At 42.4% G+C, this 288,358-nt stretch overlaps 1 protein-coding gene across 2 annotated transcripts; it reads left to right on the top strand.

The window, feature by feature from the left end:
* Window positions 1-24,539: 24,539 nt before the first annotated feature.
* sorl1 (sortilin-related receptor, L(DLR class) A repeats containing) lies at window positions 24,540-142,949 on the top strand. 2 transcript variants are annotated; one of them, XM_078426831.1, is made up of 48 exons: window positions 24,540-24,836; window positions 51,971-52,087; window positions 55,651-55,776; window positions 60,259-60,420; window positions 60,978-61,045; window positions 61,901-62,078; window positions 69,556-69,657; window positions 70,261-70,430; window positions 72,827-73,019; window positions 73,606-73,708; window positions 74,477-74,550; window positions 76,885-76,973; window positions 77,511-77,689; window positions 78,412-78,598; window positions 79,467-79,595; window positions 79,922-80,007; window positions 82,497-82,669; window positions 83,479-83,610; window positions 86,284-86,375; window positions 88,321-88,567; window positions 90,430-90,568; window positions 91,779-91,949; window positions 94,651-94,764; window positions 95,210-95,332; window positions 97,503-97,622; window positions 98,862-98,987; window positions 101,381-101,491; window positions 102,318-102,449; window positions 106,187-106,318; window positions 107,014-107,148; window positions 107,890-108,048; window positions 110,213-110,368; window positions 111,178-111,306; window positions 112,141-112,264; window positions 113,158-113,321; window positions 115,159-115,265; window positions 116,828-116,932; window positions 117,894-117,963; window positions 119,129-119,211; window positions 119,545-119,641; window positions 120,038-120,222; window positions 121,927-122,046; window positions 123,483-123,647; window positions 127,990-128,164; window positions 130,963-131,069; window positions 134,186-134,378; window positions 136,745-136,957; window positions 138,338-142,949. In XM_078426831.1, the coding sequence occupies exons 1-48, from the start codon at window positions 24,570-24,572 to the stop codon at window positions 138,400-138,402; spliced, it is 6,594 nt and encodes a 2,197-aa protein (XP_078282957.1). In that variant the 5' UTR covers window positions 24,540-24,569; the 3' UTR covers window positions 138,403-142,949. The 2 variants fall into 2 exon arrangements, with proteins under 2 accessions (XP_078282957.1, XP_078282958.1); XM_078426832.1 differs by having other exon boundaries at window positions 136,751-136,957.
* Window positions 142,950-288,358: the final 145,409 nt, after the last annotated feature.

Below are 288,358 nucleotides of genomic sequence, written 5' to 3' on the forward strand. Positions count from 1 at the left end.
ATATGATTCTCAGTTTTAGCAAACTACTGAAGACCAGGCATTTATTGGTATGCCCTTATTGCTGTTACTTCGCTGTACATAAATTCTCAATCACAAAACAAAGGTCTAATTGTAAATTGCAAATTAACACAATGTGGATGAGAATGTAAAGGCATGATTAGTAAGTTTGCATTGATAAAATACATCTCTTGATGCTCCTGAACACATCATCAGTGATGTAACCTGGGGTCATTGGGTGTTTCGGGTCTTTCAACATCAGACACCCTTGCCCTGGCGACCCAGCCGTGGTTGATCAGACCACGACTTGTGTTCAGCTGGCATTCGCTCCTCCCCATGAACCTCCTCTCCTGATCCAGAACCATCTCGAGGCTTTCTCCGCTGCCTCTGTGGTGTTCTTGATGGCTCTTCTCCTCTCCATTCCGGTGATGCCCAGTGCACTCAAGGCCTTGTAGAGCGATTGCCCTGCATTGGAGATGACACTAAAGTAGTGGTAATGTAGTTGGTGAAGATGGTTGTCAAAAATTACAGCAGGATTTTGATCAGCTTGGCAAGTTGGCTGAGGATTGGCTAATGGAGTTTAATAATAGGGCAGAACCCTCACAGTGAATAATGGTAGGGTTCTGGGAAGTGTCGTAGAGCAGACGGATCTAGGAGTATAGGTACATAGTGCGTAGTCACAAAAGCTTTCTGTACATTGGTTTTCATCAGTCAAGATAGTGAGTATAGGAGTTGGGATGTAGAAATAAACGATGTTGGTTTAGAAAAAAGGACACAAACTGCTGGAGTAACTCAGTGGGTTCGGCAGCATCTCTGGAGAACACAGAGGTGATGTTTCTGGTCAGGACCCTTTTCAGACTAATTGTAGGGGAAGGGTGGGGTGGGGGGAATCTGGAAGAGAGGAGGGTTGGGACAAAGCCTGGCAGGTAATAGGTGGGTACAGGTGATGGTTGGACAAAGGCCAGAGATGAAAAGATAGAAGGTGTGCGACAAAAGGATGCAAGAGTTGTGAATTGTGAAGCTAGCGGAAGGAATGTAGGTGGAGGGGGAGGGGGGAAATGGCACATCTAGGTGGGCACAGAAAGAGGTGGGGGGGGGGGAGGGGAAGGAAGGAGAGGGAGTGTTTAAGTTACCTAGAATTGGAGAATTTAATGTTCATACCATTGGGTTGTAAGCTACCCGAGATGCTGTTCCTCCAGTTTCCCTGTGACCTCACTCTGGCAATGCAGGAGGCCCAGGACAGAAAGCTCAGTAATGGAATGGGAAGAGGAGTTAAAATGGTTGGCAACCGGGAGATCCAGTCGACCTTGGCAGACCAAGAGCAAATGTTCAGCAAAGGGGTCACTGAGTCTTGGTCTCACCGAAGTACAGGAAGAAACATTGGGAACACTGTATGCAGTAGATGAGGTTGGAGGATGTGCACATGAACCTCAGTCTCACCTGGAAAGACTGCTGGGATCCCTGGATGGAGATGCGGGAGGACGTATAGGGGCAGGTGTTACATGTCCCACAGTTTGAGGGAAAAGTACCTGGGGGGAGAGAGTGCTTTGGGTGGGAAGGGATGAGTGAACCAAGGAGTTGCCGAGGGAGCGGTCTCTGCGGAAGGTGGGAAGGGGTGGGGTTGGGAAGATGTGACTGGTGGTGAGATCACGTGGGAGGTGACAAAAATGTTGAAGGATGATGTGTTGGATGCAGAGGTTGGTGGGGTGAAAGGCGAGGACAAGGGGATCTCTATTCTTCTGTCTGGGGAGCGGGGGAACGAGAGCAGAAATACAGAACACAGAGGAGATGCAGGTGAGAGATCCATCTACAACACACCATGTTTACTAAAGAAAAATATCTTGGAGGTTCTAGAAAGGAAAGCCTCATCTTGGGAGGAGCAGATGTGGCAGAGACAGAGAGATTCAGAGTAGGGGAGAATGCAATTGAAAGACACAGAGTGGGAGGAGGATAAGTTACAGTTATACAAGTCATTGGCGAGACCACTTTTGGAGTATTGCGTTCAGCTTTGGTCACCTGCTACAGACAGGATATCATTAAACTGTAAAGAGTGCAGAGGAGATTTACGAGGATGTTGCCAGAACATGATGGCCTGAGCTCAAGGAAGAGTTTGGACAGATTAGTTTATTCCTTGGAGAGCAGGGTGCTGAGGGGTGATCTTACAGAGGTGTATAAAATCATGTGGGGAAAAGATCGGGTGAATGCAGACAGAATGCAGTCTATTACCCACAGGAGGAGAATCAATAAGCTGAGGTCATAAGTTTAAGATGAGAGGGGAAAGTTTTAATAGGAAGCTGAGATGCAACTGTTCCACACAGGGGGTATTGGGTAAATGGAATGAGCAGCCAGAGGAGGTAGTTGAGCCAGGTACTATAACAACATTTAAAAGACATTTGAGCAGGTACATCGACAAAAGATGGTTAGAGGGATTTGGGCCACACACAGGCAGGTGGTATAATTTTTTTGGCATGGACAAGTTCGGCCGAAGGCCCTGCTTTTATGCTGTGTGACTCTATGACAATACAGATTTCAAAATTGTTGCTTCAGAATATTGTTATACAGCATGGCCATTAGTCAGTGCATCCTCCTACAGCTCATATCTAAATGTACAGCACGCTTCGTCAATATTGTTTGTGAGAGAACAAAATTAGGTGTAGGAAGGAACTGCAGATGCTGCAGACAGACACAAAATGCTGGAGTCACTCAGCGGGTCAGGCAGCATCACTGGAGAAAGGGAATACGTAACGTTTTGAGTCGAGACACTTCTGTTAAAATTAGGTGGATACTTAGTATATGCTTGAAAGAACAAAAATAAAGGTCGATTTAACAGCATAAATGTACAAAGTAGGCACAGTTTAAACCTAACACATGTTTTTATCACATTAATGTTGAGTGACATGCTAAAATGTCTCTTTTTGCACCCTCTATCAAACAGCACATAGGAGATAATGTCAGTAATGGCGATGAAAGGAAACCAATATTTAATGGTTTATCACATTAGCTCCACATTAAGAAATATCAAATATATACAGGGATTACAATGTGAGAAAAGCCTAATGTATTGTGTTTAAACAGATACCTGCCTCCTCCGCCTGTCCCAATGACATTTTCTAATTAAAGTAAAAACTAAAGCACTCAAGTTGAATATGTGGAAGCTAGTTTATTGTAGTACAATTTTCCTCCACACGAGAGCATCACACTATCCTGCAATATTAAATAAAGCTCGCATCTGCCACACAGTGTCATTAACTGGGTAGATCATAAAACTCCCAACATCACCTCCTTACGCAGTCCAGCAGCAATAGTGAAGTTGCCCCAGTTTTTCAGCTCATACTATTGGGACTAGCACAAGAAACCTATTTCAGGTTCAGTGCAGGAACTGTCCCCATTAACTTGAATGGAGAGCAATCTTGATTTATTTTTCAATTAATTAGGTTTTAAGTATTTTGATATGTCTTAAAGATATATATTTTAAATTAAGCAAATACCCTTACGTTTTAACTGAAAATTGACGCAAGAAGCTGGATTATCTCAGAAAAGGAATAGCTGATGTTTCGGGTCGAGACCCTAAACTCATTTTTACAATCTTCTGAATGTTTTTGAGCATCAGAAACTGTCAAAGCTTCTAATAAGTTTAGGAATAAAACTGCAGATCCTGGTATAAATCGAAGGTAGACACAAAATGCTGGAATAACGCATTGAGCAACATCTCGGGAGAGAAGGAATGGGTGACGTTTCGGGTCGAGTTACTCCAGCATTTTGTGTCTACCTTCTAATAAGTTTGACAGTCTACGAAAACTATGGGGTGTGGCTCGCTGACTGCCAAAGCCTTCTCAACCATTGAAGTCATGGTTTGTTCTGATGCTCCCCCTCCCTCCTGCATTACCACCTTCATGGAATGTTATTGAGACAAGCAAAAATAAAACAAGTTGCCAGAGGAACTCAGCATGTGAGGCAGAATCTGTGGAGGCAAAGGGATAGTTGATGTTTTGGGTTGAGACCCTACGTCAGGCCTGAGAACATAAAGGGGAGATAACCGGTACAAAAGAGGTGAAGGGGGAGGGGTAAGGCAGGAGGCAAGTGATACGTGGTTCCAGATGAGGAAGAGTTGATGCAGATGGAGTGTGAGGGAAGGAGGGGTTGAGACAGCAGTAGCGGTGGGAGGTGATAGTGGAGAAATCAAAGACTGCAAGCCATTGAATCTGTTAAGAAAGGGAGGTGATGAGTGGAACCACATGTGGGATGGATGGAGCGCAAAAGGGGAAAGGTGGGAGGAGGGGGGTGGGCAGAAGATCAAGTGGGTATAGTGTGTGGCTGATAAGCACATGGAACCAGGTGGAGAGGGGAAAGAAACTGAGGACGTTCACGGGCTTCAGAAACAACCTTGAGCTGTGCAGCATGGGACACCTTGTCCATGCCAACCACGTTAGTATACTGGGCTGGTCTCATTTGCCTGTAGTTGATCCATATCGTTCTAAACCCTCCTTATCCATAATATCTGTCCAAATTTATTTTAAAAGTCGTAATTGTATCAGGTTCTACAGCTTCCTCTGGTAAAGTTCCTTCCGGATACAGACCACACTCTCAGTGAAAAATTTACCCCTCTGGTCACCCGTCTCTCCTGAATCTCTCCCGGCTCCCCTGAAACTTATGTTCATTAGTGTTAGGAGCAGAATTAGGCCATTTGGCCCATCAAGCTTACTCCACTATTCAATCTTGGCTGATCTATCTCTCCCTCCTAACCCCATTCACCTGCCTTCTCCCCATAATCCCTGACACCCATAGTAATCAAGAACAGTACATGCCCTGTATTTTTAGAATTCTCCACCCTGGGAAAACGTCTGTGAGCGTTCACTCAAGCCTGCAAGTCCAGGTAATACCCTGGTGAATCTGGTTTGCGACCTTTCCAGCAATGACATCCTTTCTATAGCTGGGCCATCGGAATTGCATGCAGTTTTTCAAGTGCGGTCTCATCAACGATTGAAAAGGGGGTATATGACAGGACCTGGCTGGATAAGGAGGAGGACACAGAATGGGACGGAGGCTGTGTGATCGGGAGCAGACGATGGCTATTGCACACAGAGCACTGATACTCAACAAGCATTTGGTATCATAAGATCATGTGATAGGAGCAGAATTAGGCCATTTGCCCCATCAAGTCTACTCTGCTATTCAATCATGGCTGATCTATCTCTCCCTCCTTACCCCAGTCTCCTACCTTCTCCCGATAACTTCTGACACCTGTACTAATCAAGAATCTCTGCCTTAAATATATCCACTGATTTGGCCCACACAGCCTTCTGTGGCAAAGAATTCCACAGATTCACCACCCTCTGACTAAAGAAATTCCTCTTCATCTCCTTCCTAAAAGAACGTCCTTTAATTCTGAGCTATCACCTCTAGTCCTAGACTCTCCCACTAGTGGAAACATCCTCTCTACATCCACTCTATCCAAGCAGGGTATCTTGTGGGGTAGGTGAGGCAACCACAAGAGCCCTGAATGCAGTAGACAAAGTTGGAGGAGATACATCAGCCCATCAACAACTCTTCACCTAGATCTACCTATCACTTGCCAAGTCCTGCCTCACCTTTCCGTCGCACCTTTTTATATTGGCGACCATCCCTTTACACCCACCTTTCTGACGTAGGGTCTTGACCCAAAACTTCAATCATCCATTTGCCTCCACAGATTCTGCATGGTCAACCGAGTTCCTCCAGCAGCTTGTTCTTTGTTGCTTCAGATTCCCAGCATCTGCAGTTTTGGGGGTCATCATTGGATGCAAGTGTCTGCAGACATGCGAGGCTGAATAAGTGGGGAATTGAACAGTTTCAGTCAGGAGTTTAAATAGTAATTTAAACTTCATAGTTACTGTATAGATCAGCACAAAACTCAGGAGGCTTGTCGCTGGCATGAACTTGTGTGCTTTAGCTTTTATATTTACATTTTAGTAGGAAAACCCACAGAATTTTGGGCATCACAGAAACAGACTTAGTTGAAATGTAGAAATATCTTTAACGTGCAGACCAAGAAGATGTGAGGCATAAAATAGTGCAAATAGTGACAAGTGTGACACAAAATGCTGGAGTAACTCAGCGGGTCAGGCAGCATCTCTGGAGAGAAGGAATGGGTGATGTTTCGGGTCGAGACCCTTCTTCAGCAAACAGCATATAATCCTCCAACATTTTTTGTTTTAAAGTCCGGACAATGTGACAAGTGTGCACAGATAAATTCATTATAAAAATGTATGAATGCCCTGAATGTTATTATTATTTACCAAGGCAAAGGCGAATAGCAGATAGCCAGCAAAATCTGAAAAGATTATTGAGGGGAAAATAAAGCATTGGTATGTAGGCAGCACAAGACTTGCATTTGAAGTCGATAGATTATAGAATGAGAGTTGGATTTGAGGGCAAGGAGGTACATGGATGTGCGCCATTCTGCAATAAATCTTTAATTCAACTCTGCTGACAAATGGTTCCTGTGGTGATACGATGTTTAATTTATCATTCTTGGAATTGAAGTCAAGAATAAGATTAAGTCAGAGAGCAGAAACACTTCACATTTTTCACTTCTCCAAGTAATATTTGAGTAATCATGCTGCACTATAAGGATGACTCACTCAGTAGACACCAAGGTGTAGGTCTAGCAATGAATAAATACATATATTCTAGTTTAAAATATTCAGATATTAAAATATTCAGATCAGTGCTCTATTTTTTTAGATTATTTTTGGGATAGAAATCGCTGTAACTTTTTTTAAACAAAATGGTTTATTCAAGCAACTCTGTCAATCATGGCACACCAACATAGAATTGTTGGGTCTCAGTAATGATGGAAAAAAATGTCACATAATCATAGACTGAACACCTATAAGTACCTTTCATACTGTTGTACTGTTTAGTCTTGCTGGCAAAATCCAAAAGAGTAAATGACATTTTAGAATTTTATTATTGATTAAGTAAACCGACCAAGTCCTATTGTATATTGATAATGCCCTTGGAGAGGTACTTCAAGATAGTGGTTCTCACTGTCCTCGGGTATTATAGGAAGTAAACAAAAAATGCACTTTTTTTTCTGTCCATCTCATTCAACAAATTCTTCCCAATTAATATTTTGCCTAAAATATTTTAAATGACTTTACTTAACCTTTGTAGCATAATCATTAAAAAATGATCCAGGCAATAAAAACATAGAAACCTAGAAAATAGGTGCAGGAATTGGCCATTCGGCTCTTCGAGCCAGCTGTGCCATTCAATATGATCATGGTTGATCATCCAAAATCAGTACCCGTTCCAACTTTCTCCCCATATCCCTTGATTCCATTAGCCCTAAGAGCAAAATCTAACTCTCTCTTGAATACATCCATTCATCCATACATGAATTGGCCTCCACTGCCTTCTGTGGCAGAGAGTTCCACAGATTCACAACTCACAGGGTGAAAATTTTTTCCTCATCTCAATCCTAAATGGCCTACCCCTTATTCTTAAACTGTGAGTCCTTGTCTGGACTCCCCCAACATCGTGAACATTTTTCCTGCATCTAGTCTGTCCAATCCCTTAAGAATTTTATATGTTTCTATAAGATCCCCTCTCATCCTTCTAAATTCCAGTGAATACAAGCCCAGTCAATCCATTCTTTCATCACATGTCAGTCCCTCCATCCTGGGAATTAACCTGGTGAACCTACGCTGCACTCTCTCAATAGCAATAATGTCCTTTCTCAAATTAGGAGACCAAAACTGCACACAACACTCCAGGTATGGTCTCACCAGAGCCCTGAACAACTGCAGTATGACCTCCTTGCTCCAATACTCAAATCCTCTTTCTAAAAAGGCCAATGTGCCATTTACATTCTTCACTGCCTCTCTATTGTTTTTGGTATTTGTTGTGGTATGGAACAAGTGCTGTAGAAACAAACCCCACCATTTGGCATCTGATGTGTACTCCTGCAGGACATGTCTCCTCGTGTACACATCCAGGCTCTCTCAGAGGTTGCTGCCTCTACTATATTTCACGCAGTTTTTACAGATCCTTACCACTCTATTGGTTAACAGATATTTCCTTATCTTCCCTGATACTTCTACCAATTTTAAGCTAAGCTCCCTGGTTTATGACCCTCAACTAAGGGAAATTAAGGCTTTTATTTAAACATCTAGGCCTATATTTTTTTTTAATTAAAAATTCTCACTGCAAAACGCTGTCATCAGAAGCCAATGAAATATCATGCTGTCAATAATCATGCCATAATGGCACCTCTCTGACAGCATTTTCTTGGTTTCTCACCCATACTAACTCATTTATATGTAGGAAGGAACTGCAGATGCTGGTTTAAACCGAAGATAGACATAAAAAGCTGGAGTAGCTCAGCGGGACAGGCAGTATCTCTGGAGAGAAGGAATGGGTGACGTTTCGGGTCGAGACCCTTCTTCAGACTGAAGAAGGGTCTCGACCCAAAACATCATCTATCCCTTCTCTCCAGAGATGCTGCCTGTCTCGCTGAGTTACTCCAGTTTTTTGTGTCTAACTCATTAATAGACAAATTATTAATGACGATGAGCCAGATCATGTTGCCTTTATTTTGTTATCTCTAAATGTTATTATTGATTAACTAAGCTGACCAAGTCCTACTGTCAGGTACTTCAAGATAGTGGTACAAAATTGTTCTCACTCTCCCTATTACTTCCTAATTACTTCTCTATAGGAAGTCATCAAAAAATGACTTCCATGCAGGAAGCATGCAGGTACAGCAGGCAGTGAAGAAAGCCAATGGAATGTTGGCCTTCATAACAAGAGGAGTTGAGTATAGGAGCAAAGGGGTCCTTCTGCAGTTGTACAGGGCCCTAGTGAGACCGCACCTGGAGTACTGTGTGCAGTTTTGGTCTCCAAATTTGAGGAAGGATATTCTTGCTATTGAGGGCGTGCAGCGTAGGTTTACTAGGTTAATTCCCGGAATGGCGGGACTGTCATATGTTGAAAGACTGGAGCGACTAGGTTTGTATACACTGGAATTTAGAAGGTTGAGAGGGGATCTTATCGAAACGTATAAGATTATTAAGGGGTTGGACACGTTAGAGGCAGGAAACATGTTCCCAATGTTGGGGGAGTCCAGAACCAAGGGCCACAGTTTAAGAATAAGGGGTTGGCCATTTAGAACAGAGATGAGGAAAAACTTTTTTAGTCAGAGAGTTGTGAATCTGTGGAATTCTCTGCCTCAGAGGGCAGTGAAGGCCAATTCTCTGAATACATTCAAGAGAGAGCTAGATAGAGCTCTTAAGGATAGCGGAGTCAGGGGGTATGGGGAGAAAGCAGGAACGGGGTACTGAATGAGAATGATCAGCCATGATCACATTGAATGGCGGTGCTGGCTCGAAGGGCCGAATGGCCTACTCCTGCACCTATTGTCTATTGTCTAAAATCCATGTTTTTTTTCTCTCCTTGTTAACAAAAAACATATTTTTAACAAAGCCATCAAAGTCTGCCTGCAATATGGCTTCTTCAGGCCTGCACTAAGTAGCTGCCTGATTTTATTCTCTCGATGTGGCATGCTGCATGTTTTTCTGTGAGTCTGACCACCATGCTGTGTAACAGTGTTCCTTCATAACAACAGACATTGGGTAAATGGTGGACCACCAGTATACGTGGCGATTTTAATTTTTAAAGCAGCCAAGTTTTAAGATTGTCAGGAAGATCAATGCAAATTTGCAACCAATTATATTTTCAGGCACTATTACATTTATCAGGCAACAATTACAAAGTTTGGATCAACAGATGGCGAGATTCTGTGCTGCCATCTGTGATACAGAAAAAGCCAGATACAGGATTTATCAATTGCAATCTCAAACCCACTTCACCATTTATCCTAGTATGTTGCTGTGCAAATTGTAATGCTGTTGCATAAGAACTGCACATACAGATACCATCATTACATGCACACGATGCTAATTCACCTGCCTGAGAACTGAGGTTGGGAACTTATTATTTCCCTTTGTTTCTGTTTGGCATTTGCCCTTGTCAACGATGCCTTATTCCACTTGCCAAAGACTGCTAAAGAGTTGTGAGGTGTTATAATTTTTCTCAGGACTTTCAGCGTGGCCTCCTTTCTATTTTATGATTCAATGGCATGTTATCACATTGATATAATTAGCATCACGTGAAGTAAGACTCATCAGACCTGTTTTACCATAGTTGGCAAAAAAATGTTTTTGAATGGCTTACAAAAGGGAATATTCTAAACATGTTTATAGAACTTTATAAAAATCAATGGCTAGTTTCATTGCGACATATGTATCTTCCATGCCACTGGCACTGCAAGGATGAAAGTTAGTTGATTAATTTATAATCCACCAAAATCTTTGTTTGGGAACACAACAAATATAAATTGGACCAGAACCAAACAGTGTTTTTCAATGTGTGACATTTTGCTGACATTTCCAACTATCCAAAGAGTAATATTATGGGTTTTACTGGATGAAGAATCATTTGGCATTTAGTCAAGCACCCTTGTGCTTGGCATGTTGTATTGTGCAAGATTTCCAAAGCCTTTCAGCACTGCTAAGCTTCCATTTGAGGATTCAATAGTTCAAAATTATTGAACATGGTATTGAACATGGTATATCTCATGTGCACTGATTAGTTTTGTTTGATTAATTCATCTTCCAAAAAGTATTATGCAAGGACCATACAAGTAAAAGAACAATGACAAACAAGATAGAGTTTCAACCCTTCTGTTAATTCCTCAAATGGAGACATTTTTGATGAAATTATTGAATTAGTGACAGTCAACAATCAATAAGTTACTGATTTCACATATTCTGGCTGAGTCCAATAGAATCATACATTAATAATTAGCCTAACTTGAGGAGAATGAAGTATTCTCATCCAAATCTTTCAACAATGATTAATTTGATGGCCACCATTCCTTCTCTGGTATAAACCAGATGAAAAGTTGCTTAAGTGTGGCACGGAAAGATGTTTGGCATCTCAAAGCTGTGGAGCATGAACAGGAGTCTTCAAAAGAGGCAGGAGAAAATATATACATTCACTGCAAATAACAAAAGTAAAATGAAGAAAAGTAACTATTGTTTTAGAGGATGGATGCAGGGAGACAGATCAAACTGCCTTGCTTCCCCAAATGTTACCATAAAGCATGAAGTTCTGTGCAAGAGGATAGCACTGTGGTGAAATTTGGGACTACTCATCAACTACGACCAAAAAGTTGCCATGCAACTTGACCGTAATCGATGATGGTATGCAATTCAAATTCAAATGTAAAGCATAACAACTTGTCTGAATTCAAAAGGTCCGGATGCTCCCTTATGAACATGATGTTAAAATGCCCATAGGGTTACTATTGCTGAATCTCAATTACAGTTTTAAGTCCAAGAGATTGTTTCTAATGGGTTGTTGAATTTATATCTAATATTACTTTAATAACCATCAGGACAGAATGTTCAACCACAAGAAAATCCACAAATAGAATGTTTCATAATGGAGTAGTTGCATCTGCCATACATTTTAATTAGTGTCAGAGCATATTAGCAAAATGAAATGTAACCTGGCTCTGTTAGTAATCTTGAATGACTTTGAAGTTAACCTATTCATTGTCCTATAAAATCAAACTATGCCACATTACGTGTGTGCTGGAATAATATTGTAAAATTGTGGAAAAAGCATTATAATCGAAATTCATTAACAAATCAATTTAACACAGGTTTATAAGCAAAAAGAACTTCAATATAAAAAACACCTTTCTCATGACCTCCCAAAATCCCTCACAATGGCAAATTGTTTACAGAAAGTGAATAATCCAAACAGTACCATTACACTCAGAGAACACTAACAATATTAAGCCAAGTAAGGAAACATGCTGAAAGAAATCCCCACAAGTTGCATTTATTCACAAATAACTTGTATAACTTATATATCACGAATGCTTAAGCATTCTTTGAGTAAATGAGGCATTAGGAGCCATAATAAAACTGGTCAATACAATCATAGGATTTTTTTAATTAATTAGAATCATGCCCAGCAAAAAGCTGTAGTTGTTAAGATGCCAATTGTTTAAATTACAGGACATCACTGAAACAATTATGACAGTATCGTAAGCTCAACCATTTTTACCTACATCAATGATTTGCCTTTCTCCAAAGGGCAAAGAATCCGGATCTTCATTGACGAATGTGCCATATGGCCCCATTCAGAACTTCATTTTGTTGGCATGGACAAATTGCACCAAAGCACCTGTCTCTGTGCTCGATTGATCTAAGTAACAATGCAATGAAGCAAAACTGCATAGCATTCAGGTTTGGTCTGCAAACAAGAAACATTTGCACCATTGCAGCCAGCCACTGATCGTCTCCATCTAGTAGTCTAAACATCTCCCTTAATATTCAAGAAAATTGTGCAAATTTGAAGTCAGCGCCAAAGCACATTTTCTTACATTTGAAACGATCAGCCTGACTTCTGACGGCTGTTCCCATCCATTCATGTCAAGGGGAATAGGCCAGTTGCATTTTTGTTTGTCATGTAGTGACAGACCAGCCAATGTTCATAAGTTATGTAGCAGAATTTGAACTTTCTGCGCAAATGAATGGTTAATGCGAAGAACACAAAAGTGGACAATGAGCTGGATCTTGTTGGCTTACGCCCGTGGCTCCAAACTGGAGTTTCCCCAATTAAATACATTAAAACTGGGTTTAAATGAGTCTTCTTTATTCTTCTCAGTCTTTTTAAAATTCCCAATATCTACATTGTGCAGAATTAGACCAGAAACAGGATGCAAATTTCCAGAGATGTCAATGGGAATTGGAAGGCAGCAATCAGGAAGCAAAGATGGAAAACATTATTTGCTTTAAAGTTTGGGTTTAGTTTGATGTATTTAACTATATCTTGGTATTTTCAGATACCTTTTAATCAACTTTTTCTTGTAAATGATATATGTAAGAAAAAAAAAAAATTCCGTACAACTTTGACTGTCAATAAAGCTGAGGATATGTCTGCTGTCAATGCTTTTGAGGGGTTTTTGGGGATGGACTTCACTGTAGGCAGGCTGCCATTCGGGTCATGTTGGTGCTCATAATGTTTTGCACCACCCAGATACGCCTTCTGAATCAGATAAGTATTGTTAGAGAATTCTGTGGTGAGAATTTCAGTATGGGGTGGGGTATAGATTCAGGCCAGCAGGTCTGGAACAATGGCTTGGAGGTTGAGTTTGGTAGAGACATTGTGAAGAAAAACCCTTAAGATGCAGTGCCCAAATTAAGGACTTAGATTTGGAAATTTAAATTGCTCTCGTTGAGGAGTGGCAATGAAAATATAACAACATTGTTGTTGGTTGCGACAATGATGAAAACAAGTATGCATTCAGGGTTCTGAAGACTGAAAATAGAATCTGAGAAAAAAAAGCGTTGAAGTTGCACAACAATGAAACTAACTGGTTGGGTCAGATATTTCACAACCAACTTTAAGTGTCGGTTACTTATATAAACAGCAAGCAAACTACTCTTTACATTGGTAGAACAAGTAAAGGCCTGAATGCAACTGAAAGAGACTGGAGTGACAAACACAGCATCGTAAATTAATTGTTTTTAAAAAATAACTAAATGTTTTCCATCTTTCTCTCTCTTTTTAAGGTAGAGACATGAATTATTCAGTTCAACCATGGTTCAATGAGATCTTCTAACAAATCTCTGCTGACAAGTGTTGGTTTATGCATGCTGTTTTATACAGTCCCTCAAATTTATTCCATTAACTTTCCTTACTCAGATGTTCTGGTTAATATTTGATGTTAGCTGAGATCAATTCTAATGCTACATTTTCTGATCCCATTGATAAACGAAGGCAATGCATGAGATCTTATCGAAACATATAAGATTACTAAGGGGTTGGACACGTTAGAGGCAGGAAACATGTTCCCAATGTTGGGGGAGTCCAGAACCAGTGGCCACAGTTTAAGAATAAGGGGTAGGCCATTTAGAACGGAGAAGAGGAAAAACTTTTTCAGTCAGAGAGTTGTAAATCTGTGGAATTCACTGCCTCAGAAGGCAGTGGAGGCCAATTCTCTGAATGCATTCAAGAGAGAGCTAGATAGAGCTCTTAAGGATAGCGGAGTCAGGGCTTATGGGGAGAAGGCAGGAACGGGGTACTGATTGAGAGTGATCAGCCATGATCACATTGAATGGTGGTGCTGGCTCAAAGGGCCGAATGGCCTACATCTGCACCCATTGTCTATTGTCTATAAAACAGGGAGATTTAAAGGTGGTAACCACCAAATACTAGGTGGTTTCCTTATCTATTTTGTCATCAAGGAAAATGAAAAGACAACAAATACTAACATATTATCATTCTCTTCCTGGTTACTGTATCACAGATATTACAAAGGCAGCTCATTCCTCTCTAATGTTATTGCTTAATTAAAGGAATTATATTTACATTCATAAAATAAAGTTAAGTGACACCAGAATTTTGAGACTGCAAGGAAATGAGAATGAATTTACTGTGCTGATTTGTTAACAATATATTTATTTTCTCAGTTATTCGAGTACAATTACCAGCACTTGTTAATACATTGAAAGGGGTTATTCAGAATATCGATATACATATCTAGGCAAAATTAACACCATTGCTTTTCTTAACATGTATAAATGATTTGGATACGGGAGCACAGAGCAGAAGTTCCAAATTTGCAAATGAAACAATTTGGAGATGATGTAAACTGTGAGGAGATTGGTAACAGATTTCAAGGAAATATAAACGGGCCAATAGAATTGGCTAAGTGGCAAATGGAATTTAACAGTGAGAAATGTGGTGCTACATGATGCTTGAGAGAATAAGAAGTAACAATATGAATAAGAGGACACAATTCTAAAACTGGGACAATGAAATATGGGGTTATATGTACAAAATTAATGGCAGGACTGGTAGTGGATCTTTGGATTTTAAATGGAGTGGAAGAACAGGAACATGCTGAACTTGATCAAACAGTGGTTCTGCCACAACTGGTGTCCTGGTTCAGGCTTTATACTAAGAGAACTGTGAAGGCTTTAGGGAAGGCTGGTGTAGAGATTTATTGAAATAATTACTTAGTTCAGAAACCTATGTGGATAGATAAGAGAGCAGTGATTGTTCTCCTTGGAAAGGTTGCAAGAGGATCTCTTCAAGGATTCAAGACATGTAGGGTGCACACAGAAGAGATAGAGAGAAACTCTCCCCATTGGCGGAAGTACCAAGAACCAGAGGGCACTGAATGATGATGATTGCCAAAAGAGATTTTTTTTTTCTTTCCACGGGCAGCGGAGGAGCACGGTACAATTGTAGCTTTTACGATGGAGCTGAATATGCCTCAAAGGAATAATTCTTTGGTGGTTTAGGGAAAAAGACCAGCTGGATTAATCTTACATGCAGCCTGGCACCGACTGTCCGAATGCTCGTCTTCGATAGAATATAGAACAGTACAGCACAGGAATAGGCTCTTTGGCCCACCATGAGTAAAGGTTAATATGATTACACCAGCAGCTCCGTCCGGAAGGTGTGCCTTTAATGACACCCGAGTAAATTTTGAAACATGAAAATCCAAGTAATTTGTGGGTTGGTAGAAGAAAGTCTGATTATAAAATCTGTTGATTATTGTTAAATACATGATTTTTAATGTTTTGTATGTAGACTCTGGACCACATTATGTGCTCCATAAACTCACTCTGTTCTCAGAACAACAGATGGGTAATAATAGCACCTTTGCCATTGTCAACAATATCCTGAGAATAAATTGAAAATAGAACTCTCTATTTTGGTAAACATTCACGGAAAGCTCCTTTGTGTGACTTGTGAAATGAGGCATGGAATACTATTTAGTGAATTGGTCTGGTGTTATTTTCCTAGTGACTACTAAGTTTGCAAATCACAGTATGATTAGTGAATTTCAAACAAAATAAATGTCAGCATTAGTGTTTTTGCTACATGGCATTTCCTTTGTGATGAGACAATCACAGATACAGTAAACAATTTAATGTATCGGTGGACATTCAAAAGCTTCAGTTGTTCGTTCATCAACAAATCAAGTGTTTAGTTTAATGGCAGTAAATGATTATTCGGAGAGAATTATTTCCTCATTTGTGAACACAATGCACAGGCACAATGGACAGAATGGCCTTTTTCTGTAAATTTCTATGATGACCATTTGGACAAAGATACAATATTTTAAGAGAGTTAGATTTAGCTCTTAGGGCTAAAGGAATCAGGGGATATGGGGAAAAAGCAGGAACGGGGTATGATCAGCCATGATCACATTAAATGGCGGTGCTGGCTCGAAGGGCCAAATGGCCTATTCCTGCATCTATTTTCTATGTTTCTATTTCATTGTGCCAATTATTCACATAAGTTTAAATAGGTTATTTCATTGGATGGGAGTACCACAGTTTAACTTAATCCTGTTCTAACCTAGCATGCATTTTCCATCTGGACCACTGAACACGAGCAAGAAATGGAAACACCTGCTAATTTACCTCAGTTTAGGGGTAGAGATGGTTTGTAATGTTTCAAATACCAACTTCACGAAGATCAGCAAACCTAAAACATGCTGGCAGTCAAACCTGGGATCGTCTGGCTCACACTGTTTTTCTCAGTGCCATCTTATATTTTAATGCAAATTACATTTACCCATGAATATGTGATGATAGAGTAGATTAATTTTGATAAATTTAGAATTTATGCTCACCAATTAAATATAGAAACAAACAGATTTTGCAGAATGCAGCAGAGGAGAGAAGTTGCTGTCAGTGTGAATTGGCTGACGTGGGTGCAAACTGCACCTGCTATTCTTATGCCCCTAACGCCACAATATCTCGGAGCAGATGCTCTCAGCGGTACTGTTGAAAATAAACTGTCAACATGGGAATATGCTTGCTATTATAAATTTCCACACCATTGAAAATACTGTTGTTTTCAAATCCTCTCCCAATGATTTTCTAAAGAATATATCCTGACATTATGAAAAAATCTTGTCAAAACAATAAAATTGATTCTTAATGAATAAAATAATACAATAATATTAATTTCATTACAATGTGAATGAATAAGAATTGAGAAAATGCTTTCATGGTGGGTTAGCCTCAACAAGATCTCTTTGTTATTCTATGTTCCCTGTCAATCTTATCCCTGTTAACACCTTTCCCACCCTGTTATAATTTGATCTGAACACTCAATTTTTAAACTCTGATTTTCCTTTATCTCTACCCTTCATGTTCCTCTCCAGAAATCTTCCTTTTATGATCAGAATTTATTCTCCTTTTCTGATTGGCTCTAAGTCATTCTTCCCCATGTCTTTACATCTGCAAAATTATCTTCCTCAGACTTCTTTCTTTCTCTAAATTACATACGCTTAAACCAAAGTGTGTCATCGCACAACCACTAAAATACTCCAGCATTTTGTGAATAAATCGATTTGTACCAGCATCTGCAGTTATTTTCTTATACTACTGGTTGCTCCACTGCGATTTCTCTTCGAGGTATGTCCACTTTGAAGAAGTTCTCCTCCTCTCTTCGACGAGAGTTTAGCAACATGCTCTCTCGCTGCTCCCCCTCTGTGATTTCTCCTGCCCTCCTACTCTACGACCACATCTTGCTCCTCTGTCCCTCCCTTCCCCTCCTCCTTCCCAGAGCTCCCTCTATCTTCCTGTCTCCACCTATATCCTTCCTTTGTCCCACCCCCGACATCAGTCTGAAGAAGGGTCTCGACCCGAAACGTCACCCATTCCTTCACTCCCGAGATGCTGCCTGACCTGCTGAGTTACTCCAGCATTTTGTGAATAAATCGATTTGTACCAGCATCTGCAGTTATTTTCTTATACTACTGGTTGCTCCACTGCGATTTCTCTTCGAGGTATGTCCACTTTGAAGAAGTTCTCCTCCTCTCTTCGACGAGAGTTTAGCAACATGCTCTCTCGCTGCTCCCCCTCTGTGATTTCTCCTGCCCTCCTACTCTACGACCACATCTTGCTCCTCTGTCCCTCCCTTCCCCTCCTCCTTCCCAGAGCTCTCTCTATCTTCCTGTCTCCACCTATATCCTTCCTTTGTCCCACCCCCGACATCAGTCTGAAGAAGGGTCTCGACCCGAAACGTCACCCATTCCTTCTCTCCCGAGATGCTGCCTGACCTGCTGAGTTACTCCAGCATTTTGTGAATAAATCGATTTGTACCAGCATCTGCAGTTATTTTCTTATACTACTGGTTGCTCCACTGCGATTTCTCTTCGAGGTATGTCCACTTTGAAGAAGATCTCCTCTCTTCGACGAGAGTTTAGCAACATGCTCTCTCGCTGCTCCCCCTCTGTGATTTCTCCTGCCCTCCTACTCTACGACCACATCTTGCTCCTCTGTCCCTCCCTTCCCCTCCTCCTTCCCAGAGCTCCCTCTATCTTCCTGTCTCCACCTATATCCTTCCTTTGTCCCACCCCCGACATCAGTCTGAAGAAGGGTCTCGACCCGAAACGTCACCCATTCCTTCACTCCCGAGATGCTGCCTGACCTGCTGAGTTACTCCAGCATTTTGTGAATAAATCGATTTGTAGCAGCATCTGCAGTTATTTTCTTACACTAAGAAAGAAAATGTTGCCACTTTTTGTAGCAGTGCTTAATGTCTACAATAATTTTGGGTATTAAGAGACTTTAATAGCCAAATACCTAAATGTTGCTTTTAAAAATGTCTGCATTAATTGTGGACTGGTCTTTCACGTGTGTTGCGTTCAAATTTTCAATTAAATCACAAAGTTACGATTATTATATCGTAATGTGTGGGCTAAACCCTAAAAAAGAAACATGATAAACTTTTATTAAAAACTCAACTAACTATTCTTACTGAATGTCCTACACTTGACTTCCGATCTACACTAGGTTTAATTTTAAACCAAGCTTCCCACCAAAAATGGTGTCATGATGATGAGTTGGCATTTGTGTTGGATTCACTCCTCTCAACATTTAAAATTGCCCTAATTTATTTAACTAATTCTCCCTTTTCCCCATACAAAAACAATGCCGGGCATTGGACTCATAGATACAATGTTAACTCTTAATTTTTCTAATCAAAATATTTTAATTCAGGTTGAGGATTGAGCAGTTTAAATGCTAATTATGAATTCCATCATATCCTAATCTATTTTTTCCTTTTCTATTTTAGACAATGCCCTGTCAGCATTTTCTTCTTAACTGATAATATTGCTTTTCATTCAAATTCCTTGAGGCCATGAAGATATTGTGTATATAAAAACTGAAATCACCTTTAGTTTTGAAACTTGGATCAAAAACAGAGAAAACAAATATTTGTTAATTAATAAGACACAAACTGCTGGTGTAACTCAGTGGGACAGGCAGCAACTCTGTAGAGATGGAATGGATTTTGCTGGCTGCCCCGCTGAGTTACTCCAGCATTTTGTGCCTATCTTCGATTTAAACCAGCATCTGCAGTTCTTTCCTATACATTTTTTAATTGATAGATGCGTAACAAAAATTCAGACTAGATTTAGAAAATTCTAATCAAAATACAGCAGCGGGGCCAAAATTCGTTACAAGTTAGAAGCATAGTTGACATGAGTTAACATTAAACTATCGGGAGGGAATTGGTCTGTGTACAGGGTATTTAATTTGATAGTACAACTACTGCATGAGTCACACTATGAAATCATAACTGAAAACTAAAGCTAAATTTATATCAAATTCATGCTAAAACCTAATACATTTTATAATCATAGCATTACAGTGCAGAAGTAGGCAATTAGGCCCTTGGTTTCATGACTGGTGTTTTGCTCACGAGAGACATCCAGTCTGATCCCGCTTGCCTAACAACATGTCCTTACAACTTCTTATTGCTGGGAGGAATTAAAAGACCCTGCTTCAACAATACTTTATGACACAGAATCTTCCATTCTAACAAACTCTTGAACTGTGAGCCAATATGAAGAAGGTTCTCCCAAAATACTTCCAACACATCACTTTTCCCACTAGGAGGGAGCAGACCCTGGACCATTATTACACCCCATTCAGAGATTGTTATAAGCCCTTCCCTCGCCCTGCTTTTGGTAAGGCAGATCACTGTTCCATTCTACTGCTGCCTGCATGCAGGCAGAAACTAAAACAGGAAAAACCGGTTTCCAGGGTTATATATAAATGGAACAATGAGGTTGATGAGGCCTTACAGGACTGCTTTGCTTTGACACAACTGATGCAGCAGACGGCAATATCAACGAATACACAGACTCTGTCTTAGGCTACATAAGTAAGTGCATCGATGATGTGGTTCCAAAAGCCACCATCTGCACTTACCCAAATCAGAAACCCTGGTTCGGACGGGAAATCCGTGCTAAACCTAAAGCACGGACTACTGCCTTCAACTCAGGCGACCTCAACGCCTACAAGGTAGCAAGATATGACCTCCGGAAGTCCATTGGGAAAGCCAAGAGAGACTACAGAAACAAAGTGGAATCTAACTACTACAGCTCGGACTCCAGACGCATGTGGAGTGGATTACGTCGTTTCAAGGGAAAGTGCCCGGGGTTGGGGTGGTTTGGGTAGGAAGGGACGAGTGGACCAGGGAGTTACGGAGGGAACGGTCTCTGCGGAACGCAGAGAGGGGAGGGGATGGGAAGATATGGCCAGTGGTGGGGTCCCGTTGTAGGTGACGGAAATGTTGGTGGATGATATGTTGGATCCGCTGGCTGGTGGGGTGGAAGGTGAGAACGAGGGGGATCCTGTCCTTGTTGCGAGTGGAGGGAGGGGGAGCAAGAGCGGAGCTGCGGGATGTAGAAGAGACCCTAGTGAGAGCCTCATCTATAATGGAGGAGGGGAAGCCCCGTTATCTGAAGCAGGAGGACATCTCGGAAGCCCTAGTCTGAAACACCTCATCCCGGGCGCAGATGCGGCGTAGACGGAGGAATTGGGAGTAGGGGATAGACTTTTTGCAGGGGACCGGGTGGGAAGAAGTGTAGTCCAGATAGCTGTGCGAGTCGGTGGGCTTGTAGTAAATGTCCGTCACTAGTCTGTCTCCTGTGATGGAGATGGTGAGGTCCAGAAACGGGAGGGAGATGTCAGAGATAGTCCAGGTATATTTAAGGGCAGGATGGAAATTGGAGGTGAAGTGTATGAAGTCAGTGAGTTCTGCATGGGTGCAATGGGTAGCACCAATGCAGTCGCCGATGTAGTGGAGGTAGAGTTCGGGGATTACGCTGCGTCACAGACTACAAAGGGAAAAACAGGAGCACTGTTCAGCCCACCGCATCGCGCTCGGACGAGCATAACACCTTTTACGCCCGGTTCGATGCAGACAACACAGCGCCCACCATGAGTCCACAGGTGTGCAGGGGGATTACCACACTGTCCTTACAAACGGCAGACGTGAGGCGGTCCTTCAAAAAGGTCAACGACCGCAAAGCTCCAGGGCCGGATGGTATTCTAGGGCGGGCCCTCAGAGCGTGTGCTGATCAACTGGCAGAGGTGTACACCAACATCTTCAACCTCTCTCTGAGTCAGTCTGTGGTTCCCACCTCCTTCAAAGCATCCATCATCGTTCCTGTTCCAGAGAAACCAGTAACCTCCTGTTTAAATGACTACCGTCCTGTCGCACTGACATCAGTCATCATGAAGTGCTTCGAGCGACTAGTCAAAACTCACATCTGCTCCTCTCTCCCTGAAAACCTTGGACCCTCTTCAGTTTGCATATAGACCAAATAGGGCCACGGACTATGCCATCACCATGGCAATACATACTGCGCTCACCCACCTGGACAAAGGAAATACATATGTGAGAATGCTCTTTATTGACTACAGCTCGGCATTCAACACTATTATTCCCTCAAAACTCCTCCCCAAGCTCCTTGATCTTGGACTGGAGACCTCCATCTGCGGATGGATATTCGATTTCCTGACGGGCAGGCCCCAGGTGGTGAGAATTGGCAGCCACACCTCTTCCTCACTGATCCTCAACACAGGCACACCACAGGGCTGTGTGCTCAGTCCTCTCCTGTACTCCCTGTTCACGCCGACTGTACTGCCAAGCACAGCTCAAACAGCATCCTAAGGTTTGCTGACAACACGACCATCTTGGGCCTCATCACAGACAACAATGAGACGGCCTACAGAGAGGAGGTAAAGGCACTAAACAGCTGGTGCCAGGAAAATAACCTCTCTCTTAATGTCAGCAAAACTAAAGAGATGATCGTGGACTACAGGAGGCAGCAGGGGAGTGGACACCTCCCCATCCACATCGGTGATGCTGAGGTTGAAAGGGTCAGCAGCTTTAAGTTCCTCGGTGTGCATATCACTGAGGACCTTTCCTGGGCACTGCATACGGACACAATAACAAAGAAGGCCCGCCAGCGGCTCTTTTTCCTGAGAAGACTGAGGAAGTTTGGCATGAACGCCAGCATCCTCACAAACTTCTACAGGTGCACCATCGAGAGCCTGCTGACGGGCTGCATTACAGTCTGGTACGGGAACTGTTCTGCCCACAGCCACAAATCACTACAGAGAGTGGTGAAGACGGCACAGCACATCACTGGCAACTGTCTCCCGGCCATTCAGGACATTTTCTACCGGCGGTGCCTGCGGAAGGCACGCAGCATCATCAAGGACCACAGCCACCCAGCACGCAGGCTGTTCTCCTTGTTACCATCAGGAGTATGGCTGCGCGTACCACCAGACTTAAAAACAGTTTCTACCATCAGGCCATCAGGCTTCTGAACTCATAAACACATTTCACATCATATATGTTGATTATTTTAATATTATCCTTTTATCTTACTAATGTCTTTTTTATCTTATTTATCCTTGGAATATTACTGCTAAGGTGACCTGTTGCAGAACTTTTAAGACTTTTTTCACCATTTAGAAAGATTAATGTCTCAAGTCTATCTCTGAGACTCTCACCCCTTTGTTCCCTTTAACTTTAGAGTGAGTATTGTATCTTTTCTATTTCTTTTACTTCCAAACACGGGGGAAGATGAAATGTAAAATTATGACCAACTGTGACTGAAACAAGGCCGATGCAAACGAAATAGTATCTTCTTGCTTTATATTGCCAGAAGCTTAGATCAGTTTCAGTTGTTTAGTTTATTGTCACATCTACCGAGCTACAGTGAAAAGCTTTTGTTGCGTGCTAACCAGTCTGCATAAAGACAAAACATGATAAGTGTTTCGATACATGATAAGGGAATAACTTTTAGTGCAAGATAAAGGCAGTAAAGTCTGATCAAAGATAATTGAGGGTCTCCAATGAGATAGATAGCAGTTCTGGACTGCTCTCTGGTTGTGGTGGGATGATTCAGTTGCCTGATAACAGCTGGGAAGAAAATGTCCCTGAATCTGGAGGTGTGTGTTTTCACACTTCTATACCTTTTGCCCGATGCTAGCAAGGAGAAGAGGGAGTGAAACAGGATGCGCCTCATCCTTGATTATGCTGCTGATATAGAACAAATGAATGAAAGACACAAAATGCTGGAGTAACTCAGCAGGACAGGCAGCATCTCTGGAGAGAAACAATGGGTAATGTTTTGGGTTGAGACGTTTCTGGTCTGAAGAAGGATCTCGACCCGAAACAAGGTTTCCCGCTGGGTTACCCCAGCATTTTGTTTCTATCTTCGGTGCAAATCAGCATCTGCAGTTCCTTCTTACACAAATGAATGAAAGATATGTAAAAAAAGTAATATCAAGGAAATGGTCCATTGTTGGCTGTGTGCTACTTGGTGACAACGAGGTAAGCGTCAAGGGTGTCTCATTGTCATATGTTCCAGACAGAACAATGACATTCTTACTTGCACCAGCACAACACAATATGTAAACATAGTGTAAGAAAATAACTGAAGATGCTGGATATTTATTATTCACAAAATGCTGGCGTAACTCAGCAGGTCAGGCAGCATCTCAGGAGAGAAGGAATGGGTGACGTTTCGGGTCGAGACCCTTTGTCTCGACCCGAAATGTTACCCATTCCTTCTCTCCTGAGATGCTGCCTGACAATATGTAAACATTGTACTATGTAAACAATATCATAAACGAGAGAGAAAAAAGTTGTGTGTATGTATACACATACTCTCAAATACACACACACACATATATATATATATAATATATATATATATATATATATATACACACACATATATATATGCACACACACATATATATATATACACACACATATATATATACACATACAGACACACACACATATATATATATATATATACACACATCCATATATATGCACACATATAATGCAGTTGGACAATGAAACTCACCAGAAACTTGAAGGCAATGTTGAGGGAATGTGCTTGTGATGGACAACTGAGCAACGCGCAGGCGCACCAAACCCATGCCCACCTCCCCCCCCCCCCCCTCCCCGCGACCGTTGGAACCGGCGCGAGCTCAAACGGGCGCGAGCACGCACGCACGCGGGGAACGCGCGCGGCCGCTGGTGCAACTTGGAGCGGCGCACCCCGCCCCTGGCGTCACGCAATTAAAGGGACGGGCAGTTGCTGAGAATTATATATCCGCCGACATATACTATCCACCGCTGACTGAACACACGCTAAGATGGCGGGTGGCGGCGGCGGCGGTGGTGCGGGCGTCTGCCGGGGCTTGATCCTTCTGCACACCTTGCTGCTCCTGGCCGCGGCTCGACGGCCCTACTACAGGCCACGGAATCTGCACGTTGACAAGGGTCTGGCCGCCGACCCGCAGGATGCCCGGGTGATGACTCTGGTGGCTGATTTGCCGGAGGAAGGGCCGCTCCAGCAGAGGGACCAGCATCGGTGGCGCAGGAGCATCGACAGCTCACAGTTTGTGGACCTTCTGGGACAGGTACAGACACTGATCAACACCCACCCTCCCCACCCCCTCCCCCCCTCTCTGGTCACTTCACATCGCTTAAAAACTTACATTGCTGTCAAAAAACATATATATATATATATATGCTGCTAATTTATGTCTCTGTAAATAATAAACTCCACAATTGCACGCGGAAGTTACTGAGTGACCACAGACGGCTGCTGCGGGCTCTCTTGCTTGTCTTTTCATCTCGTTGTCGACCTCCCCGTGGTGAGCCCTGTCAACTGACCTCAGTCAGGCGAACGACAACGAGCAGAGGCAGCAGAGGCTTCATAACTTCTGCTGCCTCAAACGCAAGAAGAAGAAGAGATCACACCTCTTGCTGCAGCCTTTTCATTTGTTGTTAGCAACCTCTTCAAATCTGCTCTCTCCAATACACAACATACAGCCCGTCGGTGAAACATATTGCTCCCCCAGGAGAACATTGGAGATAAATCCAGATTGCAAATGAAATATGTTGTCACATCAGCAAAATCTAAGGCAATGGGAAATGTCTGATGCCACAAAGGTCTGCAGGTGTTGTTTTAAAAGCCACATTGATATATTTCTACAAATCAATCAGGATTTTTGTTTTGTAACCCCGGAGGGTTGTGATCGCTGCTGATGCGCTTTACCAGATCTAAATAAAAGCAATAATAACAAAACATTGTTTATTACAGAGAAGGCACAAGAGACTGCAGATGCCTGAATCTTGAGCACAAATCTTCAGCAGTCTCATTTGTTTATGACACAATGATCAGTTGGGCCAAATAGGCTATTTTTGTACCGGAGACTTTATGCGAATCTCCGATTGGACATGCGCTCAAACGAAGCAGTCAAACAAAACCGTATCCAATGATTATCATCAAGATAAAAATTGGATGTTGGAAATGTTAAAAAAAAATACTCAGCAGGTCAGGCAGTAAAACAGTGAACATGTCATCTCAGAGACTCTTCGTCAAAACATCCACACTTGTGTTTCAAAATCCTGTTTGCTAACGTATTTTCCTGTTTTGTTCTGATGATTGCACAATAAAAATGTTTAGAAGCAAATTTAGAGTATTGTCAGTGCAATGGTGGCCTTAATGAGTGCATGAAATTTCCTGTCATAGTTGATAACACTTCAGCACTTCCTTTTTAATAAAAAAAACGACTGCAGTGGAATATATATAAAAAATATATACATTTGAATTGAAAAAAATTATTGGCTAAGTATGTACACATCCAAGGCACATGTACATGTGATTTTGAAGAATAGGAGTGGCAAATGCAATTTAAAAAAATTGTTTCGCTTTCGCAACAGTTTTATTTTTGTACGGTGTCAGTTTCTTAGCACCTCTGTATAAGATACGTAGAACATTAAGGCCCATTCTGTACAATTAAACCAAGCTGTCAAATCTGGATGAGAAATTCTCGCAGTTAAAATTGTTAGGATCAAGATCGGGCAGTTAAGCTATCAATAATGTATCCAGAAATTGAAGTTCTGCACTTGCAAGAAATAAAATGGTTACATTTTCAATCAAGAGATAATAGAATTTTCAGATCAAAAGTGACTTATTTGTAGCACAGTATTGGGTTATTGTGCACTCTCAGAAGAGTATACAGTTGCCCTTCTTTATTTCCTACCTTTGATTTCATTGTTCGTGTTACATATTAGATGTTGAGCTTGCCTTAGGTTCAAACATCTTCAACTGCTTTATCAATGATTGACTTTCCATTAAAAGGTCAGAAGTATGGGTTTGTTCATTTCCTGGGCAAATGAAATAGTCCATCAACTGCACCAAATGCTGATTTCTTACTATTTGTGATTGTGTAACACTTGCAACATTTGCATGTTGCAGTTACTCACCGAGGCTTTTCTAAGAGTACCTCCAAAATCCAGGTCCTCAACTCTGAAAGAAGAGCAGCAGGCATGTGGGAACATCATCACTTGCAGATTCACCTTGTCAACCATCATCCTGATAGGAAAATATAATTTTGCTGATTCTAAATCCTGAATCTCCCTCTCCAACAGCACCACAGTAGTACTTTCATAAGGACAGTCACGGTTTGAGGAGATAGCTCAAGAGCAATTAGATGGTGGGAATAAATGCTGGCCGTGCCTTTGACACCCTGAGGCCGATTAAATTCCTTAAACAAAAGCTTAGATATTAAAACCCATTTCAATTCAATACCATATGGTATGAGACATTTCTCATTGCCTTAGATTATTTTGAAACCAGAAATAAGTGCAGCAAGAAGTTAATGTTTGTGATTAAGCTCAGTGTCTGGATTGCTATTTCTATTTTACCAAAATCTAATGTCAATAAATACTTTGTATATGTTTTGATGAGATTGATCAGAGTCTAATGTTGATGCTTATGTTTTAATAAAATGTGTTCCATTTAGAGATAAAAGAACATTTGTATTTATTCAAATGCTGTTTCAAAATATGCACATTCCTTTGATATATATTTTTATTGTTTAAAACTTTTATTCAAATAAAGGACTTCACTTAAATAATTCTACACAGTTTGCAATGTCATCTTCCACCTCTATTTCCTGCTCTTATCATTTCTATCACATTCTTGCACTCTCTTGCTCTGTTCCTTTGAGCTATTTAATTCATCTTTGCCTTCCACTGGTTGAGACCAATATTAATCATCTTGTTGAAGCTATAAAAGCTAATTTATGATTCCTAAATATTAGTTTCACACTTCCCTACCTCTTCGAGTCACAGACAAGGGCCTGGAGGACTGGAGAGTTGTTATTGTTGCTCCGTTATTTAAGAAGGGAATTACGGGTCAGTGATCCTCGCTAAACTATTGAAGAGGATTCTTTGGGATAGGATTTGATTCCATTTGGAAGAGAATGGGTTAATTAGGGACAGTCAGCATGGCTTTGTACATGGCAGATCGTGTCTTACTAACTTGATCGAGTTTTTTGAGGACGTTATGAAGGTGATTGATAAGGATAGGGCAGTGGATGTTGTTTACATGGATTTTAGTAAGACATTTGCTAAAGTTCCCTGTAGTAGGCTGAAACAGAAGATTAAAATGCACTGGTTGTATGGATTCCGAACTGTGTCGCTGATAGAAAACAGAGGGTTGTGGTGGAAGGACAATATTTACGCTGGAGGCTTGAATGACTTAGATGTACACGTAGATGGGTTGGTTAGTGAGTTTACAGTGTAGGGTATCACTGGTCGGCGCGACTCGGTGTGCTGAAGGGCCTGTTTCCATTCTGTATCTCTGAACTAAACTAAAATAAATTCTTAGATGACACCTAGATTGCTGGGGTCACAGACTGTGAGGAAGGCTGTCAAAGTATACAGCGGGATATAGATCAGTTAAAGAAATGGGCAGGGAAATGACTGATGGAGTTTAATCCAAGCATGCCTGAGGTGTTGCACTTTGGGAGGTCAAATGTAATGGAAATGTGCAATTAATGGCATGACCCTCAACAGCATTGACGTGTAGGAGGATCTTGGGGTCCAAGTCTACAACTCCCTGAAAGTGGCAACACAAGTAGGTAGAGTGGTAAATAAGGCATGTAGAAACAAGGAACTAGTGGACAAAAAAAAACAAAGTGCTGGAGTCACTCAGCATGTCAGGTAGTATCACTGGAGACCATAGATAGGTGATGTTTCAGGTCGGGACCCTTCATCAGGCTGATTGTGGGGTGGGGGGGGGGGGGAGGGTGGAGGGAGGTAAGCTAGGAGGAGCAGGACATTGTGTGGCAGATAATAGGTGAACACGTGAGGGAGACTTTTGATTGGCAGATGACTTTTGATTGGCAGATGGGCGAAGGGCAGAGATGAGGGAAAAACATTATCCGAGACAAAAGGATTAAAGAGTTGTAATTTGTGAAGTCAGAGGAAGCAATATAGGGGAAAGGTGTGAGTCTAGGTGGAGAACAGAGGGGAGAGGCGGGAAGAAAATGGGATCTGGGGAGAAAGGGTTGGGGGATTTGTTAGAGGTTACCAGAAATTGGAGAATTCAAAGGTCGGGGAAGGAGTCAGGAAGTCATGATGCAGCCTTATTGGACCTCGGTTAGGCCGTATTGGGAGTGTTTGTGTACAGTTCTTGTCGCCCCATTACAGGAAGCATGTGGATCCTTTGGAAATGGTGCAGAGGAGGCTTCGCAGAACGATGCCTGGATTAGGGGGTATTAACTACAGGGAGAGGTTGCACAGGCTTGGAATGTTTTCTCTTGAATGCTGGAGGTTGCGGGGAGACCTGCTGGAAGTCTATAAATTGATCCGAGCATTAAATAGGGTAAACAGTTAGAATTCTTTTTGCAGGATCGAAAAATAAAATACTAGAGAGCATGGCTTAAGGGTGAGAGGAGCAAAGTTTAAAGGAGATGTGTGGGGCAAGGTTGTCAAAGGATGCAGATGAGTTGGAAATATGGGTGGAGAAATAGCAAATGAAGTTTAGTCTGTATAAGTCTGAGATGTTGCAGTTTGGAAAGCCAAATGGTAATGGAAAGTATACAGTAAATGACAGGGCTCGGAGGAGCATTGAACGTTGGAATCTTGGGAAGTATGTCCATAGCTCCCTGAAAGTGGCAACACAAGATGAAGCAATAAACAAGGCACAGGTTATACGTGCCTTTATTGATTGAAGCAATGAGTACAAACGTTGGGCTGTATAAAACTGTTCAGTAACATTTGGAATAATGTGTGCAGTTCTGTTAGCCGTATTTCAGGAAAGATGTGGATGTCTTGGAGAAGATGCAGAGAGCTCACCAAGATATTGTTGAACTAGAGATCTGTATGGAGAGGATGGGCAAACATGTATTGTTTTATTTTTGGAGCGTGGAGGCTAAGGAGCAATCTGATGGAAGTATATAAAATGATGAGGGGCATAGACAGGGTAGACTCTACCGCTGCGCCACTGTGCTGCCCATGTGTTGAAGAATTCTGATTTTCACTATTGGTAAACGTTTATTTTCTTTTTATGTTAACGCAGCCCGAGAAGTAGACTAGAACTGGTTTTAACCTTGGAATTGAGGCCTGATCCTCAGTGTTTTCCCTCTTTTGGTTTTTATTTGGGTTATGATTATTTTTTAAAAACATGATAAATGGTGGCGCAGCGGTAGAGTTGCTGCCTTATAGCGAATGCAGCGCCGGAGGCTCAGGTTCGATCCTGACTATGGGCGCTGTCTGTACGGAGTTTGTACGTTCTCCCCGTGACCTGCGTGGGTTTTCTCCGAGATCTTCGGTTTCCTCCCACACTCCAAAGACGTACAGGTATGTAGGTTAATTGGCTTGGCAAAATGTAAAAATTGTCCCTAGGGTGTAGGATAGTGTTAATGTGCGGGGATCGCTGGTCGGCGTTGACCCGGTGGGCCGAAGGGCCTGTTTCCGCGCTGTATCTCTAAATCTAAAAATCTAAAAAAATGTAAGTTACATTTATAGTTTTAGTTTTAAATCTAGAATTACTTTTCCAAGTTGCTTTGCAAGGAACGTATATAGTGTAAGGTGTTTGGGAGATTGGGGAGAGGATACCTCATACCTTGTGAAGATTGAATTTTGTCAAATGTTTCAAAGTTGAGGGTGTTTTTGAAGGAAAAAAACAGCTTATTTAACCACGTAATGAACAATGTTAATTTGTCAGTCTTCACAGAACGTTCAGACAGCAGAAACTAATTTGAAATCTGTTTGTGTTGACTGTAGCACCAGCTTGGTTTGAAATTTGTTGCAACATATGGACTTGTGGCTTCCTTGAGGGAAAACTGCAGGAGAGATTTGCATATGTATTTTGCATGTCAGTTTGCTTGCACAGAATGCTTTGTGTACATTTGAAGGGTAGTGAAATTTAATGTTGCATCACAACAGAAGAGAAAATTGCAAGAGTTGATGGAGACTCAGGAATGGTAGTTGAAGAACAGGGCATTATGGAGGCTTTTACACCTTGGCTAATGATGAGATGTAGAGAGTTCATGAAATCAAGGTTAGTAGGTGTTATTGGCACATACCATAGGTCTGATGAAGATGGGGCAGCACAGTGATGCAGCTAGTTAAACTGCTGATTCACAGACCTAGGGACTCTGGTTCAATCCTGAACTCCAGTGCACATTCATCCTGTGGCTACATTTATGTCCTCCCATATCTGTATTAAAAGTCATCATAATTATGCTATTGGTGCCTGGGAGTGACACCTGGAACAAATGGCAAGGCTTAAATAATTACAATACAATATATGGCATTTGAATTGAATTGAATACGTTTATTGGCCAAGTATGTACACATACAAGGAATGTGCCTTGGCGCTCCGCTCGCAAGAAACAACACAAACATACAGTAAACAATTAAGAATAAAGCTTAGAACATTAAGAATAAAACATTATAGTTTAAACATTTGAATGAAATTAACCAGAGCAAAAGGAGGCTACAGACTTTTGGTTATTGAGTGGAGCTACAATTCGTGGAAAAAAAGCTGTTTTTATATCTGGCTGTGGCTGCTTTGACAGTCCGGAGTCGCCTTCCAGAGGGAAGCGCTTCAAAGAGTTTGTGGCCAGCGTGAGAGGGGTGAGAGATGATCTTGCCCGCTCGCTTCCTGGCCCTTGCAGTGTACAGTTTGTCAATGGGGGGGAAGGTTGCAGCCAACAACCTTCTCAGCTGAATGGACAATTTGTTGCAGCTTCCGGATGTCATGCTTGGTGGCTGAGCCAAACCAGACCATGATGGAGAAGGTGAGGACAGACTCTACGATGGCAGTATAGAATTGGACCATCATTGCCAGTGGCAGATTGTGTTTCCTCAGCTGCCGCAGGAAGTACATCCTCTGTTGGGCCTTTTTGACTGTGGACTCGATGGTCGCCTCCCATTTAAGGTCCTTGGAGACGATGGTTCCAATGAACTTAAATGACTCCACAGATGTGTCTGTGGTGTTGTTGATTGTGACTGAGGGGAGGGGGAGCTCTCCTAAAGTCTACTATCAATTCTACTCTTAAGGGCATTGAGCTCCAGGTTGTTTTGAAGGCACCAGGACGCCAGCTGTGTCACTTCCTGTCTGTAGGCAGATTCCTCCCCATCCTGGATCAGTCCAATCAGGGTAGTGTCATCCGCAAACTTGAGAAGCTTGACAAGAGTCTGTGGAGGTGCATTCGTTGGTGTAGAGAGAGTAAAGGAGAGGGGAGAGTACGCAGCCTTGCGGTGTTCTTATGCTGAGGGTCTGCGGGTCTGAGATGTGCTTTCCCAGTCTCACATGCTGCTTCCTGTCCGTCAGGAAGTTGATGATCCACTGACAGAGGGGTTCAGGCACAGTCAGCTGGGAGAGTTTGGAGTGTAGTAGCTCTGGCACAATGGTGTTAAATGCAGAGCTAAAATCCACAAACAAAATTTGAAATAACTTTTCCTTTTGTCAAGTTAAATGTGTTCCGCAGGTTTTGAATAAATGCTCATATAAATCAGGAATTGAAAACCATCCAATTCTGGAGTTCTGCGTGGACTTCAGTTTTGTGTGGTCTTCAACATCTCCTGGGTTACTTGTGAAATTAATGGAGTTTGCCATTTGACTGGTGGAGGAGGGGGAGATTATTTCATGTTTTAACATTTTATCCTTGGCACCTCTTGCATTGTGCAACAGCATTGGGCAATGTCTATGAGAGGAGGAACTTGCTGAAAATGTAGCTATATTAACAGATTATTAAAGGGCTAAATTTAGAAAGGTGATAAATGACAACAAGCTCTGTAAATTTTAATGTATAAAAGAACAGCATATTGTGCAAGAATACCAAATTAAAAACTTTGGTTAGGCCATAGATAGGGTACACTCATAGAATCTTTATCCCACAATAGAAATGCTAAAGACTAGCGGGCATAGCCTTGAGGTCAAAGGAGGAAAGTTTAAAAGAAGGTGTATAGGTCAATTATAAAGAGATTCGGAAAAGCACATGGATGGAAAGGTTTAGAGCAATTTGGGTCAAATGCCGTCAGGCATGTAGGACAGCCCCCTTTCTCCTTCCTCCCCCCTTTCCCTGTGCCCCAGCTGGACTTGCACCCATTTCCCCCCTTCCTGTTCCACTTATACATGGGCAGGTTGGGCCTAAGGGCCTGTTTCCATGCTTTATGACGCTACCATGTTTTTTACACAGAGGGTAGTGGGTGCCTGGAACATGCTGCTGGGTGTGTGGTGGTGGAAGCAGATACAATAGTGGCAGTTAGGAGGCTTTTAGACAAGCACATTGAAATGCAGGAAGTGGAGTGATAAGGATCACCTGCAGACAGAGGTGATTAGTTTAACTTGACATCTTGTTTGGCACAGATATTGTGGGCTGAAGGGCCTCTTCCTGTGCTGTACTGTCCTATGAAACTATTTTGCCTAGATAAAGAAGGCAAAATAGAAATATTTTTAAAGATTAAACAGAATTAACTCTTGGAAGCACAATGGCGAAACAAGAGTCTGCAGATGCTGGAGCAGAACAATTTCTGGTGGAATCCTATGACACAACATTATTATTACCTGCTACTGGACATTAGTCTTAACAACTCTGGGTGTTTGATTAACAATAAAAGACGTTAAGGATGATTCAAATTCTTATGATTTGGATGGAATTAGTGATCTCTATATTAATCAGGATCATGGCAAAGGGAATTGTGCAAAATTACAGGAAACTCAAGAAGGAATATCCAATACAAAGAAAAATGTGGAGGCAACATGGAATTGCAGAGAGAAGTGAGCTGAATTTATCAAAGATTGGATAAGATTATTTTAATGAATGCAATGTTAAAGCTTTACAGAGTCATTTAAATTACAGATTTTTCAAATGATTTGTTCAATTTTCAGTCTACCTCGAAAGCACAATACGTAGCATCATGCATTTTATTTTCATCCCCGTGTATGTGTTAGAGAGCAGATAGATTTGAAAGGATTAGGAAATGAGATTGAATGACTGATATTTACTGTGTTAAGTAATTGATTGGCAAAGGTCAGTAAGCAGTGGGATTTTAAGATGCATGCTATTAATTTACTGGGCACTGTAGATGGTTTTTGTGGTTCATTCACTGAAGGTTTCAAAGGAACGTTCAACGTCTGTGAAAATAAAGCAAGTAAGCACTGCACAAGCACCTAGGGATCTTCTTCGTGTAACCAGAAATATCACTAGCATGTCTTCACACAAGTTAATTTGTATTTATCAGGTGATAGGCAGAGAATCACCAGTAATGGTTTCCTCTCCTGTGCCCACACAGTTACCTTTTCATTTTTATTCCCAGGAATCTATTGGGAGCCTGTTGTTTTTCACCTAGATGCTCCTCTGGGCATGATTGAAGGAAAAACAGCATCATAATCCTTGTATGCTGCTGATGTCACCTTCCTCTGACTCTTCCTTTGGCTCTAAGTCAGTGCTTCTTAAACTATTTCATTATCATTCATCCTTGAGTCTTTATCACAAAATTTCATTCACCCTCGACTAAATTTTCTTATGTTTTTTTTGTAATTTTCGTCTTATTCTCCCTTGTGTATAATTTTATATATATTAGGAATGGGTGACGTTTCGGGTTGAGACCCTTCTTCAGACTGAAGAAGGGTCTCGACCTGAAACGTCACCCATTCCTTCTCTCCTGAGATGCTGCCTGACCTGCTGAGTTACTCCAGCATTTTGTGAAATAAATATCTTCGATTTGTACCAGCATCTGCAGTTATTTTCTTACATTTTATATATATATTAAGTCATTCACCCCTCTAGTTTCATTCACCCCAAAATAATTCTATTCACCAGTCACCGGTTTAAGAAGCACTGCTCCAAGTTATTAGCAGATCAACCTGCATTTGATTATCCAACAGCTTTTCATGCATTATAGTAGATTTTTTATTTGCATTTTGTGGAAGAGCATGAAATCTACCAAGTACCAATGGTAGGATGCACAAGAGTCTTTAGTTTTGGAAAATTGCCTTTTTGATACCTCACCATCATTCTGAAGCAATTAATTTAGATTTTTTTGTAGTTCTTACTTCAGTGACTGCATGATACTATAAATTCCCCATCCAAAAATCTACTTCCAGTACTGATTGCTACTTTTTTCCACAACTGTTTTGAAATGAGAAGTACATTAACAGGACCATTTAAATGACCAAAAAACATACAAACATGTAATCAGAAATTCATTGAGAGTTTATTTTCAATGTGAATGTTCAATGTATGATAAAACTCAGATGTTCTGTAACTATTTGGAAATCTCTATGATTCAGCATCTGGCTTGCCAGGCGGTCATAGCTGTGTAGGAAGAAACTGCAGATGGTAGAATAAACCGAAGATAGACACAAAAAGCTGGAGTAACTTAGTGGGATAGGTAGCATCTCTGGAGAGAAGGAATATGTGACGTTTCGGGTCGTGACCCTTCTTCATAGCTGTGTTCTCTTTCCACTCACTGGGACCCCAGTTCATGCATTTGCTTTAAATTCACTGGGTTAACGGAGGAAAATGTACTGTAATACTATGTAACATCTAAACAAAATGTGTTGAGGTATTAATAAAGCGAACATCCATTAATCAGGAAAATGTGCACGTCCAGCAGCATCACAATCCCTGCATGCTAGATTATCAGTTTTACTGTACTTTTACTTTGATCTTGAGGTTCCATTAGAATCCTGAACATTGCTGCAAGTGTCATCGAATACAATGAATGACACAAATTCTTGTTCAACCAAAGATTTTGTCCACTTTTAAAGCTCATCCTATTATTTATTTTATCCTGTGATCCATATTACCTTGCATATTATGAGCATGGCACCGATTTTACGAATAAAATCTGCTTTTTCTAAAATCAGGTTTTGTCCATTAAATGAATATCCCCAATTCTATCAGGTTTGCCATCTTGTTTTGAATATTATGTTCTTGACAAAGGACATTAGTGAATGGATATAGTGCAGATTTTTTCCTTTGTCATTCTTGCTGGGATTTATGAGGAGTGTAGTGATGCTTAAACTGGGAGATATGCTGGATAAATAATTACATTTGCCTTCCATTCAGGTTATATAACTTTTACTCAAAATTTATAATTGTTGAAGAAAATGGAGCTTGTTGGAATTTGTAATAAGAATGGTAAATGTTGGAAAGGATTGACAGATCAAATAACATTTGTTGAGAGATACAATTAGTGTTTCAGGTAAATGATATTCTTCCAGGTTTGTCGAAAGGTCATTGACTTGCAACACCTAACTTCTGTTTCTTTCTTCACAGCTCTGACTGACCTACTGAATATTTTCAGCATTTACTGTTTTTATGCGCACTTTAATGTTCATACTCCGCCTTCGTTCACACTCTGCCTGCAGCCTGTCCATTATTATTTCTATTGTTGGCCATCTTGTTGCCGGTGGGAATGAATACTTCCCCATCTTGCCGACTCTATTTTCATCATTCTTTTGTCAACCTGCTGAGCCCAGCCTATAATCTCCAAAAGTTGTGGAGATGTAATGTCTGCATTCCACATGGGTGTATCTGTTACCTGTGGGGTTTTTGCAACCTCTTTCAGTTTCCTACGTTTACAAACATTTTAAAACATTGTAGTTGCTGTAAGCTTCTCTAGTCTTATGATTTTGCTCTGAGCTCTGGCCATCTTTCTAAATTCTGTCTTTTTCTGCCACAGCGTGTTGTGGTTTTTACACTTTTTTTGTCCAACAAAGAAAATTGATTCAAAACAGGTGTTAACATAAATTAATTCCTTGATTCTTAAAACACCAACTAGTGTGTTTAAACCTGGTGGACATTAGTGATTTGATGTTATAATGAACTTCTAAAGATAAAGCCAAGGCAAAGATAAATAGCAATTCTAAGACCAGTGCACATTACTTTTAGCTTTGATGTAATCTCCATTATCAGAATTGGATATTGCCATTTCTGATCAGAAGAAAAAAATGTTCTAATTTCATTTTGCATTGCTGGGAGCTGGATTAGAGATATAGTGTGGGAACAGGCCCTTCGGCCCACCGAGCCCACGCTGACCAGTGGTCCCTGCACACTAACACTATCCTGCACACACTAGGGACAATTTACAATTTTACGAATGCCAATTTGCCTTCAAACCTTTACATCTTTGGAGTGTGGGAAGAAACCGGAGCACCCGGAGAAAAGCCACGTACCTTACATTAAGTAATCATAGGATGCTTTGGAATTGGCTGCCTGAAAGGGTGGTGAAACCAGGTTTAATTTTGCCTGTTAAATGGATAGATGCTTAAGGGAGAAAGAACTGGTAGGGGTGCAAGTAAAGAGGCAGAGAATGGGAAACTCTGAATTCTTGTAGAGAGCTGGCATGCGTTTGGTGGACAGAATAGCTAAATATTAATGTTGTGGTAGAATGCTTTGATATTTGGCATGGAAGGTTATTGCTTGATGCTGATCAATAATGGCTTTGGCAGATCCTTCACTCTGGCATCTGATTGTTTACTGCTGGTTGTGGAGCATGCATTGGTGACTCTCGCTCCGCCTTCAACATTGTGATTCCAATCAAACATCTTCAGACTCCTGGATTCAGAACACCAAACACTACCCCCCACCTCCCCCACTACCCCTCACCAATTATCATCAGTTGCCAACCCTGCTTTGTTCTGGCCTTTTCTTATGTCCAGTTCCTACCGGTCTACTTTCAGTCTGAAGAAGGGTCCCGACCCAAAATGTCACCCATCCTTTTTCTGCAGAGATGCTGCCTGACCCGCAGAGTTACTCCAGCACTTTATCTTTGGTATATACCAGCATCTGCAGTTACTTTCTGCACATTAAGGCTATGTCCTCTGGTTCTTGATTCCTCTCCATTGGATTAAAAAAAAACCTCTGCATTCATTCTATCTATTCCCCTCATGACTTTATACACCTCTATATAATCACCCCTTGGCCTAGTGCACTCCAAGGAATAACATCCCAGCCTGCCTAATCTCTCCCGACGGCTCAGGCTCTCAATTCCTGGCAACATCCTCATACATCTTCTTTGCACTCTTTCCAGCTTAACAACATCCTTCCTATTTCGCAAGGTGAACAAAACTGAACACAATACTCCATATGTGGCCTCACCAACATGTTGCACATCTGTCACATAACCTCCCAAATTCTATTTTCAGTATCCAGACTGATGAAGGCCTATATTCCAAAAGCCTTCTTGACCTCTGCTCTATAACACTCCCCAAGGCCCTGCCATTCACTGTGAAGGGTCTGCCCTTCCTAAATGCAACACCTCGCACTTATCTGTGTTGATCTCCATTAACCATTCCTCTGTCCACTTGCTCAAGTGATCAGTCTATTTACAAGTTTGCAGATGATACCAACATAGTAGGCTGGAATTCCAACAGTGATGCCATAATATAGGAAAGAGATAGAGAGCTCAGTAGTGTGGTGTCAAAACAACTATATCTCTCTCAGTGTCAGCAAATTGAAGGAGCTGGTCAACAACATCTGGAAGCGGGTTGGAGTTCATGCCCCAGTTTGTATCTTTGGTGCTGAAGCGCCAGTGGTCTAGAGCTGCAAGTTCTTGGGTGTAAATTTCACCATCAATTTGGCTTGGTAAACCACACTTTGACAATATGGGGGGGAAAAGTACTTTCTTGAAAGGCTAATGAAATTCGGCTTGTTTCCAATAATCTTGCCAATATCCACGGATGCACCATAGAAAGCATCCTACCCATATGCATCACAGCTTGGTAAGGCAACTGCTGTGCCCACAACTGCAAGAAGTTGCAGAGTTGTGATGTTGCCGAGTCCCATCTTGCAAACTGGCCTCCCACCCTATCGACTCCATCTATATTTCATGCTGCCTTTGTAAAGCGGACTACATAATCAGGGACCTCTCCCATCAGGCAGAAGGTACAAAAGCTTGAAAGCATGTACAAACAGATACAAATACTGCTTCTTCCCCACTGTTATCAAATTTTTGAATGGATCTCGTATATTCAGAATTAATTCCTGATCTTGCAATCAACCTTATTGTGGCCCTTGCACTGCTTATTTCTCTCTGCATTTCATCTGTACCTGTAATGCTGTATTCTGATTCTTTTTTCACTTCCTGATGTACTTGTATGGTGTGGAGTAGAAACAAGGAACTGCAGATGCTGGTTTGCACGCAGTAACTCTGGGTCGGGCAGCATCACTGGAGAACATGGATAAGTAATATTTTGAGTTGGGACCCTTCCTCAGACTTGTATGCTATGTTTTGCTTTCATTGTACAGAGAAAAAGGCTTTTCACTGTATCTTGGTGCATGTGACAATAATGAACCAATCTCAATTTTCTATTGTGTAGGAAGGAACTGCAGATGCTGGGTTAAACTGAAGATAGACATAAAACATTGGAGTAACTCAGCGGGTCAGGCAGCATCTCTGGAGAAAAGGACCAGGTGACGTTTGAAGGGTCTTGACCTGAAGCGTCACCTATTCCTTTTCTCCAGAGATGCTGTCTGACCCACTGAGTTACTCCAGCTTTTTGTGTCTATCTTCAATTTTTCCATTGTCAGTTAATCTACTCTCAGTCATAATGAAACGAGGAATTATTAGGCATAGTTAGTATGGACAATAAAAACAGAAGCAACAAGCTGCTTGGTTTGTAAAATTCTCCCCTTTTCCTAATGTTTATTTTCTCTGAAAGAAACGTTGACACTGTTTCCTTCTCCCCTGATGCAGTTTGACCTTGTGTGAATGCTTTCAGCACCTCTATTTTTATTTTCAATTTCCAACATTTGCAGTTGTGTTGCTTCTCTGATACTTCGAACAGACATTTGTTAAAAACGTACGACTAAGTGACAATGCAAAATGAAAAGATAAAACACACGTGTATGAAAACGTGTACAGTTATTGGCACCTAGAAAAATGAAAGGAACAACAAAGATGTGTGTACCACCTATCTACACTAATCTCATTAGTCTTTATTAGTTGTCTATCCCTCTGCCTTTCCTATCTAAGTATCTATCCAGGTACAGATGGAATAGTATAATTGTATATGCCTCTGGCAGCTCGTTCCAAGTAACCACCACCCTCTGAAAAACGTTCCCCCCCCAGATCTCGTTTAAATTTCTCACCTCTCACCTTAATCCTGTGCCACAAGTTCGACTCCTCTGCCTTGGGAGAAAAAGACTCTGACTAACTACCCTATCTGTGCCCCTCGTAATCTTTTACACCTCAGTCGTCTCCTCCTCAGCCTCCCGTGTTGCAGTGAAAATAAACCCAGCCATTCAGTCTCTCTTCAAACTGCAATCCGCCATGGAAACAAGGAACATCCGTGAGAATTGGTTCTGCGTCCTGTCTATTCCTACCACATCCTTCCTGTAGTGTGACGACCAAACTGTACACGAATGTCAAATTCTGTCTAACCAATGTCTTGTACACCTGCAATATGCCATCCCAACTTTTATACTCAATATGTGGGCTGCTTTCACCATCCGATGTTACCGGCATCTGCAAACTCTGGACGTGCCCAAACGCCCTTTTGTGCATCAATGCTCCAGGGGGTTCTGACATTTATTCAATATGTCCTACCAAAATGACCTTCGTATAGTGCATCCCTTATAATATTATAGATGGGCACAGTAAACCTGTAAACTGAATGCCATGATCTTTGGTCACAAAGCACACTACAACATTCGAAAATCTGTCTGTAAGGCAGTCCCTCAGATTTGAAGATGATTTAACACAGACGGTACTGGATGTGCTTGATGCAGTGTGTAAGTGCATGGCTTGGGAGGTAGTGGGTTTCACAAGTCCACAAGTTATAGGATTAGAATTAGGCCATTCGGCCCATCGAGTCTACTCTACCATTCAATCATGGCTGATCTCTGCCACCTAATTCCATTTTCCTGCCTTCTCCCCATAACCCTTAACACCCGTTCTAATCAAGAATTTGTCTATCTCTGCCTTAAAAATACCCACTGATGGCTTCCACTGCCCTCTGTGGAGGTGAGTTCCACAGATTAACTACCTTCTGACTAAAGTTCTTCCTCAACTCCTTTCTAAAAGACCACCCTTGAATTCTGAGGATTTTCACCTTTTTTATTCTGGGCTTCTCAGTGCCGCCTGGAATGTTATTTTTTGCATTCCAAATTGAACAGTAATGGGCACTGAGTCACTGGGGAAGTTAGTTTTCCATGGAGGCTTTGAGAATATCCAGATAGCGTCTGCCCTTATCATTTAGTAATCCCTTGATATGACAGAGTGTTTTGTTGAGCATGTGAGCAACATAGTCTGCTCATTGTATTTCTACTGGGGTTCTAGGCCTCCTGAGAGGACACTGACATTGATATACTCTTGCTTTTGAAGAATCTTCTCGAGACAGTAGCTGAGACCGCATTTAGAATATTGTGTTCAGTTCTGGGCACCATGTTATAGGAAAGATATTGTCAAGCTTGAAAGGGTTCAGAGAAGATTTACGAGGATATTGCTAGGACTAGAGGGTGTGAGCTACAGGGAGAGGTTGAGTAGGCTGGGTCTCTATTCCTTGGAGTGCAGGAGGATGAGGGGTGCTCTTATAGAGGCGCATAAAATCATGAGAGGAATAAAGCGGGTAGATGCACAGAATTTCTTGCCCAGAGTAGGGGAATCGAGGACCAGAGAACATAGGTTCAAGTTGAAGGGGAAACGATTTAATAGGAATCTGAGGAGTAACTTTTTCACACAAAGGGTGTTGGTGTATGGAACAAGCTGCCAGAGGAGGTAGTTGAGGCTGGGGCTATCCCAAAGTTTAAGAAACAGTTAGACATGTACATGGATAGGACAAAGTTTGGAAGGAGATGGACCAAACGCAGGCAGGTGGGACTAGTGTAGCTGGGACAAGTTGGCCAGTGTGGGCAAATGGGGCCGAAAGGCCTCTTTCTACAATGTATTACTCTATGATTCTATGACTTACAGCATTGACAATACCTTTGCATTGACGTAAGGTGGTGCTATAGGTATTAGTGACTGTGAAGCCCAGGAAGGTGAGGATCATGACGGCCTGGTTGAGTATGAATTTTCTGCCTGGTTTGACACTTTTACGATGACCAAGAATGCACATCAGCATCATATCTCTCCAGGCATCTGAGAAGATTTGGCATGTCCAAGAGGATTCTTTTAAACCTCTGCAGATGCGCTATGGATAGTATTTTGATGGAATGCATCTCAGACTGGCACGCAACTGCTCTGCTCTTGACCGCCTGAACCTGCAGAGAATGGTGAACATTGCTCAGTCCATCAAAGGCTTATCTCTCCCTTCCCTCCAGTCTATCTTTACAGGATGTTGGGTCAGGAATGCTGGAAGTATCGTCAAGGATGTCTGCCACCCTGGCCATTCTTTTTTTAATCTTCTACTTTCTGGGAAGATAAAGGAGCATGAAACCTCGAACATCCAGATGTAACAACTTCTTCCACACGACTATCGGACCCCTGGTCCAATCACCCCTTTCACATTTTGGTCCCGGATGTGCTGCCACATACTTTTATTCTGTTATTGTACAGTACTTTCATTTTTTTAAATCTTTTTTTATGTACTACTTCAGATTACACTGCAATCTTTGCACCATTCTGCTGCTCTGCTTTTGTTATATTTGTTGTACCTACCAGTACCAAATGGTGTTTACCGAGCTTCATGAGAACAAGGACGATCATTGCACCTTGGTGCACATGACAATACATTAACCTGTATCTGAGAATAAACTCTCCTGCTTTGCCGTGATCTCGTGCCTTGTCTCTTATAAAGGAAAACAATGTGCAATACATAATGTGGAAACAGTGTAGTAGCCCCTTGATGGTGAATTGGAGCATCAATCTAGAAATTTCTTCTTAAAATTCCCGAGAAGGAGTTTATCATATCATATCATATCATATATCTACAGCCGGAAACAGGCCTTTTCGGCCCTCCAAGTCCGTGCCGCCCAGTGATCCCCGTACATTAACACTATCCTACACCCACTAGGGACAATTTTTACATTTACCCAGCCAATTAACCTACATACCTGTACGTCTTTGGAGAAATCAGTTTATTCTGACACCGTGAAAATGCTACCAACCGTGGCACAGCTGACGGTGTGAAGCATTTGAACTTCTAAATTTTCTGCATGCCATCTAAGCTGTCAGACTAAAAATTGTTTTTCTTCCCTTTGTTAAAGGTTTTTTTTGACTGCAGGGTTTGTAAGTGATTCTTTTTATTTTAAACTCTGGAATCCTTCACACCAAATGAAAGTAAGCCCTTGCACGTCTGAATGAAAGGCTGGATTTTTGTAACGTGTTGGGGAATGTCAATAGTGCTGGGGAAATATCTAACTAAATGATTCGTAGCAATTCCATCTTCAAATAACCCTTTCGGTTCTTAAATGTTTCTCTGGGAGTATTGTATTTCACTGCAGATAGGCTCTCGCACTTAACGAAGATAAATGGATGAAAATACTATTCCTCAAGAGACCAATTCAGTTTGTGGTTTGTGTCATTAACAGAGAAATAGATTTCAACTGTTTAAGTCCTGCACAATACAGCTGCCAGACAGGTTGTGGCAGATGGGGTGAGAACAACCATGAGGAGAAAAGAACCTACTGTAGCTGTTACTTGTGCACCTGTCCATGGTGATGTTGATAGGTACAATAGTGATCTGAAACATTCAGCTTGCCCTGTGCTGGCTTCCAACCTGTATAACTGCTGCAATGTATGGTCTATGACACAATCGTGGAGAGCCTACTGAACTTCTCAGTGGAGTTTAACAGTCCAGTGAATTTCTTGCCATGAGATTGGGAGTAGGTGATCGAGTTTATGAGACCAACATGCCATGATACCACAACTTCCAAAAATTGTTTTATCAACCTCCCAGGGAAGGCCTGGCACTTGATTTCCCTTTATTAAATAAAAAATAAATTGGGCTTCAATAAGATGACAGTCTTGGAAACTGAAAAACATCTAATTATGTTGTAAAATAGATTTGCATATTTGTGCTTTTCCCATTACCAAAATCTGATAAAGTACTGCCTCTTACATTTACAATATGTTATCTCTTTTCTAAATACAGTGCTCCCAGATCTTCAGAGTTAAAGCACCGTGGAGCATTACTGCTGAGACTAGGTCAAAATGATGCATTCTGTCAGCAAATAATATTATATTTGATATTTTTACCTTTTGTAATTGGTAGTATGATGGTCTTTGGTGCACTCTCTCTTCAAGTTGTGTAAATGACTATTAGAATTAGCAGTCAGTTTAGAGAGAGGTGGGGTAAAAATTGATTCCTGCTTTACATCACTTTATTCAAAGTCGGCAACAACTGAGTTTCTCAACAGCTCTTTTTTAAGTTCAGGTTCCAGCATCTGTGGTCTCTTTTGTCTTCATCAGCTTATAAGTTGCACATATTCCAGATCAGTAATTAGAGTTCAGTCCATTTTGGTTGAATAACTATCTTTCAGCAGACGTGTGTTGTTAAATACAAGAAGCTATTTCTAGCACGTCATAATTTTTTTTTAAACTAACAGATTTTGTAAGAAATAGCTGCATCTGTAAACATCACTCCCATTGTTTCGAACCACCCCTCTCCCTCACACACAACTTGCTCACTGCTTCACCAAACATTTTTCATCAAACATTTTTCCCCTTCCAGAACCCTAAACTGAGCCATTGATACAATTCCTTCCTGGGATCTTAGTTAGCCTGTCGCCATTCAGCAGTTTAGCGTTACAGCTAAATTTCACTTTAACATTCTTTCTATTGTTAGAGTTTCCACCCATGCAAAGGCAGGAAAATTCTAGCTCCTGAAAGCACTACCAGAGTTCACTTGTGTAGGAAGGAACTGCAGATGCTGGTTTAAACCGTAGGTAGACATACTATGCCGAAGTAATTCAACGGGTCAGACAGCATCTCTGGAGAAAAGGAATCAGTGACGTTTCGGGTCTTGACTCAAAACATCACCTGTTGTTTTTCTCCAGAGATGCTGTCTGACCTACTGGGTTGCTCCAGCATTTTGTGTCTACCAGAGTTAACTTCCCTGGTGAATAAATGTTAGCATATTAGTGATTGACACATGTCTCTGCTGCACAGCTCAACGTTCAGTGTGAAATTACGGATAGGTACTAGCATTTAGATCAGTTACCGCAAGCAGGGTGGGAGATAGCAGTGTACCATTCTCCTGCTAACAGTAGCCATGGTTGTTCCTCTGCTTAGGAAGGGAAAGAGGCATAATTCAGAAAATTATAGACCAGTGAGCCTCACCTAAATTGCAGGGAAGCAATTGGAGAGGATTCTTCAGGGGAGGAGTTATATTTTGAAGAAAATTAGCTAATTGGGTGCAAGGGCAGCTCATGTCTTTCAAACGTAATTGAGTGTTTTGAGGAGGTGATGAAGGTGATTAATGAGGGCAGGGTCGTTTGATGTTGCCGACATGGACTTTAATAAGGCATTTGTCACGGAGATTCAGAAAATTGAGATGCATCGGATCCACGGTGACTTGGTATTTAGATTCCAAACTCTCTTAATTTTGGAAGGCAGTGGTGGTAGAAAAGTGTTAAAAATTGATTCCTGCTTTACATCACTTTATTCAAAGTCGGCAACAACTGAGTTTCTCAACAGCTCTTTTTTAAGTTCAGGTTCCAGCATCTGTGGTCTTTTTTGTCTTCATCAGCTTATCAGTTGTACATATTCTGGGTGAAGGTCTATGATCTTTGGTGTTCCATCAGGGCTGGGACCTCTGTGGTTTGTGATATAAGCACGCATTTAATGGGTTGGTTTAAAAAGTTTGCAGATGACAAAAAAAATAGATGAATGTGTGGACAGTGAGGAAGGCTATCAAGGGATGCGTGTAGATCAATGTGATTGAACCAGGGGTCTGATAACTGCAGACAAAGCTGTTAAGCATGAGCATATAAGCTTTCATGCTCCTTTATCTCACTGTTGGCTTCTGTCGTCGTCCAACATGTTGACAGAATTGGTCGCCCGACGCGTCACAGAATGCATCGTGTCGTCTTTTCTGAGGGATCACCACGAGCAGGCTTCTGTCATCATCCCCCATAACTCTATTAATCTTACTTATAACTATTATTTATCTTATTACTCTTATTATTTGTATTTTCCTACCATTGGAAAATTCAATGTTCGTACCACTGGGTTGCAGACTACCACGTCAAGCTACACAGCTAGAAAAGGTGAAGAATATGCTTGGGGTTTTAAGTTAAACAAGGACAAGATCACAGTCCTTGTGGAACTGCTTCTGGTAGATACAAATCAAAACTTTTTGTTGTTGGTAAATAACTATCGAAAGCCCCAGGCAGCTTTCTCACACATTCACCTGCTAAGCCCAAGGACATAGCTACGTCACTGTGCAGCTCTTTGAGAGTTTTGTTTTCATCTTGTTCCAGAGGAACAATCCAGAGGCTCCATCTTGTTCAGGATAGCCGGTGTGGGCAGGTTGGGCCGAAGGGCCTGTTTCCACACTGTATCACTCTGTGACACTACGACAAAAAGATTAAAAAAGGCTGGGCATACTATAAGTAGCGCAGCTATTCTTCAATAAGATAATTATAGGGCAAACCATCCTGCTTGAGAACCTGTTCTGGGAATATGCCTGCTGAATAGCTGCCTGATAATTACACTGCACGGCACGATTCAAAGTGCCTACAGGGAATCTTTTATTCACAACCTGCTCAATTCTGATTACTGTGTACAGGTTTTTTTGAGCTTCAGTTATTCTTGTAGATACTATTTGTGATACTACTTTTAGCATAGTGAAGAATATTAAGAATATAATCCAGTGCAGGTCATGGAGGAAGATATGGCCAAATGTGAAACTTGGGAATGTTCTTCAGACAAAGAAGGGTTTGAGGGATTCAACGTTGGACAAAATGATCTCGGGGACATTGTGAAAATGACCCAATGGGCTTTTACTGAGAAATATGTGAACAAACTTGCAGAAGTAGTGGAAGAATGATTTGATGAAGATGAGAAACAGGAAGTTGTTGAGATTGTATATATATATATGTGGATATCGGGTGTGTGTATGTATGGGTAGGTAAATAAGTTTGTTACTCCCAAAGAAGATATATGAATGTTAGAAATAACCCTTTATTTCCTTTGCGCACGGAGCTGGAATTTTTTTTTTTACAAAGGCTACGGAAGTCTTTAGAATTCTAGCCACGTTAGTGTGGCTATCACTAACTACACTAATTGTAGAGGTAGTTTCTTTTCTTTCACCCTATATTAATCAACTCTATCACTTTTCTCTTTTTAAATATTTTTATAACTTAATGTTTGAATGGAAAAATAAGACAAATACAAGGAGATGTGCTCGGAAGAGCGATGTATATGATTTTAAATTCATCTATTCGAGGTTCGGGAGCAGGGTCAGGTTCTGTGTGTTGTACCTTCTGCTCGGTTATAGACCACCTTAGAAACAATATGCAAGATATTAATATGACAAGAGGGGGTCAGGGAATAACATTTTGTAGTTGGAATGTCAAGGGAATCAATGAACCAATTAAGAGAGGCAAAGTTTTGGCACATCTAAATTTAATCAAAACTGATATAATATTTCTTCAAGAAACACACCTTAAGAAGGAATCTCAATATAGACTTAAAGCTAGGTGGATTGCTGAATCATATCATTCCTCCTTTTCCCACAAGTCCAGAGGAGTTGCAATACTAATTCGTAAAGGAATACCTTTTAAGAACTCCTCAACAATAGTGGATATTGATGGTAGATATATTATATTAGTTGGAGAGCTAAATGGAGAAAAAGTGATTCTTCTTAATGTTTACGGGCCTAATTTCGATAACCCTATGTTCTTTAATAAAACATTTAATAAAATTCCTGAATTTACACAATATAAATTAATAATTGGAGGAGACTTCAATTGTACATTAGATTCATACTTAGATAGATCATCAATGCAAAAAAAAGTAAAATCTCAATCAAGTGTATTTCTAAATTCATTTATTAATACCACTAATATTAAGGATGTCTGGAGAATAGAAAACCCAATTGGACGGGAATATTCATTTTACTCACCAGTACACAAAACATACTCAAGAATAGATTATTTTTTAGTTGATTCTACGTTTATTCCATTTATTTATCATTCTAAATATCATAACATTATAATTTCAGATCATGCACCTGTAACATTCATGATTAAATTAAATGGAATGTCCAAGAAACAAGCATATTGGAGATTTAACCCACAAATTGTGAACGAAAAGTCATGCCAGGAATATATTATTAAACAGATTCAAATATTTTTTGAGGTAAATGACAACCCTGACACACCTATTTCTCTTATGTGGGAAACGTTTAAAGCGTATGTTCGAGGTACATTAATTTCTGCTCAAGCTTTTTATAATAAAGAGAACAGGATTAAGCAACAAACATTGGAAAGTGAAATCAAACAACTAGATATAGAAAATGCGAGAATGCCATCTACTCTAAAATATAATAAAATTGTGGTATTGAAATATAAATTAAATAAAATGTATTCAGAACAAGTAATAAAACTCTATCAAAAAACAAAACAATTACATTTTGAATTTGGAGACAAACCACAAAAACTATTAGCACGTCAGTTACGAAAAATGGAAGGGGAAAAAATAATTCATAAAATTAGAACAGAGACAGGAGAATTATTAAAAATGCCCAAGGACATAAATGATAGATTTCTCCAATATTATCAGAGCCTTTATTCAACTAAAACCGTAGCACAATCAGAAGGAATAGCAGACTTTTAAAAAAAATGTAATTTAAAAGGTTTAGATTCAAATGATAGAGAAGTATTAGAAAGGGAGATTACGACAAAGGATATTGAGGAGTCTATTGGTTCTTTAAAAAATGGTAAAGCAGTAGGACCAGATGGTTTAGGCTCCGAATTTTATAAAAAATTTTATGATTTGCTTAGCCCACGTTTACATAGACTGTATGAGTATATATATACTCAACAGAAACTTCCAGACACTCTAAATGAATCTATAATAACACTTATTCCTAAAGCTGATAAAGATCCGGAAGACCCGGGATCATACAGAGCAATTGCACTTTTAAATACAGATCAAAAAATTTTAACTAAAATACTAGCGTATAGATTAAGTACAGTGATGAATAAATTAATACACCCTGACCAAACAGGCTTCATTCAGAAACGATACTCATACTATAATCTAAGAAGATTATTTAATATTATATATTCCAAGAGAATTATTAATGAAGATCTAGCAATAATCTCACTTGATGCAGAAAAAGCATTTGATCAGGTTGAATGGTCTTATTTATTTTCGGTGATGGAAAATATGCAGCTAGGGGAGAAATTCTGTACATGGATAAAACTGTTATATACAAATCCCACGGCCAGAATATTTACAAACCAAAGGTTGTCATCGAAATTTAGCCTATCTAGAGGCTGTAGACAAGGATGCCCGTTATCCCCATTATTATTTGCGCTTGCTATTGAGCCACTGGCAGAAAGAGTTAGGGGGCATCCGGAAATACATGGATATAACACAAAGGACACAGTGAATAAAATTTCTCTATACGCAGATGACGTATTAATTTACATTACAAAACCAGAAATTAGTATTCCAAACTTATTAAAGCTAATAACCCAATTTGGTTCACTTTCAGGATACAGAATAAATTGGAATAAAAGCGAAATTATGCCAATAAGGGAACATAATAAACAGATAATACAACAATTTCCATTTAAAATAGTAAATGAAAAATTTAAATATCTAGGTATCTATGTAACTAAGATATATACATCATTATTTAAAGCAAATTTCCCCCCATTACTGAACAAACTACATAAGAATATTCAATATTGGAAAACACTCCCTATCTCAATGGTTGGCAAAATTAATGCCATAAAAATGATTTTTTTACCTCAAATATTATACCTTTTTCAGACAATTCCGATATATTTGACAAAAAACTTTAAAAAAAAATTGGACTCTATTGTTAATGATTTTATCTGGGATTATAAGAATCATAGGATAAACAAAAGACACTTGTGTAAATCAAAAATAAATGGAGGCCTGGCTTTACCCAATTTTTTGTTTTATTTCTGGGCAGTTAATATTAAAAATATGAATTTCTGGTTGGAAGAAATAGATCATCAACCAGACTGGTTAAAAATGGAAAAGGAAGATTGTTTACCTTTTGATATTGGTTCGATATTATTTGCTACGTCTAAATTAAACAAAAAAATTTATAGGGGAAACCCTATAATATTTAGTGCAATACGAATTTGGAAACAATTAAAAAAGACATTAAAATTAGATAATTTATCACTTTTTCTTCCAATTGTGAATAATCCTTTGTTTAAGCCTTCATGGGTAGACGGGGGTTTTACACAATGGAAGGATTATGGAATTAAAAATATGGGACAACTTTATAAGGAAGGCACCTTTCTGACATTTCAGGAGTTGCAACAGACTTATGGTCTTCGTGGAAATGATTATTTCAGATATCTTCAACTTAGAGATTATGTAAAATCGAACTCCCAAAATTTTCGAATTAGAAATTCAGAAATTCTTGATGAATGTTGGAACAAACATCCTAATACAGAAAAATTAATATCTTATATATATAATATCTTATTAGACAGTGACATTCCCTCCACGGACTTATACAGACAAAAATGGGAAAAAGAATTAAACCAAGTAATAACGAAAGATACTTGGGAAGAAAGTCTGCAACATATACATCAGTGTTCACTAAACGCCAGACATTCTCTAATACAATTTAAAGTAATACATAGGTTACACTATTCAAAAACAAAACTACATAAAATTTTCCAACATATCTCACCTAAATGTGATAAATGTCAACATTTAGAAGCTACATTATTTCATATGTTTGCAAACTGTATAAAAATTAAAAAATTCTGGGTAAATATTTTTAGCATAATATCTAAAGTAACCAGCACACAATTGGACCCAGATCCAAAATTAATTATACTCGGAATATTAGAATTAAATCAAACATTTAGAACAACACAAAGAAACTTTATTGATTATAGTTTAATAACAGGAAAAAAATTAATTCTAAAATTTTGGAAAGGCACTACGGCCCCCACAATCAAAATGTGGATTATAGAAATGACGGAGACCTTAAACGTGGAAAGAATCAGATTTTCCCTGTTGGACAAACAGGAATTATTCATTGGAACATGGTCTCCTTTTATTGATTACTTAAAGGGTCAGAATAGTTCAGCACAGGAACCTGACTAGCACTCGGACTAAAGAATGGATGAAATGCTATACTTTGAAATGTACGAATATATCTCGAATGAAGTTTTTGTTATTTTAATAAATTTTTCCATTCTTCTTTAACTAACTTTTTCCTTATCTTTTTTTTTTTTTTTTTTTTAAATTTGTTTTTGTTTTTATTTTTCTTCTCTCTCTTTTCTTTCTTTACTTCATCTATTTCTTTAGCTCTATCTAGTTTAAAAAAAAAAAAAAAGGGGCAAAAGGTATTGGAGACAATATAATAATAATTGACAATATTATCAATTTAAAAATGTATGACTGTAAAGATGTAAACAGGTTATGTACCAATAAAATTAAAAAAAAAAAAAAAAAAAGAGATTGTAATTGATGCGCAAATAATGGAGAGTGTCCTAATAAGATCAAGCGAATGGAAAAAGGAGAGAATGTTGTTGGAGAAGAAGGCACAAGAAACAACTCAAATATATCCCACTGTGTAACCTTTTTTTTTAACAAAAAGTGAAATGAAAGTGTGTACAAATGCCATTCTATACTCTTAAATCTGCTTATCTAGCCCCAAGAAAATTGTGAGCATGATAGATAATTGTGAGCATGATAGACTTGCTTAGACATTAATTGGAATGTGAAACTCATTGCTGCAAGGGATAGTTGAGGTGACAAGACATACTTGAGGTGAAGCTGGATAAACACTTGAGAGTGAAAGCATTTGTGGCATTAATGAGGTAAGATGTAGAGTGGGAAGAACACAATATGATGCATAAATCATAATGTAGACAGGTAGGTCCAAATAGGTATGAAGAAGGATCCTGACCAGAAACGTCATATCCTTCACGGATGCAGCCTGACCCGCTGAGTTACTCTTGTGCTTTGTGTATTATGCCAAATAGATTTGTTCTTTTCTGGACTATTGTGTATCTTCTAGATTTTGCTGGATCTATTTTTAATGGAGTAGTGCTGGAACTGTTTTCAACTGTGACTCATTGATCGGTACTAATTCTACTACATGGCTTTTTAACTGCAGGTGAACCTCAATGATTCGCACGGTCAATTGGTTGTTCATTGGGCTGGAGAGAAAAGCAGGGTGATCGTGGCACTTGCCCGTGATAACCCATTTCTGAACGGACATCGCACCAGTTCGGTAAGTTGAACATTTAAAAAGTAAATACTGAAATAAAATAGTGATTTGTCATACTGTTGTATAATCTGGAAGAAGACACTTGGCTTTTTCAAAAACAAATTTAAAAAATGAGTGCATTAAATAAACCAAATTAAATAAAAATATATAATAAAGAAATAAATGACAAAATATTTACTGATGCTGTCCTTAGAATAGATTTTCTGGTGTACATTATATTAAAAGTATACCTTTTCTATAAAACTGATTAATGGTATCATGGCAGTGGGATTGTTTTAATGGTAGCACATGCAACAAGATGCAATGGAAAGGGTTACTTGCTGTACAGGTAAAAAATACCATCAATGAGTGCAATCTAACTATATATGATTATAACAAGCATTGCAAAAGAAAAAGGAAGCCGAGCACAGAATATAGTGTTACAGCTACAAATAAAGTAAAGATTTTTTTTTAAAGTGCAGGAGTTGCAATGAAGCAGATTGGGAGATCGGGAATAAATCCTTAATTTATGAGAGGTGTGCTTGAGAGTGTGATAACTATGGAGCAGGAGATGTTCTGGAATCTGGTGGTTTGTCTTTCGAGCTTTTGTATCTTCTGCCCAATTGGAACATGGAGAAGAGAAAATAACTTGGATGTAAGTGATTCCTGATTATGTTGTCTGCTTTCCCAAGGCAGCCTGAAGTGTAGGTAGAGTTAATGGGATGGTAGGCAGGTTTGTGTGATGGACTGGGTTTTGTCCACGACTCTCTGCAATTTCTTGTGGTCTTGGGCAGAACAGTTGCCAAACCAACCGGTAGCATGCTTTGTGTGGTGAATTTATAGAAATTGGCAAGTCATTGAGGACTTTCTGACTTTCCTTTAGTCTTCTGAGGAAGTAAGGACGAGGTGTGCTTCAAGGTCATGGTGATTTCAATGTTGTTTTTGCTTTGACCTATTTTAGTAACAAAATCCGTGGCCTGCTTTGATACTTGCATTTGGATGTGAGCAGCAAGTAGTATACGAAAATGAAAAGATTATAAATGTTCATCTAATATAGCAACATGTTATTGCATAATTTTGTACATTTCTATGGTTCTTGATTGTTTAGAAGTCAGTGCAATAGGAGGAGATTTCGGCATATTTGCCAATTGCTGAAGAGATTAACAGAAAGAAATGGAACAGTTGGAAAGAAGTGTTACTATTAACATGTGTGAGAAGGATTAGCAATTCTGTAAAGTGCAGCCTTTTTGAACTGTTTTAGTATTTTGATTTGGTAAATATACCTCCTGAAATTTTTGGAGACCTTTATGATTCTTGTGCTACGAAGCCCTCTTGATTTTGTGATCACTGAATATCTCAGGTTCAATCTTAATTGCGATATGCGATTGGTAATTTAGCCTTTGTGGATGTTCCATGCAGCAAATGGTACAGGTCCACTACTGATTTTCCGGCAACTGATGGTCCGGCTCCTTCTGTAATCTGGACAAAATCACAAGAGCGCTCTTAAAGTCCCCCAGGGAGCTCCAACCCCCCCTCCTCCTTAGGTTGGGTAAGGCAGCCAGCAACCGATCTCGACGTCATTGGAACTTCCGCGTCAAGCGGCGCGGCTGCATATTCCCCCTGCAGCCGGGGCTCTGGAAGTCTGGCACGGCGAAGCCGACAGATCCTTTCCCATAGCCGACTTGCGTGGCTGATCGGTGGGTCGAATGTGTCCGCTACATCCGGAGCTCTGGAACTACGGGTCCGGCTGGAGGCGGCAGATCCGTTCCCATAGCCGACCTCTGAGGCTGAATTTGCCTGCTGTTATCTCGGTTCCCAGGTCGCCTAGGTAGACGGTTCCAGTACTGTTGGACTCCTCTCGGAGGCCATGACCTCTGATAGACTGGCAAAACGGATAATCCAGAAAGGATCTGAAACCAAGGATGTTGGAAAATTGGTGGTGGACCTATATTTTGTTTGAAGTCTGAAGTTTGTTTGCGTCTGAAGAAGGGTCTCGACTTGAAACGCCACCTATTCCTTTTCTTCAGAGATGCTGCCTGACCCGCTGAGTTACTCTAGCATTTTGTGTCTATATCTTTTGTTTTCAGAGTAGTCCTTTCTATGGATATCTGCCAGTTGATGCTTTTCACTTTCTTCCCAAAATATTTACTATCACAATAAAAAAGTTGGAATTTGCCTGAAATCTAATGATTTATCTGCTCTGGTAATTCAGATAATTAAGGATTTAAAAAAAAAAGATGTTTTTAACTAAACAACATGAATAATTTAGCCTTATAACCATTAATACTTGGTTCAAGTAAAACTACACCCCTACTCCCCCTCTTTTTCCTTGCACATATCCACATTCTACCTTAAATGATGTGTGACATTTTTCTGTGAATAAATGAAATTTGATAGTAAGCAACAAAGGGGAAGATCTATATACATTATTAATGTGCCCTACTTAAGCAGAGAAAATAACAGGAAATAAAAGCACAAAAACAAAAGTTGGAACTACTTAGCAAGTCAAGCGGCATTGGTGGTATGAGGAGTAAACATCTCTGAGTGTATTTCAATGCAAACATCCGTGACATTTTCAGGTTAAGTATGATTAGATGACAGTGGATAGTGTAACCTACATGGGAAGTGAAGTGCGTGGTCATCGAGGGGAAAAGTGGGGGAAAGGCATGGACAATGAGAAGGGAATGTTCAAAGGGAAAGAAAATGGTGTATTACCACTGAATTTGCACGGTATAATTTACAGCCACAACCATATTGTCGTTGTGAGGTTTTAAATGTAAATACCTATTTTGTTAAATTTTTCACATTTAAAATGTTCTTATTCTCTGCCAAATCTTAAGGTGGGACTTGCTGTCTTTATTTGTAGCTACAGTTTAAATGATATCTTCCTCTTTTTGTCAAATTGTCAGTTGTACTAATGCACCTAACTCGGCACGGTAGCGCAGCGGTAGAGTTGCTGCTTTACAGCGAATGCAGCGCCGGAGACTCAGGTTCGATCCTGACTACGGGTGCTGCACTGTAAGGAGTTTGTACGTTCTCCCCGTGACCTGCGTGGGTTTTCTCCGAGATCTTCGGTTTCCTCCCACACTCCAAAGACGTACAGGTATGTAGGTTAATTGGCTGGGTAAATGTAAAAATTGTCCCTAGTGGGTGTAGGATAGTGTTAATGTACGGGGATCGCTGGGCGGTACGGACTTGGAGGGCCGAAAAGGCCTGTTTCCGGCTGTATATATATGATATGATATGATGCCCTAGTCTGATTGTTTTACTTTGCCATGGTTGCCATGTCTGTTTCCAAAAAGCAGAAATGGCATGGGAATAAATCAGATAATATATCGGGCCATTTAAGGTGGAAAGGTGGCTAGTTAGTTCAATGCACCATTAAGGCGAATAACACAAGTGTTTTTCAGGTGAAGCTAGAGAAGCATATTGGAGAAAAAAGAAGTGGAAGATTTTGCCACGGGGAGATTCCTGTGGAGAACACATACTAAAGTACACCAATCAGGTCCATTGGCTTGGTTCTGTACTGTTAACTCTTGTGTAATTGGTTTTTTTTCTTATTCCTCCCCCCTTCTTATCTCCCCTAGGTTTACATTTCATATGATTATGGAAAATCCTTTGAGAGAATTGATGACAAGTTCAAACTGAAAGATGAAACAAAAAAACATAAATATGTTGTTCAATTTTACCACAGCCCAATAGATAAAAGAAGGGTAAGGAGCATTCCATGGATTATTAGCAAATGTTTGTCTGTTAACCTTGTTACATGTAAGTATCTTCATTTCACAGTGAATTATTTTAAAATTGCCTCATTATTAACTAATTTGTCTCTTTTATGATTTATTGGGGTTCCCAGAGCAACACTAATGAAAGTCACTATCAACTGTCCTCTTGTGCAAAGATTGGTGTTATTGGTACCCTGTTAATTTCTGTCGTTGCACATGCTTTGGTTTCAAGATTTTTAATCCACTGATTTCAATGAACAATGTAAAACTTTAGATGATGGCATTAAAAGAAGGATAATTGCCTTAATGCACTGTTTCCTCATCTTGTGTACTGGAAATTGCTATCCAAGAGCACAATGGATGTATCTTCATAAACGCTGCAATAGCTCAGGAAGGTGATTGTGACTACCACCACCTGGAGGATTGGCAAAAAATAATAATCGTTTATAAGGGTGTCCAAATGCTGTAAGTCAATGGAGAGACATAGTCATGCCTAGAAAAGGAAGAAAGCATTTGTTTTTGTTCCTGTTCAACTGCAGCATGCTGTGACTGGGGTAGGTACAAAAGCTCGGACTTCCATGAAATGCTTCAATGTAATGGAAGGTAATAAGCAATAGATATGGACAAGTCTGAGGTACATTCACAATAATAGATATCTAAACAAAATTGGTAACTTTTAGATATTCAAAGATGCACTAGTATTAAACTATAAAGTGCCTGAGATCCACCAGTTATTTTTCTGCAGCATTTCTCTGGCTTTTGACGAGGAAAATAGGTCGTATATCTTGCTGCAGCGTCCACACTATTAGCTACCTTGGTCCTTTGAGACAGGAGGTTGTGATTTTTTAAATCCTGCAAGGGCAATTAGCACATGCTGGAAGGAACAGTTTGAAGATCTTTTTAGCCACATACTGCAATGCAACAAATATCATGTCCTTTGTCCACCAATCAGTAACAAAGGACCTAATAAAGTCAAGATAAAATATAGGAAACCTGTCGTTTGTGAATTTAGCTGATGGAATCAAAAGATATTGTAGAGAGAATTCATGGAAGAATCTTTCTTTCCCCCAAATTTGGCTGTCCTCAGAAATTGATTGTTATTCTTTTTGAGAGTGATGCACAATGTGGTCCTAATCATTAACTCTATCAGCAACGCAAACACAGCGCAAACTGATATCAAGCTTGGTGGTGTTATCATGCCGCCCATTTTCTCAACCTTTTGCTGCTAAACTGCATCTTGCCTACAACAAACCACCCACTGGTGTTGATGCCAGGATAAATGGGAAACTATTAAAACTTTGCCTTTACACCACAACTAGGATTACCCGATCTTGATCATAAGTTTATATCTTTCACCCCTTCCTAATCCCATTCTCTTTCTTTCCTTCTCCCCATCACCCCTGACATCATTGAATTATATATGCAGATGATGCTTGCACATGCACATGTGGACACGAAGCTCCAAGTAATCATTGACTTCAGCCAAACAAAAAGCTGGGCATTGAGCTAAGTATCGAGAAGGCGAACATCCTCGACCAACCTACCCTTCTGGCCATGCTCATCAATTGAAACCCAAAGTAAAACCATAGAATATGTGGTTCATCTTGTGTCGCTTGGAATTCAATCTCTTGGAAGGCATGCTTTGATTTGAAGATTTACCGTAGTCTTAAGTGCACTAGCAGAGCTTTTAGTGACCCTTGAAAGGTGTTTGAAGACCTCATGTCAAAGCTGGCACCAAGCTGAAATGTATCAAGCAACACTGATTTTGTATTCCTGTATGCTTTGGAGAAATGGCAACCAACACCTTTTGAAACACTGGTGAAGTTCTACCATAACCTGCAAAATCCTCAATGCATTGGCAGGATTGTTGAACCAATGTCCATACCACTTCACCAGGCCAATATCTGCAAGAACTAGGCTTTCATCAAGCCAAACGACCTATGGTGTGCAAGGCTCATTGACTACATGTCTGACACTAGATTTCCAAAACAAGCACTCAAAATAGAGTCTCAGCAGATTTTTTAGGAGGAGAAAGATAATGTTTCAAAAATGTTCCCATAGACTCTTTGTTGGAGGAGGGGAGAGTGGTAGAGGGGTGTGAGCGATTAGGAAGGCACCAGCGATTTCAGTCTTGTAAATGGAATGTGGAAGCACAAAACCACGAGCAGAAGGAACACAAGGCATCCCCAACCATCCACCCACCTGCTTGTTGAGCACTTCATGTCCCAACTGCGGCTGAGCCAGTGTATTCTTCATTGGATTTTTGAACCACTTTAGAACCCACAGAACTGAAGTGGAAACAATTCATTCTTTCCCCCAAGGGACTAGCTAATAACTTACAGAAGTGGACATTCTGGTGAAATACTGATGCCTGTTAGATCCTGTGTATTTTGAATATTCCCACTCATTTTTTTTCTATCTGAGCAATAAACTGACATCTCAAAACTAAATGCGACAAATGCTCTGAACATCAAACAAAAAATGAAAATCTGCCAGTGTTGAGAGAGGGGGAAAAGGATGATTTCCCTGTATTATTTCTGATCGTCTGTCATTTTAAATTTTACTAAGTGGACATTTAATGCATAAATATATTTATTTATAAAGTTGTGATGAGAATATTGCTGTTTTTGGGTTGTCTGCTGTCATATTTAAGTTGTTGAAAATTTACATTGAGATGTGCCAACGGTTTGGGAAACGGCCTGAGAATTGGTCGATTGGAGGTGAATGCAGCAAATGGATATCTGAAACTGTTTCATAGTGAGAGAGAAACACAATGTAGGTCTTGCTGGGATTTCATTGGCATGGTGTACTCTGTGCATTTACCTCCCCCACGACCACCTCTCTTCCTCATATAGTTAACTGGACCAGGTGTCCGAGGTCTTTCAATTCTAAATTTCACATATAAGCCCATGACTCTCATCTGCATTAACCACTTGATTCCAGATTACAGAACATCTGCTCAGCCTTCTGTGGTGCAATCAAATTACAGTTCTAAAAATATTCACTTCACCAAAGGGCGTGATCCTTTCTACAAGATTCTACAAAAATAGTTAATAAATGTTAGAAATAATAAATGAATGAATTTTCTTTTGGCCAAGTCGCTCTGCAACAGGAACCTATAACCACTGGATCCCGTTCTTTTCTGCATACCCTAATACCTCCTGGTGCTGTGGGCGGATTTATTTCCAGCATATGAATCATTGTTAAAAACGGGAAAAGATTTTGCACAAGAATTTGTGCAATAACTTTGCATTTGGCAAAAATCTACTCGTACGCTCGTCCCAATATGAAAAATAACTCAATTATAAGATTGGTAAAACGTGGGGGTTTTAAAACATTTTAACAGTTGGTGCAGTGGAACCTGTCACTTGTTTGACAAAAACGCTATTGGATTCAATGGACGAACATGGGGTTCATTAAGAAGTCATTAATTTTCTGAGATGATTTCACGTTGTGTTATACTTGATTTTCAGAACAAGATTGATTTGATTTTCTGTAGAATTATATAGCTCTCATAGATTTGAAGCTAATTGCTAAAATTACATTTGTTTCAACGTTTCTGTGCATTCCCGAATTCATAATTTAGAATTGCATTTTAGGATATGTTTAATATAAGAAAATAACTGCAGATGCTGGTACAAATCGAAGGTATTTATTCACAAAATGCTGGATTAACTCAGCAGGTCAGGAAGCATCTCGGGAGAGAAGGAATGGGTGACGTTTCGGGACCCGAAACGTCACCCATTCCTTCTCTCCTGAGATGCTGCCTGACCTGCTGAGTTAATCCAGCATTTTGTGAATAAATACCTTAGGATATGTTTAACATATCTTCAGAATATGTTTTTTCATTGGGCTTTTTGTCAGGTTTTTTCACAAAATAGTGCATTGGTCTTGTGACTTCTGGAAAGCCTCTCACTAAAAAATTAATTCTCAACTCAAAATAAATTATGATTTCACACAGGGTACAATAACTACAAATTAAATTGTGACGTGTGCAATGTTAGAAAGTGTTGCGGCAATTCTTTATAGTGAAACTGACCTGACTACTAGCACAAAAATAACATTAAGACATTTTTATTGACAGCACATCCTTCAGATATGATTAACTTTGGGACTTGATATTTATTCTGCCTAAAAATTTGGATACTGCAGATTTGATTTAATCTAATCTACTTTGAAAATAAAAGTGTCAACTTAAACAGGATAACTGCTGATGTTTTGGTTTTATTGTTTAAGATCTATGCATAATTTATCCTACCAATTATTATTTTTAAATACAGAATCGTGTTGCTTTTAAAGTTTGATCGTAAAGTATTGATGGCTAATTAATCTATTGTGATGGTTAAGATATTCTTAGTACTGATTAGCAGCAACAGTAGCAATTCAGTCGCAGTAATAAAAATAATAGGTATTCTTGTTTGTGATGCAGGCAAATTTAAACTACATGTCTATTTTTCCTGGTTCTCTCAGTACATTTTTGCCGACACCAAAAATCACTACTTATGGACCACTTTAAACTTCTGCCATGACATCCAGGAGTTCCCTATTCCATTCAGTCCAACAGATCTCCTCCTCCACAGCACCAATCCCAACCTTGTGATTGGTTATGACAGCTCTCATCCAAACAAGCAGGTATGGTTCATTATTTGTCTACCAGGTGTTTGCTAATGCAGAAAATGAATGGCCAATGCTGTTGCTTCATGAAAATCTAATTAGGAGTGCTACTTTTGTGTACCCACTGTGTAATTCTTGGTAAGGTAAATGTTCCAGGAAGGTATTGGGAATGGGGGTTGGTGTTGGGAGTAGCAAGCCTGCCCCAGAAGTTGGAAGAAGATAGTTTTAAACAATGCTTTTTATTATTCTTGATAGGAAAATCACCACCATTCTCCATCTGTGGACTTGGATTGCAGCATTATCTGCTTTAGTTGTTGTCCTGATGCTTGTTGTTAAAAACATTTGTGATATGCCAAAATGGAATGTATAAGCGCCTTCTCTGTTTTAATTGTTTTTCCCTGCTTAATTTTTTGTAGCTGGGGAAATTAAAATTTTAAGCCCTATATATTTTGGAATTTGGAGCATGCAGTGGGAATTTTGAAGTTGTTAATTTCTTTCTACCAGATCAATATATAAAAACGACCAAGATGCTTAAGTGCAGCTTTTACTAAGCAAATTATGGTTTTATTTTGCAGCTTTGGAAATCTGATGACTTTGGACAAAGTTGGGTCTTAATTCAGGAACATGTCAAATCTTACTACTGGTATGGATATTTATGTAGATTTTTTTTAATGTTCATTTCTGTAACTTGGTATAAAGACTTTTTTGAGGAAAGTACTGCAAGTATTCCCAGTGATTGATCATTGTCGGGTGTGAGAGGGTAGTCAAGTGCTTGATTCAGATTCTCTAAACATGTATTATTATTATTATTGATTAGGGTTAGATACCTATTATTATTGAATGATTTATAGCTTTGTAGAACTGTGCATCTTGGAATCTGTTAAATGTGTTGGAATGATTGATTACTTTATCCATGTTTCTGCTGATTTTATGGCATAATCGGTTGTGTTGGTTTGGTGGGATGGGTGTCAGAATAGCATATTAGATTGATCTTGGGGGGAAAAAAGAGACTTGGCCGTGGAACAATTTTGACTGTAAGTTGGTGCAACGAAGTTGGAACTCTAGAGTCATAGAGTCTTACAGCGTGGAAACAGGCCCTTCAGCCCAACTTGCCCACACCGGCCAATATGTCCCATCCACATAGTCCCACCTGCCTGCATTTGGCCCATATCCCTCCAAACCTGTCCTATCCATCTACCTGTCTAAATGTTTCTTAAACATTGCAATAGTCCCAGCCTCAACTATCTCCTCTGGCAGCTCGTTCCGTACACCTACCACCCTTTGTGTGAAAAAGTCTCCCCTCAAGTTCCTATTAAATCTTTCCCCCCTCATCTTAAACCTACATAGTCGGGTTCTCGATTTCCCCCAACACTGGGCAAGAGATTATGTGTGTCTACCTGATCTATTCCTCTCATAACTGTGGCATAATTCACAGAACGATAGTTGGCCCATTAAAGTATTTTCAGAAACAAAGTACATTTGTTATCCAATTTTACAGGGGTCTAGAACCATACGACTCAGCTACTACAATTTACGTTGAACGCCATGAGCCAATGACTACCTCAAGCATCATCAAAAGCAGTGATCTCTTTCAGAGTGAAAACCATGAGATAATTTTGAAAGGAGTAGAAGAGTTTCAGTTGCAAGGCAAATACATGTTTGCCACAAAGAAGGTGGTGAGTATTCTGATATATCTGATGGTTTAGTTGCTTTAATAGAAAGTCAAGTTTTAAAAAAAAAGGTGATCAAGAAGATTTTCTCAGAATATTTTCTACAGCTGTTGTCGGGAGAGTAGTGTATATTGAATAATGATCATTATTCTCTAGTCTTCAATTTTTCTCTTGTCTTCCCCTCCCCCCCCCCCCCCCCTTCAATTTTACCATTTAAAATCAATTAGGTTGATTTACCTATTTTTTGGAGGGTGGTATTTGTTTTGACTTTTGCCTAATCCATTCCATATGACTAGTTACACTTTTGTTGGCAAACCTTTCATGGTTGAGGACAATCTCTTTCATGGCTCATGATTGTAGGGAATATGTTGATGGTGAAGAATTCCAATCCTTAGACCAGACACTGACAGATACTATTGAGAATCGCCAAATGGAGGATCAGAGTTGTATCTTGTCTTTTTTTTTCCCCTGTTGTTTTCTTCCTCCAAGGTGTGTCTGTTGCCGTCAAAGCAAAATTTTCTCCATGATGTGATGCCACAGGATCTTGGCTAATATTTGTCAGACTTTTGATGTCGGACTCAACTGTAGTGCTTGCTTTGAGGGTGCCCTTAAAATGTTTCCTCTTGTCCCCTTGAGTTCATGTTTCCTTACTCTGCTGTGAGTACAGCAGTAGGGTGGCCTGGGTTCGATTCTCACTAATGGTGATGTCAGTTTGGAGTTTGTACGTTCTTCCTGTGACCATGTGGGTTTACTCCGGGTACTCCAGTTTCTTTCGACATTCCAAAGACAAGCAGGTTTGCAGGTTAATTGGCTTCTGGAAATTGCCTCTAGTGTATAGGACGTAGAACTAGTGTACGGGTAATCAATGGTTGGTGTGAACTGGGAGCCAAAGGGCCTGTTTCCACACTTTATCTCTAAACACTCTAAAACTAGCTACTGTATGAATTAGACTAGGGCACGACTATCTAATCATGGCTTGTTTCTGTTGTACTTCTATCACGGAGACTCAGGTGCTTGGTTCCTTTCCAGATTAAATGTGGGGGACTGTGACCTGGGTTTCGGCACATGAAGAATATCACCTGTCCATTGGAGCTAGTTAAGTGTGGTTAGAGCCTCTGCTGCAGCCTGGGGAGAAACACTGACCTGATTCCCTCCTATTTTGAAGATATACACAAAATGCTGGAGTAACTCAGTGGGACAGGCAGCATCACTGGAGAGCAGGAATGAGTGACGTTTCGGGTCGAGACCCTTCTTCACCCGAAACACCACCCATTCCTTCTCTCCAGAGATGCTGCCTGTCCCGCTGAGTTACTGCAGCTTTTTGTGTCTATCTTCGGTTTAAAGCAGCATCTGCAGTTCCTACTTGCGCATTCCCTCCTATTTTGCAATGGGTTTGCAAGATCCTGCTGAGTAAGTGTTGAAACACTGCCTAAATGCCGCTAATCGTGATGAAAGGATTGTGTTGTGTGTTCATGAGCAAACAGCTTGCATTAACATTTATTTGCTGTACTAATTTAATAGAAGTGAATTGTCTTGCCGAGAGAGCAGGATGATGGCCTATTGTTTTCATTATTGACATTGTTCTGATCAAATGCAGTTGCAAAGGAAGGATCACAAGTTTGCATGTTGATGAAACAAATGAGTTAATAACATCATGCGTGGGAAAGAACAGCAGATGCTGGTTTAAATCGAAGGTAGACACAAAATGCTGGAGTAACTCAGCGGGACAGGCAGCATCTCTGGAGAGAAGGAATGGGTGACGTTTTGGGTCGAGACCCTTCTTCAGACTGATGTCCGGGGAAGTGGCGGGACCGGCCAGTCCTGACATCACCCCCTCGCCCTGACATCAGTCTAATGAAGGGTCTCGACCCGAAACGTCACCCATCCCATCTCTCCAGAGATGCTGCCTATCGCCGCTGAGTTACTCCAGCATTTTGTGTCTACCTTTAATAATGTCGTGTTATGTAACTGCTATCAGCAAGATGTGTGTTAAACTCGTTCGTTCAGTTTCTGAGCCTCGTAACTCCATGAATATCATTCGTGTTGGATCAGGCTTTTTTTTCCTAAAAAAGGAATAATTGAATAATTCCCAGCCATACTTGATTTTCATTTTTATTAACAAATTATTTTACAGGAGATCCTGGTAAAGCAAAGTTCCAGAATGTTCAATTAAAAGTTTCAGTGAAAAGCTGTCGACTAAATCCCTTTGATAGCTTTCCTGCTCCCATGCTGTTAAATCATTCCGGGACCTGCCAAGGGTGAATTTGTGTATTGCAGTTGTCACTATGAAATGTCACATTTGTTGGATGGAGGTTGGCTGCCTGTGGAGCATTTGTGCTTGTTTGTGTAGAGGGCTATTAAATTAATTTAATCAGTGGTTAAAGCTAGGTATTTTATGCTTTAGTCATAGCTTTTCTTCTGAAATATCCGTGGAACAACAACAAATACATTAAAATGCAATTAACACTAAAACTCCAGTTAGAAAATAGTAATGAAAGGGAGACATAAAATGCTGGAGTAACTCAGCGGGTCAGGGAGCATCTCTGGAGAAAAGGAATAGGTGATGTTTCGGCACAAGAACTTCCTCAGACCCGCTGAGTTTAATTTAGTTTAGAGATACAGCACGGAAACAGGTCCTTCTGCCCACCGAGTCCGCACTGACCAGCGGTCCCCGCATATTAACACTATCCTACACACACTGGGGGCAATTTTTACATTTTCTAAGCTAATTAACCTACAAACCTGCACGTCTTGGAGTATGGGAGGAAACCGAAGGTCTTGGAGAAAACCCACACAGGTCACGGGGAGAACGTACAAACTCCGTACAGACAGCTCCCGTAGTCAGGATCGAACTGCAAGGCAGCAATAGACAGTAGGTGCAGGAGTAGGTCATTCGGCCCTTTGAGCCAGCACCGCCATTCACCGTGATCATGGCTGATCATCCACAATCAGTACCCCGTTCCTGCCTTCTCCCCGTATCCCTTGACCCTGCTATCTTTATGAGCTCTATCGAACTCTCTTGAATGCATTCAGAGAATTGGCCTCCACTGCCTTCTGAGGCAGGGAATTCCACAGATTCACAACTATCTGGGTGAAAAAGTTCTTCCTCATCGCCGTTCGAAATGGCCTTATTCTTAAACTGTGGCCCCTGGTTCTGGACTCCCCCAACATCGGAAACATCTTTCCTGCCTCTAGCGTGTCCAATCCTGTAATAATCTTATATGTTTCAATAAGATCCCCTCTCATCCTTTTAAATTCCAGTGTATACAAGCCCAGTCGCTCCATTCTTTCAACATATGACAGTCCCACCATCCGGGAATTAACCTTGTGAACAACTCTACTGCTGCGTCACCGTGCCGCCCTGCTCCAGCTTTTTGTGTCTATCTTCGGTTTAAACCAGTGTCTGCAGTTCCTTCCTGCACAATGAGAGGGAGAGGTGTCTTGTGTAGCACCCTTTTTCAGGATGCTCCACAAGGCTTTGGTTGTGGCCTCGCAGTGCTCCTGTTTTGTGATGCTTGATACAAAATGCCATGGTATATAACTGCTTCATTGAGCCATCTTAACAGGTATTTATTTGAGAAAGAAACAGGTAAAACTTTACATAAAACATTTTGTTAATTTATTTAAGTAGCAACCATGATGGCAGGAACTGTCTTCAAGATGTCTTTAAATTAGCAAGTGCATTGACTTTAGCACCTCTGATATTAAATGACAGTAGTCCACTCCAATAAGCAAACTCTTCCAGTGATATTAAGCAAATTAACTTTGTCTAAATAGGTTTCTGAAAAAAAGCATGAAATCTAAACCCATGTTTGTGTAAATCAGATTGATTTTTAGAATTATACTTTAGAATGGGATGTTTCCTCTGTTCATGAAGTAGGAGAGTGGAAGATATGGGAAGAAAATGTTTGCGGATGACCAGAAATTGTTTTTGTGAGAATCCTTTACTTTTGTTTCTTTCCACGCCCTTTATGTTCTGTACAACCCCACAAGGAAATAAAAATTGCTATTCTGATCCACAGTAATGAATTTCAGACATTGCCTGCTGAACCAGAAATGTGACCAAGCTCACTTTGTGGCGCACCCACTCACTAGAATCATGAAAAGTTAATGATTTAGAAGGAGGCCATTTTGTCCAATGTGTCCATGCCATTGGAAAAAAGCTACACCACCTAATGCTTCCTTTTTATGTTTAGCCTATAATCTTACAGACCCTTCAAGTACACTTCGAGGCATTTTGTAAGTTTGATGTAGATTTACGTTTCTGATCACTGTTTCAGGTAGTGAGTTTCAGACCTACACTACCTGTTGTGTGTCGGTGTGTGTATAAAAAAATCTTCCCTCTAAGGCTTCAACATAATTAATATAAATCTTTTCTGGAATCCTGCTTAGTTAGCCTTGCAGAAACGGACTAATTCATTCTGAACACTATGACCAGGCATAGGTTCAAGGTGAAGGGGAAAAGATTTAATAGGAATCTGATGGGTAACTTTTTCACACAAAAGGTGGTGGGTGGATGGAACAAGCTGCCACTGGAGGTAGTTGAGGCTGGGACTATCCCGACATTTAAGAAACCATTAGACAGGTACATGGATGGGACAGGTTTGGAGGGATATGGACTAAGCAGAGGCAGGTGGGACTAGTGTAGCTGAAACATGTTGGCCAGTGTGGACAAGTTGGGCTGAAGGAACTGTTTCCACACTGTATACTCTGACTCTATGACTCACAAGCATGTACTCGGGCCTGTAATTGAAAACAAATCCATTGGCCTCGGCTGTTGTGCAGTGCCAGGAAGCTTGTGCAAATGCCTGCTTTGTGCAGGTACTGCTCCACCGATGTATTGTCCCATTGTGGCGATGCTGCCTGTGAGGGATGGTACCATAGGGTGGCTGGGAATAATGGGAGACTTTAATCTTCATGAATTGGCTTAGTTTATTATTATCACGTATGCTGATATACAGTGAAAAGCTTTGTTTGCGTGCTAGCTAGACAAATCATACTATAAACGAGTATAATCAAATCATATGCAAGTAAGTAAAGGTAAATAGGCAAATAGAAAAATTCTAGCGTGCAAGAATTTATGGTGCAGCATTATAGCATTACCGTTATAAAGAAAGAACAGATTTTTTTTAAAGTGCAAGGGCCGCAATGAGTTATTTTGTGGAATCAGGACTATACCCTCAGTTTATGAGAGGACTGCTGAGAATCTGACAACAGTGGGAACAAACTCTTGGTTAGACTAATAATATGTGCTTTCAAGCTTCTGCCTGAAGGAAAAAAGAAGAAAATGGATTGACTGGGATATAAATGGTCTCTGGTTATGTTGGTTGCTTTCCCGAGACAGTGGGAAGTATAAGGGAGATATTTGGGAGGGTTGGGGAGAGAGGCTGCTGTGTGTGATGGGCAGAGCAGTTGACAAACCAAGTTGTGATGCATCACAATAGCTCTCCACGGTGCGTCTTTGGAAGCTGGTACTCGAGGCACTAGGGGCATGCCGAACCTTCATATTCTTCTGAGGAAGTAGCGGCATTGGTGTGCCCCTTGGTTGTAGCGGCATTGGTGTGCCCCCTTGGTTGTAGCGGCATTGGTGTGCCCCTTGGTTGTAGCTTCAGTGTGGTTGATCCAGTGATATTTATTCAAGTTCTTAAGGTCTCAAGCATCTTGACTTTTGCATCATTGATGCTGATTTGGGCAAGTGTTCCACCTGGTTTCTGGTTGTCTAGCTCCTTCATCTTGCTGATGTTGCGAGGGTTGTCTTGGCATCGTGTTACTAAGCTCTGTACCCTTCCTATACTCCATCTCTTCATTGTTCCAAGATCCGACCCACATCGTGGTGGAGTTGGAGTAGAATTTAATCACAGTCGTGAGTGTATAAGGAAGTATAGTAAGGTGCTAAGAACGCGTTCTTGAGGGACACCGGTATTGATAATTATTGTGGAGAATATTTTGTTGCCTCACCTCACTGTTTGTGATCTATGGGTCAGGGAGTCTTGGATTCAGTTGTAGAGGACCTGCTGACTCCTAGGAATCAATGACATTTATAGCTTTTGTAGAAATTGATTGTTTCAGCAGAACTAGAGCAGATCTCAAAGCACCTTTGACCTTTGTAAAATGTCAGACCCATAAAGAATGTATTGTTCGGGACTTAAGGCTTCACTGGGAAATGCATTCAGTCCTGTTCTCGATTGCTCTTATAATTTGTGTTGTTAGGCTGCCACCTGGTGGTCTATCAGCAGTTTATTTGGGAGAACCTGTATCATGTATTGCAGATACCTTGAATGTTGCAGACTCCTTATTGTTGACTTGGCCCATTTGACATTGTTGGTTTTTTGATCATTTGATTGTCTCTTAATCTTCAAGGGGAAACATGCAATTTTAATGTCTCCAAATTGACATCCAGACAATAACTTTTATGGGTAATATCCTTGCCAAGCCAGGCCACTAAACGTAGGCGACCTTGTCCATTTTCTTATTAACTATTCAACCTGTTGGGAAATTTATAGATCTGGAAATCTGTTACCAATGCCCAATGGTGAAAAAACAGTATTTCAGTTAGGATAAATTACTTTTAAAATATAATAATATACAGTGATATAAAATTATCCATTGTAAGGACCATTCATGAAGCCAAGTAGTTTGGCTATTTTCTCATAAATGACATTATAACTCCTAATCCAAATGCAGCATCTTAACCTGAAACGTCCATTTCTCTTGACAGATGTTGCTCGACCTGCTTGAGTTCCTCCAGTAGTTTTTTTTTCTCACTTTAGAATTAGACGGCTTCATTTTGTTTTCGAGTTTAATAGATTTCTGTTATCTTCCAATGTGGCATTCTGCATGTTTGTAGAATGTTATACTATGGACTGTCGATATTGGTAAATGCAGCGGTGTGATTCTCACGTGGAGCAACTATACAAAGCATGTGTAAGAAGGAACTGCAGATGCTGGTTTAAACCAAAGATGGACACAAAAAGCTGGAGTAACTCAGCGGGACAGGTAGCATCTCTGGAGAGAAGGAATGAGTGACGTTTCGGGTCAAGACCTGAAGAAGGGCCTTGACACGAAACATCACCCATTCCTTCTCTCCAGAGATGATGCCTGTCCCGCTGAGTTACTCCAGCTTTTTGTGTCAAAACAAAGCATGTAGTTGCTGTCAATTAGAGCACAGTGCTTTAGCAAGAATTCCTCTTGGCGTGTAACATGACAGGGAGTTGACACGCAGCTGGGTGGAAAGGAAAAGGAGGGGAAGTAGAAATAACGGCCCCTAACAAGAGGTATATTCTCAAAGATTCTGTTTAATGCATATCCAAGCAAGGAATAGTGTGCGAATATGTGTGATTCCCTGAGGCGTCCTCACATGCTGTAGTCATGACTCCAGTACCAGCAGCACACCTTTCCAGTTGTAGTCTTCTCTTTAAAAAGGAAAAAAAAAAGTTTTTCTCCTTGCTGTGGTTTGTACACATTTTGTTTTTGTTTCCGATAGCATCTTCTCGGGAGCAGTGACCCATATGTGGTGCAGTTGTGGGTTTCTTATGATCGGAAACCAATGAAACAAGCTAATTTTGTCACAAAACATCGAGTAGTGGTGAGTACATGAATCGGAAGAACACTAAAAGCCCAACTTTTAATTCTGGCATTGAATCCTTTCTCAAAGTTTATTAGATTAAGGAAATTCAGTTGCCTAAAAACTCAAGGCTTTGCTAAAAATATGATTAGATGCTGATCTGCGGGAAAAAAAGGTTATGAATGTGATATTATTACAGCAGTGTTCTGTGAATCTAAGCAACTTTTTATTCACTGCAGTGTTCAGCAGAATGCTAATGATAATATTTAGAGGTGCATTAAATGCTGTCCAACTAAGCCAGATTGTGCTTGTAAGGTGGTGGCATGCATATTCAGTGGGCATATTTTTTACTGGTTTCACTTTTCTCGCTTTCTTTATTATTTCCACTTTAATACTTTCAGCTGGGGTTTGGTAGATGCAAGGGATTGGTGATGTCTTGATGAAAATGAGCCAGGCATTCTACCGATCTGACCCAGCAGAGTAACTGCTATTGTGTATTAGGGCCAGTCTTTGTTTCCTTTTTGAGTAATGATTATGAGAATGCACTTTTCAGTACAAGAATTGAATGTGATTTAAATTGTGATGTGTGACTATACTAAATTGTTTTCTTCATGCATTCTTCAGGAGTACTATGTGGCTGATGCATCAGAAGACCAGGTGTTTGTTTGTGTCAGTCTAAGCAACAATGTGACCAATCTCTACATCTCTGAAGCAGAGGGGCTGAAGTTTTCTCTTTCTCTGGAAAATATACTGTATTACAGTCCAGGAGGTCCAGGCAGTTCAACCCTGGTGAGGTAGGTAAATGACCATTGTGATTCCTAACATAAATTACTTAAAGGTTCTCAGTGAAAATATCTTCTTGTCACTTATATCCAGGTGCTCTAAATGAGCTTGGATTAAATTAAAATAAAGCTGTTTTATTGCTGAAATGATGCCCTTTTATCTTTGTTAAAAATATGACGTTTTAATTCCCAGACTTTAGACCTTACTGGTCACCCATTCCATAGGCCAGCTACAGGAGAGTTCTCCACAAAGGAAGTCTCCTTCCGTTGCCATTGCTTGCTTGAAAGGAGATTACATGCCATTGTTGTGGTCACAATTCTTTTCCAGGGCATGTGACTGTTAACTGTGCTACCACACAAGGTGCCATTATTACTTGGCTCAGAAACCCAGACTACAAGATAAAAGTGGCAACTAAATCTGTGATAAGATTAACATGTTACTGCTTCTAGTTGTGTCTGAATTCTGCAATTCTTTGCTCCCCTTTCTAATTTGAACTTTTAAAAACATTAAGTGATATCTGTAATTTCCTACCAATATTGGAAGTTGCCCAAATAGCTCATATGTAGACTTAAAAAAAAACCTTTTGATCTTGATCCATATTTAAACATTATTTTCATTTGACAAGCTGGTGTTTAGTTTGGAAAAGATTGGACAAGACATTTAATAGCGTTGATAGATCTGTTTTAATAGAGGCACCAACTGATCATATGGGCACTTTGTAACTGTAGATTCAGAATTGCTGATGTCTCTGAGTTCAATCAAATGGACCACTGTTATGCCAGTTCACTTTGAGATGGTTCATCTACTGCACCTCTTGTCAAAAAATGGACAACATTTCTGGAAATTTATTTGTGTACTAGAACAAGCAACACAGGAAGGGCTCCACGAGAGCGAGTTATTTAACAGCATTTCCTTTCCTTACCAATCTTGTCCAAGTAGTTTAAGATAAATGTGTTCTTGATCTTGTGTCGTAGCATATATAAAATATAATTTTATATTTATACTGCTCATTGTCATTCTATTTAACTTGGTTATCTGAAGCAGTTTGAGAGTGTCAAGAATTGGAAAGAATTCAAACCTGATTTTAAATTGGTGGCAGTGTCGGACTGGAAGCCTGTGGGGTCAGCAAAGGTAATGGGTGAGCAGGATTTAGAGGAAAAATTGGATATTGGTAATGAGTGAGAATGTGAAACAAGGCACTGGAAAAGTTAGATGAAGATTTGACTGTCTCGTGAAGATTTAGTGATAGGCAGGCTGCAGTCAGGCAGAGATGTTTACAGTCACCAAGTCTATGTGATGTTGAAGATTTCTATCTGTTCATGATCTGGGATTTGTTTTCCTTTCTCTGGTAGCATTTAATTTGGTCTTAAAAGTGAATACTGTGTTTCACCTTGCTATAAAAAAAAGTTGCATGATAAATTTTCAATCTTGAAATATGTTTTTTGTTTCTTGCATTAAGGACAAATCCATTTGCCTTGAAGGAAATTAATTATTTGACTTTAACCATGTCCTAATCACATTGTAATAAAAATGTTTTCAGTATGACCACAGAAATGATAACTCTTGCCCACCCCCAATATTTTGACTTCGGACAAAACTCTACCTGAGTATTTATACTGCAAGCAGTACTGTATCATCAACATTTTCTCATGGGCTGGGGTTCTCTAATATCTGGATGTCAATATTCTGGCCTCCCTGAAAAATAGTGAGAACAAATCATTAATTTGTTATTTTTGGAGGTGGGTTGATGTCCCTGAGATTGATGATTTGAAATTGTTTTGCTTTATTGGGATGTTCTCATATGTAAACTTAAAAAAAAAAAGCTCTGTTCTGCTTCCTGGGATGGCAGGACTTTCATATGAAGAAAGACTGGATAGACTCGGCTTGTACTCGCTGGAATTTAGAAGATTGAGGGGGGATCTGATAGAAACTTACAAAATTCTTAAGGGGTTGGACAGGCTGGATGCGGGAAGATTGTTCCCGATGTTGGGGAAGTCCAGAACAAGGGGTCACAGTTTAAGGATAAGGGGGGAAGTCTTTTAGGACCGAGATGAGAAAGTTTTTTTTCACACAGAGAGTGGTGAATCTGTGGAATTCTCTGCCACAGAAGGTAGTTGAGGCCAGTTCATTGGCTATATTTAAGAGGGAGTTAGATGTGGCCCTTGTGGCTAAAGGGATCAGGGGGTATGGAGAGAAGGCAGGAACCGGATACTGAGTTGGATGATCAGCCATGATCATATTGAATGGCGGTGCAGGCTCGAAGGGCCGAATGGCCTACTCCTGCACCTATTTTCTATGTTTCTATGGTTTTCTTAGTAGAAAGATTTATTTGAGATGAATGATGATAGCTCGGTGATTGCATTCCATTTGCCTTCAATGAACTGACGTACTTTTTTTTAATTGACAGATACTTTGCAAATGAACCATTTGCAAATTTACATCATGTAGAAGGACTGCGTGGAGTCTACATCGCGACCCAGCTGAATGGGTCTTTCACTGATGAGAACATGAGATCAGTGATCACATTTGATAAGGGTGGAACCTGGGAATTATTGGAGGCTCCAGCTTTTGACAGTGATGGTGATCAAATAGACTGTAAGGTATGGATGGTAATAAGCAGAACAAATAGATCTATCCTGCCAGCAAGGCTGAAAGAATAGAATAGTTTTACAAAACATCAAATGACAAAGATTTCAGTCTGAGAATATATGAATAAGAAATATGAAAACATTGTAATCAGCACAGTATAAATTGGAATTGAGTAGCTAAGTAAACATAACTGTCTTAGAGACAGATAGGCCAAGTTATAATGGGGAGTACATAAATTACAAATTAGAAAACAATTATCTTGCATTTGGCTTGCGTAGAAAAATAAAATAAATGGTTGGGATAAAAGTGTCTAATGACAACAAGCATCTTTGTAATCGGTGTTAAGGAAAAACTGCTGGAAAAATTGGAACTGAAAAGTGAACAGGACTGAAAGCCAATGATTTTGGGAACAGTAGAATGGACCTCTAGGTCTGATGGGAGGAGGTTGAAGAGATGGTGAAGCACCATTTCAAAATACCTTCTATTCCAGAATAATCCCATTAGATTGGATGGTAGCAAATGTAACATTGCTGTTGGAGAGGCTTTTTAACCTAAAGTCGATGTTACTGGAAGGTACTGTTCTTTTTGTTTTTGCAGATTGAACAAAGTTGCTCACTGCATCTGATACAGCAATACAGTGAGCGTCGCAGACTACAGATCCTCTCCAAAAAGTCAGCACCAGGCCTTATCATAGCTACAGGTGATGCTTCTTCTTCCCCAATTCTTGTAGAAAAGTAAGCAAAATAACTACCAAGCACTGATTTTCGTTGGCAGAATGATGAATCCACCACGTCCATTATCGTAACTAGAAGTGGTATATATTCACTCTAAGCTGTACCAATATTAATGTAAAGTCGATGGTAGACACAAAATGCTTGAGTAACTCAGCGGGACAGGCAGCATTTCTGGAGAGAAGGAATGGGTGACGTTTCGGGTCGAGACCCTTCTTCAGTCTGATTCTTCAATTTAAACCAGGATCTGTAGTTCCTTTCTAATTTAATATAACGTCATTTGGACAGAAGAGCAAGTTTCTGTTCTTGTCTATGGATTGTTTGGCTGAGCCGCATGTATTCTACATGGTTTTTATTTTGTCACACACTTTCAACAAATGGATTCCCTGCATGTGTTGTCATTGTGGCAGGAACAGCAGTTGTGTATGCTCAGGCACTGCAGTTGAATCTCAAATTCACCCAGCTGACCATTCCCCAGGTGACCGATACACTCTCTCTAACAACTGCTTCAAAGTTTTTAGTTTCCTCTTGAAGACAAAATGTTCTTGTTCCCGTGTCATTAGGCTTTCTTTCTCCATGTTAAAAGTACATAAATACAAATGTGTAGTGTTATGTAATGACAATTCATATAACAAGTTAAGGAATTAGAGCATAAATCTTCTTAGTACTTTTACCATTCATGCTAAATTTGCACAACAATCATTTCATGTGTATTTCTCTTATTTTCCCTCCTTTAGGTTCCATTGGCAAGAATTTGGCAAACAAACTAAATGTATATGTGTCAAGTAGTGCTGGGGCTCGGTGGCGTGAGGTAATGTTCTTTCATACAACTTGTTTTCTCTCCTTTTAACTAGTTATTTTTTCATAAATTATTGGAAAAGGTAACTGATATTTTTAAAGTTTAATATAGAGATACAGCGTGGAAGCAGGCCCTTTGGCCCACTGAGTCCGCGCCGACCAGCGATCCCCCATGCACTACACTCTTACACTCTAGGGACAATTTGCAGAAGCCAATGAACCTACAAACCTGCTCATCTTTGGAATGTGGGATGAACCCGGAGAAAACCCACGCTTTCAAGTCAAGAGTAAAGAGTTTTCATATTGTCATATGTCCCAAAGCGGAACAATGAAATTCTTACTTGCAGCAGCACAACACAATGTAGTACTCCTTTAAACCCATAATAAACAACAACAACAAAGTTCAGTATATATCAGTCACGGGGAGAAAGTACAAACTCTGTACAGATAATACCCATAGTCAGGATTGAACCCAGGTCTCCATTGCTGAAAGGCAGCAATCTACCGCTGTGCCACCGTGCTGCCTGGGGATATGTTATTTGAAAAGGAAAGTATAATAAAGTACTGTCAACTTTGTCAATATTTTAAAATTATGAATGATGAACAAATCGAAGAAGGGTCTCGACCCGAAACGTCACCCATTCCTTCTCTCCTGAGATGCTGCCTGACCTGCTGAGTTACTCCAGCATTTTGTGAATAAATAAGGAGTTAGGATCAAAAAGTGGAGGTCTGTGAAAGAGACTATAATGAAATGTAGGATGTAAGCAATAAACGGAGGAAATCTAGAGGATGCCATAGGAGATCAAATATCATGTAATTTTTGCAGAAAATAGCTTTAAATTCTGATTGCAATATGTTGTGCTGGGAAAGGGCAAATTAGACCTTAAAATGTACAGTTCAAGATGTGACATAATGACAGACAGGTGGAAATTAGTTGTTCAAATCACAGATCCAGACCCATGCCGATAATGGTGAACTATTAACAGTGTCATAAAGGATGGGGTGCCAGAGGTTTAAAGGAGATTGCAAAAGGTATTTCATTTAGCCATTAGGCCTCCAATTCAATATTAATAAACACCAGCTGCAGAATATTCTCACCTAAATGAAATTGGGATTTGCTGAATGTTGAAGGATTATTGGTTGCACATATAATATTGCTTACTGTCATGTCAAGAAAAGTAATTCTATTACAAATTCTAACCATTAGCTGTCTGCCACATTATCTGGTGTCGTATCAAGATTACATTGTACTTTATTAATTGCAAAATTCCAGTCAGCAAAAGATCCGGATAGTATTTATGAATAGAATTTGGTCCAGATTGCAGGTCTGCTAGACTCTTGTTCTGAAAAATCTTATCTGGTGAACTGTGTACTGCTCAAATAGGTTTTATTGGAGTCCTTAACCACAAACACAGAAGATGATACAGTCATTATGTCATTGATGTTTGGGGAAACTTGTTTTGTGTAAGCTCGCTACCGTGCTGGTAATGTGGACAATGGTAGATAATGAGCAAAAAAACAAAGTGCTGGAGGAACGCAGCGGGTCAGGCAGCATCTGTGGAGGGCAACGGACAGATGACGTTTCAGGACGGCACCATTCTTCAAACTGAAAAATAGGGGAGAAGGCTGGTAAATATAGGTGAGGGAAAAGGGTATCGGCAAAACCAGGCAAATGATATTGGCCGATATCTCATAAGGAATATGAGTAGAATTAGGCCATTCGGCCCAAGTCGACTACACCATTCAATCTTGGCTGATATATCTCACCCTCCTAACCCCATTCTCCTGCCTTCTCCCCATAACCGCTGGCACCCGTACAAGTGTATATCTTGGTGTCTCTTCATACCGTTTTTTAAAATTGTTGACTCATATAAGAGATTTGACATCCTTTGACAACTCAGGCTCTAGTATTTATTCACTAACATATCAATATAAATTTACTTTTTCATTATTACAAAGATGTAGAAACTCAAATAAAACATGTAAAGCAATTAGGTTTATTGATGTTCTGTATATTCTCAGAGGAGTGAAAAGTTTGTTTGACTCCTTTGATGCAGATAGTGGAGAAGTGGCAGAGATGTGGGTTGATTTCTCCAGCATGTTTCGGGTGCAAAGTGCTGGAGGAACAGCAGGTCAGGCACAATAATGAAAAGGTGTAACAGTGGAACTAATTACATTCTGAACAGTCTGAAGAAGGGTCTCGACCCGAAACGTCACCCATTCCTTCTCTCCCGAGATGCTGCCTGACCTGCTGAGTTACTCCAGCATTTTGTGAATAAATCGATTTGTACCAGCATCTGCAGTTATTTTCTTATACATTCTGAACACTCCTGTGCCTCTTGTTTAGGCCCTCAAAGGTTCCTACTTCTATTCTTGGGCTGATCATGGAGGCATCCTGATGGCAGTTCTTTGGTTATCACCGACTAATCACGTGAAGTGAGTAAACTAGAGATTTAACTGTACTTTCCAAATTTTAACAATGATATGTTCCTGATTAAAACATCTGATAACAATAACTAAAAATATTTTCGGCTGATTTCACTATCTCCCCTGTCAATTTCTTTTAATCCTTGTTCTTTTGCAATCGCACTCAGTCACGACGTTAGCTCATCCTTCAGTTGTTGCTGAATTTTTGAAAGTGCTGTTGCAATTGCAAAGTACAAGTAAGGGCCAAGTACAATTGTAACTTTTCTCATTTTTGAAACAAGTCGGGTAACATTAGAAGATGGTGAAATGGAGTATATTGCTGGTCTGGAATTTGTTTCTCTGTAGATACTTTCAACATGTTGAATACTTGAAGCATTTTTCTTTTATTTTCATATTTCCATTATCCATTGTATTTTGCTTTAATGCTTTTTATTATATATGAATTTCAATGTTGTGTAAATTTGATGCAAGCAAGAGATGTTATCAGCTGCTTGGAGTAAAACTGCTGCAATATTACATATTCATAAATTCCTTTTTGATAAAAAGGTACAGTACCAATGAGGGAGAGACATGGAAGGTCATCACTTTCTCAGAAGAAAATATTATTATATTTGGACTAATCACTGAGCCAGGAGAAAAAAGTACCATCTTTACACTCTTTGGATCGATTGCTATTAAGTCACACAGTTGGCTAATAATTCAGATCGACACAGCTTCAGCATTGGGTAGGTCAATGATGTGACCCAGTTCGTAATGAAACTCGATCGTTGTTCCCCCTAACTTTAACCAGAAAATACTGTGATTCTGTACCACTAAATGTGCAAGTAACACAAATAGATTTTTTTGAACAGAAAAAAACCCCTTGCTTTTAATTGTCCTTGCTCATTTACTTCTAAATGCTGAGATTCATTTACAACTGTTGGAATACCTCAAATGTTTTTCCTATGCTTGAGTGTCAGACTGCATCACGGAAGTACCAGATCCTTACCATTTCCTATCTTAGATCGATTTCCACATATTTAGAGTTGAAAAATGAAGATTGGTGAGTTTACCGAGCAGGTTTAAGGATAATAATTAAGGATAATGGTTGATATTTGCCTACCCTGCAGGAGTTATGAGCCTTTTCATTCATTTGTCACGGGTACACATCTTAAAACTTCACATTTGAATCATTTTTTAAGTATTCTTGAATTATAATTGGAGCCTTTGTAAGTTGGTTATGTTTTAGAATTATTTGTTAATGGTCATTTACAGATGGCTGATCTTTTTATTCATCTTGTAATGAGTTGGCCCATTTCATTGCTAAAAAAATGAATGTATTTAATTGCAAGCATATTAGACTGAATATTTTTATGGTTAATGCTTAAATGCCAAATGTTCTCTTCCCCCAAATCGAAGTGCATTTTTCGTTGTTAAACTCTGGATGTTCGTATTTGTTTTACTCCAGGTGTACCTTGTTCTGAGACAGATTATAAATTGTGGTCCCCCTCTGATGAACGTGGGAATGAGTGTTTGCTTGGTCGAAAAACCGTCTTCAAGCGTAGAGCCCCACATGCAACCTGCTTTAATGGGGAAGACTTTGACAGGCCGATTACAGTCAGCAACTGTTCCTGTACAAGGGATGACTATGAATGGTAATTAAGGCTCCAAACTATCCTTTAAAAAAATAACAAGGAACGCTGGTAATGAGATTTTTAAAAATACCGCTACAAGTATATTTTTCGTAGGAATGTGGGTGTTTCGTAGTTGAAATGCTAAAGAAAGGTCCCGCCCCCTCAGTCTGAAGAAGGGTCTCAACCCGAAACGTCACCCATTCCTTCTCTCCCGAGATGCTGCCTGACCCGCTGAGTTACTCCAGCATTTTGTGTCTACCTTCGATTTTAACCAGCATCTGCAGTTTTTTTCCGGTCAAAAATCAAAGCTATTAAGTACACAACCAATTGCTTATTAAATGTGATGACGCTCTCTGTTTCTATTGTCATTCTGATAGCAAGACCCATATTTCTACCACCTTCATGGGTGAAAATGTTTTTCCTTGTTCATCTTATAACCCTAGCAACTACTTTAAATCTATACACTTTTTTTTAACCTGTCTGCTAATAGAAATGGATCATTCTCTCTTAATTTGTAATCCCTCACACTTTTATATAGTACATTGTTTCCCCTTGTGTTCCACTCTGTTCCAAAGAACACAATGTCATCCTGTTCAATCTTTCCACATGCCTACAAATTTCCAGACCTGGCACCATTTTCATAAATCACATCTGTATCCACCCCTATACATTCATATCTTTTCTGTCATGCAATCACAGCTGTTTGCAGTATTCGTGTTGTATTCTGTCTACCGTAACTTTCTTTTCTGTTGTACTCAATACCCTGGCCTCAAAAGAAAAGCGTCCTGTATAACCTTTTTAATAGATTAATATTAATCAAAAATATTATTTGTTGGAAATGCTTTTAAATATTGCTGTCTTTATGTCATTTTTTATCTGATCCTCTTAGTGACTTTGGCTTCAAGCTGAGTGAAAATTTAGCTTCCGAGATTTGTATCCCTGATCCAGAGTTCTTTGGCAATATGTCTGCTCCACCTATACCTTGCCCTGCAGGCACCACATACAAACGAACAAAAGGGTAAGCATTTGCAAAGCCAAACACTGGTATTGAATCAACCATCAACTTTTCATTGAATTATCTTGCACTTGTATTGTGTAAATTCACAATCTCAAAATATCCCAGGTGTTTGTGGCCTAATTGATTGCTTTCAAATGTCTATTTTGATTACTATTAAGAATTACTATTTTAAGTAATTAATAACGAATTACTATTTAAGTAATTTTCCAGGGTTAAAACTTGATAGATCAATAATTGGTTTGTGTTTTAAGAATGATTGATTGGAAATGCCATATAACCGATTCAGATACAATGTGTGTAAAGCTGTTTCTTTCTTGATTCCCCAGTTACCGTAAAGTCTCAGGTGATACATGTAGTGGTGGCGATGTAGAGGCTCGTTTAGAAGGGGAAATGCTGCCCTGTCCTGTGAACGGTAAATTGTAACTTTTTATCAAGGCTTGGTAGACACAAAATGCTGGAGTAACTCAGCAGGTTAGGCAGCATCTCGGGAGAGAAGGAATGGGTGACGTTTCGGGTCAAGACCCTTCTTCAGACTGATGTCAGGGGAGGGGGTGGGACATGAACATAGCACAAAAAGTAAGGAAATTTGTGTTTGGTAGATTATTTCTTTGTTGTAACAATGCTTCTTGGCAATAAATCTTATACCGTTGGAAAGCCTGTTTATTTCCCTTTTAAATGGTGCCACATTTGTAAGGAACATGCATTTGTGGGATGAGCAGCAGAGCTGAGTATGTGGGTTGCGCCCATGAAAAATCTGCCAAATCTTCTCTGCCAATGCCAAACAGCTTATTCTGCCATTGACTCTTGTTCGGTGTTGTTTGGTGGATTGGATGATTGAAGTCTGAAGAAACAAGACATATTGGCAATTTAACAATTTATTCATTTAATAAACAGGAGCCTCAGTAGCGTGTGGAAGAACCATACACAGCCACAACAGCCTGGCACCTCCTCCTCATGCTGGTCATCAGCCTGGTCACACACTGTTGTGGGATGGCATCCCATTCTTCAACCAGCATTTGTCGCAAGTCTGCCAACGTGGTTGTGTTGGTCACTCTGGCACGAACAGCACGCCCAAGCTGATCCCACAAGTGTTCAATGGGGTTGAGGTCAGGACTGCTGGCAGGCCATTCCATCCTCTCCACTCCCAAATTCTGGAGGTAGTCTCTGAGAAACCCTGCTCTGTGGGGGCGAGCATTGTCATCTTGGAGGAAAGAGTTCGGTCCCAGACTGTGGAGATATGGGATTGCCACTGGTTGCAGAATCTCATCTCGATATCTCTCTGCATTGAGATTGCCTCCAATGATGACAAGTCTTGTTTTTCCAGTGAAGGAGATGCCGCCCCACACCATCACACTGCCTCCACCAAAAGATGTTACTCTATTGGTGCAGCAATCAGCATAGCGTTCTCCACGTCTTCTCCACACTTTGACCGTATGATCCAACTGCCGTAGGCAGAATCTGGACTCATCGCTGAACATAACGTTCCTCCACATGTTCAGGTTCCAGTGCACATGTTGCCGACACCAGCGCAAACGGGCCTGACGGTGAAGGGCAGTCATGGCAGGCCTCCTGGCAGCCCTATGAGACCGGAGATCTGCTGCGTGCAGTCTGTTCCGAATTGTCTGGGCAGAGAGCCGTCGGCCATATCGTCCTGCAAACCTTGACTGCAAATCTGTAGAAGACAGCCTACGGTTCCTAAGTGCTGACAGGGTGAGGAAACGGTCTTCTTCGGGTGTCGTCTTCTTGGGACGCCCACTTCGCGGCCTGTCTCTGACATCCCCCGTTATATGGAACTTGGCCTTCACTTTGGAGATGGTACTAGGGCTCACTCCAAATAATGCCGCAACTTGGTTTTGCGGAACACCAGCTTGAAGTTGCCCTATCGCACGGGCCCTATCCAGATCAGTCAAACGTGGCATGCCGATTCTTGGAGCAGACACCTACTGACCACTGTAGCAGGGCCCATGCTCACAGATGCTGCCAATCAGGTGCCAATCAGGCACCTGATTGTCAGCACCTGGTGGTACCAGCAGCTCAAAACAAGAGTCAATAGCAACAGCAGAATAAGCTGTTTGGCATTGGCAGAGAAGATTTAGCAAATTTTTCATGGGCGCAACCCATATACTCAGCTCTGCTGCTCAACCCACAAATGCATGTTCCTTACAAATGTGGCACCATTTAAAAGGGAAATAAACAGGCTTTCCAACGGTATAAGATTTATTGCCAAGAAGCATTGTTACAACCAAGAAATAATCTACCAAACACAAATGTCCTTACTTTTTGTGCTATGTTTAGTTGGGTTATTCAGTATGAGAGTCAGGAAGTCATGATGCAGCTTTGGTTAGGACTATGGGTAGGCTGAGTTTGGAGTATTATGTGCAGTTCTGGTCACTCCAATCCAGGAAGCTTTGAGAAGGGTGCAGATGTAGTTTACCAGAATAATGCCAGGTTTACCGAGTATTAGCTGCACGGCGAGGTGTACAGACTTGGAATGTTTTTTCTGAAATGCCAGAGGTTGTGTGAAGAGCAGATTGAGTTTAGATTACAGATAGAGCATGCAAATAGGCTCTTCGGCCCACCAAGTCGGCGCCAACCAGTGACACTCCAAATACTAGTTCTATCCTACACACCAGGAACAATTTACAGAAGCCAATTAATCTACAAACCTGCACATCTACGGAATGTGGGCGAAAACAGGAACACCCGGATAAATCACAGGCGATTACAGGGAGAATGTATAAACTCAGCACAGGTAGCACCCGTGGTCAGGATCAAACCCGGGTCTCTAGCGCTACAAAGGTGGGGGATGAGGACATTGTAAAGTTGCTGTCTCTTGGGAAACATTTAACATAGTTTCATGCTGATGTTTGCCAGTGTTTGAATAAGTAAATTCCTTTGCAGAGGTGAATGAATTCATACTTTATGCGTTGAGGAGCTCAATTCATCGTTACGATCTTGCCACGGGTACAGATGAGGCATTACCACTGCAGAACCTGCGAGGCACTGTTGCTTTGGATTTTGATTATGAAAACAATTGTGTATATTGGGCAGATATTTCACAGCATATTATTCAGGTGAGTGCAATCTGCGCAAAAGTGAAGTAGGGGCGTGTATTGCGCACAAATGTTTTAAATCAACAGGAAGTGGTACTATTTGACACCTTATTGATCTTAAGATCTGTTAAATCTTAAAAAGATTTAAACCTTTTTGTTTTCTGATCAGCAAACACCATTGGGAACTTCTCGGATAGGTGAATGTTCATGATACAATGCTGGAATGGATGCTTCCAAGCCCTGCATATGCCTTTTAACCTTCTTGGCATTTGCATTCATCTGTCTTGCTTCTGTGGTCCACTGTCCAATTTCTTTCACCCAATCTCCTCTACCCCTTGGTTTGGCTACTTAATTAATCACAGACAGCACTTCCACCACATCACCCCCTCCCCAAAATAATCACCAGCCTGACCCTTGCCCCAATAAATCCCCCATAACCTATTTCATTGCTCCCTGCTTAATACTCACAGGCCCTGACTTGGTCCCAGGTGGCACATTTTCAACAATGGAAACATGAAAGTAAATGGTACACTTTCATTTAGGGAGTCTACTGAAATTTGTAGGAATTTTCCTAAAGAGATCCTACATTTCAGACCAGAATATCTTAACGACATTGATATAATGTCGTCATTTAAATTGACTTGAATTTGGTGCATTTATTTATAAAAATTAATTTATTAAATTTTACATACCTTGGCAGAAGTGGATGGTAAAATCTTTCTTAGAGAGGTCTCGTAATATGTAATACTGAGGCATTGCTACATTGCTAGTTTGTGATTGCGCTTTAAGATTACTGTTGTAATTTAGTCATTGGTATTCTTTTTCCTCAGCGTTTGTGCTTAAATGGGAACACTGGCCAGAATATAATAATCAATGATGGCTTGCAGGCTGTGGAAGCTCTAGCCTTTGACTCCATTAGCCGGCTTCTGTACTGGATAGATGCTGGAGCAAAGAAACTTGAGGCAAGTCTAGTGCATATATTGCACAAGTATGAAATATTTTTAAAACTTAGAATGCATGAAATGTTTAGACCCAATTTACTTCATAGTTGGTGACCAAGCATGAATGGGGAAGGAAGAAAGTGGGTGGGGAGGGCAGAGAGTGATTTGTTGGGAGAATAATTGTAATGATTAGAACTGAAGTATTAGGACTAGTCGGCTGCTTCTTTGTCAGACTCCTCTTTTAGGAGTAACTTACCAATGCTAGAGTGAAATTGGATGTCGTATAATATGAATCTGAGAAGTTATTTGCACAGTGAAAAGCTTTTTGTTGCATGCTATCCAGTCAGCAAAAAGTCTATACATGATTACAATCAAGCCATCCACAGTTTACAGATTCAGGATAAAAGGTGTAACGTTTAGCTATTATAGCCACAGCATATAAGCTGTGTGTATTCAGCTACAGGAATGAGGAATTTCTCAAGTATTTCTTCTCCTTCTCCTGAAGATGGTGTATTAGAATTCCACGAACTTAAATAAATAAATGAGACACCCGCATTTATCCAGCAATAACCTGTCAACGGTGCTCAGTTTGGGTTTCGAAAGGATCACTCCAGTTCAAAGCTCGCTAGAACCTTGACCAAAACTTAAACAATAGATCTGAAACCCAGAGCGAAGAACGTGACTGCCTTTGACATCAGGCATTAGCTATTTGAATGTAACATTAAATAACCCTACTAAAATTAACTTTAGTGAGAACTGTATTAAGGTTAGGGATCTCTGCACAGAGGCTTGTGGTGGAAGGCCAGTCATCCCAGCCCCAGCATATCAGTGCGGGAATTCTTCAGGATAATGTGCTACGCCCATTGATCATCGGTGGTTTCATCAAAGATAAGTTCTCAGTCAAGACGTGGAAGTGGGTTTGTTGGCTGATGGCCGCACAGTGTTTGGTTCCATTTCCATTTTCTCAGATCATGAAGTAGTCAATGCCCAAATGAAGCATGACCACCCAACCACATTTGAGTTGGGACTGATGTGGCAAACACATCATGAATGTCAGATGAATCACTCCCATCCAATGATGGGCTGATCTCCTAACCACCTCCTCTCAACATTCAATGGCATTACCATCATTGAATTTCACACCCAAATAGTCCTGAGAGTAAATTTGAACAGAGTCCTAACAAGAGCAGAGAGTAAATACAGTGGCTGCATAAGCAGACAATAGCCAATAGACAATAGGTGCTGGAGTAGGCTATTCGGCCCTTCGAGCCAGCACCACCATTCAATGTGATCATGGCTGATCATTCTCAATCAGTACCCCGTTCCTGTCTTCTCCCCATACCCCCTGACTCCGCTATCCTTAAGAGCTCTATCTAGCTCTCTCTTGAATGCATTCAGAGAATTGGCCTCCACTGCCTTCTGAGGCAGAGAATTCCACAGATTCACAACGTCAGCAGGTCAGAACCTGAGTATTATGATTGACTTGATTCAACTGACCCCCCAAGTCTTTCTATCATCTACAAAGTGAAAGTAAGAGAGTAATTATAACACACTACATTTGCTCAATGAGTGAATCTTCAACCATAGTCAACAGAGTAAGGGTTGTACCTTCACCGAATAAAAAAAATAGTGGTTCCAGAAGGCAATTTTCTTGAGCAGTTTTGGAAAGGAACAATGGTAAGGTACAATGTATTTAGTCAATTATCACCCAATAAAATGTACAATGTAAAAAGTGTAATTCGCCATTTGTATGATGTTTGTAACAAGGTTCAGTTTGGCCGTTGCAAATCTTTTGAATATGAAACCTACTATAAAATAGAGATGCTGCGAATGGAAGGAATTTGAGTTGCTCTTCAGGTGTTTTCATGGAGGGAGTACCAAAACGTGGAGCATGTACCTTGCTGTGAAACGTTCCCTGATGAAGCATTGCAGCTGAATGTTTGCATTTAGATGGCATTTAAAAATAATATATGGACAACTCAGTTTAACCAGTTTTAAGTTTGTCATTACGATGACTGATATCCTCTTTACATCGGCGAAACCAAACGCAGTCTCGGCGATCATTTCGCTCAACACCTTCGCTCAGTCCGCCTTAACCAACCTGATCTCCCGGTGGCTGAGCACTTCAACTCCCCCTCCCACTCCCAGTCTGACCTTTCTGTCACGGGCCTCGTCCAGTGCCATAGTGAGACCCACCGGAAATTGGAGGAACAGCGCCTCATATTTCGCTTGGGCAGCTTGCAGCCCAGCGGTATGAACATTAACTTCTCCAACTTTAGATAGTTCCTCTGTCCCTCTCTTCCCCTCCCCTTCCCACTTCTCCCTCTATCTTCCTGTCTCCACCTATATCCTTTCTTTGTCCCGCCTCCCTGACATCAGTCTGAAGAAGGGTCTGGACCCGAAACGTCACCCATTCCTTCTCTCTTGAGATGCTGTCTGACCTGCTGAGTTACTCCAGCATTTTGTGAATAAATACCTTTGATTTGTACCAGCATCTGCAGTTATTTTCCTACACCTCCTCTTGCATTGTGGTGTTTTTATGATTCCAAATAATAAATTAAATGTTTTAATGCAAACAATGTGGCATCAATACATTCCACAGCAGCAAGTGGGAACTCCAATCTCATTTGGACACTAACAAAGCTTAAGGAGGACCATAAATACAAATTTTATTTTATTTTAATTACTTATTAGGTTTCTAACCCTGATGGTGACCTTCGTCTCACTCTCTTGAATTCCACCATATTGGACCGTCCAAGGGCTCTTGTACTAGTTCCCACTTTAGGGTAAGTTTTGAACATTTTTGAACGTGTCCTTGTATGTTTAATATCATTTGTTGTGATATGAAGATCGATAGATTGCTGTGGAGAGTTACACTTCCCGTTTGGGAAAAAGACTCTCAAAATGTCATGCAGATTCCACAGTAGTTCTAACCAGCAAATCTTTACAGCTTTGATCCGAAGCCCTTGTGTGCACATGCAAAGAAGGCATCAATGCACTTAAAAGTGCCCTAAATACTTTGCTGGTCCAGTCTGGGACCTTTTCGTTTTTTAATCTTCCTCTACCATGGTGAGCAATTATGTGATAATCAGATGACCTGGGCTGATTACACCATACCTACATTAACTCCTTTTTGTACTGGCACTGTCCCAACAAAAACAGACAGACCACTTCTGTATTTGAAAATAAAGCCTTCCTATAAGGTCTGTCTAAACTATGGTGAGATCAGTTGCCATTGAATTAGAGTTAGACACAAAATGCTGGAGTAACTCAGCGGGACAGGCAGCATCACTGGAGAGAAGGAATGGGCGACGTTTCAGGTCGAGACCCTTCTTCAGAATTCTGGATGTTGATGTTTTTATGAAGTAGTTATATTCATTTTGGTGTTTGTCAAGTTGGCAAATGGGATTGTAGCTCAGCCACATCTTAGCCACATGAAAGGCTTGTTTCCATGCTGTAATACTCCATGGCTCTAAGTTGACTCAATGAAGTTAGATTTTCATAACACTAGAGGGTGCTGATAGACATTATACACTGAATGTTTTTGCGCCATCCAGTGGATCAACGTCATATTACAAGAGGTATTGTAAGCAGCTTTTTATAGACCAAACTGCTTTCCTTTCCTAAGTATAGTTGCCATCGCCTTGATTTGATGGTCCATTTATTTAGTGAGCTATTTGGGTGGATAATGCATGTCAATTATCAACAGAAATCATTTAGTTCTAAAATACCTAGACCCCGTGTCCTCATTTTTGATGTTGAAAGTAGAAGTGGGGAGACGGATGTCCAATCTGCAACCTCTATGTTGTTCATCTGGGGATCCAGTCAGATTTATTGTCCACATTTAATAGGATTTATATAAACTTGATGTAGGTGACTGGACTGAAGAGAAGTAGAGGACTTGGGTACGCTCCATGTTCCTAAACTGGTGTCTTTGTAGTTTTGTGGTTTCTGGGAAGAAAGTTGCAAGTGGCAGGGAGATGTAAATGGACTCATTGGGCCATTGGAATTGGATTTGGAGAAACAAGGTGTAGTGCATTTCCGGACGGCAGACAAGTGGAGGATATGCAATTGATGATAAACTTCTGAAAAACATTGAGAAGCAGAGGGTTATTGGAAAGCTTGTGCATAAATCTGAAGTAGCTGTAAATGCCATGTTAACAGCGCTCCATATTGGCCAGGGCACAGGGAGCTTATTTTGGAAATGGAAAACATTGATTAGTTGTACATTTCTGGTCGTCATCTGTGAGGAGAGATGTGAAAGCACTTGGGAGGCACGGAGTGGATACACTGGGACAATGCCAAGACTGGAAAATATTAGTTCTGTGGCAGGATTGACTGCTTGTTTTCTTTGGAACAGTGAAGGCTGAGGGAATATTAATTGATACATAAAATTAAAAGGGCTTACACAGATGAGATAGCGAGGGTTTGTGTCACTTGGCAGAGCATCAATAACAAGGAAGGAAAAATATCAAGCATTCATCTAAACAGTTGAAAAGCAAGTTGACAATGATTGTCACTGCGGGTGATTGGCGATGAACCCGTATTGAATTTAAAGTACTTGGATATGCGTTTGATGGGCTTTACCTTGACTGCCAAGAACTGGAAAAGTACATTAGAATGCCAGAATTGAGGCTCTAGGTCCCATAATCTCCTAATGTGGTGTGAATTTCTTTGAACCTATATTGTGTAAGAAGGCAAATTATAACTGTCTTGGAAATCTCTCTTTAGACTGATGTTTTGGACAGACTGGGGAAAAGATGCAGTTGGAATTTACAGAAGTGAGATGGATGCATCACACGCCACTCGACTCATTTCTGATGGTATTAGATGGCCTAACGGAATTACTGTGGATGGATCTTGGATCTACTGGACTGAAGCTTATGTTGATCGTATTGAAAGAGCAGATTTAAATGGTGGTCAGAGATCAGTACTAATACAGAACCTTCCTCATCCATATGCTATCAGTGTCTTCAAGGTAAATGGCTTTGATTGTTGGGCCAGTGGCTGGTCAGAATGATTTTTGAATTGTGATACTTATCAAATCAAATGCTGATGTAGTCTCATATATGATTTCTAATCCTTCAGAAATTTAGCTGTGAAACTATCCCCTTCTGGTATTGGGTTATTTTGAGTTTCTTTAGCATTGAAATAAATAAGCAAGTGATTTGGCTGGTTACTCCTTTTCATAAAATTAGTTCTTTAATTTTCTGGAGTTTTTTGTGGAGCTTTTCAAAAGCAAGCACCAAAGCAAAAGTATACAGGGTCAGTTCTTCAAGTGCTGGGTGCCATTCTCTGGCAAGTCTGTCTTCATGAGCAATTCTGGCAAATAGGCTTTTATTTTTAATACTTATCATTTAATAGCATCTTTCAGTGCCTCAAAACAGTCCAACGCCCAGCAAAGTAAAATTAAAATCAACTTGCTGTTGTAATGTAGCAAATGTTTTTGTCAAACTCCTTAACAACAGAAATGGGATAATCACCGGATAAACTTTGTTTGTAAGATGTTAATTGAAGGGTAAATATTGGTCAGATCACTGAGAATAATTGCCCTGCCCTTTCGTTATCATGAATTGTTGCCTCCACCTAAAAAGTCAGAAAGAACCAAGATTTACGATCTCGTCTTAAAAATGGCGTCTTCAGCATTGCGCTATTCCCTCTGCATCAGGTTAGGTTTTATGCTTAAATCTTTGGCATGGGACTTGAGTGCACATCCTGTTGACTCGGGTGATGATTCACTGATGAACCATAGCTGTATAGGACTGAAACCATCAGGCTAGTGTCCACTGGAAGGAACACCTCGGACACCTCCTCAACTACAACTATGTCCTTGATGTACGTGCCCTTGACTGGATTCCAAAGCAACCTGTTTGGTTCGGTCTTGCTGCCACTAATAACAAGTCAAGGTCCATATCACAGCTGAAAAAGCAGCAATGTCTCAGGAGCTGATGGTACTTAAAGATTGGTGGTGAGTCCATAACCTCGTGATCTTGCCAGATTTGATGTGTTGGGGATGAAGGTCCCATAGACGTGCCTGTCTGTAAGAATGGAGACAAGGCTATAGGAACTGCAGAGATGTCTCCGTGCTGTCTGGCACAGGGAAAATTATTGCCAGGATCCTCATCAACTGCCTCCTCCCAGTTGCCGAAGAGTTGCTTCCCAAACTCCAGAGTGAATTCTGTTTGTCTTGATGCACAGCAGACATGATCTTCACAACCTAGGAACTCCAAAAATATATACAGGATGCAATAGCCTCAACCTCACCAACCTCAGAAGATGAGCTGTAGTATGCAGATGATGCTTGCCTTTGCACACATTTGGAGGCCAATCTCTAAGTCATTATTGCTCCATTCACTGAAGCTTATGATAAGACGAGCCTTACACTCAGCATAGACAGGAAAAAATCCTCCACCAGTCTGTCAACATCGCAAAATACTGCACTTTGACAACAAAGGTTCATGGTGAGACACTGGAAAAACATGAACTGCTTCCCTTACCTCTCTCTGTTAAACTGGTCTAATTTAAGTTACCATAAGGATCCTAGAACACTAATTGAAATGAAGTATTAAATTCTGCTACTGCCCTGATCAACTTTTTCGGCTCATCCAGGATCTTCTGTTAACTCGCTTAATGCTTGTTAGACTTTGGGTTGTGGGTTTGGCTACCACATTACATAAGACACTGCAATTTGATAATTATGAGTGTGAGATTTCATGAGATTGTGGAATACAAGGATAGATATTGTAATGAATGTGAGTTTTTTAGTGAGGAAGTTTCAATAATATGAACATGTATAATTCCAATAAATATTGAGTCTCGGTTATTCAATACTCTTTTTAGGATCAAATCTACTGGGATGATTGGTCACAGCTGAGCATCTTTCGAGCGTATAAGCATGATGGCTCGGGGGTGGAAACCTTGGTCACTGGTTTAACTGGAGTAATGGATATGAAAGTTTTCTACAAGGGCAAGGCTACAGGTAACACCTGTACAGAATCTTTCTGGATGTAACATTTGCTCTGTTTACTTTGGTGCATGCCAGCAAAATATGTACAGTGCTGAAATATGTTCTAGCATCGCCAAAAACGTAGATGAGAAGTTAAGGGAAGTCATAGAAGACAGTAAATTATTATTGGACTATACTTTTGTCATCAAAGATCATACATCAGCAGGTCATCTAAGTGTCTGGGCATACTTCTAGTGGGAGAATAAAAGTTAACAATTTATAATGGAAATGTTTGTTTCCAGCATTCCAGATAAGTACATTAGCTGTTTTGTTTGCAAAATTAAATTGCAAAACACAACATTTTACTAATATCCAAAAGTAGCTCTAATTGCATCAATCAATTGCATTAATAATAACTTGCATTTGGATGGTACCTTAAATATAGAAATAGTTCCAAGATGCTACATAGAACGTTATCAGGAAATAATTTGCACCATGCCAAAAAAAGAATAGTAAAAGTTTAATCAGAAAAGAAGAGCTTTTAAGGGGGTGTTTGATTCGAGGTTCAGGAAAGGAATTCCAGAGTATTTTACTCAGACAGTTGAAGGTATTGACACCATTCATGAGGCCATGAAGGACAGGAGGCCGATGGAGTGAAGCAGTTATCTGATGATTCTAAGCCTGTGCTGCAGGATCTGTAAATTTCTATTTAATGTTCTGCTGGTGACTATTATGAATATGTAGAATATCTAATTTGGGGCACTTGAACACCTAACTATTATTAGTGACTCAAACAGCAGCTTTGTTTTACATTATGTACATGTATTAACTCACTCGAGTATTTCTGAAGATTAGAGCCAGCTTTGAAAGAGGGGGAGAGAATCGGTGTACGCATGCTGTCACATCTGGAAAGAGAAAAGATTGGGTGATGTTCAGAGGTGTAGGAAAATAACTGCAGATGCTGGTACAAATCGAAGGTATCACAAAATGCTGGAGTAACTCAGCAGGCCAGGCAGCATCTCTGGGGAGAAGGAATGTGTGACATTTCGGGTCGAGACCCTTCTTCAGTCCATCAGTCTGAAGAAGGATCTCGACCCGAAACGTCACACATTCCTTCTCTCCAGAGATTCTGCCTGACCTACTGAGTTACTCCAGCATTTTGTGATACCTTCGGGTGATGTTCAGATTTACACTCTCAAATTATTGTTTGTAATTTTTCTGAGATTTTTAATTCCTTTTAAAGGCAGCAATGCATGTGTATCAAAGACCTGCAGTTTGCTTTGTCTGCCGAAACCAAACGGGAAACGATGTGTATGTCCTGATGGAGTGAAGAGCTTGGTTTTGTCATCTGGGGATGTTAATTGTGAATGTCCACATGGTTATTATCTCAGGAACACCACCTGTGTGCGACAAGGTGAGTGCCTTTACTTGCAGCTGGTGATCTTTATATTCTGTGTAATGGCCCACAATGTCATTTATTTATTAGATTCAAATAATATTATGATAGAAATCAGTTGAAATATTGCCATGTTCCTGATGATCATTTCTACTGAAAATGAATATGTGCATATAATCGTGCATATAATCTTTATATACCTCCTTCCATTACCCGTCACCACTCAAGACATTAAGACTACATAAGAAGATAATAAAACTACATAATAAAATAGTAAGACCACATTAAAATAAAAGTAAAACTATAAAGATAGCATGTAAACAACCTGTGCATTTACTTGACAAGAAGGAAGTCGAACACAGCGTGGGCACCTCTGCAATGTAGAAACATAGAAAACATAGAAAATAGGTGCAGGAGGAGGCCATTTGGCCCTTCGAGCCAGCACTGCCATTCATTGTGATCACGGCTGATCATCCACAATCAGTAACATGTGCCTGCTTTCTCCCATATCCCTTAATTCCACTAGCCCCTAGACCTCTATCTAACTCTCTTTTAAATTCATCCAGTGAATTGGCCTCCACTGCCATTCCACAAATTCATAACTCTCTGGGTGAAAAAGTTTCTTCTTACCTCAGTTCATAAATAATTAGGAATTTGCATCATGAATTGAATTGGCTGCCCTAAAGCTGACTTAACCAATTTGCGAATAGTTTCATAACCATAGAATTGTGTTGTTGAGGCCATGGGGCAGATTCATTCATCGACATCCTAGTGTAATTTCCTAATGCCAGCAGGGAGGAAGTGATCCATCCAATCTTCATCGATTACTCTCACCCAGCATTGGGTTATGTGGGCCTAGCTGGTAAAGACCTGAAGGATTTTTCTGCTTGACCGCTAGTAAAATCAAGATGAAGGAAAAAAAGTTATTCCATGGAAATGGTCTGTTGAATTAGTTGGGAAATTGTTTTCCACCAAAATTGGGCTGTGGCTCAATGAAGGGTGCGGTGATGCATATCAGAAGAACCAGGCGTATCTAAATATTGGCTATCAACCTGGAAATGCTACAAAATATGTAGCATTGTTTGTATTAAAATAACAGAATAAACATCCAAATAACAACAAAATGATTCCAAACACAATGAATAAAATTGAAGGTTTGCACTCATGCTACCTTGGTGCTGAACAATGACTGCTTCTGATGAGGGTTTGCCACCTCCCCATGACATTACAATGATGAAATATCATGCCATTAATATTCTAAGAGTTACTATTGACCTGAAAGTTAAATTGATTGACCTATAAATACTGTGGATTCAAAGGTGGTCAGAAGCTGAATTCTGTGGTATGTGAATTGTGCTCTGACACTCCAGAACCATTAAACATCTCCACGGCATGGTGGATTACACTCCAATTATTTGAATAGATGCAACTCCAAAGATAGTCAACACCATCCAGAACAAAGTGGCTCACTTAGTTGGCACCCATCCTTCATCTTTAAATTATTTACTCTACCATCACATCATGATTGTAATTTCTATCGTCTGCAAGATGCACTGCAGGTACTGGCATTTTTTTGCCAGCATATCCCAAGCCCACAAGCTCAGGAAGATATAGAGAGCAAGCATGTGAGACTATCACCCTCACGTGTCATGGACCATACTAACTCATGGTTGTAGGCCCAGAACCCTAGCATTTCCTACCTCACTGGTTCATGAGCCACAGAATTTCAGAAAGCTCCATCACCATTGCCCCAAAGACAATGAATGGAGGATTATAAATGCTGTCTTGATTTTTGGATTAATTAAAATAAAAATATTGTTATTAATGGTCTTATAGTTCAATTGCCCAAACTCGGTTTCATGTTTAATCTGAGATGGGTTTCTGACAATTTAGTTACTGAAACTAGCTCTTTTCTCTTATGTTTTGACTTCCCCCCACTTTAGTTCATCTGTTAATGAAACCTTCATCCATGTCATGGAGTCATAGTCGTACAGCGTGGAACCAAACCATTTGCCCCAACTGTTACCAGTGGGCATCTCTCTTAGTGCTGGGAAAGTTATAAGAATGATAAATATCCCACTAATCTCCTCCCTAACATCCATTAACATCTTGGGATAGATCCCATCAGGCCCTGGGGTTTATCCACCCAAATGTATTCTAATATTTTAAGAACATCCTCCCTGGTTCCGAGGTGCTGTCAAATATCAGCGTATCCCTCTCTTAACTTTCTGACCTCCATGTCCCGGTGTTAGATAGAGCTCTAGGGGCTAATGGAATCGGGGGATATGGGGAGAAGGCAGGCACAGGTTACTGATTGTGGATGATCAACCATGATCACAATGAATGGCGGTGCTGGCTTGAAGGGCCAAATGGCCTCCTGCACCTATTTTCTGTCCTTTCCCTGGCGAATACTGGGGAGAAGTATTCATTTAGGATCTTGTTCATATTCCCTGGCTCACACATAGATTGCTCCTCTGAATCCTGAGGAGACCTCTTCTTTCCTTAGCTGCCCCCTTGCTTCTAATATACCTGTAAAAGGTTATTAGATTATTTTTAATTCTACTTGCCAAGGTTATTTCATGACCCTTTTTGCCCTCCTAATTTCTTAATGTTTTCCCCTATATCCCTCAAGTGACGCATTCATTAGCAATCATCCCAACGGGCACTTTAACTTGGCTTTGGCTTGGAGCAACTTTTGTTTATTTTTATTGCATTATAGAGCATAATTGCACGCCTAGCCAGTATGAATGCTCCAATGGAAAATGTATCAGCAGCATTTGGAAGTGTGACCATGATGATGACTGTGGTGACTACAGTGATGAAACAGATTGTCGTAAGTACCACCTGGAATTAGTACCTGATAAATATTATGTAACTATCTCTGAAATAATGCGACAATAATAAAATTTTCCATGGCGTAACTGAAACTTGTGAGTTGTGGTGTAAGGCCTCACCAGTTAAACCTTACAATTTTATCCTTTTCACCCGTGTTTCCTTTAGTCTGCCAGGTATTTATTCACAAAATGCTGGAGTAACTCAGCAGGTCGGGCAGCATCTCGGGAGAGAAGGAATGGGTGACGTTTCGGGTCGAGACCCTTCTTCAGACTTCTTTAGTCTGCCAAGCATGTTGTTTATGAAAGTCATTGTGCTTACCGGTTTAATAGAAATTCAGCCGTTCTGTGGATTTCTTTGGTCCTGGTAAAACGGGACGGCAATTTTAATCTTATCATGTACAAACACTGGTTGGTAAGCATGAACCCTTTTTACCTGTTTCACAGCCACGGGTCTTTGTGATCTCAAATCTCAGTTTAAGTGTCGATCTTCGGGGATCTGTATTCCAGCAGCATACGTGTGCGATCGTGAAGATGACTGTGGAGATAATAGTGATGAGGAGCACTGCAGTAAGTGGCTTAATACCTTTATCCACATTTTCTAAATAATTATCCTCTGCCAAATTGTTGTGTTATAGTTTTGTTATGGCCGGCCTCCATTTAAAGATCGGTTGGTTGTATGATTCCATATGTTGAAGATCAGCGGCAAGGCTCTGCACCGTCACAGGACTTCCACTTCAATATCCCTAAAATGTCCAAATATCCTCACAACTATGTAGAGTAGCGCACGTGAGGTATACAGTGTTTAGCCTGTGGTTGGCCCATACCCCTCTAAATCAGTCCTATCCATGTAACTGTCTAAAGGTTTCTTAAACATTGTGATAGTGCCTTTCTCAACAACCTCCTCCGGCAGGTATATAAAAATTCCCGCAGACACAGACACAAAAGGCACAGATTCACAAAGGCACAGACACACACACACGTGGGCACACACGCACACACACACACACACACACTCGGGCACACACGCACACACACACTCTGGGACACACAGACACACACACACACACACACACACACTGGGACACACAGACACACACACACACACACACACTGGGACACACAGACACACGGGCACACACACACACACACACACTCGGGCCACAAGCACACACACACTCGGGCACACACACACACACACACACACACACACACACTGGGACACACAGACACACACACACACATGGGCACACACACACTCACACACACACACACACTCGGGCACACACACACACACACACACACACACACTCGGGCACACGCAGACACAAACACTCTTGACTCTCTTGTTATAAATGTTTTGCACTTTAAACTCATCTCCACCAGGGGGCATGCAGCAACCTCGGTCTGATCAAGTGCAGGAGCTGAAATAGTTTCCTGTATGGCCCATTCCTTTTCTGTGATTTCAGATCCTCCACATCCCCGTTGCTGAAATTGGTCATGTTTGATGGGAGGGGCCATGGCGTTACGAGATCATGTTTGATATTCCAATTCTAACGTATCACAAAATTGTATCCTGCTCCAATATAATTTAACCTGTTTTAAGATGGAAGAGAAATTTGAATGTAACCAATTGGAGGTTAATCGTGATCCTTCCCATGCAAGAGATCAATATTTATCAAGATTTTTGTTGAGAAGTTTGTACTAAATGGTGTTATTTCTTAGAAGATACAACAAGCCCTTCAGCCCACAATGCCTGCGCTATCATATTGCCAGTTTGAACTAATCCCATCCGCCTGCACAAGACTGCGTACCTGTATCCGTACCTGTCTAAATGCCTGCTAAATGTTGCTATCATGTCTGCTTCCACACTTACCCTGGCAGCATGTTATTGCATCACCAACTTTGTGAAAAGCAACAGATTCCTTGTAACCAACTGAGGACCATTAGCATTGGCTCCCAGTCAAAATGTAGAAATGTTAAAATAGACGATGAATACACCTTTTAAATAAGGATGTCTTCATTATTATGTCAATGACTGGCTATTTATTCCGTTGCAAAAATGTTTTTTCCCATTTCTTGGACTCAACCTGCAAGTGATGAATTAAAGTTCTTTTAACTGCAGGCTGCAATAATTTGTTTTTAAAGTTTAGGGATAAACAAATAAGATGTGTAATCTTTGTGGTGTGGCAAAGTTGGCCCTTGGCTGTTCAAGTGAACAATAATTTATTTGCTCTAAACAATGGGGTTTTATTCTAAATATAAAGTAGAGCCAACTACCAAATCAAGCATTTAGATTTGACGGTGTATTCACCTGATGTAAAATATTTATTAATATAAGGTTAAATAACTGCACATGGTTACATTGCCATCGATCCATTTGAGTTGAGAAATATCTTGTGGCTTTTTTAAAGTCAAATAATAAGTGTGCAGATATATTATTTCAGTCTAAGATGGACACAAAAAGCTGGAGTAAATCAGTTGGACAAGCAGCATCTCTGGAGAGAAGGAATGGGTGACGTTTTGGGTCGAGACCCTTCTTCAGACTAGTCTGAAGAAGGGTCTCAACCTGAAACATCACCCATTACTTCTCTCCAGAGATGCCGCCTGTCCCGCTGAGTTGCTTCAGGTTTTTGTGTCTATCTTCGGTTTAAACCAACATCTGCAGTTCCTTCCTATAAATTCAGCCTTCTGTGTATATAACTGGTATTACAATTTTCGTTTCTCTAAACCTCAACAGCATTTAATACCTGTACGACTGATGAGTTTACTTGTGCCAATGGCTTGTGCATCCGCAACTCATGGATATGTGATGGGGACAATGACTGCCGAGATTGGTCAGATGAAGCAAACTGCACCTGTAAGTAACCACGTACTTGTGTGAACTTGCTTCATTCAACCTTATTTATTCCTGATTATTTAAGTTGTTCTCTCGCAGAGTAATGTGATATTCACTCAGCTCAATTTGGAAAATGTTCAAATTGAGTTTAAAAATAAGCAATGTTCTGTATTTCTTTTCCAAACACCACAGTTCATTTCCAGTCCATTGGTCATTTATTTGATTAATATGTGTTTCAGAACAGCTCCAGCTTCCACAATGAAGCAGGAGAGCCAGGACCCAGAAATAGATTATAATACTTATGAAAGATAAACACAGTAAAGTTATGGTTATTAAATTTGATCTTTTTAAATTTTGTTTCATTGGCAAATAAATTTAGCGATGGATGGGTTATGAATTGGCTGGAGCATAGGAAAGATATTTCATTTTCAATTGGGTATGTTTACCCTCATGTAACAATCAGAACCACATGTACAAGACCACAGAATTCGTGTGAGGTTTTGGATGTCAAGGGGTATTGAGGGTTGGATAAAAAAATTAAAAAGCATGCGTACAGATAAGGGAATAATGGCGAGCAAGGCATGTTTAGAATATAAGAAATGTCGGGAGGTACTTAAAAGGGAAATTATAAAGGCTAAGAGGGGTTACAGAAAATCACAGGCAGGATTAGGGTAAACTTGAAGTGATTTAGAGGGAATCTGAGGGGAATCTCCTTCACCCAGAGAGTGCCAAGTACCTGGAGTGTACGCTTGAGAGAGAAGTTGAAGGTGGGTGGCTGGTAGCATGTAAGGAGTATCTAGATGAGCACTTAACTCCCTTGGGCATAGAAGGCAATGCACCAGGTGCTGGGATATAGTGTAAACAGAGATATTCACGGTTGGCTAGGGCAAGTTGGACTGAATGGCCTGTGTCTATATTCTACGATGCTGTGACCCCTGCTTTGAGGAAACTGTGCAATTTATTGCAAATTGGGAGCTAATCCATATCATGTTGCTTGATGAAATGTCACATTTGAATGTTTTCAACATGACACTTTCAAAAGTAGCAAATTTAATTTATGTGGCACTGTAAATTATCTGCTCCATTTGACACTTGAGCTATTCATTTAATTGAAAACCACTGCCCTCTATGTGAAGAATGAAGTTTGTCGAGATTGCACCTTTGCTGCCGTATGTAGCAGAGCATTGTTATCTCTAGAAGCGTGTATAATTATATTGATGATTTTCTGGAACATTCACTAAATACAAATATTTTCTTTAGCAAATAAGCAAAGCTGTGACCCTCTGGACTTTACATGCCATAATGGTAACTGCATCCAGCATGAGTGGCTTTGTGATGGAGATGATGATTGCTTTGATGAAAGTGATGAAGACACTAATCTCTGTGGTGAGAATCCTGTGGGATGCCTGTGGTATTCATGTCTTTTTGTGTCTTGGCAGTACAGTCTGGAATTTGATAATATTTAACTAAGATATTTTAATAGTGTCAAAAGTTCAGACCAGGTAATAGTCTTTTATATTTGAATCAAAAGCAGGTTATGAATGTCTCTGTCTACCAGTGTATTCTATATAAATGTATTTATGAGTACAGGTGGAAGAGGAGGTGAACAGGAAATAATAATCCAAATGTTTTAAACTTAGAAAGCACAAAACGTCTACATGGTTTTTACTTACTTAATACGATAAATTACAGTTTAGCAGAAGAAAGCAAGTAATTTTTAATATTTCTGTGTGGATTAGTCTAATTTATGAAAATAATCTTAATAGAAATATAGTTGTTGTGATTTATTGGCCTTGCAAATAGTGGATATGAATTTTAGTCACTTTGAGTGTGTGATGATCTTGGAATTGTTTGATAAATCGTTCTAATGATAAATTGCCTAAATTGATATTAACATTTTATACAGTTAATTTAACCAACTGTTAAATGTTGTTCCTTTAAGAAAGGAACTAGAGATAATCCAGGAGTTTGCAGACCCCTGATCCTCTTGTCAGTGGTAGGGAAGCTATTGCACAAGATTCTTTGGGATAAGATCTACTCGCACTTGGAAGAGTATGGGATAATTGGGGACAGGTAGAACGGTTTTATCCCCAGCAGATCACGTCTTGAAACTAGATAGAGTGTTTTAACGATGCGACAAAGGCATTTGACAGAGTCCCTGATGGTAGGCTGACCCAGAAGATTAAGAGTGTTGGAAGGAACTGCAGATGCTGGTTTAAACCGAAGATGGACACAAAAAGCTGGAGTTACTCAGTGGGACAGGCAGCATCTCTGGAGGGAAAGAATGGGTGACATTTCGGGTTGAGACCGTTCTTCCGAAACGTCACCTATTCCTTCTCTCCAGAGATGCTGTCTGTCCCGCTGAGTTATTCCAGCTTTTTGTGTTCAGAAGATTAAGATGTGTGGGATCCACAGTGACTGTAGTTTGGATTCAGAACTAGTTTACCAATAGAAGACAATAGTGATGGAAGGGTGTTAATCTGGCTGGAGGTTTGTGACCAATGGTTTTCCACAGGTTTAATGGAGGAACCTCTGTTTATGACATATAATTTATAAACTACTTGGACATAAATGTAGATGGGTTGGTTAGCAAGGTTGCAGACGCCAAAAAATTGTTGTTGTGGACAGTGAAGAGGCTGTCAAAGGATATAGCTATTGTAAATTAGTTACAGATAAGGGTGGAGAAATGGCAGCTGGAGTTTAATATGGGCAAGTGTGAGGTAATGCAATCTGGGAGGTCAAAGGTATGGGGAGAGTATACAGTTATTGGCAAGATGCTTAACAGCATTGAAGTTCAGAGGGGTTGTGGGGTCCAAGTCCATAGCTCCCTTAAAGTAGCAGTACAACTAATGGCAAAGAAAGCAACTTGTATGTTTGCCTTCATTTCTTGAGCCAATGAGTACAACAGTCAGGAAATCGTATTGCAGCTTTATATAATATTGGTTAGGCCGAATTTGTGTGCTGTTCTGATCACCACATTACAGGAAGGAAATGTGGAAGCTTTGGAAAGGGTGCAGATGAGTTTTACCAGAATGCCTCCTGGATTAGAGGGTATTTACTATAAAGGGAGGTTGGACAAACTTGGATTGGTTTTTTTTCTGGAACATCAGATTCTAAGGGGAGACCTGATAGTATATAAAATTGTGAGAGTCAGATATAGGGTAGACAATCAAAACTTTTTCCCCAATGTGGAAACGTTGACAGACTCAAGGGAATAACTGGAAGGTCAGTTTGGGGCAAGTTTATTTATTTTTCCTTCCACCCAGAGTGGTGGATGCCTAGAACGTGCTGCCAGCGGTGGTGGTGGAAGCGATCAGGGTTGTGATGTTTATGAGCCTATTACATAGGCAAGCAAGGAATAGAGGGATCTGGAATGCATGTGGGCAGAAGAGATTAGTTTAGCGTGGTATCACATTCAGCACAAAATTGTGGGCCAAAGTTCTGAGTCTATGTTTTGCCCCTCTGTTCAGTATTAAGACAAATGAAGCAAAGTTAATCTGTACCTGAATTATGAAGATCTCAATGTGTGCAGAAATGATTTTTGTTTAGCTTTTTCACATCTATTTTCATTTTTCAATTAGGTTACATTACTCAATGTGAAATTCAAGTCAATTAGGTACATTAAGTAAATTCTAGCTTAGTTTTGTAACTATTTGTAAAAGTCAACATAATATCAGAATAGTGTTGGCGAATTAGTACATATAATAGAAGTTGAACGTGCTCTTTTGTTTCCAAAATGTCTTGATGCATTTTCTTCTCAATCATATGCTATCACGCAGCGAAGACAGATTGCAATGGATTTAAATGTAAAAATGGTACATGTATTGGAATGACTGAACGTTGCAATGGTGTCACAGACTGTCCAGATGGATTAGATGAGCAAAACTGCAGTGAGTACTTTAACGTTTTTTTAAAACTCTCAACTATGACTTCAACGGTCTACTTTTAAGAAATGTCTAGAATGCCAATTGAATTGCTTTGACATGGAGACCTAGAGACTAAGTGCTGGGCAATGAGATTAATACGAAAGAAAAACTGGTTAGTCAGAACCAGATGGGCAGAATGGCCTCTTCCCATGCTGTACAATTCCACAGCTCCATAATTATACATACATAATTCAGTTTGGCTGCTCTGTAATATTGAGATTGGAATAGCAATATATAGCACATTGGTGCATTAAAAAGCTCACATAAAATATAACATGATTGTATATTAACATTTTAGATGAGTTAAAATAAAATTGATTATTATTCATGCAGAAGTAGAAATTATTGAAAAAACTTGTTCATAGTGATATCTTTATCATAGTTAATAATAGGACAAGTAATTTTTGATCAAGGGAATTTAAGGTTCTACTTAGATTTGTATGTGGAATTATTTTACATTTTATGTAATTAAATTCTTGTACTACTTGCTTCCCAATACTTTGTTTCTGAATTCCTAAGATTCAGGTGACTGCACTGTAGTTGTTTTTCCTTCCTACTTTTCAATATAATCTGTTATAAATGCCCAATGTAAAATTCATGGAATGCACATTCGATATTCCAACTTAAGGGTATGTGATTCCCACTTTCCCAGACGTTAATAATAAGATATTCCTGCATTTTGAAATGGCTTGAGATGATTTTCGTGTAGGATCTGTGGAAGTGAGAGTTGCTGCTGTATTGAAATATTAAACCTGAATGTTACCACGCTTCCTTTTATTAATTTTGCCAGACCCATTGTGTTCTCGATATTTTGAGTTTGCCTGTAAGAATGGACGTCAATGCCTGCCGAAAGAGATGGTTTGTGATGGAACCCAACAATGTGATGATGCTTCAGATGAAGATCCAAATTACGCATCTTGTAGTACGTTCTCTTCAGTATTCTCTATCATATTAAAACCATATGCGGCAACATCTGTAGACCATGATTTGCTAATTGAATTTATGTTCTACCACGTTGTCAAATTGGATGACCATTTTGGGGAAGAAAATTGATCCTCCTTGTACTCCATGTGGCCATTCTACATACAGATGCTCCTCAGCTTATGATGCCTTGACTTACGATGCTTCGACTTTACAATGGTGCAAAAGCTGGGCATTGGCAGCGAGCCGCAGCTCGCTTCCGGCCACGTGATCAGATGTATCAAATGCATTTTCGACTTATGATATTTTCGGTTTGCGATGGGTTTATCGGAACGTGACCCCATCGTAAGTTGAGGAGCAACTGTATAGGCATTGCGACCAAGTGGCAATCGGCTTTTATAACTTTGGATAGTGTTACATCTAAGACGGATCGTTAACTAGTGTGCATGGGTCAATTGAGCAGTCAGCAGGAGCAGGAATTCTGACAAAATAACTGTACCGTCTTTTATTTTTTGCCTGGTTGTTAGAGTTTGTCAATTATGGAGCCCTGCACACTATCCTGGCTGAAATTACTTTAATCGACACATTGGGCATCAATTCTCAGAAATACTGATTTCATTTGGCCTTATATCTGCTCACTGAGAACATTTCATAACCATTTTAAAACTTTGCTTTGTGAAACCTTTTCCACCCCGCCTTTTTCTACTTTATATTGTTGAGACTAAATGTCCGCTGAAGTAGGATGCATCCACACATATTAAAAGCGCAAGTAATGTCCCATCCAAAGTTATTTTCACAACTGACTGTAATCTACAGTTATGCTTGTATGCATGAGAAACATTCAACTCAAACCAAGCATGACCCAGAATAACAAAGATAATTGGTAAAATACCGACTGGCGTTAGGAATTTGAAGAATGCATAGAAAATCTCAGATTACATAAATGTTCTTTTGTTCCCCTGTTTGCAGCATTTCTCAGGAAAAAAATACTGAATCACGAGTTCAATCCAAATGTGACTCAGTTTTTCAACAGTGAATGTAACTATTGGAGTTGAAACTAATCCATAGCTGGAAAGCAGAAATTGGATATTTAAAAATTAATTTGCTGGTGGGGTTTTGACAATCAGCGTTGACATGTACAAATTCACTGACTCTTGCAGTTTGATAAAGACTGAAAAATCACCAGCAGTTTATCTGTTATTCATTATATCCTCTTCCCATTGAGACTATTTTGTGTTTCTAATCCAAATTTTAAACAGGGAAAGCAATACCTTATGAGTTGGTGATTCCTTATGCCAAATTAAAGCTGCTGACTGAGGTAGAAGTGTGTGCCCTTTCCTCGTGATTGGAAAGCTTAATGTTTATCTTGCCGGAACTATTGGTGTTTAGCTAGAAACATTGGCTGGCAGGCTTCTTGGGACAGTTGAAATTTCTATCAATATCTGTGATGGGCCTGTTATTCAGGATTGATCAACATTTGGGAGTTTAGTTCATCTACACAAGGCCCTGGAGTAGATTGGACCTGGCAATTCTGAATTATTGAGCCTCGCATGGAAACTTGGCTCTCCATAAAATAAAAGTAGATAAATCTCCCGGGCAAAGATATGTAAATCATTAGATGCAAATGATGTGCCAAAAGACTAGAGGGTGGCTAATTTTGTGCCTTTTTTTAATGAAGTGGCTGTAAGGAAAAGCCTAGGAATTATAGACCAGTGAGCCTAACATCTGTGGTCGGAAAGTAATGGAGAGGTGTAGGAAGGAACAACCGAAAATAGATCCAAAATGCTGGAGTAACTCAGCGGGACAGGCAGGATCTCTGGAGAGAAGGAATGGGTGACGTTTCAGGTTGAGACCCTTCTTACGACTTCTTCTGAAGAAGGGTCTCGACCTAAAACGTCACCTATTCCTTCTCTCTTGAGATGTTGCCTGCCCTGCTGAGTTACTCCAGCTTTTTGTGTTCGTTAATGGAGAGAGTTCCGTTAGATAGATATATATGGAATTGGATAGACAGGAGATTTGTACGTGGGAGATTGTATCTTGTAATTCTGGTTGAGTTTTTTGAAGGAGTAGCCAAGAAGGTTGATGAGGGCAAAGCCACAGACGTTGTCCATAAGGACTTCAACGAGGCATTTGATAAGATTCTACATGGTAGGCTTCTTTGGAAGGTTAGATCGCTTGGGATCCAGGGAGATATAACTGACTGGATAGAGAATTGGCTTCATGCAAATAAGCAGAAGGTGAAGGTGGAAGGTTTTTGTTCGGACTGGAGGCCTGTGACTAGTGGTGTGCCTCAGGGACCGGTGCTGGGCCCATTGCTGTTTGTGGTCTATATATATGATTTGGATTAGAATGAAGAAGGCCTGATTAGTAAGTTTGCAGGGGACACTACAGTGGGCGGTATTGTAGATATTGTAGATGGTTATCAACAATTACAGCAGGATTTTGATCCGTTTGGCCTGTGGCCTTTGGAATTGTTAATGGAGTTTAATGCAGGCAATTGCTGTATTTTGGGAAGTCTGATGAGGGCAGGATCTTGACAGTGAATGGCAGGGCCCTGGGGAGTGTTGTAGAGCAGAGAGATCTAGAGGGCTGGTACAGTTCCTTGAGAGTGGCACCACAAGTAGATAGGGTGGTCAAGAAGGCTTTCTTTACATTGGCCTTCATCAGTTAGGGTATTGGGTATAGAAGTTGGGGTGTAGACACAAAATGCTGGTGTAACTCAGTGGGACACGCAGCATCTCTGGAGAGAAGGAATGGGTGACGTTTTGTGTCGAGACCCTTCTTCAGACTGAAGAAGGGTCTCGACCCGATACGTCACCCATTCCTTCTCTCCAGAGATGCTGCCTGTCCCGCTGAGTTACTCCAGTGTTTTGTGTCTACCTTCGATTTAAACCAACCTCTGCAGTTCTTTCCTGCACATAGAAGTTGGAATGTTATGTTACAGTTATATAATACATTTGTGAGGCCACATTTGGAGTATTGTGTTCTGTTTAGATCACTCTGGTATCGGAAGAATATGGTTAAGCTGGATAGAGTGCAGAGATGATTTACGAGGCTATTGCCATGACTTGAGGGCCTGAGCTAAAGGGAGAGGTTGGGCAGGCTAGGACGTTATTTCTCATAGCGCAGTAGTCTTAGGGGCGATCTGAGAGAGGTGTATATGATTATGAGGGAAATAGATAGTGTGAATGCTCAGGGGCTTTTGATATGTTGGGCAACTCGGGGAATCAGTCACCAGGGGCATGAGTTTCAGGTGAGGAAAGATTTAATAGGCACCTGAGGGCAACCTTTTTCACACAGCAGATTGTGGGTGTATGGAACAAGCAGCCAGAGCAGTAGTCGAAGCAGGTAACATAACAATTAAAAGACATTTGAACAGGTACATGGATAGAAAATGTTTAGAGGGATATGGGCCAACTGCTGGCAGGTGGGTCTAGTGTGGATGGGGCATCTTGGTCAACACAGGCAAGTTGAGCAGAAAGGCTTGTTTCTGTGTTCTATGACTCTTTGATGTCAGTAGGTTATTTAGAAAAGAGAAAAATTAGTTAATGCTTCAGGTGGGATTCTTTATTTGACCAAAGTGCAAGCGACTAGCATTATTTAAAAAGGTTCCTGAGATCTACAACAATAGTTAGCCCACTTCCAGCATTTATTGCTTTAAAGTTTAAATGATAATTATTAACTTATCTGAATTGATAATAATCTACGATCGAATCCTATTGATGCTTGTATTGATAGGCGGGACAGCGGAGTTCAATCGATCCTGTGAGCCCTTCAGTTTCAAATGCTGGAATGGAGTGTGCATTAGCATGGAATGGAAATGTGATGGGGTGGATGACTGTGGCGATTACTCAGATGAAACAAATTGTAGTAAGTATACAAAGTCTTATCTACACCCTGGCCGTTGTTGTTAGTATAAAATCTATCTTTAGCTTTGATTAAAAACATTTTTTTTTTCTTTGCAAAACAGATATGATAACGTAGCATTTAACTACTGGTCTCACAGTCAGGGTTTTCAACCAATGATTTAGAGAAATGACTTTGAATCTTACCACAGCACTGGGCAATTTGACCGATGATTAAATAGGATTTTTTTAAGAAAGCTAATAATAGCAAGCATTAAAATATCAGATTTTAAAACTGACCTGGTTCACTTTTGGCGTTTGGAAAATAAATCTGTTAGTTCTTGCCCAGTTTGGTCCTCTTGGCAGCTCCAGACTAGCAATAAGTTACACAACTTGCTGGAGTAGTTCAGAGGGTCAGGTAGCATCTCTGGAAAACACAGATAGCTGGCGTTTCTGGCCTGCTGAGTTACTTCAGCACATTGTGTCTTTTTTTGTTAGCCAGCATCTGCAGTTCCTTGCATCTACTAATAAGGTTGGTTTAACTGACTTCACAATTTGGGATAGACCATGAATACATTGCCAGCAATTTCTCCTTCTCGTGAAATGAATTACTTTACACAGTGTGCATCAGTTTTATTTCTTGCATTTCTTATCAAGTTGCTAATTTTTTTTGAAAAAACAAATCCTGATCAGTTATTCATGGTTTTTGAATCTTTGCAGGATATCCCACCGAAGCACCTTCTTGCATGAAGTACTTTCAGTTCAGTTGCCAGAATGAAAAATGTGTACCAATATGGTGGAAATGTGATGGAGAGAATGACTGTGGAGACTGGTCTGATGAAGATGGCTGCCCTGGTATAAACACAATTGTCTAAACTATTATTTATTGATGGAATTTATGGATAAAATGCAACATAACTGATGGTAGAAGATAATTGCCATTTTTTATCTCTTCTTCCTTATGCTTGGCAACTGACAGCATTTAAGACAAACACTTAAATCACCTAGGCACGGAAGGCTATGGGCTAAGTGGTGGAAGATGGGATTATTACAGATGTGTATCCGCTGGTCGGGTTAGGCTGGCAGAAATCCTTGATGATCGATGCCGCCTTCTCTAGGCAAAACATCATCTAGATGCTTTCAATGGTGGGGAGGGCTGTGCCCGTGATGAACTAGCTGGAGTCCACCACTCTATCGCCTCTTGAGTTCCCGTGCTTTGGAATTGCCATGCCAAGCACCCATGTACCCAGCAGGACCCATTCTATGTTGCATCTGTAGAAGAATCTAGAGTATTTGGTGACATGCTGAATCTTTTTAAACTTCTAAGAAAATGAAAGCACTGGTGTGTTGTCTTCATGATTACATCTATATGTGCTGGGCCCAGGCCTGGCAATATGAAAACTGAGGAATTTGAAGATGCTAACTTTCTCCATAGCTGACCCACCAATGAAAAGTGGCATGTGATCACCTAGCTTACCTGTTCTGAAGTCAATGATCAGTTCCTTATATCTATGATGTTGATCGAGAGGTTGCTGAAGACTTGTTAAATTCATTTCTTATTCAGAAGCCCAAAAACGTTGACTACATCTGTTTTAGGTTCGAATCCTGTTCCACATACTACTGAAGTTCCTTCGAGTTGTGGCCCCAACCACTTCAGATGTAATTCTGGGGGATGCATTGTAAACCATTGGGTGTGTGACTCTTACGAAGACTGTCGGGATGGTTCTGATGAGGAAGGTTGCCCAACTTTTTCAGGTAAATGCAAATCGTGATAGATGGTCTAACACTACATCTCGTTTTATTGGAGATAATTTATGTTGAAAAATATTGGGGGTTCCTTTATGCCTCTTTCTTGTGCGAGCCTTGAGTTGAAAGTGCCTGCCACCATCAGTAAATGTAATGTAGAAATGTATCCCATTAATATATATTGCACTGCTAATTTTGATCAAAGAAAATCCTAAATTTACCACAGCTGGGACTGGTTGAAGATTGGGGTTCCTTCAGAGTTAATGCCACATTAATTCCTGTCCTTCAGAGTTAATGCCATATTAATTCCTGTGAATTTTGGTTTTCGTGGATACTGCACCAAGAACCATTCTCTAATAAATGTGCACGCCCATATTTTATAAGAAAGTTCTTACAATTATTTTAGTTGGTGCCATTATTGGCAATTGCTTTTCCGACATCAAGGGCTATGATTTTCGAGAATATTGTTTTTCAGCTGCTGTTGTTTAAACAGCCTGTTAAAAACATTTGCTGAACCATGCTGGTGCATTGGACAGTTCACATGTCAGATTCTGCTGAACACACCATTACACAGTAGTAACTTGTGAAAGACAATATCCACATGCCCCATGCATCTGCCCCTCACGTTGCATTTGAGGGACTGGCATAGAAATGGAGTTAATGATCCTATGAAGAAGACTAGGTGCATTACTTTTAATTAGTTGTTAGTTTTTTATGCTTTTAATTGCAATTTTTGAAAGGTATTTTAGTCGTTTTGGTTTTGTAGATACAACAAGCCCTTTGGCCCACTGAGTCTGCGCCAACCAGCAATCCCCTTACATTAGCACTATCCTGCACACTAGGAACAATTTACAATCTTTACTGAAGCCAATTAACCTACAAATCTGTTCATCTTTGGAGTGTAGAGGAAAACCTGAGCACCCAGAGAAAACCCACGTGGTCACAGAGAGAACATACAAACTCTGTACAGACAGCACCCATAGTCAGGATTGAACATGGGTCTCTGGCGCTGTAAGGTAGCAATTCTACCACTGCGCCACCGTGCTGCCTTCTAACGTCTAGAGTCTTATTTTAGTTATTTTGTAATACGTCTGAATATCAGAGATAAATATAATTTGGAAAGCCCTTGACAGCCAATGAACTATGTCCTATTTGCAGTATGGAGTCAGTTTGAAACTGGTTCTCTGTTCAGTACACAAGGTCCACACCGACCATTGATCGCCATTCACACTAGTTCTATGTTATTCCACATTTTCATCCACTGCCTACACATTAGGGGCAATTTACAGAAGCTAAATAACCTACAAACCCACAAGTCTTTGGGATGTAGGTGGAAACTGAAGCACACAGAGGAAACCCACGCGGTCAGAGGGAGAACATGCAAACTCCACACAGACAGCACATGAAGTTAGGACTGAGCCTGTGTCTCTGGCACTGAGAGGCAGCAGCTCTACCACTGTCCTGGGCTTTATTTGGTATGGATCCAGCACGTTTCCTCTCCCTCCAATTGCTAATTTTTTGCATAATATTCGGGTGGTCCCAACTTTTTTTTCAAGCAGTATGCGACCCCTGGATTCAAATTTGCCATTGATCCCGACTTCGGGTGCTGTCTGTACGGAGTTTGTACGTTCTCCCTGTGTCCTGCGTGGGTTTTCTCCGAGATCTTTGGTTTCCTCCCACATTCCAAAGACGTGCAGGTTTGTAGGTTAATTGGCTTGGCATACATGTAAATTGTCGCTAATGTGTGTAGGATAGTGTTGGTGTGAGGGGATCGCTGGTAGGTGCGGACCCAGCGGGCTGGATGTTCCACAAAACCAATATCACTGGATGTTGCGTAAAACCTAGAATGTTTAACTGGAAACATTGCATTCCATCTTTCTGACCGAGGCTAGTGCATGCCTATTGTACTTGATGAGCCTATGCTACCTACCAAGGGGTTGAATGATTTGATATTTTGCCTGAAAGGGAAACTTCATTTTTCAATGTTCATTATCACTACCCTCAATAATATGTGTGATATTCTTCTTGTGTTAACGTTTCTTTTGTGTAATCAGAATTGAGTCATGAAAATTACTTTAATCCACTGAGTATTGAATTAACCACTCAATAATGTGGGTTTTGTCTAATAGCATGAGAAGCTTTGGGATCTCATAATTGCATTTTACATTGGCAGCAAACAGAACAATTGTTCCCACCACTACAACAAGGCCTGCTGGAAGATGCAGCATCTCACAGTTTTCTTGTGCTCAAGGCCGTAGCTGCATTCCCAACTGGAAGCAATGCGATGGCCACCAAGATTGCCGTGATGGATCAGATGAACTCCACTGCCGTGAGTACTTGTGTTCCCCAACTGTGCAACCGAATTATTGAGTTAATTATCATGTCATAAGAAATAGGGGTAGAATTAGGCCATTTGGCCCATCAAGTCTACTCTGCCATTCAGTCATGGCTGATCTGTCTCTCCCTCCTAACCCCATTTTCCTGCCTTCTCCCCATAACCTCATAATGAACAAAGTAGGTACATTCTTCAAAGATTTAATTCCAGAAGTAGGGATAGGCTTAAGTATTCTGCTTCAAGCAAATTTCTGTTACTAGTTATAATCTCTTGTCCATTACCAGTTCTCCCGTATTATCATGGTGGTTGGCCGTAATATCTCCTACTGGTGTTATTGTATCCATGTATTTAATGTACCATCAACTGGTAGTACTTGGCGTGAATCAAAGGAAAAAGGGGGTAGAACAAAAGAAAACCTGTCGAGTGATAATATTGAACATTGGCTGCAATCTTAAGGCCATCTTATTGTGACATGGGAGTAAATTGGTTGTTGACTCTCTTTGCTAGGAAACCTTTGCTGGGGAAAATAGAACATAGCAACCCGAAGAACAGGACTTCTCTTAAATGTTGAAGCACTTCTTGTTTATTGTTCTCATTGGAGATGAGAAAGTTTCCAATCACAAATTTTCAGAAATAACTAGACAAAAGCCCGCCAATCAGTATCTGCAATATGCTGAAGGATTATACTTGAAATTGATTTACTTTATTTTTTTAATGCAATTTGACCTGGTGAGCATTTGCTTTATTTTGATTAACTTGGTTCTTTAAAATCGTGCATCTTATTGGAACGGTTTAATTTTCAGCTACCCATCCTCCATTACGCTGCTCGAATGGAACTGTATGTGACGATGGAGAGAAGTGCGTAAGCCAATTGGAATGGTGTGATGGATTTCTGGACTGCTCTGATAACAGTGACGAGAAGAACTGCTCAAGTAAGTAACCCATGTAAATATTAAGAGGTTGTGAAACAGCTCTGAGCCTGAAGTAATTGACAGTAAGGTTATTTGAGTAAGGAACTGAAGAGCGAGTCTTAAGATTTAGCAACTTTGGGTTGTGGTGAAGTTATTGGGATTATGAAAATTCAATCTACTAATGCATTTTCCAAGATTTATGTGTTGAATTATAGGTTTGTATAACTTTTTGAAAAAAACGTAGATTACTGATTTAAAAAAAATAAAAATTGGGCATTATAAATATCTCAGTTTCTGCATGATGTCATGTCCTGGAGAAGAAGCTTTAATCTTAGTAATGTACTGGAAATAAAAACATGTAAAAACTATGAAATGCTGAGTGACCCATGTTGCCCATTGTTTGCCTAACATATCAAAAGTCATCTACAGGATGATAAATGATCATCACATTAAGTTTATATTTACCCAGAAATACTGAGGAAAAATATCTTTGCCTTGATGCAGACAAATTTCATTGTTAATTGCTGTTGATTTGAATCCTAACTTAAGTGGAAATAGGATTCCCACTACCTCCTATATGGAGCTTTATTTTTTCTAAGAGGGCTGTATTGATGTTTCCTACCTAATTCTCAATATCAAGAAGTTCATATTCGTAGTCATACTTTATTAGCCAAGTATGTTTTGCAACATATGAGGAATTTGATTTGCCATACAGTCATGCCAATAAAAAGCAACAAAACATAAAATACATTTTAACATAAATATCCACCGCAGTGACTCCTCCACTTAAGTTTCAGTCATTAAAATAAATTCTGTTTGTGTGCACAACAATATGAACTTTTTTTTCTTTTCAAGATGACAAAACAGTGTACAAAATACGTTATCTGCATTGGTCAGCTGATTTTAATGGAGCAATTTCTTTAACCTGGAGCAAGCCAAAGAATATGAAATCGGCATGTGTCTATGTTGTATACTACAGGTATTAAATCTGCTTTATAAATGTTTCTCATCTTTCCTAGTATTATAGGACTAAATTGAATATTCCTCGGGTTTGTTATCATTCACTTCTCAATTCTATTCACAATAACTTAGATTTCTAGTTCACTTTTGAACCCAAATTAATGATTTGCCATTTAAATTACTCCAGCAGTTTGTGTCTTTCCTTGGTAAACCAGCATCTGCAGTTCCTTGTTTCTACATTCTGTGAAGCTTCCCTATCCATGTACCTGCCCTAATGTCTTTTAAACGTTGTTATAGTGCCTGCCTCAACTACCCCCTCTGGCAGCTTGGTCCATATGCCCACCATCCTCTGTGTGAAAAGGTTGCCCCTTTGGTTCACAAATTATAGAAGTAGAATTAGGTCATTCGGCCCATCGAGTCCACTCCACCATTCAATCATGGCTGATCTCTGCCTCCTAATCCCATTTTCCTGCCTTCTCCCCATAACCCTTGACACCCGTTCTAATCTAATCGAATCTATTACAACTTTCTCCTCTCTCCTTAAACTTATGTCCCCTTGTTCCTGATTCCTCTGCTCTGGGTAAAAGACAGTGGATTTACCTTATCTATTCCATTCCCCTTAGGATCGTATCACATGTTGAAAGTAGCCAGAGATGATGGGAAGATGACAGAGGAAGAGCAGGGGAAAGGAGGATAGCATCCATTTTAAAATGAAAGCAAAAGGTTTAGTTCCAAGTGTCAAACATGAATAAACACTGGAAATGCACAGTAGATCAATTGACCTGTGACGAACAAAGCACTTCCATGTGGTCGCCATGGCATTAATCTTCACTCCATATTAATTTTGTGTAAATATGTTAGGAATTTCTAGAGTTTGACCATTTACTGTTGGGTGACATTTTTCTCTCTTAGTTTGGTCGGTGGGGAATGGAAGCAGTTAGAAGCTGGCAATAAAACTGCTATTATAATAAATGTTTTGAAACCTGACACAACCTACCAGGTGAAAGTGGAAGTGCAGTGCCTAAATAAAATCCACAAAACAAGAGACGTCGTTATAATACGAACGCCTGAGGGCTGTAAGTGATTTTTTCTCTTTTAAATATGATTTTTCTTAAGGTATGTTTACAGAAAATAGATTTGCTCAAAACTGAAGTTGATTTTACAGTTCCTGTAAATGCAAGGCAGAGTCAGATTGTTCACCTAATTCCCTAGCCTGGTGCAGTAATTGGAAGAGGTGGTGCCAAATATTTTTGGCATGCACTCACTGCTGTGCGTTTTCCTGTGGTGCATTGTAAATGATTACATTAGCTTCATTGTAATGCCTGACCATGGTGCACAAAAGAGCTGCTGGTCAATAGAAATGTGAAATAGCAAAGTTTCCTCGTAATAACTTTGATTTTGGTCCGATGACCTAATGACCTAAACTGAGATCCGGTATCGAATGTTTCTGTCTACTTCCATGCTATCAAAAACTGAGGTCAAGAGAAGCTGCCACATTTTTGAATACCTTTATTTATATTCCCAGATCCTGCCCATATAAATATCTTGTGTTGATGAAGGAATCAAAGTTTGTTTGATGTTTGTTTTATAGCCACATTTCCCTATGTTGGTTTGTTCATTTTCCTTTTTTTTTCTATGTGCAAGGATGTTGAAATATTGATAGAGTTCTAAATTTTCAATGGCTGCTTATTTCAGCAGAATATTCTGATGCATTTTGTCAAGCAGTGTTATCTGTCAACATTTTATTCCACGCAGAAATTAGAATAGAAACCAGAAAAGGTTTGGGCAAAGAGGTACCTTTTAAGTAAAAGTGTAAGGAGGATTGAGGGGCAAATGGATCTAAGAAAAAAGTTCTTGAGCTTAAGGGTATGTGTAACTGGACAGTCTTTACAAGACCATTGGTGATTTTAGCATGATTTAGATTGGGAACTGAACATTGAAAGGCACAGTTATGACCTGAGTTCAGAAACTAAGAAGGAGACAAGGATTGAGACGAGATGAGATATAAGAGCAAGATCAACTAAGGTTGTCATCTTTAGAATACTTCCAGTGCCAGCTAGTGCATGTAGGAACTGGAAGATGGATCAAATAAATGCTTTGCTAAAGAGATGATGCAGGAAGCTGGGCTTCATATTTCTGCATCACTGAGACCATTTCTGGGGAAGGTGGGACTTGTGTAGGCAGATTGGTTGTGTCTGGATTGGGATGGGGGTAGCAAGGTTTGGGGTAGCGAAGAGGGGAATTTGCGAGAGGCGTTGAATGGTTGAAATTAATTTGGCTGGGATGGGACTGGATTAGGAGTCCTGGTGGTAAAGAACAGAGATATAGGAGGTAAACCTTGTTACCAGCGACATGGGAGGAATGCAAGCCTGAAATGCATTTATTTCAATACAATACAACAATACAATACAATATTCAGGCTTATTTCAGGCTTATTTCAATACAAGTAATGCCACAAGTTAGGCTGGTGAACTGAGGCCTATATAATAAGGGAATATGATACAACATTGGGATTAGAAGATGGGCAAGATTAGTACCAAACTAGAGCCTTAACATGATACAGACCATTTACAAAGGAGGCAGAGACATTGCATGGCAATTAAGGTATCCATTAGTGTAGAAGGAAGGGAGGAGAGCAGCAAAAGTTCTTGAAATGAGGCCCTATGGATGGACCTCAGAAACAAGAAGAGGACAGTTATTATGTTGGGGATGTGCAATAGGCCTCAAATAGCCAATGTCAGAAAGAGGAACAGATATATCAGTGATTCACACAAGCTGCAGAAATAATAGGAAATAATGAAAGGTGAAATCAATTGTAGAGCTTTATTTCTTGATATTTACAAATTTGAAGCAAAGAAAAATGTGAATCCAAATCAGACTTTTAATGTCATTAACAATTAATTTCTCTTCTAGTGCCTGACCCACCACAAAGTCTCCAGTTATCTTACATTGAAGAGGCTACTATTTCTGCCCGATGGAGCCCTCCTGTCAATACGCATGGCCTGATTCGGGAATACCTTGTAAGTCTGCAAGTATATGTAATAAAACTGCTTTTATTAAAGTGTTGAGTTTTTCTGATCAATCTCCTGCAGTCTTTTCAAAATCGTTGCACATAAAGTAGGCTGGGTCTCACATGATTTAGCCCCTTTGTTTTTTTAAATCTTTTGCATTAGAGTCAAAGATCGGAACAAGGTCTCGTATGAGATATCCGAGTTCCAAGAAACTAAATAGTAAAACATTGTCCTTCCATTCCTTATAGTATATAGTTAAACCCGTTAATTTTGTTTAATCTGTAATCAAATCATTGCAGGTTTCCATGCAAAGTCGGCGCTGCAAGGCAGTAACTCTGCCGCTGCACCACTTTGACGTTTAGGGCAGCACACTGGCGCAGCGGTAAAGTTGCTGCCTTGCAGCGCCAGAGACCCGAGTTCGAACCTGACTACAGGTGCTGCCTGTACGGAGTTTACGCATTCTCCCTGTAAGACACGTTGGCCTTCATTGCAAGAGGATTTGAGTTTAGGAGCATGGAGGTCCTTCTGCAGTTGTACAGGGCCCTGGTGAGACTGCACCTGGAGTATTGAGTGCAATTTTGGCCTCTTAATTTGAGGAAGGACATTTTTGCAATTGAGGGAGTGCAGCGTAGGTTCACCAGGTTAGTTCCCGGGATGGGGGACTGACATATGATGAAAGACTGGGTCCACTGGGCTTGTATTCGCTGGAATTTAGAAGAATGAGAGAGGATCTTAGAGGATTCGGACAGGATAGATGCAGGAAAAATGTTCCCGATGTTGGGGGAGTCCAGAACCAGTGGTAACAGTTTAAGAATAAGGGGTAGGCTATTTAGGACTGAGATGAGGAAACATTTTTTCACCCAGAGAGTTGTGAGTCTGTGGAATTCTCTGCCACTGAAGGTAGTGGAGGCCAATTCACTGGATGTTTCAAGAGAGAGTTAGATTTAGCTCTTCGGGCTAAAGCAATTAAGGGATATGGGGGAAAAAGCAGGAACGGGGTACTGGTTTTAGATGATCAGCCATGATCATATTGAAAGGCGGTGCTGGCTCGAAGGGCTGAATGGCCTACTCCTGCACTTCTTTTTCTATGTTTTTAACCACATGGGTTTCTCTGGGTGCTCTGGTTTCATCCCACATTCCAAAGACGTATAGGTTTGCAGGTCAATTGGATTTGGTAAAAATTGTAAATTGTCCCTAATGTGGAGGACAGTGTTAGTGTACCGGGTGGTCGCTGGTCGCCCTGGACTCGGTGAGCCGAAGGATCTGTTTCCACGCTGTATCTCTAAAGTCTAAAGTTTATAGTGATGTTCCATCGTTTGGATGGAAGTTTATTTTGCATTTGCTGTAATTTGGTCCTACATAGGATAACCTGTGGTTGTGAGGCAGAGTGAGGCATTTCCATAGAATTACAATTCTTGCCTTTGGCATGGAGTCTACCTTTGAATTATAATTAAAGTATCATGACCTGTTTTTTTTTGTCTTTATAGACATTGAATTCTGTAAATGCTATAATTGTACTTTTCCTGCCCCTTCCCCTTCCCCAACACCCATCCCCAAATGTCCCAAACCAGGTGGAATATGCCCAGAAAGATGAGAAAGAGTGGACTTCACTGAAAAGCCTTGAATGCCAGAAAGACATTCCAAATCTGCAAAAAAATACCTTGTACAGAGTCAGGGTGAGTATAATACAGTGATTATCTGCCATGTTGGCCACTGACGGTAAAACATTTTGGAATTGTTTTGTATAGACGTTATCCAAGAATAGTTTTATAGTGCCAAACTTATTTCTACATTCAATGGTTCAATGGTGCTTTATTTATCACGTTTGCAACTGCGCAGTGAAATTCTTCTTGCATATGTTTCACACGCTGGTGCCGCCATGTTTTGGCAGCATTATTCAAAGTCCAAAGTCTGGTCGGCACGCTCGATGTACTGGAGCAGGTCCTGCGAACTGACGTCCCTCCCCTCTCCTTACCTGTACATTTTTGTGTTCCGGTGGCCGACCTTGAAGGCGACTGTACATTCATGCTACGTACATGGAGCGGCAGTGACCCAAATATAATTTGATTTAGCACTTTTCCCAGGTAATTTTATTCCTTCTCGAGCTTCCTTCACCATTCACGACATAACCCACCACCATTTTCACAGTTCTAAGATGTGATTCCCTGCTAGGTTTTTCCACAACCTGGCAGTTTCACATAAATAATAGGAATCACTAATCCCTGCCTTAACTTTGTCGACAAATATATTTCAACACCAGTCACAGGCTGACATCTAAGAATGAGAATTTCATTCTAGTCCTTTTGAGATTTTCTAGTCCTAAGGTTCCATCATTTCAACGCGCAGCAAACTTAGCAAAAACATGACCGTCCTTCAATCTGTGGCTCAACTGCTTGACATTAAAAGTGAAATTTTTGTAATCTGAATGTTTGTACTTTGCTAAAATTAAGAGCATTGGTAGTGTCCATTTAGCCCAGTATGATGGAGAAAGTGCCCGACAGTGGGGATTACTGAGGTAGTATTTAATACAGGCATCATTTATTTTAGTTTTGTCAGTATTATCTGTGGGATAAATTCAACAGAATTTGTAGTTTTTGTTTTCAACAGCTTCTAACATAATGTCCTTATCCGTTGCAGGTTGCAGCTATTACAGGCCATGGGATCGGCAACTGGAGTGATGCAAAAACCATCAGCACACAGAACGAAGGTGGTAGCAAAACAATAACGCAGTGTCCCTTTGATTATTGGTCTATTTGTGCGATGCTTAAGCTATGTTGCTACCATTAATAGTTAAATGTTTATAGCTCAATAGTATGAAATTTAAATTATTTTAATATCTTTTATGAAGGGCAGTAATTCCTAACTGGCAGTTCATGAACTTTTGCAACCTGGACCATAGTTTTCAATTTAATGTACGTGAAACTATCAAGTTTTAAAGTGCCTCTGTGACCTATTAGTTAAAGGAAAAAACTCTTCCTGCGTGTGCAGCAGCCAATGCTGTGCTATAAAATCAACGGATCGTGTCAGAAAAGTGCAGACCGTTATTTATAAATATATTATTTGGATTCAATATGCAGCATTTGGAATGATGAGCAAACAAAAACTTAAATGTAATCAGGCATCATTGTAAATTTCCCTCAGTTTAGCTGTTAACATTGTCACAGAATACTGCAATTTGTTTTTTGAGGTAATCCCCACGAATAAACTACTTACCCCATATGGGACAGGAGGTTAATGGTACGATGCCTCAAAAGATGTTTGCTGGCATTTAAATTTCAAGTTTTTAATTGTTTTTGGCATTTTGGTTATCTTTATAGAGAAATGATCTTGGTGTCTGTCTGACAGGAGCCTAATACATTTTTGAGAAATGTACTGAAATGTAGTTGTTTGTTTAAGAGTTTTATTGGTAGTTCTAGAAGGGATTAGCAGTGTGAAGTGGTCGTGCTGCTCCTATTTCATCAAGAGAAGGTGGATGCTGAGACTCTACCTGTTCAGCAGACCTGAATGTGGCTTATGGCCTCTACAGGAGTGATTTTCTGGTCGCTCTATCCACTATATTATATTGTGATAAATACTTTGAGGACAAAATGAGCAGCGTTCAGTTTATAGTTCAGCAATTGTTCTTTATAAAAATTAAAATTACTCTCAATCTGTTTTAAAGTTAACATTTAAGGTGTGGAGGACCATAAATTTCTTTAGAAACAAAGATTTTAGTTAAGATTTAAATACTTATGTCACCAAAGGTTGTATTGAACAACATGTAATAATCCAGTGCATGTGAAAAATGATGAGCATTGAGAAAGATTAGATGTAACTAACTGTACACAATTGTTGAAGTAAATGACTTGGTTTTTGCATCTTCCCCCTAACAGTAATTCCACCACCAATTATTGAAGTTGTAAATTCAAAGAAAAACATGGTTAACTTGAAGCTACGGATGGATGTTACTTTTAAGGTACATTTCACACACAGTGAGTTTTAACAAATGAGTTTTTCAGATTAAATAGCTGTAGAAATAATTTACAATTGCCCTGCACGATTTGAAGTTGTGTGTCAGATTGATACATTTTGTCAAAGCCACTCAGAATTTTGTAAAGTAGAAATGATGGTCCTGCTGTTTGTCTGGCAAGTTCCTTGTACGATTGTTCTGGATAATTTTACTGGCCAGATAAATCTATTTAGGTTTGGCATTGGAGAAGAAATTTACAAAATAGCCTTGTTACTTCGGGACAAGCTTAATGAGCTACAGTGGTAGGAACTTAATTTTGTTTTCACCAAATTATTTCAGGTGATCAATTATGTGCTGGATGTGTCGTGGGTGTTTGATACCCATGTAAAAGAAAAGAAAACATTGAATATTGATGGAAGAGAGACATCTTTATCTGGTATGTTATGTGTGTGTGTGTATGGATTTGCAAATAATAATAAAGTCACTCAAATGACTATCTGTGACATTCATCACAGAATCTTTGCGCTTTCTCAAAATGGATAATGTAAACTTCCTATCTGTCCTTTTGCTTCTTTAACAAAGGCGTTTTCACTTGTCCTCATGGCACAATGACTTGACATCACATTCTGTTAACAAATAAAAATCTTAAAGTTACAAATAATATTTTATTTCAAAAGTTCACATTTGTAGCCACGTTTTTCCAATATGTTTTATGGTCTACATGGCAACGTTTAATATTTCAAAATTATATTTTGTGCAATATAACTACTAGATTGGATGCATGGTAGGGCTTTTTAATTATATCAATGCATTTATATTTTTTATTCTACAGTTTTCAATTTAACTGCTGGAACAGATTATGAGATTTTAGCGTGGGCTAAAACAGAAAAAGGAGACAGCCCAATATCCATTGTACACACAAAAACGCAAGGAACCATGCCAGCTGCTCCAAAACTCAAAGCAGAACCAGTCAACCAGACTGCTGTGGATTGCAGCTGGAGTGGCCCAACCAACGTGGTAAGTGTGTAAGAAGGAACTGCAGACGCTGGTTTAAACCGAAGATAGACACAAAAAGCTGCAGTAACTCAGTGGGACAGGCAGCATCTCTGGAGAGAAGGAATGGGTGACGTTTCATGTCGAGACCCTTCTTCAGACCCGAAACGTCACCCATTCCTTCTCTCCAGAGATGCTGCCTGTCCCGCTGAGTTACTGCAGCTTTTTGTGTCCAGTGTGGTAAGTGTCCTGTGGCATTCAGATCTTCTCGGCAAATAATCACCCATTGTATTCATTGACATTTTGAAAGTGTGCGCATGGTTGCTGAATGAGAAAGAACATTGTGCTTCTCTAATATTATACAGAAATTAATAATTGCTTAATAAATCTTCAGAAAAAAAGCAATATTGCACGCCGGCCTGCTGGAACAAGCTATGATTGCTCACTGAAGCACTTGGTCTAATAGGTGCTTACAGTTGCACGACGCCTTGTCAAAATTATCTTTCTGGATATTTGGCCAAGACATCATCTCTGTATGAACTATCTCTTAGATATCATCTCTGAAAGAAAACAGACACAATCCACTTAGTCTCTCCTTACACAACAAAACCCCCATTCCTGGAAACTGTCTCATGAACCTTAATTGCACTCCCTCTGTAACTTATATCCTTTCTTATTCACAAAATGCTGGAGTAACTCAGCAGGTCAGGCAGCATCTCAGGAGAGAAGGAATGGGTGACGTTTCGGGTCGAGACCCTTCAGTCTGAAGAAGGGTCTCGACCCGAAACGTCACCCATTCCTTCTCTCCTGAGATGCTGCCTGACCTGCTGAGTTACTCCAGCATTTTGTGAATAAATACCTTCGATTTGTACCAGCATCTGCAGTTATTTTCTTATATATATCCTTTCTTGGATCAAGAGGCCACAGTTGTATAATGCATGGACTCACCAAGGCCATATGCATTTGCATTACGACTTCCATATTCATGTTATCTAACTCTTTTGTAATAAAGGTTGACATATCGTTTGCCTCTTCGGCATCTGCTGTACCTGTACATTGGCCTTAGATGCCTTGTGCAGAAGCACACCAAGGTCTTTTTGACCATCAACACAACTCAATCTGTGCTCATTTAATATAAATTCTATATTTCTGTTCAGTGCACCAAAACAAATTACCTTGCATTCATTATATTCCAAATGCCATGTTCAGGCCCACTCATGAGTTTGTCCATATCCCCTTAAAATCCTCTTTGCATACTCTTCTCCACTCACTATCCCTCACAGTCTAGTGTCAACGCCAGACTTAGAAATATGATATCTTGTATCCTCAATCCTTAATATATTGTATTATTCATATAAGTATGTGTCATATTAACCTCACTATTTATATTTAGAATTATATATGCATTGTTAGACTGCTCATTGATGTAGATTGTGAGCAGCTGGGGCCCACCAGTTATAAACTTTCCTCATTCTTTGCCTTACATTTTTGCACTAACCATCTTTCAGTCCGAGTCAGTTCATTATTCCTAATTCCATGTACTCTAACCTTGTTAACCCTGCACTGTGCAAGACCTTCTGAGAATCAAAATGTACTACACCCATCAGTTTCCCTTCATATGAACTGCAATTAAACATATTTTGATTAGTTTCTTGTATTCCGTGTATCATGAGAGCATTAAAATTTTCTCTAAATAATTTAGGAATAACAATCTTCTTTTCTTCACAGGTTTATGGTATTTTCTTTGCTCCATCGTTTTTGGAACTGTATCGAAATCCAAAATATGTTAATTCAACCAAGAGCAATGTTACAGTGATGGTGAACAGTGATGAGCAGTATCTATTTTTGGTAGCTATTTCATTCTTTGAACTTGATAAGATATATTGTCTGTTGAAGTTCACATAGTTAAAATGCTTGCATAGAAATTTGGAGAAAATAGATTTGTTTTTTAAAATTCTAGGTTAGCTTTAACCGTGAGATCTTTTAAGTTGCATTGATTCCTTCTAGTTTCCCAGACATAAATAAGAGAGTGATGAGCCTAATGTGAATGCTGAGAGATGCTGTTGGGAAGACCTTGAGAAAGTGGTCCTTCAATGTCAGATGCTCGTATTTGGTGATTTACCGGTGTCATTCTTGGTGGCCCCTGGCTACCACAAATAACATTGTGCTGAGTAGAGTGTGGGTTCCTTAGGATGTGTTTTTTTAAATCCAAACACTTTTGAAAAGTAACAACATGGGCAGCACAGTGGTGCAGATGTAGAGTTACTGCCATACAATGCCGGAGACCCGAGTTCGATCCTGACTGCGGGTGTTTTTTGTTTTCTCCGGGATTTCTGGTTTTCTCCCACACTCCAAAGACGTACAGGTTTGTAGGTTAATTGGCTTGGTATAACTGTAAATTATCCCTGGTGTGTGTAGGTTAGCGATAGTGTGCGGGGATCGCTGGTCGGCAGGACTATGTGGGCCGAAGGGCCAGTTTCAACGTTGTATCACTGAACGAAACTATACGTGCAGTGGTTAGTTAAAAATAAAGTTCAGCAAATCAATTTAGCTGTGTATTAGGCTCCCCTAATTGCACATCCCATGATTCTCATAGATATAGACACAAAATACTGGAATAACTCAGCGGGACAGGCACCATCTCTGGAGAGAAGGAATGGGTGAAGTTTCAGGTCGAGACCCTTCAGACTGAGAGCCGGCGAGAGGGAGACTAGAAATATGGATGGATGTGTGAAAATGACAGATCAAAGCAGACGATGAAAAGAAAATGTAGAATGGTTCATTGTTAGCTGAGGGGAAGCATCAGTGACAAGGAGGCATCCAGTTAGTAAAATTAATCTGACTAGTTGTAGAACTGGGGTGGGGGAGGGACGGAGAGAGAGGGAAAGCAAGGGTTACATGAAGTTAGAGACATCAATATTCTCACTGCTGGGTTGTTAGCTACCCAAGCAAAATATGAGGTGCTGTTCCTCATGGTTATTTAAGATATTAGCTATATAGAAACCTTTACCAATGATCAAAAATCCACTGACAAGAAGCAGTCCTATTGAATTTTTGATAGTTAAGTCAGTCCTTTCAAAGGAGGTGTAAAAACTAAAGGCAGTCTCTAATTTTGATCATGTGTTCCTGGCTAGAGACATGATTCGAGCTGTTTTACACTTAAATGAACTGTCCTAATTTAGTTTTATGCATAATATTTATCTAAAAAGTATAGGTGATATGGAAAGTTTGAGATGGATAATTTTAACTATGATCACCATTGATTTTTTAAAACATTTTTCTAGGTCCGTGTTGTAGTGCCATTTTTAGGGCCGCCTTCTGAATATGTTGCCGTTAAGATGATACCTGATAACCGGCTGCCACCTCGCTACCTGCACGTTGTGAAGGAGGGCAAAACATTAGCTGTGCTGAAGTGGCAACCTCCATATGACCTACGGAATGAGACTTTAGTGAGTACCGACACCTTGTACGGAGATACATCAATGCACGTTTCCCCAATGCACCACAGCTTTGCCAGAGAAATTCTGACAGAGAAATCCTACAGACAAAAAAAATAACAAGGCCATATTAAAACAGAAAATGGTAGAAATACTTCAGGCAGGCAGGATCTGTGCAAAGAATGGGGGCCATGGTGGTGCAGCGGTAGAGTTGCTGCCTTGCAGCACCAGAGACCCGGGTTCCATCCTGACCTCCGGTGCTGTCTGTAGGGAGTTTGTACGTTCTCCCCGTGACCGGGTGGGATTTCTCCAGGTGCCCCAGTTTCCTCCCACATTCAAAAGACGTGCAGGTTTATAGGTTAATTGGCTTCTGTAAACTGTCTCTAACGTGCAGGATAGAACTAGTCTACGGGCGATGACTGGTTAGAGCAAACTCAGTGGGCCGAAGGGCCTGTTTCCGCGTTGTAATTCACAACAATAAGCTTTTCACTGTATCTTAGTTCATGCAACAATAAACTAAATTAAACTAATATTTATGTAGATGTTCTTTTATCCAAACCAAGCAAAAAAAAGCCAGGTCTATCTGTTTTAAGTTGTAGTAGGGATAAGATGGAGAGAATTGGTAGAATTCTGTGATGGGATGGAGATAAAGAGGGGCTCAATGGCACAAATAGTAGCATTGCTGACTGACTGATGCCTTGTTTATCACAGCTAATGTGTCTAGAGGAGATATAAATAGAATAAAATGAACAAAGATGGTGAAAAAAGCAAACCCACGCTCGTACAAAATACTGCAGCTGTTCCATCTGAAATAAGAGAACGTTGCAATGTTCAGCAGCTCAGGCAGCATCTGTGGAGGGAGTGAGACATAGTGTTGCCAGGACCATTGATGATACAAAATGGAAAAGCTCAGATTGTTGAATTACTTCAATCTTGAGTTACGATTTGCAAATGGCGACATTGTTGCTCAATTGCGCTGTGGGCTCTGTGGAACAGTGCAAGAAGTCACAGACAGAGGGATCAGAGTGAGATGGAGAATTAAAGTGATAAAAAACTGGAAACAGGATCTCCACATAGACAACAGGGTAGTCTTCTGAAAAGTGTTGACCAATCTACATTGGTTTCTCTAATGTCGGTGAAACACCATATGTATCATTTATGCCGTACACTGCATTGGAAGAAGTAGAAGTGAATTGCTGTTGTAACTTAAGGGAGTGTGTGCCCACCTGAACAGTGGGAAGGGAAGATGTGTCCCCTATGGCTGCAGTAAGAGACGCATGTGCAATAATGAAAGAATGAACCAGGGATTCACAGGGAGAGGAAGAAAGAGGTGTCCAGAGAAAGCACCTCAGTGAAGGAGGCAGAGATTACAGAAGATGATGATCCACTGAATTTGTGGGCTTGTGAGGGCCCTTTCCTTGTTCTGCGTGGGAGGAGAGAAGTGAAAGCAGACATCTGGAAAGTGGAATAGGCAGCATGGCAGGCTTGTGATCTTGGGCGGAGAGGACCAATGATGATGTCTTGGTACCTCCAGTGTGGAATGTGTCATTGTCAGGGTTACAGAAACGAATATGGAATGGAGTCTTTACAGAGAGCATGATGGGATGCTGCAGGGTGCAGTCAGTAGACAATAGGTGCAGGAGTAGACCATTCGGCCCTTCGAGCCAGCACCACCATTCAATGTGATCATGGCTGATCATTCCCAATCAGTACCCCGTTCCTGCCTTCTCCCCATACCCCTTGACTCCGCTATCCTTAAGAGCTCTATCTAGCTCTCTCTTGAATGCATTCAGAGAATTGGCCTCCACTGCCTTCTGAGGCAGAGAATTCCACAGATTTACAACTCTCTGACTGAAAAAGTTTTTCCTCATCTCCGGTCTAAATGGCCTACCCCTTATTCTTAAACTGTGGGCCCTGGTTCTGGACTCCCCCAACATTGGGAACATGTTTCCTGCCTCTAACGTGTCCAACCCCTTAATAATCTTGTATGTTTCAATAAGATCCCCTCTCATCCTTCTAAATTCCAGTGTATACAAGCCTAGTCGTTCCAGTCTTCAACATATGACAGTCCCGCCATTCCGGAAATTAACCTAGTAAACCTACGCTGCACGCCCTCAATAGCAAGAATATCCTTCCTCAAATTTGGAGACCGGAACTGCACACAGTACTCCAGGTGCGGTCTCACCAGGGCCCTGTACAACTGCAAAAGGACCTCTTTGCTCCTATACTCAACTCCTCTTGTTATGAAGGCCAACATTCCATTGGCTTTCTTCACTGCCTGCTGTACCTGCATGCTTCCTTTCAGTGACTGATGCACGAGGACACCCAGATCTCGTTGTACGTCCCCTTTTCCTAACTAGACACCATTTCGATAATAATCTGCCTTCCTATTCTTACCACCAAAGTGGATAACCTCACACTTATCTGTTGTACTTTGTGGTCCGGTATCTTTTATACCTTTGTTATGACTCTGGACGGACCACAAGTACACGTGTTTAAAAGGTTAGAATGCTGGAGCTTAAATCCAGGCTGTTTATTCCATGGCCACCTGGAACCAGAGTGACCACCTAATCACCTCATTCTCTTATATACACGTTACTACACAGGCAAACAAAGTAGTCCTTGTGATACAACAAAGTAGTCCTTGCAATATCACAACACTTATCCACATTAAACTGCATCTGCCATGCATCCGCCCACTCACACAACCTGTCCAAGTCACCCTGCAACCTCATAGCATCTTCCCCACAGTTCACACTGCCACCCAGCTTTGTGTCATCTGCAAATTTGCTAATGTTACTTTTAATCCCTTCATCCAAGTCATTAATGCATATTGTAAATAGCTGCGGTCCCAGCACCGAGCCTTGTGGTACCCCACTAGTCACTGCCTGCCATTCTGAAAGGGACCCATTTATCCCCACTCTTTGCTTTCTGTCTGCCAACCAATTTTCTATCCATGTCAGTACCCTACCCTCAATACCATGTGCTCTAATTTTGCCCACTAATCTCCTATGTGGGACCTTGTCGAAGGCTTTCTGAAAGTCGAGGTACACCACATCCCCTGTCCATTTTCCTACTTACATCTCAAAAAATTCCAGAAGATTAGTCAAGCATGATTTCCCCTTCGTAAATCCATGCTGACTCGGAACGATCCTGTTACTGCTATCCAAATGCTCTGCAATTTCGTCTTTTATAATTGACTCCAGCATCCTCCCCACCACTGATGTCAGACTAACTGGTCTATAATTTCCCGTTTTCTCTCTCCCTCCTTTCTTAAAAAGTGGGATAACATTAGCTACCCTCCAATCCACAGGAACTGATTCTGAATCTATAAAACATTGGAAAATGATCACCAATGCGTGCACGATTTCTAGAGCCGCCTCCTTAAGTACCCTGGGATGCAGACCATCAGGCCCTGGGGATTTATCAGCCTTCAGTCCCATCAGTCTACCCAACACCATTTCCTGCCTAATGTGAATTTCTTTCTGTTCCTCCGTCACCCTAGGATCTCTGGGAGATTGTTTGTATCTTCCTTAGTGAAGACAGATCCAAAGTACCGGTTCAACACAGTCAAGGTACTGTGGCAGACGGTGGGTTTGTAATGGACATTCATCTAAACCCTTTCACTGAGTTGGAGATCAAATGGTTGGTAACAAATCAGAGGAGGGAAAGTGAGAGGAGGAGAGAAACTGGCAACACAGATGATGCATTTTTGAGTTCTGGACAAGAGCAAGAAGCAGAACCAAAGTAGTCTTCAGTGATTCCTATGTTTGTTGTTGAAAACAACTGTCTCCATTTTAAATTCTGTTTTATTGGAGTATTTCAGCAGCATTTGTGCATACCTCATTCCCTAAAGAAGTAAAAATTCCTTAAGGTGTTCTCTGCCGAAATTGCATTCCAGAAAAGACTGTAAAGTTTGAAATATATTAGGGAAGCTCAATATTTACTGGCCCCAGTAAATTTGTTTTTTGAGTGCTAAAGTACTGGCATGTGGTCAATAATTGAGTATGTTTTGATTTGGGACTGTTTTACATAGCAGCGTGGATAATTAGTATAAAATATGGCCTACTATTAATAGAGGCCTTTTGATGGTGCCCAAGGGAATGAGTGATTCCCGTCTCTGATTACAATCACCTCTGCCAGCAGGCTACGTCTGCCCCAGAACAGGAACAGGAACCATCTTCATTCAGTACTCCCATAAATGCCATGTGAATAACCGGCCTTGCAAACAGTCTCTTTAAACATGTACGGTTGACTCTTCTGGGTTCTATTTTATAGCCAAATAGTTTCTTACTCCTGTAATCACTGAAACGCAGTGTGCTAGTCGCTAATCAAAGTTGTTTATGTTTCCCAGACTTATGCAATTCTTGTGAAAGATTCTATCCGTCAAGGTGAAAAACATTACAAGGTGGCCTCAAGGAACAACACAGTGGAATATGTCGTGAAGCAGCTGGAACCAGGTGGAAAGTACACTGTGATCATTAGACTGTTAAACATGAGCAAAGAAGCCACTGTATCTCTAAACCCAGGTAATGCAAATTGTAAGATCTAAAAATATTTTTATAAAAAGAGTATATATAACCAGGCAATGTAATTAATAACTCTTAGAAAAAATCCAGGCATCTTAGTTGCACGTTTATAGAAAGATTGAGACAGTCTTTTGTGCCGCTATCATTTTGTGGTTTCAGAGCAACATTGGTTGAAAGTGTGACTAATATTATACGGGTAAACCGGGGTTTGTTTAGGCAAGGGAAAATCTTATACTAGTGGTATTGGTTTATTATTGTCACGTGTACTGAGATACAATGAAAAACTGGCAGTTGATGAGCCAGATTGCCTTGGTTCACTCTACCTACCTAGAACCATTACCTGGTACAGGAGGAGAGAAGTAAGTTCTCAGTCGTGTTAGATTGCCAGGGAATCCTAACAAGACAGGGGCTTCTCAATCAACCAGCAAGCCCCAGACGTGTGCACGGGGAAGTCTAGGACTTCACTTTCAACAGTTGAACATTGATTGGAACTGCCAGCAGAATAAACATCAGCATGATGTAGCCTAAAACATCTCTGATTCTGTTGCCTGAAGGGGGAATGTTGTGGAGGACATTGGAGTTCTGTGCTCGCATGGCACTATATGATCTTCAATGCATAATTAGTCGAGGTTCGTTCCAAAGAATTGCTCATTGCATGAGCTTCTGTTTCAGTGATGAGGCTTTAGGAAGCAAGCCAAGCGAGCAGATGTGGGAGGAAACTGGAGAGCACCTGGCAGAAACCCGCAGTCACGGGGAGAACGAGTGCTCTCCGGACAGACAACACCCGTGGTTAGGGTTGGACCCTGGTCCCTTGAGCTGTGTATCAGCAGAGCTCACTGCTGCACCATGATGCTGCCTCTATGGAGCTATTGGTTGAAGGAGGAATGTTAGAAGTTAAAAGTGCGGCTGTGAATTGTTATTCCGATAACACTGTTACACTCTATGTAGAACTTTGGATGTTCCCACTAGTTAGTTGCTATTTAGTTTTGTGTTGAAACAAGAAGTAAAATATTAACGGAGCTCCATGCAAAAATATCATTTATACATGTAACTTTTCACCAGCAAAGCAGTAGTCTCTTTGGAGATCTGCATATTCAAACTCTGTTGTAGATAACATTATTTTTACCGTAATTGCTGTAGGAAATCAGAACAGATGAGGCCATACGGCATGTCAAGCCTGCAGTTCCAGTCAATAAGATGATCATTTTCCTGGCTGTTCCCTATTATTCTTGGGATCCTTGTAATGCAGAAATGTATCTATCCCAGTCTTAATGACTTGATATTGATTACTCACTGAGATTTATTTCTTCAGTGTTAGGAAGGTAGTAGTGTAGGAAAATAACTGCATATGCTGGTACAAATCGAAGGTATCACAAAAAGCTGGAGTAACTCAAAGGGTCAGGCAGCATCTCAGAAGAGAAGGAATAGGTGACGTTTTGGGTCGAGACCCTTCAGACTGATGTCAGGGGACAAAGAAAGGATTTAGTTGGAGACAGGAAGACAGTGGGAGAACTGGGAAGGGGAGGGGAAAGAGAGGGACAGAGGAGCTATCTAAAGTTGGAGAAATCAATGTTCATACCGCTGGGGTGTAAGCTGCCCAAGCGAAATATGAGGTGCTGTTCCTCCAATTTGCAGTGGGCCTCTCTATGACAATGAAGGAGGCCCATGACAGAAAGATCAGACTGGGAGTGGGAGGGGAAGTTGAAGTGCTGAGCCACCGGGAGATCAGGTTGGTTAAGGCGGGTTGACCGATACGATTGCCGAGCCTACGTTTGGGCTCGCCGATGTAGTGACTCAGCGGGACAGGCAGCATCTCTGGAGACAAGGAATGGGTGACGTTTCGGGTCGAGACCCTTCTTCAGACTGGTTAGGGATAAGGGAAACGAGAAATATAGACAGTGATGTGGAGAGATAAAGAACAATGAATGAAAGATATGCAAAAAAGTAAAGATGATAAAGGAACCAGGCCATTATAAGCTGTTTGTAGGGTGACAACGAGAAGCTGGTGTGACTTGGGTGGGGGAGGGATAGAGAGAGAGGAAATGCCGGGTCTACCTGAAAAGAGAAATCAATAATCATACCACTGGGCTGTAAGCTGCCCAAGCGAAATATGAGCTTTTTGTTTCTATCTTCAGTTTCAACCAGCATCAGTTCATTCTTACACAGAACATGCTACCATTCTGCTTCTGCAATCATACAAATCGATATATTTTTTAATGTCTTTGTTAACCTTTTAATGGCTCCAAAATAGTGCTGAATAAATAATCACAATTAAACCTAATTTACATAGAAAGTTAGAATAAAAAGTTTGGTTTGGCTTTAAGTCTGCTTTGTGATGAACACATAGAAAATTGTAATAATCTGTGCACTTATCAGGAATTATCATTGTCTGTTTTGAACATGGCGGATGCTATCAGGGTAGTCCGGGGAACTTAATTACTTTTTGAAATTTGCATGGAAAAATAAATAGAATGAGCCATTGTCCGCCTCCAACTATCCTGATCCCAGAGCACTCTTGCCAGAGTTCAGAATCTGGCAAATGAGTTCAAAATGGATCAGCACATTGCTGAATTTTCTTCGTATTTTTGTGCCACAGGAATTGTGACAATGACCCATAGAAGTTGACCAAGATCTTAGCTCAGGGCCAGACATGCTGTGAGGAATGTATCTGGAATGCATCGAACAATGAGCTCTGTCTGTTAGGAGGGTTGCCGGAGGCAGCTGGTGGTATTATGGTATTTTGATAGTTTGAATAACTCATTGTGTCCATATTTTCATTTCATGTTCTCTTGTGGCAGTTCCTCTGTCGGCACCAGAGTCACTGAAAATCCTACCAGAAAAAGACCACATCCTGCTGTTCTGGAAAAGCCTCAGATTAAAAGAACGAAGCTTTAATGACAGCAGGGTAAGTTTGAAGCATGATCAAAAGTCGCAACTATTTACTTGAGCTGACCTCTATTTTATTTAAAGTCATTTGGCCCGTTCGAATAAGCCAAATATGCATATTCAAGACAGCAGAAAGTTATTCGATAATAATTTGTGAATTGCATTTTATCAATCTTGGATATTCTCTCCTAAATTATTTACACACTGACTATTGAATGTCACAGGAATCAATAGGGAACTTTATTGTTATTTTTTCCACTAGTGTGCATATTATTATGCCCTGCTACCGTGAGTATTTTAGCCATCCTTTTTCCAAATAAAAATGTAGGTCCTCCCATTATGTGAGATTGTAACTGGGTCGAATGAATGATATGGTAGACGTTCTCCTTTGGGAGTTGGGTTATAACTCATGGAAGGTCCACATTGGACCATGACGTGAAACGGGGCTCATTCCTCGAAATATCATTATGAAATTTTGCTCAAATAAAAAACGAAATAATTTTGCGTTTCATTCTCTAATTTGAATAGATTTATACATAACTACAAAGAGACTTATTCTAGTCACAGTAATCAATTGCTTTACCAGTATTGAGAACAGCACTGTGACTGCCACTGTGCTTTGACACATTAGATTCCTGATGTTGATAGTGTAGCTGGCTGGGGGGGCGAAGATATGATGAGATAATGTTGGGACGTGCGTGTAGAGATTTGCAGAATCAGTAAGTTGCTCTGGGTCGGTTCTCATATTTACATACAAACATTATTAAACAACACTTGGCACGATGCTTTGGAGTCTACATTTCCAATTGAATCTCCAAACACCCTAGGATGTGGAAGTTCAAGGAGAAAGAAATGAGCCAAGCGTGATATATTAGAGATGGTGAACGTAGATTTACAAATTACTTCTGACGGTAGAATGGAAGTTTATGGACAAAAGAAGTACAGTGAATGTTACATTTCCAAGACGCATTTTATAAAGTCACACAAAGGTTTATGAGATAATTTGAACCTTAATGGATGTAAAATGTTAAAAGGACAGAAAATGGAGCTGCGTGCAATGTGCTGGCTCTTGAGCAAGAGAAGGATCGTAGCAAAAATAGTGCAAGGAGTGGTTAAAGAATAGAGAGAAATAAGTTTGGGGGAAGACTAGGTTACCAAGTTATGAACAAGCAAATATCTGCAGATGCTGGATATCTGATATATAAGAATATGTTACTTTGGCAATCAGGCAGTATCAGTACCTAACAGAGGTAAACTTACATCAATGACCCTTTGTCTCCTTGTGCAGTGCTGTACTTGTCGGCTGTCCCCAGCATCTGCAGCCTTTCTGTCAGGGTCCAAGTGAATACCAAGGATTTAAGTTTGTCTACTTGGTATAAGTGTAAATTGTCCCTAGTATGCGTGTAGGCTTGTGTTAATGTGCGGGGATCTCTGGTCGGCGTGGGCTCGGTGGGCCAAAGGGCCTGTTTCTGCGCTGTATCTCTAAACTAAAACGAACTAAACATATTGATAGTGCAGATTTCTGAGTTTAACAAAGTTCATCATCTTGATCAAGGTGTCCTTAAGGTGGTTGGAAACATTCTATCTAATAGGCATCTCAAGACACTGTTCCTGCTTCCTAATCTGTCTTTGACTCTTGGTTTTGTTATGTTTCTATTGGAAAGCAGTGAAATGAGACTTTAAAGGATGGCGATGCAGCAGCCTAAACTTAATGCTGCAATTGGGATTTTTTTCATAAGTGATCTAGTTTACTGATAATTTGTTTTTGTTTTTTATATGGCTGTTATTTTCATCAGCAAATGAAGCTTGTATCTTCCACCAGAATAACAGTAGCCAATACTAGATGACTAGAACCCATAAAATCTCACTCATTTGGTATGATGCTCATCTGTACGTACAAGCATTACATTTTGACAGATTTCACTCTTTAAATAATTGACACTCATCATATTAAATGGTTCTGTGATCTATCCGACTCTTTGCCATAAATTTTGCTCCCATCTTCCCCCAGTGATACCAGCTTTGCATGTTTCAGCGAGTTACACAGAGGGTGAGTCAGGTTCTTGCATCCGTGTTGCAAAATAATCATTCCCTGGAGGGCATTTCTTCTTTACGATGATTGAGTAGAATTTGGTACACTTAATTACTCTTTTATAAACAGTAATAGGCTGGATGAGTAAATAAAAGCTTTTGCGAGGAAGGGTTTCTGGTTTACAGCTCCCATGAGGTAAGTTGGATACTTTTTATTTCAGAAGATTTAATGAGTTTCCAAAATAGCTAGTGTTCTGCACGATTGTTTCTCCCTGCTTTCATTGATGCTTAAGTACTGAATGAATGTAGAGAGTATGTAATGGCTAATTGAGTGATCTAATACTCCTCCCTTGATGATGACTGGTGATTATTAAAAGGATTCAATGTGACATGAGAACACTGTAGATATTCATGAATCATCTGTTTTGCAATAGCAAAGACATTTATGTAGAGAACCTTTTTGAGATGACATGTGTGGTGACCAGGCAATTGGAAGGGGGAAGAAATCTCTAAAAAATCAATATGCATTAGGAGAAGAGTGTGAATGTGTGTGTTAAGCATTTCCTTAACTCAAATTGGTATTCGTCATAATGGTATTACTAAAGATAGATTGCATCACAAATATCTATTGAATGAAATACCTACTAGATTAGTGCGGGTGTCGGGGGTTATGGGGCGAAGGCAGGAGAATGGGGTTGAGGGAAAGAAAGATCAGCCGTGATTGAATGGCAGAATAGACGATGGGCCAAATGGCCTTATTTTGCTCCTATCAATTATGAACTTAGGAGTGTGAGTGTTGATACGTTGCCTACCCTTCCTCTGTAATTGTTACCGGTGGAGTAATTGTACATTTGTTCTAACCTATTCAGGAATTAAACCATAGAAATTGTTCACGGACCAGAAATGATTAAGTGCCTCCTGCAGCAATTCCTCGGCCCATGTTAATATGTTTGGCTGTGGCAGGGGGGCCCACTTCTGTCTGCATGTTTGTGTGTGTGTTGAATTCGCACTACGATGCATTTCCCTGTGAACTGCACACTCTACGGATAGATGAAATGGAAGAAAAACTACAACGCCTAACATGTTGTCCTTTGTTTAACCTAGGGTTATGAGATCCATATATTTGATCATAAGATCAATACAACAGTATGCCTTGGCAATACAACGGAAAACATCTTCAGGATTTCTGATCTAAAGTTTGGCCACAACTACACCTTTACCGTACAGGCTAGATGCTTGTACAATGGACAGATCTGTGGTGCACCTGCTACCCTCCTCTATGATAAACTTGGCAATGGTGAGGTCAAGAAAAATTGATGATTAGTGCGCAGACCACGAGTAATTCATGGTTAATAATGAACACAATACTTGGCTTTGCTACTGTAATTATTACGTGCATACTTCTCCATTATTTGCTTTGTCAAAGTATCAAAGAATGGTCAATTATATTATTGTTCATCAAAGATAAAGCAATGCATAATTTACACCAGCACAAAACATGTAATGATTTCCAATGTATTTTTAGAAGGTTTTTTGACCCAGAAATCATTTTAATTTTTAATCTACAGACTGATTATTTTTTCTTTTCATTCTGCTCTGCTGGTACAGTCTGCAGATGACTGCCCTTCAATTTGATTTGTAGTCAATGTTGGACTTTTTCCCCTCTTCCTTTTAGTCATTAGTTCCCAAGTTATAGCTTTAAAGCTGTGTTAGGAGTCAGGAACAATATTAAAATTTAGTTTACTTTTAGTCCTTGAAACTTTAGTGCCTTTGAAACTTTAGTCCTCGTAGCTGGTAGTGGTTGCAGGTTTGAGGGTGAACCAGGCAAGTAACTGCAATGTAATTTGTCGATGGTACTCACAACAGCCTCTCTTTATGGGTGAAGATATTTGATGTGGTATTCGGGGTACCAATGAAAGCATTTACATTATTTTGGATGATTTCAAGGTTTTTTTGGTGCTATTGGAATCTTGCTTATCCAGGCATGTTGAGTACTTGCTGTCATACTCTAAATGTGTCTGTAGTTCATGGAAAGGCCCCAAGATGTCAGAAATTGATCCATTTATAACTGAATACCGAGCCTCTTTTGCTCTGCCCTTGAAGTTGTTGTATTTGTGTTGCTGGTCCACATGGTCACTGCCATTGAAGGTCTGGGACATCTTATTAGACTTTCTCTTGTTGAAGATGGCCATCCTGCTCAAGATGGTGATGCAAGTAATCTTTGCTACTTATCAGCTGTTACCCGAACAGGTGGCCTTTCGTGCTGCACATAGGTGTGGACTGCTTCATTTGCTCAGGAATCTCACATTGAATTAAACATTGTGCAGTTGTTACTCTCCCATTTCTAACCTTGTCAAAGAAAGATAAAATGGCTGGACACTTGGAACTTCTCATTCCAGCCATTAAGTTTTGCCCTAATAAAAAGAGGTTTGAATGTCTGTTTTCAATCATTTACTAGGAACTGCAGCTCTCAATGCAACAAAAGTGAGGCACGCCCCCCTCACTTACTGAGATTCTAGAGAGATTTTACAACCAGGATAAGCTAAGGCGAGCCAAGATTTTCCATGCAAATTGAAAAATAGATAATTCTGATGTTTTTAACCCCAGAAAAAGTCCTATATTTTATGATTGTTTGGTGCATTGAATAAGGAGGAAATAACACACAATTTCCCACTATTAAATGGTCAGCAATGCCTTTAGACCTTTACCTTCTTGACTAACATGGACGGAGAAAAGTTTTAAAGGCATTTCAATCGTCTGCAACGGGAAATTAGTGTGGAACTAAATAAAGTTCCAAACTTCCTTTAGGATTTGCAAGATTTTTCTATATTAAATAGGATCTGGAGCTTCATCTTTGAGAAATTATAGGCCCCATAAAACTAAAAGTTTTACAACTTTTGGCAAAACTATGCATATAATGTATTTATTTTGTTCAAATGAGGAGTATTTTGAATAACAAGGGCCCCTTTAAAGCTTTACTTTGACAGTGGTAACTGAATTAGATAATTAGTTAATGGAATTTTGAACCACCAAATTGAATTGTCAAGCCACAAGATTTAGTGACTAAAATTACAGGATGCCAGTGGCTAATGACTCCTGTTTCTCATTTACAGTTTTTGTTCTTTGATTTAAAGAAGAGCTGCTTAAAAATGCTGACTGCATACAGAAGTAGAAAAATAAATTAATTCCCAGGTCTGATTTTACTAACGTCTGAGGCTAGAACATCAGAATAATGCAGAATTAGCAAACTGCACCTAAGAACAACCTATAGGCAGAAAGACCAAGGTAGAGGAACAAAAGATTTCTGGATGCTTGTAATCTGTACAGTGCATTATTTTAAAATAAAAAGTATACTTTTCAAGCAGTACAGAATCATTAAAACTTAATGTAGGGCCAGAGGAAATAAATATTGCCACTGATCAGCTGGTCGTTACTTAAGGTCGAGTGGTTTTATTACCCCTAGGATGCCAGGATTGGTTTGTCTTTTGCTCCCAGATGTATTTGCAGAGTGTTCTGCTTGTCTTGTGTCACTTGTTTTTGTTGTTGATGGGACCACTTAGTTAACAATCTGCAAGTGATCCACACATGGATTTGAAATTCTCTGTCTCTCGATTGAAATAGCGATCGTTAATTAACTTTTGGTTTGCTTGTCTTTCTCCCAAGCGGCAGATCCATCTTCTTCAAGAAGTTCCAAGTCCACCGATGTAGCGGCCATCGTGGTGCCAGTGATGTTCTTGCTCCTGGTCACGCTGGGCATCGGCTTTGTTGTGCTATATGTTCGGCATCGAAGGCTTCAGAACAGTTTTACAGCCTTTGCCAACAGTCACTATAATTCTCGATTAGGCTCTGCTGTGTTTTCTGCAGGTGATGAGCTAGGTAAGAGTTTGCTCAGTGTGCATAGAAAAGCTGTAACTTGGGTATTACTTATAATTTTATCCTGCAGACTAAAATGTCACAAGATCCTCATCCCGTACCCTTACTTTATTAGACATGAAATGCTGGAGTAACTCAGCTGCCATGTTGTTAAACCGATGCTGGAGATTAAAAAAAACAGGTCGTGCCGATCAATTATATTGAACTGAAATTTTAACTGCACTGTCGAAAGTTCTATAAAAAAGATCTAACATGACTTCCATAAGATGCTCAAATGATCCACACAAATGTCAAACCTGAAATCTGTGAAGATTAATTAGAATTCCTAATTAATGGATAAGAAACAAGGCAAGGAATATACCTGTATGTATATTAGAAAAAGTATCACTAATTTGAGGAGTTGGGTCAGAGAAGCAGAATGTTTCCTGAGTGAACAGCCCTGAAGTTAGAGTTTATACCATTGTTATTTCTGATTTCTAGGATTACACAGGCATGACTTCGAGCAATGTGGACTTCTGGTTATTGAGAAATACTTAGGTGCTACAAACAATATAATGCAAAGTCAGGACACTGGTCCCAAGTGCCAGGCATCTCAGTGATGATGGAAGACTGGAGATAATTTACTTTCTCAGCTTGGACATGTCTCAAATGATTGCGATGGTTTAAAATTTAAGATATGGATAAAGTTAAACCAGAGCATTAATTGAATATACAGTTAGAAATCACATTCAACGAAAATAATCGGAAAATACCGTTTCATTGAGCATGATCTGGCAAATCACTGGAATACAATCCAGACGTGATTGGTATCCAGTGGATGAGAATATTTGAATATATGTGGATGTTTGAATTAAATGAAAGCAAATGTCCATCTCCCATCTGTAATTATATTTTGCAGTTTAGTTGAATGGATGAGCTAATTATTACTGAGGCATTTTACTGGAAAACTGTCATGTGGTTTTCTGTTCAATAGCAGATTTTCCAGAAAAATCTTTACTAGTTTTCCTTTTATGGATAAGGAAGTAGTGACACACACCTAAAGATAACTTGGTGGTTATAGTCTATCCATTGGTTTTCTGCAAGTTGTATTTCTGTGCTCAACTCCATTTTACTAGAGCTGATCATTGAAATTGAGAAAAGCCTCCTACATTATGTTCAAAATGCACATTAAATGATGTAAAAACTGACTCGATTTGTGGTGTCAGTTGTTTGAAAATGGAACATTACCAATAATGATTGTATTGGTACTTCCTGTATTAGAAAATCCTCTAATTATGGAGGATTATATTAAGTATGGATTTCAGAAAATAGATTTTTCAGTTTTCTTGTAGATTAATTTCCGTTCACTGAATTACTGCTAATCATGTTCTGTGTCTGTTTTAGGTGACGATGAAGATGCACCCTTGATTAATGGTTTTTCAGATGATGTGCCAATGGTAATTGCATGAAGACCTTGCTGCAAACAAGAGGTTAAAGAATTCTTCTCGGAAATCTTAGCAGCAGGAAGAAAAATCTTTTAAAAATGCACTTTTCTGTGTTGCATTACATTATTTTTATATGGACCAAAAATTAGACTTTATTGTAATGCGCTGTGATATTTGGATAAAATGGAAAGGTGTGTATTGCAGCCCTAGTCCCTGACTGTAGGCTTTTGCACAGCTTTGCTTGTGTTCTTTGTCTGCAGGCAACTCTTACTTTTCAGGTTATTTGCTTGGTGGATGTTAATGGTTGCAACCCCTCTTTCTGATGGTCTGTAAATTAGACTGATTTATCAGTAGAAAGTTAAATCAAATTTCAATACTATTTTCTATAGTCATGGCTTAATAATAATTACGATAAAACAGTTAATCAGAAGATTATAAGACAACTTATAATACCACATCAAATTAGTTTGTTAAATCATGTATTGAAGTGTGCCAATTTCTTAATATCTCATAATTTTGCAACAAAAAAATTCTGTTTCTAGTGAAATATTATAATTAGTGCAATTAATACTTTCACTACTTCCTCGTGTTGCTGTTTTAAAATGTCCATTTATTTAAAAAATCAAAAATAATATACTTTTTATTAACAACATAATCATGAAGTAGGCCATTGCAATATACTTCATTTCCTCTACGATCTCAATTTGCGTTGTGCCCATATTAAATTAGTTATTTCAGTATGCCTCTTGCGTATTCCTGCAAGATACAATTTCACAATCACCTTCATTGAACCTTACAACAATACCAAACAGCAGGAAGTTATTTGGCTGAAGACTGTACCAGCTTTTGAAAAGACTTGTACAGTTCATTTCATTTGCACAGTCTTTGTTCCTTGCTCTGCACGTTTCCACATTCAAGTATTAATCCAATTCCATTTTGAAAGTTTTTATTGAATCTGCTTCCATTTCCCTTTGAATAATGAATTCCAGATCATTGCAACTCGCTGCTTTTTCAGGAAGAATTAATTTTGCCATTTACTACAAAGTTACTGAGCAAATTAACACACCACTCGGTCGGTCACTGCGGCGTATTTTGTTTCCCAAAGCAGGGTTATGGTCCTCTATTTATTTAGTTTTTTCCTCCCAGATCAGCATATATTTATCTTGTGTTGTTTTAGTACGCACAACCCTAAGTTGCCTTCATTTAGAATAGTATAAAATGGTCTTATCCCATAATTTCGTTTTTAAGCAGAAAGATTGAATATTCCCAAATCCATTATCTTTTTTTTGGGAAAAATGAACCCAGCTGGGCGAACTAAAATGTACTCACAGCGATTTTGTTTTTTTCTCTTAAATCTGTTTTTTTCCCCAGTTTCTTTCTTCATTTACAGAACTACACAGCTGCCAATCTCTTGCCTCATAAACTTGATGAGATTGGCCAAAAGAGTTTTATTGCTCACTAGTATGTGGAGGGCGGAAAGGCATTTCTTTGCGAAAAGAACCTTGGTGCCCTTGCTCAATTACAGGGAAGACACATTGGCAACCCGGTACTATGCAATTGGACAGGTGCATTGAAATGCCCCATTTACCTTGCAGCTTATACTGAAGTTGACCTGTCTTCCCATAATACTGCCTTCACGTTTTTAAAAAGTTAGCATTAATTTTGCTTTTTGAAACTCAGCTGGATTTTTGTGAATGTGTGCACCATAGAAATAATTTCTTACCAGATCTCTTGTAAACCAGAATTGTTTAATTGACCCGTAGATAGGATGAGTGCAACTGCTGCAAAATGTACTACTGCATTGTTACTCAGTAACTGTGGTTGATATTTTATCAAGAAAGTTTATGTCACAGCAGAAAAATCCCTGCCTTTTTCTGTTTTTGCTTCTGGCCAATTTGCTGCATATTTTCAACGTTTCCTATGTCACCCCTGGATTTTCAGCATCTGCTGTTTTTATTAAAAATAATAATTCATCTCAATAATGAACCATACACTTCATGCCAGTACTGCATCAACATACTTGGAACCCTGGACTGTAAATTATATCCAACCTTACGATTAATGTATACTTTTTAATTCCCATTTAACAATGCGAAAACAATTTTAAAAGTTTTGTTACGAAATCTTGTTAAAGTTGGTAGGTCATGTTTTTGAGTAGCGCACGGGTGTAACTTAATTACTGCACATTCATAATATTAGAGACTGTACTGTGAAGAGCAATGCATAAGTGATCACTTTGGGACCAAAGGATTGACTTCAGATGAGTAGTTTTGGAGTTTGTTACTGAGATGTGATGGTAGTTTGACCATCAGAAACAGAGTGCAACTTCAAGTTGGAGAATACCACAAGGCTGCCAGCAATTGCCAATTTTGTATTGCTCCTGATCATGTTTTCAACATAAGATAGAATTGTTTGCCCTTGCCCTTATTGAAGAACATCCAAAAGGGTTTAGATCCCACAACTGGACATACACAACAAGTTATTTCCAAATTTAGCGCAATAGTTATCTGCAATAGTTAAGTAAGTAATATCAGGAATAGCAGCTACTCTGCTTGAGTCTGTTCTGCCCATTCAATAAGATCATGCACGATTCGAAGCACTATCATTCGTAGTTTCAAGACCAAGCTCTCTTACACCACATTGTAATTGGTTTTGTGCGTCGGTCAGGAGCAAAATATCCAATCTTAAACCAAAGGACGGAATCGCCCAATTTTAATCGTTTTTAATATTGATGTATATTCTGAATTATGTATTTGCTAAAAGATTTTGACGTAGATCTATTGCAGGTAATATCACTTTGAATTTCCTCGTAATCACACAAGATGTAATTATGTTTTCATAATTAGATTTGAGACTGGAAATAGGTTCAAATTCTGTTCTGAAGAAGAACCAAAAAATATGGATTATAATAACAGTTGAGGGCTAAACAGATAATTGCAACAAGATTTTTAAACTATCTTAATTAAGTAATTTAAATTGCCCTAATTATTAATAAATATTTTCACGACATGTTACCTCAGAAATCCAAACAACATGCATTGGATACATTTTTTGTCAAAGTCTACTGGATGGCAGAAAGTCCAAAGGAATCGAAATTGATGACAACAATCCCCATTGTTAAGAGCATTGTGTCTTAACACACGTTTTAAAGTGAAATTTGACAGAAGGATAGGACATCTGCCTGTATTGTAGTGATGTGTTAGGCTGCTAAAAATGAAATTCTTGCATAACAAGATTTATAATTTACATTTTGCTGAGGAATTTGGCATGTTTAAACAACCATCCATCCACAAGAGCATTTTTTAGACACCCTTTTTTAAATTTGTCCTTTTTTCAAAACGTTTCAAAAGTGTACACCTGCATGATACAGACCTGAAGCCTTGTTTGCAGCCTCCTGTATGATTATGCTGAACTTGATCACGAATCCGTGTGACATTTTGTCCAAAGCGCATATTTTGAAGGGAAAAGTGATTTTTGTTAAATAATAATGTTGACCCTCCGCTATCTTTCTAGTTGGAAAATCCATCACATGATTCTTGGCAATCTGCTGTCTTGGAGAAGTTTCACTGTTTGGTAGTAATGTGATTCCGTGTTTAAAGTGAAGCCTTTCTTAAAATTAATCAATATTTTTTGCATTTTATTTAAGTCACATGAATGTACTGTTTTACTGCTGGGTCATTAGAGTGGGGTGTCCAGCAGGGCTGCTGATTTTTAATATATGGTACTACTTTGTTTTAATTTTCCTGTGTTTTCATTTAATTTCTTGCCTTAAAACTGGATTGTTCTGTTCTGTACAAGAGAATGCTTAAAAGCCTTTAAATCATTCTGCCGCATCTGCCTTATTGAGCAAATCTTAAGTGTCTGTTTTTGTGCATCAGCCTTTAATAATTTCTCCCACCCCCATTCCCCACAATTGAATTGCACATGAAGATTCACATGCTCCACTCTTCTTCAGCCAGCACCTATTAGAACACTTTGTGGTTTTAGTGTACTATATTTGCTTTGAAAATACATTTGATCGCTTAAACTTGTAGAGAAAGAAAATGCATATCAAATTCCAAAGTTGCAGATTGGACAATGCACAGTGTACAATAGTGGGTGTTTTTGTATAAATGGAGAATATGTTTTTAAAAAAAGTGTAAATTTTGGGAAAATAATGCTATGTATCTATGTTTTATGTTTGGTAGTAATTAGCGATCATTGAAAGCACAGTAGATGGTTTGCATGGGGATGCAGAGAGTTACTCTGTCTATAACAATATAAATCACGCCTCGCATTTATGTTCCATGTTTTCAGAAATAAAATATTACAAGACAAATCTTGAATTAAGCATAGTTGTGCCAGAAACAGTCAAAATTAGTGGTACTGAAGATGTTCCGATTCAGTTTGTTCACACTGTGTTTTGATTCACAGCCTGTTGTGATGTGAGACTTTGCACTAATGGAATATTGGGTGAATTGTATGACAGACCTCTGATTCTTTAATCAACTATTGCTGTACACTTTTGGAAGGGGTGCAATGTGCTTTAAATGTGGATTTATTTCACTTAATAAATTTTACTTGGATCAAGACTTTTAGGAGTTTTTCAGTTTTAACTGATTCTTCAACCACAGGTAATATATGTCATGTAAGATGATTTAAATTGTTTGTTTGCAACTTTTATTCCCACAATTCTTAATTTTTCCTCCATTCCTAACAATATTTTCTTTCCTAAGTTTGTTCAAAGGAAAATTACAAATGAGGGTACCTTACTGTGACAATATGATGCTGTGAACTTTAACACATGGGCATTAATTTAGTACGCACACATTTTTTTGGAAGAGTGGTAAACCACTCTAGCACAGTTGCTGTTCACTTGACAATATTCAGTGGAAACCATGGCGAATGGGATCCTTTTCCCTCACTTCCACTCATCCCAAGTTGATCAACATTTTGTATCAAACTATCCTCTTATTATGATTTGGGGGATCACAAAATGCTGGAGTAATTCAGCAGGTCAGGCAACATCTCGGGAGAGAAGGAATGGGTAACGTTTCGGGTCGAGACCCTTCTTCAGACTGAAGAAGGGTCTCGACCCGAAACGTCACCCATTCCTTCTCTCCTGAGATGCTGCCTTACCTGCTGAGTTACTCCAGCATTTTGTGATACCTTCGATTTGTACCAGCATCTGCAGTTATTTTCCTACAGTTCCGGGAGTTAAGTGGTAAATTAACCTGCCCTAAGTTGTTTAAGATTAATAGAGAAAGTTTTGATCTCTGTTTAAACTCTCTCTCCTTAAATTGATTTTGGAGAAAGGCAAAAAGCATTCGGCACGAGCTCAGTTTGTATATATGGTCTTTCTGTAACTTTAATTCAATCAGCCCTTCATTCTTTTCTACGTAGCTTTGAGTTTGAATGAAACATTAGACTATTTGATTATTTTTAAACCAAACCGTGTTTCTTTTACAACATTCGTCTGAGATCAAGGTACTTTGAATATCCATTGTAAGCAGCTTCAAAAGCTAGAATTTTAAACTTTCTATGATTTAATGGATAGAACATAAAACAGTATAGCACAGTCTCAGGTCCTTTGTCCTGTAATGTCTGTGCCAAATATGATGCTAAATTAAACATGTCTCTGCCTGCGTGTGATCTATATCCTCCATTTGCTGTGTGTCCATGTGCCAATATATGTCTATATGTCCCTCATGATTTGATGTACTATCAGGTCTTCCCTCTACCTCAAACACTTCAGAGAAAAACAAATCATGTTTGTCCAAAGATGGATACAGAGTGCTGGAGTAACTCAGCGGGTCAGGCAGCATCTCTGGAGAAAATGGATAGGTCACATTTTGAATCGGGACCCTTCTTCAGGCTGATTATGGGGGGTTGGAAGGGGACTAGAAGCAAGAAAAGATCAGGACAAATTATGGCTGGCAACAGATGACCTCAGATAGGATGGTTCCCTGATAGATCAATTGTTGGCATGGGATAATGTGATCCTAGGAAGGATCACAGGCTGGGTTATAAGCTACCCACGTGAAATATGTGGTGCTGTTCCCCAATTTGCGTGAGGTAGAAGGCAGGTGTATCTCCTGCGATTGCTGGGGTTAAAAAAAAAACTGGGGACAGGGTAGTTTGGGTGGGAAGAGATGAGAGAACCAAGGATTTGCAGAGGGAGCAATCTCAGTGGAAAGGAGTAGAGATGGAAAGATGTGATGAGTGGTGGGATCACGTTGGAGGTGACAGAGATGTTGGAGGATGACGTGTTGCATGTGGAGGCGGGTGGGGCAAGTGGTGATCGGGGAGCCCTATCCTTGTTTGTCCAACCTCTCCCTATAGATCATACCCTCTAATACAGGCAGCATTCTGGTATACCTCCTCTGCACCCTCTCCAAACCTTCCACATCCTTCTGAGGCAACCAAAAGGGCCACACTACTCCAAATGCAGCCTAACCAAAGTTGTATAAAGCTGCAACATGACTTCCTGAGTTATATTCTCAATTCCCTGACGGATTAAAGCAAGCATACCGTACTCTTTTTTAGTCAGTTTATCTACTTGTGTTGCCACTTTCATGGAGCTATGGATTTGGATCCCAAGATCCCTCCACATCAATGATGTGTAGGGTCTTGCCATTAACTCTTTACTTTCCCCTTACATTTGACCTCCCAAAGAGCATCACTTCACACCTATTCAGATTAAGTTCACAAGTTATAGGAGTGGAATTAGGCCATTCGGCCCATTAAGTCTACTCCGCCAGTCAATCATGGCTGATCTCTGCCTCCTAATCCCATTTTCCCGCCTTCTCTGCAGAACTCTTGACAACCGTTGTAATCAGGAATTAGTCTATCTATGCCTTATAAATATCCACTGACTTGGAACTGCATCTGCCATATCTGCAGCTGGATATGGAAATAGATTCATTCTTTAGAAAGGGCGGGGGTGTGTTGGGCCTGGCAAGACAAACGTGCCTGTGTGTTTGACCTTGTTTATAGATGGGCCGCTCAAAGAAACCGGGGTGTTCAGCTTTGACACCTGGATGAAAGGCAATCTAAAGGAACCAAACAAAGACTAGAAAATATCATGTTACTATTTTGATTGTTTTGATGACATTGACAAACTTGGTGTAAGAAGCTAGCCTGGAAGACTATGTGTCTCTACGTTTGGTAACGATTCTACAAAATAAACTCTTTCTAGATTATCTGAAGAATTTTGCTCGTTGTCTTCAAACTGCAAGTTAATCAACATTTGCAGGATTGCTTAGAAATCTTGTAACCAGTTCAACGCCAAACAGCTTTGTTGGCCTTAACACTGCCCAAACTCAATAGCCAACACCTTCTCCAAGATTGATTTGCAGGTTGAAGATGATTAATGTTTTGGACGTGTGTCAGCAAATCAGACTACTGATGGTAAGCAGATTATGTTACAACCCAATAACCCAATGGTATGAATGTCGAGTTTTCCCAATTTGAGGTGACTCGTGTGCCCTGGACTTTCCTTCCACACACAGTGCTGAACTACTATCTACCTCTTTGATGTCCTTTGGACTATCCTTGACCAGACTTTGCTGGCTTTACCTTGCATTCAACATTATTCTCTTATCATGTATCTATACACTGTAAATGGATTGATTATAATCATGTATTGTCTTTCTGTTGACTGGTCAGCACACAACAAAAAGCTTTTCACTGTACCTCGGTACACGTGACAATAAACTAAACAACTGAACCTACCCACTTAGCTTTCATCAAAAAAGCAAACTGCTGGAGGACCTCACGGGTCAAGGGCAGCTGATTTTTCTGTTGGAATGCAGCTTCTAGAGAGCTTGGTGATCAGCTGAGTAATGTTCGGTTCCAAAATAGGTCCATTGTTCCTAAACACAAGATGAATTTTCAGTGCAGAACGTTTTGAATCTTTGAGTCTCAAAATACGGTCCACAATCTGAAATAGTAAAAACTTTTTTTTTCGAGAAAACTCTTGGAAGAGAGGTGGAGGCAGGGCAATTTCTACCTTTCCTTATTTCCCTCCCCCTGTCCCCTTCCACCCATTATCTTATTTCACACCTTTTGTCTTCATCTCTGGCCTTTGTTCAACCATCGGCCAACCAACCCCTGCCTTCATCTGTCTTGCCTTTCACTGTGCCAGGCTCGGGCCTGCCCGAACTTTTCTTCCAGCTTCCTCCTCCCCAACTCCAATACGTCTAAAGAAGGGTTCTGACCCAAGCAGTTCAAACACTAGGTCCAAACTAAATGTATCCCAGGCTGTTAAGAGAAAAAAGACAAAGGCGCTATGATTTTCCACTCCACTCTGAATATAGATGTGCCAGGGAATCATTAAGATGTTTGAAATCAGACACATCAGAATTAAAAGGTTAGTTAATTTTACTCGGGTTATGGATATATTATTGTAGATAATTATCCTTTCTTTAGGAAAGCATCAATTAATCAATGCACTCAGCATTGATTAGTTCATTTGTCTAGCTAACAATTAAATGTTGTGTTTGCAGATCTTTGTGGCTTTGACACATTCTGTTAGAATCTCAAACTAGGGTCACTGTTTAAAGACAAGGCCAAGTTGCCAAGACAAGACAGATGAAATGCAATTTTCTTTTCTCTGATGGTCGTGAGTGTTTGAAATCTGTTTCCGCAAAAGACAGTGGGAGTAGTCCTTAAATATTTTCAAGGCTAAGTAATAGAGATTCTTGATAAGCCAAGAGTTTGAAAGATGACAGAGGATAAAGGTTATAAGAGATCAGCCGCAGATGTTGTTGAATGCTGGAGCTGTTCAGCGGTTGCCACACCACTAATAATGAGTAATACGTAACGTGCTGAATTTTCTTCTTAAGGCCTCTGCAGTCACCAAGGTATGTAATGGCTCATGTATCCAAAGAAGATACAACATTGGATGATTATGTTGGACAATATTTAAGGAAGAGATAGAGAGATTCTTGATTAGTACGGCACTCAGGGATTATGACTGCCTGACTGCAAGAACAGGAAGGCAGATTATTATCTGAATAGTCCCAGATTTGGAAAAGGGGAGGTGCAACGAGACCTGGGTGTGCTTGTACATCAGTCACTGAAAGTAAGCATGCAGATAGAGCAGGCAGTGAAGAAAGCTAACGGCATGTTGGCCCTCATTGCGAGAGGATTTGAGTTTAGAAGCAAGGAGGTCCTACTGCAGTTGTACAGAGCCCTGGTGAGACTGCACCTGGAGTATTGTGTGCAATTTTGGTATCCTAATTTGAGGAAGGACATTATTGTTATTGAGAGGGTGCAGCGTAGATTCACCAGGTTAATTCCCGGGATGGCGGGACTGACATATGATGAAAGAATGTGTCAACCGGGCTTATATTCACTGGAATTTAGAAGGATGGGAGGGAATCTTATAAATACATATACAATTCTTAAAGAATTGGGCAGGCTAGATGCAGGAAAAATGTTCCCCATGTTGGGGGAGTCCAAAACCTGGGGTGACAGTTTACGAATAAGGGGGAGGCCCATTTTCACCCAAAGAGTTTTGAATCTGTGGAATTCTCTGCCACAGAAGGCAGTGGAGGCCAATTCACTGAATGTTTTCAACAGAGTTAGATGTAGCTAAAGGAATCAAGGGATATGGTGAAAAAGCAGGAATGGGGTACTGATTTTAGATGATCAGCCATGATCATATTGAATGGCAATGCTGGCTCGAAGGGCCAAATGGCCTACTCCTGCACCTATTTTTCTATATTTCCATGTTTCTATGGGGAGAAGGTAGGAGAATGGGGTTAAGAGGGAAAGATAGATCAGCCATGATTGAATGGCGGAGTAGACGATAGGCTGAATGGCCTAATTCTGCTTCTAGAACTTATGATGTAGATGCATACCTTCTTAATGAAGTCATAGAGTGGAACTCGAGCACAAATATTTTTTTTATCATACAAGGCATAACATTCCCTTGTCTGATTATGTCTGAAGAAGGGTCCTGACCAGCGACGTCACCTATCCATGTTCTTCACAAATACAGCCTGGCCCGCTGAGTTACTCCAGCACTTAGTTGTCTGTTTGTAAACCACAATCTGGGGTTCCTTGTACCACATTTCCTTGTCTTTGTTTCTTTTTCACCTCAGAATGTAAATACCTTGTTATGAAAAATAATGAACATTTTATGCGGGTGGATTTGTTGTAAATGTTTTAATGTGTTTTGTTGGAATGAGCCTACGTAGGTCAGTGAAATGAGTAAACCCAGTAGTTGTGTAACGCTGCAGAATAATATCCTGATTCACCCTCATTGCCAAGTCAACCCACAAAGTTGCAAACACTATATTTTTCCTATTTACTTGCAACCTTTGAAGGGCATTCCTTGCTCTGTCCCCACCTACACCCCATTTCAAAGATCAAGATAATATCTATTTATATTTAACCATTTTGAAACAGATTATGGTTTGCTGCTGTGACGTCTGACATCACACAGATTTGGCAACGTTTAAGAAACATCACCACAGAAGACAAACTGTTTGATTAATAATTGCCAATTCTGCCTTTTTGCGGTTTTTCTAATTGCCATTGGTAAGCTTTGAGCCTAAATATTGTTTCTCTGTAAGGATCTGTATAGCTCACCTTTAGTTTAGAGACACAGTGTGGAAACAGGCCCTTAAGTCCACCATACATTATGTAGATGGTTATGCATGCAACCTATACTGTAGCTACCTTATCACCACTAACCACGCCCCATCCTATTAGTACAACTGTAGTCTCCTCCCTTTGTGCCACCCTTTTAGGTCCCGGTACGTCTGAAGGCTGGATGCAGTCAGTGCTGGGACGTGTGTGCCATGTGCTATAATAAACTACCAGTAAAGGTTACAGTGTGTCAGAGAACACTCCTTTACATGGTGTCAGAAGTGGGATGCGAGCGTTTCCCGTTTACCGGTTTTCATTTATTTTGTTCCCGTTAGTGCCCAGTTTCGGGTTTCCCTCGATATGGCGTCCTCATGCCGAAAGCCATCTCCCCTTGTCTTCGATGCCGACATTGCGGAACGATGGTCGACTTTTGTGATGGACTACACTCACTACGTCAATATTGCGAACCGGAACGACCCAGCCGCGGTCAAAGCATCACTTTTGCTCAACCTGGCCGGTCCCGACGCAATGAAGAGAGCTCAAGCCTTTGTCTATGCACCAGCGGTCCTGGATGACAACGACCAGCCGGTCGAGCCAGCTGAATCGGCCGACGACCCGGTATGTCTTTTGCGCAAATTCGCGGAGCTATGCGACCTGCCCTCCAACCGTATACTGGAGCGGGCCAGGTTCTTCTCACGCAAGCAACAGCCGGATGAACCTGTTGAATGCTTCATTGCCGACCTGCGACACCTTGCCCAGCGGTGCCGATTCGAAACCATGCGCGACCAGCTCGTCAGAGACATTCTCGTTACCGGTATGGTCGATCAGAAGCTGCGTGCCGACCTGCTGCAACGGCCTGACCTAACCCTGACTCAAGCAATGCATGCGTGCCGCATTGCCGAAGTGGTCCACCATCCTCACGGACAGAGGGGGTCTGACAACCGAGCCGTAAATTTAACTGGAGTTGCTGGACAACGACGGATGAGGGAGAACTTTCGCCCTCCACAGCGGCCCGTTCGCACACCCCGGGACCCAAGATCTAACAAGTGTCCTAACTGCAGCTACGTACACTCCTCAGAATCACAGTGCCCAGCCCTTGGGAAGACATGCAATTTCTGCGGGAGAAGAAACCATTTTGCAGCTGCCTGCCGATCCCGTGGGAAAGTTCCCTCAGCTCCCAGACAACTCCTAGACAATCTTTTGCAGGTTGATAGCGAGATGGACTCTGAGCCCAGCTTTTCCACGGGAGATGTAAGTATTTACACTCTCCTCCACAGCCGATCTCGCCTCCCCGATCCTTCTGTGAACATAACTGTCAACAATAAGTGTTTCTCTGCTAAACTTGACACGGGGGCGAAGGTGAACGTAATGTCAACAAAGCTGTTCCACCGGATAAGGAATAATGAGCTGCTGATTGCCGACCGCTCTGTTTTGCGTGCCTATGGGGGAGAGGAACTAACACCTGTGGGGAGGGCGACCTTCCACTGCGTGCTGCAGGAAGGTTCCCAGGACCTGTCTTTCTTCATTCTGGACAGTGACTGTGTGACGTTGCTTAGCAACCGGGCATGCCAGGATCTTGGGCTGGTGTCGTTTAACCATACGGTCCACAAGGTGCAACCTGTGATGGATCCACTATGTGAGTACCCAGACCTGTTTGACGACAAGCTGGGGAAGCTGCCGGTGGTGTACAAGATCGCGACAGACCCATCTGTGGAGCCCGTGATCCGTCCACCCCACAGGGTGTCTTTTGCCATGAAGGGCAAAGTGGAGAATATGCTCAAGGACATGGTCAACATGGGAGTGCTGGAGGCTGTCAGCGATCCAACCGTATGGGTCTCCACCATGGTCGCCACGTTGAAGAAAGGAAAAAATGAGATACGGGTGTGCATTAACCCCAAGGACTTAAATATGGCAATTAAATGGCCCCACTACCCCATGAGGACTGTCGAAGATGTTGCCGCCCAGGTGGGACAAGCTACTGTGTTCTCCGTCCTCGATGCAAGGAGCTCGTTTTGGCAGATACCCCTGGACAAACGCTCCACGGATCTGACCACGTTCAGCACGCCCTTCGGCAGGTTTAAGTTTTTACGGATGCCGTTCGGCATCAACTCTGCCAGCGAGGTATTTCAGCGTTCTATGGAACAACTATTTGCAGGTCTGCCCTGCGCGATTATTGTGGATGACATTCTGGTCTATGGGAGGGACGTGGCCGAACATGACCACAACCTCCGGCGGATTTTGGACCGTGCCCGGCAGATAAATTTGAAGCTCAATCGGTCAAAGTGCAAGTTCCGGGTGCCTGAGGTCACATACGTCGGACACATCTTCACAGCCCAAGGGTTAAAGCCAGACCCGCAAAAGACCAGCGCCATCTCTGAGCTGCCGGCCCCGACTGACGCTGTCAGTCTGCAGCGCTTCCTGGGCATGGTGAACTACCTGGGGAAGTTTATCCCCGACCTCAGCGAGTTGAGCGCACCCCTGAGACAACTCACAAAGAAGGACATTGCCTGGGCATGGTTTCCACACCACCAGCAGGCGTTCGACCTGCTGAAGACGAGGCTGGTCAGCACACCAACACTAAGGTTTTTTGATCTGCTGCTTCCAATCGTGGTCACCTGCGACGCCTCCCGATTTGGACTGGGTGCTGCCTGCCTGCAACTCCACGCTGACGACTCGCTGCAGCCTATCTCCTATGCCTCTAGGACAATGACGGCCACAGAGCAACGCTATGCTCAGATAGAGAAGGAGCTGCTGGCGGTGGTTTTCGCGTGTTCGAAGTTTAGAGACTTCTTATTCGGCACCAGGTTCACCATTGAAACGGATCACCAGCCACTGGTGACAATACTTAATAAACCGATACACTGCGCTCCTGCCAGACTACAGCGGATGATGCTGCAGCTACAGCGCTTTGACTTTAAGATCGTATATAAGAGGGGCACCGAGATGCATGTGGCTGATGCACTGTCCCGGGCCCCCCGGACCTCCTGCGACCAGCACCCCTTCGAGCAGTCGGACTTACAGGTACTGAACGTCAACTTCGTCCCTTCTCACCAGCTGAAATGCCTGGTTGAACACACCGCAAACGACCCCGACCTGCAGCAGCTTGCTGCTGTCATCAAGCGCGGGTGGCCCACCAAGCGGAATTCGTTGCCTGCCAGCGTCCACCCCTATTTTTTGGTCCGCGATGAGTTAGTCCTCCGGGATGGTATTATTATCAAAGGGCACAAGGTTGTCATCCCGGAATCACTGCGTGGCTTGTATTTTGATGCCGCCCACATGGGACATCCCGGTGCAGATGCCACCATCTCACATGCCCAGGACCAGTACTACTGGCCGGCCATGGCTAAATACATCCAAGCCCGAGTCGATTCCTGTCCGGACTGTCACTCGCTTGCCCCGCATCAGCAAAGACAGCCACTTTTGCAGCAGCCTGCACCTGAAATGCCCTGGACTTCTCTGGCTGCCGACATTTTCGACTGGCGTGGTAAGCAATACCTTGTGCTAGTAGACTCTTACTCGAATTGGTTCGAGGTGGACTTCCTCCCTGCCATCACCTCCGAGATGGTGATCAGCAAGCTTCGCCGCCACTTTGCCACGTTTGGTTCCCCTGTCCGGCTGCAGACAGACAACGGTCGCCAGTTCACCAGCGCTGAGTTTCGAGCGTTTGCCACAAAGTGGAACTTTAATCATTTCACTAGCAGCCCGGAGTACCCTCAAAGCAATGGTCTAGCGGAACGGGCGGTCCGGAGCGCTAAGCACCTGCTTGAACAAACCCGCCTCTCGAACGGGGATTTCTATCAGTGTCTCCTGAACCTTCGCAACATTTCTCGAGACATTTCCATGGGATCCCCTGCCCAGCGACTCATGTCCCGAGTTGTCCGCCCTCCGATGCCTATTGCCCAGCAGTCCCTGATGCCTAAAGTCCTGCAGCCTGCTGATGTCCAGAAACGTATTGCAAAAAAAACACGAGATCCAGCGACGGTCGCATGATAAATCCTGCCGCCCTCTTTCTCCACTGATGCCGGGACAGGTCGTCCGTTTGCAGACGTCCACCGGCTATTCCCGACTTGCCACCGTCGTCGGGTTTGACACCGCGCCACGTTCCTACCTCGTGGATTTCGAAGGGACTGTCTACAGACGCAGCCGCCAGCACCTGTTGGCGGTTAACGAGCCCAAACCACCTCCTGCGGTTCCGTATACCCCTCCATCGCGTGTCGAGCCTTCCTCCACTAACGTACCCTCTGCTCCCTGCATGCCACGGTCGGTCCTTTTGCCTCGGGTAGCCCCCCCTGCTCCTCCCGGGCTTGCTCCCCAGGCTCTGTTGTCCCCTGCAAAATCTTCTCTCTCTCCAACTTCAACTCGTTCTACCCCTTCATTTTCGCCTGGCTCTCCTGTGTCTCTCCGTTCCCCCTGCAAGCTGGGTTCTCCACCCAGCTTCTCTCCTCCTGTTTCTGTTCTTGTCCCCCCTCCTACTCTTTCGGGCGGGGAGGGTGAAGGTGCTGTGCGCACTCGCTCGGGTCGGATTGTAAAACCTCCGGCTCGCTACGGAGAATATGTCTAGCTTTGCAGGTACTGTATAATAATCCTGCTACTGTAGTAACTTGTTTGAATTGTAAGGGGAAGGATGTAGATGGTTATGCATGCAACCTATACTGTAGCTACCTTATCACCACTAACCACGCCCCATCCTATTAGTACAACTGTAGTCTCCTCCCTTTGTGCCACCCTTTTAGGTCCCGGTACGTCTGAAGGCTGGATGCAGTCAGTGCTGGGACGTGTGTGCCATGTGCTATAATAAACTACCAGTAAAGGTTACAGTGTGTCAGAGAACACTCCTTTACACATTAGTTCTATCCCACACACTCGGGACAATTTGTCCCATTTTTGAGTAGTTCAAACAGAATAATTTTTTGTCTTGCCAATTTAAAAGATTGTTGGCAATTTCTTCTCTGTAACTTGACTTTAAGACATGGAAATATGACTAGGATTAAGTGTTAAATGACGAGGATATGAATTGATTGAGTTTCCATTCCTAACGAAGGTGTTTCTGATAAGGTTACCAGGGTAGATGCCATGGAAGAAATCCATGAAGAGTCCTGGCAGTCCCGCACCCCTCCCCTGACATCAGTCTGAAGAAGGGTCTCGACCCAAAACGTCGCCCATTCCTTCCCTCCCAAGATGCTGCCTGAACCATTGAGTTACTCCAGCATTTTGTGTCTACCTTCGATTTAAACCAGCATCTGCAGTTTTTTGTCCTACACAAAGAGCTAGTTAGGTTAGCTCCTAATTATCCTTTTCTCCATGTAATTATCCAATGACATTTTAGACAACATTGTTGAATATACATTTACTACCAAATTCCAATTTCAGCCACTTGCCATTTGAGGGGAAAAAAACGTGAATCTTGGACCTTCCAGTATGTGTGTGTCCCCTGGTTATTGATCCTCCAATCTCCAGAAACAATCTTTCTTTACTCGTAATCAACACATTATTGCTTGGAATTACACTCGATTCTTAACTTTGTTATTAAACTTCCTAGTGTTTGCCACTCTTGCCTCTAGAAAGCCATGGATTCCACTTGTCTTATTAATTGCTTGATAAATATGTCCCTTCAGCCATCAGGCTATTAAATCCTACAACCTCAAATAAGCTGAACTACAATGGACTATTAATTATTATTATTATTTACAGTGTACTCTGTTTACACATTCTGTGCTGCAACAAGTAAGAATTTCATTGTTCTATCTGGGACATATGACAATAAATCACTCTTGACTCTTGAATATGTCTGCTGCCCTCAAAGATTTATGTAGGAAGGAACTGCAGATGCTGGTTTACACTATAACGGACAATCATTACCACTCCAATTTTGATTCCTTAGCCAATTTTGTACCCATGCAGTTGATGTCCATATTAAGTCTCAAATTACCCAGTGAAGTGTAATTTACCAAAGATAAATTCATTTCAAAGATTTTACTTTAAAAATCCAACAGGTGGCAGTATCTACACTGCTTCTGTCCGCGTAACAGCGCAAACCTGATGCTTAATTAAAATTGATCAACTCAGCCCAACTCGACACCATTTAAAATAATGGAGGTGGACTTCGAAAGTTAATTTTTATTGGGCTTCTGATATTCCCACCTATCTCGAAAACACCTTCTTTCCCATTTCCTAATTCTGCATCATGTTTTTAAAATCTCAATCTTATTTCAAGTAACTCGAAGCAATCAGTTATTCCAGAACCCCCACCTTTCAATGTTTAAAACATGCATTGACCTAAAATAAGGGAAGGCGGTAGTTTAGGATGTCCTGGTTAAGGTGGATGTTGGCCATTAAGCAATATTAATAACAAGTAGGAAAGTGGTTTATTTAGCCTGGAGGCAGTTCTTTGATATCCTCTTGAAATCGGAACAAAGAAACCTCACGGTGATAAATATAATTGTAAAGATTAAACCTGCAGTGCCAATTTTTTCTAGGAAGATGAGGCACTGGCTGCCCCAGACACTAATGTCATAATTTTATGTTTTTCTCTATCTGCTAGGCCAAGGGAGGAATCTTTTGGACATACACTGGAATTTAGAAGGATGAGAGGAGATCTTATCGAAACGTATAAGATTATTAAGGGGTTGGACACGTTAGAGGCAGGAAACATGTTCTCAATGTTGGGGGAGTCCAGAACAAGGGGCCACAGTTTAAGAATAAGGGATAGGCCATTTAGAACTGAGATGAGGAAAAGCTTTTTCAGTCAGAGAGTTGTGAATCTGTGGAATTCTCTGCCTCAGAAGGCAGTGGAGGCCAATTCTCTGAATGCATTCAAGAGAGAGCTAGATAGAGCTCTTAAGGATAGCGGAGTCAGGGGGTATGGGGAGAAGGCAGGAACGGGGTACTGATTGAGAATGATCAGCCATGATCACATTGAATGGCGGTGCTGGCTCGAAGGGCCGAATGGCCTCCTCCTGCACCTATTGTCTATTGTCTATCGCTCCATTGTTCCTTGTCAGTCAGTGGGCAAGTATTAAGGATCGAGAAGCAAATGTTCTTTATATAGACTCATTCAGCATGGACACAGGCCCTTCGGCCCAACTTGCCAACACCTACCGATAGGCCCCATCCATACACTGGTCCCCCTGCCTGCATTTGGCTCACATCCCTCTCAACCTGTCCTATCCATGTACCTGTCCAATTGCTTCTGAAAACGTTGCAATGGCCCCTGCCTCAACCACCTCATCCGGCAGCTCGTTCCATACGCCCACCACCCCTTCGTGTGAAATATACAAACTAAGAAAAAAGATACACCTTATGCACATGTAATTTTCCATGAGTTTTCTATATTAAAGGATGAGTGTATGTGTTGCAGTCATAAAGAGAGAACCCTTTCCTCCTAAAGAATCCTGCAAGGTCTCACGACACTAAGGTGGTGCCTGACCCAGGTGACTATTTGCGTGCAAGTTGCAGAAACAGATCTACAATCACATATTACAAATGCCCCATGCTCTTAAATCTCTACTCCTACAGCAACGTTTCTTTAACTTTGATACCCTCGGACTATCCTTGATCAGACTTTGCTGGCTTTACCTTGCACTAAACATTATTCCCTTATCATGTATGTATACATTGTAAATGGCTTGATTGTAATCATATTGTCTTTCTGTTGACTGGATAGCATGCAACAAAAGCTTTTTACTGTACCTCAATACACGTGACAATAAACTGAACTGAACATTTGCTATAACCTTCTCCAGTTCAACATTCAACCTCCTCTCTATCATCTCGGGCTCATCAAGGTTTATGGGGAGGAGGCAGGAGAATGGGGTTAGGAGGGAGAGATAGATCAGCCATGATTGAATGGCGGAGTGGACTTGATGGGCCGAATGGCCTAATTCTACACCTATCACTTATGACCTTAAGAAGTATGGAGGGGCAAAGAGAGCACACAAGAATCCACAAATAACGAAAACCTGCCTTATTGGTATAAAATAAAGGCAAAATAAGTCATGGGATGTTGACACTAGGAACTACAGATGCTGGTTTACAACAGAATGTGTTGGAGTACCTCATCAGGTCAGACAGCATCTCTGGAGGACATGGATAAGTGACGTTTCGGGTCGAGACCCTTCTTGATTCTGAAGAATTTGAAGACTCAAGAATCTGAAGAGAACCCGAACCATTGTCTATCCATGTTCTCCAGGATGTTGCCTGAACCGCTGAGTTGGTCCAGAACATTGTGTGGTTTTTTTTGGAATGTTGGTTCTTATCATGAGCTAGGGTACAAAAGTAACTCAGAAGGGCCAGGAAGCATCTCTGGAGAGAAGGAACGGGCGACGTTTTGGGTCAAGACCCTTCTTTGACAGTGAAACACCAGTTGTGTGTCATGCCATCATTGGAGTACAATCTTTAAGTTTGAACATAAAGTTTCAGTGAACATTAGACCTGGAGATGGTACATTTTTCCCAAGAGTGACACTTGTTTTTGAAAGGTTAAAGTGAAAACAGGTTGTGAATTACAGAGAAACACAGAAAATAGGTGCAGGAGGAGACCATTTGGCCCTTCGAGCCAGCACCGCCATTCATTGTGATCATGGCTGATCATCCACAATCAGTAACCCGTGCCTGCCATCTCCCCATATAATAATAATAATAAACATTTATTTTATATAGCGCTTTTCCAAATGCTCAAAGATGCTTTACAATATCCCTTGATTCCGCTAGCCCCTAGAGCTCTATCTAACTCTCTTTTAAATTCATCCAGTGAATTGACCTCCACTGCCTTCTGTGGCAGAGAATTCCACAGATTCACAACTCTCTGGGTGATTCTTGGCTTTTAAAATTAAGGATGATTTAAATGAGGGATTTAATTAATGATAAGAGATTTGTTAGGGTGGATGCATGGACCTGCTGGTGATAGTCAGAACAAGTGTATGTGCAATCTGGAAAACAGAGCTAAGATGTTTAAGAATAAAATCATGAAGCACTCCCACACACAGGGTACAATTAATTTCCCTTGAAATGCCTGGATTCTGATTCTTTAAACATTTTCAAGTGAGATCAAAAGTTTATTGGACAATTGGTGGTGGGTGTATGGAACGAGCTGCCAGAGGAGGTAGTTGAGGTAGGGACTATCCAAAGGTTTAAGAAACAGTTAGACAGGTACATGGATAGGACAGGTTTGGAGGGATATGAGCCAATCGCAGGCATGTGGGACGAGTGTGGCTGGGACATGTAGGCTTGTGTGGGCAAGTTGGGCCGAAGGGCCTGTTTCCACGCTGTGTCACTCCTTAAGTGCATCCTAAGGTAATGGGAAACAAACTTAAGATCCAGATTCGATGTGCTCTGATAGAATTATGTAATAACTAAAACTTTGGGTTTATTTTGTCCTATTAATAAAGTTATTAATAATTTAATTACTGGAACTGTGGATTTATTTTCTGCTCTTAAGAATTTCAAAATAGACTCATCAAATAAAGTTGATCAGGCATCATCTCTGGAGAAAAGGATTAGGTGACGTTTCGGGTCGAGAGCCTTCTTCAGACTGCGTCAGTCTAGATCCGAAAAGTCACCTATTCCTTTTCTCCAGAGATGCTGCCTGTCCCGCTGAGTTATTCCAGCATTTTCTGTCTATCTTTGATGTAAATCAGCTCCTGCAGTTCCCTGCTACACATATCAACTAAAGCTGTTCCCCACGCCACCTGGACAAGTGAGCAAAGGATTGGCCAAAGAATTTGGTTTGAAGGCACTATTTGAAGGAGAGACTGAGATATATAAGCAACGTTTTGGTGCAGGAACACGGGTGCCAATGTCAACGTGATGTGAGGCTGAAGAGATGAGAATTGGTGGATCACAGATATCACAGAAGATATTGTACTGGACAAGATGTTTTTGGCATTCATGTGGAATTTGAATGATGTCACCAAGAGACAGTAAGTAGATGAGAATCAGATAGGCTGCAAAGTTAGCTGTTGGATCAATGGCCTGCTCTTGTATATTTGGACATGGCTTTCAATCTTCAAGTGTTGCTTCAATAACCCTTGCTGTTTTCTACCCTGCCTCTCTTCATCTTCCCTGTTTGAAGTCCTGAGTCCTCTTTTGTAAGCGAAGGGCCCTATATAATTCTGCGTCTTGAAAGATTGTACATGCCGTTTACAGGTGAACCACTTTCACCTGCACTCTGGCTTATAATTTTCAGACTGCATTCCTAAATTCCTGGCATTTCACCAGATGATGCATGGAATGAGAGGACTTGGCTATAACGTGCTAGGGTGGCATGGTGGCGCAGTGGTAGAGTTGCTGCCTTGCAGCGAATGCAGCGCCAGAGACCCGGGTTCGATCCTGATTATGGGTGCTGTCTGTACGGATTTTGTACGTTCTCCCCGTGACCGCGTAGGTTTTCTCCGAGATCTTTGGTTTCCTCCCACACTCCAAAGACGTACAGGTTTGTATGTTAATTGGCTTGGGTTTGTATACTTGGTATAAGTGTAAATTGTCCCTGGTGTGTGTAGGTTTTTTTAGATTTAGAGATACAGCGCAGAAACAGGCCCTTCGGCCCACCGGGTCCGCGCCGCCCAGCGATCCCCGCACACTAACACTATCCTACACCCACTAGGGACAATTTTTACATTTGCCCAGCCAATTAACATACAAACCTGTACAGGTTTGTGTCAATGTGTATACGTGTGGGGATCACTGGTTGGTGCAGACGCGATGGGCCCATTGTCTGTTTCCGCGCTGTATCTCAAAACTAAAGTAAATGAAATCTCATTAATCAATATGGTTGCCTTAGAAAATGAAGAGTTAATGGGGAGAAAAGGAGTGAAATTTCTTTTCACAGAGGGAGGGGCCCAACAATATTATACTCAATAATGGAATTAATTGAGATAGTTCAAAGAGGGAAAGGAATTTATTTCAGCAGTAAAGATAATTCTGAAAGGAAGAATTTGCATTTGTATAATATGAACTCAGAGCATCTTAAAACACTTTACTTGTTGCTATTATTTACTATTACTAAGTGTCTTTAAGAAGTCATTTTGAAAAGTGGCCCCAAATTTGGCAGAACTTACCCACACCGACCTTCATGCCCGATCTACACCTGGTTGTGTTTGACCCATATCCCTCTCAACCTGTCCGATCCATGTACCTGTCCAATTGTTTCTTAACATTCCAATAGTTACTGCTTCAACTACCTCCTCTGGCAGCTCGTTCCATACGCCCACCACCCTTTGAGTAAAAAACCTATCCCTCAGATTCTTAGTAGATCTTTCCCACTTCACCTTAAACCTATGTCCTCTGATTCTCAATTCCCCTACTCTGAGCAAATGACTCTGTGCATCCACCTGATCTATTCCTCTTATGATTTTATACACCTCTATAAGATAAGGTATCACAAAATGCTGGAGTAACTCAGCGGGTCAGGCAGCATCTCTGGAGAGAAGGAATGGGTGATGTTTCGGGTTGAGACCCTTCTTCAGACTGATGTGATATAAGATAAGATAAGCCATATACCTTCTCTACCACCCTACCCACTTGTGTTGTCATCTTCAGGGAGTTATGGACATGCATTCCCAGATCCCACAACATGCAAATGGTACCAAGGTTCCTTTTGCACATCTCCAGTATTCTTCCCCTTGCCATTAGACTTGCCAAAGTCTAGTTCTGCACAGCAGTGAAATGCCCTGAGAGGGTGCAGTCTTGCACAGGGGTTTCTGCGTTCCACTGCTTCAGTTTCCACAAACTAACTCCTACAATGCCGTTGCTTCACTGTTAATTCACAGTGAGTGGCATACATTCGCTAAATCATTCAGCATGATCAAGATTCTAGGGCGTTGTCAGTGTGGATATTAGACATTCTACACAAAGCTAGACGTTGACGGTAAGAATCATCTGGCACATTTCCGACGTAACATAATGAGAAGCATTGTAAGGAATAAGCCTTCTGTTTATTCCTTAGTTTAAGACTTCAGTCAAATAGTAACGGGCCTAGCTTAAGGTCAGGGGGGGGGGGGGAAGCTTTAAGGAGATGTGTGGGGCAAGTCTCTTTAAGTCTCTTTACATAGAAAGTGGTCGGTGCCTGGAACATACTGCATGGGTGGTGGTGGAAGCAGATATTGTAGTGGCAGTCAGGAAGCTTTTAGATAGCCTTTTGAATAAACAGACGCATATGAATCACATGCAGGCAGAGGTGATTAGTTTAATTTGGTATCATGTTCGGCACAGACATCATGAACTGAAGGGCCTGTTCTATGTTACATGTTTGTTTTCTCCATCCAGTCATACTCTGCCATCACAGATCATTCATTTCGTAGTTGAGTGAACAAACACCCAGGAATTTATTCACAAAATGCTGGAGTAACTCAGCGGGTCAGGCAGCATCTCGGGAGAGAAGGAATGGGTGACGTTTCGGGTTGAGACCCTTCTTCAGACTGACACCCAGGAATTAGCAGTTAAATAATTTCTTAAGTCACTTTAAAAACCCATCTCTTCATCAGTAATGTTGTTGCTCAGTTTCACCTGGTCCATAAGATGAGATCATTAAAATTAAATTCCTTCATGTCTTTGTGTTGGAAACATGTAGGTTGGTCAGCTAGGATTCTACAGAGAGAGAGAGAGAGAGAGATAACGTTTTGTGTCAATGACCTTAAGTCGGGTTCTGATGAAGTATTCTTGACCAGAAACATTAGCTCTGTGATTCTCATTGCAGATGCCATGTGCCCTGTCCAGTATCTCATCAACTTTCTCTTTTTATTACAAATGTGCAACAATTCTAATGTTTTAGTTTATTGTCACATGTACCGAGGTGCAGTGAAAAGCCTTTGTAGCGTGCTAACCAGACAGCGTAAAGACTATACATAAGGTCATAAGTAACAGGAGCAGAATTAGGCCATTTGGCCCATCAAGTCTACACCGCCATTCAATCATGGCTGATCAATCTCTCCGTCCTAACCCCAATCTCCTGCCTTCTCCCCATAACCCCCGACACCGGTCATGGTACCTGATTATAATCGAGCCATAGAAACACAATAAGGGAATAACATTTAGAGGCTTTATTCTTGATTCTCTTGACTGGGGAAGTTGTCTTTCAACACCAACTGTCCCAAGCTCTCTAAACATTTTACACATTTGTCATACATGTCTGCCTGTAAATGGACCTGCTGTCTCTGGCTCCATGTGACTCCAGTACAGGGCTGGTGTGGTTGACTTTGTAATGCTCTCAGAGCAATGACCGTTTGCCAAGAAATGCTACTTTGCCAAAGGTGGTCCCATACCAAAAACAAACCCATTAAAACGTGTGCGGGCATCGTGGGCTGTACGACTGGTAATTCTGCCAGCTGAGTTTCCGAAACACCAAAATGAAAATTACATTTCATTAACTAGACCACCACACAAACCAGCCTCCCTTCCATTGACTCAGTTTATACCTCACGCTGCCTCAGCAAGGCCAGCAGCATAATCAAGGACCAGTCGCACCCTGGCCATTCCCTCGTCTCCCCTCTCCCTTCAGGCTAAAAGGTATAGAAGTGTGAAAATGCACACCTCCAGGTTCAGGGACAGTTTCTTCCCAGCTGTTATCAGGCAACTGAACCATCCTACCACAACCAGACAGCAGTGCTGAACTACTATCTACCTCTTTGATGACCCTTGGACTGTCTTTGATCGGACTTTACTGGCCATACCTTGTACTAAACATTATTCCCTTATCATTTATCTATACACTGTAAATGGATCAATTGTAATCCTGTATCGTCTTTCTGCTGACTGGTTAGCATGCAACAAAACACTTTTCACTCTACCTCGATACACGTGACAATAAACTAAACTGAACAGAATTGAAAGAGTTCTCATATGTTGGAACAACATTTTAATCGTGTGATAATTAACGGTGGCTGATCTTTAATTCCAAATTCTGAATGTTCAACCAACAACAATGTACCAAAATCAGAATCACCATTATTGGAGGCTTTATCATTAATAAAAGATGACTGAACAGAGAAAAATTGTGAGTTTAAATCCTTTTATTATTTATAAGAGGAATGCCAAATTGAAATAGATATTTTAACTTCTTTAATAGCCAAGCAGTTAGCCTGTACAGGTAAAGTCATACAGCATGGAAACAGGCCCAACTTGCCCATGCTGACCAGGATGTACCATCTATATTAGTCCCACCTGCCCGCATTTGGCCTAAATCCTTCTGAACCTTTCCTGTCCATGTACCTGTCGGTCGGTCACCATCATTCCCAGAGACCTTGCCTTGGCATCTTTGGATGCTGTGGCTAATGAACTGAGGTACAGTGAGAAGCTCTCTTGTTGCGTGCTACCCAGACAGCAGAAAGATGACACATGATTAAAAACGATCTAGATCTAGCCTGGGGAGATGTTGTACATCACAAATCTACATTCATTGACTCCTCTTTAACTTCCCTACGAGTTGAATCCCTAACTCGATTAAATCTGTCAGGCCTGACCCCTTTCTCATCAAACAATGTCAACTCTATCTACTGCTCCGTTAACATTGTCTTAATTGTCTCATTATATTTGTAGGTTTCTCATCTGCTGGGGCCTGTCTTATGTAAAGTGGACGATAGAAGATCCCAGCCAGTGCATCCAATATCTGTGCAGCCGTTCCTTGTAGAAGCTGGGGATGTAAACCATCAGAATACAGTGTGTTTGTCCAAACTAAATCCCATTGGCGCACAACACTTTTCCTGTAATTATTTAAATTCCTGGCTCTCGTTCGCTCCTTGGTTACCTGCTATTTTAATCACTCTTTCTTCACGGCTACTTTTGTCATTTAGTTGCTTTTGTTCCCAGTTCAGTTTAGTTTATTGCCACGTGTACCGAGGTACAGTGAAATATAAGAAAATAACTGCAGATGCTGGTACAAATCGAAGGTATTTATTCACAAAATGCTGGAGTAACTCAGCAGGTCAGGCAGCATCTCAGGAGAGAAGGAATGGGTGACGTTTCAGGTCGAGACCCTTCTTCAGACTGATGTCAGGGGGGTGGAACAAAGGAAGGATATAGGTGGAGACAGGAAGATAGAGGGAGATCTGGGAAGGGGGAGGGGAAGAGAGGGACAGAGGAACTATCTAAAGTTGGAGAAGTCGATGTTCATACCGCTGGGCTGCAAGCTGCCCAGGCGAAATATGAGGTGCTGTTCCTCCAATTTCCGGTGGGCCTCACTCACTATGGCACTGGAGGAGGCCCATGACAGAAAGGTCAGACTGGGAATGGGAGGGGGAGTTGAAGTGCTCGGCCACCGGGAGATCAGTTTGGCCAACGCGGACCAAGCGTAGGTGTTGAGCGAAGCGATCACCGAGCCTGCGTTTGGTTGTGTCAGTCAGCGGAAAGACAATACATGATTACAATCGAGCCGTCCATAGTGTACAGATACATGCAGTGCACAGACACATGCAGTGCACAGATACATGCAGTGCACAGACACATGCAGAGTACAGACACATGCAGTGCACAGATACATGCAGTGCACAGATACATGCAGTGCACAGACACATGCAGTGCACAGATACATGCAGTGCACAGACACATGCAGAGTACAGACACATGCAGTGCACAGATACATGCAGTGCACAGATACATGCAGTGCACAGATACATGCAGTGCACAGACACATGCAGAGTACAGACAGATACATGCAGTGCACAGACACATGCAGAGTACAGACAGATACATGCAGTGCACAGATACATGCAGTGCACAGACACATGCAGTGCACAGATACATGCAGTGCACAGACACATGCAGTGCACAGACACATGCAGTGCACAGATACATGCAGTGCACAGACACATGCAGTGCACAGACACATGCATGTATGTTCTCCCGCCTAACACATATTTTTATTTTTGTTCTCTCTGCAATTGAAAGCTTTATTTATCCCTGTTTTTTTCCCATTTCAGATAAAATAAAATTGAGCTACAACACTCGTCTGGCTTCTTGCTCCACAGATGCTGCCTGGTCTGTTGAAAATTGGCAGAAAATTCCACCTTAACCTCAAATTTCTGGCATCTGCAATTGTTTTTTCATCTGGATTTTGTTCGACTGATGTGACTTGGACATCCGGAAAGGCAAGTAATCAAGTCCCAAAGGTTAGAGAGTAATTTGTTCTAAACCACTCCATTACTCTTTGACTACCTTGACTGTGGATTTGACAGGAAGTTTCGTGGAGAATGACTCAGGAGTTTATTAGAAGAGCTTTTTATAAATGAAACTTCCAAAGCATATGTTTTATGCACAGCCAAGTCACGATTCCAACACTGCTATGTATTTAAAATTTAAAACAGTTACTTAATTCTCAAGGTGTTGATGATGAATCAACAGTGCAAGAACATGATAATTAACTGGATTGAAGGCCGGGGATATTAATTAACACTTAATGATCTTGGGTATACCACATGTTTGGTCCACTTTTCAAAGAGAGAAATTAAAAGTGAAATTATGGCAATGGTATTGTCATGTGAATTATTCATCTCCCACAGACTGCAACGTTACAAAGGTGGGATGTTTGGTTCAGAGATGAAATGGCTGAGATCTTAGAGAGGGCTTCCAACACTGTTGGATTCAGCCAAGTATTGCAGGCACTGTGGATGGGAATTAATGGACTGCGCACTGGGACTAATGCTTATATGTTGTACCAGAAATAAATGCAAAATAGAGTTCTTTCTTATGACAACTTTCCAACTTTATCATGTAGGAAGGAACTGCAGATGCTGGTTTACAAAGAAGATAGACACAAAATGCTGGAGGAACTCAGCAGGACAGGCAGCATCTCTGGAGAGAAGGAATGGGTGACGTTTCAGGTCAAGACCCATCTTCAGACTGAAGAAGATGTCTCAACCCGAAACTTCACCCATTCCTTCTCTCCAGAGATGCTGCCTGACCCACTGAGTTACTCCAGTATTTTGTGTCTCTCTCCAGCTTTATCAACGGATGCATTCACTTCAGATGTACATCATGATGGAGATGTAAGACATAAGATCATGAGACACAAGAGCAGAATTAAGTTCTTTGGCCCATTGAGTCTGCTCCACCATTAGATCATGGCTGTTCCATTTTTCCCTCTCAATCCCATTCTCCTGTCTTCTCCCCACAACCTTTGACACCCGTACTAATAGAGAACCTATCTTTCTGGATTAGTAATCCAGAAGGTCTTTCTTTAATCATCATTGTGTATCACGGAAGATGTTGCCAGTCAGTAGTTTGGAAAGTAGGGAACCTTCAACTTGTTCTCAAGCATGAGTACTGTAATAAACTTGCTCTTCATGCAAGTGCCATGTAGTTTGTGAAGTGCACATATGTGTTTAATTGGTGCAGCATTGTCAAACATGTACTGCCTGCCAATGAACATCACTGCTGTGTGCACAGTGGCTTCCAGGCACGAGTGAGTCATGTACATAGAACCCAGATTCAATTTCCCATCGTGTCGCGGATATGTGACAGTTGTATTTAGGAACAGACCTTATACTTCCAATCTGGCACAAAAACATCAGCACTGCATCATTGAAACTCTAGGCCATAAGATATTAAACTGGGGTCTGTCTCCAGTGAGCGTTTTTGAGAGAGGTTGGAAGTGGTTCTCAGTCGTGAGTTCTTTGGCAATGGTGCTGGGAGTGGGAATGGGTGCATTTGTATGTTCAGTTCAGTTTAGTTTAGTTTATCGTCCTGTGTACTGAGGTACAGTGAAAAGCTTTTGTTGTGTGCTAACCAGTCAGCGGAAAGACAATACATGATTTCAACCGAGCTTAATGCAGTGGTGATGTCAGATCATTGAAGATATTTACAGAGGAAGAAAATACATTTTTAAAAGATGAGGGAATTAAGGTCTACGGGGGACTGAGAGTGATGAGAACTGGGGCAGGTCACCCATGGTCACTCTGAACAGAGTGGTGGTATCAGGGACATTCCACAGAATGGACACAGTTGCTTTCTCAGAGGGATGTGAAATTGGAAAGACAAAGCACACTGGGGGTAAACGCTTAATTTCTCTGTGTTTACCCGACTATTCAATACGACTCAGTCAACCTTTGCTAGCCAGTGTAGAATGCACTTGAAATTTCAATTCCACAAATGTTTGAGTGAATTTTTTAGTCAGAGAGTTGTGAATCTGTGGAATTCTCTGCCTCAGAAGGCAGTCGAGGCCAATTCTCTGAATACATTCAAGAGCGAGCTAGATAGAGCTCTGAAGGATAGCGGAGTCAGGGGGTATGGGGAGAAGGCAGGAACGGGGTACTGATTGAGAATGATCAGCCATGATCACATTAAATGGTGGTGCTGGCTCGAAGGGCTGAATGGCCTTCTCCTGCACCTATTTTCTATTGTCTATTGTCTATAATGAGATAATGGAACTGCCCAAATATCAAACTGGACAAGAGACCTTAAAATCCTTGAGGTGGGTGAGGTTTCCATAGAGCTGAAGCCTAAATGCCAGCTGAGATCAACATATGGGCATCACGGTGGCGCAGCGGAGGAGTTGTTGCCTTGCAGCGCCAGAGACCCAGGTTCGATCCTGACTACGGGTGCTGTCTGTACAGAGTTTGTACGTTCTCCCTGTGTCCGTGTGGGTATTCTCCGGGTGCTCCGGTTTCCTCCCACACGCCCAAGATGTACAGGTTTGTAGGTTAATTTGCTTCTGTAAATTGTCGCTGGTGTGTAGGAAAGTGCTAGTGTATCACGGTTGGTGCGGACCCGGTGGGCCAAAGGGCCTGTTTCTGTGCTGTATCTCTAAAACTAAAAACAACGAAAACGAAATGTTTCTGGGATCCTTGTATGAACCCAGAACATAAAGCAATGCCAGCATCTCAATCCAAATGTATAAAGCTTACTGGAAATTGAAGTAGGTTTAATTTTGGAAGGAAAATAAATTTAGACGCCTTGCGTGGGTTGGCGTGTCTGTGCTACAGGTCTAATGTTGTTGCTCTAATCTTTAACATTATGATATCCTCACCTCTACTCTTCCCCCTTTACTCTGCTTTTCTTTAACTCTCACACTCTCTTCATGTACTTGTCCACTCCTTCCACCACCACTACTTCTCTCAAGAACACAGGTACATAAGACCGGTAGTACTCTGGTAGTTTCCTGCACTCCGCTTGGATGCACACCCTTTTCTCAACTCCCCACTCCCCTCCCACCTATATTTATTTCTCTGACTACACAATTTTCAATGTGACCGTGGCTGACCTGCCCCAGTCATCTCTTTCTCAGTCCCCCATAGCCTTTAATTCCTTCATCTTTCAAAACTGTATCCACTTCCTCTTTAAATATCCTCAATGATCTGGAATAATCTCCTTTCTGCAATTTAAACCGTTTCCAAACCCAAACTTGGCCTCGCCTTTCCTTCACTACTTGGCAAATAGAAATTTGTCCTTTATCGTAAGTGAGGAAAATTATTTAATAATGAAAACCATGTTGCCCATTTTCATTCCAAAGACGTACAGGTATGTAGGTTAATTGGCTGGGTAAATGTAAAAATTGTCCCTAGTGGGTGTAGGATAGTGTTAGTGTACGGGGATCGCTGGGCGGCACAGACTTGGTGGGCCGAAAAGGCCTGTTTCCGGCTGTATATATATGATATGATGATATGTTCATGTGATAGGAGCAGAATTAGGCCATTCGGCCCATCAAGTCTACTCCGCCATTCAATCACGGCTGATCTATCTCTCCCTCCTAACCCCATTCTCCTGCCTTCTCCCCATAACCCCTGACATCCGTACTAATCAAGAATCTATCTATCTCTGCCTTAAAAATATCCACTGACTTGGCCTCCACAGCCCCAGTTAAACCAGGAAGGAAGCCACAATCTAAATGGTGAGACATTGGTGAGTCCAAAGAACAAGGGGAAGTGGGTGCCTTACAGTGTGGATCATAAAAGGTTATTAGGCAGATGTACTAAGTAATTATGAGAGTTAATAGACTGTAAACATTAATTGCTTCACAGTTTCAGCAATCTGGGTCCAATCTCGACTGTTGTCTCTGAGGAGTTTGCACATTTTTCTTGTGACCTCATGGGTTTCCCAGGGTGCTCTACTTTCCATGTTCCAAATATAAGTTGGTGGGCTAATTAGTTATTATAAAATTGCCCGAGAATCTAGAACTAAGGGTGTTAGTGTTAAAGAGTCATACACAGGGAAACAAGCTCGATAGCCAAACTGTGGCCACCCATCGGTATTAATCCCACAGATAGACACAAAAAGCTGGGATAACTCAGTAGGTCAGGCAGCATCTCTGGAGAGAAGGAATAGGTGATGTTTTGGGTTCATCCCATCTTCTAGAACTTGGGTCTGACTGTAGGAACCTTTTGAAAGGCAGTGGGAAACCATACCCACTAAGATGATTAATAAATAATACACGAGGCTTAGTATTCCTCTGAGCATTGTGAGTCTCTAGAACTCCTCCTCCAAGGTCTGTAGAACTTGTGGAGTTGCAGTGAGGGGGTCAAGAGGCAGTGAGTGGAGGGGTGGATTAGAGTGGTGCAGGGACAAAGCTAAAGTGCATGTGGCTCACAGAATGTAAGGAGAAATAACCAGGCCCTTACATTCACTATACACTATTGGCATAGAGTCAAACATGCACTATGGCCCAAGTTGCCCACACCAACCAACATGTCCTATTTACTCTAGTCCCACCTGCCTGAATTTGGCCCATATCTCCCCTAAATTTATCCTATTCATGTGACCGTCTAAATGTTTCCTAAACATTGCAATAGAACTTGGCTCAACTATCTCCTCCGGCAGTTCGATCCATACACCCACTGCCCTTGGTGTATAAAAGTTACCCCTCAAGTTCCTGTTAAATCTTTCCCCCCTCACCTTAAACCTATGACCATGATGAACCTCTGATGTCTTTGAACCATACCAAGGGTTAGACAATAGACAATAGGTGCAGGAGTAGGCCATTCGGCCCTTCGAGCCAGCACCGCCATTCAATGTGATCATGGCTGATCATTCTCAATCAGTACCCCGTTCCTGCCTTCTCCCCATACCCCCTGACTCCACTATCCTTAAGAGCTCTATCTAGCTCTCTCTTGAATGCATTCAGAGAATTGGTTTATCTTAATGAAACTGTTGAAGGACCAAGAGAATGTTTGCTGGAGGTGTCCTAGAGCTCAGCTTTGACCTGATCCCAGAATGCCAGTGCTAATGCAAACCGCGTGATAACAGCATGTTATTCCATTTAATAAAATAATGGATTCTCGTGTATTTTGGAGATTTCATGTTATGAGTTGAGCTAAAAGGGCTGATTCACTGCACAAACTGCAATCAGCTGCGAACATAATTAAATGCTGATTGGAATATTGGATAAATTCATTAATACATCAACAGAAAAGCTGCCTGTGTAAATTATTTTCAGAGTTTCAATAATTGAGGGCAGAGAAGGAAAGGAATTATGATGACCTTGAGCCTCTTCTGCCTCTTTTGAACTTTCTCCGTGTTAGTCCAGGAAAACCACGCTTTCAATGCATTCTCTAAATTGTACTAAATTGTATCACAAATAGATCTCAACAAATCGTTTCATCAAAAAGCAAAAAAACTGCAGATGTAGGAAGTATGAGATAAAACCCAAAATTGTTGGGAATGAGCAGCAGGTCAGGCAGCAACTGTGGAGAGTGGAGATAACTTTTTGATTATTGACCACTTTTAGTTAGGTGCGATTGATTTGCCTATCGTGTTGCAATGCAAAGCTGGCTTTTGTACGCCAAATTTAGAGCTAGATGCTCATATCCAATTCAGATACTAAGACAGCACACATGGGGTGGGGGGGGGAGGCATTTTATTGGAATGCAAGATAATCTGAAGAAGGGACTCGGCCTGAAACATCAACTATTCATTTTCTCCAGAGAGGCTGCCTGTCCCACTGAGCATTTTGTGTCTATCTTCGGTGTAAACCAGCATCTGCCGTTCCTTCCCACTCAATTAAAGAGGCTATTTTCTGGAAAATACTATACCTGAAATAAATGTTTGGGTACGATGGATGCCTTGTCATTCATAGTTCTGTACTTGCATATTTCTTTATGATACGTGGATGCTGCTCGGTTCCTTGACCTCTGTTTGCTTGTAGAGGAATCCAGTTCTACAACCTATTGCAAAACTCTTAATAACAAACATACTTATTGCTATCCTCCCCACCCATGTGCCCCTAACATGGTAGCTGCACGTAGAAACCTGGTTACAAATGTTCCCAAGGATAATTTGGCCATCATATAGAGAAGTCTTCAACTATGAAGATAAAAATACTCTGGACATGCATGTTGTTTGTTTATTGAATATCATATATATTTATATCCTCATTGCTGTTACTGTACAAGTACAATTCCCTTTACAGGCAATGAAATAACGTTCAGAAGATTCATTTGTACTGATTACAATCTCCTCACCCACATCACAAGGCTCACATAATGATGAGATCCATCGGTGATCATATGAAATCATTAATAACCAGTTGTCTTTTACCCGAGGGTCTTTACATCAGGAAAGGACATTCATCCCTTTCAGAAACGAGATGTTTCATTCGGACAGACTGTTAGATATCTGCAGCTCTCTCCGAGATTAATGCCGGGAACAGGTTGCATAAATCTGCTTTATATTCTCTTCAGTTTAGGAGATTAGCGATAATCTGATTGAGTTGCTTAAGATATTAAAAATATTTGAAAACGATAAGAAGTAAATGCAGAACAGGAACGATTTGTTTGAACGGTGGAGCAGACTCATTTTGAACTGAACTCAAACCCAATACACAATGTAGAGATAGTAGTACTAGATCATGCAAAATATTCACTCTGGGATCCAACTGGATGGTGGCTCAAAATGGCGAATATTTTCTATTCTGGCATTACATTGGTTGCCTGGTGCCATGTAGGATGACCATTGATATAACAGGGCATCAGGGGAGCGGTCAGAGTGGAGGAGCTGACCCTCTCCCCTGACTCTCCTGTTTTCACACCTGACCCTTCCATATCTCTAGCCTCCCTCTCTCCTGACTCTCAGTCTGAAGAAGGGTCTCGACCCGAAACATCACCCATTCCTTCTCTCCAGAGATGCTGCCTGACCCGCTGAGTTACTCCTGCTTTTTGTATCTATCTCAGGAGGAGCTGAGACCAGGGTCAGATCACCACAGGCCGGGCTGGCTTGAAGGGTCAGTTGACCTACTGCTGTTCCTACTTGTGTGTGTGGGAAAATACAAAGAATGTGTCTGATGAGTCCAACTATGAATCTGCAATCCCAGGACCACATTTAAACATTGAATCCACGTTCCGTTAGATTGCAGATGTATGAAGCTGGTTATTACTACGTGATGTGTAGGAAGGAACTGCAGATGCCAGATTACATCGAAGATAAACACAAAATGCTGGAGTAACTCTGCGGGTCAGGCAGCATCTCTGGAGAAAAGGAATAGGTGAAAGTAGAGGTGGGGAAATAAACTGGAGGTCATCTTTCTGAGGTCATCTATTGCCGGCCCTGATTTAAGATGGCCTTTTCTTGCCTCCATTTTACTTTTCCGTACCCCCCCTCCACCCCCCACCTCAACCTTCAGCCTGAAGAACGGTTCCAACCCAAAACATCATCTACTCCTTTTCTCCAGAGATGCTGCCTGACCCGCTGAGTTACTCCATCAGTTTGTGTCTGTTACTAATTGATGAGACATTGGTTATATTATCACTTGTGAAGCAACAGGGTGGAAGACAAATCTTGCCAAAATTCTGATCTTATTATCTTTTTGCATAATTTTCACAATCCATGCATTTCTTGGCATTTCACGGGACACTTTAGCAGCGTAGCCTCACATGGAATGCATGTCCCATATCGCCGACAAAGGGAGCTTCTACAAAGCAATGAATGAAGTGGCTAAATAATCTCTTTTAACGTTAATTCAGAGCTAAATGTTGGCCCAATGTTGTTTTCCAAATTGTGCCATAAGATCTTTTCCTCTCTTGAGGAAGGTTGACATCTATCCTGATTAAAGGTGTCCTCCGGCAGAGCACCACGCCCTCGTTAGAATATTGGTGATATCAGTGTGGAACATGCTCCGTTCCCTGGATGGGGCTTGTATTCACCACAGTCTGATTCAGACGATGATGAAGAATGTTATCACAGGCGGGGTTTGTTGATCATAAAGAGGAGCTGGCCAAGGATTAGGTTACAACCAATCCATTACCCACAGTTTCACGCTGATTACCAAATGGACAAGTTGACAATAATAGGTTCTGAGATTGCAGAGTGTGATTGTGTTGGGATGGGAGGGTGGGGGGGGGGGGGGGGGGGAGGGTGGTGATTGGTGGGACACAGGTTCATGGAGGGAGAGGTGGACAATCTTTAACGTGACCTTTCCTACTGCTAACGTTCTTGTTCTTATTGTACATTGCCTCTAAAGTACTTGCATTTGAAAATCCTTTGACCTCAATTATTCTGTGACCACTTAGATTAATCTATTCTTTATTGTGTAATGGTTTGGTAATTGTATATTGAATTAAAAATAAATAGAAATTTTGCTGCTCCATAAGTCACGCATAAAAGTTTAAAGTTGGGAATGTTTGGTTTCAGAATGTGTCATACCACAGTGCTGTTCTTGAGGAAAGGTCAGTGAGAATAAGAGTCTTGGGCAATGAGTATGTTTCTTTTATAAATTGCATATTGGTTTTCAAGTGTGGTTAGGGAAAGGTCAAGAATACTTTGCTTACTCTGGAGTTGACACATTGAATGTATTGCATGGAGGTTGTTGGCTGGTGCTAGCAAGCTGGATTTGTGGACCTCATGTTAACTCTGTGAATCTCAGCGGCTTCAAGCTTGAGGTTCTGCACTCTCAGCTATTCTGTCTAATTCACAGCCGAGTTTAGTTTGGTTTAGTTTAGAGATACACTGCGTAAAACAGGCCCTTCGGCCCACCGACCAGTGATCCCCGCACATTAACACTATCCTATACACACTGGGGACAGTTTACAATTTACCAAACCAATTAACCTACAAACCTGCATGTCTCTGGAGTGTGGGAGTAAACCTGAGACCCCATAGAAAGTCCGCGCAGGTCACAGAGAGAACGTACAAACACCGTAAAACAGCACCTGTGGTCAGGATCGAACCTGGGACTCTGGCGCTGCGAGGCAGCAACTCTACCTCTGCGCCACCGTGCCGAGTTATGATTGTGCCTCGAAGATGCCTTAGTACGTCCGAAGCCATATTGTTATTGTACCCATGTTGCAACCAATAGTCACCTCTGTAAACATAACATAAATCAGCATATAATGTGTGTGTATATATATATATATATATAAAATATCTATCCACATAGTAGCCACTTGTGGAGGTAAATTTATATAAAGGGAAAAACATTAAAAACATCCGTATTTAAGCATAATTGATAATTGACCATATCTGTATAAGAGGTGTTTGTATGTAAAGCATCGTGTCTTTTGATCTTATACATACATAATCATGCATTTCTGTACATTATAGTTTATCATATGGTCATGGGCAGTAGGATTGCTGGAACAATAGGTTGTTGCTAGGGGAACAATCACATTACAGCAGTGGATTGGCTGTTTATGACATCTTCAAGGGTCAATTGTAACTTGGCTGTGAACGTATCACGTAATGAAGTCCAGTTTTTGTGCCAATTTCTTTCCTCTCTCTCTCTCTCTCTCTCTCTCTCTCTCTCTCTCTCTCTCTCTCTCTCTCTCTCTCTCTCTCTCTCTCTCTCTCTCTCTCTCTCTATCTCTCTCTCTCTCTCTCTATCTCTATCTCTATCTCTATCTCTATCTCTCTCTCTCTCTCTCTCTATCTCTATCTCTCTCTCTCTCTCTCTCTCTCTCTCTCTCTATCTCTCTCTCTCTCTCTCTCTTCATGTCCGTCCACTGAAACCTATTTGGAAACAGGGCAAATGAAAATTTCTCACAGGATTCGAGGCTGACCTGCTCTCTGCCTGGCAGTGAGAGAGTTTCGATCTGTTTGCTATTCATCAGTGATTACATGCCCCCAGCACCTGCAACAAGGAAGCATAAAGGCTGCATTCATCGCCGCCTGGCAGCTCAGGCATGGGAACATCAGGGGACTGGGTGACTATCATTGTATCTCCAGATAAACATATTCAGTATAGAACTTCAAAAACACAGAGCTCGCTGAAGCCAGGCTTGGGATCACAGAATGCCCACTGTATAATCAGAGCCCTCTCGGCCAGTAAACAGCAGAATTAATTTATTAGAAAATACACGCTGCACTCCAACATGTTTATTTTAGTCCTTTCTAAAGAGCTCACACAACTGCTTCTAAATAGCTCTATTAATGCTTGGCTCATCTTTCCAAATGCGACATAATAACATTCCAATCTTCCACTTAATTTGGAAGATTACTCTGCTTAAAATGGCATTGATTGGGGCCCCTGTGCTTAATATTCAGTGTTCCTCGTTGTGTAACGGCGAGATTGCCTTAGCAGTGGCAACAGCTCTGCCAGGTCGTCCTCAGATGTTCGACAAACATTGGGGCCAAAAAAACAGGAATTGGTCTTTTGATGTTTTAAACTGCCCTCTCTTTTGAGACGATGTGTTGGTGACTTTATCCAGTGGACTAGCGTTGAACTGAGCAGTGATGTTCCTTGTGAAACTCCTTGCCTCTGCTGCAACTTCTGCATTGGCACTTCAGTTCATTTTCTATCGTGACAGCATTTTGAAATCTTCTCTTTAACTTTCTCCTCGCCTTGCCTTGCCTTGCCATCCTGTGCTCCCCTGAAACACAGGCTCAAGCCTTTGGTCTTTGTAGCCCACATAACGCAAAACTACAGATACATTAACATTGCTGCACAGAAACACTGCCAAATTATATTCAATAATCCCAATAATTGTTGAGGACAACTAACGTGGTCCTGCTGCCTGACTACAAGTGGTGACTGTTCAATAGAGAGCAAAGCAATCCTTGCCTCTGAGGGTGCAGTTCTCCACCTTTAGCTGTTGGGTTACTCACGGAGCTGTCTAGCATATTTTTTATTTGAGAAGCTTTGAAATGTATTTACAATCGTGCCCTCTTCAATGTATTAAACCCCCCATAATCCAAATGCCAGATCTATTATTTTAAGTCCATTTTAATATTAGCTACAGGAATCCCCTTAACAACAGAATGAAATAGCATGTGAGCGTCATGATATTGGAGTGTTGACTATGAGGCATGACCCTAACCTCAACGTCAAGGTCTTTACTTAGTTGGACCTTCTATTTCTATTTTAAGAAAGCAAGTGAAAACCTTTTGGTCTGTGTGGTTGCCTCCTGATCAAAGTGCTCTCGGGAAAGGTCAATAAAGTGCTTGTGTGTAAATAAGTATGAGACAATTATGTGCAGGAAGGAACTGCAGATGCTGGTTTACACTGAAGATAGACACAAAATGCTGGAGTAACTCAGCGGGACAGGCAGCATCTCTGGAGAGAAGGAATGGGTGACGTTTCAGGTCGAGACCCTTCTTCAGTGAGCTAAATGAGAGAATTAGATGCCTTTCTGAAGCTACTGATGACAGGCAACTCCTGCGGTTTGATCTGTGGAAAGAAGAGGTATAGTTAGGGCAAGTGGACTGCGTAACTTTCTATAACAACTTGTCGGTTTGATCTGCTGCTTTGTAGCTAGAAGAAGTAAATAGTCAGATGGTAGACTCAGTACATGTTAAATGATGCACAGAAGTGTCCAGTGTGCTTTATTATATTAAAGGTGATATATGAACACAAATCCTCTTTGGATCACTGGTGACAGTGGCCTTGTGTTGGAGAATTCCTGCTCACTGTTCAGAAGGTGAAGGCTCTGTATTGCAAGGGAAGATTGATCTGGATTTCTGGTTTTAGTTTCTGGTTCTGTACTTTTAGTTTTGGGGTCAGCATTTATTGTCCACTCCTACTTGGCCTTAGGTTAATGGCCAGGGGCACTGTCGACCTTCTGGTGAAGTTGTTCTCACAGAGGTATTGGGAGGAGGGGGGTTAGGATTTAGACTGGGCATCATATGAAGAATCCGAAGGAGGGTTGCAATCTTGAGTGAAACACAAAGTGCAGGAATAAGTCAGTGGAGCATCTCTGGAGAACATATATCAGCGATGTTTCAAGTTGGAACCCATCTTCAGTCTCGACCTGAAACATTTGTCAATCCTTGTCCTCCAGAAATGGTGCCTGGCCGATTGAGTTGCTCTAGCATTTTGTGTTTCAAAGCATTAAGTGCTTTTCCATTCTTCTGTTTCTTTTGGTGGGCCTTAAAAGCCATTTGGTCATCCACCCTAATAGGTCTGAAGAAGGGTCTCGACCCAAAACGTCACCTGTTCCTTTTCTCCAGAGATGCAGCCTGACCCTGCTCTGTATCTATCTTCAGTATAAACCAGCAACTGCAGTCCCTTCTCACACATCCTATTTGCAAGTCAGGGTGGTGAGAGGAATACACCTCCCTTGTCCATGTCCCTTGATCCTGGAGGTAAAAGTTGTGAATTGGGAAGGTATGGTCAGAACAACTACAGTACATTTTGTTGATGGGTTACCAAACAGGTGGGCAGCAGGGTTGATCCAGGGTTGCTGGTGGAATGAAGGGTGGGCGGCTGCTAAGGTTGTACATACAGGTGTACGTTTCTTCTGTTGCTGATGGTCCACAATGTCTCTTGGATATCCAGGTTTGAGTTTCCACACCTGTTCTAGGTCGATCCCATGAGGCTCAACTATAATTCCACACAACATATTTGAGGGTTTCTTTAGCAAGAATATATGACTTTGTCTTTACAAGAACTGTGTATTTGTCATATGGTCGCCAACTGTCCCGTATTAGCCGGGACATCCCGTATTTTGGGCTAAATTAGTTTGTCCCGTACGGGACCACCCTTGTCCCGTATTAGTAGGGTTGCCAACTTCCTCACTCCCAAATAAGGGACAAAGGGTGACGCCACCACCCCGCGCCCCACGTGACCTTACCGCCATTGGTGGAGCGGGAGCCCTTGGCCGCTGGCTGGGTGAGGTCACGTGGGGCGCGGGGCGGTGACATCACCCTTTGTCCCTTTATTTGGGAGTGAGGAAGTTGGCAACCCTAATTGGTCATTTCCTCCTGGTTTTTATGGGCAGATGCATTTGCCACAGATAAATTGGCGAAGACAAAGTCCAATAAATGTACCCTTCTCTTTGTTTCCCTCTCCACCTGCTGTAGAGCCAGAGAGACAAACATGCCCTTCAGAAATAGCCCAGCATAGTCATGGCCCTGTCAATGGTGATGTGCATTGAGATCTCTCACCCCGAGGGCGTTTTACACTCTTGCGAGTTTAGTTTAGAGACACAGCGAGGAAACAGGCCCTTTGGCCCATCGGGACCGTGCCGACTAGCGATCTCTGTATACCAGAGGGACAATTTACAATTTTAACTGAAGCACATTAACCAACAAACCTGCATGGCTTTGGAGTGTGGGAGGACATCAGAGCCACATGGTCACAGGGAGCAGGTACAAACTCCGTACAGACAGCACCTGTAGTCAGAATCGAACCCGGGTCTCTGGCGCTGTAAGTCAGCAACTCTACCGCTGTGCCACCCTGCTGCCCAATTTCAGTACTTCTTCCAATTGTTACTCAACATGTAGAAACATTGATTCATCATCTGAGGGGGGAGAAGAGTTTGCCTCGTTCGTGTTTGATCGAATGCAAAGATAATTCATGGGTCCTGGGATTCAATGCTGTGAATATTCAGGACTACTTTCTCTTGCCTCTGCCCCGCTGTGCTGTCCCCTCAAATGGATCTAACCTTCCCCTTGAGGTAAGGCGTTAGCCGAAGGTTTTCACAGAAGAGTGTGGCGGGTTGTCTGACCTTTGTGCCAGTGACTACTGGAAATAGTATCAGCGCTCGGCTAGGACTGGGCTTGACTGTTTCCCAATAAGACAACGGAGACTCAAATCTCGGGTCTCAAATGTAGATTAATGGTCTGGCACAGGAGTGAGAGGCTAACTCTGTGGGTGAAACACAGCCCAGAGCATTTAGCTCGCGGAAGAGTGCAGTGTGCTTGGTTACTTTCTGCAAAGTGACATTTTCATGAATTTACCAAGTAGAAACTTGCTACTGTTTTAATTTCCTCGACACTGGGCAAATTAAACTTCTAAAAAGAGTTGATAGAAATCATTTTCTTTCTGTGAGCAATGAATTTGGTTTTATTTATTGACCCTACCTGCTCCATTCCTTTTAAATCCATTATTTTTTTGCCAAGACTTTTCACTTAATCATGTTCACAGATGAGATTACAAACCAGCGCATTCCACATGACTTGTTGGGGCCTCAGAAGGGTGGAGAGGAGAGGAGAGGAACAGAGTACTGGGAAAAGGTTGTGTCGCAAGTACATTTACCGAACAATCGAATTAATATGTTGATTTCGAGGGAAGGACAAATTTACAGTGTTATTTGCCAAAACAATATTAAGCAGTAACCATTCAGTATTAGTATGGGTTACTTTGTGTCTGGTCCTACACACTCAGTGTGCAATCCAGACTGTGCTGCTTGACACCAACAATGCATCTTACCCTTACTTCATCTGGCCCCATTTTTATATTTTTCATTCTATGTATTTATATATGGGATGTGTAGGAAAGAACTGCAGATGCTGGTTTAAACCGAAGAAAGACACAAAAAGCTGGAGTAACTCAGCGGGACAGGCAGCATCTCTGGAGAGAAGGAATGGGTGGCGCTTCGGTTCGAAACCCTTCTCCAGCATTTTGTGTCTACCTTATATATATATATCTCGACCCGAAACATCACCCATTCCTTCTCTCCGGAGATGCTGCCTGATATGCTGAGTTACTCCAGCTTTTTGTGTCTATCTTCGGTTTAAACCAGCATCTGCAGTTCCTTCCTCCACACACACACACACGCGTACACGCACACACACGCATGATACACATACACACACAGATACGTGCATATGCATTTATACTATACACACATGCATTTTTATATATATGTGTGCGCATATACAGTAGCTATATATATATAGGTAGATAGATATTTAGATTTACATAATTTTTCTAAATAATTAATTAGATATACATATATCTAAATAATATATATATTTAATATAAATAATTAAGTATGTCAATAATTAAGGGGTGAGAGCAGGCCATTCGGCCCAACAATCCTGTGCCAGAGAATGCTCCCTGCAAACTGCATCTCACCCTCTCAGCATATCCTTTATTCCTTTGTCTCTTTGTTTAGTCTTTCTATTAAAGCTTGGATGCTGTTTGCCTCCACTACTCCAGAGGGTAATGAGTTCCACATTCCCATTACTTTCTAGATAAAGTAGTTTCTCCGGAATTCATTATTGGATTAGTTTGTGACAATCTTATATTTATAACCCTCTGTTTCTGGGAAACCCTGTCAACTTTGTTCGAAATACTTTCGAAGTTACCCTTCACTGTTCTCTTTGTTCCTCTGTGTTTTGACCCATTTGGCTGCATTTTCCAGTCTGAGTGAATCACACACCCAAAACCTGACACAATGTTGTAGATAAAGGGTGTTATCAGCAGCCAACATTTAAAAGTCAAGTCAGTACCATAACTGTACATCTCAGTTACATAATTGTGAAGAGAATGCACCATTTATGGAAATATTACAGGGAAGTGCAATATTAAAGCATGAAGACAACTAAATGATCGAGAGAGTCAGACGTTGTTAGAATTCTAAGAAAGGTTTCATCGGAATTTTAACCCAGTAATGGCTGGAAGGATAAGGATGAAGAGGTAACAGGCAAATGCAGGCTCAGTCCATTAACTCAGAATCCAAGCATCCCCTCAGCTCTGGCATCTAACAGGTCAGGAACAAACTGGCCCACATCCCATCAAAACCACTCTGCAATGTAGTAGCCCAAGAGATCCTAACGCTGAGAGACACAAGAAACTGCAGATGTTGCAATCTTGAGTCAAACACAAAGTGCTGGAGTAAGTCAGCAGGTCATCTCTGGAGATGACCTGGACTTGGTGCTTCTCCCAGTTTGACCCGCCTACCATCCCTGATTGCCCTTGTGTGTGAAAACTTATAATCATTCCTGGAACACACTAACTTCCTGAACCAACATTTAGTTGGGCAACTTGCTGGTGCAGATGGATATTAGGCAGTTTGCAAGATGAAATAGTAAGCTTGACAGCGTAGTTATTCCTTTCTCTTCTACACCATATCAGGTATATACCAATAACGATTATCAATCTTAGCCTTAGGAACAAATTTTCATTCAGGCTCCTAGACATTTCCAATTGTTATGTTAATGAGCATGGCACAATTTAGATCGTTACATTTTAGGCTTAAAAAGAGAGCCTTTAATATTGATGATGATGATTTTTTATCGTACCCAGCTAAATACAGAAAAATTCTTTGCTTTTGCATACAAAGTACACAAAAGAATCACCACAAAGAGAAAGAGATGTACTTTTAAATTAGCCGAACACTCAAGTGGTTAATGCCAAATGATGAGCATGGTATTGGGAAAGGATTAAAATGTAAAAAAATGCCCCATCTCGCTCAATATCCTGGGGTCCCCTCTGTTTGACTAGCTGCGCCCTGTACCACAGCTAGACCTGGATAAAAGCACAGTGCTTATTAATATTGCATACTCTACCTTTGATTCAGAAACATATATCTCCACAGAACGCTGTGGAGACACAGGTAACACACACAAGCAGCTTTAAGTGATGGGGGAGAAATGAACAGAAATATGAACAATTTATTATTTTTTTCCTCGCCCATATAGTCTGAGGGAAGATGTGGTTTCAGCTTCTTTTGTCTTCACAGATCAGGGATAGAATCTGTGGAATCCATTGCCACAGACAGCTGTTGAAGCCAGTCCGATGGGATATTTTTAAGGCAGAGGAAGAATCTTGATTAGTACGGGTGTCAGGGGTTAAGGGAAGAAGGCAGAAGAATGGGGTTAAGAGGGAAAGATAGATCAGCCATGATTAGGTGGCGGAGTAGACTTGATGGGCCGAATGGCCTAATTCTTCTCCTAGAACTTATGAACTTATGAACTAGGATCTTTCTGGTAACTGCCACCAACACAGTTCCCCAGTATTGAGTCAAATGATCACAGCTCATACAGGATGTTTTTGGTTAGCATTCCCTATGTGGTGTAGATTTACACAGGAATTTTAGCGCGTGTTCAAGCTAAATAGTTTCCAGGCTTTTGTTGCACTTTAGTGACAAACCCAGTTTCAGACGTAAGCGGCACAGGCCAGTGCAGCTTGTGAATAAACACGGAGATTTTCCCGATTTGACCAACTGTAACAGCGCAGTGGAGGAGAGGGGACAGTGGAGAGGGAATGATTAGTGACCATGGACTTCATGGAGTGGGGGCGAGATGCTATCATTAAAATAATTCTATTATGTAGCACGCCATTTGTTATACATTGGAGATTAGCTCATGAGTGCGCAGGAAGGGACTACAGATGCTGATTTAAACCGAAGAAAGACACAAAAGGCTGGAGTAACTCAGCAAGTCAGGCAGCATCTCTGGAGAGAAGGAAAAGGTGACGTTTCAGGTTGAGACCCTTCTTCAGACTGAAAATGCTGCTTGTCCCGCTGAGTTACCCGAAACGTCGCCTATTCCTTTTCTCCATTGATGCTGTCTGACCCGCTGAGTTACTCCAGCATTTTGTGCCTAGCTCAGGAATCTAGCTGTAGTGTGGGCCTTGAATCCAGAAACCCGTACATTTAAATGATTAAGCTTAAGCAAATTACACAAATGTGGACCAGCGTGTTAGTATTTTCACATGAACAGAAGGGAGTCCTGACTCCATTTGCAGGCAGCTTCCTATTAATCTTTCTTCTTGCCAGTAGCCATATCTAAGATGGTGCTGGAGCTTAGACTGTGACACCGAGCCAGGTCTGATGGACAACTCCCTTGGCGCCTGGGACATCACATTACTTTACGATCTGAGATAATTGGCAGCGCTCCTTGGCAGAGACCAAACTGCTGGGAATTGCATTAGTGGACAAGTTCGGCTGGAGCTAATTGTTTCTTTGTTTCCTGGGCTCTGCTTATTCCCTGCCTTATAAAGCACCTGAGTCAGTGCTGAGACTGTGACTCTCAGTCACAGGGTAGTGCTGAACAGAGAACTGCAGCAATCGGTTATTTCAAACCAGGACAGTCTGAAGAAGGGTCTCGACCCGACACGTCACCCATTCCTTCTCTCCAGAGATGCTGCCTGTCCCGCTGAGTTACTCCAGCTTTGTGTGTCTATCTTCAGTTATTTCAACCACTTTTCTAATCAATGACTCTCCTCGTAATGGGCAGTGTGTCAGACATCACAGGCAGACACAAAATGCTGGAGTAACTCTGCAGGTCAGGCAGCATCTCTGGAGAAAAGGATTAGTTTAGTTTAGTTGAGCTTATTGTCACGTGTACCGAGGTACAGTGAAAAGCTTTTGCTGCGTGCTATCCAGTCAGCGGAAAGACAATACATGATTACAATTGAGCCATCTACAGTGTAGAGATGCAAAGGGAACAGTGATTAATGCAAGGTAAAAACCCGCAAAGTTCGATCAAGGATAGTCCGAGGATCACCCATGAGAGATAGTAGAGGTAATAGGTGACGTTTCGGGTCGAGACCCTTTTTCAGACCAACGTTATCCTGTGTGAGGCTACATGATAAATGTAAGCAGGCTATTTAACCACGTTGGACCTCACATCAAGACGGCTCCTGTTCTCAACAGCCATCTTACACTTTCCAGCTGAATAGTAATCAGACGTAGGAGGTTTGGCTGTGTCTTATCTTTAGCTTAGGTCCTCCTATGTCTAATTTGGGGACCGCTATTACACCTAACATTTGCCCTCAGCATGAGCAGCCACAACATTGTGGTCACAGCCATGTGTCGGGGCGATGTTGCTCCTTGTGGCCTTAGCCACGTTGCTGCGGTTTGTAAACAATGATGTTGAATTGCATTGGGAGGGGCAGAAATGCAACCTTGCTCTCGTGCTGAACGTTCGATGCAGTGGTCGCATTCCTTTCACTTCCCTTCCAAAATTGATTTCCAATGACTTCAGTGGGATCATCTTTCAAGAGTAAAATGCAATGTGTGAGTCTGTGTTTTAACATTTCAGCGATGCGGAGAGGCTGGATACGCTGGGATTGTTTGCTTTCTCAGTGTGGAGAAAGCTTGGGGGGGTCTGACTGAGACGTTAAAAAAATGTTGAGGGGCATAGACAGGGAAGATGTTGAGAAGCCATTCCCCCTGGCAGAGGTGTCTATCACCAGGGCCCATGCACTTAAGGGCTGGGAGTTTAGAGAGGATATGGCAAAGATTTTTGATTTCACTCAGAGAGTGATTGCAATGTGTACCTCTCTGCCTCCACCACCTCCTAAGACATTGTGTTACAGATTTTCCACCCCCCTCTGGGTGTTCTAAAACATTTAAGGAGTGTTTGGCTGTGAACCTATGTGCCATGATAAATAAGAGCAGGAGACAAGGAGCCATTTATGTTTAGACTATTAACTGTTGGCATATTATATTATTTTATCTAGATATATCTTGTCGTATTATTTTGGACACTTGGCAGCGGTCATTAGATGCACAGGGTGGTGTATATATATATGGGCATAAGGGACTGGGAGTGGTCAGATACAGGGAGGGGGAGTACACAGTTCTTACCAGACCTGCGATCAGACTTGGCCAGACCATCGACTGGAAAGACCTGAGACCTGGGACCAGGCCAGGGACAGAGCAGCCAGCTATGACATATGAGAAGTAAGTAAAGCCTGGTATGTTCATCTCCTTGTTTGTACAACCACTTCAATAAACAACTAATTAAACTGGAAAAAAAAGGACTGGAAGATCTGTTCTGTTGGGTTTGCATAAGATCACTCCGACTCTCTGTGTAATAATGGCAATTGGAAAATAATTCATTGGAAAAGTCTGGAAGTTGCCTTTACAGATTGGAAAGTAGAATCACCAGACAGGTAATAGATGACTGGCATGGATGTATTGGGCTGAAGGGCCTTAACTTGCTGCACCACTCAATATCTCTTTCTATGTTGTGTGTTTAATACACACCAGGAAAAATGTTCTCCTCCAGATTGTCTGACTTCACTAATTTCCAGCATCTGCATTTGCCCAGTGCTTTTTGAGTGTCAAAGGACTTGGTTGGCATTTCACAGAGATTTAAGCTGGGGAACTAAATGGACATGAAGAACATGGGTGGCATGGTGGCACAGTGGTAGAGTTTCCACCTTGGAGTGCCAGAGACCCAGGTTCGTTCCTGACTATGGATGCTGTCTGTGTGGAGTTTGGACGTTCTTCCTGTGACCACGTGGGTTTTCTCCAGGTGCTTCTTTTTCCTCCCACTCTCCAAAGATGTGCAGGCTTGTAGGTTAATTGGCTTCTGTAAAATTGTCCCGAGTGTGTGGGATAGAAGGAGTGTACAGAGAGTGCAGGTCGGCGAGGACTCGATGGGCCCCAGGGACTGTTTCCACACGGTATCTCTAAACTTAAGACTAAACCAAACTAAAGAGGAAGGGGTGTTTGAACTAATAAAGGGCACTGGATCTCTTGCAGGCGGAGAGTCAAAGGGTAGGGAGTGCAGAGCTCACTGCTCTAGCAGCAAGAGGCTTCATCGTGGGATGACACCAAGGCTGACAAGGTACTGATTCTTATTGCCCTAATTCCCTTCCTAAGCCAGGGGTTCTGAGCTACTGGTCGGACAATGAGGATGGGGCCAAAACAGAGCTGACAGCTGGAGGAATACAGAGTCCTCAGAGATGAAGATTGAAAGTTGCTTTGAAAGAAAGGTAACCTTTTCCAATAAGCTGGTTAGAATTTGAAATCTTTATCTCAGCTCTTCCTTCTCACACACATACCATTTCATTGACCTCCACCTGAAAGCAATGTCGGATCGAGCCATCGAGTGACAAGGCGTGGACACAGGCCCTTCAGCCCAACGTGCCCACACCGGCCAACATGTCCCAGCTACATTAGTCCCACCTTGCCACATTTGACCCATATCCATCCAGACCTGTCCTATCCATGTACCTGCCTAACTGTCTCTTAAACGTTGGGATAGACCCTGCCTCAACTACCTCATCTGGCAGCTCGTTCCATACTCCCACTGCCCTTCAAAATCTGAAGTTAAAATGGATAATTCTGCAGATACATGGCAGGTCAGGCAGCATCTGTTTCTCTTTCCACATGTGCTGCCTGACCTGCTAACTGTTTCCAGCATGTTTCATTTCACTCCCACTTCTGAAGCCAAGCCATTCCCCAATCAATTAGAATTCTGACCATTTTCTGTTTGAATAGTGGAATGTCTGAAATTATGGAACAGCATCTGGTATCGAGGTGAGACTTGCCTCTTGGACGCCTGCCACCTCAGGCCTCCTTCCTCTGTGGCCATGTTGGCGTCGGGTTTGAACGTGAGAATTAGGAACAGTTGCCATTTGAACCTGCCTTGCCGTTCCTGCTCTGTTTGATCTACCACAAAGTTACTTTCCTTCACTGGCTCCACTCCCTTTGATTCCCTCAGTCTCCAGGTCAGTTTCCTCAATCATTCTCTGGATTGTCTTTCATTTAACATTCCACTGGATGAGTATTATGGCTCACAAAGAGACTTGTTAAAGGATTCCTGGCTCCAGAATGCAGACTGTGGCTCCTACTCACCTTAGTTTGCACCTCCCAAACGTTAGTTTCACACTCTAGTATAGTTTATTGTCAAGTGTACCGAGGTACAGTGAAAAGCTTAAAAATCGGTCTGAAGAAGGGTCTCGACCCGAAACCTCGCCCATTCCTACTCTTCGGAGATGCTGCCTGTCCCGCTGAGTTACTCCAGCATTTTGTGTCCATCTTCGTGAAAAGCTTGTTGTTGTACGTTAACCAGTCAGCGGAAAGACTGTGCGTGATTACAATCGATCCGTCCACACTGTACAGAAAAGTGTGGGGCGCTTGCAATGAGTGATTGCAGATCCACTCCTGTGACCAGCAGGCAGGGAGTGGTGATGACTGCTTATTGGAGGACCAGGAGGTTCACGTGTACAAAGGGACTGCAGATGCTGGTTTACACCGAAGAAAGACACAAATTGCTGGAGTAAATCAACAGGTCAGGCAGCATCTCCAGAGAAAAGGAACAGGTGACATTTCAGGTCGAGACCAGACTGAGAGTCAGGAGAGAGGAAAACTAGAGGACTGTAAAGGTACAGAACAAATCAGAGCCGGCACCGATCACCAAGTAAAGATGGAGCCCACAATGGTCTCAATTTCATTGAACACTTTCACTTACGTAGGTTCTCCTCCAATATGTACACAGTTCTGACTTGGAAATGTAGTTTTATTTATTCGGAACCTTAGAATTCCCTATCCACTAGCACTGAGGGAGTACCTTCATTGGGACTAGCTTATTAAGGTGGCTCATATCACTTTCTCATATGCAGTTGGGAATGGGCAGCAAATCCTGACCTTGTCAGTAAAGCCCAGATCCTAAAGAATGAACATGTGTAAAACCCCTGGATCCTCCCTCATCCCAGCTCTGGGCTGGGAAGTGCAATTCATCAACTGAAAAGTAATTGGACCAGGAATCGTTTTCAGCAACAATTTAATCTGCTAATATATTGCCTCCCAGTGAGATGCTGTTTCCATATGTTAAACTGGAGCAGGTACCTGTAGCAAACTGTGCTCAAGTCTAAACATCCCCACCTTTCCACAGGGTTAAAGGGCTACCGTTTGGCTTGCATTGCCGGCCTCTGAATGTTATTAAAGTTCTTTGTTCTTGGTGCAAGCTGTGGCTTATTTTCTGTTTCCCCCCGTTGCTGGGATATGGTTTTGATCAGATGAATCTTCAGGCCTTGGCTGGCTCGGAATTCCTCCAATATTTTATTCACACCCTCCAGGCAGCAAGTATGCGGGCCAATCTTTCTCTAATTTGGTGTGGCGGTCCGTGGAATTCCACCAGTATCCCTCGGGATCGAGCAGTCGACATGTTTTCTTTCAGAGAGAGGAAATTTGGGAATCCTCCCTGAGTTATTCACATGAACGGAAATTTCTGATGTACCGTGGCAAAACATGGTTCAACTTCCTCAAAAAATGTTTGATTTAAAAACGATAGCATTCTTTTCAATGAAGCTTATAAAATTTGTTCGGCTTTCTGCCACATTCCATGACCAAGTTTATTTAAACAACTTTGAACTTTGTTGTGAGATCGGTGGACGTGTGTTAAATATAGGGGCTCTTTTTTTGGGACATCCGAGGTTTAATGTCGCTGTTTATATAATTAACATGTTGCATGGATAAATGGGAACGATGGGGGACACTCTATAAGGTGTCAAAATATTTCTGTTGTTTCCAACATCAAATCCCAATCCAAGAAGCTCTTAGAAGTTTCCTCTAATGGCTACACCTGATGGAGATCCCCCATGAACCAAGTGGGAAAGGGCTGGTAATGTGTGACAGATACAACAAGCTCTCTATTTTCGATAAGTCTCCAAAACTCACAAGTTTCTGCCTTAGTGCTGACAACATAATGGCCGTGCTACAGGGATGGAACCATATGCCTGGATCAGTCTGAAGAAGGGTCTCGACCCGAAACGTCACCCATTCCTTCTCTCCAGAGATGTTGCCTCAACCACTGAGTTACTCCAGCATTTTGTGTCTGCCTGGATCAGTAATCCAGATAGTAGATAGAGATGTGGAGAGGAAGATAATGAGGAATCTCTTTATCATATCATATATCATATATATACAGCCGGAAACAGGCCTTTTCGGCCCACCAAGTCCGTGCCGCCCAGCGATCCCCGTACACTAACACTATCCTACACCCACTAGGGACAATTTTTACATTTACCCAGCCAATTAACCTACATACCTGTACGTCTTTGGAGTGTGGGAGGAAACCGAAGATCTCGGAGAAAACCCACGCAGGTCACGGGGAGAACGTACAAACTCCTTACAGTGCAGCACCCGTAGTCAGGATCGAACCTGAGTCTCCGGCGCTGCATTCGCTGTAAAGCAGCAACTCTACCGCTGCGCTACCGTGCCGGAGGGTGGTGAATCTGCGGAATGTTCTGCCACAGAGGGCTGTGGAGGCCGAGTCAATGGATATTTTTAAAGCAGAGATAGCTAGATTCTTGATTAGTACGGGTGTCAGAGGTTATGGGGAGAAGGCAGGAGAATGGGGTTAGGAGGGAGAGATAGATCAGCCATGATTGAATGGCGGAGTAGACTTGATGGGCCGAATGGCCTAATTCTGCTCCTATCTCTTATGATCTTGTGAAATGAGAAACCCCACGATTACTGTGGTTCAGCAATGACACTTGAGCCTGCTTTGGTTTTTGGCAAGTGGTGTGCAGTCGCCTGACACATCATAGAAACATAGAATAAAGGTGCAGGAGTAGGCCATTCGGCCCTTCAAGCCAGCATCGCCATTAAATATGATCATGGCCGATCATCCAAAATCAGTACCCCGTTCCTGCCTTCTCCCCAGATCCCTTGATTCCATTAGCCCTAAGAGCTATATCTACAATAACTATTGGCTTCCCACCAAATGCAAAAATAATGCAAAGCCATAAATTATAAACATTTTTTTTTAAACTGAGCAATTTTAAAAACGGCAAAGTGGCTGGGTGCAAAAGCTTGTTTAGTTTAGTTTAGTGTCACGTGTACCGAGGTACAGTGAAAATACTTTTGTTGCGTGCAATCCAGTCAGCGGACAGACAATACATGTTTACAAACGAGCCATTTACAGTGTATAGATTATAACATCAGAAGCGACAAGAGCAGAATTAGGCCATCAACCCATCAAGTCTACTCAGCCATCCAATCATGGTTGATCTATCTTTCCCTCCTAACCCCATTCTCCTGCTTTCTCCCCATAACCTCTGACACCTGTACTAACCAAGAATCTGTCTATCTCTGCCTTAAAAATGTCCACTGACTTGGCCTCCACAGCCTTCTGTGCCATGTAGATACATGATCAGGGAATAACGTTTAGTGCAAGGTCAAGCCAGCAATACCTGGTCCAGTGATCAACATTAGTCTGGCAGCCTTGGGTCAACTTTCATTACTGTCAGCATCCACTGGACCAGGAATGGGAGTGCCCACTGGATAAGGAGCACATCCTATTCAACCATTCAACCTAGAGCAACAGCAGACTACATCAATACGGCACTGTTATTGTTGCAAACCATAATGAGACACTTTATGGAAGGGGGTTGTGCTGGGGGTAGGAATTGCCAGGCTCAATCCAATAATTACCTACGTAAACAATTCAAGTTACCCAAAGATAAGTTTTGAAGGTAGATCTTTAAGAAGCCATTTAAAGGGGTGACGAGAGAAGTGGGATATTGGGGGAGGGAACATCAGAATTTTTCTTTTAATTTTTCTTTCTTCATGTTTTTTAAATGCTGTTATAGTAACTGCCTCAATTATATCATATGGCAGCTCATTCCACGCACCCACCACTGAGTGAAAAAGTTGCCCCTCAGGCTCCTATTAAATGATCAGCCATGATCACATTGAATGGCGGTGCTGACTCGAGGGGCCGAATGGCCTACTCCTGCACCTATTGTCTATTGTCTATCAATCTTAAACCTTTATCTTCAGATTTTTGAATCTCCCACCCTGGGTTTAAGGCAGAGATAGATAGATTTTAAGGTGGAAGGAGGTTATAGAGACAGGGAAGGAGGCCAGAACCCAGTTGGAAAAGAAGGATGAAGGAGTTAAATATGATGCATGCAGGGCGTGTGATATTACTACAGTGCGGCACAGGTGGAGGGGACAAACACACATGGATTCAAATAAGAACTACAAATGAAATTAGTCTATATGTTTTATTAATAAAATTAAAATATATTACGTATCCAGAGGGTTAAAAACAGAGAGGAGAAAAGAGGCCTTGACAACCAGCTTACTGTTGGTAAAAATTAACTGAGGCAGCAAGTCGCAGGGCTGTTCATTTTGAGAGCATAATGAATCATTTTCTTTGGTAAATCTGGCAAACATCAAATCTGTTTCTGTGGCCCCTTCATTGCAGTGAACTCTCTGTGACACATCACATTTAATGAGATTGCACAGAGTCGGAATCTGGGACAGAAGCATTGCTGTGTGCTGCAAAGTCCCGTAGCACTTAGCAACCGATAGATCTGCTCTCCCTCTTTCCCTCTCTAAATATATCTGCTCCAGGGGAGGAGAACAATATCGCTCTTTGCCTTTCAGAATTCCTGTCGTCTGTTCTGCTCATTCAGGATACATTAGTGAGTCTTTTCCCTCCCTCTGATATAAGTGGCTAACAACCTGGATGGCGCGCTGCTTATCATTTCCTCACTACCTTCAGAATTTCTTTGTGTGACCTCTACAAGTGCTCTCCAATTCCAGGCCAGCTTCCCGTTTACATTTCTCCTCGCTCGTTCAATCACTTCCCTCCTCCCCATTTTTGTAACTTCCTCCAACTATGAGACGATGGCCACTCCCTCTTCCCCCCTCTCCCATCCGGCAAAAGGTACAGAAGTGTGGACACGCTACCTCCAGATTCAGGGACAGTTTCTTCACAGCTGTTATCAGGCAACTGAACCATCCTACCACAACCAGAGATCAGTCCTGAACTACTATCTACCTCATTGGTGACCCTCGGACTATCTTTGATCAGACTTTACAGGCTTCACCTTGCACTAAACGTTATTCCCTTATAGTGTATCTATACACAGCGTCCACACCCTCCTATTGAAAGCCCAAGCCAGATGGGCAGGCCATGTCGTCAGAATGCCCGAGAGTTGACTGACAAAACAGCTGCTGTATGGAGAACTGTGTCAGGGCAAGCGCTCACTAGGAGGACAGAAGAAACGGTTTAAGGACTGCCTCAAAGTGTCCCTCAAAGACTTGGACATCAACCTCAGCACTTGGGAGTCTCTTGCTCTGGACCGTCCAACCTGGCGTAGCAAGCTCACCACAGGAGCTCGTGCAGCAGAGAACAGACGCACTGCAGAGGCCCAGAGGAAACGCACCGCGCGCAAGGCCCAGGCTACCTTCACTTCCACTGCAGCACCCATCCACTTGTGTCCTACGTGTGGGCGTACCTTCTGGGCCCGGATTGGCCTCACCAGTCACTTCCGGACCCACAGTCACCAATCCTTCAACTGAAAGTGAAGTAATGGTCATCTTCCAACCCGAAGGACGAACAACAACAGCAACAATATCAATACACTATAAATGGCTCGATTGTAATCATGTATTGTCGTTACGCCGACTGGTAAAGTTTTTCATTGTACCTCAGTACACGTGACAATAACCTAAACTGAATTGGGACCCTTAAATCTCTACACTCCTCCAATTCTGATCACTTGGACTAATCTGACCCACTTATGCAGCAGTCATATCAGCTGTGCACTCTCAGATCTCAAGAATTCACTTCCTACATCTCTCTCTCAAGGATATCCCTTAAAGTCTAGCACTGCCTGACCATACTCATGGTGTGCTGGTCGGCATGGACGAGGTGGGCCGAAGGGTCTGTTTCCAAGCTGTGTGACTCTATAACTGTGGCTCTGTATTAAAAGGTTGCGTGTCAAACAAAGTTCAATCTTTGCAGGACTTTGAGATGTTTTAATACATGTATGATACTAAATATGTATGCAACACACGGTCTAAATATTTTGGAGCAAATTTAGACCCGAAACGTCACCCATTCCTTCTCTCCCGAGATGCTGCCTGACCCGTTGAGTTACTCCAGCATTTTGTGTCTACCTTCGATTTTAGACAATAGACAATAGACAATAGGTGCAGGAGTAGGCCATTCGGCCCTTCGAGCCAGCACCGCCATTCAATGTGATCATGGCTGATCATTCTCAATCAGTACCCCGTTCCTGCCTTCTCCCCATATCCCCTGACTCCGCTATCCTTAAGAGCTCTATCTAACGAGCATCTGCAGTTTTTTTCCTGCACATAATCCATGCACCTGCATATCCGTGTGCCTATCTAAAAGCCTCATAAATGCCACTATGGTATCTGCTCCACCACCACCCCTTACAGGCATCCACCAGCCTCTGTGTTTTAAAACTCACCCCACACATCTCCTATAAACTTTGCCCCTCTCACATTAAAGCTATGCCGTCCAGTCTTTGACCTTGTCACCCAGGAGGGGAAAAGGTTCTGATTATCTATCTTATCTGAGCCTATCATAATTTTATATATTTCTATCAGGTCAAATGTGATGTTGTTTAGTTTAGGGGTACAGCAGGGAAACAGGCCCTTTGGCCCATCGAGTCTGCACCCACCTGCAATCCCCATACACCAACACTATCCTACACATTAGGCACAATTTACTATTTTTACTGAAGCCAATTAACCTACAAACCTGTACGTCTTTGGAGTATGGAAGGAAAACTGGAGCACCCAGAGAAAACCCATGTGGTCACGGAGAGAACGTACAAATTCTATACAAACAACACCCGTAGTCAGGATTGAACCCGGGTCTCAGGTGCTGTAAGGCAGCAACTCTACCACTACCCCTTGTTGTGAGACTATAATATGACAGAGGTCACTGCCACCATGGCATTTCAGACACGAGGCATACAACCAAAAAGTGGGCAAGAACTGAAGTTTATCTACCTAGTCTGTAGAAAACAATTGTCAACAATCTGGTTCACTCAAGTCTGTATGTTGGACCAGTCACCTGTGCAAAATAAAACTATTCATGTCTGCACTTTGGAGGTCCTTCTGGTATTTTAACTGTGTATATATGATTGTATTATTATTAATAACTAAACTGAGTTTCCCCCACACAGTGCGCCCATGAGAGGAGCCACAACTGCTGGATCTGAAGCCCTACAGGAAAAGATGGGGAACTGAGAGAGATGGATTAGTAGGTGGTGGCAGATGGATAGTTTTTTAACATGAAGTCAAACTTCTGAAACGTAAAATAAGTGGAGCTTTGTCTGCATGAAAATATGTGAAGGAGTTGTAATTCAGCAAAGAAATATAACGAGGAAAAGTGATACCATTCAGAAAAGACAAACATAGAAAACAAAAAGATACAAAGTGCTGGAGTAACTCAGCAGGTCTGGCAGCATCACTGGAGAACATGGTTAGATGACGTTTCAGGTCGGAACCTTTGGAAACATACAATTGGCAGATGGATACAATTGTAGAAAGAGATCCAGTTTAACAAACAGATACACCATGATGGCAAAGATTAGGGTTCACACACGGCCTCTACTCTCGACAATGCCCAGTGTAGCAAGGTGATATGCTACAGTTTGGCAGAGACTACACTGGATGCATAGTTCGGTACAGTGGCATGGTCTTCTTTCGTGTCCATCATCCATGTTTCAAATGTTACATCACTGTCATCGTTCGTCCTGAAAGGGCGCAAGCTTCCGGCGACAATCAGTGGGAGCCATCACTTGCACAATAGATGGTGGTGGTAGCAGAATTAGCTCAGGACACTTCCAGTTTCCAGCCCCGCGACGTGGACACTTCTGCTATGGGGAAGAGCACCAAACACCTAGTCTCAATCCTGATCTTGCATGTTGTCTCTGCGGAGCTTGTACGTTCTCCCCTGTGACCATGTGGGTTTTCTTTGGGTGCTCTGGTTTCCCCCCACATTCCAAAGGCATGCAAGTTTGTCGGTTAACTGGCTTCTGTAAATTGCCCCCAGTGTGGAGGATGTGAAAGTGGGAAAACATGCAACTAGTACATGGGTGGTTGATGGTCGGCATGGACCTGATGGGCCGAAGGGCCTGTTTCCAGTTGTGTAACTAAACTAAACTAAACTAAACTAAACTAAACTAAACACATCTTGTCTGTAATGCCCAAACTAATTGCAGATTAAACTTCAAAAACATGTGTCTGCATTGTGCTCATTCAAGTGTCAAGTCAAAAGTGTTTAATTGCCATATGTACTGAAAATGGAACAATTAAATTCTTATTTGCACCAACTTGGCAGCTCTGTAAACACAATGCCCATAGATTACACAATAAATAATAAAGAAGATTTATGCTGAAAGTAAGTTCTTGGGAAAATAAAAGTCCTGCTAAAATATGAAGAGATAATTTTCCTTATGGGATACTAAGATGCCCAAAAATGAACACACAATTTGCATCTTCCAAGTTAACTCAATTTTTAACATCAATGCAATGGTCTACAGCTGCAATTAATTTATCATCCCGTAAATTCTGAAACCTACTTTGCACGATAACACCTTCCATTCCATGAGGTAAATGGAACTGAGCTTGGTTACAGGTGTAATAATGTCAAGCGAAAGCCCAAAGCAATTTTGTTTCAACATCAATAAAGACATTATATATGTCTTTGGGGTATGGGGAGAAGGCAGGAACGGGGTACTGATTGAGAATGATCAGTCATGATCACATTGAATGGCGGTGCTGGCTCGAAGGGCCGAATGGCCTACTCCTGCACCTATTGTCTATTGTCTATTTCTATAATATTAGCAATATTAAAGCTGTTGGCTCAGAGAGTTCAGGTGGTTGTCAGCATTGAGAGAGTGTTCCAGTGGTGTCTACCTCGAGATGAGATGTGAACAGGTTGGAGGAGAGTGGGAGGCACTCTTGAAGAATAGTTGGAGAGTTTTCCTTGGTCTCCTCGCATTGAATGACATCAAGAAAAAAACAGAAGGAGTAATGCTTGTTAAAGTAAGAGCCAGATAAGTGTTATTCTGCTGATTTTGCAGTTGTAAATTCTAGGCTTCTGTGTTCCAGGTACCAAACCCTGCTGATGTAAATCAATGCCATTGATTAGTCTTTTATGCTTTGGTCTGATGATTGATTTCCCTGCATCCTGTCTTGATGTGTACAACAGTAGCACAACTCCAGTTCCAATTTGTTTTCCTTTCTCTTCTGATGTAGTGACCAAAGCTCCAGTACATTCCAAGGACACTAACTCCCTCTCACTCCGAGGCCATTTGTTGGGGTGTGGCGTGCTCACCTGAGTCAGAAAGGTTGTGTGTCCAAGCCAATTAACCTACAAACCTGTACATCTTTGGAGTGTGGGAGGAAACCAAAGATCTCAGAAAAACCCCACGCAGGTCACGGGGAGCACGTACAAACTCCATGCAGACAAGCACACGAAGTCAGGATCGAACCCGGGTCTCTGGCATTGTATGTTGAAAGACTGGAGCGGCTAGGCTTGTATACACTGGAATTTAGAAGGATGAGAGGGGATCTTATCGAAACATATAAGATTTGCATACAATTTGCATACAGGGCAAATAGATCCACAGAGGACGCCATCTCTCTGGCTCTTCACACTGTCCTGACTCACCTAGAGAGACAGGGCACGTACGTGAGGATGCTATTCATAGACTATAGCTCCGCCTTCAACACGGTCATCCCCACCAAACTCATCACCAAACTCCACCAGCTAGGCCTCAGCTCGTCATTATGTGACTGGATCCAGGACTTCCTGCTGGAACGACCGCAGGCAGTGAGAATGGGCCCGCACCTGTCCTCCACTATCACTCTGAGTACCGGCACACCACAGGGCTGTGTTCTGAGCCCCATGCTCTACTCCCTCTTCACACACGACTGTGTTCCTGCATTCGACACCAACACCATTGTCAAGTTTGCAGATGACACAACGGTGATCGGGCTGATCACCAACGGGGATGAAACAAACTATAGAGCGGAGGTGCAGAACCTGGCGGACTGGTGCTCGGATAACAACCTGTCCCTAAATACCACCAAGACCAAGGAGCTGATCATCAACTTCCGTAGGTCACATAACGGGGAATATGCCCCGATCTCTATCAACGGGGACAGTGTGGAGAGAGTGTCCAGATTCAAGTTTCTGGGCACTCACATTTCGGAGGACCTAACATGGTCCAATAACACTGCTGCGCTGGTCAAGAAGGCACAACAAAGACTGTTCTACTTAAGAACACTGAAAAAGTCTGGTCTACCCCAACAGCTGCTGACGACCTTCTACCGCTGCACCATAGAGAGCATCCTAACGCATGGCATCCCTGTGTGGTACCTCAGCTGCACGGAGGCAGAAAGGAAAGCTCTACAGCGGGTAGTCCATAGAGCTCAGAGGGCCATCGGAACACAGCTACCAGACTTGGAGGGCATCTGCAACACACGATGCCTCAGAAAAGCCACCAGCATCCACAAAGACTCTTCACACCCCTGCAACAGTCTGTTCGAACTCCTTCCATCGGGCAGACGATACAAGGCCTTCTATGCCCGCACCTCCAGACTCAGGAACAGCTTCATCCCCAGGGCCATAGCTGCTATGAACCGGTCCTGCTGAGCCGGATGGCCACAACGCATAGATCAACTTGCACTTTACCCTGTCCAAAACTGTTACAACTGTTTCGTTTCGTTGGGTTGCTGCTGTCTAAATTACCTAAATTATTGCATCGTATGGGAGGCGCATTCCCAATCTCGTTGTACCCCTGGGTACAATGACAATAAAGATATATTGTATTGTATTGTATTGTATTGTAATAAGGGGTTGGATACGTTAGAGGCAGGAAACATGTTCCCAATGTTGGGGCAGTCTAGAACCAGGAGCCACAGTTTAAGAATAAGGGGTAGGCCATTTAGAACGGAGATGAGGAAAAACCTTTTCAGTCAGTGAGTTGTAAATCTGTGGAATTCTCTGCCTCAGAAGGCAGTGGAGGCCAATTCTCTGAATGCATTCAAGAGAGAGCTAGATAGAGCTCTTAAGGATAGCGGAGTCAGGGGGTATGGGGAGAAGGCAGGAACGGGGTACTGATTGAGAATGATCAACCATGATCACATTGAATAGTGGTGCTGGCTCGAAGGGCCGAATGGCCTACTCTTGCACTTATTGTCTATTGTCTATTGTCTATTGTCTATTGTAAGGCAGTAACTCTACAGTTGCGCCACTGTGCCGCCCAAAGCATAAAAGCAATAGTTTGCTTTACAAAAGCTGGAACTTTTACCAGTTGTTCTGTTAGAAAGTTTTGGATTTCAGTTAACCTGAAAATAGTGTTTTTGTGGGACTGGTTCATAGAGATTGTGTTTGGATTTGCTTGTGGACTGAATGGGTATTTTTGTCTGGACAAAGCTGTGGAACGTCCTGGCTTTATTCAATATCCTCAATGCTGAGCATGACCTTCTTATCATTCGATACGCACTTTCCAACAGAATGGTGGCTGGATGGCACTCAGGGTGAAAATGTCCAGCAGGATCTTCCTTTAATGCGTAGGCATGGAGTGTAACCCTGGCAAACCCGCTGTCTCCCTCAGGAAGATCACCAAACGATCGCACAAGCTTATCTTGTTTTGCAAACTTAGAAGTGCCAAAATGTGTTTCATAAGAAGGTAACTGCAGATGCTGGTACAAATCGAAGGTATTTATTCACAAAATGCTGGAGTAACTCAGCAGGTCAGGCAGCATCTCAGGAGAGAAGGAATGGGCAACGTTTCGGGTCGAGACCCTTCTTATAATCAGTGAGTATTTCCTGTTGTAATGCAGACAACAAATATGGACCTCAATGTTTTAAGTCTCCAAGGACCAATAGTGTACCTCCTCCTTCGTGCTGGGTTGAAAGATCTAGCCTCGGTTTTATGTTTAAGCATCTTTAGTTAGAACCATTGAAACATTAAAAATAGGTGCAGGAGTAGGACATTCGGCCCTTCGAGCCAGCACTGCCTTTCAATATGATCATGGCAGATCATCCACAATCAGTACCCTGTTCCTGCTTTTTCCCCATATCCATTGATTCCTTTAGCCCCAAGAGTTAAATCTAACTCTCCCTTGAAAGTTGGCTTGAACATAAATTTCTCCCACCATTGCACCAGTGTAACATAGAAACATAGAAACATAGAAAATAGGTGCAGGAGGAGGCCATTCGGCCCTTTGAGCCAGCACCGCCATTCATTGTGATCATGGTTGATCATCCACAATCAGTAACCTGTGCCCATCTCCTCCCCATATCCCTTGGTTCCACTAGCCCCCAGAGCTAGTAGTAGACCTATAGTAGACCTATTCCGACTTGGAAAAGCAAATCTGCAACTGAATAATGCCGCATAAATTGTCACTGATCAACTTTGATGATTCTGTTGCCGTTTAATTCATTTTAACTTCTTATAAAATGCTAATGACATCCCAAAGGACACTTCAATATGATCAGATTTTCCGTCATGAATGTGTACAGCCTGTAAATGGCAGAGCAGTTTGTGTAAACTATTAACACTGTAATTACATTCTTCCACTTGTGGTGGCAAAGTCGACCCTCTGTTTCCCATTATCCCAAGTCCTCAGCTTGCACTAAGCATTCCATATGGCACTGGCACTGAGCCGCCCAAGTTATCCTGCTGGATTTTCAGTCTGGGCTCCCCGACGCTGGGAATGGTGTTGCCATAATTGACTTCAATTTCCTCAGAGTGAGAAAAACTGGACAGTTAGCCAGAATTCACAATCCTGGCAATTGCTGCCTTCGAAGAGCTCAATGCATTCTAGTCCAACAGCCCACAGTCCTGAATCAACTGTTTTGATTCATTCATGAAGACTCACCACCTCGGCCAAGTACCAGATGGCCACAGGCGGCTAAGGCAGGGAGTAATTGGACCACAGCATGTCATTGTAACTCACCTCCCTTTTAAAATCATGGGCTTCTTTTGGTTTATGCCACAGTACAATATTAGGAACATTTGCGAAGCAGAGATCAGTTCAAATCTGAGAGTGTTTGGGTACTACAAGCTGACAAGCTGGTGCAGTGAAAATGGAGCTAACTTTGACAACTTTTATCATAAATGTGCATCGTGTTTTGAAATGGAAGAAATTGATGGTGAGTGTAGAACAATAGGTTTCAATATTGAATAAATATGATGTGCATAAGTGGAAGGTAGACCAAAAATGCTATTTATTCCTAAGAACTTGAAGCTGTTGACCACCTTGACTTCGGCCCCATCAATGTGTGTGTATACTGCTACACTTCTTGAAGTCGATCACTATCTCCTTTGTGTTGCTGACATTGAGAGAGAGGTTGTTGTCTTGGCACCAGGTTATGGGGTTCTCAATCTCCTTCCTCGGCACCGTCTCATCATTATTTAATAGCTGACATTCTGTCAGGATCATCACGGGCGGGCATTGTAATTGACAAGCGATTGCTTCTATTGGCATTTGTACAATGATACTCTCTTAAACAATGTACCATGTAGTATTTGTAGCTAGCAGTGACAAAATAAACGTATAAGAAAATAACTGCAGATGCTGGAACAAATCGAAGGTATTTATTCACAAAATGCTGGAGTAACTCAGCAGGTCAGGCAGCATCTCGGGAGAGAAGGAATGGGTGATGTTTCGGGTCGAGACCCTTCTTCAGATTGATGTCAGGGGGGCACGACAAAGGAAGAATATAGGTGGAGACAGGAAGATAGAGGGAGATCTGGGAAGGGGGAGGGGAAGAGAGGGACAGAGGAACTATCTAAAGTTGGAGAAGTCGATGTTCATACCGCTGGGCTGCAAGCTGCCCAGGCGAAATATGAGGTGCTGTTCCTCCAATTTCCGGTGGGCCTCACTATGGCACTGGAGGAGGCCCATGACAGAAAGGTCAGACTGGGAATGGGAGGGGGAGTTGAAGTGCTCGGCCACCGGGAGATCAGTTTGGCCAACGTGGACCGAGCGCAGGTGTTGAGCGAAGCGATCGCCGAGCAAATAAACGTAGAGCTGTTAAAAAGACATTTACGTTTGATAATCCTGCAGGAAAAAATGTTATTATTGCGAGTCTGAAACTCTCTGGATCCTAACTCTTTTTCCCTCCTTGACATAAATGTTTTCTGTTACGTGATTTTCTATAACGCGAGGTTTCTTAGGAACACAACTATTGCGTTTTTTTTTCGCAGATCTACCTGTAATTTGTAATTGGGATCATCATAAAACACAGACCTAAGGAAATCTATTCATGAGCAGAATGCCAACACAAGTCTACTATGCCTGCACTGTGACTGAAAGAGGCTGCAACTACCACGTGCGGAATCTGGCAACATTCCTCTGCACAGGTACTTCTTCTGTAAGACGAACAGGCTGCAGATTATCCTGTCAGATGAAATGAAGCTCGTTTCAAAGCTTTCATCAATACTTCCCCACTGTACTGAAACAATGCTGAAACATTTGTATGATGAGGATCCTGTTGCAAGGGTTTTGGGTTTTTTTGGAGCTGGATTCGAAGTCTCCCCTGACCAGCAAAGACAAGTAAATTGAAACAAATTGACAGGTGTCGGTGCTGCAGCGGCGTAATCACATCCAAATGTGACCTGACAAAGCCGGCTTTGAGGAGAAGCAGGTTACAGTACAGGGTGGAGAGGGATAATTTTACAGTAACTGGGCAGTTTCCAGCATGTCTGTGGTGGATAACAGTGTGCCCTGTGTTTTTATGTTAAACCTTTCCATAACCTCTTTGTTCGCCTCATGCACTAACATTCCCAGGCACCGTGGGTCCAGTCCTGAGAAGCATTAACCCTTTTTGACATTTCTGCTGCTGTGGAGTTTAGGTTTAGTGGAGGAAGGGGGCAAAAGTAACACTCAATTGGGATTTCAAATCCTACGGGGTTTTTTTTTACTGTTTTCAAATTCCTTCCAAAGAAAACCATATGCTTCAGGGAAGTTGTTAAATGTGTGTACACGAGTTTAAAAAAGTCCCCCAGGGCTATAATATTTGGATTTCTTTTACCGCAGGTGTGGCCTCATCAACAAGCGGGCGGGTTACAGTACAACTCAGGATGCCAATAAGCTTTAATTTGGAAGAGAGATTTAAAGAAAGAAAGTACTTGCACAACTTTAGAGTCTCTCACAGCCTCAGAAAGTCTAAAATTCCAACAACCTTCCAGTCAAAGTGGTGTAAGAAAATAACTGCAGATGCTGGTACAAATCGAAGGTATTTATTCACAAAATGCTGGAGTAACTCAGCAGGTCAGGCAGCATCTCAGGAGAGAAGGAATGGGTGACGTTTCGGGTCGAGACCCTTCTCCAGTCAAAGTGGTAGTTTGGAAGGATATTTGTGGTTGAAATGCAGGAGACATGCTGGTCAATAGGTACAGAGCAAGAATAAGAGTCATAGAGAGATAGAACGTGGAAACAAGCCCTATGGTCCTCCATCTGCACCACCCATTTCATGCAGCATCTCTAGAAGACATTGACATAGAAACAAAGAAAATAGGTGCAGGAGTAGGCCATTCGGCCCTTCGATATGATCATGGCTGATCATCCGAAATCAGTACCCCGTTCCTGCTTTCTCCCCATGTCCCTTGATTCCGTAAGCCCTAAGAGCTCTATCTAACTCTCTCTTGAATGCATCCAGTGAATTGGCCTCCACTGCCATTTGCGGCAGAGAATTCCACAGATTCACAACTCTCTGGGTAAAAAAGTTTTTCCTCTTCTCATTCCTAAATGGCCGACCCCTTATCCTTGTCAGGCGATGTTTCGGGTCGGGATCCTTCAGACTAATTGTAGCGGGAGGAGAAAGCTGGAAAAAAGGTGGTGGCACGACAAAGCCTGGCAAGTGATAGGTGGATACAGGTGGGGAGATTTTGATTGGGTAGACAAAGTTCAAAAACAAAAAGCTGACAAAAGGCTGTCAGATAATTGCCACAGATGGCTGTGGGGGCAAGTCATTGGGTATTTTTAAGGTGGAGATTGACATGTTCTTGATTAGAAAGGATGTCAGGGGTTATGGGGAGAAGGCAGGCGAATGGGTTTGAGAGAGAAAGATAGATCAGCCATGATTGAAAGGCAGAGTAGACTCAATGGGCCGAATGGCCTAATCCTGCTCCTATGACTGATGAACCTGTGAATTTAGCCTCCATTCATCCCTTTTTATTCTCTCCAAGCTCTCATCAACCCCCCCCCCCCCCCCACAACCCCTACCCACCCCCTCTCCCCCACCCACCCCCTCTCCCCCACCCCCCTCCCCCCCCGCCCCCAGAGTCAACCACTCACCATCACAGTGGGGGCAATTTACAGTGGCCACCTAACCGAGCGACCCACATGCCTTTGGAAGGTGGGCGGAAGGCGGAGCACCCGGGGGGAAGGCATTTGGTCACAGGGAGAACAGGCAAACTCTACATGGAGTTCAGGATTGAACCTGGGTCTCTGGTACCGTGAGCCAGTGGCCCTATTAACTGTGCCACAGTACTGCCCTGTATGGAAATGATTTAAGTGAAGTTGATTGAGAGATAAATATCAGCTGGGACACTGTGGATAATTCCATAGTTCCTTTTCAAAATATCGCCAATGCATTTTTTTAACCTTTATTTGTGTGGGTATTTGGAGCCTGGTTTTAATGTCTTCTCTAAATGACCGTACAATACTCTCTCAGCATTGCCCAGATTTTGTGCTCAAGTCTCCAGAGGCATTCCACATCATCTCCTGACACCGAGGGAAGTGTGTAAGCCAAAGCTGACATCTCACACCTTGCATGTCAGTGTGTGAACTCACTACCCCAGCTGGCTCTAGGTGCAGTTAAGTGTTTAAAGGGATGACAGCTACTGACTTGGGAAAGTGCGAAATATAGAGGAACAACCAGGCAATAGACTTAGCAAGGCAGCATTGCCATGCCAATCAAAATGGCTCAATTGACCAAATCACCTGAGTCTTCAACGTTTCTATGAGAATTCAGGAACAAAGGGAGAGGATAAAGTTTCTTCAAGTGGTGAAATATAATCTGCTCCAAATTCAATGCTGCATAATTTGTATTAAAATTGTCCAAATCAGAGAATCATACGAGACAGATCTAGGCCACTTGGCCCATTGAACAAGTCTCCAGTTAAACAGGTGGCACGTTTAGATGCTGTTGCTACTGTTTCCATTTGCAACTGCCTTCTTTTCTTTATAGATAGTGAACCTGGTCCCATTTAGAGGTGCTAATAAGTCTCTTCTCTCTGCCCATTCTGATAGCGTATGCTGGGCAAGAGCCATGAGCCATCTTCCTCCTCTGCGTTGTGTCTGCCAAATTAGTTCACTTTTATTAAATTGCGTTCATTTGAACACAATTGGCGCAGCAGCAGAGTTGCTGCCTGAAAGCGCCAGGGATCCAAGTTCAATCCTGACCACGGGTGTCTGTCCTGTACGGAGTTTGTACGTTCTCCCCGTGACCGCATGGGTTTTCTCCAGGATCTCTGGTTTCCTCCCACACTCCAAAGATGTAAAGGTCTGTAGGTTAACAGGCTTGGTATAAGTGTAAATTGTTCCTAATGTGTGTAGGATAAGTGATAGTGTGCGGGGATCGCTGGTCGGCACGGACTTGGTGGGCCGAAGGGCCTGTTTCCACGCTGTATCTCAACACTAAATTAAATTAAACAATCTATTTTTGAATTTGTACTTCCTTTGAGCGAAGTACTTCTTCTTAGACTGGGAGTCACTACTAGTGGGTCTCTGACTTTGAGCAAAGGTGTAAAGTGTCAGATTAATGATAGGTGCAAGATGGTACTGAAGTGTGGTGTCTCTTTGCAGCTGGTCCCAGTGGAGGTTCTGCAATCATCCGATACAATCGCCCCACTCTTTCAAACCTCTTTTCCCTCCTTATTGTACTTGAGTTTGGCTTGATCGTATTTAGATTTAGATTTACCTGATTTGATTGGATCGCATGCAAAGCAAAGCAAAGCACCTCGGCAAACGTGACAATGATAGACCTAAACCGAAACCTGATCAGAGCAATTTACAGTGGCCACCTTACCGAGCGACCCACATGCCTTTGGAAGCAAAGCAAACCTGATCCAGACCTGATCCAGACAGCGGCTGACCACTACCACAAAATCAACCCTAGTGCTTTAAAGTAGTCAGGTGGCAAGGCTTGGTTGGCCTGTATGGAACTGATAGGTCAAGGTTAGTGATCCAACGCTGGCACTTTTAGTGAGCCTGCAGACCAGAACATTGCCATCTACTGGCCCTTGGTTGAAAATGTGTTTGTCCACTGTCCTGGGGGAAGCATAAAATTCCACAACAGGCAAGAATGCTTAATTGAAACTGGGACAATGAAATTCTTACTTGCTCATCTTTACAAGCACATTAATGCAACCAACATAACAATAAATATGCAATAAACAAAAGGCAATAAATTACCAGTTCTACGAGGTATGTAGACCGTAACAGCGCAAGGCAAAGGATGAAGCGTACCTTTATACAAAGTCCAGACTAGTTCGCTGCTGAGCTCGGGTTGTGGTTAGGGTAGCGAAGGGCGGTCCAAGAGCTTGATGAGAAGCTGCTGCTCCTAAACCTGGATGTGACATTTCTCAGGCTTCCAATACCTTCTTCCAGTTGGTACAAGCTCACCACAGGAGCCCGTGCAGCAGAGAACAGACGCACTGCAGAGGCCCCAGAGGAAACGCACCGCGCGCAAGGCCCGGGCTACCATCACTTCCACTGCAGCACCCATCCACTTGTGTCCTACGTGTGGGCGTGCCTTCCGGGCCCGGATTGGCCTCACCAGTCACTTCCGGACCCACAGTCACCAATTCTCCAACTGAAAGTGAAGTCATGGTCATCTTCCAACCCGAAGGACGAACAACAACAGTAGCCAGATAAGAGTGTGGCCAGCACGCAACAAAAGCTTTTCACTGTACCTCGGTACACGCAACAATAAACTAAACTGAACTGAAACATGATGCCACGTTAAGCCACTCTCTCCTGCATGAAGGTGACCAATATCTCTCCATTCTCTGCATATCCATGTGCATATCTCAAAGCCTCTTAAATCCCACTGTCGTATCCACCTCCAACACCACCCCTTGCAGCACATCCCAGGCACCTACTGCACTCAAAACTTCTCACACATCTCCTTTAAAGTTATGGCCCCTAGTTCTTGACATTCCCAGTTTTGGTCACAACATTTTCCTCCTTCTGGTTATCGTGCAGAACGGAGAAATCTCTCTCTGGATTTGCTTGCCAGGCTTGGCCCAAAGTTTTGGATCTTGCCACAAACTGAATTGGTTAGAAATTGCCAACGTGTGCCCAGCAAAATGAACCTTTTATGGCTGCGACCAGCACCAGGATTTCTCCAGTGATCAATCAAGGGAGAAGTGCCTCGGATAGTAATACAGCAATGTGTAGAATCAACCGCAAAGACCACTCGGTGCCTTTATTGTGACCGCTGTATCTATTCATCTGTGACATGAGTAGGGTTGCCAACTTCCTCGCTCCCAAATACGGGACAAAGGGTGACGTCACCGCCCCGCGCCCCACGTGACCTCACCCAGCCAGCGGCCACGTGCTCCCGGCCCGGGCGGCTGCCATTGGTGGAGTGGGAGCACGTGGCCGTTGGCTAGGTGAGGTCACGTTGGGCGCGGGGCAGTGACGTCACCCTTTGTCCCTTATTTAGGAGTGAGGAAGTTGGCAACCCTACTAATACGGGACAAGGGCGGTCCCGTACGGGACAAACTAATTTAGACCAAAATACGGGATGTTCCGGCTAATACGGGACAGTTGGCGACCCTAGACATGAGTCAGCTTCAATCACAAGACTCCAAGGCCCAAGGACCTTATCTGTTGGATGGATTCCCGGTTCTTGGATTCTTGAGTTGCTTTTTATAAATTGGGCTTGAGCAGTTCTGCAGCTCGGAATAAACTGTTCTGCAGACTTTGATAGAAGTCAAGCGTATTGATTGGGCATGTTTTATATAATCATTGCCTCTGCACTGATATAAAGAAACACTGCCTTGAAGTATTGCAGCTTAATGACCACCTTTCAGTTTGTAGTCAGACTCCGTTATAGTGAAACCATGGCTAGGATTTAGTAGAGAGGTGGCGTAGTGTTTAGTTCAGCTTAGTTTAGAAATGCAGCGCGGAAACAGGGCCTTCGGCCTACCGAGTCCGTGCCGACCAGCAGTCCCCTCACACTAAAAGCTATCCTACACACACCAGAGGCAATTTAGGATTGTACCAAACCAATTAACCTACAAACCTGTACGTCTTTGGAGTGTGGGAGGAAACCGGAGATCCCGGAGAAAACCCACGCAGGTCACGGGGAGAACCTACAAACTCATTACGGACAGCATCCGTAGTCAGAATTGAAACTGGGTCTCTGGTGGTGTAAGGCAGCAACTCTACTGCTGTGCCACCGTGCCACCAAAACATATGAAACGCTTCACAAATTTGAGTGTCAAGTGGTGCAGGAGTTGGCAATGCTGTCTCACGGCTCCAACGATTGTTTCATATCTGAGATGGGTTGCTGTCTGTGTGGAGTTTGCACGGTCTTCCCGTGACTGAGTGGGTTTCCCTTGGGAGTTCCGGTTTCCTCCCACATACCCATGAGGTAGTTGGAAGTAGGATTGGCTGGTGTAAATTAGCCCTGGTTTAGTTGTATGCCAGGAGAAACAGGTAGTGAAGCTGATGGATATGAAAAAGATTAAAAGGGATTAAGTGGCATAGGGTGGTCACAAAGTTTTCAGTACATTTGTCTTCATCAGTCAGGGTATTGAATAGAGACGTTGGTGGTATGTTATGTTACAGTTGTACACAACAAATTGCTGAGGCTGTATTTACAGCACTTGTGTACAGTTTTGGTCCCCATAACTGTACGAAGGATGTCAACAAGCTGGAAAGAGTGCAGAGAATATTTACAAGGATGATGCCAGGACTTGAGAGCCTAAGCAAAATGGAGAGGTTGGGCAGGCTAGGACTTTCTTCCTTGGAGTGCAGGTAGGTGGCAGAGGGATGATCTTATAGAGATGCAGAGAATCATGAGTGGAATAGCTGGATCAATGCACAGAGTCTTTCACTCAGAGTAGAGGAATCAAGAATCAGAGGTGGGAGGGTTTAAGGAGGGAGAGGGGTTTTCATTAGGAGCCTGAGGGGCAATATTTCCACACAGAGGGTGGTGGGTAAATGGATTGATGCCAGAGGAGGTTGTTGAGGGAGCTACTAGAACAACATTTAAAAGACATTTGGATAGATACGTGGATAGGAAAGATTTAGAGGGATTTGAGCCAAATGTGGGCAGGTGGGACCAGTTTAGATGGAACATCTTAGGCGACCTGGACAAATTGGGCCAAGGGGCCTGTTTCCGTGCTGTGTGACTCTATGACTGGAAAAATCAAGAGAGATTAAATGTTAATGGATGCCAATGGAACAATGTAATTCTTACTTGTTGGAGCTTAGCAGGCCAGTAATAAATAGATAACATATAATAATCAAAAAATGAAATAAATCAATAACCATAATACTAGGTAACTATCATAGTGCACAACTGAAATGTGTAGTGCAATCAAAGACACAGTCCAGAGAGAAGTGTAGTTACTGAGATCACAGTAGTGACTGGAGCGACTAGGCTTGTATACGCTGGAATTTAGAAGGATGAGAGGGAATCTTATTGAAACATATAAGATTATTAAGGGATTGGACACATTAGAGGCAGGAAACATGTTCCCAATGTTGGAGGGAGTCCAGAACCAGGGGCCACTGTTTAAGAATAAGGGGTAGGCCATTTAGAACGGAGATGAGGAAAAACTTTTTCAGTCAGAGTTGTAAATCTGTGGAATTCTCTGCCTCAGAAAGCAGTGGAGGCCAATTCTCTGGATGCTTTCAAGAGAGAGCTAGATAGAGCTCTTAAGGATAGCGGAGTCAGGGGGTATGGGGAGAAGGCAGGAACGGGGTTCTGATTGTGAATGATCAGCCATGATCACATTGAATGGCAGTGCTGGCTCGAAGGGCCGAATGGCCTACTAATGCACCTATTGTCTATTGTCTATTACTGTTGTGTAGTCTTCAAGAACCTTACGAATGAGCACTCCCTGGATGTTCCATCGCCCTCAGTCGAAGTTGCGTGAGCAGCCACCAGTAAGTTGAGAAGTTGTGAAGTTTGTCGTCCTTGAAAGCTGTAAAAGGAGCAACCAATTGCCACAATGTGCTCTGCATTCTACAGTGGACATGGTGTGGAGTTTCCTGCTCTGGTTCATGTTAATGTAATGTTGAATGCAGATGAATACTTTCATGCCCAATGGTGGGTAGAGGTCAGGAACCATCACGTGAGCTGCCCACAGTAATGCCTGGTCCAATTTTGCCAAGGAATTGAACTGCCTAGTTCCAAATGATCAGCAACGTGATCTAATTCCTGTGGAATGGAGTAAAGATTGGGCAGAGCCTACATTAGGAGGGACATTCACTTCACCAGATTTGCAAACAGAAGGTCGTGGAACTGTCCTGGACTGTCAAGTGCAACCCTAAACATGCACAAATTAATTGTCTGTCGTTCGGTCTAGCTGCAGATAATGTGAGGTCAGCTGTGATCACTCTGAGCCCTGGATGGCAAGCTCGTGGCTTCAAGCCCAAAACTGCGAACAAACCTGGCTTTATATTGCAAATGTCCAAGCTTCTGACCCTTGGCTGAGCCATAAACCGAGACCGTGTCTGATGGCACCATTTTATGATGACCGTGAGAGGTATCCCTGGGCGTCTATGCCAACCTGCAACTGACAAACGAAACAAAAAGAAATCACACAGGGATTATCGTGGAAGCTTATTGTGCATAAACTGGCGATAGTGCTTCCTACATTACCACAGCGACTACACTTCAAAAGTACTTTGCTGGCTGTAAAGTGCTTGGGAGGTCCTGACGGTTGTGAAAGGCACAATGTAAATGCAAGTGGTTTCCTCTCCTTTCAGATCTAAAGGCTTGAGTTAAGGCCTATCGATCAAATCAAGTTCAAAGACAGGATGGCAGAAGAAGCATGTCATTTTAATGAGCAATTTGGCATTGCATTGTCTGCTTAACCCTTTTGAACCTCACAGAGCATGTATCCTTTGATAGTTCAACCGTTTAGGACATAGCAAACTCATCTGCAAGCTTACCTCCTTTGATGCCAGACAGCAATCAAAACCATTGCTTATGTCTGGAAGGTGTGGGCTGGAATCTACAAATAAACTACCCATTGTCCTTTAAAGGTCCAATAACTTGATTAGATTCTCCTCCACCCCAACCCCCCCTACACACTAGCAAAGAGACAACTCGACAAATACCACTTCCTAATTTGAAATTCAGTTAAAAAAAGAGCAGCTCTGATTTATTTGAGCTATTCTCATAGAGGTTTTCGCACAAAGCAAAACTGAGTTATATATTTAAAAAATCACAGAATTATTTTTATACATCGTGTTGACCATTGAAAACACAGCACAGATGTGAAGGTTACAAGTTCAACAGCATAAAGAGTGTTTGATATTGGAGGTACAGAAGAAAATAATCCATGTTTACAACAAAAGAAAGGCCAATTTATAGCGATTTCATTGTCAGAAATACAAGAGGACCTTGTTTATATTATCTCGTCCCAGACTGTTCAATTGTTTTTATCATTGCTAGGCTGTAACATGATCAGTAACTTTTGTGCACAATATAGAGGACACAGTGAGAAAATGGTCGGATCGGTGAGAGGAAGGCAAGCTTTATCAGCCCGGTCGGTCAGTATTAACCCTGATTTTAGAAAAACATTTCCACAGTTAACAGAATCTGATGCTTGCGATACGGTCTTGTTTATAACCGGCAACTTTTAAGAAATCACACTGCTCGTAGAACACCCTTTCCTTCTGGAGGATAAGCAACATAAATGGGGCTCACATTAACCCTGAAGGTTAAAGGAAATCTTGGTTCATCTTGCTAGGCACACATCTTGGTTCATCACTCCACTATTCCAATGAGAAGGAACAGCAAAATGCAGAAATACTAACTAATACAGGCCTCATCTGGTAAAATATTTTAAAGTAAGTTAATGGGTATCTTGAGGATTGGGAATAGATCCTATGCTTTGATGGTTCAATGGTTCTTTAATGTCAAATTATTTTTTGCATAGTTCACACATGCACGAGTTGCCATATTTTAGCACCCTTTACAGTTTAAATACATCGAGTTAATGAAGGGTTAAACGAGGCATTATTACTGCAGGCCACTCAACTGGCCAAAGAGGGTGTGAAAGTGTTAAGGAGTTGGTGAGGTAGTAGCCCGTAACAGAGTTAATAATCAGTAGAAACTCTTTGTGACCTGGAAATTCCACTGTAGATAAGACTTTTGTCAATGCCTGAAACTTTAAACTTTTCTTCCAGATTCTAGGCCTTGTTACAAATGTATATCATGCTTCACTGTTCAAATGGAATTCACCAGGTGAGTGAAAATATATTAGAGGACTGCTAATGGCAAGTGAAACAAGGAGCCCTTTCATTTCTCACATGGACCGGTAAAGTGCCTTTAATTAACAAATTCTCCTTAAATTACATAGCAATTCTCAATTGGCTTTTCAGAGGATGCTGATGAGGTTGAAGGATTTATTCGTCAATGATGCAGGTTGTCCAGTTGTTGGGTTAAAAAAAATCTAATTCATGAAATGGTTGCTCGAATCATTGATGCGTAGTATTATTCTTTAGAAGAGCTATAAAGGATATCAGGTAGACTAGGGTGGCCCGGTGGTGCAGCTAGTAGAGCTGCCGCCTCACAGTGCCAGAGACCCGGGTTTGAACCCGTCCTCAGGTGCTGTCTGTGTGGAGTTTGCACAATCTCCCTGTGATGGCGTGGGCTTCCTCCGGGTGCTCTGATTGACTCCCACATACCACTGACAAGCAGGCTTTGTGGATTAAATGACCTCTGTGAAATTGTCCTAATGTGTATGGAGTGGATGGAAAAGTGGGATAACAGTGGTGACACAGTGGCAGAGCAGCAGAGTTGCTGCCTTACAGCGCCAGAAACCCGGAGTTTGTACGTTCTCCCTGTGACCATGTGTGTTTTCTCCAGGTGCTCTAGTTTCCTTCCAAAGACATGCACGTTTGTAGGTTAACCGGCTCAGTAAAATTGTAAATTGTCCCTAGTGATTTGGATAATTCTAGTGTACGGGGTGATCGCTGGGCGTCACGGACCTGGTGGGCCGAAGGGCCTGTTTCCATGCTGTATCTCTAAAGTCTAAAGTCTTAAACTAGTGTGAATGGGTCAGCATGGATTTGATGGGCCGAATAGCCTGTTTTAATGCTGTATCTATAAACTAAAGCTACAACAAAAGCCATGCAGTTTAGCTGGTGCTGTTTGGAATGCATCATACATCAGTTCACACCCACTGGATGAGATTGTTTGGGGTTGATATAGATTCATTATAGAGGGAACTAGAAAAGGAAAAAAGAAGGTTATGCAGATAGATGAAACAGAATGAGAGGAGGCCCATGTGGTTTGCATTTCTACGACACCTTACTTTGTTTCAAAGCGTAAAATGCTTCACAGCCAGTGAGGTACCTTCCAAGTAGCTACTTGCCAGAGACGTGCAATCAAGGATCAGACGACGTAGGTTTAAGGTGAGAGGGGAAAATTTAATAGGAACCTGAGGAGCAACTTTTTCATGTGGAGGGTGTTGGGTATATGGAACGAGTTAGTTGAGGCAGGTACTACAACAACATTTAAAAGACATTTGGACAGGTACTTGGATAGGAAAGGTTTAGAGGAATATGGGGCAAACACGGGCAGGTGGGACAAGTGTAGATGGGGCATGTTGGTCGGCATGGACAAGTTGGGCAGAAAGGCCTGTTCCCTTGCTGTGTGACTCTATGAAGACTGCAATGTGGAAAATGCGATTGGCAATTTCTGCAGAGCAAGCTCCCAAATGGTAATGTGACAATGGGCAGGTAATCAGTTTATCAGTGAGGTTGACCGTAAGTTAACCCATTCACTGCCAAGTTTTTTTTTTCACTCTTGGCCATGACCCGGGTATACTCCAGGGTGGCACTGAACAGGTTAAAATAGTGTGTAGGAAGGAACTGCAGAAGCTGGTTTACATTGAAGATAGACACAAAATGTTGGAGTAACTCAGCGGGACAGGCAGCATCTCTGGAAAGAAGGAATGGGTGACGTTTTGGGTCGAGACCTTTCTTCAGCCCTGACCAGACCTAAATATTGAACTAAATATGAAATAAATAAATTCAGTCTGAAGAAGGGTCTCGACCCAAAACCCCAAAGGGTGGTGGGTGGGTGGAACGAGCTGCCAGAGGAGGTCGTTGATGCAGGGACTATCACAACGTTTAAGAAGCAGTTAGACAGGTACATGGATAGGACAGGTTTGGAGGGAAATGGACCAAGTGCAGGAAGGTGGGCCTAGTGTAGCTGGGACATGTTGGGCGGTGTGGGCAAGTTGGGCCGAAGGGCCTGTTGCCACGCTGTATCATTCTATGGCACTTTGACTCTATCTGTTCCTTCCCTACCTGGTATTTTCATAGAAACATATAGAAACATAGAAACATAGAAAATAGGTGCAGGAGTATGCCATTCGGCCCTTCGAGCCTGCACCGCCATTCAATATGATCATGGCTGATCATTCAGCTCAGTAGCCTGTACCTGCCTTCTCTCCATACCCCCTGATCCCTTTAGCAAAAAGGGCCACATCTAACTCCCTCTTAAATATAGCCAATGAACTGGCCTCAACTACCTTCTGTGGCAGAGAATTCCACAGACTCACCACTCTCTGTGTGAAGAAATGTTTTCTCATCTCGGTCCTAAAAGACTTCCCCCTTATCCTTAAGCTGTGACCCCTGGTTCTGGACTCCCCCAACATCGGGAACAATCTTCCCGCATCTAGCCTCTCCAACCCCTTAAGAATTTTATATGTTTCTATAAGATCCCCCCTCAGTCTTCTAAATTCTAGCGAGTACAAGCCACATGCTCATTTTGGATCTTTGCCCATTTGGTCATCAGACAGGTTTGCAACATGAATGGCAATATTGATTAAGTCGTGAGAATGCCAATGGATTTAATTTTATGTGCAGACTGAAGGACACTGAAATCAGAGACGCCATAGAACCTGAGCAAGTGCGGAAAGCAGGCCAACAGTGACTCATGACTCTGAGCTCTTACAAAGCCCTATTTTAAACCTGTTTATGTCTCTTGGGTTTGCTTCCACCGCTGCAGCCAATTGTGCCCCTTTTGTCAGCTGTGGCTCACTGACGAGCAGTCTCACCACTGGGTCAGGAGGTTGTTGGTTCAAGTACCACTCCAGACTGAAGCATACAAATCTAGGTGGGTCCTTCAGATGTTGTGTGGAGGGGATGTGGCATTGATGGCAATGGCATCTTTCAGCAGAGATGTTCAATAGACAGTAGACAATAGGTGCAGGAGGAGGCCATTCGGCCCTTCAATGTGATCATGGCTGATCATTCTCAATCAGTACCCCGTTCCTGCCTTCTCCCCATACCCCCTGACTCTGCTATCCTTAAGAGCTCTATCTAGCTCTCTCTTGAATGCATTCAGAAAATTGGCCTCCACTGCCATCTGAGGCAGAAAATTCCATAGATTCACAACTCTCTGACTGAAAAAGTTTTTCCTCATCTCAGTTCTAAATGGCCTACCCCTTATTCTTAAACTGTGGCCCCTTGTTCTGGACTCCCCCAACATTGGGAACATGTTTCCTGCTTCTAACGTGTTCAACCCCTTAATAATCTTATACGTTTCGATAAGATCTCCTCTCATCCTTCTAAATTCCAGTGTATACAAGCCTAGTCGCTCCAGTCTTTCAACATATGATAGTCCCGCTATTCCGGGTATTAACCTACTAAACCTACACTGCACGCCCTCAATAGCAAGAATATCCTTCCTCAAATTTGGAGACCAAAACTGCACACAGTACTCCAGGTGCGGTCTCACTAGGGTCCTGTACAACTGCAGAAGGACCTCTTTGCTCCTATACTCAACTCCACTTGTTATGAAGGCCAACATTCCATTGACTTTCTTCAATTTCCTTCCCTCCCACTTCCCAGTTCTCCGACCAGTCTGACTGTCCACAATTACGTTTTATCTGTTTGCTTCGTTGTCACCTTCTCCCAGCTAACAATGATCTATTCTATATTTTCCTTGAGCTGCGTCTCTTTTGATGTCTCATTTTCACCCCTTACCCTTCCATATCTCTGTGTCTCCATCTCCCATTCCTTCTCTCCAGAGATGCTGCCTGTCCCGCTGAGTTACTCCAGCTTTTTGTGTCTATCTTCGGTGTAAACCAGCATCTGCAGTTCCTTCCGATTCATGTCAAATCAAGGGCCAAGCTGTGTTCTCAGGTGGCTGGAAAAGCTATGAAGGTGCCTATTCACTGTACCTCAGTGCACGTGACAATAAACTAAACAGAACTAGAACCATGACCATTTATCAAAGAAGAGGAGGGGTGTTATTCCTGCTGTCCCTCAGTAATCAGCAGAACAAAAGCAAATCAACTGATCATTGCTGTTCGTGGGATCTTGCTGTGTGTAGATCGCTGACTGCATTTCCTAAATTACAATCAGTGATTACAGTACCTCAGTGGCTGTAATGTGTTTTGAGATGACCCAAGTCTGTCAAAGGCATCGCCTAAATGCAGTCTGTACTTGTTGCTTTAATACTGTAAGCTGCATTCACAGCAATCACAGAAAAATCTGAAGAAGTCTGAAGTCCCGACCCGAAACATCACCTCTTCCTTTTCTCCATAGATGCCCTGCCTGACCCGCTGAGTTACTCCAGCATTCTGTGTCTATCTTCAGTGTAAACCAGCATCTGCAGTTCCTTCCTACACAGAAAAACCAAACCAATTTGTCTTGGTCAATCTGCCCAGGACTCTCCCCTGTTCTTTCTGAGTCAGAAGATCACCAGTTTCAATCAGATGCCAGGGTCCTGAGCCCATTATCCAAGCTGACCATCCTGTGGAGTTCTAAGGGAAGAGAGCTGCACTTTCAGAATCGCCATCTTGTGATAAACTGAAGCCCCATCCTCCCTATCAAGTAAATGATCCTGCTACACAGTGGTAAAGAACATCAGTGGAATTGGCCTTTGGGGTGTTGGATTATTTATTGTGATTGTTGTTGTGGAACCTTGCCTCACACAGTTTGCCTGCTGTGATTCCTAAATTACACCGATGGTTACACTTTAAAAACTAATTACACAGCAACAAGGTGCTTTGTGTGGTCCTGAGCTAGTGAAAGGCTTACTTTAGTTTTTTATTATTATTATTATTATCACGTGTACAGTGAAAACTATTTTGTTTCGTACTATCCAGCCTGTAAAATGACTATATATGACTACAATCAAGCCATCCACCGTGTAGTGAAAGAAACAGGGTAGAGAGAATAATGTTTAGTGCAAGGTAGTAAAGTCTGATTAAAGATATTTTGAGGTCTCCAATGAGATAGATGGTAGATTAGGACTGCTCTCTAGTTGGTGATAGGATGGTTCAGTTGCCTGATAACAGCTGGAAAGAAACTGTCCCTGAATCTGGAGGTGTGCATTTTCGAACTTCTGCACCTGGTGACACTGCCTAACCAGGTAAATGGCACCTTCAGTGTCAGTGTGTCAGATGTACTTGTAAAGATGAACACAGACTGAAATAAGAATATATGGGCACAAGGAATACAAGTTGGAGTAGCCTTGGATGGTCCCTTGAGACTGTTCCATCATTCAATTAAATTATGGCTCATACGATTTCTCATCGCAAGAAGATCCAGCTTGATCCTCATAACAATTCACTCCCTTTAATCTAATAATACTTAAATATTCACATTCATGGCCCTCTCATCTTTAGAGCTCCAAAGATTCAGATTCAGAGAGGCTCCATTACACATTATTGTTGAGGAACTGAGAGTGTGCTCCCTAGTTTTACATTTCCCTGACAAGTTTAGTTTTAGAGATACAGCGCGGAAACAGGCCCTTCGGCCTTCCGAATCCGCACCGACCAGCGATGCCCACACATTAACACTACCCTACACACACTAGGGACAATTTACACATACACCAAGCCAATTAACCAACATGCCTGTACGTCTTGGGAGTGTGGGAGGAAACTGAATATCCCAGGAAAACCCACGCGGTCACGGGGAGAACGTACAAACTCTGTACAGTCGGGATCGAACCCAGGTCTCCACTGTAAGGCAGCAACTCTACCGCTGCGCCACCGTGGCCACCCGCTCACGAGAAATCTTACGTGATTCATCTTGTCCAGATCCTTTAGAGATTGGGATCACCACTCATTGTTCATTCTTCTATGCACCAGAGCGTATTCCCCCATAATGCTCAATACTTCCTTCTGTTGCAAATACCTCTGAGCCAACTATTTGATTCCAATGTTTAGTTTAGAGATACAGAATGGAAACAGGCCCTTCGATCCACCAAGTCCATGGTGACCATTGATCACTCGTTCACATTAGTTATCCCACCACACACTTGGGGCAACTTACAGTTAGCGGTCAGTTAACCTCCAAACCCACGCTTCTTTGGAATGTGGAAGGAAACCGGAACACCTGGATGAAACCCACACAGTCACAAGGAGAACGTGCAAACGCCATACAGACAGCCCCCGAGGTCAGGATTGAAGCTGGGTCTCTGGTGCAATGAGGCAGCAGTTCTACCACTGAGCTGCTATTTTATAATAGCTTTTCACTGGCAGGTTCTCTGGGCTGTATTGAACACTATAAGGAGGCAGATGTCCTGATTTCAGGATTCCTTCGATGCAGTTGGAAGTTGAACAGAGCTGACTTTGCAATGCTTTCCATTAAACCACCACTTGGGATCACACACTAGAACATCTCACAGCGGAGAAGGTAGTCAATTTGCCCATTATGTCTCTGCTGGCTTTTTGATGGAGCTACCCAGCCAATCCTACTTGTGTCCTCTTCTGTCAGATCTCTGCACACTTTAACCTATTCAAATATATTTCCCAAACCTCTTACAGTCACAAATCCCATTTCTTTAAAAAAATCAAGTTGAATCTACTTCCTCAAGGAGAACTGAGTATAGAAGTTGCAAGGTCATGTTGCAGTTTTGTAAGACGTTGGTGAGGCCACATTTAGAGTATTGTGTTCAGGTTTGGGCACCATGTTATAGGAAAGATGTTGTCAAGCTGGAAAGGGTGCAGAAAAGATTTACGAGGATGTTGCCAGGACTTGAGGGCCTGAGCTATTGGGAGAGGTGAACAGATTAGGACTCTATTCCTTGGAGCGCAGGAGGTTGAGGGGTGATCTTATAGAGGTGTACAAAATCATGAGAGGAATAGAGCAGGTAAACACACAGTCTCTTGCCCAGAGTAAGGGAGTAGAGAACATTGGTTTAAGGTGAGGGAGGAAAGATTTCATAGGAGCCTGAGGGGTAACCATTCCACTCAAAGGATGGTCGGTGTATGGAATGAGCTGCCAGGGGAGGTAGTTGAGGCAACTATCGCAACGTTGAAAAAACATTTAGCATTCCGCTATGCAAAACTTGAAATGTTAAAACAAGATCTGTTTTCTTTCTCTGTCTCGCACTTTTACCAGATTCTGTGTGAAGATTTACTGAGTGGAGATTGCTGGGCCCACTGTCAGCACTGTGTTCTCAGCTGTGATGTGCTGTTAACTTTACACAGACAGTAAGCTGCTCAGGACTAAATATAGCCTCATAAGTGTCTCTGTGTCTGTAGACCATGTAAATATTTAAGAAGCTGAAAGGGTTAAAACAGTTATTTTTGGAGGTTTACAATGTAGTTCAGTCTCGGGGGGGTTTTTTTCCTGACTTTATTCGCTCCTCCTCTTCCTCTCTCACACCCCTTTTCCTTGAAAAAATAAATGCTCTGGGATTATTTATTTTGCTTTTTCATTCAAATGACCAATTGTTGCAAATTCCGCAGGCTTTTATGTTGCTTGTACTAATGTAACTGGTCACTCATGAAAAGAATTTTGTTGTTGAATAGACAGAGTCCGGATCTCTAGTCAGGCAGTTTGATAATACAGGACGTGAATTTGAGTTGATTTAGATAGAACCAGTTTGGCTGGAAGAAGGATTAGCAGATTAAGGGGCTCCGTGTTTTTTTAAAATTATTATGTAATGCAGTGTTAGATTTCATAACTAGAAAGGGATTAATTAAAATGTTAATGGACGGGCAGCAGAGGAGAACAGGGTTTCCAATGGCAACATTTGAGACCCTAGCCACACACACACACACACACACACACACACACACACACACACACACACACACACACACACACACACACATACACACATTAAACATTCCCATGCCTGTCATTCATGGCTCTGGCGTACCCTCCTCTCCCTGGATCGCCTGCCGACAAACCTCTTCAACAGAGCCGACCACTTCCTGCCACACAACATCGCCGAGCTGCAACACTTTTTAAAGTGTGACCGTAGCCTAATTTGAAATCCGTTATTTTTCTTCCACGGGGATATCGTTTTTTGATCTATTGTCCATTCGTTTCCTGATAAGTTGGCTCATGTGCGATGCATGAAGCGCAGAGGACACTGAAGTGCGGAAGCCAAAAACGCAGGGCCCTACAATATCCCATGTGTTGCCTGAGGAGAAAGGCACCATGAGAACTGAAAGCAGGCAGTGTAGGTGGGCAGTGCACAACAAAGTCTAGACGCTATTATTGTCCATCAGAATGAAGCTCAATATTACGGGGTTACCAATCAGTGCTGGAGGTAAAACTACTGGAAGAGAACGTGTTCCTGGGTGGCCTTTTTCCAGTCGTGGGACAATCCTAGTTTATTTAAGGGCCAAAGATAGACACAAAGAGCTGTAGTAACTCAGCGGGACAGGCAGCATCTCTGGAGAGAAGGAATGGGTGGCGTTAAGGGTCTGAGGTTAAGGGTATACGAACTGGTCCTCAGAGTCCCTCTTCAATACACCAGCGACAATTTCCCTGAAACAGGGATTTTTTCCTTCTCTTACCCTTCCTTAAAGATGTGCTTCACACTTCCCAATACGTGGGCTGCCTCCAACCTTAAAATATGTGGCTTGGTTTCCTTTCCCACAGACCTCAATACACGGCCTTAACTGCTCCTCAACCCAGACATTTTCCCATCCTCTGTACAGGAGCATGCTTTTCCTTCATAGCATGGCAGCTGCCTGTTCTTCAAACTCGAGACCTTCCATTCCCCAATCCAGAGACAGTTTGGGGAATGGCATGGATAGGTGACGTTTTGGGTCGGGACAACTTCTTCAGACTCCTTGTTCTTCAGGCAGATTGCTTTAAGGAAGAATAAAGCTGCTCCTTTACACAATTATTGTGCTAATACAAGATGTCACGGCCTAACCAGGAAGCTCAGCTGGCTGAAACTGTCTCCCTGTGCTTCATCTTTTTCCCATCCATATTAAGACCATCTCTGGAGACATGAGCATATAAGCCAGTCTTATCTTCCAGGCAACATACTGGGAGAGCATTAGACTGTCAGTGATGCTGTCTTTGAGATGAGACCTTGAACCTACGTTACTTCTGCCTCTCAGGCTACGGTAAAAGGTCATATGCTGAAGAATTAAAGGGAATCCAACTTAATGACACCTTTCTATAGCTGGGCGACCAGAACTGCACACAGTGCTCCAAGTGTAGTCTCACCAACGACTTGTACAGTTGTATCATGATATCCCAACCTTTGTACTCTTCCCAATGAAAGCAAGCGTGCCAAATGCCTTCTTCACCAATATGCCCATCTGACTTGCCACTGTTAGAGAACCATGCAGCTGCACTGCCAGATCTCTCCGCTCTAACACTCTCCAGGGCTCCACCATTGTTGAGTAAGTCCTGCCCTAGATTGACATCCCAAAGTGCAACACATCACACTTGTCAGTCAAATTCCATTTGCAATTTCTTGGTCCACCTTCCTAACTAACTAATCGAGATCTTGTAGTAAACTTAGATCACCTTCCTCACTGTCTACTAAACCACTTATTTTGGTGTTATCTGGGAATTTACACACAACGTTAATTTAATTGTTAACATCCAAATCATTCATGAATATAGCAAACAGCACAGGCATAGTACTGAGCCTGTCCACCAAAGCCATTACCTCCTCAATTTTTCATAGAGGCTTGATGGAACTGTCATGTCTCTAATATTATTACAGTTCGACATTTTAGAAATATTTCATTGCATGCAAGATAGTTTGGTGATATGAGGCTGAGAAATGGAAGGTGAGAATAGGAAGGTAGAATCTTCTTTTGTTCTTGCACTTGTTATAATCATCAATGGGAGGTTTACTTCCTTCAATACATAATGCCTTTTCCATATTAAGCTAAAAAAAGTGCTGAAATAATCTTGAGGTTTCACACCGGGTTGGTGTTATACTGCACCTGGCACAAAGCCCATGTGCTGGGAACGAGAGGCTCATTACGCTCCTCAATGCCCTGTAACGGCTAAACTGATTTCTAAATTATCACCCTCATTTTTCCATGCGTGTGCATCGAAGCCGGGTGATATCTGATTGTATTTTTGGGCCGTAACTGGAAAATCATCACCATTAATTGCAATATCAAGATCTTGTGTTAGAGTCATAGCGTCATACTTACAGACTCCTTGGCCCAACTTAACCGTACCAGCTAGGTTTTATAACTGAACTGGTCCCATTTCCTGCTTTTGCCCTTTATCCCTCTCACCTTTCCTATCCATGAGTCTATCTAAATGTCTTTAAACGTCATCATTGCACTCGCCTCTACGCATTGTCCAAGATATTAAAACCGACTGTACATCTGCGAATGTCTTTGTTTTTGAACTTTTATATTGGATTGTGCTGTCATGTGAGAAATCACGCAGTTAGTTTATCTAGTAATCCTGGTGCTTGGTTTTACTAGAATTCCAATCCAATTTAACATATGTAACCCTTCCTCTATGGGAGAGTCCCATTGTGTTCCCTCAGCCCACCTGGATGCTGATCACTTACATCCCTCCCAATTAACAAAGACCAGCACCACACTGCTACTGGAACACATTATCCTCAGACTATGAATTTTGATGATGGGGGAAATAGAAGTTCAAGGAAAGTTTCGACTTTCATCTCAATGATGTCCATGCCTGGGTCAGCCAGGGTATTCGCCTGGACTGTTTCATCGGTTGGGTTGGATGTCATAAAATCTGGAATGAAACTAGTTGAAAGAACTTGCAGAGACTCATTGAGTGAATACTTGATAACACCGGGGTGAATTAGACCTGAACTCCAATGGATAAGAAATATGGAGCTCGTTTCCTCACAGCTGAAATATTTGTGGTTTGGACCCGAGTGTAGGAATGCTTTTTCCCTCTCTCATGTTCTGAATCAAGACGATAATAACAGTAATCAATATTCTGAAACAGTAGCTACCATTTGTGCAATAGCTTCCAGCCGCTAAGCCTCACAATGCAGAGGCAATTTGTGGCAGGTGTCTAACTTTCTAACATGGAGGCAATGAGGAGTGGAGAATTTAACCTTTCAAATCCCATCACAGCTGAGATTGGGTAGGGATGTCTCTGTGGGAGGGCGGGTGAACGGAGGAAATGGCAAATTTACCAAATCCAACCCTATCTGCCTCTTTTTGTTTTAAGCGTAGGGGTTTTGAAGGCCCCTAATGGTTCTGATAATTAGACACTTCCTTCACTTTTTTTTTGCAGAATTCCCAAGCTATAGACAGATGTATGTTACAGAAACACGTGAGAACCAGAAGGTGCAGGGGTATTTTCTTCATGCCTCACTCCTGATTCTTCCAACCAATCTCTTTGTTTCAATCAGCGGATTCTAACACTGCTCCTCCAAGCTCAGTGTCTCAATTTTCTTCCAACTGTTGAGCTCTCCACCAACTCTGCAACTGGTGGTCTGATGGATCCACCAACTCTGTCATTTGTGGTCTGATGGTCGGGGAATCAAGATTGATCCATCACTCTGTCCATCAGCCAGGTGCCAATCAGGTCATAGAAACAATAAAGAGGTCCCAGCATGAAAAAGACCACAAATGTGGGTTCTCCACCCAAGATGTTCTCCCCTCCCTCTCTCTCTCTAACCTCCCTGGAAATATTGAAGATCCCTGCATTAGAACCCTGTCAAGTGAATTCTTGTTTCAAAGCTGCGCTCAGGAATGCTTTCTACATTACACTTGCACAAATGAGTCAGCTAAATAATCAGATGAAGCAAGCCCGAGTGGAAGTTCAAAGACAAAGAAAGGCTCATGACAAGGGGTAGCTGAAGGAATTCATTAAGTTTAGTTTTAGAGATACAGCGATGATACAGGCCCTTCGGCCCACCGAGTCGCACCGACCAGCGATCCCCGCACATTAACACTACCCTGCGCACACTAGGGACAATTTGCATTTTATGCCAAGTCAATTAGCCTACAAACCTGTACGTCTTTGGAGTGTGGGAGGAAACCAAAGATCTCGGGGAAAACCCAGGCAGGTCACGGGCAGAACGTACAAACTCCGTACAAACAGCACCCATGGTCAGGATCGAACCCGGATCTCTGGCACTGTGAGGCAGTAGCTCTATAGCTGCCCAATGTGTAGATTTTTTCCAAATTGAACAATAGCACAGATCAATCAACGTTACTATTGAAAGGGACAATTATCTAAGGATTGAAAGAAGGCCAGGAGCTTTACTCCAATCAAAATTCAAGAGATCTGTTTCTTTAAAAAAAAACATATTGATTATGGTGTGGCAGTCCTGCCTTTTCTCTGGCCTCCGCCAGGCCACTACAATGGCATTATACAGTCATATAGAAAAAACTTATGGGACTCTGTATATAGCAGATGAGCTCAAAGGCAGCCCCGGATAAGTACTTTTCACCTGCAGAACGGCAGATCTAAAAGTTTATGGTATTCTACCTTTAGCAAGTTGGAAAGGTATCTCAAAGATAGATACAAAAAGCAGGAGCAACTCAGCGGGTCAGGCAGCATCTCTGGAGAAAAGTAATAGGTTTCATTTTGGGTCGAGACCCTTCATCAGACTGTAAGCAGCATGTAAAGCAGCATCTGCAGATCCTTCTTAGGCATATCTCAAATATATGACTCCTCCTAAAAAAGGCAGCACAACTAAAGCTTTAAACTTGGGTATTTTTATTTCGAGAACTTATGTTCATCTGGAACATTCTGGAGGTGAACTAACCTAAAATAGTGCAGAAAGTAGAGGGATACTGATCAAACAGACTGGTGCAAAGCAAAGGAACGGTATTAGGATGAGGGGGACCTCATTAAAACTTACCGAATAGTGAAAGGCCTGGAGAGAGTGGATGTGAAGAGGATGTTTCCACTCGTGGGGGAGTCTAGGACCAGAGGGCGCAGCCTCAGAATAAAAGGACATACCTTTAGAAAGAAGATGAGGCGGAATTCCTTTAGTCAGAGGGCCAAGCCAATGGATATTTTTAAGGCCGAGATTGACAGATTCTTGATTGGTACGGTTGTCAGAGGTTATGGAGCACAAGCAGGAGAATGGGGTTGAGAGGCAAAAAGATAGATCAGCCATGATTGAATGGCGGAGTAGACTTGATGGGCTGATTGAACTTATTGTGCTGATTGAACTTATGAAGGTTACATGAAGATCGTAAGGTTCTTTCACTTCTGGTGCTAAATAACAATTAATATATTAAAAGATAGAAAGGACTTGGGGTGGCAGAGTGGAACTACTGGTGGGCATGTTGCCTCATAACCCAGCAACCAGGCTTCAGTCCTGATGTCCAGTGCTGTTTGTGTGAAGTTTGCGTGTTCTCTCTGAGACAGTGTGGGTCTCCTCTGTGTGCTCCATCCCCCGTGACATAGATGCCTAGGTTGAGCGATTACTCTGTAAACTGTCCATGTGTGTGGTTGAGTGTAATGATAGTGGTAGAATCTGCAGGCAGTCAGTCGGATTGCTAATGGGGATGTATATAAAATAAAAATGGAATCAGGATTAGTGCATGTGTTTGGTGTTTGGCAGGGACTCGGTGGGGCAATGGCCTGCTTTCTCGGTGTAGGAAGGAACTGCAGATGCTGGTTTACACCAAAGGTAGACACAAAAAAACTGGAGTGACTCAGCAGGTACGTCAGCATCTCTGGAGAAAAGGGAATGAGTGACGTTTCGGGTAGAATTTCGGGTGAAGAAAGGTCTCGACCCGAAATATCACCTATTCCTTTTTCTTCAGAGATGCTGCCTGACCCGCTGAGTTACTCCAGCTTTTTGTGTCTATCTTTGGCCTGTTTTCTCTGCTGCTTGCCGCTACTATACTTGTGATTTCATTCATGGATTACTTACAGCCTGCATTTGAAATAATCAACTAAAGTTATCATCATCTCGAACCTTTTTACCCTCAGGGATTTTTATATTTCTCCAATCCTCATCTCTGTGCATCAATGATTTTAAAGTGCTTCTTAAATGCTACCTGTTTGTTACCCGGTCTAAACTCTTAAGATATTTGATGTTATTTCTTTTTATAATCATGCACATTAATATGCAGGAATTGAAGGATAGGGATTGTATGCAGGTAGAGGCGATTAGCTTAATTTGGCATCAAATTCGGCACAGACTTTGCGGGTCGAAGGGCCTTTACCTGTGCTGCACTGCTCTATGTCTTGCTTGTGAAGAGCCCTTGTGAAATTTATCATGTTACAAATTCAACGCTAATTGTGATTAAATTGGAAAATGCAATTCATTTTCTGTTCATAATAATATATTCTTTCACGCATTCATTTGGCCATGGATATCTTTGTGTTTCGATTAGTGAATTAATTTGGGACTGCTTTGCAGATTAATATCCTTACTTTCTTAATTAAATTGCATGAAACAAACTAACTTAATTGTAAAGTTGATTTATGGATTAATTTGCAAATATCTTATTGTAAATCTAGATGATTTTAGTTGATTATTCGTGGAGATTACTGTATTCAAAATGCCCCCGATAAACTGCCATCTTGAATACATTGCAAAACTGAAAGCTTCGAGTGGGTTGATTGACCGGCTGAAATATCGCAACCTGGAAAATGGTCAATCAGATTATTTAAAGGGAAAATTCACATAACCTTCGATATCTCATCGCCAAGTCATGATGAGCCCCTCCCAAATTTCTCTTATACAAGCCTGATGTAAAATAGAGGGCTCATTTGATAACTGAAGAGAGAAAGACTTGGTCACCGTACAAGGGGAGGCATGGTGGCGCAGCGGTAGGAATAGTTTACTGAAGCCAATTAATTTACAAACATGCACGTCTTTGGAGTGTGGGAGGAAACCAGAGCACCCGGAGAAAACCCACGTGGTCACAGGCAGAATGTACAAAATCCGTACAGACAGCACCTGTTTTCAGGATCGAACCCAGGTCTCTGGCCCTGTAAATGATCCCGAGTTTGTAGTATAGAACTGTTGTATGGGTGATTGCTGGTCGGCGTGGACTCGGTAGGCAATAAAGCCTGTTTCCACGCTGTATCTCAAAACAAAACTAAACTAAGATGGGCAAAGGTGAGGAAGTGATATCTGAACGAGAAACAAGAGACGTGGGTTGGGTGCGTAAATTACAGGGTCTTTTCAGATAAGTGCATGTTTTGTTTGAGAATGTGAATAACTGAAGGTTTTGAAATTCCCATCTCCCTCCCCCCCCCCCCCCCATTGGATTTAGAATTAAATTCCCAAGAACAGGTCTATTTTGCACACAATTTATTATGGCTGGTGATTACTTCTAACATACTCAAACCTACAGGAGGGGAAGATTTCTTGGTGACCTGTTGGCTTAATATCATCAGCGTTCAAGCCTTTCATCGTTCAAAACCAGCACTTTGGCTTGAAGAATATGCTTCCTGAACGGCATTAAGCTTTGTTTCAACTTGTGCTATCTTATTTCGTCTTTGTCCGCTGAACAATTCCCATCTGTGTGGCATTCTGAGACTTAAGGACCCACTTAGGGTAAGTGGCCACAGCCTGTGCTTTAACCTTTGAGTAGCCAACCTCCATTTTAAGTGTTCTAACCACATTCATTCCTCCAAGTAGTTTTTTTCTCATCTTGTCTCATTTGCTGGGGTACAATTTCAGGGATGATTTTCCCCTGTCATTGCCTCCTGTTCAATAGGCCACTGCATGTTCTCACGGGACCTTCTCCTCAAAGTTTGGTTTGAAACCCGCATTGAGTTGTTAAGTTCATGTTCAGAAGTGATAGTAGAATTAGGCCATTCAGCCCATCGAGTCTACTCCACCATTCAATCATGGCTGATCTATCTCTCCCTCCTAATCCCCGTTCTCCTGCCTTCTCCCCATAACCTCTGACACCCGCACTAATCAAGAATCTATCTATCTCTGCCATGAAAATATCCAATGACTTGGCCTCCACAGCCTTCGGTGGCAATGAATGGGAATCAGAATTCTAAGCCTCTTTAAAAGATGGTAATTGTACAATATTTGTTATTGGAAGCAGGGTTTGTTTTGGTTTGCTTGAAATGAGGGTAATTGTAAATTATTGGACACATCAGGTCAGAATCTTATGGAACTTCCGCCTTTTCAAACAAAGCAATGATGACAAATGAGAGGTCTGAAGTTGAGGCATGGATGTAAAAAGGTCGGCATATCCAGGGGCCGCACATAACCTGCCTTATAAAAGAGGACAGTGTGCTTCACCGGTCTCGTGAGCAGGGCGAAGGAGGCAGGATACGTTACTAAGGAAGGCTGCCAGTGGGGACGGTAGATATTAGGGACCTACCACTGCAAAAGGGGCACATAAGTGGTGAACTTACTCTGACAGAATATACTTTGGACGGAAGGCATTCGAGGTCAGTTTTTAGAGCTGTGCAGCACAGAAACAGACCCTTCAGTCTACAATTTGATATACATGAAGGCTTGGACCAGCATCCGAAACAGAACCTCACATCAGTTGGGCAACAGGTTTTCAATAAGACACCTACTGACCATGTAACATCAGTCTGAAGAAGGGTCTCGACCCGAAACATCACCCATTCCTTCTCTCCAGAGATGCTGCCTGACCCGCTGAGTTACTCCAGCATTTTGTGTCTACCATGTAATATAAGATGATGTCCTGATTTACAGTCATTCAATAGTGTATTGAGTTCAGGATACCTCACGTCCAGCAATTCGATCTCGCCAGTCACTTTCTATTCAGTCCCATTGCACAGCATTCTTGGTTCAAACATAACACTGAAATGCAAGATCCTGCTTTAGCAGAAAACATTTCCTAGTCATCCTGCAACCATTTTCTGTTCCAGAAGAATAACTTGAGATGCACATTGTTAAGCTCAAATGGATTTTAACTCAATGCTGACTCAGAAGTTGCAATCATCTGTGGCATAATCCCCTCAGATCTCAGGCAGCATGGTGGCACTGCGGTAGAGTTGTTGCCACACAGCGCCAGAGACCTGGGTCCGATCCTGACTACAGGTGCTGTCTGTACGGAGTTTGTACATTCTCCCCGTGACCTGCGTGGGTTTTCTCCGGGTTCTCCCGTTTCCTCCCACACTCCAAAGATCTACAGGTTTGTAGGCTAATTGGCTTGGTATAATTGTAAAAACTGTCCCTAGTGCGTGTAGCATAGTTTTAGTGTGCGGGGATCGCTGGTCGGCGTGGACTCGGTGGGCTGAAGGACATATTTCCGCACTGTATCTCTAAACTAAATTTATTTAAATCTGCCGGAAGGAACTGCAGATGCTGGTTTAAATCGGAGATAGACACAAAATGCTGGAGTAACTCAGCAGGACAGGCAGCATCTCTGGAGGGAAGGAATGCGTGCCGTTTCGTTCGAGACCCTTCTTCAGACCCGAAACATCACCCATTCCTTCTCTCTAAAAAAATTCTGCATTCTCCTCTGCTCTGTACTCCCTTCCAATCTACATCCACTCCACTTTGTGTCTTTGCAGAGAATTCTAAATTCAGCACATTAAGCAACCTGGATAAAAAGATAGAAACAATCTTCTGCTATGGTGAACAGGAAACCACTAGGATTTTTCATTAAAAAATCATCTTTGTCATTAATGCTCTTGTTGAAGGGAATATGTGATCCTTGTCCAGTTGCATGACTCCAGACTCGGGAACGACTGCAATGTGGCTGAATCTTTATTGGTGTCTGGGTTTGCCCAGCCACTCAGTATTTCAAAGCTGCGTTGTTTTGGGCAATTTGTTTAGCTTAGTTTAGAGATACAGCATGGAAACAGGCCCTTCGGCCCACCGAGTCCACGCCAGCCATCGATCACCCCATACATTAGTTCTTTCTATTCCTACTTTCGCATCTTAAACACTAGGGGTAATTTACAGAAGCCAATTAAACTACTAACTTACATGTCAGGAATGTGGGAGGAAACTGGAGCACCCAGAGATAACTCACGTGGTCACAGAGAGAACGCACAAACTCAGCACAGACGGCACCTGTAGTCAGGATCGAACCTGGGTCTCTGGCGCTGTGAGGCAGCAACTCTACCGGTGCAATTGCACTGTTCCATTGCACCACATCTGCACCGCCCTAAGGAGTTGCGGAAAGACTTTGAACCTTGCCCTTGTCCACGTCCCATGAGAAGGTAAATAATTCAAGGCACCTTGGGACATTGTACAATATTAACATCGTTAGTTGCATGCAAGTTTTAAAATTCTGTCACCTCCCTTTTCTCTCCACTCCCCACCCAACAGTTTATCATTTTCAGGGAAAAAATGGAGAAAACTGCTAGTAAAAATATCCAATTGCAAATTAACAGCCAAATAAATATCAAAAGTCGCTGCGTTGGAGCCTGCATCTATTTGATGTAATATATTTGTTGTTAAGTGCTCCCTGTTGGTTTTTGATTTGATTGAATTGCTGATTGAGTGCGGGACAAAGCTTTGCAAATTGGCCATGTTTATCTGCACTCACTGGAATCTCTGACCAAGCAAAGCCTTCTGGCACAATCAATGTACATTCTATTCCAGTCCCAGCCCCTCCACCAGCCAACAGCAACAACTCACATTAATATACCACTCTTTAACCCAGTTAAACATCCCAAGACATACAGAGGAGTGTTACCAAACAAAGTTTGATACTGAGTGTTCAGAAACAAAACGTGACACAGTTTTGCTATTGAGGGAGTGCGGCGTAGGTCCACGAGGTTAATTCCTGGGATGGCGGAACTGTCATATGATGAAGGAATGGAACGACTGGGCTTGTATTCACTGGAATTTGGAAGGATCTTATAGAAACATATCAAATTATTAAGGGATTGGACATGTTAAATGCAGGAAACATGTTGCCGATGTTGGGGGAGTTCAGAACCAGGAGCCACAGTTTAAGAATAAGGGGTAGGCCATTTAGAAACTTTTTTTCACCCAGAAAGTTGTGAATTTGTGGATTTTTTTGCCTCATAAGGCAATGGAGGCCGATTCACTGGATGCATTCAAGAGAGAGTTAGACAGAGCTCTTAGGGATAGTGGAAGCAAGGGGTATGGGGAAGGGGCAGGAACGGGGTACTGATTGTTTATGATCAGCCATAATCATATTGAATGGCGATGCTGGCTCAAAGGGCCGAATGGCCTGCTCCGCTATACTGTGTTGGATAGTGCTTGTGTACGGACGGGGTGATCGCTGGTTGGCACAGACTCGGTGGGCCGAAGGGCCTGTTTCTCTGCTGTATCTCTAAAATCTAAAGACTCTGGACGTGTGCAGCTAAATATTGAAAATAGACGCTGGGGTCTGAGTTCCCAACTCCTCCACCAATTCTCCGCTACTGTTGGCATATTCACCCAATAGACTCATGAACTTGGCCAATGGAATGGCATACAGCTATGATGCTTCACTATTCATTGAGAGAGATCCCCTTTGAATCATATCACTGCAAAGACATGGAAACCAAGATTCTTCTTCTTCTTATGTATGTCAACTACAACAATCAAAAGTGGCAACTACAACAATCAAAAATTTCTTCCCACAGGCCATCAGGACTGTCAACTTTTATAACTCCAGAAACTAAATTTTGTCTACACTACAGTAACTTTATTAACTTTATTTATATACTGTAACTGTAATTCTTTTTTGTGCACAATCCGCAGGCATTGCCACTTTCATTTCACTGCACATCGTGTATGTGTATGTGACAAATAAACTTGACTTGACTTGACTTGGCAATTGGTGCTTCAGAGTGGCGTAGTTGACGCTTTGCTGCAAATGTTGCCCAGTTCCGTAGAACTACCCAGGGTGGATGACGAGGGCATAAAGCAGCTCCCACCCCACCTAGATTAGTAGTGTCCAGCAACAGGCACAGTTCTGAACAATGTGACTCATGTCTTCATTCAACCTGCAGAGGGAAGTGCCTGGCAGATGATCTGGAACGGTGTGATCCTGCCCAGAAACCAACACTACCACATTCTTCTCAAAAGAAGTGTTGATTTTCCAACGCACATGGTCGTTAAGAGGCATTGCTACATGACAGATTTTTAAGGGTGCGTAGTTCAGTGAGGTTTCTTCCATTGGTTGGAAAGCCTTGTTTTACCTGCTCACAGATCCCCTGTAGAGGGAGACACAAGGAAATGCAGAAGCTGATATCTTGCTGAGAACAAACATAATGCTGGAGTAACTCAGCGGGACAGGCAGCATCTCGGGACAAAAAGGAATAGGTGATGTTTCGAGACGAGACCCTTCTTCAGATCCGAAGGGATTCTTCTGAAGGTTTTTGATCTGAAACGTCACCCTACTCCAGCATTTTGTGTCTATCTTCGGTGTAAACAAGCAACTGCAGTTCCTTCTTACACAAATTGCTGGAGTTACTCAGCGGATCATGCCTCGTGCCTGGAGGACATGGACAGGCCATGTTTTGGGTCAGGACCCTGCTTCAGACTGTCGTAGTTTCAACATTGGAAAGAGACCCACTGGTTCTGCCTGACCTCCTTGTGTACACAGTCCACACTGGCCTTTTGCTCTGACTGCAAAGTCTATGGCATCAAGTAGGTTTTTTAAGAAAACATACCTCCTTCAAGTGAGTAAAAGTTTGGATGGAAAATTCCAAAGTTTAGGTTTTGGATTATCAGCTGCACATGAGGGGAAGAAGTGGCGGGGACATGTCTGAAGGTGCGTGGAGCTCTTGGAGGCCTGAAAAGATGGAGGAGGATCACTTAGAAAGAGAGAAGAGGAGACAAGAGTGTAAGGTGTCTTATGATATTGATTACTAGTGTTGTTGCACTATCAAAAATAGGAAATTGTATCTCAAACCTCAGACTTCCATCACAAATTCATAAGAATCTATCAATCTCCACCTTAAAAATATCCATTGACTGGGCCTCCACAGCCTTCTGTGGCAATGAGCTCCACAGATTCACCAGTGTAGTGTTGGTAGTGGGGTATGCAGCTAAATGAGATTAGTGATTGAGAGAGTGAGATCACGAGGGAACGAGGAAGCAGAAATGGAGCTTTAGCACAGAGGCAAGTGAAAGGGTGATGAGTGACTGTCACCAGGTGTGAGTTGGTTTCCACACCAGAAAAACGTTCATTAGTCAGATTAATCTGAACATGTGCTCATCCTTAGATCGTTTGGAAGAAATTACAAAGAACTAAGCATTAAATGTGCAGGCTTGCTGCATACATACACTGGCTGCTTCCAATATTTCAATCACACGTGTTTGTGAATATTCTCTGGCTGCGATGAATGACTAACATCAGTCTGTGTTTCTTTCTTTTTGCAACATACTTGGAATAGTTAGACTGGTACTATTTTTGGACGTGGGGGAGAGAAGAAAATGTTTTAATGGAGACAGCTAGAACTGTTAAAAGGGGTAGCCCAGTGTCGAACTGTAACAGCATGGGTCTCTTTATTTTCTGTTCTGCACATCTGTACGTATCTGAAATCTGGATATTTCCTGCTCAGGTTCCTTGGCCCTCCATGATCTTCCTTGTACCCCCATCAACCACCTCAGCACCGAACCTGGGAATTTCCTTCTTGAAATTACACCTCGTGAGTTTTAACTTTGAGAAAGGAGATGAGGAGGAATTTCTTTAGTCAGAGGGTGGTGAATCTGTGGAATTCATTGCCACGGAAGGCTGTGGAGGCCTTAAAAGGACATTTTTAAGGTGGAGATTGACTACAAATTCAATGCAGAGATTCAATTTAAGGCAGAGATTGACAGAATCTTGATTAGTACGAGTGTCAGGGGTTATGGGGAGAAGGCAGGGGGAGGGGTCAGGTGTCAGGGGGAGGGGTCAGGTGTCAGGGGGAGAAGGCAGGAGACTGGAGTTGAGGGGGAGAGGTAGATCAACCAGTATCCACCTCACCTCACATCCGGAATCTTGGAATCATCTTTGATCAAACCCTCTCCTTCGACAAACACATCAAACACATCACAAAGACAGCCTTCTTCCACCTCAAAAACATTGCCCGTCTCCGTCCATCCCTCTCCTCCACAGCTGCAGAAACCCTCATCCACGCCTTCATCACCTCCCGTCTGGACTACTGCAACAGCCTCCTCTATGGCGCACCCTCAAAAATCATCAATAAACTTCAATACATTCAAAACTCCGCTGCCCGTCTACTCACACACACCTCGATCCGTGACCATATCACCCCCGTCCTTTATAAACTCCACTGGCTCCCCATCCCCCAGAGAATCCAGTACAAAATCCTCCTCATAACCTACAAAGCCCTCCATAACCTGGCCCCATCCTACCTGACCGACCTCCTCCACAGGCACACTCCCACCTGCACCCTCCGCTCTGCCGCTGCCAATCTCCTATCCCCCCACATCCGGACTAAACTCAGATCCTGGGGGGACAGGGCTTTCTCCATCGCTGCTCCCACCCTATGGAACTCACTACCCCAAACCGTTAGAGACTCCCCCACACTCACCACATTCAAAACATCGCTGAAGTCTCACCTGTTCAGTACTGCCTTCAACCACTGAAGGTCACCTCACCTACTGTCTCCTTTCTCTGTTCATTTATTTATTTACTTATTTATCTATTTATTCATTTCCCCTATGTTCTCAAAATCTCTGTAAAGCGTCTTTGAGTATATGAAAAGCGCTATATAAATAAAATGTATTATTATTATTATTATTATGATTGAATGGCGGAGTAGACTTGATGGGCTGAATGGCCTAATTCTGCTTCTACAACATGAACTTATGAACTACTCCAATTAAAGCTTAGACACAAAATGCTGGAGTTTCAGGTCATGAATGTTACCTATTCATGTTCTCTAGGGATGCTGCCTGACCTGCTGAGTTACTCCACCATTTTTGTGTCTTTCCTTAGTAAAGCAGCATCTACAGTTCCTTGAGTCTAACAGTTAAAGTTTCACGGGGACTCCTGATTTTCTTGCCCCCACCATCGTGTTGCTGCTTTCACCATGCCCCCCCCATCTCTCCACGTTATGGAGTCACATGGGCACCAACCTCCTTTCCATTGACTCTATTTATACCTCCAGCTGCCTCGGCAAGGCCAGCAGTATAATCAAGGATGAGTCGCACCTTGGTATAGAAGTGTGAAAAGGTACAGAAGTGTGGAAACGCGCTCCTCCAGATCCAGGGACAGTTTCTTCCCAACTATTATCAGGCAACTGAATCATCCTACCACAACCAGAGAGCAGTGCTGAACTACTATCTAGCTCATTGGTGACTATCTTTGATCAGACTTTACTGGCTTTACCTTGCACTAAACATTATTCCCTTATCATATATCTATATACTGTAAATGGCTTGATTGTAATCACGTATTGTCTTTCTGCTGACAGGTTAGCACGCAACAAAAGCTTTTCACTGTATCTCGGTACACGTGTCAATATTTAGCTTGGGCAGCGGTATGAATACTGACTTTTTTAACTTCAAGTAACCCTTGCTTTCCCTCTCTCTCCACCCCTTCCCCCTTCCCATTTCCCCAACTAGTCTGACTGTCCACGTTTACATTTTATTTATTTGTTATGTTGTTACCTTCTCCTTGCTAACAATGATCTATTCTACATTTTCCTAGATCTCCGCCCTCTTTGTCTAATTTTCACACCTCATACTTCCTTGCCTCTGTATTTCCCTCTCCCCAGGCTCAGTCTGAAGAAGAGTCTCGACCCTAAACGCCACCCATTCCTTCTATCCAGAAATGCTGCCTGTCCCGCTGAGTTACTCCAGCATTTTGTGTCCAGCTTTCTCTGACCAGTCTGCCTGTTCCTCTGATTACATTGTATCTCTGTCTGCTTTATTGTCACCTTCTCCTAGCTAACAATGGTCTGACCTAGATTTTCCTTGACCTCTTTTGATCTCTTACACTTCCTTATCAAGGTAACTCCCTCTCCCCTGACAATGGGTCTGAAGAAGGGTCTCGACCCGCAACTTCACCCATTCCTTCACTCCAGAGATGCTGCCTGACCCACTGACTTACTCCGGCATTTTGTGCCTGTTGACGACAAACTAAACTGAACTGAGTGGGCAGCAGGATGGTGAACCTACCTGGGCAAGGGTACATCAGAAGGTCACTCACTGTGCATGAGCTGCCTGTTCACTGACCTTGCTAACTCTTACAAGATTAGTGATAGATGGCACCAATAGGACTGATCCTTTTAACTACTCTGCAGATTTTCTGGGCCATAACCCTAGATTACAGCAGTTTAACATCAACTGCAAAGCTAAATAAATCAGCAGTAATTTATAAGAAATCCAGATGTGGGTTTTCGGCAGAAGGGTTATACTGTCTGCAAGCTCTCTCTCCCTCTCTCAGAAAGAAGTGTGCGTTGAGATTTGGACTTAGCATCCATATGATTTATACAAATTCCTCTGTCAATTTGCAGGGCAAGCTTGGTTATAAATCCTGCGTTTTCCCTCAGTGAAGGATGAGCTGCAATAATTGGGTGAAATCTTTGTAATTCCAACAAGCTTCCATGAATGCAGATTCTGTGAAGCTTCCAAGAACCATGAAATAAAAAACACTTCCTTCGATGATCCTCAAACGAGAGCCTGGAATTCGAATGGAAATACAAGAGACTGCAGGTGCTGGACTCTGGGGCAAAGAAACAGTCTGCTGGAGAAATTCAATGGGTCTGGCAACATTGTGAAGGCACAAGGGTGGTCGATGTTTCAGGTCAGGACCCTGCAGGAGTGGAGAGTGTGGAGGGGAGAGAGTGTAAAAAAGTGAGAGAGAGCGGGGTGAAAGATGAAAGGTGAAATCAGGTGAGGAGTTGGGGGGGTGGGGAGGGGGGGATGGGCAGGTGGAGCCAACTGGGAAGGAGTGGAATTTAGACTTTAGACTTGAGAGATACAGCATGGATACAGACCCTTCGGCCCACCGAGTCCGTACTGACCAGCGATCACCGGTACTAGCACTATCCTACACACACTGGGGACAATTTACAATTTTACCGAAACCAATTAACCTACAAACCTTTACGTCTTTTGAGTGTGGGAGGAATCCAGAGCACCTGGAGAAAACCCACGTGGTCACAGGGAGAACGTACAAACTCCGTACAGGCAGTACCCTTAGTCAGGATCGAACCTGGGGCTCTGGCGTTGAAAGGTAGCAACTCTACCGCTGTGCCACCGTGCTGCCCAGGAGGCAGTGGTGGTTGTTGATAGGGAAACTCAGACAAAAACAGATAAATAGGGGCACAAAGTGCAGGAGTGACTCAGCAGGTTACTCCAGCACTCGGTGTCTCTTTTGGTAAACCAGCGTCTGCAGTTCCTTATGTCTACAGATTAAAAAGGGGGTCTGAGATTGGGAATGTGGGGTGAGGGCACCTGGGCAGATCAAAAGCAGAAGGAAAGGGGTGGTCACCTGAAATTGGAAAACTCAATCTTCATACTATTGTATTGAAGACCACCCAATGGAATATGAGATTGTGTTATGTTCCTTTCTTTCTCCTGATCCACCCAAGCTCCCCTGCCCCCTTTGTACAACACCTGCAAATTGTACAGAAATGGTCGACTGACCCCATGTGCAAGAGGTGCCATGTTTTGAAGCCATTTTCCAATTCCAGTCCACTCTCTAGAGAGATACAGCACGGAAACACACCCTGCAGCCCACCGGGTCCACGCCGACCAGCGTTCCCCGCACATTAACACTATCCTATTAACCTACAAACACAATTAACCTACAAACCTGTACGCCTTTGGAGTGTGGGAGGAAACCAAAGATCTCAGAGAAAACCCACGCAGATCACGGGGAGAACGTACAAACTCCATACAGACAGCAACCCTAGTCAGGATCGAACCCGAGTCTCCGGCGCTGCATTCGCTGTAAGGCAGCAACTCTACTGCCGCGCCACCGTGATCATCTTCTAGGTGTAATGATCCCAATTCCAAGCAAGCCCCAGGCTTGTACTGAATGGATCGGTACAATCCATCACAATGTCTTCACAATGCTGCCAGATTCATTGAGTTTCTCCAGTTATCGAATGGGTCGACTGGGCTTGTATTCACTGGAATTTAGAAGGATGAGAGGGGATCTTATAGAAACATATAAAATTCTTAAGAGATTACACAGGCTAGATGCAGGAAGAATGTTCCTGGTGTTGGTGGTGTCCTGAATCAGGGGTCACGGTTTAACAATAAGGGGGAGGCCATTTAGGACTGAGATGAGGAAAAACCTTTTCACCCTGAGAGTTGTGAATCTGTGGAATTCTCTGCCACAGGAGGCAGTGGAGGCCAATTCACTGGATGTATTCAAGAGAGAGTTAGATATAGCTCTTAGGGCTAACAGAATCAAGGGATATGGGGAGAAGGCAGGAACGGGGTACTGATTGTGGATGATCAGCCATGATCATATTGAATGGCGGTGCTGGCTCGAAGGGCCGAATGGCCTACTCCTGCACCTACTTTCTATGTTTCTATGTACCGACCTTGTTGACCAGATCCCGGGCCATGCTCCTCTCCTATCGGCCACGCTCCTCGCCACTGGCGTCCATTGTTGCCAGCTCAATCCTCCTGGTCATGTCTAGGCGTGCTCCCCGCTCCAGGCTGCGGTCCACAGCGTTCTTGTAGCCGGGGGCCATCACGGCAGCTTCCCCGGTGGGCCACGGAGCGCCGGGTCTTGCGTTCGGCCGCAGGGGGGCCGGCTCGGCGGCTCTGGGAGATTCCCGACATGGGTTGGATTTGTGGGAAGGACGTATCTGGGCAATCTTCCACGGCGTCGGATTGATGCCTGTGTTGTAGCTGTGCTGGAATGGCTTGGCTAAGAGTGTCATTTGGTCTTAAACAAACTATTCTGTGGCTTTGGATTTCCTTACTGGCAGAGCTGGCAAGTTAGACCAAGATTTACAGCAGATTATTGATGCCTTACACCAAAATTCCTGCAAATCTCTACAGAATGCAAAATGTAGACGCAAACTAAAATCAATAGCAACTGAGGAAACTGACAGACATGAATTATTGATTTTGTGAATCTTGTTGAAGAGAATCCGATAACATCAAACTATTATTTATATCCATTAGGCACAGCATGGTTAAGAAAATGCTGCAGAGTGTGTTTTCATTTCTTTGTGTAACTTATACTGAAGCTCTACAGGTGCATTCACATGTACAGACAGCACACCTGAGCACTGAGTTATACGGCAGAAGTTGCCATAACACACCAGACGCATGGAAACATCTGCATCCAACTCTGAACTAACATATATGTGGTCAACCCACATGGTGTGTTACACCATAGGAGCAGAATTAAGCCATTTGATCCATCAGGTCCACTCCGCCATTCGATCTTGGCTGATCTATATTTCCTTCTCGACCCCATTCTCCTGCCTTCTCCCCATAGTCCTTGATCCCCGTAATCATGAAGAAACTGTCAATCTCTGCTTAAAAACTACCCAATGACTTGGCCATCTAGTTGGCAATGAATTCCACAGTTTCACCACCCTCCTGCTAAAGAAATTCTTGCTCATCTCCATTCTAAAGTTACGTTCTTTTATTCTGAGGCTGTGCCCTCTGGTCCTAGACTCTCCCACTCTGGAAACATCCTCTCCACATCCACTCTATGCCGGCCTTCCATTATTCGCATCAGGACAGTGAAATGACAATGAGCATCTCTCTGACAAACTTAGTTGGATGGATGAAGGAACATGGTGAAAATGGTCTGTCCTTTGGGCTGAAAATTGGCATTAACCCATATGTGATGCTGTTGCTTTGAGAAGTTCCCTGGAAATTCCAGGTTGACTATTTAATGATGATTTAGATCACGATTTCACAAATTTGCTCCGAAATCTGACAAAGGGGAAATCACACAATCCACAAAGTTTATTAACTGATAAGTCCGTGATGGAATGAGAAATCTTTTCAGTGGAATTCTTCATTCAAATCTTGGTCCAAAGTCTTGTGGGTTCAGACAAATCAAGTGTTCATTCATGCATCAGGGGTTATGGGGAGAAGGCAGGAGAATGGGGTTGGGAGGGAAAGATAGATCAGCCATGATTGAATGGTGGAATAGACTTGATGGGCCGAATGGCTTAATTCTGCTCTTATAACTAATGAACTTATGAAGCTGGTTGAGCACGCATGGTGAGAGGTCTGCCGCTTAAAAATGTTTTCAAGAGAGAGTTAGATTTAGCTCTTAGGGCCAAGGGAATCAAGGGATACGGGGAAAAACGGGGTACTCATTTTGGATGATCAGCCATGATCATATTGAATGGCGGTGCTGGCACGAAGGGCCGAATGGCCTGCTTCTGCACCTATTTTCTAAGCCTTTGATAGTGATTTCAGATTTCTACAAACTTAAGTATAATGGAATATCTCATCAGTTCCTTTTGAGTCTATCCACCAATCTATAAATCTATACTTTTAAGCAGTGGTTCTTAGTCAAGAATGGCTTGTTTCCATGTTTGAGTTGCCAGGAGGCAGATGATGTCTATGTGGGATTCATAGACGCTGGGATAGGCGGTGCTTTTCTGAGCAGAAGGATGGTTTGTTCGGAAGGTTCTCTATTCGTTCCACTGTTTATATTTGGCTCTGCATGCTCCTGAAGAGATCTGTGATGTTTAAAAGTCTTCTCCATTTTTGAATGTGCGCGGATGTTACACTTTTTCAAGCGGCTTTTCCCTTTGTTCTCCTTAATACCTCTTACCATGACAAAGCTCACAGCAGGTCCTTGTTTTGGGATTCCAGTGCTGGGTGTGCAAATGGTCAGTGCATTAGAGCTGGCTGAGTCCAACTCAAGCCTCAGGCCCAGCAAGGGCAAAATGACATTGTTCCATTTATCCTGCCAACGGACTTTGAGCATTTTGTCGAGCTGGTATTTGGGTTCGAGATGCCTTCTGCAGCTAAGCCACGTTGCTGAAGCATGCAAGAGGGCAGGAATAACTATTGCCTGAGAGATCAATTACAGTCACAATCACAATCACAATAATACTTCATTAGCCAAGTATGTTTTGCAACATGCGAGGAACCTCATTTGCCATGCAGTCATAACAATAAAAAACAACTGGACACACCAAACACATTTTAACATGAACATCCATCACAGTGATTCCTCCACTATCCTCACTGTGATGGAAGGTTCAATCTCTCGCTCCTTTGTCCTCCAGCGGTCGGGGGCCTCTCACCTTCCGTTGACGGGACGATCTTGACTCCCATAGCTGACGGCGGGCCTTCCTCGTCTGGGCGATCCAGCTCCTGCATCGGGGGGGGGGGGGGGGGGAATTTCAGCTCCCCCGTGCCAGGCGATCTGCCCCGGGTCAGGACCAGTCGAACATCGTGCGGCTTTAGGAGCTCCCGACCAGTCTCAAGCCGAGACTGCGAGCTCCTTTGGACAGGTGCTTGGAAAGGATAGGTTTTGAGGGTTGTGGGTCAAGCAAGCATGGGCAGATGAATGAATGAATCAATGAATGATACTTTATTGTTACATGTCACAAGTCATAGTGATTTTTTAGATTTAGATTTAGATTTAGAGATACAGCGCGGAAACAGGCCCTTCAGCCCACCGAGTCCGCGCCGCCCAGCGATCCCCGCACATTAACACTATCCTAAACACACTAGGGACAATTTTTACATATTACCCAGTCATTTAACCTACATACCTGTACGTCTTTGGAGTGTGGGAGGAAACCGAAGATCTCGGAGAAAACCCACGCAGGTCACGGGTGGAACGTACAAACTCCGTACAGACGGCGCCCGTAGTCAGGATCGAACCTGAGTCTCCGGCACTGCATTCGCTGTAAGGCAGCAACTCTACCGCTGCGCCACTGGTATTCTTTTGTTTTTCATACCCATGGTATACAAAGAGTTACCACATAAAGGGCGCCGACAAAGTTACAAGAATTCCGCTTTAACACAAACCATTTTTAACACATTTCATTTGTGGTCCTGGGACTAGTGTAGATGGGGCATGTTGGCCGGTGTGGGCAAGTTGGGCCAAAGGGCCTGTTTCTATGTGGCATGACTCTATGACTCTATGTCACTGCTGCTGGGTTTGTGGTGTGGATCTACCAAGCCTCTTTTCTTCAGGCAGCCGGAGGCTCTGCTGGTGGACTGGAGGCACTGGTGGATTCAGGAGAGGTGGCTCCCAAGGTCGACATTTTCCTGGGTCTCTTTGTTGTTTGTGTTTGTTGAGGCCAATATTATGCAATGGAGAAAACTGTTGCCAGTTGTTTGCCTCACAAATACTTAGTGTAGGATCCATTCTCCTGAAAGCTTTGATGGGCAAGTCAACAATACTTGGAGCTTGGCCGTAGATTGTGCACATGAGCAAGTGCTTTCCATGTTCTGAAGCTGTGACTGAGATTTGAACAACTCCAGAGACGGACAGGTTTACAGATCAATTGGCTTTGGTAAAATTATAAATTGTTCCTAGTGTGTAGGATAGAGCTAGTGTATGAATTGATCGCTGGTCAGCACGGACTCGGTGGGCCGAAGGGCCTGTTTCCGCGCTATATCTCTAAAGTCTAAAAAGTCTAAAAGACCTTGGAGTGGAAGAGACAAATCTATGACCGAAACTGTATTCAGTACACCAGTTATGATTAATATAGTTTTGCTATGACCTTGCTACACTTATGTTATACGCTCCAGCCAATAATGCAAAGTGTTTTCTTAATCATTTTATCGACCGGTTGGGTCACCTTCATAGTTCTGTGGACAAGCACTCCAAGATCCCTCCCTTCCTCCAACTTCCTGGAAGCTGATCATTTATTCTCTTGTCTTTTGTCTTGTCTGTTCTTCCTCTCGTGCATCTACAGATTGCATTTAACTTGTTGCTCCATTCCCGACATAACCTGCCCATTGGAGTCCACGGATTTCCTCCCCCATCATCAAACACATAGCTGTTTTGGCAAAAAGTGCATTTTATGAACATGTTCATCGCATATAGGTCTAATTTATTAATATATATCAGAAAAGAAAGGGCCAGTTTCTGTGCTGTACTGTTCTACAGTATGCCCCATGTTCTGTGAATGCTCAATACCACCCTTCGAATGCGCTCATCTGTTCAAGAATTTGGGCCGCACAGCGGTAGAGTTGCTGCCTTTCAGCGCCAGAGACCTGGGTTCGATCCTTGCTAGGGGTGCTGTCTGTATGGAGTTTGTACATTCTCCCCGTGACCTGTGTAGGTTTTCTCCAAGAACTTCGGTTTCCTTCCACACTCCAAAGGCGTACATGTTTGTAGGTTAATTGGCTTGGTATAAATGTAAAACTTGTCCCTAGTGTGTGTAGGATAGTGTTAATGAGCGGGCATTGCTGGTCGGTGTGGACTCATTGGGCCGAAGGGCCTGTTTCTGCGCTGTATCTCTAAACTAAAATAAACTAAACTAAAAATCATTAGCATCAAATCTATTTTCTGGACTAATTCCCACATTTTCTCTGTAGTTCAGAAATCAATCTGAGTCAAATTTTAACAATGCACAACTCCCTAAAGAAAACTCCCTCATTGAAACCTTAAATACTCCATCATTTATCCTGCCAACACTCCAGTTCACCTTTCTCTCTCAAGGAAGCATCCTCACACTATTTACTTGGTCATGCCCCTCAGAAACTAAGGAGAATCAGATCATCTCTCCTTCCAAACCTAGACAGTCTGGGCCGTTTTCAATATGACAGCTGTCAACCCTCAAATCTAATCTATGAATGGTGGGTGGTAACTGCAGTGTGGGTTCAATGGAATCAGCAGATTCACCCAGTTGTGAAAGGCTTAATAGCCGCAAATAACCACACGTGAGAAATGGGCGCTTGGTTGAGGAAGTGCTGGCAACTTTAACCCAGAATGCGTCAGTATCTTCGGGAGAGGGGAGAAGAAAATGTGGAAAAATAACAATCAAGAATGCCTAAACTCAGAATGTGTTCCTGCCCTCGAGCGGTCAGTGGCAGCCTGACACTCCCACCAGCATTCGGGTGACAAAAGCTTTGCACATAATAGGAAATAACATTGTGCATTACAAAGTGAATCTGCTAAAGTCACGATACTCCAGATTCGATGATGCATGGTGTAAGTAATAAAGGAAAAACAAAGGAATTGGCTGTGGGCCAAGAACTGGCATTATCTCCTGATCTGGGAAGCCAAGTGGCTCCTTATTGGATGAGTAAACTGATATGATCTTCTTTCCCACAAGGTCCAATTTATCATTCCTTTTTGTCCAATTGAAACCTCACTTACATAACATACATGTTAATACTTCATTCTCCAGATGCACAATGACATGCTTCACATTCAGGAATTTAAAATTAATTCACCAGCAAAACAGCAAGACCACTGGATGTAGAATGGCGTTGATATGTGTGTTTAGTCTCGCAATGTATTGACACCTAATGAATAGAGATATTTCTTTAGTGCATTGAGCCGCCATTATCAACCAATATCTGCGTGGATTAATGTAACAGGAAGATGGAGTTGAGCAAATGGAGGCAGAAGATGAAACCAGATTTGGCAAATTGGCAAATGTGTGGTATCTCAGCTGCACGTACGCAGAGAGGAAGGCTCTTCAGCCAGTCCATAGAGCTCAGAGGACCATCGGAACACAGCTACCATCCTTGGAGGGCATCTACAACACACGATGCCTCAGAAAAGCTACCAGCATCCACAAAGACTCTTCTTTGGGGAGGTTGCAACAGTCTGTTCGAACTTCTACCATCGGGCAGACGATACAAGGCCTTCTACGCCCGCACCTCCAGACTCAGGAACAGCTTCATCCCCAGGGCCACAGCTGCTATGAACCGGTCCTGCTGAGCCGGATGGTCACATCGCACAGCGAACCGGCACAGATCTACTTGCACTTTATTCTGTTTTAAAACTGTTCCAATTTGTTGCATTGGGTTGTTTAAATTAATACTGACTAGCTAATTAATTTATTGCATCGTATGGGAGGCGCATTCCCAATCTCGTTGTATCCCTGTACAATGACAATAAAGATATATAAGGTTGCGAGTCATGGGAATAAGGTGGCAATGAAGCAAGGTCGTGTGCTTTTCACGATTCCTTGGACAACCTATTGGAACATAAATGCAGAAAATGCTTCTTCTGTTCCATCGGAAGCTAACAAAGACTAAAGAAAGAATGGCAAACATTGGAGAACGTTTTAATTCTGATTTACTTTCTTTATTCTCCCAATTAAAATACTTTAAAAAAAAATCAATTAAGTCCTAAGTAGGTGATTTGTCAGTGTTGTCTTGAGTCCAAATATTTAAAAAATGGAATCTGGATTAAACCATGCAGCCATTTTGTGGTTCCCTGTTCTACTCCAACTCATTCTCAGCCTCTTACATCTTTTCTCAAAAGCCCAGCTTATTCACATCAATGAGCACAACTTTTGTAAAAAATAATAATATCATTAAATGGCCAGAGTCCAGATCCCCAGCGATCGAAATCCTGATATTATATATTTTATATTGTTTTTTCTTTTGGCGTCAGTGGTCTGTGTCGATTCAGATGCCATTCACACAGCCCTGCAGTTGCATAAGAATTCTGATCATGGTTCGAATGTCCCACTGCCTCAGATTTCACGCTGAAACGTTAACAAGAACTGACACAGGAGATTACAAGCAGACAGTTGGAAATTCCAGGTCTTTGTGCAATATGGACTTGCGCCAGCACTGTGATCAACTGCAACCCACAGAGGGTAAGAGAGAGAGAGAGAATGGGAGAGAGAGACAGAGAGAGAGACAGAGAGCGAGAGGGAGAGAGAGAGGGAGAGAGAGACTGAGAGAACGTGATCAAAAGAGATAGTGTGAGAGAGAGAGAGAGAGCTGAATGTGATCGAAAGAGACACAGAGACTGAGAGAATGTGAGGAGAGAGAGAGAGAGAGAGAGAGAGAGAGAGAGAGAGAGAGAGAGAGAGAGAGAGAGAGAGAGAGAGAGAGAGAGAGAGAGAGAGAGAGAGAGAGAGAGAGAGAGAGAGAGAGAGAGAGAGAGAGAGAAAGTGAGAATGAGAGAGGGGGAGAGAGAATGTGGGAGACAGAATGTGAGAAAGAGACGATAGACAAAGAAACAGAACGATAGAATATGAGAGAGAGAGAGAGAGAGAGAGAGGATGTGTGAATGAGAGAGAGAGAATATGAGACATAGAGAGAGGATGTGTGTGAGAAGAATGTGAGAAAAAGAGAGAGTGAGAGAGAGAGAATGTGAGAAAGAAGGAAGACAAAGAAACAGAGAAAGATCGAATATGTGAGAGAGAGAGAATGTGAGAGAGGAAGAGAGAGAGAGCAAGAGAGAGAATAAGAGAACAAGAGAGGGAGTGCTTTCCACTTGAAGGAAAGATCTCTTTGCAAGAAGAGGCACAGGAAGGGGTGTCCAGTCTGGCTGTTACTCAACTTGAAGGCTTCGTTCAACGCAGGGCATAGAGGGCATTTAGTTGTTCTGACCCCTTCCCAGCTGCAGTCCCTCAGGCATTGTGGGGGTGCTGACAGCCAGGCAGAGCGTACATCTGTCTGTGGACCAGTTATGGTTAGTGCACATCCCTTAAGGACATCGTGAACCTGTAGCTGATAGAAGGTCAAAATTCACCTTCAAAGCTTTGAAATTCAGGACTGTTATCCACGTTAGTCTATACAAATGTTACAGTGCACCACGTTTGCCTATTTTTATACGATCGCACTTTTTAATGGAACTGAAATAAATTCACATGTCCACTTGTGAAATTCTTGTTGAATTTGAAGTTTATTTTGAGCTTTGTAGTGGATGTAAGAGAGGTGAGAGCAGAACAAGGTGTAACCATTGAAAACTATTGAGTACTTGTGAAGCAATAGACAATAGACAATAGGTGCAGGAGGAGGCCATTCGGCCCTTCGAGCCAGCACCGCCATTCAATGTGATCATGGCTGATCATTCTCAATCAGTACCCCGTTCCTGCCTTCTCCCCATACCCCCTGACTCTGCTATCCTTAAGAGCTCTATCTAGCTCTCTCTTGAATGCATTCAGACAATTGGCCTCCACTGCCTTCTGAGGCAGAGAATTTCACAGATTCACAACTCTCTGACTGAATTTTTTTTTCCTCATCTCAGTTCTAAATGGCCTACCCCTTATTCTTAAACTGTGGCCCCTTGTTCTGGACTCCCCCAACATTGGGAACATGTTTCCTGCCTCTAACGTGTCCAACCCCTTAATAATCTTATACGTTTCGATAAGATCTCCTCTCATCCTTCTAAATTCCAGTGAAGCACAGGTCGGAAACAAAAAAAAAGCACTTGTTCCACAGCTACTCATGGTTGGTAGAGCACGGATTAAGTGCTGTACCAGAGGAAAACTCCTTGTAACCATCCCATCGAACATCATCAGGCACAGTATGGTTTAGATACATCAAGCTGGAAAGGGTACAGAGAAGATTTACGAGGATGTTGCCAGGACTCAAGGGTCTGAGCTATAGGGAGAGGTTGAGCAGGCTGGGACTCTATTCCTTGGAGTGCAGGAGAATGAAGGGTGACCTTGGGGAGGTGTATATAATCATGAGAGGAATAGATAAGATGGATGCACAGAGTCTTTTGCCCGGGCTAGGGGAATCGAGGACCAGAGGACGTAGGTTTAAGGTGAAGGGGAAAAATTTAATAGGAATCTGAGGGGTAACGTTTTCACACAAGGGTGATGGGTGGACTGAGCTGCCACAGGAGGTAGTTGAGGCAGAGACTGTCACAATGTTTAAGAAACAGTTAGACAGGTACATGGATAGGACAGGTTTGGAGGGATATGGGCCAAACACAGGCAGGTGGGACTAGTGTAGCTGGAACATGTTGGCCGGTGTGGGCAAGTTGGGCTGAAGGGCCTGTTTCCATGCTCTATGATTCTAAGGCTCTATGACTAAAACACAATGTCTACTCTCCCATTAAGGATATCCAGGGCTGGTACTGCAAAGGTGCAACATAAACGTATCTCTATTCTGTCCTTGAAGTGTAGGAAAAAAAACTGGAGATGCTGGTTTAAATCGAAGGTAGACACAAAATGCTGGAGTAACTCAGCGGGTCAGGCAGCATCTCTGGAGAGAAGGAATGGGTGACGTTTCGGGTCGAGACCCATTTTCAGACTGATGTCAGGGCAGGAGGCAGGACAAAGTCCCACAATGTCCACAAAGTCCCCCCCCCCTCCCCTGACATCAGTCTGAACAAGGGTCTCGACCCATAATGTCACCCATTCCTTCTCTCCAGAGATGCTGCCTGACCCGCTGAGTTACTCCAGCATTTTGTGTCTATCTTCTATTCTGCGCTTCATACTCTCGTAGGACAGGTAAAGGACAAGTTAGACACAGAGTAGAATTTCCTCTACACAGATCCTTTTTCTATTCCACACCAGTTACAGTGCATTTCAGATGCGGAATAAAGCTCCCTTTGTACATCACAGCACGCGTTTAGATATTGTAGTTTGCAGTGACAGACTCTGCCTGGTTGCTGCACACCATGCCAACGACCAACTCACCTGTGGGCCCACCACTTAACAGGCCCAGAGACCTTGAGCAAAGATTCCTTTCAAATCTGTGGGGCACCTTACGAAAAATGTGCAGCTTAGTTTAGATACACAGCGTGGAAACAGGCCCTCTGGCCCACCGAGCCCACGCCGAGCAGTTAACTTTTTCAGTCAGAGTTGTGAATCTGTGGAATTCTCTGCCTCAGAAGGCAGTGGAGGCCAATTCTCTGAATGCATTCAAGAGAGAGCTAGATAGAGCTCTTAAGGATAGCGGAATCAGGGGGTATGGGGAGAAGGCAGGAACGGGGTACTGATTGAGAATGATCAGCCATGATCACATTGAATGGCGGTGCTGGCTCGAAGGGCCGAATGGCCTCCTCCTGCACCTATTGTCTATTGTTTATTGAGCAGCGATTCCCATACACGAACACTATCCTACACACACGAGGAACAATTTACAATTTTTACAGAAGCCAATTAACCTACAATCCTGTACGTCTTTGGAGTGTGGGAGGAAACCGGAGCAACCGGGGAAAACCGATGCAGTTAAGGGGAGAACGTACAAACTTTGCACAGATAGCACCTGTGGTCAGGATCGAACCCAGGTGTCTGTCGCTGTAAGGCAGCAACTCTACCGTCGCTACCTACAACTGTGGTGTAGTAACTTAATCTGAAGTGTACTTGTTGCTTTGTGGCTGATGAGGTCAATACTATCATGAACAGCTGTGCCACACAGTTAGCAATGGCATCGGTGTGTGTACCATGCTACAGGTTGTGCGGAATATCCACTGCTACAATAATTTGTTTTCCTTGACACACCTTGTCGGAGTGAATTTTACATGACAGTCCAAGAGAGAAGCATGCAAGAAGCAATGATGTTGTGGGCCGAAGGGTCTGTAGCTGTGCTGTCCCATTCTATGTTCTATGTCAGGGTGTATACCTACTGTGTGAGTCTGTTTTGTAGGGTGAGGTTGATGAGTATGTGACATAGTGAAAGCGTTGCAAAAATGAAGAGTGGTTCAAGGCAAGATGGCAAAACACAAACGGCACACGTGGGTAAATGTGTCAGAACGCACGAGGTTTTTGGCATTGAATGTGTTGGAAGGAACTGCAGATGCTGGTTTAAACCGAAGATAGGCACAAAATACTGGAGTTCTTCAAAGCAAATAATACTGCGGAAGTTAGATTGACCAGCAGTTCCAGCGGCACAGTGGTGCAGCGGTAGATTTGCTGCCTCACAGCGCCAGAGACCAGGGTTCGATCCTGACTACGGGTGCTGTCTGTATAGAGTTTGTACGTTCTCCCTGTGACCGCTTTGGTTTTCTCCGGGTGCTCCGGTTTCCTCCTGCACTCCAAAGACGTACAGATTTGTAGGTTAATTGGCTTCTGTGGGAGGCCGAAGGGCCTGTTTCTACACTGTGTCTCTTAACTAAACTCAACTCAACCATATGTTGGAAAATGGAATAAATATAGATGGGTTCTTGATAGTTAACCTGTTCTTGATGGATCGGGGCCTGTTTCTGTGCTGAGTGACTCTATGAATAGGTTACTCGTTCCCTTGAACCTGCTCCACCATACAATAATATAAAAGGTGATCTTACTGTAATCTCAACTCCATGGTCTTGTCAGTCCAAGTATGTCCCTTGCTTATGAAGAATTGGCTATTTCTGCCTCAAAAATATTTAAAGATTCTGTTTCCATCGCCTTTGAGAGAGCGCGATCCAAAGATTCACCCCCCTATGAGAGATAAAAATTGCAAATTAATTCCATCTTAAATGAATCTGTCTGTCTATCTATCTACCTATCTTTCTATCTTGAACTGACCTGGACAAACCTTAATCCCACCTCAGCTACAAGCAAGATAGGCCATATCTTGGACTATCATGGACTTGCTAACTAACTGTATTTTTGCACTAATATCTTGCACGCTTTTTATTTTGCACTATCTTTTATATGTTTCTGTGTTCTACCTGTACATGTATCTGTGGTACAAGCAAGACTTTCATGGTACCTGTACCTAGGGTCGCCAACTGTCCCGTATTAGCTGGGACATCCTGTATTTTGGGCTAAATTAGTTTGTCCCGTACGGGACCGCCCTTGTCCCATATTAGTAGGGTTGCCAACTTCCTCACTCCCAAATAAGTGACAACGGGTGATGTCACCGCCCCGCGCCCCACGTGACCTCACCCAGCCAGCTCCATTGTGCTCCAACCAATTGCACAACCCGCCGCCCGGGCCTGGCGGCCGCCATTGAGGAGCACGTGGCCGCTGGCTGGGTGAGGTCACGTGGGGCGCGGGGCGGTGATGTCACCTTGTCCTGTATTTGAGAGTGAAGAAGTTGGCAACCCTACCTGTACTTCACTGTACTTGTGCACACGACAATAAACTTGACTTTATTCAAGAAATAATTAGGTTAGTTCTTCCAGCTATTGCAGATGTTTTCCCCATGAGATAGTAGATCTAATCCTAGTTCATTCCCAACACACTGCAACACCCCAACATTTTGTAAATCACACAGTTATCCAACTTTGAGAGATCCCAACTTACAAATCCCAACTTATGGGATTCTGCTGCAGAAATTGTCTTTGATAGAAAATATGAATTGTCTAAGCATTAAAATTTCTGTGCATTAAAATTTCCATCCTTCTTTTCACAATGACTCTTAAATTTGTACTGTGATCAGAGGAAACCACCAAGCTTTATTTGTTTATTTTATGTTTATATTAACCCGCTCCATGCGTAAACATTCCATCAGCTAATTTACCAAAAGCCCACTTTTCAAGTGTAATCAAAACGATAACTTCCTCATTACAGTAAAACTAAATGGATAAGCAAATTAATTTGGCACCTTATACAACCACAGAATATCCCCAAGTGCTTTACTGCCAATTAAGTCATTTTGAACTGCCTTCACAATTATCATAAAGAAAGTATGACAACCAATTAATGCATAACAAGGTCCCACAAACTGCAACATAATGACCAGATGATCTGTTTTTAGTGACATCCCTTGAGGGATTGTGATTGATCAGGGTGTGTACAATCTCCTGTGAAGGAAGAATCATGCCACGTGTTATTAAACTTGGCTCCATATTCCTCTTTCTATGAGTGTCTGTGTGTATGTGTGTGCGTGCATGTGTGTGTATGTATGTGTGTGCTTACACATGTGGGCGTGTGTGATTGTGTGTGTGTGTGTGTGTGTGTGTGTGTGTGTGTGTGTGTGTGTGTGTGTGTGTGTGTGTGTGTGTGTGTGTGTGTGTGCATGTGGTGCTTATGTGTGTGTGTGTGTATGTGTGTGTGTGTGTGTATTTGTGTGTGTGTGTGTATGTCTGTGTATGTGTGTCTGTCCGTCTGTCTGTGTGTATGTGTACATGTATGTATGTGTGCGTGTGTATGTGTGTGTGTGCTTATGTGTGTGTGTGTGTATGTCTGTGTATGTGTGTGTGTGTGTGTCTGTGTGTGCGTGTGTGTCTGTCTGTCTGTGTGTATGTGTGTGTGTGTACGTGTATATGTGTGTGTGTGTGTGTTTATGTGTGCGTGTGTGCGTGTGTGTGGGCGTATGTATGTGTGTGTATGTGTGTGTGCGTGTGTGTGTGTGTGCTCACAGGAAGTCAAGTCCTGTTTAAATATGGCACTCAGTCAATGCGGCACGCTCGGACACACACACAAGCACACACACACACACACACACACACAAGCACACACACACTCGCACACACCCACAGGAGTACTTCACACACCCATTCATTCACCCATCCAGACAGAGGCACAATCACTTACACACATCCACTGGCAGGTACACTTGTGCACACACACATTCACTGGCTGAGATCAGCATGTGAGTAAGGTTGACTTGCTATGGGAGACTGCTTGGTTGACCGGGTTTGTGTGAAGGCAAGTGTTCTTTACGTCACATTTGAATAGCTTCCTGCTTGCAGATGCAACAATGGAACAGGTTGTGGGAACCCAGCGAGAATTTGCAATCATTTGCTGAAAGATTTTTGTTCTCCAGATACAGGCCTTTAATGCCGGACATGTTGCTGGCTAGAAGTCCTGACAAGCAATTCACTCCAGTTTACAATTAAATTTCTTACAATTAAAATCTGCCTTCTCAAAGAACTGTAAGATTATAAATTGAGGAGGATTAGTTGGAAATGGATTCTGTAATCCTGCCTTTGTAACTGAAACAGATGACTTTATTTAGCGGTTTAAGCTTTATGTAAGTAATTTTCTTGGTGGGAGTATGGGAATTACTTTGTTCTAAAGCACACTTACTCCACTGTCTACAGTAATATTTAACTTTGCAAGGAGGGGGAGGATTTCCATTTGGTGAACAGACTTACATAGAAACATAGAAAATAGAAATTAGGTGCAGGAGGAGGCCATTTGGCCCTTCGAGCCAGCACCGCCATTCATTGTGATCATGGCTGATCATCCACAATCGGTAACCCGTGCCTGCCTTCTCCCCATTTCCCTTGATTCCACTAGCCCCAAGAGCTCTATCTAACTCTCTTTTAAATTCATGCCCTCCTCCTGCACCTATTGTCTATTGAATGGCCAGGGTGCGACTCGTCCTTGATTATGCTGCTGGCCTTGCTGAGGCAGCATGAGGTACAAATAGAGTCAATGGAAGGGAGGTTGGTTTGTGTGATCTTCTGGGCAGCGCCCACAATTCGCTGCAATTTCTTGCAGTCTTGGATGGAGCTGTTCCCAAACTATGTTGGGAAGCATCCTTGTAAAATGCTTTCTAAGGTGCATGTCCTGGGGCAGGCTAGTTCCAGGCAGCAGGGCTGTGTGTTCACACTGTACCTCAGCCAAGCACGGTGATCAATGTCCCATGGGATCGTCCGGCTGAAGCGGAATTGTTCTCCAAGTTGCAAGCGGGCAGATTGCAACAAAACCAACTTCCTGACTCCTGTTTGCTCTCCGCAGTTTGGGGTCAAGTCCAACGCTAAATCTTTCATGACAATCAGTCAACTTTGACTCGGAAGGCAAAATCTTATTCGGGAATTGAAATTAGCCCCGGGGAAGTGAAGAAAATATATTGGCATATTAATAATCTTCCAGCCACTTTTCTTTCCCTTCAAGAAATTTCAGCTTAAGAAATTTAGAAAATCTGAGCATTCTCATATCTTAAAAGGGTGAACAAAATGTGCTGTACCCCAATATAGTTTTCTCTCACTAAGCTCAGCAACTTTGAATGCTAAATAATCATGTTAGTCAAAACAATAGACAATAGACAATAGGTGCAGGAGGAGGCCATTCGGCCCTTCGAGCCAGCACCGCCATTCAATGTGATCATGGCTGATCATTCTCAATCAGTACCCCGTTCCTGCCTTCTCTCCATACCCCCTGACTCCGCTATCCTTAAGAGCTCTATCTACCATGAATACTTGGAATAGAACATTAGACAATATTTGAACACGGTTAACTGTACATAACCTTCAAATGAATAAAGGCACTGGTATTCTTGGGATGGATGATAGTCCTTGCTTATAATAGCAAGGCATGTAAAGGTAATTTCCTTATGGAATCAATTTGATCTCCCATGGACCAATCTGTAAATCCAACTGTGCCAGGTCCAGATCCTCACGCAAATTGTTTCCTTCCCTCACTGGCCTCTGGGGAGAGCTCATCACAAACATTGTTCTCGTTCCCACGGTTCAATTGCAAATCATTAACGGAATGCAAAGGAAAAAGTGCTCATCAGCCTCTTTGAGGGATTCCCAGAGTACCTCAGGCAGTCTATTGTACCATTTGCCCACTTAGCTTGCTTCTGGGTGCCTTGTACATTTTTCTTCAGTTTAACTCTGCAAAGAGGTATCTCAACACGTGTTGGAGGAGCAGTTTTGATCAGTTTGGCCCATTAATTATAAAGGGACATGGTGAACGGAGAACACAGCTCAGCTGGTTGATGCAAGTATTCATGTCTCGGAAGGAACTGCAGATGCTGGTTTAAGACTGAAGATAGATGCAAAATGCTGGAGTAACTCAGCTGGTCAGGCAGCATCTCTGGAGAAAAGGAGTAGGTGATGTTTCGGGGGGATATACTACTTGGAAAGTCTGAAGAAGGATTCCGACCTGAAACGTCCACAACCCCTTCTCTCCAGAGATGCTGCCTGACCTGCTGAGTTACTCCAGCATTTTGTGCCTAGACAAGTAATTATGTTCCACATGTGTATCCTATTACCTCACATCTCCATTTGCTTTGCATAAGGTCATGAAGTTCTATGTTGCATGACGTTCTATGTTACACGTGTTCTATGTTGCATGAAGTTCTATGTTTTACGTGTGGAAGTCTTGTCCTGGCCAATATTTATGTTCTATGTTGCACATGTTCTATGTTGCATTAAGTTCTATGTTGCACGTGTTCTATGTTGCACGTGTTCTATGTTGCATGAAGTTCTATGTTGCACGTGTTCTATGTTGCACGTGTTCTATGTTGCATGAAGTTCTATGTTGCATGACGTTCTATGTTGCACGTGTGGAACTCTTGTCCTGCCCAATATCTGCCTTGCAATCAACATCAGAAAGTGCTTGTTCACCCGCCCAGCATTTATGGAAGTTTGGGGATTAGATTGCCTGGCAGGTTTCTAGATTACAATGAGTCATAGAGTCATATAGCATGGAAACAGGCCCTTCACCCCAACTTGCCCACACCGACCAACATGCCCCATCTAAACATCCCACCTGCCTGTATTTGGCTCATTTCTCTCTAAACCTATGCTATCCATGTACCTGCCCAAATGTTTCTTAAACAATGTAATAGTCCCTGCCTCAACCACCTCCACTGGCAGCTTGTTCCATGTACCTACCACCCTTTGAGTAAAAAAAGTTGCCCTTCAGTTTCCTATTAAATCTTTCCCCCTCACCTTAAAACTTATGGTTCAAAATATTCCTTCATGTCTCTTGAGATTGGGGCAGCACAGTGGTGCAGCAGTAAAGTTGCTGTCTTACAGCGCTTACAGCACCAGAGACCTGGGTTCGATTCTGACTACGGGCGCTGTCTTTACCGAGTTTGTACGTTCTCCCGTGACCTGCGTGGGTTTTCTGCTAGACCTTCAGTTTCCTCCCACACTCCAAAGACGTACAGGTTTGTAGGTTAATTGGCTTGGTATAAGTGTTAAAATTGTCCCTCGTGTGAGTAGGGTAGTGTTAGTGTGTGGGGAATCGCTGGTCGGTGCAGACTCGATGGGCTGGAGGGACTGTTTCAGTGCTGTATCTCTAAACTAAACTGAAGTAAACAGGTGCTTTACAAATGCACCCCTATCATTTATTTCTTTGTTGTGAGAAATTTCCCAAAGGTTCTGTCGCACGTTCTCTGGGGATTTGTGGATCCGTTTCCACGAGGATCTCTGTGTTGAGGTGTTTAGGTGGGGACGGCCACAAGCTTTGCTTTCTCTTTAAAGATCCCTGGCCATTTTCTTTTGGCAATAATCTTCGCAGCAGGGTCAGTATGCAGCCGTCTGCTTGCTGTGAGATTTGACTGGCAGTGGATATTGCAGCACAGGCTTTGATGTGGAACGTTATCAGGATTTATTCAAGTGCAAGATTAGGTTAATATTTCAGCTTGTATATATTATGAAAAGGGACTTAAAATATATCACAAGTGTAGTTACATTCAGAGATAAGCTCAAAGAGCTTGGTACACTAAAACATGCAGAATATGTGGCATTGAACAGGCCATTCAACCCAACCAACCTCTGCTAGTCTTTGTACTCCAATTGTGCATGCCCCAATTTTCCTTACCCCATCTCAATCAGTATATCCCTCTATACCTTGCTTTGCATTTGTTTACTCTGATTCCCCTTTGATATATAGCTAGTCTGCCTCGTCTTTTCATAAGTTCATAAGTTCATAAGTGATGTGCTGAATTAGGCCATTCGGCCCATCAAATCGGCTCCGCCATTCAATCATGGCTGATCAATCTCTCCCTCCTAACCCCATTCTCCCGCCTTCTCCTCATAAAACCTGACACCTTTTATATGGACCATTTGCTTCAAGTACTCCCTTTTGCACAGACAGACACAAAGTACTGGAACAACTCAGCGGGTCAGGCAGCATCTCTGGAGAAAAGCGACGTTTCGGGTCAGGACTCTTTTGCAGGCTGATTGTAGTAGGGAGAGAAGGGGAAAATATTGGAAGCAAAAAAATGAGCAGGACAAATCAAGGTCAGCAACAGATGACCTCAGGCGAGTAGGCTCCCTGATTGGCAGATTGTGAGAGAGGTATGAGCCCAAGGGGGAGGGTACACAGTTGTGAACTGGAGAGCTAGTTCATGGAGTTTTCTATCCAACAATCTGCCTATCAGGGAACCTCTTCACCTGAGGTATATATAATATAAGAAAATAACTGCAGATGCTGGTACAAATCGAAGGTATTTATTCACAAAATGCTGGAGTAACTCAGCAGGTCAGGCAGCATCTCAGGAGAGAAGGAATGGGTGACGTTTATGGTCGAGACCCTTCTTCAGACTGATGTCATCTGTTGCCAGCCCTGTTTGTCCTGTATTTTTGCACTTCCAGCTTTTTCCTCACTGTCTCTACTACAATCAGTCTGAAGAAGGATCTTGACCCGAAACGTCATCTATCCATTTTCTCCAGGGATGCTGCCTGACCCGCTAAGTTGCTCCAGCATTTCATGTCTATAAACAAACATCTGCAGTTCCTTTTTTTTAAATCAATCGCTATTGCAGCGTTGTTTTGTATTGCCGGAGGAAAAAATGTTTTGTGAATTTGTTATTTGACTATGGGTGACTATTTTATATTAAGAACTTCTGGCTTTGGTCTTCTCTCCAAATGGAAGCAATGTTTGGAACAATTCAGATGACAAAGACCGGCATTAAGTTCCCCACTCCTTCCCCCCCACTCCTCCCCCCCCCCCCCCCCCCCAAGACTTCTCTTAAGACAAAATGCACTTTCATCCATTCCAGATGGACATAACCTTAGATTTCCGGTAAGGATCTCATAAATCACTCTTCCAGCATCCCCATTTCCCTTTACCAATATAAGTGTGGGACAACGCGTATGGGATAACTAAAAGTCAAACAATTTTAGCACTGCCTTCCAGCTTTATCATATTGACAGCAAAGAGAAATGAACTAGTGGGAGGATCGTGTTGCAGTGCATGGGAGAGAAGAAAAGAGTCAGCAAAATTGTTTGCAGAATGGATGTAAAATCTCTCATTGAGCTGCTTGTACAACACCAAGACAGGTCTCCCTCTGCACAGAACAAGGTCTCTCCTTGTCTTGTACAGAATCTATTACCTAACCAACAAATACCAATATTATCAAGTCACTATATTACTATTTAGGGGAACTTGCTGTTTGCAAATTCACTGTTGAATATCCTCCTTTACCATAGTAGCAGCACTTACAACAAGGAGTTTGGTATTTAGGGCATCCTGAGTTGATGGATGTTACGATGGAAATGGAACCTATTTCATTCTTCTATATTAGTAGCACGCCAGGTGAGGTCTCTTCACGTCGGATCAGAAACATACCAGCAAGAATGCTTGAGATATGCTGGCGTGAACATAGAACATGGAACAGTCCGACCAGTATATTTTTTTGTGAGTGGACACACTAGTACAACTTACTGGTACATCCTCTAAAAAGTTAAAAACTAGATTTTAAATTTTGGGGAATTTTTAATATTATGAAAAATTACTAAAGTTTAAAGGTAAAATGTATTAATTAAATGGGATGGTCAGGCCCTTAAACAGCTTAAGTAGCTTGAAGCAGGATGATCTGCCACAGCCACCAACAGCAAAGAACCATATGCTTACCAGCACCAAGTACAGCACAGAACAGGCCCTTCAGCCCACAATGTTTGTGTTGAACATGATACCAATTAAACCATTCTCCTCTCTGCATGTGATCGAAGTCTCTCCACGCCCTGCATATTAATGTACCTATCTAAAAGTCTCTTGAAAGCCACTACTACCATCCCTGGCAGCATGTTCCAGGCATCCACCACTTCCCTGCACATCTCCTGTAAACTTTCCCCCTCTGATAGACAATAGACAATAGGTGCAGGAGTAGGCCATTCAGCCCTTCGAGCCAGCACCGCCATTCAATGCGATCATGGCTGATCACTCTCAATCAGTACCCCGTTCCTGCCTTCTCCCCATACCCCCTCACTCCGCTATCCTTAAGAGCTCTATCCAGCTCTCTCTTGAAAGCATCCAACGAACTGGCCTCCACTGCCTTCTGAGGCAGAGAATTCCACACCTTCACCACCCTCTGACTGAAAAAGTTCTTCCTCATCTCCGTTCTAAATGGCCTACCCCTTATTCTTAAACTGTGGCCCCTTGTTCTGGACTCCCCCAACATTGGGAACATGTTATCTGCCTCTAATGTGTCCAATCCCCTAATTATCTTATATGTTTCAATAAGATCCCCCCTCATCCTTCTAAATTCCAGTGTATACAAGCCCAATCGCTCCAGCCTTTCAACATACGACAGCCCCGCCATTCCGGGAATTAACCTAGTGAACCTACGCTGCACGCCCTCCATAGCAAGAATATCCTTCCTCAAATTTGGAGACCAAAACTGCACACAGTACTCCAGGTGCGGTCTCACCAGGGCCCGGTACAACTGATCTTCAACCTATGTTATTTAGTCTTTCACCTTTCCACCCTGGGAAAAGGTTCTGACTGCCTATGCCTCTATTAATTTAATATACTTCTATCAGGTCTCTCCTCAACTTCTGACACTCCATAAAATAATAATCATGTTTGTTCAACCTCTCTTTGTAGCTAATTCTCTCTAATCCATGCAGCATTCTCATAAATCTCTTCAGTACTTTCTCCTAACCCTCCAACCCTTCCTGTGTGGGCGACCAGAAATGCAGACAATACTCCAAGTATGGCCGAACCAAACGTTTATAAAGTTGCAACATGACTTCTCGACTCTTGTACTCAATGCCTCGATGAATGAACCAAAGGTTTACATGACGTCTGTCTCTCTTGCAATGGGCCTTCTCATGATCTCATCCAGGCAATCACAGGCAATAGATAGACACACAGTGCTGGTGTAACTCAGCGGGACAGGCAGCATCTCTGGAGATAAGAAAGGAGTGACGTTTCATGTCAGGACCCGTCTTCAGACTTCTTCACCAGTCTGAAGAAGGGTCTCGACCCGAAACCTCACCTATTCCTTCTCCCCACAGATGCTGCCGGTCCCACTGAGTTACTTCAGCTTTACGTGTCTATCTTCGGTTTAAACCAGCATCTGCAGTTCCTTTCTTACACATAAATAATCACCAAAATTATCAGCAGAAATTATCCCGATTCAGCTACAGTTTCTTCCTGGCTGTTATCAGGCAACTGACCCATCCTACCTTAACCAGAGAGCAGTGCTGAACTACTATCTACCTCATTGGTGACCCTTACACTATCTTTGATCGGACTTTACTGGCTTTATCTTGCACTAAACATTATTCCCTTATCATGTATCCATATACTGTGAATGGCTCGATTGTAATCATGTATTGTCCGCTGACTGGTTAGCACGCAACAAAAGCTTTTCATTGTACCTCGGTATATGTGACAGTAAACTGGACTGAACTGAACTAAAGGGAGTAACTCAGCAGGCCAGGCAGCGTATGGGTGACGTTTTGGGTCGAGACCCTTCTTCAGACTGGTGAAGAAGTCTGGAGGAGGCTCCCGAAACGTCACCCGTTCCTTCTCTCCTGAGATGCTGCCTGACCTGCTGAGTTACTCCAGCAGTTTGTGAAATAAATACCTTTGATTTGTACCAGCATCTGCAGTTATTTTCTTACACTACTTTGAACTAAAGGGAGAGTGGAGAGCAGATGATGCGGCAGTGGGAACTCTCTCATTCACACTAGACGTTGCGAGAGAGTTTACAAGAATAATTCAACGTGTTTTTTGAGATAATAACCATTTCACTCAGTTTTACAGAGAGTAAAACTTAAACAAATATCACATTTCAAGGAGAGCTGGTACAACTCGCTCAGAACTCCAAAGAGGAAAGTTATAAACAAACCAGACCTAAATAAATGTGGGCAGCACGGTGGCACAGCGGTAGAGTTGCTGCCTTAAAAGCCAGAGACCTGGGTTCAAACTTGACTACAGGTGCTGTCTGTACGGAGTTTGTACGTTCTCCCCGTGACCTGCGTGGGTTTTCTCTGAGTGTCCTGATTTCCTCCCCCATCCCAAAGACGTGCAAATTTGTAGGTTAATTGGCTTGGTATAAATGTAAAAATTGTCCCCATTGTACGATAGTGTTAATGTGCGGGGATCGCTGGTCGGTGCGGACTCGGTGGGCCGAAGGGCCTGTTTCCGCGCTGTATCTCTAAACTAAACTAAGAAGGTTAATCCCACTGAATTGTGCTGCCCCCTGAATACCCCATGCCACACTTCCCCAGTCCCAGAACGTGTCGCATTTACAAAATGAAACCTCTAACTTGCCTTTTATACCCTTTCGTCTCGATTCCCAAAGATGCTTCCTTAATCCATTACTGTGTAGCGACCATGGAGAATGGTCTAGGTCGTCGAACCCTCGGATTGGCCAGCGAGGTCACGTGGGAACGCGACCATGGGGATTGGTCCAGGGAAGGACATCGCTGATTGGTCAGCGATGTCATGGGTGCGTTTGGCGCCCGATTTAGTTAGTTCGTCTGAGTCTTCAAGGAAGACAGTAAGTTTATATTGGTTGTCCTGCGACTTGTTGTTTTGATTCTGTATTCGTGTATTGCGGTTGCAATAAACTTCATCTACAACTACAAGTCTCGGACTCGCCATATTGGTGACCCCGAACGTGATCTGGACGATCACCGACTGAGAAAAACCCGACGCCTCGTTGACGATGACTGAGCAGGGCACACCGGAGTCAAGCGCGGCGGACGTTCATCTTCCGTTATTTTGGACGTACGCACCGCAAGCTTGGTTTATCCACGCCGAGGCCCAATTCCATATAAAGAAGGTGTCGGATGATTCCACGAAGTATTTCTACCTCGTCAGCGCGCTATCGCCGGACACAACCAAGCGCGTGATGCGGTTCATAATAAATTCACCTGCGGAAGACAAGTATGAAACCATGAAGAAGGTATTACTGCGGACCTTCGGGTTAAAAAAGCATGGTGGTGCGGCAAAACTTCTGCACCTACCGGAGCTTGGAGACAAACTGCCTTCCGTCCTCATGGCCGAAATGATGGTGCTAGCCGGTGAGCATACGGATTGCCCGATGTTTGAGCAGGCATTCCGAGAAAAACTCCCCGAGGATGTCCGATTGCTGCTTACGGATTGTTCTTTTAAGGACCCCGAAGCATATGCAGCGAAAGCGGACGCGCTCATAGCGGGAAAAAACAAGGCAGGGGATTCCATCAACAAAGTCTCGACATCGGTGACCACGCCACAGCGACGGCAAGATGGCGCCACGTCTCCCGCCAATTCTCCGAAAGCCCGCCAAAAAGATCCGCACAAGCGCGGCTGGTGCTATTATCACCTACGATGGGGTAACGAATCCCGCAACTGCCGTTTGCCTTGTACCTTCGCGGGAAATGCCTCGGCCGATCGTACATAGGGGCAGTTACGATTGGCCAGAACCGGCGCCTCTATGTCCATGATCGATTCACGGACACAGAATTTTTGGTAGACACGGGAGCCATCGTCAGCATAGTGCCGCCGACCGACCTCGAAACCAGATCGGGTAAGACAGGCTCCACCCTCATCGCGGTGAACGGCAGCCCAATTCGCACTTTCGGTACACGGAAAATGTCCCTGGGTTTAGGCCTCCGCACGTACGAATGGCCATTCATCATAGCCGACGTCAAACAAGCGATCCTGGGCGCAGATTTTCTCTGGGCTTTTTCACTGGTTCCTGATGTCCGCGGTAACGACCTCCGACCTTCCGCCGAAGACGAGCACGTTGCTCCGACGATCGCCTCCTCGCTCAGCCCTACTGTCCAGGCCGTCGTCGCGGCCCCCGACTCGTATGCTGCGATTCTGGCCGAGTTCCCAGAGCTGCTCGTTCAACGTTTCGACGCACCTTCGGCTAAACACGGTGTGGTCCATCATATCCGCACCGAAGGCCCTCCCGTTTTCGCTCGGGCCAGGAGACTGCCGCCAGACAAACTGGTGGTGGCAAAGGAGGAGTTCAGGAAGATGGAGGAAATGGGAATTGTCCGTCAGTCCGACAGCCCGTGGGCCTCGCCGTTACACATGGTCTCCAAGGCATCTGGGGGGTGGAGGCCATGTGGCGATTATCGGCGTCTCAATGCTGTCACCACGGCTGATCGCTACCCCATACCGCACCTACAGGACTTTTCATCTGGGCTGGAAGGTGCGATAGTGTTTTCCAAAATCGATTTGGTACGAGGATATCATCAGATTCCGGTGCGACCGGAGGACATACAAAAAACTGCAACTATAACTCCGTTCGGGTTGTTTGAATGGTTGCGTATGCCTTTCGGTTTAAAGAACGCGGCACAGGCTTTCCAGCGACTGATGGACCGCGTGGGCCGGGGTTTACCCTTTTTGTTTATTTATCTAGACGACATCCTGATAGCCAGCCCCTCCGTGCTGGAACACCAGGCCCATTTGAGGACCGTGTTCCAGCGGCTCCAAGAACACGGGCTCATTATCCAACCCTCCAAATGTCAATTCGGCCTGCCTGCCCTTGATTTTCTAGGGCACAGAATTACTCCTGCCGGTGCCGCCCCTTTACCCGAGAAGGTGGAAGCCATCCGGGCCTTTCCCAGGCCCACCACTGTAAAAGGGCTGCAGGAGTTCGTCGGTATGGTTAATTTCTACCATAGATTCGTTCCGGCAGCGGCGCGAGTCCTGCGCCCGCTTTTCCAATGCCTTGCAGGGAACCCGGTAGAGTTGTTGTGGTCCCCGGCCGCAGAGTCGGCTTTTACGGCAGCTAAGGCAGCCCTGGCAGACGCCACCATGTTGGTCCATCCGAGCCCCTCCGCCCCCACGGCCCTGACGGTTGACGCCTCTGACGTGGCGGTGGGTGGGGTTCTGGAGCAGCAGGTTGGTGGCCATTGGCAGCCTTTAGCCTTTTTCAGCCGGCAACTAAATTCGGCCGAGCTGAAATATAGTGCATTTGACCGAGAGCTTCTAGCTCTCTATTTAGCTGTCCGTCATTTTAGGTATTTCCTCGAGGGCCGCCCATTTGTGGCATTTACGGACCACAAGCCATTAACATTTGCGTTTTTGAAATTGTCTGACCCATGGTCGGCCCGCCAGCAGCGGCACCTGACTGCTATCTCCGAATTTACAACAGATGTCCGTCATATCGCGGGTAAGCTTAATGCCGTTGCTGACGCCCTGTCTAGACCTGCTTTTCCCCCTATTTCGGCGGTGGACTGCGAGGTGGATCCCCAGGAGCTCGCGGAGGCGCAGCTTCTGGCGGATACCGTTTCGGCTTACCGGTCCACCACTTCGGGATTAAAGTTGGCCCAGGTGGCTTGTGGGTCGGAGGGCACGAAAGTCTGGTGCGATATTTCTCTTCCTCGTCCCAGGCCGGTAGTGCCGCCTTCCCTTCAGCGCCGAGTTTTCGATGCCATTCATGGGTTGGCGCACCCGTCCATCCGCTCCACCTCTGCCTTGGTAGCAGCGAGGTTTGTCTGGCATGGCCTGAGAAAACAGGTAGCGGGGTGGGCACGTTCCTGCGTGCCCTGTCAGACCGCTAAAGTCCAGCGCCACGTCCAGCCCCCCGTACAGGATTTCGAGGTCCCGGCCTTTCGTTTTTTTCACATCCACGTGGATTTGGTCGGACCTTTGCCTTCCTCCCAGGGCTACACCCACCTCCTCACGGTGGTGGATCGGTTCACCCGGTGGCCAGAGGCTTTCCCATTGTTTGATATCTCGTCAGCGTCTTGTGCTAGGACTTTGGCCCTCCATTGGGTAGCTCGTTTTGGGGTCCCGGCAGTTATTACCACTGACAGAGGACCACAGTTCACTTCGTCCCTCTGGGCCGCGCTGGCGGAACTGTACGGGTCCAAGTTACAACCCACAACTGCATATCACCCCCAGGCAAATGGACTCGTAGAAAGGTTCCACCGCCAACTTAAGGCGTCCCTCAGTGCAAGGCTTGAAGGCCCGGACTGGGTGGACCAACTCCCTTGGGTTCTTTTGGGCATCCGGACTGCTCCTAAGCCAGATCTCGGTGCGTCGTCTGCAGAGCTAGTATATGGCTCGACACTTCGAGTACCCGGAGACCTTTTTTCGGACCCTTCAGCCCTGCTCCCTTCGGTCCCATCAGCGTTAGCATCTCTCCGGGAACGGGTGGGCTCCCTGGCTCCAGTGCCGACTTCACGCCATGGGTGTTCCATGGTGCATGAACCGGCTGCCCTGAAAGACTGTGAGTTTGTTTTTCTGCGTAAGGATGCCCATCGCGCCCCGTTGCAGAGGGTCGTTCCGGGTGTTACGTAAGGGAACGGCTACTTTCACCTTAGACATGGGCGGCAAGAGCGAACTAGTCTCGGTGTCCCGGCTCAAACCTGCCCATTTGGACCCGGATCAACCAGTTTTGGTCGGTCAAACCCCTCGGAGAGGCCGACCTCCGTTAGTTCCGCCCAGTCCAGAAACCCCCGTTCTGACAGTTCCTTCAGGACCTCCCGTTTCGGCAGTTCCTCCAGAGCCCCCCGTGCCGGTAGTTCCTCCAGAACCTCTCGTTCCGGCTGTTCCACCAAGTCCGGAACCTCCGGCTCCTGTGGTTCAGGCTGTCCCTCTCCGTACTCGTTGTGGTCGCGAAATCAGGCTCCCAGCTAGGTTCCGCACCTCGGGTTCTGGGGGGGGTCATGTAGCGACCATGGAGAATGGTCTAGGTCGTCGAACCCTCGGATTGGCCAGCGAGGTCACGTGGGAACGCGACCATGGGGATTGGTCCAGGGAAGGACATCGCTGATTGGTCAGCGATGTCATGGGTGCGTTTGGCGCCCGATTTAGTTAGTTCGTCTGAGTCTTCAAGGAAGACAGTAAGTTTATATTGGTTGTCCTGCGACTTGTTGTTTTGATTCTGTATTCGTGTATTGCGGTTGCAATAAACTTCATCTACAACTACAAGTCTCGGACTCGCCATAACTGCATCCAAAGGTGATTATCTCACATCAATGAGCTCTAGGTCTGAACTAATCCCACCAACAGAAATGTCTTATACATGAATGCCCAACTGAAAATAATCTTGAAGAGTAGAATATCGGGAAACCTCACAAATTCACTTTGCAGTCTTTCCTGATAAATTTACCTCCCCACTTGTGGTATCATCCTTGTTTATAGAAAATAGGTGCAGGAGGAAGCCATTCGGCCCTTCGAGCCAGCACTGTTCCATCTCCTGGGCCTGCATGACTCTTGTAAGAGTTGAACCTTGCAATCGGTTCTCCAAAAAAGGTTGAGTTGCAACTTAGATCTGATGCCTTGTAGATGGTTGACAGATTGTGAAGGGCCTGTTTCTGTGCTGTATGACTCTATATCTCGAACTGGTTGAAGTCATTAAGCTGGTCTCTCAACGCGATTATGCAGCCAGCAACAGTGTTCCCATACTCTGCTGTAAAACATGCAGGTACACATCCCAGGTGAGGAGGAGATTGCTGCCTCCCACTCATAGACACCCTGTTCACTGGCTATTTGCCCGAGGTCTCAGATGTCAATCATAGTGATATAGAAACATAGAAAGTAGGTGCAGGAGTAGGCCATTCTGCCCTTTGAGCCAGCACCGCCATTCAATATGATCATGGCTGATCATCCAGAATCAGTACCCTGTTCCTGCTTTCTCCCAGTACCCCTTGGTTCCGTTAGCCCTAAGAGCTAAATCTAACTCGCTCTTGAATAACTCAGTCAACAGACACATGCACATGTTCGTTAAATGAAACTCAATGAGAACAAGTGTGAAAGGGGATTAGAAAGACATTGAAAGGCTGAAGTAGAGGAGGTAGAACGAGAGGTGAATATGTAGCATGAATACTAACGCTGCACTGGGCCAAATGGCCTGTTACAATGCTGAACAGTCTTTGCAATCCATGTTCTATGAGAGCCAGTGATAAAGAAATGTTCTAATGCAGTCATTTATTATTGAACTGCAGTTATTAGTTCATAAGTGATAGGAGCAGAATTCAACCATTCGGCCCATCAAGTCTACTCCGCCATTCAATCAGAACTGATCTATTTTTCCCTCTCATCCCCATTCTCCTGCCTTCTCCCCATAACCCTGGCACCCGTACATTGTGCAATCAATGGTTTCATTGTTTGTGGAGAACGTGGTGGTTTGAGTGTGGATCTTGTGGGTTATGGCTGCAGCTGGACCTGGTGTCAGCTGTGGCCTGGTGGTGACTCCTGAGTCAGACGGGTTTGTTCATTGTGCTACTCCAGGGACTTGAGCACAAAACTCAGGCTCGTGCTAACGTGGTATTGAGAACAATGCTTCTGCCTGGGCCAAATTCATGTGCCAGAGTGAAAAAAGGAGTGGTTTGGAATGTTACTGTGTGTTAATGTCTTGATTGTGTGAGCGTATGTGCATGTGTGTGCATGTGAGTTTGTTTGTGCATGTGAGTGTGTGTATGCACGTGTGTGTGTGTATGCATGTGTGTGTGTAAGTATGTGAGTGTTTGTTGAGTGCGTGTGTGCATGTGTGTGTGTGTGCATGTGAGTGTGTGTGCATGTGAGTGTGTGTGCAAGTATGTCAGTGTGTGTGGGCGTGTGTCTGTGCATGTGAGTTTGTTTGTGCATGTGTGTGTGTGTGTATGTATGCATGTGTGTGTGTATGCATGTGTGTGTGTAAGTATGTGAGTGTGTGTGTATGCATGTGTGTGTGTAAGTATGTGAGTGTGTGTGAGTGCGTGTGTGCATGTGAGTGTGTGTGCAAGTATGTGTGTGTAAGCGGGTGTGTGTGTGCATGTGAGTGTGTGTGCATGTGAGTGTGTGTGTGCATGTGAGTGTGTGTATGCATGTGTGTGTGTGTAAGTATGTGTGTGTGTGCATGTGAGTGTGTGTGCATGTGAGTGTGTGTGCAAGTATGTGAGTGTGAGTGTGTGTGGGCGTGTGTCTGTGCATGTGAGTGAGTGTACATGTGAGTGTGTGTGTGCATGTGAGTGTGTGTGCATGTGAGTGTGTGTGCTTGATTGTGTGAGAGTGTGGGTGTACGTATATCTCTGGAATGTACGTATGTGTGTGTGTGTGTGTGTGTGTGTGTGTGTGGCAATGACCCTGTCTGGAATGTGTGTTGTTCTATTGACCAGCCAAAATGACTGAAAGCCCAGCATCCCAAATCCATCAAATCTGACCCAACTTCCCTCCTCTCTCCCGGTGGAAGCACAAAATGATCAATTCACTTCGAAATTCTGCTTCAGTGGTCGTGCTAATTGACACAAATTTAATGTATGACGATGCCAAACATTGCAGCAGAACTGGGGGGGGGGGGGGGGGACACATGTCTGGAAATATTTCTATTGCAACAAAGCCTAAATAAGCGGTGAAAGGGTTAAGAAAAATTACTTGCACCTGTTTCAAATTTTCTCACATAGCTGAGTGCCCGGGAGGAGGTTAGTGTGGGGGAGGGAGCGGATGGAAGGAGAATGCGTTGTATCGTGGAATGCAAACAATCGACAGGAGGAAACGAGAATCACATCAACGGGGAGACTGTATGAACACTACTAGCAACGGCTAACATAAAAGATAACCCGCGCATTTCCTTGTCATCTGTGCCAGGCTGCTTCAGGATTAACCTTTCTTCCTTAGACCCTGCATAATTAAAGATAATATCATGGACTGTCAGAATGAAAGCTGCACACTGCCTCTCGCCGAGCGAGAAGGCGGAGGGGCAGGCCAGACAGAAATACAATAAAAATGCACCAGTTGTAAGGTCAAGACTGAGCCCTCAGGGTCTATTCTAGTTCACAGACAATCCCCCAGTCAGCAGGGCAGTCTGGTAATAAAATGCGTGACCTCCGAGGCAGCAGAGAGCCCATGCACCACTAGCTCTCTCTGAAGAGAAAATAAATTCCCTTCTACATTATTAAAAGCAGCACCAGCCAGCCTGATAACACATATGTATTATCTACAGTCAGATCCAGCAATAGTTCCACCTATATTTCTCTTTCTCCATCTATTTCTTTATATCTATGCTCTCTTTATAAGCATGTGTGTGTGTGTGTGTGTGTGTGTGTTTGTGCATGTATCTATCTTTCTGTCTAGCATCGATCTACTGCTGAATGAGCTGCATCCATCACAGACTCTGCACTGCGGAATTTGAAGCATTGCTTCCTGCTATCACCAGCTTCCTGGGTAAATAAAGCCACTGCAGATTTTCTCACACAATGACCATTACTTTCATCCTCAGCCTTCAGTATTGATATCTTGTTTTTTTTTTTTTTTAAAAGGACCCTCTTTTGTATTCTGCAGCATCACTAACGTTGCCCTGGTGAAACTAGTTAACATCTGATTCGCATTTTTTTCTTCTCAATAAGGATGAGGAATAGTTTTATAATTAATCCCGCACAATCATGAAACATGTCATAGACAATAGACAATAGGTGCAGGAGTAGGCCATTTGGCCCATCGAGCCAGCACCGCCATACAATGTGATCATGGCTGATCATTCTCAATCAGTACCCCGTTCCTGCTTTCTCCCCATACCCCCTGACTCCGCTATCCTTAACAGCTCTATCTAGCTCTCTCTTGAATGCATTCAGAGAATTGCCCTCCACTGCCTTCTGAGGCAGAGAATTCCACAGATTCACAACACTCTGACTGAAAAGGTTTTCCTCATCTCTGTTCTAAATGGCCTACCCCTTATTCTTAAACTGTGGCCCCTTGTTCTGGACTCCCCCAACATTGGGAACATGTTTCCTGCCTCTAACGTGTCCAACCCCTTAATAATCTTATACGTTTCGATAAGATCCCCTCTCTTCCTTCTAAATTCCGGGAATGTCGGGAATGTTACCAATGTTACGTGACTTCTACGTTGATCTTTTAGAACGCGGGTATCACATAATGCTGGAGTAACTCAGCAGGTCAGGCAGCATCTAGGAGAGAGGGAATGGGTGACGTTTAGGGTCGAGACCCTTCTTCAGATCTTCTTTTAGGATTCTTTTAGGATGCGGGCATCGATGGCAAGAGCAGTATTTATTGCCATGCCTAATTGCCCTTGAGAACGAGATGGGGAAGGATAACAGTCCACCTGGTGAAGGCAATGCCACTTTGGTGCGGCCCTTTGATGTTATGCAGTTTACAAATGGGTTGCCAACTGTCCCGTATTAGCCGGGACATCCCGTATTTTGGGGTAAATTAGTTTGCCCCATACGAGACCGCCCTTGTCCCGTATTGGTAGGGTTGCCAACTCCCTCACTCCCAAATAAGGGACAAAGGGCGACGTCACCGCCCCGCGCCCCACGTGACCTCACCCAGCCAGCAGCCACGTGCTCCCAATCCACCAATGGCGACCGCTTTGTCCCGTATTTGGGAGTGAGGAAGTTGGCAACCCTAGTTTACTTTCGCGTTTTCACTGCACTGAGGTTGGAATGGGCTACAATTGGCAAAGCAACAATCGTTTCTTTGGATAGGCACAAAAAGCTGGAGTAACTCAGCCGGTCAGACAGCATCTCTGGAGAGAAGGAAAGGGTGACGTTTCGGGTCGAGACCCTTCTTCAGACTGGTTTCTTTGGAGTCTAGTCTTCCAGGGATTCCAATGGTCCCAATCGACGTGGGCACTTTTGCCGTTAGGTGCTGTGCTGTTAACCAATGTCAGAGACCGTGTTTGCAAATCTGTCATTGCAAGATTACACAAGGGCCAATTGGCGTCTGAGGCCCATGAGTGAATGGTCTCAGTGTGAACACTTTACCAGGCACTAAACGTTATCCCCTTATCATGTATCTGTGCAGTGTAAATGGCTCGATTGAAATCACTTATTGACTGGTTAGCACGCAACCAAAGCTTTGCACTGTACTTCGGTACACGTGACAATAAACTAAACTGTAAACCGTCCTCCAAGCGTACTTGCCGAGGCTTATATTTAACTCCAGTGCTGCATTAAAATGGTTCTCTCTGAAAAGGCCGTAGTAATAAATTGGCGTTGCCTTTGATGCAAGAATTAATTTCGGAGAAATATAAAAATATCTAAACCAGTTAGCTACGGGTGTGTGAACTACTTGCTTTTGGATAGGTGAGCCAGTCTGATCCAGGGAACAGGTTCTGGTCAGGAGATTTCTAATCAATGAACTACCATTCACAGTTAATGCTGAAACTGAAATATTTAACGCTGAAACAATTCATTAATTAACATGGCATCTCATTAGCCAGCGAAGCTATTCAGCTGCATTGATCTGACCTTTTATTGATCCACAAGAGAACCAGTCAACCCCGTGGACAAAGTAAACTAGGAGTGCAAACTGCATCATGCCGTTGTAGTGCCCACTCGAATATTCTGTGTTCCTCTGGGCAATCTGTCTTTCCCCATCCTTAAAAACTCCAGTACTGTGCTGCCTACATTTATCTTGCATTTACCCATCCCTGTGATAATTTCTCAGTCATCTGTTTAAATCTCTTGATTTGGAAGAATGAGAGGTGACTTGGTTGAAACACATCAGATAGTCAGAGATGTTGATAGGGAGAATGTGGAGAGAATGTTTCCTCGTTTGCAAGAATCTATACGAGGGCTGATTGTTTAAAAACAAGGAATAACCCATTTAAAGCAGATAGACAATAGACAATAGACAATTGGTGCCGGAGTAGGCCATTCGGCCCTTTGAGCCAGCACCACCCTTCAATGTGATCATGGCTGATCATTCTCAATCAGTACCCCGTTCCTGCCTTCTCCCCATACCCCCTGACTCCGCTATCCTTAAGAGCTCTATCTAGCTCTCTCTTGAATGCATTCAGAGAATTGGCCTCCACTGCCTTCTGAGGCAGTGAATTCCACAGATCTACAACTCTGACTGAAAAAGTTATTCCTCATTTCCGTTCTAAATGGCCTACCCCTTATTCTTAAACTGTGGCCCCTTGTTCTGGACTCCCCCAACATTGGGAACATGTTTCCTGCCTCTAACGTGTCCAACCCCTTAATAATCTTATATGTTTCGATAAGATCCCCTCTCATCCTTCTAAATTCAAGTGTATACAAGCCTGTGAGACAAATTATTTGCTCTCCAATGTCTGTGGGTTTTTAGATCCCTCTTCCTCAAAGAGCATGGAAGTACTGTAGCATCTTTGAATGATTTTAAGGCAGAGGACAGATTCTTGACTACCAAGTCAACATTAGATGGGAATGCAAGAACTGAGGTTACGGTCAGATCAGTCACGAACAGTCTCCACGGGTCGAGTCCTCCTATTTCACACAACCATACGTTTGTATGTTGTACCATTCCCTTCCTCTGCCCCACTCAATCCCTCTCATTTATTTCAATCCCACCCTTGTGAGATTTGCTCATCAGTAGTTCTGACCTTTTGGTCATTGCCAGTTTTAATTACTGCCATAGTTTTTCACGAAGCTCTAGAACTCCCTATCTAAACCTTTCTCTCATTCTTGCTCCTCTCATTGAAGATGCTCATTTAAAGCTACCGCTTTGAATAATATTTCGGTCACCTGTCTTAAGACACACTGAAGACGTGAAGCCACTTGGGTCGACATTAAAAGAATGAAAGTCATTGCTGTTTTACGCTGACAACTTGAATCTGCCGAAGCAAAACAGCGATCTGTTTAACATGGTTAGACAATAGAGGAAACTGTCTCCCAGCATCCTCTCAAAACTGCAATGCAATGTCCTTTTAAACATTATTCAACATTATTTATGCATCAGATAGTTTAAAATCTCATATATAATTAAATATTTTATGTATGTCTATACATACCACCGTGAACTTCCAGTCTTTTAAAGATCGTACTTTGATCAAAACCTTCAGGAAAATATTCATCGATTAACAGAGCAGCCCAAAAGATCAATATTCACTAAGAAACTGGAGATTAAATATTGATTTTGTTTTCCACAATGACAATGAACCCCGACATCCTGTGGATGAACATGGTACATGTCTGAGCTTTCCAATTGCGCCACTTAGTCTTTGCTGCGATTGCTTTCCGGACATTACCCCAGGTGCTTTCATTGCACCTTCCACCTGCATTTAATGGACGACAGAGCCAGTTTCCTTGTGAGCAAGGTTCAGCCAGGGTTCATCAGGTTAATTATGAGCAGCCATCTTTGAGAGATGATTGAAACCACAACAGAAGTTTTTGAAGGCTCTCCAATGTTGTCCTATTCCCTCCGAATCTGAGACTTGCTGAGACCACAAACCAAAGGCCACCAGACATTCCAACCTCTCAGTCAATGGTCATTCTTGGAAATGTATACAGCTGCCTTCAGATGTTTCCACTAGATCTTTCTTCAAGTAATCGATTCTGAATTCAATTGTCTTACACTCTCAGTATAGCTCCATTTCTTTCTTTGCTCCAAACATGTATTTGTCTGGACTCCTGAAAAGAGAGCAAATTCACCAAAAATATAGATTGATAGCTTGCTTGGCTAACTGTAAGTCCTCCAGTGTGTATTATGTGGAGGGGGATGGGAATAAGGAGAGAATAAAATGGGTTAGGGTTGGATTAAGGTATAAATGGATGCTTGATGGTCAGTACAGACTGACTGGGCTGAAGGGCCTATTTCCTTGCTCTATCTCTCTCTATAATTTTTTTTATTCACAAACTGCTGGAGTAACTCAGCAGGTCAGGCATCATCTCGGGAGAGAAGGAATGGGTCGAGACCCTTCTTCAGACTAATGTCAGGTGGGCGGGACAAAGGAAGGATATAGGTGGAGACAGGAAAATAGAGGGAGAACTGGGAAGGGGGAGGGGAAGAGAGGGACAGAGGAGCTATCTAAAGTTGGAGAAGTCAATGTTCATACCGCTGGGCTGCAAGCTGCCCAAGCGAAATATAATTTCATCACTTTATGACAAAGTTACCAATATTCACTAGTATCACACAACAAAACTGACAACAATGTCAGGATTTGCATGCGTGTCGTTTAACATGGAAATCTTCATATTTGTTTCTGCAACTTTTATCATGGAATCGTGAGAGAACACTCGGCAATTTATGAACTGTGAAGTCTATATGGGTTCTGAGTGCCTTGTTGGGAACTTATCTTGTATTAAACATCAGATTTGATGTTGTCTGTTGCAATTCCCTCAAATGCATATTTAAAAATACGTGGGGTCTAATTTTATTTGTGAAGAACTCCCTTGCCCTCAATGGTAATGCCAAAGTGATTACATGCACACTCTCAGGGCAATGCCAGACTAAATTTCTTCTTGCCCTAAGAGCCTTTAGAACTTGAACTATTAGCTCTCTGGCACCAGGTAGAGTGGATACTAATGGCTGAACTGTAACTTACACATGGGGGGACCTAGCTTTTGTAGAAGTAATTTGCAAAGTAGCAAACTAATAACGTCTCAAACCCTGGAGTGAAGTAACTCAAGTCAATTGCAGAACAAATATCAATTTGGATTACTTAGACTGAAAATCATGAATTTAACAACTTGGATTTATATCACATCTTCAGCACATTCGGTGTTATAAGTGTTTTACTTAAGCATTGGGACACAGAGGGAAGGACAGCTTGTGACCAAAAACGATGCAAGAAGTAGGTTTCAGGGAAGAAAGTTATAAAAGATGATTAGGGAGGGAATTCTAGAGCTGAAAGATTTGATAGCTAAACAGTAATTGAGGGAGAACAAGTGACCTGAACGTGAGGGGCGTGAAGAGAAGGTGAAAGTTGACGTTGGAATTAAAATATGGAATTGAACACAAAGAACTACCTGTACTTAGGTCAGAAAATGAAGGGGGTGATAAGGTGTGAAGGAAGGAACTACAGATGCTGGTTTACACCGAAGATAGACACAAAAAGCTGAAGTAACTCAGCGGGTCAGGCAGCATCTCTGGAGAGAAGGAATAGGTGAGTTGTTGAGACCCTCTGAAGAAGGGTCTTAACCCGAAACGCCACCTATTCCTCTTCTCCAGACATGCTGCCTGACCCGCTGAGTTACTCCTGCTTTTTGGTGATAAGGCGTGGGTGGGTGGCAGATGTGTGAATGTTAATCAGGCTGGAAGCTGGGACGACTGTCACGGGTGCAATGGAATCATCGGGTCATGAGATAACAAAGGAATGGATGCGAGTTTCAACATCAATTTAATGATTCACACCAGCATCCTGGTGAATCACAGGATGCAGTAATGGGAGAAAAATGCATTTCTGTGGGATTTGTTGGTGCACTTCCATCCATGTCAAATATTTTGCTGATCGCAAATAAGATTAAAACCAAATCAAAATGAACTTGGGCTTTCTACGGTGGTAATAACGTGAGTTGGCACATCTACGTCCAAAATGAGGAGTAGAGTTTCACAATTGTGTTTTACAAATATGAAAATATCACGCCCGCATCATTTTGCGGTGACTGCGTTGTGAGACTAGAGCTTTGTATCATTCTCCTCCCCTACACTCTCTAAACCTACTAAAGAACATTTTATCTAAGGAATACATTGCAATACCTTTGCTTTGAGGCCAAACCTTCCCACTGATGTCCTGTTAATATTGTGTGTGCCTGCAATACCATCTGAGAGGAGGGAGCACAAGGGTTGATTGTGACAGGGAGGTGTACAGAGTGGGTGAAAAACCAAGGGTTGCCGTAGGCAATAACCACCATTGAAGAAATGTGCGTGGTGTAGGGTTATGGACTTGTATGCGCACGTTCTCCTCACGTTGTTACACACACTCATGTGCAACCCACCAAAAGCTGGCAGAAGTTTAAGTTCCCACACATGGCCCTGGGCTGTGATGTAATGCTGCCTGAAGTTGGACAGCCAATTACTCATTGTCACAACGAAAAATCACCTTGGTACCTGGTGGAGCCCATGAGAGCATGGGATGGGAAACAACATAGGAACCCCTTTTCAATAAAAATATGGGTGAATTCTGGAAAAAGGGAGAAATATTTCAGAAGGAAATATTTCAGAAGGAAATATACACTGGAATTTAGAAGGATGAGAGGAGATCTTATCGAAATGTATAAGATTATTAAGGGGTTGGACACGTTAGAGGCAGGAAACATGTTCCCAATGTTGGGGGAGTCCAGAACAAGGGGCCACAGTTTAAGAATAAGGGGTAGGCCATTTAGAACTGAGATGAGGAAAAACCTTTTCAGTCAGAGAGTTGTGAATCTGTGGAATTCTCTGCCTCAGAAGGCAGTAGAGGCCAATTCTCTGAATGCATTCAAGAGAGAGCTAGATAGAGCTCTTAAGGATAGCGGAGTCAGGGGGTATGGGGAGAAGGCAGGAACGGGGTACTGATTGAGAGTGATCAGCCATGATCACATTGAATGGCGGTGCTGGCTCGAAGGGCCGCATGGCCTCCTCCTGCACCTATTGTCTATTGTCTATTGAAATGGTAGAAATTGAGTATATTGGTACATCTTTTTTTCCGTGAGTAGTAGCTCTACTCAATAACCAAAAGTCTGTAGCCTCCTTTTGCTCTGGTTTATTTCACTCACCTGTTTAAACTATAATGTTTTATTCTTAATGTTTTAATGTTTTATGCTTTATTCTTAATTGTATATTGTATGTTCGTGTTGTTACTTGCGAGCGGAGCACCAGGGCACATTCCTTGTATGTGCACATACTTGGCCAATAAACTTATTCAATTCAATAAACTTATTCAATTCAATTCAATTCAATTCAATTTATACCTGTATATTTCAATGTTAAAATTATGGGAAATAGACACAAAATGCCGGAGTAGCTCAGCAGGTTAAGCGGCATCTCTAAAGAAGGGTCCAAAGTAGGATTAGACTCCAGTCTGAAGAAGGGTCTCGACTGAAATGTCACCTATTCATTTTCTCCCGAGATGCTACCTGACCCACTGAGTTGCTCCAGTATTTCGTGTCTACCTTCGGTGTGAACCGGTATCTGCAGTTCCTTCCTACATAATAAGTGTGAGTTTCATTTTAAAAAGAACATTAAGGTGAAAAGAACAAAAATGTTGGATAGCAATCTCCATTCGCCATGGTTCAGTTGCCAGTGCATTCTTGTTTCTGGGTTGATAAACAGACCAGAGACTCAACACAAACTCTCAGGTGATGTACAGGGGCAGTTCTGAGAGAGTGCTTCTGTGTCAATGTGTGACTCTCACCAGCATACGATGTTAAACCATGGCATCATCTGTCCTCTTCAATTGATGTAAAAGATTTCCCAAGTCATTATTTTGAAGAGCAGGGGTCTACTAATTGTGTTCTACTAATATTTATCTTGGCGCAGCTGGTAGAGATGCTATCTCACTGCACAGGTGACCCAGGTTCAATCCTGACCTTGGGCACCGCCTGTGTGGAATTTGCATGTTCACCCTATGACCGTGTGGGTTTCCTCCCACGTCCCAAAGACATGCAGGATTGTAGGTTAGTTGGCCTCTGTAAATCGATGCTGGTGTGTAGGGAGTGGATGCGAAAATGGGATAACTTAGAAGTAAAGTCAATGGGTGATTGATGGTTGGCGTGGACTTGGTGGACCGAATGGGGCTGTTTCCATACTGTATCGTTCAATCAATCAATCAATCAATCAACCAATCTCATTGCAACATCATTGAAATGGCTATTTGATCATTATCACACTTCTCTTTGTAGGACTTTGCTGCCTGGACAGAAGGGCTGACCTCACAGCAATGACCATATTTCATTGCCTGTGGCCATTGCACTGCAATGTAGGAGACACAATACAAATGTAGCCTTTAATAAATCATCTCAACTGGATCCAGAACAAAGGGACGTTGTGTACAGATATCCACATCACTAAAAATAGTGACACAGGCTCATAAGGCTATAAAAAAACCAGTGAGGAGTATATTTAGAGTGAGAGACTGGAAAACAAGAGTTATGTAAAGCTGTTTTTGAAACTTTGCTGGACCATGCCTGAAAATGCCAGACACAGTTTGAGCTCAATGTTATCAAGAGGAAATGGAGGAAAGGGAATGGCAAAGATTTACAAGGATGATACCAGGAGTGGGTGTTACATTTATCAGGAAAGATTGAACAAGTTGGGGGCCTATCATCTTAAAAAGAAATACTGAGATGTGACCTATAATCAATTCCAATTCTGGGGAGTAAGCATAAGTGGCGGTGATACAAATGAAGACAATTTGAGGAAGGATATTCTTGCTATTGAGGGCGTGCAGCGTAGGTTCACTAGGTTAATTCCCGGAATGGCGGGACTGTCTTATGTTGAAAGATTGGAGCGGCTAGGCTTGTATACACTGGAATTTAGAAGGATGAGAGGGGATCTTATCGAAACATATAAGATTATTAAGGGGTTAGAGGCAGGAAACATGTTCCCAATGTTGGGGGAGTCCAGAACCAGGGGCCATAGTTTAAGAATAAGGGGTAGGCCATTTAAAACGGAGATGAGGAAAAACTTTTCCGTCAGAGAGTTGTGAATCTGTGGAATTCTCTGCCTCAGAAGGCAGTGGAGGCCAATTCTCTGAATGCATTCAAGAGAGAACTAGATAGAGCTCTTAAGGATAGTGGAGTCAGGGGGTATGGGGAGAAGGCAGGAACGGGGTACTGATTGAGAATGATCAGCCATGATCACATTGAATGGTGGTGCTGGCTTGAAGGGCCGAATGGCCTACTCCTGCACCTATTGTCTATTGTCTATTGTCTATTAATAAAGCTTATATGGAATTCAAAAGAAACTTGTTAACTCAGAGAGCTGGGAACATGATTTTGTTACCTTTTGGAATGGTTGACGTGATTAATATAGATGCATTGAAGGAGAAGCTGAGGAACATTTGAGGGGGATGAAAAGAGGGTATTCTGATGTTGTGGTAAGGGACTTACATGAAGCATAAATACCAGCACAACCCAATTGGTGGCCTGTACCTGTGCTCACAGAGTCACAGACTTGCATAGCAAAAAAACAGGCCCTTCAGCCCATTGTGTCTATGCCAACCATCATGCATATCTATACTAATCCCATTTGCCTGCATTAATCCACATGATTCTTTGCTATTCTGCATGGTGGCACAGCGGAGAGTTGCTGCCTTACAACACCAGAGCCCCGGTTCGAACCTGACTAAAGGTGCTTGTCTGTACAGAGTTTTTACATCCTTACACAACCTTCGATGACCTTCTTCACTGACAATTAAGCCACCAATTTTGGTGTCAATTGTATATGTACTAATCATGCCAACTACATTCTCATCCAAATAATCAATACATTTGACAAACAACAGAGGACCAAGCACCAATCCCTGAAACACACCTCTGGTCACAGGCCTCCAAACTAAAAGCAACGCTCCAATGCCACCCTCCGCCAGATACCACCAAGGCAGCTCTCTATCCAATTTGTTACTTTACCCTTGATTCCATGTGTTCCAATCTTCCCGACATGCCTAACATGTGAGACTTTGTCAAAGTACTTACTAAAGTCCATGTAGACAAGGCCCCAGCTATCTCCACTCTTGTTTCCCTAGCAGTCTGTTCAAACCCCTGAGATGCATCCACCTTCGTGCGTTTCAAGACCTCCAATGTCTTTATAATGCTGGTGTGTTGCAGGATATCATTGTTCCATCCCCTGAATGTGCTAGCTTCTATGACTCAAATTCAAATCATTCAAAACCAGGACTGACAACTTTTAAAAGATTTTCATTGAACCAAGAACAAGTCCAGACACACATAGCCTTGGGCTCGAAAAGCAGTTTAAAAAATCCCCTATTATTAGATTCCTGTAAGAAAACCTAAAAAGTGAAAACTTCAGCATATTTTTCATGCTTGTTATTACAACGAGTTTTATCTTTCCTAATTCCACCTCTTGTATGTGAAAGTTTAAAGATGCATTTGTCACAGTTGCTCTGCACTAGAGTAAGCATGAACATTAACGTGCACAAATTCTCGTGCTGCAGCCTGATCCCTCAGAACAATTAATGTTGGTTTCTCTTGGTTTTGGTGAGTATAATTTGTGGGGAGAAGGGGGAGAGAGTGGAGTGGGGGGTGATTTATCATCTCACATTCTGTGAGCATAAATCCAGAAAGCTCAATTCAGACTGTAAGAACAGATTTCTTTGGGAGGGAAAGTGGCACAGCAGTAGAGCTGCTGCCTCACAATGCCTGAGAGCAAGGTGGCATCCTGATGTCGGGTGAGTTTGCACGTTCCCTCTGTGACAGTGTGGGTTTCCTCCAGGTGCTCTGGTTCCCTCCCACATCTCAAAGGCGTGTAGTTTGTAGGTTAAAGGTCGACACAAAATGCTGGAGTAACTCAGTGGGACAAGCAGCATCTCTGGAGAGAAGGAATGGGTGACGTTTCGGGTCGAGACCCTTCTTTAGACTTCATTCTTCACCCTACTCGGCATTTTGTGTCTACCTTTGATATAAACCATCATTCTCTAAGAAGATGCCGGGGTAACTCAAGGGGCCACACAGCATCAATTCTTTCCTACTAGGTTTGTAGGTTAATTGGCCTCTGAAATTGTAGTACGTAGTGGGATAACTAGTGTGAACGGGTGATCAATGGCAGGCATGGTGACCAATGGTTGGAGGGCTGAAGGGCCTGTTTCCATGCTGTATCTCCAAACTAAATTAAACCAAACCATGAATGCTCTCTCACTCCCAATGCATCTCTCCTTCCTATGGTGGAAAAGCTTCAGAATTCCCATTGGGATAGCATCATCTCCTCATCTCCTTCGGTTGTGAAACGTCAGGGATTGGCTGTTAAAGATGATCCAACCTTTTGGAGGCCATTTTTTTGGGTGTCCTACTTGAAGACCTCATCCTTCTCAGTTCGATAGAAAACCAACCAACCCATTCAGCCCATCATGTTTAAAACACCCACTCCAGGCAATATCTTCCTTTCCTCCATCTGCAATTGCATAATACTCTTCCTAGCTGTGGCAACCAGAATGACACACACTACCCCAACTTTGGCACAACAAATCCTTGATACAGTTGTACCACAAATTGTATGACCTAGCTAATGAAGGCAAAAAAAATGTCATGTCCACCATGAGATGTTGGATCTCATCACCTATTCCTTTTCTCCAGAGATGCTGTGTGGCCCGTTTAATGACCGTTTAGTTACCTTATCTAAACTTATCCAGGAATACAAAGTCCTTGAGGAATATCCCACGACGTAAAGAGCAGCATTTAACTTTATTTTTTAAAGTTATTAATGAGGTAATGACACGAAGCTGGGTGGCAGTGTTAGCTGCGAGGAGGATGCTAGGAGGCTGCAGAGTGACTTGGATAGATTAGGCGAGTGGGCAAATGCATGGCAGATGCAATATAATGTGGATAAATGTGAGGTTATCCACTTTGGCGGCAAGAACAGGAAAGCAGAGTATTACCTGAATGGTGACCGATTGGGAGAAGGGGAGATGCAACGTGACCTGGGTGTCATGGTGCACCAGTCATTGAAAGCAAGCATGCAGGTGCAGCAGGCAGTGAAGAAAGCGAATGGTATGTTGGCATTCATAGCAAGAGGATTTGAGTTTAAGAGCAGGGAGGTTCTGCTGCAGTTGTACAGGGCCTTGGTGAGACCGCACCTGGAGTATTGTGTGCAGTTTTGGTCTCCTAACCTGAGGAAAGACGTTCTTGCCTTAGAGGGAGTACAGAGAAGGTTCACCAGATTGATCCCTGGGATGGCGGGACTTACATATGAGGAAAGACTGGATAGACTGGGCTTGTACTCGCTGGAATTTAGAAGACTGAGGGGGGATCTTATAGAAACATATAAAATTCTTGAGTTGGAGAGGCTAGATGCGGGAAGATTGTTCCCGATGTTGGGGGAGTCCAGAACCAGGGGTCACAGCTTAAGGATAAGGGGGAAGTCTTTTAGGACCGAGATGAGAAAACATTTCTTCACACAGAGAGTGGTGAGTCTGTGGAATTCTCTGCCGCAGAAGGTAGTTGAGGCCAGTTCATTGGCTATATTTAAGAGGGAGTTAGATGTGGCCCTTTTTGCTAAAGGGATCAGGGGGTATGGAGAGAAGGCAGGTACAGGCTACTGAGCTGGATGATCAGCCATGATCATATTGAATGGCGGTGCAGGCTCGAAGGGCCGAATGGCCTACTCCTGCACCTATTTTCTATGTTTCTATGTTTCTATGAAATGAACTAGGAGAAGTTTTCCCAACACAAAAACAAATCACAACAAAGAAACTAGGGCAACAACATTTTGGAAGATCCATCAATGCTTATATTTTTGAAATCTTCATTCATGATTTGAAACTCCTCCACAAATGTCCCATCCCTATTTCTCCACCAGTTCTACGTTTCCTTCGAGGTCCCACCACCTCTCCAAGGCACAGAGTGGTTCAAACATGCATCGATACACAAACCCTTATGAGCAGTTGGGTGGATAAACAAAGATGTAGGATTGGACAGTGATTACCTCATTAATAACTTTAAAAAATAAAGTTAAATGCTGCTCTTTACTTCGTGGGATATTCCTCAAGGACTTTGTATTCCTGGATAAGTTTAGATAAGGTAACTAAACGATCATTCTCTAAGAAGACGCCGGGGTAACTCAAGGGGCCACACAGCATCTCTGGAGAAAATGAATAGGTGATGGATCATTCTCTCAGGTTGTAGTGGCTGATATAAATGTTATCAGGACAGGTGGTAGAATTTGGAGCTATATTGGGTGGATAGGCTCTTTGGTGCATCATGTCCGGACAAGTGCGTGTTCTCTCCGAGATCTTCGGTTTCCTCCCGCACTCCAAAGACGTACAGGTTTGTTGGTTAATTGGCTTGGTATAAATGTAAAATTGCCCTCAGTGTGTGTAGGATAGTGTTAATGTGCGGGGATCGCCGGTCGGCGGCGACTCGGTGGGCCGAAGGGCCAGTTTCCATGCTATATCTCTAAACTAAAACTAAGGCATCCAATACCTATTCAGACTAATCTCATCTTCCAGCACACTGCCAGAAGCCTCCAATGCCATGATATTGCAAGTGTTTATCTTGGGCAGAGCAGTTGGTGATCTTGTTGAGTGTCAGGAGAGACGAGGGCAGAGACATTTATGCAGTGATTTCCGGGGCTTTGTGACCAGGCAGACCAAGACGTGGCCTCTAACAGATCAATCATAATGAGCTGAAAGGTTAAAAACCAGCGCTTACAATGACACTGAAATGCCCAGTTCCAGAGGCATGAACCCTTCAGCAATGTACAACTGGCTTCGTTGCTTAATTTCAACGAACAAGTGGAGAAATTCAGGTGAAGTCTCGCTCACTGTAGCTCGCTCGGTACACGTGATAATAATGAACCCAAATCTAAACCTAAACCTATAAACAGATTGATGCAGAAAGTATTATGTCAATCAGTGCCCATCTTATGACATTTTGCAGCAGTATTATGTTGGAAGAATTGAGCTAGCAATCATTCGGATTCATTTGTGTACGTTCTCCTCCGCGTTCCTCCAATCTTCTGATTCTTCACAAACAACACTGATTTATACATAACTACCAATGAAATGTGCTGAAACTTAGAGATGACTGTCATGAAGGAAATGCACCGTTCAAGAGGTATGTTCCAGTTGAATGACAATGAGATAAATAACCACTTAATCTGTTTTAAATTATGTTGGTTGAGGGATAAATGCCAACCAGGATGCCTGGAAGAATCTCACGCTCTCTCTTGCTCATGTCCTAGGGTGTTTTACTTCCGTGTGAGAAGGTTGGCAGGATCTCAGTATTAATACTGCTTCTGAAAGTATCCCCTCATCAGTGATGGTATCTGCTCAAGTCCTGGACAGGAGATTGAACCTTGTCTCAGAGCCAACCTTGTACTAGCAACAAGGTGAACTCTTCGGAGCATAAGGCACTTTCTATTAATGGAACTCATTTGAAGAGCCTTTTCATTTTTGACAAAATCTAAATCTCCATAATCTTAAACTTTCATCCTCAAGCAACAGTACATGTTGTGCGTTTATGAGGGAGAGCCTTATATATAGATATTTAACTTTTCATTCAAAGTCACCTTAATTACCTTGTGGTCACTTTACTTTAATGGAGAAACTATTTTCTGTAACTGCAGATAGACACAAAAAGCTGGAGTAACTCAGCAGGTCAGGCAGCATCGTTGGAGAAAAGGAATAGGTGACGTTTCTGGTCGAAACCCTTCTTCAATCTGCTCCACATTCTGTAATGGCAGGATGGTTGATGTTTTAACATGCTTTAGACTTTAGACTTTAGAGATACAGCGTGGAAATGGGCCCTTCGACATACCGGGACCACACTAACTTGTGATCACCCTGTACACTAACTACACAAGGGACAATTTATAATTTCTTTACCAAAGCTAATTAACCGACAAACCTGGACGTCTTTGGATTGTGGGAGGAAACCGGAGCACCCAGAGAAAACCCATGTGGTCACAGGGAAAACGTACAAACTCCGTACAGACAGCACCCGTAGTCAGGATCGAACCCGGGTCTCCGGTGCTGTAAGGCAGCAACTCTACCACTGCACGATTGTCTCTTACCTCTTTCTTCATTCCACCATATCTACTCAATGTCCTATTGCTTTCTCCTTCACTTGCCTATCAGATCTTGAGCAAATGTTATTAATAATTTCTAATCATTCTATATAGTAGTATCCACCCCCACCCCTTTGAATGTGTTTTATTCCAAAGTAGGTGCTCATTTGAGGGGTTTTTGCATTTTCCACAATTTTTTAAAAAGTCTTTACACTGCAGTATAATTTGCTGATTTTTATCTCCAAAATATATAGGATTTCTATGATGGTGCTTTCTGGTAGATTTTACCAAAAATATTATATGTGGACTTCTGCTTTTCATCCAGCGTTTTTTTGCTATTTCAGTAAGCATTTTTTTTCCAGAATATTTGAATGTTTTTCAATATTCACGATGATTTTCCCACCAGTCGTTTCCCCAGGTTATTGATATTATTTTTTTTCTCCAGTGGTTTTTATGTTATATTCTTTAAGAGCACTTTCTTGTTTTTCTGATTTGTTTTTGTATTGTATTGCAATATTTCTTTAGTGTTTTTCCAAGTATACATTGTGTTTTGTTTTTATCTAACGTGCTTTAGTGGACATTCTTTAACCAATCGATTTTGTTCTTTTCTCCGAAGATAGAAATAAAATGCTGGAATAACCCAGCGGGTCAGGCAGCATCTCTGTAGAAAACGAATAGGTGACGTTTTAGGTCAAGACCCTTCTTCAAACCATTCTCCAATGCATTTAAGTGTATTGTTGAATATATTTCCTTGATTAGTGTATATTGGCAGAGTTTTCTTAAGCAGAATGTTTAGGTAGGGTTTATTTATTAGTGTTTTGGTACAGTTTCAGGTGTATCTTGTTCTTTCTTTATTGTACATTGTTACTTTTTTCTCCCGTGTTTACCAGTATATTTTGATTTTTCGCTGTTGTATTTTGATGTTCCGCCAAAGGTATTTTGGTTCTTATCCAGTTCCTCACTCCTCCCGCCAACTCCAGTTTCATGATACATTGGAACTTATTTCAATTGCTTTACCTGTCTGTTTTGATATTTGATTAAGCATTTATCATGAATATTTTAACTCAACCATTAAATTGCTATCTTTCTCGGGACCTCTGCATGCATACTGGTATATTGCAATGTATACATGTATGTTGTATACTTTGATATTGTAATGGATTGAGTTGGCTCATTATTATAGAGCCATATAGTTATACAGCATGGAAACAGGCTCTTTGGCCCAATTTGCCCACACCGGCCAAGATGCTCCATATAAACTAGTTCCATTTGCTTGCGTTTGGCCCACATCCCTCTAAACCTTTCCTATCCATATACCTGTTCAAGTTTTTTCTAAATGTTGTATAGGGCGGCACGGTGGCGCAGCGGTAGAGTTGTTGCTTTACAGCGAATGCAGCGCCGGAGACTCAGGTTCGATCCTGACTACGGGTGCTGCACTGTAAGGAGTTTGTACGTTCTCCCCGTGACCTGCGTGGGTTTTCTCCGAGATCTTCGGTTTCCTCCCACACTCCAAAGACGTACAGGTATGTAGGTTAATTGGCTGGGTAAATGTAAAAATTGTCCCTAGTGTGTGTAGGATAGTGTTAATGTACGGGGATCGCTGGGCGGCACGGACTTGGAGGGCCGAAAAGGCCTGTTTCCGGCTGTATATATATGATATGATATGATATGAGTACCTGTCTCAAATATCTCCTCTGGCATCTCGTTCTGTATATCCACCACCCTCTGTGTGAAAAAGTTGCTCCTCGAATCCCAATTAAATCTTTTCCTTCTCACCTTAAACCCATGTCTTCTGGTTCTTGATTCCCCATAAAAAAACTCAGTGCATTCATCCTATCTACTCCCTTCATGATTCTATACACTATAAAATCACCCTTCAGCCTCCTACACTCCAAGGAATAAAGTCCTCTTCCACCATCCATTCCACATAGCTCAGGCCCTCAAGTCCTGGCAATAACCTCATAAATCTTCTCTGCACTTTTCTTGTTCTTTTATGAACATTATTCTTCATTAGGGTTGCCAACTGTTCCATATTAGCCGGGACATCCCGTATTTTGGGCTAAATTGGTTTGTCCCTTGTCCCGTATTAGGCCCGTGGGCCGCTGTCGGCCAGGACAGTGTGGGCTAACGGAGTGTGTTCACCTCATGGAGGTTGTGTAGCAACCCACCTCCTGGCCCGGATGGCCGCCATTGGTGGAGCGGGAGCACGTGGCCTCTGGCTGGGTGAGGTCACGTGGGGCGCGGGGCTGTGATGTCACCTTGTCCCGTATTTGGGAGTAAGATAGTTGGCAACCCTATTCTTCATGGGCACGGAGGTGCATAGTAAAGAGAGCACACCCACAGTTCAAAGCATGTGTTTGTTCTTTACCTTTTTTTAAACTATACGTTGTCTTGTTGCTGCATTTCTGTGGAGTTTACAGAGATATTTTCTGATGGCTTATTTCAATGGTATTTTGGAGATTTCTGGCCTTTTTTTTCAGTATATTTGTTTAATTTGTACTGGTTTCTGCTTCAGTTATTTGTCATTGTGTCCAACAATCATGTTGATTTGCCCTGAAGTTTTGATAAGTTTGCAGCAGAATTAATGTTATAGTTATGTTAGTTTCCTTGTTATAATTTAGTAGTGGCAATGAATTGTGATCAGATTGTTGGAGTATTATGGTGTAGCTTGATTGCGATGTGCTGGACACTCACCAATGTTTGTTTGTCCCAAGATGTATTTTATGAGATTTGATGCATTTCACTGGGATGTTATGCATTTTGAACAGTAGACTTGTGTATTTTGATATAATTGCTTGGGGGTTTGGTTTATTTTTGTTGGGTTGCAGTTGCATTTTATTGTGTGCATGCCCATTCTGATCAGTTCCTTGTTGCCTGTTAGCTGGTTTGGATCAAATGTCCTGCTATCTTTTCCAGCTCCTGTACCACTGCCAAGTTCATGGCACTCACTTATGTTCTGTTCTATTCCTCATCCCAAACAGTGGCTTTCAACAAGGGCTCTACCCCATGACATTGTCCCAGCTCTGCCACACTCTGGCATTTACCGATGGGCGAGCAGACATGTTGGGAGGCAAATGTTCCTCCGACTAATGCCTTACATCCAGTTCCAATCCACTTGTTACGGTAGGCTGGCATGGTGGCGCAGCGGCAATGTTGCTGCCTCACAGCGCCAGAGACTCAGATTCGATCCTGACTACGAGAGCTGTCTGTACAGAGTTTGTACGTTCTCCCAGTGACCTGCGTAGACTTCCTCCCGGAGTTCCGATTTCCTTCCACACTCCAAAGACGTAGAGGTTTGTAGGTTAATTGGCTTGGTATAAAATGTTGATTGTCTCTAGTGTGTGTAGGATAGTGTTAGTGTGCGGGAATCGCTGGTCGGCACGGACTTGGTGGGCTGAAGGGCCTGTTTCTGCGCAGTATCTCAGGAACTTTCCCCAACCCTTCTACTCCCCCATTCTCCAAGAGGTTTCCTGAGACCCAGCCAATAAAGCTTTTGCTTGCCTGACCTTATAATCTAGGATGTGCTAGACTGAATTCTAGAATTTGTTGGTGAATTTTGATTGCTTTCTTAGTGGGTTTTTGTTGGTCTGTTTAACTTTGTTGACTTTCTATGAGTTTATTGATGACTTTATTGGTGTTTTAGTTAGCTTATTGATGTATCTTGGTGGTCCTCTGGTGAAAATATACTTTTAAATAACCTAGACCAAGGTCCCTGGACTGTTGCAGCTTAAATCTTAGAGGTGAACCAAGGGCATGGTTTACAAAACCAATTTAAACGAAATTATGTACTAGATGTAGTGCCCAATAAGTCAGGTAAACATACTGTTCAGCTACTCAGCAAGTCATAATGATGTTTGTTGCTCATGCCAACAATCTGCTCAGGATAAATATGCCCTAGTTTTAGTTTCCCTTTCTGAAAGAAAATCGCCATGTAAAACCTGTTGATAAAAAGAATGTGTCTGTTCTGTGACAATGTGGTTTTAAAGCAAGTTGGGAACATTGTTTATGAAAAAGTAACCATTTATGATGTGGTTCAGATAATCCAGTATACCTTCCTTGGTCGGCCCGCTGCGGACCTTTCACCGTCCGGCGCGGCCTGGAACGTGGCAACTTCAACAGCCTGACCGCGGGAGAAGACGGCAGGGGAAGAGAAAAGACATTCTGGCCTTCCATCACAGTGAGGAGGTGACTGGTGGAGACTCACTGTGATGGATGTTTCTTTTTTTGTTTGGTGTTGGTTTGGGATTGTGTGTGTTATTGCTTATTTTTATTGCTCTTATTGTTGGACTGTGGGTAACGGAATTTCGTCCAAAAGACTTGTTTTTTTGGATGACAATAAAGGTAATTCTGATTCTGATTCTGATTGTATGAACATGGAGTGGTGGGTAAGTTTAGTATGGATGGACGGAGGGATGATTGCGATTTGACATTGCCTTTAGCTTCCTTGATGTGGCTAAGCCTTTGATCGGTCCTTTTGGACAATTAATTTCTCCATGTATTATGTTGGTCTGAGTCATAACTGGCTTCTAGTAATTGCATCATGCTTTCCACCTCTTTTGGTAAAAGTGCGTCACTCGCATTTAAGGAAGGAGGAAAGACAAAGGAGGCGTGACAAATATCCATGTGTGAGCCAAAGTAGATGCTGAATTAGGAAGGAGACAAAGTAATGTTAACTCCTTCAGTCTGATGAAGAATCCAAACCCAAAATATTGCCTGTACATTGCGCTCCATAGGGAACCCCAGTGGTGTAGCGGTAGAGTCATTGCCTTACAGCGCCAGAGACCCGGGTTCAATCCCGACTACGGGTGCTGTCTGTACGGAGTTGCTACCAGTTCACATCAACCCACAGGGTGGCTGGGATTCCCCTGTCAGATGAACTTGCTCTCAGATCCCACTGATTTCAATTGGGGAAGGTAGGACTGTGAATTGAAGGCATGGAGGAATTTTTATGCAATTGATGTTTTCAATGATTTAGAAAAGTAAGCTTTATCATTTATTTACTTTGATGTTAATATATTTAAATGTCCAAATGTTAGAGACATTTTTAAGCTTGAGTAGCTATCTCACTGCCTGCAAAGTTGGATATGCTGACCACACTGCTGGATGGAGAGGGTCATTAGCTTTCACCTAGTAGTACCCGGGCCAGTAGAGTCAGGCCATGCAGGTGGTGGTATCAGCAGGGCAGTAATTCCCAGTCATAGCGCCGGACCGGTGAGGTCTGGCCGATTAACTATGTTCTGTTTTTACTGAAATAAAAACAAGAAAAGCTAGAAACTCTCTGTAGGCCAAGTAGCATCTGTGCAGCAAAATGCAAAGTTAACATACCCCAATCTGGTATTTACTGTTTTTATTTCAGATTTCCAGCATCTGCAGTATTTTTTATTATCTCTATTTCTCTCTCTCGCGCTCTCTCTCTCTCAACCGATGTTACCTGACCTGATGATCTTTGTAGCATTTTATACAAGGCTGCATTTCCATCTGTCGACAGAAGATAGACACAATATACTGGAGTAACTCAACGAGACAGGCAGCATCTCTGGGGAGAAGGAATGGGTGACGTTTCAGGTCGAGACCCTTCTTCAGACTCTTCTGCCCTGTGAATCAAGGGAATATTTGAAGTGCTGTCCTTAAGATGGGATGACTTAATGCAGTTGA

The sequence above is a fragment of the Rhinoraja longicauda genome, chromosome 32 (genome assembly GCF_053455715.1).
Source record: "Rhinoraja longicauda isolate Sanriku21f chromosome 32, sRhiLon1.1, whole genome shotgun sequence".
Taxonomy (NCBI): Eukaryota; Metazoa; Chordata; class Chondrichthyes; order Rajiformes; family Arhynchobatidae; genus Rhinoraja; species Rhinoraja longicauda.

What these genes read in the sequence shown, in the direction of transcription:
- sorl1 (XM_078426831.1), top strand. Translation starts at nt 24,570, where the DNA reads ATGGCGGGTGGCGGCGGCGGCGGTGGTGCGGGCGTCTGCCGGGGCTTG. An exon ending in GGAGTGGCCCAACCAACGTG is followed by an intron (nt 120,223 to 121,926) that starts GTAAGTGTGTAA and finishes TTTTCTTCACAG; the next exon opens with GTTTATGGTATTTTCTTTGC. An exon ending in ACCTACGGAATGAGACTTTA is followed by an intron (nt 123,648 to 127,989) that starts GTGAGTACCGAC and finishes TATGTTTCCCAG; the next exon opens with ACTTATGCAATTCTTGTGAA.